The 243,793-nt window shown below is 42.5% G+C and overlaps 6 protein-coding genes across 19 annotated transcripts; 3 read left to right on the top strand and 3 right to left on the bottom strand.

Annotated features, from left to right (window-relative positions):
- Positions 1–2,602: 2,602 nt before the first annotated feature.
- CAB39L (calcium binding protein 39 like) lies at positions 2,603–72,103 on the bottom strand. 5 transcript variants are annotated; one of them, XM_063334149.1, is made up of 11 exons: positions 72,083–72,103; positions 69,660–69,786; positions 50,497–50,716; positions 41,413–41,561; positions 28,365–28,529; positions 23,953–24,071; positions 18,167–18,335; positions 14,607–14,666; positions 12,981–13,046; positions 12,159–12,302; positions 2,603–4,459 (listed from the first exon to the last, which is right to left on the bottom strand). In XM_063334149.1, exons 4-11 carry the CDS (start codon positions 41,512–41,514, stop codon positions 4,280–4,282), a joined length of 1,005 nt encoding a protein of 334 aa, XP_063190219.1. In that variant the 5' UTR covers positions 41,515–41,561; positions 50,497–50,716; positions 69,660–69,786; positions 72,083–72,103; the 3' UTR covers positions 2,603–4,279. The 5 variants fall into 5 exon arrangements, with proteins under 5 accessions (XP_063190219.1, XP_063190202.1, XP_063190210.1 ...); XM_063334132.1 differs by lacking the exons at positions 69,660–69,786; positions 72,083–72,103 and adding an exon at positions 50,941–51,096; XM_063334140.1 differs by lacking the exons at positions 69,660–69,786; positions 72,083–72,103 and adding an exon at positions 50,930–50,947.
- A 352-nt stretch (positions 72,104–72,455) lies between these two features.
- SETDB2 (SET domain bifurcated histone lysine methyltransferase 2) lies at positions 72,456–96,715 on the top strand. Of its 4 annotated transcripts, none has more exons than XM_063334042.1 (15): positions 72,456–72,533; positions 72,884–73,181; positions 74,002–74,061; positions 76,332–76,454; positions 77,822–77,887; positions 80,640–80,739; positions 81,432–81,998; positions 83,542–83,661; positions 84,888–85,030; positions 85,457–85,685; positions 87,663–87,747; positions 88,727–88,835; positions 89,631–89,962; positions 91,143–91,231; positions 93,459–96,715. In XM_063334042.1, exons 2-15 carry the CDS (start codon positions 73,148–73,150, stop codon positions 93,574–93,576), a joined length of 2,175 nt encoding a protein of 724 aa, XP_063190112.1. In that variant the 5' UTR covers positions 72,456–72,533; positions 72,884–73,147; the 3' UTR covers positions 93,577–96,715. The 4 variants fall into 4 exon arrangements, with proteins under 4 accessions (XP_063190112.1, XP_063190095.1, XP_063190121.1 ...); XM_063334025.1 differs by having other exon boundaries at positions 84,861–85,030; XM_063334033.1 differs by lacking the exon at positions 72,456–72,533 and adding an exon at positions 72,546–72,660 and having other exon boundaries at positions 84,861–85,030.
- Positions 96,716–99,465: 2,750 nt separating this feature from the next.
- PHF11 (PHD finger protein 11) lies at positions 99,466–122,952 on the top strand. 5 transcript variants are annotated; one of them, XM_063334098.1, is made up of 12 exons: positions 99,722–99,859; positions 103,086–103,229; positions 103,827–103,945; positions 104,834–104,969; positions 106,555–106,662; positions 107,474–107,607; positions 110,672–110,718; positions 113,929–113,987; positions 115,110–115,176; positions 116,746–116,868; positions 118,491–118,562; positions 120,667–122,952. In XM_063334098.1, exons 4-12 carry the CDS (start codon positions 104,862–104,864, stop codon positions 120,804–120,806), a joined length of 858 nt encoding a protein of 285 aa, XP_063190168.1. In that variant the 5' UTR covers positions 99,722–99,859; positions 103,086–103,229; positions 103,827–103,945; positions 104,834–104,861; the 3' UTR covers positions 120,807–122,952. The 5 variants fall into 5 exon arrangements, 4 of the variants coding, with proteins under 4 accessions (XP_063190158.1, XP_063190168.1, XP_063190189.1 ...); XM_063334119.1 differs by lacking the exon at positions 104,834–104,969; XM_063334107.1 differs by lacking the exon at positions 103,086–103,229 and having other exon boundaries at positions 99,775–99,859.
- A 7,075-nt stretch (positions 122,953–130,027) lies between these two features.
- On the bottom strand, positions 130,028–155,840 carry RCBTB1 (RCC1 and BTB domain containing protein 1). Of its 3 annotated transcripts, XM_063334072.1 has the most exons (13): positions 155,644–155,840; positions 150,827–150,923; positions 149,547–149,717; positions 148,792–148,942; positions 148,123–148,289; positions 145,612–145,770; positions 144,440–144,547; positions 143,391–143,533; positions 140,615–140,805; positions 136,594–136,720; positions 135,954–136,105; positions 135,142–135,272; positions 130,028–132,010 (listed from the first exon to the last, which is right to left on the bottom strand). In XM_063334072.1, the coding sequence occupies exons 3-13, from the start codon at positions 149,688–149,690 to the stop codon at positions 131,870–131,872; spliced, it is 1,614 nt and encodes a 537-aa protein (XP_063190142.1). In that variant the 5' UTR covers positions 149,691–149,717; positions 150,827–150,923; positions 155,644–155,840; the 3' UTR covers positions 130,028–131,869. The 3 variants fall into 3 exon arrangements, with proteins under 3 accessions (XP_063190142.1, XP_063190131.1, XP_063190147.1); XM_063334061.1 differs by lacking the exon at positions 150,827–150,923; XM_063334077.1 differs by lacking the exon at positions 150,827–150,923 and having other exon boundaries at positions 149,547–149,697.
- Positions 155,841–164,710: 8,870 nt separating this feature from the next.
- On the top strand, positions 164,711–173,389 carry ARL11 (ADP ribosylation factor like GTPase 11). Its single transcript, XM_063334013.1, has one exon. The coding sequence runs from the start codon at positions 165,030–165,032 to the stop codon at positions 165,633–165,635; it is 606 nt and encodes a 201-aa protein (XP_063190083.1). The 5' UTR covers positions 164,711–165,029; the 3' UTR covers positions 165,636–173,389.
- A 10,955-nt stretch (positions 173,390–184,344) lies between these two features.
- KPNA3 (karyopherin subunit alpha 3) lies at positions 184,345–236,631 on the bottom strand. Its single transcript, XM_063333999.1, has 17 exons — positions 236,461–236,631; positions 216,745–216,789; positions 202,898–202,987; positions 202,659–202,688; positions 202,521–202,573; positions 202,336–202,431; positions 199,840–199,925; positions 196,767–196,853; positions 196,197–196,366; positions 195,029–195,073; positions 192,330–192,461; positions 191,020–191,148; positions 189,173–189,277; positions 188,969–189,040; positions 188,706–188,868; positions 187,651–187,745; positions 184,345–185,048 (listed from the first exon to the last, which is right to left on the bottom strand). Exons 1-17 carry the CDS (start codon positions 236,542–236,544, stop codon positions 184,950–184,952), a joined length of 1,581 nt encoding a protein of 526 aa, XP_063190069.1. The 5' UTR covers positions 236,545–236,631; the 3' UTR covers positions 184,345–184,949.
- Positions 236,632–243,793: the final 7,162 nt, after the last annotated feature.

Here is a 243,793-nt window from a genome sequence, read left to right as displayed (position 1 = left end):
ACAGCTCACTGGGCTTGTCGCCGAGTGGGAAAAGAGCCCCGGGTTTGCTCTAAACAGGTAGAAAGACTGGCTGAGCTCTCTGCCTGGAAGGGGGAACGTGTCAGCTCCTAAGGTCGGGCCTGAATTTATGCCAAAAACTGTTATAAGCCAGCAGCTCCAGGACTTGGGCTCCAGCAGTGAAGGCCCTTAGGAGCCTGCATTCATCACCGAGCATCAGTGAGTGCTGGGTGTCTCCTGCTCAGGCCCCAGGAGCACTGCAGCCCAGCAGAACTTCCGCCACCTGTCTGCTCTGGCAGGAAGGCAACTGACCACTTCAGGTCCATCAGCACAAGAGCTATGAAATGGGCTTTCATTGCTTGGCAGTAGATGCAACAAATCCTTGTGGTCTACGTAATCCCTCAGTTGCTTGATGCTGTTCAGCTGCAGGCAATGTGTACAAGTCCATTGGGTGATGCTCAAGGTAACCCAGTGTGAGCTCCACACAGGGAAAGTGGCAGGTGCCAAAATGCAAGTCCAAAACTGGTGGAAGGCCATGGAAATACATATTTTTATGCCAGGGTGCTTAGTCAAGAAGAGGGAGAGCTAAGTACAATTCCCTTTCACATCACTGAGACCACAACCCACGTCCCCTCTGCCTCGTAACAGCCTGCACTGCCAGGCAGAAGAGGTTCTGCAGGAAGGTCCTTCCAGCCAAAATGTTGAAGTGCTTCTACTTCAGACAGAAAAATTAAGCATTTGTTGGCCTAGAGAAAAAGCCTCTCTGCTGACCAAACATCACTGCATCCTTTGGAAAGGAGCCTGCATTCTCTTAGTCCTTCTCCAATTTCATAGACAAGAGCAAAGCACGCACTAAAGCACAAATGGGATCCAGATCTCTCCCTCACGCGACTGCCTTTATCATTAGATTACAAGGTCCAAGTCATTCTTTCCTTCTCATCTGATCTCGTCCCTGGAGCGTGCAGATTAAGAGGCTCAAGCGGTCTTAACACCTACATTTCTTGAAGGCCAGAGTCCTGCATCCTGCCCCCGGGTTCACACCTGCCGGCGTGCGTGCCATTAGAGGCAGGGGAGGCCGTTGCCGCTTCTAACCAGATTTCTCTTAGTAGGAAAAGCTGCCCAAATCCCAGGACAGACGCTTATGGTTCAAAGATTCCTGGCACTCTGCTGTATCAAATAAGGTTTTACGTGCAGGATCATACATCGCATCTTGGCAGAGATTCATTCGTACGATCCAAACCCCCCTGAATTCTGGGTGGGGATTGGAATGGAGAGGCTGCAGCCCAAGCATCCTCCAGCTTCTTTGTCTCCGGACTATAATCTTCTTCCCTGTCTTCACTCTGATGAACTGTGTCCTGCAATCACACAGCTCCCCCGGATATTAATATCAGAGAAATAGTGAGTTCCTGGTGGGAGCAGTGGCTTAGGCAGAAGAATCACCTTGAATGAATGCGGCAAAGGAAATTGGGAGTTCTATTGTTATTTCAAAGTTGCATTAGAAAAGACCTCATTTTCGTTTAATTAGGGATGTGTCCCCACCTGCTGTGAAATATTATTATGGTGCTTAATTTCTGCTTCACCATTTCTTTTGCGGCTGCTTCTTTCAAAGAGCTAAGCAAGCTGAGCTTGGGGAAGACTCAATTACTTTGAGGTGTGTTGGCAATACCTACTTCAGGACCGGCTTCTTGTATGATAGGCTGCAAGGAGCCCGGCACATGGCATTTTACTGTAACACCACCCCTTTTTTCCCCCGTCTCTCGCAGACACAGATGCACGCCCCCTCCTTTTTCCACAAGCCCTCCTTACCGCTTACTCCTGTGGTCTGATGACTGCCCGCACTGGAAAAGGCTGCCTTTGCAGGGATGGGGCCCATCGCTCTGTTCCCCGCTGGCCTGCCACATCTCTGCCTACGCAAACACCGGGGGGTGGGTGTAGGCTCATATTACAGCCAGGTTTTGATGTCTTCAAGTGCTCTTCTGCATCCGGACCACGCAGACGAGAGCAGCTCATGGCACTGACCACCCTCACGGATGCACTGGGCACCTCGGCATGGGTTACACTCGCATTGCCAAGGGCAGGCATTCCCCAGCCATACACCATTAGACACTTTTTCCGAGCGCGGGCTGGAAGCCCGATGTTCTCATGCGACTCCAGAGGCTGAGGCAACGGACACGTGTCTCTCTGCTAATCCAGCCCTGGAGACAGCCCCACCCTGGGAGCTCAGAGCACAGCCAAGTGCCCTTCGGTTTCAGGCTCCAAATCTCAGAGGATCAGACTTAAAACGACAAGCTCTGAGGACTGCGATTCTGGAGACGGTCCTTTATCGACCCACGAGCTACCTCTGATAGCGAGCACCACCCGCGGGGCTGGGGGAGAAGATGGCAGTCAGGCTAAGCTGGACTGCATCCTGCGTTGCCAGGCCCCTGCCAGCCAGGGCTGCGGACGCCATGCTTTGCAGAGTGCATTAGCTCTGAAGAAAGCGCTCATCTCTCTCTCTCTCTCCATCTGCTGAAACTGGCTGGCAAAGGAGAGAAAGAATTTAGCATTGCGCAGAGCCTGGCTATCCAGAAAGGCAAGAGGGAAAAAACCAGATAGATATAAAGGGTGATTGGTAATCATGCTTTTAATAGCTTGTAAATATATATATTTTTTTTAATTCCAGGCAACTAAGATGTACATTTGTTGTGTATATCTGACATCTGAAAAAACCATGAGTCCACAATCTGTTCCGTTTCATCCCTTTTCTAAAGCACATAAATTAAAGTATCAGTCACCCCAATATACAACAGTTTTATGAAGGAAAAAGTCTTGTTCTGTTTTTACAATTCAGTGTCACCTTTTTATCTGAAGCATTAGCTAAAGTTTTAGCTCGATAACTGTCTTACAACAAACAGGAAAACTCAGAACTTGAGCTGTCTAGAAAAATTCAAGAAATTTCCGCTCCCTGCTCTCAAACTCCACTTCCTAATATAGCATCAGAGTAACATTTCCATTTCCCGCTAGAAAACCAAAGACCACCAAAAACTCTTCAAACACACCTGGGAAACACTGTTTGGACCACAGAGCTTATTAAACTTGAAACATTAACAGTGCAACGATTTCCCCTTCCTACAACTTCAACGCAGAACCTGAATTCACACCAGGATGAAGAAGGACAGAAAACACCAGACTACGAGTTGCCTTTGGTGCCTGGGGCTGCTAAATGGCCTCCCGCACTTGATTTAGGTTTCCCATAAATGCTGTCAGCTTTGAGAGCACCTGCAGCCCCGGCTCCCCGGGCCACTCAGGGGTTCAGGCTGAGGCCAGTTCAGCATCCCCTTGCCGAACTCGGCTCAACCGGGATTGGAATGTGGATGGGAAGACGCTGAGGAGCCTCCTCTCACACTGGGGCCGGGGCTCAGCGCTCGGCACGATTCAATCACGTAGCTCTGGCCACCACCCCAAGTTATTCCCACTAAAACTGTTATTTGTTGAGTTTATTAGCAATACAGCAAAGTTTCCCCTTGCCTTCTTCCCATTGGGGTGTACACGGGCACCGCGTACCCGGGGCGGCTCCTCATCAGTCTGCTTGGGAGCTGGTGGGAAGAGCCTGTGCTGTAGCACAAGGCAGATCATGAACAGGAAGATGGGAGGCAGGCAGCAACAGCTCGTCTGGCTGATGTCTTCACCCATTCCCTAGCACTGAATACAAAACCTCCGATCAAGGGGAAAAAGAGAACTTTTTAAAGATGAAAGAACGCAAAAATAAAGCGAAAACGTGACCTTTACTGCTTTTTCATCTCCCACTGTTTTGACTAAAGAACTCAATCTATAAGTGCGGCTAACTCCAGAGACGAACGTACTCTTTCACAGTCGTGTGTGTGTGTGCGCAGCACTAGAACAAAGTCACAACTACAGGTGCAAAGGAACAACGGCACGGTCCTCAGAAGACCTACTCTGTGCTCTCACCCACAGCTTGAGTTTGCTGATAAAGTTAAGCAAAGAGGTTCATTCTTCTTGAGCACAAATGAAAATCCGTCAAACCAGCTTCTATTACAGAGAGAGTCTAAACTGACATAAATAATTATAGTCTTGATTAAAAATAATATATTATTCTAGATTTTTGTTTTTGTTTTTTTTTAATTTTCATGTAAAACCCCTATACTCTTGACATCTAGGAACAAAGACAAAATAAAAACCAGGCACGTGCTGTGCCTTCTCAAGCACTATTGTGGTGTTTAAGGGACACAGAGGAACTTAACAATTGAGATTAATGCCTACAGTGGAAAACGAGGGGAGTTCTTCATGCTGTTGGCTTTTTCAAGTCTCGGATTTGCTTAATCAGGTAGTTCTTCTCATCGGTGAATTGCTCGTCATCCGTCCTCTCTTTCTGGAAATTGCTCAGAAACTCGATTAGCTTGGGTTGGTTTTTCAGCAGGATCTCCACAATAGGCTGTGTTTTGTTTGGACTGGCCACAAAAACCTAACATGCAAACAAAACCAGGCACAGGGAGACACAGAGAGAGAGAGGAGCATCAGTCACAACATCCCCGTAAGGTATTTCCTAACAAGCCAGCCAAAGGCTGGCAGGCAGACGCTCTCCTGCCGCACGCCTTGTCCCAAGGCACAGAGAGAGGAGTTACAAACATGTTGGTTCAACAGCAAATTGAGGCAAAGCTACGCCTGCGTGTGGTATCACTTCCCTTTAATTTTGCTCTTTGTTGATAAAAGCATTTGATTGTAAACCCAGCTGTCGAGAGCAGGCTATCAATTCTCAGCCTCTTCCACATGCAAGACTTAAATACGTAGTAATTAATTATCAGGAGAACGGAAAAGCTTTGTGTCAGTATTGATATCATTTCCATACTAAACCAGGCCTAAAATTAGATTTGCCAGCTTTGTTTTGGTTTGGAAAAATATGTCAGAGGCTCCACTTCCCTCTGCCTAATCCATTCACGGGGAGCGTGGAAATTTCCAGCAGCAGGAGCAGGAGCACTGTGGTGCGCTCGGTGCCTTCGCTGCCCTCCCCGAGCAGAGGAGGGTGGCAATGCAGGGAGGGGATGCTATCACCCGGCGCAGCCAGCCCAGCACTGGGGGCTTACTGGTCACCTCAAATAGCAGTTTTTAAGGATAAACCTAGCCGTGCTCTGATCTTCCCTCCTGCAAAGCCTAAAGCCGCAGAGTTTTCCAGCTCTGGACATGACCCCCTATGCTGTGACACCGTTTCTTTAACATTTTCTCTGCCTTACACGCTGGCTGATGACAGGAAACTTAAGGCCAGTTGTAAAGGCCAGCGGTGACAGGCTCTTCCCAGGGGCCTCAGGATGCCGCGGACACGCGGGCTCTGTGGACACCAGTCACGGGGGGCAGATGGGACAGCAGGAGCACACACGCAGCACATCCCCGGCCACCCCAGGAGAAGCTCCCACATCTGGCTCGCTTCCGAGGTTACCATGGCTGGTCAACAAAACACCGCCCGAGCGCTTGTGCAACGACATAAATAACTCGAGTTATTCTCTACCCGATGAGAAGAAATTAAGGATGGACGGGACTGGAAAAGGGCCAGTTTCCCTCCAAGCCTGTTCAAACCAGAATGAAAACAAACATCTGCCGACAGCACAGAATGGCACGTTGTCCGAGTGCAGGAGGCACCACCACTCACCCGTCCCCGGGGCTGCTGGCTTTAGACCTAGGGCTCTTCTGCAGGTTCATTTATCTCCACTGAGATTGTTCCCACATGAAAAGCCAGGCCATGTCCAGCTGTGCAGGGAGCTGCCATGTTACGTGATGAAGAACACGCACCCACCCTCCTGGGGGGCTGCGTTACAGCCCCTTGCCCCCAGAAACAACATCTGGTCAAGTCTGGGACAGGATTTAGACCAGACCCATCGTTAGGCTTCGTACATCCCAATTAGGGGATGTTATACGAATGAGGTAGAAAATGAGGCATGTGGGGAATACGTGGAAGGAGTGGAGCTCAGCACACATCAGCAGTGCCACACGAAGTACTTCTGGCCAGACAGAGAGGTGAGACTATAATTTTTTTGTTCCACAAAGGTGAAGGAAAGTAATCTTAAACCCTGGCATCCTGATGCCGTAAAAGCCCTAATCCTCGCCTGTGCTTTTTGTCTCCCCTGCATCCCACCCCCTCAGGTGGCTCCTAGGAGTCCCTGCTTCCAGGTATTTTTTCCTCTGGGGAAAGAGCTGCAGCCTCTGCCACGCTGGGTGAACGCTCCCAGGCCCCAAGTCTTTTACAAAGTTTTCCTTGATCTAGTGGCCAGGCCGCGGTCCCTGTGACAGTATTAAAATATCTACAGTTATTCCCACCCTCTTTGCACAGGCCTCCACATTGCCTTTCTCAGGATACTTTGAGCTATAACATTAAATAATTTCTTTTTATGCTTACTTGCCACCTGAAACTTCCCAAAAGTAGTGCCAACAGCCCCACCTCCCAAGGATCCCTTCGGAGCAGCCACCCTAAAATAACAGCTTTCCTGCGTGACGCTCCAAGCACCTGAAATGCAACATCTTACAAGGGATACATCTGTCCGTGGGTCGGACACCCAGTTCACAGCTCTCACTACGCTTGATGGACTGTCGATAGCTGATGGTTCTGTGGCTGCCCGCAGCATCCGAAAGCAAAATCCCCTCCCTTGCAAACAACTTTGATACGCTGCTATTGGTGCGTTGGTTCCCCATATGAGAAATAAAGGGTTTGGGTATGTAAATCACTACTGAATGTACTTTAGAGCTTTCCAGTCCGCGCCTTATCTAGGGAATACAAATCCTGAAATCTCGGGGGTACGATTGTTTGGCTCTGGCTGAGACTGCGGCAGTTGCTGCTCTCGGCTCGAGGAGCCCCACGATGCAGCTCCCCACGTGCTGACCTACGGCAGGACACTACGCTGGTGGAGGCTGGATACCTCCAGCATTTGGATGGTGATACGCCCCCAGTCATCTGGACCAGTTTCCTTTGAGAAAAGCAGCAGGTAAGCCTACAGGCGGGGATGAGGAATGTAACCATTACGGATCCTCATTAAAAGTGTTTGATTTCGAAGTTCAGTTCCCCCTTTGTGACCAGGAGAAGAAAACCATTAAGTACACTGACAGGACCTGCATTTTCAGAAAAAAAATCTGATTGTGGTGCAAATGGGATCCATTAAAGAAGGCCTGACCTTGAAGTGCTGAACATCTTCCTTCAATGAATATTAGGCCTCCTTACAAAGATAACTGAAGGCTGACTCTCAAAATGAAGAAATCTAAATCAAGCTATCTGGTCTGCAAAGAGAACTGGAAAGTTTTAGCGGTAAACCTAGTAAATACCAGCATTTCATATTGGTCCTACAACTAGTATTACCATAGCAAACAACTTAGTTTAATAGAAGACATCACATCCTGTTTATCTTCCTGCTCAATTATTTATAGATTATAATCTTTCCCTTGCAAAACTGTCACACTGAGCATTCAAACAAAGATCATCTTGACTGCCAGTCTTGCTCAGTGTCAACAGGGGCTCGTAAAGAGAGAATGTTAAAGGACCAGAAAATTCCTGAAATGTTATTCAATAGTTTGGCTAAGCAAACAGAATCAATTCTGCCAGTATCAACTAATCAGCTTCACAAAGCCCAGGATTAGGACCACCACAAGACTTTACTTTTTTTAAAGGAGCCCCCCACATTCAGAACTCTGTATTGTCACAGAGGAGCAGATAAACCCCTGAAAACGGAAATCATTATTAACGCTATCTGGAACTTTTCTACTAAAATGAAATGTAACTGAAGCGAAAACACTTCACAGAGAACTTTGTTTCACCTGTGGTTTTATTATGAAAGGTTGCGTGTTCTAGAGCACTTAATTCAGATATATGAGAGAGACAGAGACCAAAATGAAGAGAGTACTCATATTAAAATTCCAACTCTAAAAATAACCTTTTCAGCACAGTTCCATTTTGTGAATATTTGTAAAAGGCCTGGAATGAAAATCAACTCTGAAGCTTCAAAAGCTGTCCAAAGTGGAACCGTTGACCTCTTGTCCATTAAAAGTCATACACTGGATTTCTCCAAACAAATACCGAAATCCCTTGATTAGAGAATCTGACCTTGTTTCCTTACAATTAATAACCAGGCATCACCACCCTCTGGGACTACAGCAGAGCAAAAGCGATTGCAGAGGCTGGATACCCCGGGTTAGGTATTTTAAGACTTACTCTGGGGTCACGCACAATCTTACTGTCAGGAAACTGCACACAGAAGTGCCTTAGTGTTCACGTTGCTTATGGTTTACTGCTTCACATAACACTTCTTGCCCTATAAACTCTCCAGCCAAGAAACAGAGAGGACACATCCCCACAAACGTGGTTTCAGCTTCTTACCAAGAGGAAATTGTCAGTACAGTCAAATTATGTGAGACCATTTGCAGAGCAAGCTGCAGGAGGTAGCTCTGTACTGTGCATGAAATGAATGGAAAAATGAAACTAAGGTCACAAAACACAGTGTACCCATTCTATTTTTAGATATACACAGTAAAATGTATCTTGCTAAATGTCTGCTTAAGAACAAGAAGGTTGCATAATCCCAATTCACCGCTACAGGGTGCTTTCCTCAAAATAATCTAATTGTTTATGTGAAAGCCAAGAAAGCTTGTTGGTTCCCCATATGAGAAATTTATGAGAGCCTTTATTTGTAAATGCATAAGGTCAAAGGAATATCTGCACCACGTTCACAGATGTCTGAAAGCTTTGTTCTCCCCTACAGGCAAACTCAAAGCAGCCTCCACTAATAACTCTCACAAATCCATCACAGGAACTGGAGAGCCCTTACATGAATCATAGAATTGCCTGGGTTGGAAGGGACCTTTCAGATCATTGAGTCCAACCATCAACATAACTCTGACCAAAACCATCACTAAACCATGTCCCTAAGCACCACGTCTACCCATCTTTTAAATATCCCCAGGGATGACAATTCTGCCACTTCCCTGGGCAGCCTGTTCCAATGCTTGATAACCTTTCAGTGAAGAAATTTTTCCTAATATCCATCCTAAACCTCCCCTGGCGCAACTTGAAGCCGTTTCCTCTTGTCCTATCGCCTGTTCCTTGGTAGAAGAGACCCCACCTCGCTACAACCTCCTTTCAGGTAGTTGTAGAGAGCGATAAGGTCTCCCCTCAGCCTCCTTTTCTCCAGGCTAAACAGCCCCAGCTCCCTCAGCTGCTCCTCATAAGACTTGTGCTCCAGACCCCTCACCCTTCTCTGGACACACTCCAGTACCTCAATATTTTTATGGAGGAGGAGGAAGAGGGTGAGGTGTGTTAGCTTTTCCTAATGATTAAATACTGGCTAACCCTCATGCATACGTTGTCTGAGACATCCAGCTTTACAAAGCAGCTGCAGGCCTTCAGGATGGTGCCGCAAGGCAGAAGCTCCATTTTGCTCAGGCAAAAGAAAGAGAAGCAGCTGGAGCTAGGAGGAAGATCAAGCATCTCCTCAATGGAGAATGGAAGGAAGCACTGCAAGTGGGCACCCTGTTTGTCTTCCATTTCCCACCCAAAGCACCCTGGATGAGTGAAATGTTCTCAGAGCTTAAAGAGGTACTGACATTTTCAGCCACAAAGTGTTCCTGCAATGTAGTTTTGCACTAGAGGTGCTCATCGTTTTCATCTCTTACACTTTTGAATCTTCAGTAATTAGAAATTGCCTCAGGGAGGTAAGAGTCATATGCTTTTTTTGGGTCAGCTGGGGCATGGGAGTGTTGGAATTTGGACGCTTACAAAACAAGCACTTTTTCATTTCAACTGTGTCTAACTAGTGAGACATCTAAATCACGTAATTTAAACCCAAATCTTTTGGCATCTCAGACAGAGAAGCAAGTATCCACTTCTCAGTAGACTTTTGATTTCAAATCACTGTGTTGAGTCTACTGTAATTTCAACCAGGACTGCACAGGTATTTTGCAAGCACAATTTAAAAATGCAGGCACAGTTTAAAATTTATGAGATTAAGAGCTGAGGACAAGATTCCTCTCCCAGTTACATTAGCATGGAATTATTACAGCTGACAGGAGAACTGGGCTGTTGGACGCTAACCCAGAAACAGGAGGCAGGGATGCTGCAGAACAGGGCACAACCAGCCAGTAGTTTTTTTCCCCCCATTCTCGTAAATATTTAAGGATTTCTTTTAGTACTTCTCACGAAGCCAGAATTCAATGTAAGAAGTGTAATCAGAGGAAAACACTCTTCTCTGACCCGCTCTACAAAGCTAATTCACACTGCAATTTTCTATAATACTCTGTAACTACCCTGCCCTCCGGGGAGAAGCTGAGTGCTCCTACATCCAGATAGCCCGGATCCTCAGCGAGGACCTAAAAGGGAAGCTCTGCTGCAGCTCTAGTGTGCTGCTGGTGGTAATAAACGAGCAATTTCCAGCTGATGAGGTTCTGCTCTGAGTCTGCAATTTCCCCACAACGAGCAGCATGTATGTGAGATAGCGTGAGGCACACCATGGCACCGCTTAAATGCTGCTGACAGGTACCGCTGGAAAAAACCAACACCATCCCATGGAGGTGACTATCTGAGGACAGAGTTTGGCCCTTTGAACTGAAGAGACGCAACATTACCACTGCGGACTGTTTGTTTTGCTGAGCACCCGAAGGCCTCAGCATTACGTCCACGTGGGAGCAATCACAAGCAGTCAAGCAAGGCCAAGCCTACAGTATCTCCACTCTTAACTGGAAATGGGATGCAATATACTGGAAGAGGAATGGAAGGGAGGAGTGGGAAGGCAAAATGGGAGAAACAGCAATGCATGACATGGATGCACACTAGAATCCTTTCAAGTTATTCCAAATCCTTTCAAATGCCTCTTAAAATAAGTAAAATCAGCTGTTCCCAAGGCCTGGGCCATACCTATAATTATTTCAGGAACAGCAACTCACGTTTTTCATACATAAAAATCTGGCATTTATTCACAGAGTGGCTAAGAGAGCCCAGTCCTCTGGTGCCTTCCCTCCATAGGCATCACAAAGGCTGCAAGTGTTGGGAGCCTGACTGCTCTCTTATCTTGGAGCCACGTACATCCCGATAAGGAAGAGGAGTAGAAGTTACTCACAGCAGTTCAGCTGACTACGGAGAAAGTCAGCACGGGAACAGCTTACCAAGCTGCTTATTTCAGGGAGGGAATTTTTTTAATCCTCCTTGAAGCATGGTGGTTTTTTTTTTTTTTTTAAATGAAAAGATTTTTGAAGAAGCTGCACATTCCCTAAGCCTCCACGCTGAAGATCTGAAAGCTTTTTTTCCAAAGCAGAAATGGCAGGAGTACAAAACTCAACAAGTCACCCTGAATTTGTGGTGGGTGATGTAACCTTTTCGCAATAGCATGCCTTTTGGTGTGATCTGGTATCTTTCTTAACCATCTTGGGGAAGGACATCCTTACAGGCTTAATTTTCCTCTTCTGAAAATCATTAACAACTCTATTTACATAGCTCGAAATTAATGTGTTCATTCCAAATTAAAGGCAGCTTTGCATAGTAACAATCCAACTCACCCTCTGCCCCAGAGCCGAGAACTTTCTTGCTAGGAAAACGGTAAACTTTTCACTTATTAACGTTAATCATCATGAAAAAAGGGACACCGGTTGGCTCTGGTAATTGTTTAAGACTGCATTAATGATCACTGCAAAAGGACGGAAGGATTAAACTTATTTCAAGCTCAGATTTACCAAATCTTTTTAATACCTTTAAAAGCAAATTGTGTTTGTACTGATGCACAGTGCTAGCACTATCTACTTTTAGTCTTAATGTAGAGTTTAAAGACTTTTTTTTTTTTTTTTTTTTTTTTTTTTACGCAGAATCACATGGAAAATGACCTAAGAGTTGGAGGAAGGTACCCTGGATACCACCTAGAAGCTGCGTGTTTTGTTACCTGTAGCATCCACCTCGTCACTACTTGAGTGACTACCTTCAGCCCAAACCAAAACGCTGCTGCTTTAGATCTCCCCTGAAGGAAGGCAAACAGAAATCAGAGGCTGCGCGAGAGAAAGGTTGTCAATTAAGGCATTCTCAAATACTGGAAGTGACTGTAAACCCCAACCTTTGCCTTAATTTTCTGGGCTTTCTCTTGCCCACCTTGAAAGACACTTTTATGAGGAAAAGAGGAAGTCTGCCACTTCTACAGCTCATGCTGACTCACCTTGAACACGTGGAATGCTTCAAACTGAATGTTGGGGCTTTTATCTCGCAGCAAGTTCATCATCAGCTTCAGATTTTCTGGTTTGCTGATATATTTTGTCATGATGGCAAAATTATGTCGGTCCAGAATCAATTCACCCAGGAGCTATAGAGACAATTAAAGAAACCCAGGGGTTTTTTAATCCGCCACATTATTTTTGGATGTAAAGAAAGCAGCGACATATTTTAATGCTTGCCTAAGAGGTTTCAATTATCACTACCTTTAAAAACAAGTAACTAGACTTGTTATCGTGCAGTGAGTTACTTAATGCCCAGTAATGCTCATCTTCTAAATACTACAGAGAGGCGTCCCACAGATGGGCTGGGTGTAATAGGAGCTGGTGTGAACCAGCCAGGACAGAAGCAAGCGTGGTGCAGCTGTCCCACGAAGACACCTTCATTTCATTCTGATGTTACATCAACACGCCTATCTGGTCCCATCTGCAGGTCGTGTCAGACTTGGTGCTGTAGCACTAAGCAGCACCACACACACAGAGACTACCACATTACTCTCAAGCTCGTTTTAAACTACGTTCTGAACCAAAGTCCAGATCTGAGGTCAGAGGAAAAATGATAGTGCTTGTTCCATAGAAACGGCCTGATGCTTCACTAGAGATCCCAGAAAGAAAAGTCACACTTGAGCACTGTAGGAGCAGCATCCTCAAGCACTAAGCTCTTTTTTATTCGAAATACACGGCTGCTCCATTGCCACACATGCATCTTGATATTCTGCATAACTCACAGTTCACATTTAGAAGAAAAGTGCTGAGAATCTTCACTTTACCTTCAAAGATTGTCTCTTTGTTACATAATTCTCAGAGTGAAGGAGTTTTTCATAATCCTCAAAGATCTAAAGTAACAAGAAAACACAAAATGCATCCAATTCATGTCCATCCTTCCTCCTCCCGGTCCTTCCCACCCCAGAGGAGCAGCAGAGGCTGCAGCAGTGCCGGCCTCTAACGCTTCACTGACACGCCAGGCACAGCTCTCATGGCCTTTTTTCTTGGCTGGTTATCACACAGTGTATTAATGCCCAGGAACACTCCTCTTCCAAATACTGTAAAGAGGGATACCACATATGGACTGGATATAACAGGAGCCAGTGTGAGCCAACTAGGACAGAGGCAAGCCAGTGCCTGTACCACCTTCTCTTACAGGAGGGTGAATCTGCTGCCAGGACACACGGGTCCAGCATGTAACTCGTCCAGCTCACTCATTTCGTGGTCATGACTTGCTTTTTGATTCAACACAATACCCCAAACTGGTGATGGTGCATCCCACACTGGTGTATGCCAAAACCTCCTTTTGTCAGGTGCCACCTGCCTTGAGCAGCTCATTAAAGCTGTTTGCCCAACGAGGGTCACTAGGAGTACAACGCGTGCTGGCTTTTTGTGGGATCGGGCCAAGGGAATCTTGTGGTCAAGACTACTGAGAGAGAAGGCTACCATATGTTCAAACCATCTACCAAGCAAGCAAAAAACCCCAACACTGCTGCCCAAGAATCATCTAACAGAATGCTCACTTCCACAATTTATACTTAAAATTTTAAATGTTAAATAAAGGTAAAGTGGGATTGTTCCAGTGCAGTGCTTCAGGACTAAGAGAAAAGATTAGCAGAGACGCTAATTTTGCTCCAGTTAAGTTGCATTTGTGACTCAGCAATATCTTTATATGACCTTCTTGGTAACTCTAGAATGAAAGAAATAGTCTTCGGCCTTTTCACTTTGGCAATGAAATAAAGAACGCTTCAGGTAACGTAAGAACATAACCCGTAGTCTAATTCTGTGATCCATATCAGTCCAATTTTAGTTGATTCCAATGGAATTTTTCTGACCTACATTTTGTTCAAAACCGAGCCAAAAAATCAAAGTGAGAAATGGCAGGAAACCAAGGGACTAACTGCCTTAGGATGGTAAGAGTCAGTCCCCAGTTAGGTACATGTAATTTCCAGAAATGCTAAAAGTTCTTGAGGTAACTCTTCTCTGTCCCAAAGTATTATATAAAACACCAGTGTGGCCCCTATGATATATGACACCAGTGGTGCTGGAATATCACAAAACCCTTTAAAAATGTGCACGCTTTTTTCCCCATGATCTATTTACATACAAAGTTGATAGTTGTGTTCACATCCGAGGAGATACGATGCACGCAGAGGGGAACACAACTTGCCTTTAAACCGTGGGTGCTCCTGAAACCTTGGTGTGTGTCCCCATGTGTGTGCAGAGGAGGTATCTGTATTTCAAATGCGCCACAAGGATTCTGCTTTAGTAAAAGCAATGCTTAGTTTTGCAGTCCTGTGTGACTATTTCATGTGGATCACTTAAACCCTCCGCTATCAAAAGCGCGCTTTTGCCAGCTAAGCACGAACAGATTTTAAAAAAAAAAAAATTGCTCTATCATTTACACTTACCGCATCATAATTCTGTTCCAGAAATTCTGCTACCAACAATTTGTGTCGCGTTAACAGGTCCTGGTGAAGAACAGAGAAAGGTTACCTGAGAGAGCGTGCTCATTTGATTGTCCCTTGATTCTCCAATGTATTTTAGCATTTTTTACCAGGTTGTCATTTAGAAGGTATTTACAACATGATTTCTATAGATTGAAAGCATTTAAAAACAAAACTGCATTCTGCATTTATCAGGATTTTAAGGAGAATTCAGTGAATGCTCACAGAACCAATATAAAAATATTCTAACACTCGCTCTTTATATTCCTTTCCACTCCCACCTTTTCTTAAGGTCATCGTGCACAGTACTTATGATAAACTGGGGTGGGGGAAAGGAAGAAAGTAAATTAACCCTTATGGAGGGATCAGCTATGGTCCCAAAGCCAAAAGTGATCTCCATGCTACCTTGCAGCTGGAAAATTATGCCAAGTTTAACCAATTGCTATTGCTCATCTCCAGTGAATACAACAAGGCAGACTCAAATTCAACCACTGTATATATACATTTATTTCTTTAAAGCCTAAAAGTTAGGCACCAATCTAAGCTAACCACCCAGGTTCCCTCCACAGCCACTGCATCCCCAGAAAGGGGTCTCAGGTAGGTGTGATGAATTTCTTCTGTGGCTGCTTTTCTGCCCAAGGTGGACTTATTGACACGAGCAGTAGCAGACCTTCAAGACAGCTGAAGCTTCCTAGGAGGCATCCCATCCTAAAAGGCCAACCAATTCAAATTTAAATTAAAGCAACCTCTCCCACGGAATGGGAACATGGTGCTCAGCGACAGAGATGCAAATGTTCAGCTCCAGAAGAAATCAAGTCTCTTTACTGGATGAACAGCCACGAAATGAAGTGTCCAGTTTGAGGCCTTTAAGTTTAATTTCTATCTTATTGCCTCCTTTAAAACATAACACTGATCACAATAAATGCCTGATTAATTCTATTCAAGTTGATATTTTTCCGGTGAATGGGTTGCTATCTTTTTCATCATCTTTTCCTTGGTTTCCTTACCCACAGTCAGAGACCGAAGCTGATGAGTAGCTGAAGCAGATGCGCAGACACATCCTCTACAGCATCACAAATAAAAGAAATCCTTTACATACTAATCCTTTAATTTATTTTTACCATCAATTACAAGAGGAAAGCAGAGTGCTATAAAATCCAAGTATGTGTTTTTAATACATGCCTTTATTTAGCAGGACTGCAATGATAGCAGTTTAAAAGGCTCAGTGCAACAAATGTCATTCACGAGCTTTTATGCAGGGCACTTAGGAGGCAAGTACAACATTTTTCAATAGGGGGCACAAATGGAATATAATCCAAAATGAGTTTTTCATACAAAATCACGAGAGAGCGTGGAGCAGCAGTATTCAATCAGCACTCTTTCCAGCTGCTGCTGGTACCCTCCCACAGCCGACTGCATCTCTAAATACAAGCCATTTTCCTCAGCATTTTTAGCAGCTCTGTTTCCTCTCTGCAGTGCACCTGGCTGAATTTAATTAAGAAGTACATCTCCAGATCGTCAAAAATTCCAATACTTCCCTACTATAAATATCCTCAGACTTTAATGCACATTTAATTAAGCCCTCCTCTGGCGCATAGACTATCCCAAGGCTTTCAGCTCTGAACCAGACACCCTGGTGGCAACACTACAAACCCAACACGGGGGAAACAGAACTGAAAACACGAGTTCAGTAATCCAGACAGCGAGCAATCATAGCACTTATTTTTACGGTACTAGAAACAAGGTAGCTCCACATTTCACGATTCAGTTCCTTCCAAATCACTTCTTGCTGTTCGAGCTATTCAGAACAACAGACAAATAGGAGGTGAGATGAACAGCTGGTTTATTTCCAGAACTGACCATGTATCAAGTCAGGCAATTTAAAATAAGAGGCAATTTCATAAAAATGCCGTTTATAGATTTTCCCCACACACTTTAAAAGGTGATTTCTGACCTATATCTGAACTGCCCTCATACTCCTGTCTTTCCAGTGCACGTGAAGATGTAGAATCCTATTTTTAAATCCTGCTAAAAATACACTCGGATCACAGGGGACAGAAGTAAGTTCCACAGCTGTAGATCCATGAACAGCATCAATCCCTCTTTTTTGGGGAGGGTTGGAGTAGTCTGTGGTCCTTGCCACAGCTGAACTGCCCTTTGTCCCCATCCGGACCCCTGGTTGGGGTGAAGACTGTCCATCACCCACAACACATTGTGACCTGGGCAAAAGCTGAAAAGCTCTTCTGCCAAGCTGGGAACAGAGTTCAGGAGCACTTTTTCTGACCAGAGACAAGTACTCTTCTGAGCATAGGGTAAAATGCCAGAGACGGAGGATTTTAATACCTCAGTTGCATTTTTATACAGTCCTACACATGTGTGTTTACTTGTCAGTATTTCTGTGCTACTTCCACCTTCATAACATTTACCTAATGAACACAATGACAGTGCAACTTAAAATAACTGAAAGATGCTGCTATTGATTAACGGGTGTTTGAATTGGTAATCCTGCTCAACTCATTATCTCCATTATGCAAATCTTTACCCCACTCAGTAGATTAGTAAAAACTGAGGCTGGGTTTCAGTATGCATTGAATCTCTGAGCTGAACTCTTAATATTCCTTACAGTTATTCCTAAGGTCTATCTACTCAAGTTTCTAATTAGCTTTGAGAGGAAAGAATGAACAACGTGTTTCTATGACAGCAAGCAACCCACTGATAGAAGAAAAGAGGAGTTATGTCTATATTTAGAAGAATCTTTACCTGAAAAGAATTTTCCCCAGCTTTCTTAAATAATTTTTCATAAATAGACTAATCTTCCCTGTGTATTAAGCTCATAGGCACCAAATTTTGCTCAAAGACCATTGACCTTGAAGGTCTATAGAAGACTAGAGCACCTTGAAGGCAAGATGATGGCCACATAGTAACTCCAAGAAATTTGGCAAGCTTCACCCAACTTCATTTTTAATGCAATACAGAGACTCTATACAGGGTCTATGCGGTGCTTTCACACTGAACAATAGCTCACAAAAGTAAGCATACAAATAATTCGTAAAATAATCAGCAAGCACGGCATTAGTCTAAACTTGACTGCCAAACTCAGAAGGGTCAGCAAAAATTAGAGGACTTTAAAAGTGAATTTTGAATGATTCCTTCTATTTACTGGTTGTGGTCATGATGGGTAGTGGTTTTGTCTCTGGGGGAAGGTAGGGAGAGAAAAAGGTTATGCATTTTACAAGAACTATACATAATACGTGATTAATTTGAGTTTTAAATGGTTGCATAAAAGGCCTTGGGTTATCAAGATGAAGAACATTAGTGAAATGTAAATCTGTATTGAATTAAAGATTCTTTGCAGACTTGATCATTGTTATGAATCCTATTACAAACAGACCAAGGATTAATCATATCCTTCACTGAACAGTAAAAAAGCCACGCAATTTAAAGGCAACACAACATTGAGCGATGACTACTGAGGGACTGCCATTTTTGACACAATGCTATGACACAGGTATCGAGTAATTTACCTTGAATGTAGCAAAGGCATCAGAAGCTATATCAAATGTTGACATTTCCACATATTTAAAAAAGTCTCTGAACTGTTCCGAAAAAAGTATGATTTTGGCCAAGGGTTCATGCCGGATACACTCTCTCAGCATAATTCCACAGCGTAAGGCAATATTTGGGGATTCATATCTGAAGAATGAAAAGAAACAGGAAAGGTCAAATTGTAGAAGAACAAAGATAAACGGGCACTTTTCTAGCAACGGGGAACTTTGTAGCATAGGAAACTTGTGTGCCAGAGGCAACACGACACACGGACAGCAGCTTCTAGCCGGAGCACTGTACCCAGCTTCAGGACCTCCGCTCAAAGCTAAGGAGCAGTTGCACAGATAAGGCTGACAGCGCTTCCCATCGCAAACCTCTGCCTTTGCAAACCAAAACACATTTTGGTGTAAATGTGCCTTACACCTCCTCTCTGCAGAAAGACCGTGGGCAGTGCATAATGTTTCAACAGAGCTCTTCCACCTTTTTAGATTTCTGAGAAAGCAAAGCGCATACAATATAATAATCTTACTTTTCAGATTTATTTCTGAGCTCCTCAGTTTATCCAAGAAGACTATAACATCTTATGACCATCCATCACCTCCCACTCCTCTTCTAGAGAGCATCGCTCTAGAATATTAATGCGTAATGATGAAGGTAGAAAGGGTCTATCCAGGCAGTCTACACAGGATTAAGCTTTCTGTAGCTCTGAAGATCATTTTTTTGCAGTTTAGGAGGAGTTCTGCTCAATCCCTCCTCTGCAGAGGCTACGACTTTGTTCAGGAGACAAAAATTCATTCCTCAAGTTACAATCCTGTTATGGCACACGCACTGCCATAGCCAGGAGCCAGCACTCGATCCTGGAGAGTGAGGGAGCGGAGAGGCAATTCAGATCATCTTCTATTTCTATAAAGTTTTGATTTCTTTAAAGCTGAAATTAATCTGAAGCAAAACTGTTAGAAACATAACTTTAAAAAAAAAAAAGAAAGAAAGGACGAAATCCAACAGCCAGGAGGACTTAAAATGAACTCCTTCCAGCAATCTTCAGTCATGTGCAAGCAGAGAAGTCCAAAGGGACAGAGAGCACGCTCTGTTTCAATAAGCTGGTTATACTATATCAGAACTGTGTATTATCACCCAGAGCTTATCAGCATCATGTTTCCTTTGCACAATTAATTCCTATCACTAGGCCAAAAGAGAAAAAAAAACAAAAAAAAAAAAAAAAAAAACCCCAAAGAAAAACACAAAACGCCATCTGTGCTGTAAGTGAGTGGGCCTTCAAATTTACCACCAGCTTGCAGTTTAAAAGAATGGTAGTGTTTTGTGAGCATACCAGAGCTGCATACTTCAACCTGATGTCAACAATACTTGGTTTAATGAAAAATGAATTGCTATTCCAAACAGGCAAACGAAACTTCCCACCCTCAAGGAAATGCAGGCACTCAGGCCCCTATATTTGTTTCCTTTTGGGAAACATTTGCAAACATGAATTTATAACTCTTTAGACAACAGAGATTCACTGATGTTTTCTGTTGAGGCGTACCCTCTCCTTGACTCCATTAACAGGAATACTAATTTTCAAGCAAAAAGAGGCGGAGCTGCTCCTAGGCGTGCAGCCAGGAAAATATTTAATAGCTGGCTACGGAATATTTTGGTTGGAATAAAAGCAAATTGCATTGTTTCCAGCACAATAACTTTTTAAAACACAAGTATCAACAGAATCATTCTTAGTCAAATGCTCCATTATCTGGAAGTGGGTAAGGACCTTTGGCTGTTCACATAAGTGAGGGAAGTTGGGTTTGGCTCCTGGAATATGCCTGGAAGAAGTTTACATTCTGCCTGGGCATAACTGGCATGTTCTCTGCACCCACACTCACATGCAAAACCATCAGGCGGGAATGATAGATATGTGCTTCAAAATCCCTTCTAATGAGCAATCAGTGCTCTATGCAGACATACTCCTGCAGCAGAAAAAAATACAGACTACTTCTTTGTTCGGATGCACTTACAACCTCAAGAAAGCCCCGCACACTGACGACCAGGGGCAACCAGAAAAGGCAATAGTGGACTTGAAATATTTCAAAGTACTTCTTGTGGAGGCTGAAAGAGGCGAGACTGAGAGCAGAGACGCATCTCAGCGCGAAGGGAATCATACTTGTGTAGCTAGTGCAGAAGATGGTACAAGGTAAGGAGCACAGGCAGATTAGGAAGGCATCGAGCCTGGGAGACACAAGGTCATGACAAACAGCTATATTCTGATCTGACTTTACACTAACTTCTATAGCTTGAGTTTATCCTCAGAAAAGGAGTTTATCCTTAGATAAACTCAAGGGGAATTCTGCAACTTTAGCCAATATATCATTAAAGCTTTAACTGCACTGTGATACGAAGAGATCATCACAAAACCGACTGAGGCAAGTGACTAGGTACATTAGATAGCATGTGGTATGATATATATTGAAAAAGGAGCTTATAAATTTGTCACTTGTGAGAAACGATGCAAGTGCCACAAACTTCAAGTCCTCTACAGTCACGGTACTAGAGGGAAAATATTTTAAATTACAAAGGACCAAAGTTATTTCTGGGCTAATGCAATATGCTGACACCGGAGAAAAATTTGGCCCAAATATACCCAGTACTCTATATACACCCAGTATTGTATTCATCTGAAAACCTATTCATACACAAAGCCTGCACACACAGAAAAGAAGATACTATTAGAGCAAGTCCTCATGCAGCAGGAAGGTCAATTAACCTACTAAAAAAAAAAAAAAAAGAAAAAAAAAGGTAGTGAATGATGTGCTGTATATTTTTCTGAAGCTGGGAAGCTGGAAGGAAGTAGCCAGCAAGTAAAACGAAGCCTAAAAGGTAAGAACAGTTATCTCAAGCTGGCAGTGCCGCTGGAGTATTAGGCAGGAAACACTGGGCGGGAGCTCTGATTCAGGATCCTTCCCACTCAACAGAGCTCACATTATGCAACGAAAAAGCAACCTTTTGTTGATGCTGTTATGAACTGACTGTCAGGGGGCAGAGGAAATTTTGCCGCTAGTACAAGTGAAACAACGACAAGTCTTCACAGTAGTCATGGGCTGTTTCTTCTACAGTCACGGTTGAAAAGTATTTTTTTCTCTCCAAATAATGTCATAACAAACACTGAATGGTACAAGCCAGCCAAATCTACTGTCCTTTCCTTTAAGCAGATTTTGGTATTATTATATTTCATTTAACTTCATCCTCAAGTCACGTTTTCAAGTGGTGATGTCCAACATGAAGTGTGTGTTTCCCAGTCCCATGGCTGATTGCACACGAGCACCGCACATTGCCTGCACCCAGCAAGCCGTGCGTTCGGGGCCCTACCTTTGCTTTAGGCACATATTTTAAGTATCATTTTTTTGACAGTCCTGGCAGCAGGACATAGGCAGGTAAGAAGGCATCCTGTCTGACATCATTACACTGTCCTGCAGCAACTGCTCAGGTACCATGAGGGCTGGACAGGACTATCGTCTGGACTATCGCTGATGAATTCAACAGCACTTTCTAATACGGAACTCCAGAAACGGCAACTCTGATACAGTGCAGTGCTGCAGAGAGATAGCAAGAAATCAAGAACAAGGAGCCTGAGGACCAAACTAACACAGACGCGCCGCTGCACGCAGCAGTAGTCTCCAAAAGGCATCTAAGTAATGCCATTTAAATGGCGGGTCACCTACAGTAAAATGTCTGGCAGCAGCACATACACATAACATAAAATCCTTACTATCATCTTAATATTCTTGGTTGTTACAGATGACAAAGAATATCTGGGACATGATCCAAAAATATTTTTTAACTTTAAATAAAGCCCAGACATATGGTAGCGATACACGTGCAACGTGCAAAAACAAAATGAGTGGAAAATTGAAAAAGCAAAGACAGAGAAAAGGGAAGAAAATGATTCTATCTATACATGAAACTGAAAACAGTTGTACAACTTAACGATGACTGAGAGAATTATCATCACTGTCCTGAAAAAACTAGTTTGAGGTTTATCTAAATGGTGAGTTTTAATGAACAAACGAAACCAAAATATATTTAACTAGCTTACCGGTTTCCTTTCCAAGGAAGCTGGCGTTTAGTAACACAAAACAAGTCAAGAGTTTCAAAATTAAAGCTAAATCACAACAAAACACTATACTTGTAAGAGCAAGACGTAGCTCAGCCCAGCCACCTGCCCGGGCTCCCCACGGCCCTCCCTGCGAGGAAGGCAGCAGGTCCAGACCTCCTCCCACTGCATCAACCAAGAGCTTTGCCACCACCGTCAATTACAAGCTCACGGTTCTTGAAATCCCTGGTACTTGTTCTTGAAATCGCTGGACTAGTTCTCTCGGTTACTTTTTTCCCTGCTCAGCTGTGCTGGAATGTGTCCAATTTTGAAGGAAATAACTATTTTAGAGGACCCCGGTGCCTCTCTCTCTCTCTCCTGGCTCGGGTCTCCCCCTGGGAGAGGCGGGAGGCTGAAGGGAATTTTACCCTTGGGGCTGCAGCCTCGTCATGCACAAATCTTAGATGGTGCTTAAGTATTTTCCTAACTCTGGCTGTGAAGCACATGGTAAAAATGCAAATCTTAAGCCTCAAGAGCAAGAAGGACATTTACAAAAAATTCATTCTTTTAAGAACCATTAGTTTAAAAGGCTTATGTCATGTTTTTCAATGGCTGTTACTAGTGTGATCATACAACTACTGTAAGAGTCCATGTTGTTTCATACCCATCAGCTAATAAATGTACTTATTTCTACATCAGTTCTTTAATTAATCCCGATCACATATATTCTCCTTTCCTTAGGGAAAAATAAACAAAATCCTAAAGTTTTGGCTTCTTTGGATTCTTTGGCTTCTGTGGTTTAGAAAACCACAGAAAACTGAGCAGAAAACAGTAGATTGCAGGGGTTGGAAAAGCAAACCTTCTTGCTGAATGGAAGGTGCCTTTGGCCAAAAGCAAAGGGGACAGAAACCTCAAGAGTTTTAGGCCAACACTTTGCACTGCTGAATGCAACTATATAGTCCTCTCCACAACTATACAGTCCTCTCCACAACTATACAGTCCTCTCCACAACTATACAGTCCTCTCCACATGGCAGTCTACTCCCTCCTCCTTGGCCAACTTACCTTGGGAACTACCAGGTTACAGCTGAGCACTGACTCCCCCTCAAAGGTTAAAAGCCAAAAAAAAAAAAAAAAAAAAAAAAAGATTTAATGCTGAAGGTTGTGGAGTTCATTACAGAATTAATTTAAAGTTGTTCACACGTGGCTACAAGCATTGAAGTCTGCCCCACAGACACAAATATTCTTTTTATGCATTTTGCCTTCTCTCCATTCCACCACATGGTGGTCCAGCATTTGACTCCAGTTATTTACAGACACCATTATAAGTCACTCCTGCAATGCAAAAAGGTCTAAATGAAACTCAGCAGTCATCAACAATGCTACACAAGTGTTTAAGGCAAGAACTGAAGTACATGTCATGTGGGGAGCTGTCAAAAACAACCAGCACATAATTATTCCAACATGAAGTTTGGTGAAGAAATAACAGCCAAATAAAATAATCCAGTCGTTAAAAAGTATACAGATAAGTAAAACAAAAGTTAATATGAGAGAAACAAAATAAGAAATCTGGAATAAAATCTGAAAATCCTTTTTTTTTTAAAATAAAAGTGAGGAAGTATATCAACTGCAATACCAGCATGTTCCAGGCAACGCTCTTTAATGAAAATCAAATTAAAGCACCCACCCTTTTAGAAGCATGAATAGGATATGCGGATGGGCACTAATGTATTCCACAGTAGGGCTGCGTGTGCCAATTTGTCTTCTCAAGATGTTGTTAAATATCTGGGAAACGTCCTTTTTGCCCTGTTAAAGAAGCAAAACATATCTTCAACAAGAAAAAAAACATGAACAAATGACCATTCACTATAATCTTTACTTAAAGTGGAAATGAAATTGAAAACAAAACAAGTCAGTCTCTTTTTCTGGGCTCTCCACAGTCCCACCACCTCATACTTGCTGTTTCTTCAACGCCACAAGAAGGCTTCCTCCGTCGGGTGGCTCTGAAGACTACCCATCTCCCCACTCGCATTTACACCTCTCTCTTTCTAAATGAAGATGTGCATCCCCCTTATTCTGTCAAGCAAATCCCTGGCTATCTTAAATAGCAACATTAAAGCACCAAAAAAGCAAGCCACTACACCCTGAGCCAAACAAGTTTTTGCAGCGTGTACTATTGCTCCCACCGCCTCCAAATTTAAGTTGTCAAGGTAGTACCAAGTACACTGCCCCACAGCCTAGACTTACAAAGCTAAAGCTTTTCACTATTCAAACGTAATCAATGCCAAGTGTGACTGCATTTTTGAGAATCAGGGTTAAATTTAAAACTGTGTCCATTATTTTACCACGAAGAGTGAAATAATTGCTACTGATAGAAAGGCTGCATCACATACATGTCTCTGCTTCAGTCACAACTAAGATCCTTCACTTCATCCTAATTTTCTCCTATATACACACATGTGCACAATCACATTTTGTCTTTGAATGCTTCCCCGTGCAAACAGCTTTTCAGAAGGCCCTTCCAATTTATGTCCTATTGAGCCACAGGGTTTGCCAATACATCTTGCATTAGAAGTCCTCATCCTCCCCCCACCGCTTTCTCCTCTGGCCACAGGAGACAAATAGAGACCGCTTTCTCCCAAGGCCATGGGAGACTGCTGCACTAATGACCAGTAACCAAGACACTGAGTCAACAGCGGGTCACTATGCACAGGGCAGGCTGAAGCAAAGGTTACTTATAATCTGTACGTGCCCGTTGATCTGTCTCGAGAGGACAAACATTCCTTGGCGGAGAACTTATTGAACGCTTGAAGCCAAGGAGCAGATAGTTTCACACAGAGAGAAATTCCCTGGTTTCACCTCTACAAATAAATCACTGCTGAGAAACACAAAATATTCTGCTTTCCTACTCATTCCAACCCAGCTGGCTTGGAGACTCAGGGAATTAAATAAGAAAATCAAATCAGAGCAGGCCAGTCCATCCACCTTGGTCTGCAACACTTTTGACCCTTGGACATTCTCTTCATTAGGCTAATTCTTTATAAAGCCATCCCATTCTTCTCCATCTTTACAACACCCGTAACATATGTCTGGAATCCTGTGATCCCCAGCGGCTTCAGCAGTTACTCCAAGACAAAAACAATCCAGACAGAGAAAAGCTATTGAAAGGGTGAGGTAAAAATGGCCAAAAATTAAGTGATCCTCTCTGCTATGCCAAATTTTACATTAGTTACTTAATATTAGGTGCACTGCAGCATTATATCCAATAGCAGAGAGGAGATATATATACATAGGTATATATCTCACAGATATATCCAATTATATCCAATGTTCTAGAGACTGGCAACGGTGAAAGCCAAAGAAACTGGTCTCTCTGGGTTCTCCTCGAGGGAATGGAGAGAACCAAGGCAGACTTCCCTCACCACCAGACATCCATAAAAATTGTTGGAATACTTTTGCAACACTTTTGGATCTGCAATTTGATTTTTGCCTTATAATAAAATACATATGGCCATTGAAGCACAAGATAAGGCAGCATGGAGAGAAAGTGGCTAGACAAGAACAAAAAAACTGCAAAGAATGCCATTATATAAATAAAAAATTGTGTGATTCCTATACCATAACTTAGCTCCTATTTCAAGACAAAGTAAGGGAAAGCTTCTAATGTGACCAGTCCTGGGCTTATGGCTATTTACTACCTCTTTGAGTGGCTTTACAGTTTGTGAACCTAAAGGCTTACAGACACTTAGTAACATCGTTTATTTTAATTAACTTTTCGTCTATACACACTTTCTTCAGTTCTTCAAAGTTCAACAATGAGACTCGAGTCTCAGCTTCTGCCTTTTTCTTGTTGGGGCAATTTGCTCTGGTCTCACGCTGATAAACAGAGCAATCAAGTTTCCTGAAGTCTTTGAAAACACATCTTCAAAAGTTAAATACAGCTGTGCAAAATTGGGATCAAAGTGGGCAGCAGGGTTGGTGAGGAGGAGACAGGGAGTCAGGACAAAATGAAGTAACTGACATAAACATTATTCCCTACACAAATCAGATTTTCAAGTAATTTCTGACCTTGCTTTCTACCATTACATGCGGATCAAAAAATTAATTTGTGTGTTACAAAGTGATGAAATTGCTTGTTCAACAAAAAAACCTAAATGCCAACTATGGACAGCGATGTAACAAAATGGAAGCAAAAAAGCTGATAAACTGAAAAAGCCAATGGGAATATGAAGACCAAGCAGCACATGCTCTTACTGTCCTCTTGTTCAACGACATTGTGTTTCTACTGTTTGCTAAAAAGAGTATGTAAAACAGTTTTGCTAAATGATTGAAAAGGTTTTAGCATGGAAAAATCTATTTTGCAACAAAAGTTATTAGAATTGTTCATAATAACAGTAATTCAGCAACAGATTTGATATTTCATCCAGTGGTTGCATTTGACTGTGGGTTTAATATGTCCAGAATTTTTTGTCTGACAAAAGCAATACAGAGTGTCAGGCAACTAAAATAAGGCAGTAGTTTCCCTTCTGTGGTGTATTTGCTAACAGTGTCTTCTCCCCCTGCCCCCCCTTCTTTTTTCTTAACAACAAATAAATAAATTACTGGATTTTTAGGCGTTTGGGTTGTTGGGGTTCGTTTTTTTCGTAATGAAGACATTTAGCAGTAACCAGGTGTGGCAGGGAGAAGACTGAAAGGATCTGAAGAAAGGATCTGAAAAAATTCTAGCATTAAAAAAAAATAATCTCCTGAATTTAAGACCTGAGGAAGAGTGAGAGAACTCCACTAACAACATTTTCAAAACTTAATACAAAATAAAGCAGTCCCTTGAATGCTGGCTTTGCTGGAGGTGGGGGGAAGGGGGAGGGGGGAGAATCTCCTATTGTTCCTCCCTTTCATTCATTTACAAAATGGAAAGAAAAGTAAAGTAACAACAAATGACTTCAGTATCATGAAAAATCTTCCATAAGAAAGTAACTCCCACAAAAGGTGGCCCTGAGAGCATCAGATGATCTCTGTGGGAACTGATTTTTAAATTCAGTGGTTGCCCTGTTCTACACATTGGGTACTGCCCCTGCTGCAGACCTTGGCAGTGGAGGTTTGGTTCCTGAGAGCTGGGGATTTCTGCCTGCTCGGAGACGCTCGGACACTTGTGATGATTCACCAGCACCCGGGAGTCATAGAAGTCATAGGACTCATAACGGCAGTCCCTGGGGAACCACTATCCCAGCTGACCGTAGACCACAGGAATACTATAATGACCTGCCAGTGACGAAGTTTATTCCCAGTCCCTGCCAGTCAAAGGTCAATTAAAAGGGTTTATATTTATCCTGAATTACTGCAATCTCTTCTCCCATAACTCTTCTTCTCCTTAATTACAAGTAACTAAGTTGTCTTAGTAGTTACCTACTAAGTTCTTGGCTTTAGCAACAAAACTGGCAAAGAGATCCATGGAATATATAATTATTTTTATATATACACATATTCATTTTTTTCCATATTAATCTTTCTGCTAGCAAAAAAAGTGATATTCCTTTCTTCTTTTAATCCAAAGAACTAAGTGGGGGCAACCCAATTTACCTTGCCACCTGCCCTCAGTTTTTAACACCTTTTTCAACTCCTTTCCTCTCAAATAAACCATCCCAATTTTTTTCAAGCTTTTTCACATGAGATTTTCCCATGCTTCCAATTAATTTTATTGCATGTCCCTGGACCCCTTCTAAATCGGACACACTCGTCAGAGTTGGTGGCTGACTCTAGTTGTACTATCCCAAAGCAAGAGGTTAATCACTGCGGATTACAGGGTCAGTCATAGACAGTATTCTCAGCATCATTTCCTATCTTGTTTAGATATACATAGCAATATTTCTGTCTTAGTTTTGTTTTAAGAAAATCAAGAGATTTAAATCAGATGTGTTCCATTTACTTCCAGTATATGAGCACATCTATCAGGACACTGACCAACCTACAGCGGCTACATTCTTCAGCATGCAGAAAACAGTTTTGAATAGAATAAAATTATTTAGATTTCATAAAAATACAGCTATACTCATTGACAACACTGAGACCAAGGATATGAAAAGGCTTATGGATGCTACCTACCTCAAAATCTATCAGCTGCAGGTTAGCAATAAGGGTCACTAGAAGGCCACTGTTGTATAGCTCTTGTGCCAGCTGAGCCACAATTTCTGTAGGTGGCTCCTTGTCTGTGGTCCCACACAGAATTTCCTTCATCGCTTGCAGAGATTTTGACACTTCCTCCGATGCCTGTTTGCCAGAGGATAAGGGGTTTGTTTAAAAAAAAAAAGAAAAAAGAAAAAAAAACTGTTTTATTTTAGAAGACAAGCAGTTCAAAACAAAAGCTTCTAATCGTACTTACAATGATCATTATCTATTGTAAAATGGTTTAATAATTTTACATATTCACTGAGGTTGGAGTGTCCACACTGGATCCTGCAGGTCCTACACACGCACACAAATATATTCAATTTAAACACTTACAGACCACAGACATAAAATAAGGGCAGGAGTGCAATTACCAACTGGCATCAGCAAGATCCTTTATGGGTTTGGAGACAGGCGCTGCCCCGCAGAAGGGGCAGCACTTTCACCATCGCTGCCCCATGGGCTCCATCAACACACGTGGTGCGAGAGGTGCCAGACGGAGGTACCAAACTGGTGGCCGCTTCCCCATCAACTGCTTGCTGATGACTCCTGGCTCCTCTACTGGTAGCCCAAATAAATCCTTGTATCCATGCCAGCTCTGCATTGCCACCACCTATGTATTTCTCCTCCTCAGGTGTGGTTTGAGCCAGCATCTTCTGCAAGGGATTTGCCTACTGAGCGCACAGGCGCTTCAGTCTCAGGTTGGGAAATTAATTAAATTAAACAACTTGCTCCAGTAAAGCTCCACAGCTCCCACCAAGCAAACTAAAAGGAGCTTTCATCTTTTTTCTCCCACCTGCTGTATACTAATTCCATGCAATATTTCAGGTACCTAATGTAGAGGACAAATCAGGAATTACCTTACCAAATATCTTGACTAGAAAGCTTAAAACAGGCAAATGAAAGAGAAACACGTATAAACAGGTAACAGCTTGGCATTCATGGCAGTCAGTGGCTTTAAATCAGATGCGCACGATAGCGTCCCACCTCCCAAGGGAAACGACCGCTGGCCACTGCACAGCAGCACTGGCTCACATTCTCCTCCCAGGTTTGCTCCACTTCGTATAAATAAAGACTCCACGGAGCAAAAGCATTATTTTTTCACATGCGTGTGTGCTTTAAATCCCACCTGCTCTAGCCATGGGGCTATGGAGGCAATAGCTCTTTCTGGGTCAGGGCATATTTTATATCCGCGTGACCCGCAGCAAGGCTGGTTGGATTTTTTGGCAGGGAGTGGGAAGGAAGTAAGGGAGTTTGAAAGCAAAGCTGGGAATGACAGGAAAGTGCCAGGCGAGATCGTTAAAGATGCTGAAGATAGGACAGCATTTCACATCTCTATTGCAAAACGTTTATTTGAAATGAGTGTTTCATTAACTTAGCAGGAGAAAAAAAAAAATAAATAATCAAGACACACACAGAAAACCCAAGAGTCATTTGTAAAAGCTAACTGGACATTAATGGGTGTTCAAAGCCAGATCAATAATTTCAATACATCTCTCACATAAACTGACAGGAAAAATCAGTTTCAAATACCACCCCATCAATCTGCAAAAATAACCCCAGAGTGCTCAGGAGAGACATCTCTCAACTGCTGCCGGACGCCCAACACTTTAATACTGATTTAAATCACAGATTTTATTCATGTTAGTGAATAAAAAGCCTAGAAAAAGCCTAGAAATCCTAAAAAAAACCCCCAAAACACTAAAAACCCACTTTCACATTGCATCTACCCGGAAGATTCAAGGATTGATTTTGCACAGCATCAAGAAATTTTCTTCCCTAATCTGTTGGTACCTACTCTCAGTTTTCTGCTAGTTGAGATAGGTCAGCATGAGCAGCATGTAAATGAATATGACTATGTGATAACTTTAACCACAGCAGAAGTCTTGTTCCTTACCGTCGCTCAGCAAGAGAGCCTATTTTTACCTCAAATGTTAGTGGTATGTCACTAGAGATATCCCACAGAGTACAGATGGGATTAACAACAGGGGTGCTATCTTGGAAACTAAAGCAATCAATCTTTATAAGAGCTGTGCAAATATTTTCATATCAAAGGAAAAACCCATACATTTTTGGCTTTTCACCCATTCTGCTGGGCAGGGTGTGAATACCTCTGGCATTCTGTGGGTAAAAAAAATAAAAAATTAATACTGTTCCTTTCAAGTATAAGTATTCCTTCCTGATATGTAGAAAAATATCTGCAAGACACAGCTTTAGATTTAATTCTCAAAAAGGAGGCCAAAAAGTAAAGTGCTGCAGGAGAAAAAGAAAATACAGAACACTGTGGTGTTGATGGGCACAACTGGGCACCACAGCTGTATCTCTCTAATCACCTGCTATCCCATACACTCACCTTCTCGGCTTTTCTACATGCAATTTGCATTTTGTGTTTAACTTCCTCCCCCTTCATGTCCTCTGGATAGTCTGTGGTTTGACATTCAACATGCCACCGAAAACTATTCCTGGTCAAGTCTAAGGACTGCCCTTCTGTGCCTATCCCTCATAAACTATCTGGAGAAAAAGCATAATCCCAAACACAGATTCTTAAATTTAACAGCCACTTCTAGCCTCCACTTTGACATTTCCACTTAATCTTACAGCAGTTTTAGCATAATACCCTAAGTACATAAGCACTGTTTCTGGGATGGAAACTTGCTCAAGACTCAGGGGGGAAAAAAAAAAAAAAAAGACATTCCAAGATCTAAAGACGCAAGATCTGTCCAAAACAAACAACAAAGCAAGTATATTCACTCAAATACATGGAAAATACGAGACAACAGAAATGTAGCTGCAGAACAGCTTGTCGTAAGAAACCAGGCTGGTCCTGACTCGCCTTAGGAAAATTTGCAAAAACTAACACAATTTCAGTGACAAAAAGAGAGAGATTTGATAGAAATGCCAAAGTCTATTATGACTTCCGTACTACTATTTATTCTCCATCAGTGGCAACAGCCACAAAAGCAAAGCGCTGCAACTCTCACTTCAGCAGAAGCTAGAGATCAAAAGAAAAGGTTTCATGAAATATCTAAGCACTTTAAGTCATTTGCCTTGTTCTTGCAGTTATGTACAATCTGCTTTCCAGAATTTTCCTTCTATCCTTTAGCTATGAGTCCTTTACATCATGACTGAATTTATGCCGTTATATTTGGAGAAGTCGATGTGAGCAGAGGACAAAAAAGAGGGAGAGGAGAGAGCTGTACACAGAATCCCAAACAGAACAGCTTACGTATATTACATACAAATGTCAAAAGTGGGATACACTGAACTTTGGGCAATTAAAGGGACAAGGACTACAAAGCACAAGATGAAATGCAAGCTGATTCCCAGCACACACGTCAATTTAACGTTTGTGCTGCTGTCACTGAACTGCACAGGCATCAGGATCTTTACCTCCTGAAGCAACTCACAGGTTTCTAATCTACAGGCATCTCAGTTCACAACGTCCAAACTTGAGAGGATCCAATTCCACCGCAGAACACTGAAATTCAGGGTGGGTACCTGGGTAAGTCACAAATGAGTTCCAAGGCTGACTTGCAATAGCTGTGTAAGGGGAGTGAAGGAGAACACAGCCCATACCGACCTGTGCAATGAAGGCAGTTTTTATAATGATGGCCATTTCTTCTCTACTTTGGACTAACGCAGGACTAACAACAAGTTATTTCCAACAGGAAATAACTCTTTATCCACAGAGTATAGTTTATAGTGACCGGCAACCCACAAGAGGTTTCTGGGTCCATTTTGAACCATAACATCTTGTGTAAATGTTGAAGTCTAACAATTCTTGGACTACTTTGCTAACCCTACTGGACTCGATGACGTACAATAGCTTTGGAATTTGAGAAGTGACAGCATAGATAAACTTATATAACTTATCCAAGTTAAATTATAAAAGTGCTCAGTCACCACTGCTTATGAAGTCAGGAGTTTGTCAGCATTAATGTGTCTCTCCAAACCTACCAACAGATTCCACAACGAGAGCTGGAAACTGTTAAGTCGAAGATATTTGTTCCCAAGCTTGTTTTCATCATAGATCAAAGTCTTGTCATTGTTGACTTAATAGGTTCATAACACAAAGAAAGGAGTTTATGAAGACATCATTCCCTGAAATTCTACATGGAAAAAAAAATTCTTCCTTGAAAGACCTCAAGACTCTCCTCTCCGCAGCGTAATGCACATGTGAAGACCAGCCAATTTTGTTGCAAAGGTCCAGTCTTTATTAAAGAATAGGTAACACTACTATGCCTATACTGAAATATTTCCGTACTTCAGTGTTGATCTTCCTTGCCCACAGTGCTAATATTGGGTTCTTTGGTTTAACTTTGCCAGGTCTAGAAGAAAATTTCTGAGTTTCATCTATGGGTTTTTTTGACTGATCTCTACAGGAGGCCCAAGAGGATGACAATGTTCTTAGGGCAGTAATTTAACATTATTAAGGAATGCTACAAAACAGTTAATTTTTTCTCTATATTCCACAATTATACAAGACAGTTCAATAAGGAGTTTCTTGTTTTTTTCATTAAGGGATTATAAATAAATCCTCCAAATGTTAAAATTTTTCTGTTCTTCTAAAATCTTCCAGAGAGATTTTAGAGAATAGCATGGAAGGCTAAAACAAAGGTCTGATCTTTGTTCACGCAGAAAACTGAATTTTTATTTCCATAATTACACGAGTTGTGGCTTTCCATACTCAAAAGCTAAGCTTTTTTATCTCCAGCACTGCTTGTGCGTGATATAGCAAAATAAACAAAGCAGATCTTCTGCTTCAGAAATCAAAACTTCATAAAAAGGCATTTTTGAAAAATCCTATTAGCACACCACAGAGATGCTTTACCAAGAGTCCCCAATTTCAGCAACTTAAATTTTTACATATTCCAACTGGCTTAATAAAAGTCACCTCTACTTACAAACCTTGCCCTTCCCCTCTCCTTGGCTGCTTATGACAATTTCACATTTATCTTAAAAGTGCCAATATTAAGTGCTCATGATTCAGACCTATTATGCTTGCCAGAGAGGCAGAGAGGTGGATCTCCTGCTACGCAATGTAGATTCACCGCTCCTTTTTACTCCTCTCCAAGGATGACTACACAAACCATAAGGGGAAAAGTATCAAGCCTTGAATAATCAACAGTCCGAGCTGCTACACCTGAACTACAACTTTTCAAAGCTTTCAGTGGCTTGTCTCTATTTTACCTCTGTTTCACCAAAAGGTTAGTGGTTTCACACATGCGTACGTATGTTACAGGTCAGAAGGGCTTATTCTTACTTTTATTCATCCAGGGAATTAATATAACATTTATGACCAACTGTAACAGTGAAGAAAAAACAGATTGCATTAACTTTTGCCACCTTTCCCAACCCAGATACCAAATATACATAAGAAAAACACAGGATGCCTGACATCTGGCTTCTGCATAGAGATCAGAAAATCCTCAATTCTTCATAAGAATATGGTGAGTAGGATTCTACAGCTTCTGCTAGTGTACTAGCAAACTTCCAGTGAAAAAATATCTTTCTAAACTGTTGCTATCTTGCACAGCAGCAGACAGTAACACACACAGATGCCTGCCAGCGTGATGTTAAATACTCCAATGTGTGACTCAGTGAACGGCCAGTACTCCACGCTATACATTACAACAAAAAACATAATGTTCCTTGGTCTGGCTTTGTCTTGTTTTAGTTTACAGTCACGCTTAAAAATATTTACACTGTGTGATTCAAACCAATTTTTCTCCTAAAAGAACAGTGCCAGCATAACTTTCTCTATATGCAACTGCAAGGACTCCCAAGAAGAGCCATTAGCAGAATGTGAATCCAACATCCATGTAGCTTCAGGATCATCCCAACAGACTTATTCTTGGTACAATTTCATGATAAACAGATATACGGGAACAAATTGTGGACATTTTGGATCAGGAGGCATGAACTCTGTCATTTAGCAAAATATTATGGCCTAGTATTCAAGGAAGCTGGCAAAGACAATTTGGCCAAGCAGGCATGACAGGGAAACGCCTTTTAAAAGGACATATGATTAAACGGAAGAGACAGGTTTGCCCCACCTGGACATAAAATTCTTTTCCCACTGTTAATCCTGCACTTAAGGCAGAACCAAAGGCTGTAAGGTCCTCAAAAATAAGAAAAAAGCAACCAGAAAAGACAGGCTTTAAACTCCTGGCACCAGCACCTGATAGTATCTGGAGTTTCTCCCATCTCTAGAGCAATAACAAGCCTTAGCAGAACAGGGAAGCTGAAACATGAAACGTTCCACGAAACCCCAGGACATGCAGAGCTGGAAGGAAGGGGTGCCAAGCCCTTCTTATCTCATTCCCTTGGTTTCAGTGCATGGCAATGAAGTAGAAGGCAATTTTGCAGCTGACTTTGGCAGCTGCAGAATCAGATCTATGGGTATCGGCATCCGCAGCAGTCACGCAACCATTCTTCCATGCAAACGCACAGCATGTCCTCCACACGCACCTCATCTCGCACCCTGGTCCCCGGCCGCTTTATCAGCACAGCAGCGAGCAAGATGAACAGGAGCTGATAATGGCTTCACTGTTGCTATGCAAAAAAGCTGGATTTATTGATATAAATGTTTGTTCTGGAAATCTTAAAGTCTTTTAACTGCAGCCTTAATGAAATGCTGCTCTCCTGACCCTTCTGAACAATACCAAATTTGTTACAATACACAGAGATGAAAGAGAGGACAGATTACAGTGACCTGCTCGAACAAGCAGTCTTGTTAGATATATTTGAGTGAAAAGGGAAGAAGCTACACACTTCAGGTTATTTTACAGCTAACCTCGCTACGTTCCTGAACGGTGACACTCAGCATGGCACCTGGAACCAGCTCTAACTCGCTTGGGGTCATCTTTCACGAAAAAACCCAAGTCTTGGATCAGCTGTGCTTGAAACTGCAAGTCTTTCAGCCCATCTAGGCCAAGTTTCAACCGACCCTAGATCCGTTTGCTTCACTAAATTACCAGCCTGGGACACTTTGAAGGCTTTTGCTGCAGGGCAGGTTCAGAAAATGTTACCAAACCTGTAGGCACAGCAGATGGCACTGAGTCATGGGTGCCGCACCCGAAGGTGTTTGGTTAGCAGTGAGAGGGTGATGTGTTCAAGGACATCCACGTCCTTCGGTGACATACTGGAGGCCACCTGCACTGCTTTGTGCTGACCGGGCTTGCGGCTGAACACAAGACTTTGAGAAGTCGGGATGTCACTCCCCTTTTTTTGTGAGATGGGAGGGTTATCAAACATTGAAACAGGCTGCCCAGGGAAGTGGTGTAAATCACCATCTCTGGAGGTATTTAAAAGACGAGCAGATGTGGTGCTTAGGGACGTGGTTTAGCGGTGCCTTTGACAGTGTTAGGCTGATGGTTGGAATCAATTTTAAAGGTCCATCCCAACCTAGACAATTCTATGATTCTATATTCTTTTACAACATCCATCAACAAAAGACATGGCAGCATATCAGTCATAAATGAAGCAGTATGACCAGTGTGTCATATGCTGTCCAATCTTCCTCAGGTTCAACAGATCTGTCCACCTGGTATCAGGGTTGTTCCTCCTCTGCTCCCTATTTACGTGTATCCTCTGAACGCTCCAGGAGTTTGTGCCAGAAAGAAGGAAGAGAGTCTAAGCTCTGAAGGCTTCATTTCCTAGGTATTTAAATACTTCCTTGCTTTTCTAGTTAATTCCAGAATGGATATTTCTCATTAAATCCAAGCACAGTTTGGTTCTGCATGGCTGAGATTAACTTTTTATAGCATTTATAGAATTCTGTAATAAAACATAATTAATTGTTCTTCACCTCATCAAAGCCAGAACAGGATGTCAGCAATTGTACGTGCCACAAGAACACCTTATTTATTTCAGCTGTTAGAAGAGAGGAGGATGGTTGATGAAGAAGGCTTTAGTCCACTTTTCCAGCTCTGTCTTAGCCTACTTAATCTCCCAATTGTTACATTAGATTTGCCAGTGCTGCAATACCTTCTTTAAAATAAATGTTATTTTAAAAAAATTAAAAATGAGGTATTAGAAAAAGCACTTCAGAGGAGGAGGAGCCACATGTGATAGCACTTCTCAACCTGTGGTCCATCAACCATCAGAATGTAGCTGAGAAAATGGCAAAGCTTCATGCACACATAGAATCATTTAGGTTGGAAAAGACCCTTGGGATCATCGAGTCCAACCATCAACTCCACTCTACGAAGTTCTCCCTTACACCATATCGCTTAACACCACATCTAAACGACCCAAACATATTCAGGGATGGTGACTCCACCACCTGCCTGGGCAGCCTATTCCAGTGTCTGACCACTCTTTCTGTGAAGAATTGTTTCCTAATGTCCAGCCTAAACCTACCCTGCTGCAGCTTGAACCCATTCCCTCTTGTTCTATCCCTAATTAGCTGTGAGAAGAGACCAGCACCAACCTCTCCACAATGTCCTTTCAAGTAGTTGTAGAGAGTGATGAGGTCTCCCCTCAGCCTCCTCTTCCTCCAACTAAACAGTCCCAGCTCCTTCAATCGCTCCTCATAAGATTTATTCTCCAGGCCCTTCACCGGCTTCGTTGCCCTGCTCTGCACTCGCTCCAGCACCTCGATATCTCTCTCATATTGAGGTGCCCAGAACTGGACACAATACTCAAGGTGTGGCCTCACCAGTGCTGAGTACAGGGGGACAATCACCTCCCTCCTTCTGCTGGTCACACTATTTCTAATACAAGCCAGGATGCCATTGGCCCTCTTGGCCACCTGGGCACACTGCTGGCTCATGTTCAGCCGCTTGTCAATTAGAACCCCCAGGTCCTTTTCTGCCAGGAAGCTCTCCAGCCACACTTCCCCAAGCCTGTAACGATGCATGGGGTTGTTGTGACCCAAGTGCAGGACCCAGCACTTGGCCTTGTTGAAGCACATTCCATTAGCATTGGCCCATCGGTCCAATCTATCCAAGTCTTTCTGTAGACCCTCCCTATCCTCATGTAGATCAACACTCCTGCTTAGCTTCGTGTCATCTGCAAACTTGCTGATGATACACTCTATGTCCTTATCAAGGTCGTCAATGAAGATGTTAAACAGAAATGGTCCCAAAACCGAGTCCTGAGGGACACCACTTGTGACCGGCCGCCAGCTGGATTTAACTCCATTGACCATCACTCTTTGGGACCGCCCATCCAGCCAGTGCTTGATCCAGCAGATCGTACGCTCTTCCAGGCCATGAGCCGCCAGTTTTTCTGTGAGAATTCTATGGGGGACAGTGACAAATGCTTTTTGAAAGTCTAGGTAGACAATGTCCACAGCCTTTCCCTCATCCAATAATCGGGTCATCTTGTCATAGAAGGAGATCAGGTTCATCAGGCAGGACCTGCCTTTCATAAACCCATGCTGACTAGGCCTGATCCCCTGCTTGTCCATTATATGACTTGTAATGGCACTCAAGATGATCTGCTCCATGACCTTCCCTGCTACCGAGGTCAGACAGGCCTATAGTTTCCCGGATCCTCCTTTCTGCCTTTTTTGTAGATGGGCGCTACATTTGCTACCCTCCAGTCCATTGGGACCTCCCCAGTTAGCCATGCCTTCAGGTAGATAGCCATATCCATGCATATGGATATGTTTGTTTGCATATATCCATGCAAACAAACAAACAAAAAAATCCCACCCATAAAATAAAAGTAAGAACCAAATATTCAAACTTAGCCTATTTTTCAGTTGAGAGTGTTTAAAAAGCATTATGGCAACAGTATACACATTAATATGTTTTTTTTAAAAAAAAAAGAAAAAGACACAGGGAGGAACTGGGTCAAATTCAATCCTTATCTAAGAAGACAGATGCTGGTGCAGTCCACAGAGTTCAAAGTCTGACTGAGCCCTGTTCTATGACTAACAAAAAGCATCATTAAGAAAGAGTGCAAACTTCTGTATATTACGTGTATACATGGAAATGTGTCTCGGAAAAAATGTATAATACATCTTTACACTTACAAGTGGCTTCTCTACATCCTGTGTATCAATTTGTGTCGTCCCCCCCACCCTTTACCATTACTCAGAAAGCTTTAACTGAGCTGGAAGGCTCCCTCTACCTGCATCCTGCACAACTTGGTAGGAACGGTCATTTTTGCATTATTTAAAAACGGCCCCTTCGAGGCATGGATGGTTCCTGCTGAAAGTTGCACAAAGTTGCATTAGAAGCGTCAAGCCTCTCCTTGTCCAACCTCATGCCACCTCCCCCAAAGCTGCCCAGGGCATCTTCACCTCGTACTTACTATTTCTTAACTGGGAAAGGAAACAAGAAGGTTCTCCACTAGCCCTGCAGTTAATTTAGGCTTTGCCACACTTCTCTGACAATTCCGGCTGTATTAGCAGCTTTTAGCTGTCTCAGCCCACATACCACATTGACTGTACTACAATAACAGCTCAATTGTCAGAGGGTAAATCTTCTTGTTTACGCATGTGAGGCAAGTCCTAGTTGGAAGCTATTCTGCACGCGAGCAACATCAGGAATGCCGTGGAGTTGTACCCCAGAAATACTGGGAACCTTGGTTTTATAGTGAGGCACAACAGCACCCTTCCAGTTCTCGCAGCAGACAAGGAGACAAGACAGGAATCTGAAAAATCAGAGAGCCCTGATTCCCAAACTTCTGCGTTCACAGGCCCACAGGGTCCAAAACCAGTTCTGGGATATCCAGGGTCTCTGGCTCTTGCAGCAACCAGATCTCTGTGCCCTTTTATGGAAGTTTGACATGTTTCATCTCCCTTTGGAAATCAAATCAGGTAAATTTAAAAACCTTGCCAGGTTTTGAAGAGCACAGAGTACAGCACTGTGCTTTGGTTTTGTTTGCCTTTGTTTTCAGTTAAATTTCTCTAATCATACTCATGAAAAGACAAGATGTTATTCATGAGTACTACTAAGGGAGTAAGTTTTGAAAATCTGTGTGCCACTGGAAGTCTGCCCATCATCTTTTCTTCTCCAATTCAAAAGGCAAACAACAACACTTAAAAATGGTTTTACTAAGCCCACAAACCTGTATGGATAGTAAGAGATGTGATGGGGTGATTGTTTTTGCAAGAGTTAATTTTCCTGCCATTTTTTAAAGTTTATCGTTGTCACAGTACTAAAGATATTCCTTATGATTTACTTCCCTAAACTCAGGACCACGAATCTGGCTATTTTCTTTAATAGGGATTTATTTCAGGACAGCTCAGTGCAACACTTTAGATGAAAGGTAGCCTTACCAAGGAGTCTCACATCTTCCCTTCTGAAGGGAGAAAGGCCCCGTGTGCTGCCTCTACATCGGAGTGCAAAGTCCTGAGTCAACAAGCCACGTAAAGCCTATGTGTAAATACTGTCCAAAAAAGGCCGCTTTCTTCACTTTCTGCCTTGCCACTGAAGCGACTGCCTTGTCCCCTCCCTCCCTCCTCTCCCCCAGTCACCCAGCATTGACCCCAGAACAGTCTCCATCCCATAGTGATAAAAAGTACAGCAGAAAATACTGAAAACCAAACTCCTCCTGTAAAATAAACATCGTCGCTAAATTCGTGAGCTGTTTCCATCCTAATACGCTGGGGTAACGCTCTTTCGCTTTGTGAGGAAAACACACGCCAGCTGTTCTGACATTTATGAAAAATTTACATTGGGTTCTTGATTTTCTAAGAAGTCCAAATTTCTCCTCCTTTGTCACCGACACCCAAATAAACAAACCAGCTCAAAGCCAAAAATCCTCAAAACCACAACCCAGAGGAGTCATGCTGCAAAGCAAATCGAAAAGAAATCTGAGTCCAGAGCTTCTGCTTTGAATGTCTTCTTTAATGAGGCTCTGAAGGATGAATTCAGCAGAGGAGGGCAGACACTGCTGGTTTATTTAGTTACTTACTTTAAGTTTTAGTTCAGAGTCAGATTCTCTCAGTGCTCTTCAGTTAATTGAAGGCATTTCAGCATGAGACATCAAATACCAGAGGCCTCCCTGAAATCCCTGTGACTGATCTTACATAATTAACACACACTGAGCTACTTGCTTTGAACCAGAAAATTTCAAGAGGGTTTCACTGAGGGCACAAAGGGCTCCATGCTTACCTTTTGGGTGGGTTCATTCTAATACAGACTTCTGCACAAGGTGGGGGAAGCGCAACATGCGCACACAAACATCAGCTGCACGAAAACTGCATTCATGTCACTTATTAGCTATTTCTGTTTGCACTGACCTTCAGTTTTAACCTAAAAAGTTTGTTGTTAATTAAAATCATACACTTCTACTACAGTAATAATATAAAGGGCCAGAGCCTCAGGTGCAAAAAAAAAAAAAAAATTAAATTATTTGATTTTATGTAAGCATAAATTCCTAACTGGGAGGACTTTGCACGCTGGGGTTCATCTTCTCCACTGCTCATCGGAAGAGCGGCAAAAGTAACTCAGGTCTGTGTCACAGAGTTAGAGGAGAGCAATAACATTAGCAAAAACCTAGTGCTATAATTAGAATACGAGTAGTGCAGCTCATTTAGCTCACTAGCACCCAGAAGATAGGAAAGGATCAAGAGAGTGAGACTCTTTTATGTACATCTGAATACAAACAGGTTCGCTGTTTTATGCAAACAACATTCATCAGAAGTAAGTTTTGCTCTGTGGGTACCTACACATTAATTTGCAGTCTCATTTGTTATCCTGCTAAACCAATTAATGGTATAATAGTTTTCAAATAGCCTTCCAAGCAGTTTTGTTAGAGGCATTACTATTTGAAGTAGTAGGACATCACCCTTTGTTTTGGCTGAGGCTCCTAGATCTTAACACTTTCTGTTTGACCCCCAGATCTGTTGTACTTCGCTTATGCAAAAGCCCCTCATTTCAGCAGGACCGTTCAAACACAAAGCTACCGACATGTGCAAGCACTTGCAGAATCAGGGCAGTAAGTGAATGCTATTTTATTCCCCTTATTCTACTGTTTCCCCAGCATAAAAACCTTATTTGTCTTCCCCAACATTACCTCATACCTTGTCTGTCTTTTTTTCTTGTTTTTCCAATATGGCCATGTTTTCTTTCAGAATTTTCACAATCTCAGCAGGGTTTTTGTGTGATTTACTAAACAAAGGCATGGTTTTTCTTCACCTGGATTTCTTCCTTCAGGATAGAAGAGGACTGCCTTAAAAGAAACAAGAAACAAAAATAGCTCTTAAGGTTTATAAGAAAATGCAACAAGAACACACAAAGACATTATGAATAAGAAAAGGTTATGCCTCAGGCACTATATTTTGCTTCGGCTACTCAGTAGGGCAGTAAAAGTTCTCACGTACAGTCACAAGCCACCATTAGCATGTGGAAAGCAGCTACTCAGCACCTGCGCAGGAGCTGGATGCTTCCTAAAGGCCCCTGACCTACAGGTCAGTGCTCCAGCGAGTCTATGTCTATGCCCAATGTTTTTTTGGACACTGCATATCTGGCAGGCTCCACTAGATTTCTGATAGGGGTTTCTGCCAAACTTCACCGGCTTCATCACGATGCAGATAACCAACTGTAGACGCCAGCATACCAAAAGCGTCCTTTGTTTAGAGCACTGCAAGATAAGGTCCCAGCTTCTCCACCATCGCTCCTTGTTCTTCAGCTGCTTTTCTTTCTCAGCCTAAAGCTTCTCGAGAAGCAGCAGTAGAAGCTACCCCCTAAGTCTGACAGACTTCAAGAATCCGTGGGTCAGATCTCACTTGTGTAAAACATTGCCTGAATTAAATAAGGAATAGAAGGTCAGGCCCAAATATGGACACAAATGTTTTCATGACATTTAAATGAAAAACTGAGCATTTGAACAAAAATGGGGTTGTTTGTTACATTTAAAACATTCTTCCTCTATATGGTTAAAAAGGCAAATACCACATCACTGTATTTATACATGAAAGAAACCAAGTAGCTTAGTTTCTGATCCTACATAGCATCAAGTTCTGAATTCCCATGGGTTTTGCTGAGGGTCCGATACAAATGAAGTCAATAGACAGACTACAGATGGGAACATGCTCTGGTTCAGGCAATACCACTTTCCAGGGAGAGAACAGCACTGTTCTGGACTGTATTCCAGTTTGTACAGTAACAAAGAAGAGGTTAAAAAAAAAAAAAGGCAAAAATAACGTCAAACTTTCATCTCTTTCCACAACAAAAGACAACCATCACCATCCCTCCACACACACATTTGCAAGGTAAGCTGTGAAAACATAACTATATACACAAACCACTTCAATCTCCTTATTCTTCTTCAACTTTTACAATTTAAAAAAAAAAAGCTTTACAGAAGAGGTTTTAAAGGAGAGAACTAAATGAGCACAATACACACAGTACAAAGAAGAAAACAATGGTGTAATGGTTTCCCAGTTGTCCCAAAGCACCCACTCCCTTCAGGCTTCCTTGTTACTACTCACACATTACAGAGTCCACCATGAAGTATGACCCCATTTGTGCCATACATCCATGTGTTACTAATCCCCAAATATCCTATGGAATTAATACCCAGATTAGATATACATTCTATTGCAACTATACATAGCAACCATATAAAACAGCCAAGTATAAAATTCAAACCATAGAGGAGTACTTTAAAAAAGAAATTAAAAAAAAAAACCTAAATGGACTGTGTCCTAACATCTTATTAAAAACATTTCAAAATATTTTTGCAGATTATCTTTACAAGAACAGTTTCTATGACACGCAGGAAATAGTTTTAAATGTCTTATTTAAACCAAAAGTTTCTTTATAGTGTCCAGAGCAGGGGAATTTGTGTATAGCTTCTCATTTGTTGCTAGGTCAGTTTTACAGAAATATTTTCCCATCCAACATCTGAAAGCTCACCTCTTTCGGATTTCCATTTTCAAGCTCCTCACGGTTCAGTTCAAACTCATTTTTATTTCTGCAGTTTTGGCTACGTAACCTTCATTACTTGGCTGAGCTCTGAGCTGAGGACTCCTGCTCCCATGGAGCTCACAACTGCGAGCTTTGGCAGCACCATCCGACCAGCAACCGAGCAGAGTCACACCTCAACTTGCCAACGTGCAAGACTGAAGACTGGGTATGCTAACAACTAACTCCTTTGGGCATGTTCAGCTACATACAAGCACTGCAAAAGACTGGGATGCCAGTATTATACAATACATTTGTTTAAACACTGCTAGCAAGCACCAAGCACCCCATAATCCCACACGTGCTGCAATTAGAAGATTACTAATTCACAACACACTTTGAGAAGGACCGGATTCTGCAAGTTTTCATTATCTGTGAAGACACTGCATGAGGACGTGAACGTGCAAAAGAGAGACAGAGTCTGAGAGCAGCAGCTTAACAGGCACGTTGCGTTTCAGAAAAGCAGTATTTTCATCCAAGGTGGGGTAGGCTTATTCAGATTGCTGAAGATATCCCTTCATCTTCCCCTTTTAGAAGTCTCCACACAAGGAAAAGCAAAGGTGGAGAAAATTTGATTTTTAAATTGAAATACTCATGAGCTAGAGGTTCTGAGATTTAAAAAAAAACCTGAAGTCCACATTTCTAACTTAAATGTTGACTATAAATTATAAACACAATTTCCTCCCAAAAAGTAACTTACATAGCTGTCTAGAGTATGGTGTCTGTATTTAAATAATCACTCATTTTGCCATAAAACTCCAAGAGCCAGGCTAGCACTTTTCCACCGTATACTTCCAGTCTCACCGCCAAGCCACCACAGCACTGCTCAGCGATAAAATACCATTCCTCTTCACACCCTACCAAGTCTCCTAATCGCAACAGCAAAATCACTGATAATAGGGCAGGAAGGGACTCAAGAGACTGTTTAGTTCATCCCTCCGCTGAACAGAGCCAAGTCTCTGCTTCACTTCATTTATCAGTCTTACATACAAAGCAAAGCATCCACTGTATGCAAGTGGAGGGAGACAGAGAGAAAAAGGGGAAGAGCCCCAGATGTGCATCGAAGAATATTTATGTATTTACCCCTTTCCACGACACAGTTTTTAACCCATCAGCAGCTGACAAAAGATGATGCATCCAGAAAATCTATACTGGCAGCTGCAGGTTATGGTCCCTTTTGCTTCTCCATGCAGGAATCCCCTAGGGAGGATGTGCTATTCACAATTACAGGGAGAAGTAAATGGGGGTAAAGTCGCTTTGCTGAGATTTAGGATGTGATGTCTTTTGGATGGCTATTCCATAAGGCACATGGCAGAACAAGGACTCTTCTCCTCCAGCTTTGCTCCTCATGATTGGATTCTCTAGCATCAAAAAAAGCACGAGCTCTTGCTAAAACTCATAGCACAGCTGGGGCGTTTCTGCTGTGTCCTCTCTTTACATCAGCTCTCTGCTCTCTAAGCTCTACTTGGAAGGTCTTGTCAGTAGAGGCACTCATTTGGTTTAAATTCCCTACTCCTTTCATCACCTATTTTCAGTTTGGTTTTTGGAACTCGGTATTTTCCAGGCATCTAGCCCTCTGTCAAGGTTGCTTGAAATCATCCAGTAGGACTTCGTTCAGAAGTTACCACACAAAGAGAAGTAGGATGGGATGGACAGCATGACCAGATAAGCTTCATTTCCTCAAGAAACCGCTCTAAAAATAACTGAAATACAAAGATGAATGACAACTGAAAAGAATACAACCACAGGCTCATACTACAATCCCTTGTTAATATATTTTTAGACAGAGAAAACACTGTAGAATCCATGCATCTGACATGGAAATACACTAAACTGAATATAATAGAAAATTAAATAGTTGAAGGAAAATTACCATGCAAAGGGAGACTGATCATCTGAGAAGGTGAGAGCAATTTGGAAATGGGATCTTATTTAGAGAGGAATGGGAATTAAGAGCCTACCCAAAAATTGTGGTGACTCAAAATAGGGAGATATTATCAACACAGAAGAGGACTGGAATATCATTACCTGAGAAACTGGATGGCCTCAAGGATGGAGATAATAAAAATGGGATAAAAATTAAGAGTAACAAGTATCAGATAATGCTGAACGGGAGAAGATGTACATGGCCCATCCCTGGAAACGTTCAAGGTCAGGTTGGACCGGGCTCTGAGCAACCTGATCTAGTTGAAGATGTCCCTGCTTACTGCAGGGGTGTTGGACTAGATGACCTTTAAATGTCCCTTCCAACCCAAACCATTCTATGAATATCTGCTTCAAGCTGAGGACTTACCAACGAGAAATGACAGAGACATATACTCACCCAATGACTACACTGGTGTTTTACAGACACAAATCCCTGATGAATTAAGAAAGTAACCAGTAGAAATACAAAGGTATGCACGTCTTCGTACAAAGTCTTGATGGAACTTCATATGGAACATTGTACACAATCCTGAACACCCACAGTCAAGTAAAATCAACAGAGATTAGAGCGGGTGCAGAGAAGGACCCTAGACTGTCCAGACAAATGGCAAAACCAGCATCTCTAGGAGGCTAAAACTGCTCGCCTTGGTAAGCTTAGAAGAAAAATACAAGTTTTCTTCTAAAAATACAAGAAAAAAAAGAAGTTACTTCAGGTTAAATAACAATAACACTTTATTTATGCAGAAACAAATGGCTATAAACTGCCGATGAATAAACTTAAGCTGAAAATACAAAATGAAAATATAAACTTTTCCAACCTTTGGAGAGTTAAGATTTTGAAATGACCTCCTCTACCAGGCACACTACAGAGCATCTGTTCACAAATTTTTGACACTGCTGTCTGGCAGCAAGGGACAGGGCTGAATGAGCCCCTTTCTTTCCTACTTTCTAGGAAAACTTTTTCCATCTAATGGTTATTCAACAGCATATGTTTTTATAACATCAGAAACGCACTGTGGACACTCCTGAATTCATAATGGGGGACCAGCCAAGTTCTGAAACATTTAGTTGTGATGATATTTCACCGGTGCTCTCGTGAGGAGCTTATGAGACCAAGGAAAGAAACAGCTGTATCTCACCAGACCAACTCTCCTGGCCTGGGAGGTTGTCGTGGGGTGAACGCCCCAGCAACGCTGTAGAAGGAACGGTGGTTTCCAAAGCCTGCCGTTGCCATCAGTATTAACAGGACATTTCAGGCGCCAGAGCTGGAGAGTCCAGTGCATTTTACGAGCCATACTTTTACAAAAATACTTTCAGGGAATATAATTCCGTTTTTATTTGAGAGAAAAAAAAATGGCACTGATTTTATTTTAGGTAACTGACAGAAAGACCAAAAGGCAATTTTAAAGCACCACTTTCTAAATGTTTGGCTGTTTCTGTGCAAGTCAGAAAAAAAGAAAAAAAATAAAATCACACAGACTAAAGCAGCAAGTTGAATCCAAAGGTGGATGAGGTTTACAAGATGTGAGTTTTAGGGTATTCAGTAGCCTGTCAAACATAACATAACATCCCTTCATACTCAGGGCATGCCTTCCCTCAGAGGCCTCCAACTCTGCAAACATTTAACCAAGATGGAAAACACACTTCAAGAAAACCCCTATATATACTTGCTGTTATTCTGCCTCCTCTCCAAAGGGAGAAGCTGAAGCATAGAAAGATAGAAAGACTCACCCAAGGCCACACAACAAAAAAAAAACCAGTGGCTGTGTCAGGAATGAAAGCTAGGTCATTCAACACCAAAGCCTATGCTTTATCAGTCTCCAAAGTATCTCTTCTGACAGTTTATTTGCTCATAAGGGGAATGCACTGAAAAAAAGATAATTAGTGTAACTTAAGCTCTTTAATACAACTATAAAGTACACTAAGAGATCTAGTTCTGTTTATAGGCACTCTCACCTATTTCTTTGCTCTTAATCATATAATTTCTCAAAAGATTACAGCGCAACTGAGCTTGTAAGCACGATGAAGGAAAAATGCAGATGGCAACGTCACTCTATTCACCGGCCCATCCCACTGTGAAGTGACTCAATTAAGCAGCTCAGCAACAAACACTTCCTCCTGCCCACGAAGGCAACAATGACAGAGGGCACGTGAGCCCATCCATGCACTCTTCGCAGATGTTCCTCCAGACAAGCCATTTGCTCTTCAAAACATGAATGAGCAAAAAATTTCCTTCCCTTCAAGTATCAGACATCTGTCTTGTCTTAGTTCCTAACCTTCATCTACTTATTGATCAGGATCAAAACATTTCAGTAACTTGTATCGGGTGAGAGCTTCTCTAAGGGAAAAAACCCCTTCATTTTCTATTCACCCCAGTGCGCTTAAGACTCATATATTTTGGGCCTGAATGAGCACACTTTCTTCGTAATATTGCCTAAATAATAAAAGAGATGCCTTATTCCCTCATTTCCCCCTCCCACAATATTTGGGAAAGCTGTTGCAATTACTACAGAGTCACGTACTCAAACCAGAGGACGGAAGCCATCTGATCACCTGGAGAAGTCCAATCCGTCTTCCCCCATGCTGTCCACTCACACAACCCACATTTCATTCAGTACACAGAAGGAATCAGGGCTACACAACACATAACTTCTCTGCAAATCCTCAACGAGTTGCAGATTTTGGAATGCACATTGCAAACGAGAAAAGAGATTACCAAGAGAGAGGACGGTTTTATGGTCAAGGTGAATGAATGCTGTCTCTGCTTGGCAACAAAATTATTCCAAAACCTCAAGATTTACAATCATAGAATCGCCTAGTTGGAAGAGACCTTTCAGATCATCTAGTCCAACCATATACCAACCATTTACCCATCATAAGCCATGCTGTTGGCTATGTGTTGCATTACCTGGAATGAAGATGGATACTGGCTGAAGCTTCACCAGGAACACACAAAACAATGCAGTAATTGCAGTAATGTCTACCACCGCCACAAACGCCTTTTTTTAATAGGTGGCAAGCATCCTGAAGATCAGACACGTAAAATAAGTAGGCACCTGACCACCTCTTCAGAATGAGAATAATAATAATATCATGTAGTTGTTTGATAGTGTTATGGAACTGAAGGCGCTCATGGTGATGCTCCACTCAAGCGTTGTGGTGTACCTCTATGGAAGCACTCAAAGAAATTAATAATTCTGGTTTTAATTGAGTGCTTGAATGCTCATTCATTAAAAAAAAAAAAAAAAAAGCCTATATAGTCTCTCAGCAAACACGGGGAATAAAATGAAACACCGAATAGCTATCTGGTCACAGGGGCTGCAGTTTGATAAGTGCTTTGTTCCGTGATGATACCACCCTGCCCCACATCTGTTCACATCCCTACAGGCTCTGTTGGGGCGGTACCGCTGTTCGCAGGGCCACATGGCGAGCCAGGTTAGGGAACCGACCCAGGTTAACAAAAAACAGCCTGGTGGGGAAAAAACGGTCACACAGGTTTCCAGTCCAGTTCTCCACACAGCCTTACAAGGAGCCGTACCAGCACAAGAGGGGATGAAGGGGGTGGAAGGAGAGTGGAGAGATGGGGCTGCTGGAGCAGATGCTACAGCTCAAATGTTCACCAGCCAAACCCAGAAGGGGGCAGAGATGATGGGAAAAGGGGTATAAATGTGCGATGATACAAAACCAGACAGAAAGTTAATATAAGTAGCCTAGGTGGGGTACAGAGCACAGCCTACATTGGCACAGGTAAATGCCAGAATTAAAGTTAGGAACTTTTTGAGCGTTTGACTCTGCTGCCTAGTATCCTTTTATTGCAGCAAGTCCTGTGCTACCACATCTATTATTATTATAAAATATTTACTATAAAATAATATTTGCACACCGCAATGCCAGGTAATATTCAGATTCTAAACCCATGCAGAAGCAGCGTCCTGTAGCACCATACTCACACCTTCATCAGTCACCTCTGGATTATGTGCTACAGAGATGCTCCCACTCATGCTAACAAATTGAATACAAGTAGCAGATTATTACTTTATGTTGAATAAAACTAGAAAGATATGAAACCAGCAGATTTTACAGCCACGAAATATGCAGGATTGATGAGTCAAGAATATTTGGGATTCTTATTTCCATTTGTCACCATGGAGGTCTTTTAAACCTAAAAAAATTAAAGAACTGAATTCCACGCCTAACTGTAATCCATAGCAAAACTCCCACGAGCTCAGTCGTGCAGAAGGAGGTCTCTTAACTAATGTCTCTTAAGTACACACAATTCTAAGGTAACAGCCCTTAACAGCTTTTCACTTACTTAAGTAAAAGAGAAATCAAGTTAAATCTCCATTTCTAGTAGTAATAACAACAGCAGAAATAATGGAAACTGGTAATACAATTTAAATAACACAGGCAGCAGCCAAGAGGGAATAGGCCTTCCTCTAAACCCATTAGCGAGGAACGTGACTACTATTTTTGCTTTTTGTTCAATATTACTGAAAGTTACCTCTCTACACAGCATTCATTTGACCATGTCCTTAGCAAGCCTGCTGTGTTACTTTCAACAGCTTCATACCACATTAAAATAATTTGCTATAGCAGTAATTTCACTTTACTACTAATATTAACCCAAGAAAGACTCTTTGCTCAGAAATAAAACTCCCCTTTGGCTCAATGGAAGTTGTGCCTGATAACAACTTCAGGAATAGCCCATTGCACAGAATTAGCATTCCAAGTTGACAGAGACCAATTGATTACAAATAACGAGATGGTTAATTTCCATGCACCGTTTCTGGTGACGGTTCACACGCGCGCGCTCATCTTCCCTTCGTCTCTAACCATTTCCCGCTGTCTTATGCAAGTGGCCACGCTCTCATTCCTCTGCATCTCGAGAGCCAGCCCACAGCTGCAGGCAGTCAGTGGAGAGCAGCAAGTGAAATGATATATTGCAGATATTTTATTTTTGGAAACGGCACTGTAAATAAAGCCATTTCCAGAGATATTCCATGGACACCGAGCGCTGGGTCATGGAGCCAGCGCCTTATGTAACAGGAGGAGCATTGTTTAGGGTCGCCTGCTTTAAAAAGCCACTCCTAGTAACACAGTTTACAAAGCTATAAAAAGCTACCAGCGTTAACTATTGAGAACAGGCAGACAAGCGGCTTGTTACAAAAAAGGCTGGTGCTCGCTGGAAAAAAAAAAAAAAAAAAAAAAAAAAGTTGTGTTAAATCACTTAACTTCCCGTCACTCGGAAGGACATCATCTCAGCTGACACTTACTGCGTGGAGAAAGGTGGGGGGTCCTAGGCAGCTCCGCGCAGCCCCATGGCCAGGGGCTGAAGACCTGGCTCTGCCGCCTCCCCGCTGCTGCTGTCAGTGGTCTTCCATTTAATTCCGCCTTATTCCCCCTTCTCCCTGGCTGATCACCGACACGTGGCAGAGACAAGGGATCCCACGGACTCGGCCTCCCGCTCTTCTTCTGCCGGGCGACCGTCAGCCTCTGGGAAAGCGTTAGCAGAAAGGATGGCTGGAACACGCACAGGCGCTCACAAGCAGCTGTAAATTTCCACTCCCCGGTCTCCCGGCCTCGCTCCGGAGCTCCTCGCTATTCCCCGCTCCCGCCAGCTCCGTGGCTGGGTGTGCAGTTTTTCCCCACTGCCCTCCCCGCTTCCCACTCCCTCGCTCCTCGTCTGGCTGGCAGGCTCACACCCACCCCGCACACACCCCCCCTAAACTCCACGTCAGAGGAATGCCTGGAAAAGCAAAGGAAAGAAGAAGCGATCGCTCCGCCGAGAGTTTTCTCCAGGGTTAAGGGAGGAGATGCGACGATTTCGCATCACTTCTGTAAGTTTCCATTCCCCACCGAAGTCTGTGGGTGTAGGGGAGGCACCGCTGCCGGGTCCTCACACCATCACGTGGCGGAGACTGCTGGAATTAAATTATTCACCTTGCCGTCCTGCTGGGAATGCAAATAAGGGAGCCCAACAGCCGGCTGCTGTTACAAGATAATAATAAAATCAACATGCTCACGCACCACATCTTTCAGCACAGTCCTGCCCAGAGAAGCCAAAGTTAAGCTCCTTCCTGCCTGACTATAAATTATAACATAAAGATAATACTTTTTTCACAATAATACTGGGGGGTTGGAAAAAAACACTGCAGTATAGCCTAAGCAAAATTTAAATCCCACTGAAGAAACGCATTAGCCTAAAGTATTTTTTCAAAGGCTAATGTGAAGGGGGGGGGGAATAAAATCATGCAATTAAAATATTCTGAAACAAGTGCTACCAGCTATTATCAAGCACACAAATACAGCAAAATTCAATTAAAACAATTTTTTAATGCTTCACTCTTCTCTCTTGGCAGCTATTGCTCAGCAAGCACCACATATTCCCAAAGGGAACTGTGAATGCCTTCCCCCCTGCTCCCCCCAGCTGTCTAACAGGCGTTGAAAGCAAGGAAAGGAGGATGCTTTACCATCCACCGTGGGCACTGCAGGATGGGGATTTAAATCCCATCCTCACACGGATCTCAGCCAAGCCCCAGCAGGGATGAGAGCCCAGCACGTAACTATGCTGAGCTCACCAGGTCGGGGCAAGATTTCACCTCCCATTCCCTCTTCCTTGGGGCAAAGCCCAGCCAAAGTCCCATATTATTAAACATAATTCTGTATACTACATTTGCTTGGGGAGCTAATCTCAGCCCTTGCCGCATACCAGCGCTACAGTCACATCAGATCTTAATTTACGGCTCACCTGCAGTAGCTGTGCACAGCTCTACATTGGAGGCAACTAAAAAAGCACAAGAAATCTCATTTCTGAGGAATACAGATGAAACAGACACCTTTTAAAGGGCTAACATCCTTTGCTAGCGATCCCAGTTCCTAACCGAGGTAAGCAGGAATATCTCAGATCCTCAGTGGGAAAAGCCATGGATCTGGCCAACTTCAGTCACTCCCTGTCCCTCCCAGACTCAGGGAGCCAGCAGCAGTCCCTGCTCCCTTAACCTCCCCGCATTTCCTCCTGCCTTTGCACAGGAGGTGCCGAGCCCACCTCAGATCAGCAGATTTGTGCTCTCAACTTACCTGCAAAGCGTGCCACCGTCTGTGCTTACACTGTACCTAGCAGACCATCAGGATACCTCAGCCCCATGTTTTCAGGCTGCCCTGAACAGTGCTGGGAACAGGCACTGGTGCTGCTCCCGCTGCACCCAAAAGCGCTGCAACAAGTGACACCAAGTGGCAATCTCTGCTCCAAACCTGTAGTGAGATATTGTTCCAGCACAGAATTAAAGGCTTCACATGAGACACCTGGGCCAGGTTTCCTCTCCAGGCCACCTCCAGAGAGAGCTCCAGAGAGCTCTCTCTCTCCTCTCTCTCTCTCCAGAGAGAGCGAGGGACGCTGTGGACACCAAGCTTGGAGTGGAACGAGCAACCCTCCAAAGTGGCATCTTTCTCCACGAAGCTTAGCAGGCATGGGGACAACCAGCACAGGCTGACGTTTCACAACATGAAGGACTTGGTGGGGGGGAAACCAGCATTGGGCACTGATTCGTGGGTGGGCAGGCAAGGGAAGGGGCAATCTGCCCTGCAGCACCTTCCACCCACTCCAGGGTTGGCCCTTTCTTTTTTATTGGATACCGTGGCCGTCAGGTAAACGCCATAGTGAAAGTGAAACGATAAAAACTCTGCTCTTGGGCTGCTACTGAAGGTACCAGCTTTTCCTAAGGCAACACAAAAATCTAGGCATGTTAAGTCATTAATCTTCACTGTGTGTTTTTAAGAGACTAACTCCTTTTTTTCCTCTCCTGAGGGAAATCACATCCTTTCCGTAGTGCATCCACTACTACTTCAACAGGTAAAAAGACATCCCTCTGTCACCCCACAGATTTAAACATTGGCACGTGCTACCCTGCAGTTGAATAATCACAGAAATGATTGAATGATTACAAAAAAGCTGTTTTAGTTGCACATTAAGAGGCCCCACAGGATAATCTGTGTGTCACCGGGTTCCCTGAAGTATTCACCACACATTCTGAGTAAGCAACCCTTTGGAAGCATAAGAACTTTTATCTAAAAAATTACTGCCCTCTGTTTCAGAATAAATATGCCTGCTTTCCTGGTTCTGAGGAGTAAATGTAATATGCACGCACTTTACAGTTCAATTCTGCAATCTTCTACCTTAGGAAATACTTCTGGACTTTTAATAGGGGATTGAGTGCACCCTCAGTAAGTTCGCAGACGACACCAAACTAGGAGGGACTGTTGATCTGCTTGAGGGTAAGAAGGCTCTACAGAGGGACCTGGACAGGCTGGATCGATGGGCCAAGGCCAACTGTGTGAGGTTTAATAAAGCCAAGTGCCGGGTCCTGCATTTTGGTCACAACAACCCCAAGCAACGCTACAGGCTTGGGGAAGAGTGGCTGGAAAGCTGCCCGGCAGAAAAGGACCTGGGGGTGCTGGTGGCCGGCCAGCTTAACATGAGCCAGCAGCGTGCCCAGGTGGCCAAGAAGGCCAACAGCATTCTGGCTTGTATCAGGAATAGCGTGGCCAGCAGGAGCAGGGAAGTGATGGTGCCTCTGTACTCGGCACTGGTGAGGCCTCACCTCGAGTCCTCTGTTCAGTTCTGGGCCCCTCTGTACAAGAGGGACATTGAGGTGCTGGCGCGTGTCCAGAGGAGAGCTACCAGGCTGGTGAGGGGTCTGGAGACCAGGTCATATGAGGAGAGGCTGAGGGAGCTGGGCATGTTTAGCTTGGAGAAGAGGAGGCTGAGGGGAGACCTCATTGCCCTCTACAACTACCTGAAAGGAGGTTGGAGAGAGGTGGGTGTTGGCCTCTTCTCCCAAGTGAATAATGACAGGACCAGAGGAAATGGTCTGAAGTTGCGGCAGGGGAGGTTTAGATTAGATATTAGGAAGAATTACTTTACTGAAAGAGTGGTCAGGCACTGGAACAGCCTGCCCAGGGCGGTGGTTGAGTCACCATCCCTAGAGGTGTTTAAGAAACGTCTAGATGTGGCACTTCAGGGCATGCTCTAGAGGCAGAGATTGTAGATTGTTTGGTTGGACTCGATGATCTCAAAGGTCCTTTCCAACCATGAAGATTCTATGATTCTAGGAGCCCTCTATGCACTGGGCGAGCAAGAAACATGCCTGTCCCCATCCCTGCATTGCAGCAGGAAAAACGGTGCAAAGCAGAGTAGCTAAAGGGGCAGGGAAAAAAAAAAAATCTCAGCTTTTCCAATACTCTGTTTCATCTTCAGTGCAGTTAATTCTCAGATGACAGGAAAAGGCTTTGAACTGTCCAACAGGAATTAAACCGTAATTACTTAGTGCTCTTACCTGTTTGGTTTTTTTTGTTGCCAAGAGGTTATTAAATATTTCAAAGGAAATGTTTTCTTCAATTCATAATTTGTCACCATTTCAAACGTGGAATGACGTAATTATGAACAGCCAACAATTCTTTATAGTCTCAAAGTACACTGAAAAAAAAAATCTCTGTGGACTGCTAAAGGACTCCAGGCTCCACATATTTAAATTCCATTATATTTATTTCCTTTAAAGTGAGCACAGTCCTCAGGCTAAAGCATGGTTAGAGTACTTTTGAGAAATGTTTGTCCTTGTTTTCGTAACTTAAAATCATGCCATCTAATAAAGACCAGAGGAAGAAAACCCCAGTCCATTATTCCTGCTCTTTCCATTTGTTTTCTAAAGTGGAAGAGAGAAATTAGGGAGCTTGAACAATGAGTTCAAGCAATTTAGCAATAAATGACAGAGACGGATGATAAACATACAGTACATATATATTAATTCTTCTCATTTAATCATCCACTTCCAGTCTGTCTACATCCTCCGAGATGACTTCCAGCATTCCAAAGCCCTAAGCAGTCTCAGATAGTAACAACAAAAAATTTCCTTCTTTTCCCCCAAAACTGCTCAATGCCAAGGCCCCAGGCCATCAAAATTCAATTCTCTACAGCGACAGGTTTAGTTGTGTAATACTGGATTATCAAGAAGAGAAACTTTAGGGTTCTAAAAAGATTCCCCCGCCCTCCAAAACCTGAAAACTAAAGAAAAACCCCCTAACAAGGGATTTTGTCCTACCCTTACAGATCCCAAGATATCAACATTATGGCAATTTATCAGGGTGGAGGGAACTAAAAACAAGTTACTTACATTATCTACATCATAAAGCTGTTACACTTTAACTCAAGGCATTTCGCTTTACGATAAAGCAATATAAAAAGTGTGCCCAACAACACTTCTAAAACCTCATAAAATAAGAGGAGAGACTTTACAGTAACTTCGCGCTTGCATGTTCTTCTACAAGTTCGCAGATACTCATTTTCCACATATCCCCTGCAAAAGCAGTGTGGCCACTCCAAATTAATGCCATTAAAACTCTTCTTCATCTAATTGATCCCCAATACAGACATACACCAACACCCCCACTTTCATTCTTTCTCCTTCAGACAATCTCGGAGGCAGACAAGCTCAGACCTGAGACCATATACCAATCCCCCCAAAACAGCCACCAGCACCAAAATGCAAATTAACATTTGGCTGCTCATCCCACTACAAAACAAGACAAAAAAAAGGGATACAGGCTACAGGGGTACAGAGTGGCAGGTGGCTTTCCCTACGGTCATTAAAAAAAAAGCCACAAAGCTTCTGGCCTCTCTCACGACTGGGAAACTGAAATTTCTTTCGTGAAGCGTGGGGGAACAGAAAGAAGCCAGAGGCAGCAGCAGATCTGTAGCTGCATTTGAGCTGAAGTAAGCAGGGGGATTTAAATGAATGCTTTGTATAAGCTATGCCTGAAAATGCAAACACGTCTTCTATGATTTCCCCCTCTTCTTCCTCCTGGCTCCCTCTAGTGCTTTTAAGCACATACTGCCTTTTCCTTCCTGTTTTATTTAATACAAATATAAACAGTTGGTAAGATTTTTTTTTTTAAAGAGCTGCACCAACTCTTATAAACTGCTTGTGAGTGTTTTCTGAACATATTATTCACATGTACATCACTCCAGCAATCACACACTGACACTGGCCTTTCTACCAGAAACCTTTATGCATTAAATACTTTACATACGGGCCAGCATATTTAAAATTTTACTCATTTTAAAGGCATCCATCAGCTTAGAGAAATTCAGATGAAATGAATCTGTTTCCCCGTACGTTCCCACACCAAACAGGAATTACATCTAAACAGGAGGTTACTAAAGCCCAACAGCTGAAAAACAAAACAGATTAAAATTTTATGTGTGTTTTAAAGGGTCACTTATAAAATGTTAATCACGTCCCTTATCTACTGTGTCTCAAAATAAAACACAATTAAGAACCATACCTGCCCTCCCACTTTTATGAGTGGAGGAACAGTGAACTCATGACAATATCGGGCTTTTTACCTGCGGACATATGCAAACAGAAAGTAGTCCCCAAAACCATTAACTCCCTAAAGAGCTAAGCAGGTGGTTTTAATACAATTAAAGCCTTCACCTCTCCAAACTGCTTCTACGCCAGCTCTGTACAGTCAATGGCTTCAGTGGCCATGTTTGTTTGTTTACAATCTGTTCACAGAATTAAAAATGGGAAAAGGAAAGCTCATTTCAGAAGAAACAAGAAAAAGAGCTTTGCCAAAGATCTAAAATTTAGCTTCTCATCATACGTGTACCATGAGAGGCTCAATCTTACAGTTTGTATCGCAGCATACTGTAAAAAAAAAGTTATTTACAGTAGCAACAAATAGTTATACATGGCCAAATAAGCCCTCGCTGTCTAGTATGCTGGAAGATGGTCCTTGCATCACTGCTGGCATTTTTCTTCACTAGATTGCAAAATTCTTTAGTGTGTATATGAGCATTTATGTGCCATCTCCCATTTCTCAAACATTCAAACAATATTAATACTGTTTAGTCGTCTTGCAAATACTGAAATTTGGTTGCTGGTTTCCACATGACTTTAGCGAGCAATTTTCTTAATGTTAGGCATGAGTTAGTCAGACAGCATGCTCACGTGTGCAAAAAACACATCTCTGTTTCCTGCAACTTCCCTGGTGGCGAAAGTCAATGGAGCATCCCTAACTAGAGCTCTACACTTCCTAATAGTGCCCGAAGCTGAAAGGTGTATTACTGCATATTCATCTCACTAACGGTGACATGCAATGAAAATACCACGCAGATCAATTGACTTTTGATGATAGTAATTCCTGTATACATAATGCGTGGCTCCGTTTCTGACAAGGTGGAAGGCAGTTTGGGATTAAGACTTTTCCTCTATTGACCCCTCCTATAGAAGTCTAAGGCATTTTTCATCAGATGGTCTCAAGACGACTTGCAAACAAACAAAATAAGGCTTTATTTGAAACACAAGTTAAAGGCTCCTGTGAGGCACTGAATATAACACCCACTTTAGCATGAGGAAACTGAGGTGGCACTAAGCAAACACTCAAAGATGTACACTCTAAAATGTACTGTTAAAGAACGTCAATAGATAGGAACCATCGTTCTAGATCAGACAAAGATCCATCAAATCCCACCTCCAAGAGCAGCTGACACCAAGTGCAAAGTAGAAAAAGAAATATATACCAAAAGAATGATGACTCTACTCTTCTGCTTCTGGCAATTAGCCCCTTAGAGGTTTGCTGAAGTGTCACTCCAAAATCACCATGCTAAATAGCTACAAATGGCTCCATGCCTGTTCACTTTAAAGACCCTAAAAGAGCAAGTATTCCTCTTCTTGGGGGAGTCTGAAATCATATCTGCAATAGTTAGATACAACAGATTGCTCCAGATTGCTTCTGACTCTCAAGACGGAGCAGCCAAGAGAGCTCAGAGACTGATATTTTCTCTAGATGAGAGATCGAACAAGAAATCAGCACCATCAATGATTTACTGAACTGCAGTTAGTAACATCTTCGGGGCAGTAAAGGCCAGGACTTACCTGCAGAACACTGTATTTTTCAAGTGCTTGCCCCAGACAAGAGAACAACTACTACCAGAAAGTCCCACACAGAGGCAGTGTGTTGTACCGATGACGAAATGAGTTCAGACCAAAGAAACCAAGAGTCAGTTCCTATTATTTGTGTCACACATTTCTATGTGATCTTGGAAAAGCCACTTAGTCTCCCCATGGGAAAATGAATGCATTCAAGACCATAAGATGCTTTGACACTATAGTGTTGGAACCCAAACAAACATACCAGGCAGTTCCCAGCTTGCTGCATCCTTTTGTTGTAGCCTGGGATAACAATCTTGCACATCTCCAGAAATCATACCCCAAGACAGAACAAATTTCTGAGTCTCTTCTCATGCAAGTTAAGAATCCTACTAAAGCAGAACTGTTGAACCAAAACCAGAATACTACTAGGCTAAAAGAGTCTAAACTGCTGCTTTCAGATGAAGAATTATTTTTTTTTCCAGTGTCAAATAATGAAATCTAAGCATTATTATAATTCATGAAAAACATCTGTTATTTTTAAGCAAGTGTTGCTCTAAACTGACTTGCCCGAAGTCACACAAGAAAATCTCCATCAGTCAACACTGTTGCCCTGGAGAAGAGAATGCAGTTCTTTTTCCTGTTTTATTCTTTACCAGTTTTTGTCTGGTACTATGTTAGTTTAAAATATTTGATCAGGATAGGGAACCTTGAGAATTCATCAATCTCAAATTGCACAGGGAGACATTGTCTTCACAAGTACCCCAAAGTCATTCCTCCTGACAAACAATTAAGTATATTCATCACTTGTCAGATTGCAAATACATTTGCCTTCATGTGACAGATACACGGTCCGTCATGCAACACTGGATGCTTGCGCTTTCTGTCCCACAATAAGGATTGTAACATCACAGAATGGTTCGGGTTGGAAGGGACCTTAAAGATCATCTAGTTCCAAGCCCCTGCCATGGGCAGGGACACCTCCCACTAGACCAGGCTGCTCAAAGCCCCATCCAGCCTGGCCTTGAACACTTCCAGGGATGGGGCATTGACAGCTTCCCTGGGCAACCTGTTCCAGTGCCTCACTACCCTTACAGTAAACAATTTTTTCCTGATATCCAATCTAAATCTACCCTCTCTCAACTTGAAGCTGTTACCCCATGTCCTATCATAACACTCCCTGATAAAGAGTCCCTCCCCAACTTTCTTATAGGCCCCCTTTAGGTACTGGAAGGCTGCTATAAGGTCTCCTTGAAGCCTTCTCTTCTCCAGGCTGAACAACCCCAACTCTCTCAGCCTGTCCTCATAGGAGAGGTGCTCCAGCCCTCTGATCATCTTTGCGGCCCTCCGCTGGACCCGCTCCAACAGGTCCATGTCCTTCTTGTGCTGAGGACTCCAGAGCTGGACACAGTACTCCAGGTGGGGTCTCACCAGAGCAGAGTAGAGGGGCAGAACGACCTCCCTGGATCTGCTGGCCACGCTTCTTCTAATGCAGCCCAGGATGCGGTTGGCTCTCTGGGCTGCAAGCGTGCATTGCCGGCTCATGTTGAGCTTCTCGTCCACCAGCACCCCCAAGTCCTTCTCCTCACGGCTGCTCTCAAGCCATGACTATAACATGACTATAATGGGATGATCCTACCTGTTAGGTGATGAATGGTCCCCATTTTCACAAATCCTCTGTTGCAGATTTTAGTCACATATTCTTCTGGTCCCAGGACAGAGCCTCCAGTGCCTCCCTAAAGAGCTATGTAGTCCGTTCTCACCAAAAGTTGACGATGTTGAGCCAATTAACCTATACAGTATTCTATGAAGTTCAATACTGTTACGCCCCATTGGGGCAAACCAAACCATGCACATTCCCACTCTACCAAAAATTCATCCACTGTTCTCCCCATCTGTGTCGCCCAACAACTGACATTACAAATTAAATGTTATGTCAGACACACACAACCACTAAGTGTCCAACTAAGGGCTGAGTTCCTTCAGTTTTAATTAGTAAACCAGGGTCACTCCTGGAATTCCTTAAATGGCAGCAGGCACACTGCAGGCTGGCATTTTTTAGCGTGGGAAGCCTGCCCTGAACAAGGACCAACATGCAGCAGTGTGCTCGTCTTCAGGACGATTTCTGTTTTGGAGGGAGCACAGCTGAGGCACCTGGGTGTGCTTTGATTCAACTCTCCTCCTTGGCAGCCTCAACAGTGAGGATCCCTGACAGGCTCTGGATATCTGGAAGAAAATGACTCGCCACATGACATAAATGGCAAGCTCTAGATATATAGGTTGTATCAGGTCAAATGTACTCCTGGAAATGTTCTTGGCAAACATCGCTCCTCTACACATTTCTCAATGAAATCTGACAGCTCCTTTATTACACAGCATACAGATCTGTACTTACAAACATTGTCACGCCCTCTGGAAATAGTTTAAGAAATGACAGTTTTCTCCTGCTAATGTTTACATATCTGCTCTCTTCCTACAAAAGCAATGGATAGTTTTTCTCCTCTGTGTGTGTTTCTGCAGTGTGCATTCACAAAACAACTTTATCTGCCATCAAAATCTACACTTCTGAAGGGTAAAAGACTGCTACTGTCCAATAAAAAAAAAATCGTGGTTAGCACTGAAAGTGTATAAGGTGTACCCCCTCACAAATAAAAAAGGAGTCTCAAGCTGTATCAGCCCAGAGACGAGAAGTTATTCAGTATCTTTGCAAAAAAATAATGCTTGTGTCATAGTCAGAAGCTATCGGAGTCTGAACACTGGCAGAACACATTTTCTAATATCAAATATGCATTCAAGACCTTAATTCTCTTTCTTGTATGACATTCCTCAATGTCATGTCCAAGCGTAGCATCACAAGGAGACAACATTTCATATCTACTAAATTGAGCAGAGATTCCCAAACCCAAGAAGTCAGAGTTGTAGGCCTGACAGAGGAACTGAGAGAAACAAGTCACAGAAACATTTCTTTCACAACAGCAGTGCTCATAAGGACATAAAATTATGTCTGGTATTATTGACAATTTTGGAGTTTCCACCCAAGCACCAGGGAAAAGAAATGGCTTGTTTTCTGAGAGCAGGCAGAATCCTGTGAGAAGGTCACCTAATAAGAATCATACTAGTTTAACTTTCCATGACCACAGCAAGACAGTCCCTACTAGCTGTCATCACGGAATGACATTACTTTCACAAGTACAAGACCTTCCACTGAAAGATTTCGGCACACAAAGACCTGTATCCAAAGAGAAAGATCTGTATCCAAACAGCTGCATATTAGCCAAGTAACTAAAGACGTAAACCAAAGCTATTTAATACCTTGTCATTTAACCCAACAACCACGCTACCTGTTTTTACATTTTTCTATTTAAAAAGAATATAGATGACATGATTAAGAAGTTTAAAAATAACACATAATGAGGACCTGTGATAATTTACACAGAACTGAAATTGCAGAGAGCTCCACTGCTTCCTATAGAATTAAGACCTTTTTTGGAAAAAAAAGTTTGAAACAGATTTTTTCCTCTTCTCAAAACAAAAAATTAATATTGCTGCTACCAACAAAAGAATTTAAAAATTGCAAAGATCTACTGCAGTTCTCACAAAGCATGAATTATTGTCTGACGTAGCTCAACAGCTTCTTGAAAAGCAGGTTTTTAAGAGATCTTGGATCTTGACATTAATTTCAAGTGTTGGAGAATCTATGAAGTCCATCAACAAACTAGTGCAACAGTTAACTAGTTATTGCTTAAAATATTTTTTCACTTTATACAAGTTCATATTCTTTTTTACCTACTGCTTCTTGCTGCTGTGACTCCTGTATTTGCAAATGCGTGCTCTTTGAAGGCTCTCCATTTTGCTTATGGATAGGCACATGATCAAATAACTTCCGTAAACTCAGAATCCACTTCTTCATCGCGATCTACATTAAGTGTATAGATACGTTTTTCCAACACCTACAACCAGTACTGTCTTCGATTTAAGAACATGTCTTGAAGGGAATCCATCAAACCTGATCATATTCCAGAAGTGAGATCAATAACATTGGAAAGGAAATCTCCCATTCTGTGTCCAGCATGCTCAACTACTATCAGCTCTTGGCTGCTGCTTATCTACAGGGAGTGTCTTGTCCACTGACTGTTGACCGTGAGCCTCAATACCTTGCAGTGCTGTTTTTTAGAATAGTGTTCCTCATCCTTAGGGTGCATCCAGCCTTCTTTCATTGTGATTAACTTCCCAAAGGTTTGTGTCCATCTTTCAAAAGAGTCGGCTAATGTGCTCTTTAATTCAATCAAATACCATGACACCATTTGTCATTTTTCTACTCTACATGGCCTACATAAAACTGTCAGGAAGGATTTTGCATTTTCTTCCAACTGTGTGTTCATTTAGGGTTGGGGTTTTTTTGCAAACAAACATGCAACAACCAAAGATCAGAAAATTTTATCTTAATTCAATGATACTTCGTTGAGTGTAACATTTTCAGAAGTCAGTTTCTTAGACAGACAAGCTCAAACACTTAATCTAACTGATAAAATAGACATTTTATAATACCTGTTTTGTATTAATCATATTGAATAGCACTTGCTACATGTCAGTCCTTAAGATTTTAGACAGTTTTACATTAGCCGTTAAAAAAAAAAGTACTCCTCCGTCTCCCTAAATTTGTAACACAAAATTTCAAAAGTCTTCTTTCGGTCTTTATTTATTGATCTAATATGATGGATTTGTTCACCATTATATGATTATTTGTAATACTCAGCTTTGTTCTCACTACAGATGTACATAACAGTTCTGTCTTTTCAGCATCGTTGTTGACAACTTTAGAGCAACCATCAGATGTATATCACTGTTCTTTTTGTTCCTGGTATTTTTAGAACTTCTCATTAGCCCTAGACCCTAAAGAAAATCTGAAGGGTTTTATTTAATCACCTTTATAAAAAATTACTTATACTTATTCCTATATATTGTCTGGTGTCCTCGAACCTCTTCTAAATCAAGATGGGACTCTTCCTTTGCTTAAATTATCTCTTAGTATTTGGCTCTGCACATTCTAGATAGCCAGATGTTCTCACACTTTCCCTGCCCCAACTTTGAGAGAGACTCGTGTAAATGATGTTAGAAATATAACAGCACGTCACATAATGCAGAACTAAAGATTTGCTTAGTCCCCCATGTTTTCTGTCCTCAAAGACAGAAATGTCACATACTTTTGCAGCCATCTTCTCCCATGACCTTATGAACTGCACTGCGGTGATACTCAGATTACAGGGTAGAGAGAGTTCAGTGAGAGGAAAAACAATGGGCAACAACTCTCTGCATGTTTTCTACACATTTAACTGCTGCACAAGAAACTAGAATAGCATGAGGATATCTTGGGAAATCCTCTGGCAACATCTTCATTTCCCTGACAAAAGAGGGTGGAACACAGATGAATTATAGGGTCACATATCTCCTTCCATTAGTGTTGTGTTTTTTTGAAGGGAAAAACCTTTTCCAAACAGCACATATCCTAAAGACTACCAAGCCAACCTGACCTCAGAGTGCACACAAACCTGCCTTCATTCAAACTACCTTTGACCAAAAGCACTTTGTCTTTTACTTTCATATTTTGACAAGGCTGTGCGCAACGCTTGCAATAGAGGAGTACAGATGTCGCAGGCAGTTACAGACCTGAACATGCATTGTAATGTAAAAGACAAGACCTATGACCTGCAGATGAGAAGGAGGAGGACCAAAGGCCAACAAAATTTCTATGTAATAAGCTCGTGTGTTTAAAAGGTTCAGCCTTACTTAACTCATTTGCTTAAAACAATTTGTCAAAAAAAAACCACCACAAAGCAAACCAAACAAAAATGATAAAAAAACCCCTCAAACCCATAGACTCTTCCCAGGGATTATGTGATATAGACAATATTTGCTGTAACACAGGACTACAACCAGCCTGCAATCCTGCCCTCGCCTATAAACTTAAATTCCGTGTCTTATTTTAACAACAAATAAATCATATATTGCAGATGCTTCTCCTGTATCCAAAAGCAACAGGTAGTCAATGACCACCATGAATTGGTAGTCTTTTGCTTATTTGCAGAAGTTAAAGACAGCTGCCTGACTGCCAATGAACTGTGTAAAGTGAAAGCATACAATTAAAAGGTACACTTGAGGAGGGAAAGTTGATACAGCCATGCCTCCCCGCTGACATATGAAAAAAAGTGTAACAAATAGCGGAATGTTACACGTTGCTCAGAACACTAGAGCTGCTGGAAGCAAACTCTCTTTCCACGTAATTTTAATCTCTCCCTATTCAGTAGTCATCAGTGCCTGCCCTTAAAAAGCCCCACACAACTCCCTTCCCGAACGTAAGAGCAAGCGAACTGCATTCTTTGCTGCAATAAATTTGTACGTATAAATTTGTACAAGTGCCTTTGTACTAGATTGACATGGGGTCTTTTACAAAGATCACCCAATCCAATAGTTGTCACTCAACTGTCCCCACATTTCAAAGTCCGGTTACGCAGCAGTACTTTCTTCCATCCTAATTATTGTCTCTTGCAAGAGGAAACATAAGGCATAAACATTACTGAGATATCAGGAGGTTTTTTTAAACTCACGCTGTAAAATAATTTCAAGATGTTGTTTCACAATTGACTGAATTGCTCTAAGATTAGATTGCTGCCAAAAAGGGAAGCTGTGCCCTGCCTGCCATCACCTCCCTTGCACCAATTCTAGGAATGGCATGACTGCAGAGGGAGACAGACCAGCCTGCCAGGCACCCTGAAAATTTAACAGCTGGAAAAAATCAAACTCCTCTTACTTTCCCTAAAAATACAGCTTCTGGAGAAGTGAGAGGAACTGTGGAAGGAACTTCCTAAGTGTAACTTTGATGTCAAAAGAATATGGTTAAAAAGTTACACAAGCGCTTTGTATAAAATTGTAACAGAACTTTGACTGAACTTCAGCTGAACTCCCAAAATTAAAACTTAATTGGGCCTTTTGCACCTGCACTAGATGTAGAAACAGTTAACTGAAACTTAAATCAAAGAAACTGAATTGTTGAAGGACTACCATATCGAGAGCTTACTGAAGGCCCACGGAGGAAGTATGCTCCCGGTCTCCGATCTAAGTGTAGGATGACAAGACGTAGTCTCTGGAATGGAGTTGAGATAAGAGTGTGTCCAAGAGGAGCCTTAGGAGATTAGAATACCAAAATGTACACCCTCTTGTAAATCATGAGCACGTTAATTAAAGGGATCTCCCAAAATGTTTAAAACATTAACTTGAATGCATATGTATGATGAGGGATGGTAAAGGAACTGTACTGACTCACCAGTCAGCTGTATCTTATCACTATGAATACTGAACTGTCAGAAATGTGTTGTGTGCTGGCTGTTGTTAAATGCCCGGCACCTGATTCTGCAGAATTGAAATAAAAACAAATATCGTGACTCAGTGTGTTGACTGGCTCTCGCACACCAGGTGAAGAACCCTCATTTAGGGACAACAACTTGTGTGAAAGTTTTGGAACTACTTTTGTCAGTCATTTCTAAAATGGATAATCCCGGCTACAATACTAAAAGAACAAAAAAAAAGAAAAAAATCCATCTAATCATGAACACTTTTTTGGAGGAGGGGGGATGCAGTTTTAAAATATTTCTACAACGTGTGGTAGCAAAAACAGGTTTTGGTTTGGTTTTTTTTCATTATTTTTTTAAAAAAGAGAGAGATTCTGTTCCTCCTTCTTCGTTCCTATACCTAGGCTGCAACCACACATCTTGATCTGCTGACGCAAGGGTTGCAGCACCTTGCTATGAATTCATTAACAAAATCAATTCATCTTAAAAATAATCCTTCACTTAAAACTTATGTTACCAAACCACAACTCACTCACCTGGTTTGTCAGAAACTTGACCGAAATCATATCTGCACACTAAACTAAGCTAACCAGCAGTATTTAGTGGACTTTTTTTTTTTTTTTTTGGCAGATACACATGAAACCTATTTGTCTAACAGCACTCAATCTTACTAAAGCTTTTTTCTTCTTCTTCTTTCTTTTTTTTTTTAATGTCAGTCTGCATGCAGTCTGAATTAGCTTTGGTATTACTTTGTAACAATAGCATACCTATCTACTTCTGTGAAAGGAGTGCCAAACTCATACATTAGAGTCACTTAAGTAACATTTCTTAGGAAAAGCGCTGCAAAGGTTTTGGCCCACACTTCTCTTCTCAAAGCTCTTCTCAAAGCTTATTCAGTGCTGCTAAAAGGATGTCTCACACATTTTCAACATCACTTCTTTGGTTCCAGTCATTCAAGAATTTTACAGAAAAATAACAACAAAGTTAAATTCAGTCTCTCCAAAAAGAAGCCCATTCATCTCCACTGTCTGAAAAAGCAGGAGAGCTTTTCAGTCTGGCACAACTGAGAACACAGAGAGATCCAGGCTGAGGACAGCTCTGCTCTGCGCTGACGACCGTCCGCAATAACTCAGATACAGTAAGTGTTCTGCCCATATCAGCACTTTGCTCATACCAAAGAAGTAGTTGCCCAAACACTTTAAACTGGGATAAATGACACTGACAATAAAATTAGAAATCAATACATCTATCTCCAGGTGCTCATTTTGCCCCTAGGCACCCTGAGAGAAGTAGAACCCAGTTCCCTGAGAGAAGTAGAAATACCAAGTAGCAGCACAGCAAATTAGATGTGGAAAGTTATTCAGATAAAATTAGCTGAGCCAAATATGTATTTTTATTTTTTTTTTAAACCCCAATCAGTTCCCTGAGCAATGACAAACGAACAGGGGAGGGCTGAGAAGCACAGGGAGAAAAAAATTCTTTCTCTCTTTGCCAGTGTCAATTTAAAATGTTCAGGGGACTGTGGATTCCCTGATCCTTCGTAATGCTCACCAACAAAACCAAATGCAATAAATATTAATAGGGCAACACTGCTTCCCATCCTTGCTCCTCCTATTCTCCACACCTTAGTGCCAGTTTCCACACCTCTACAAAGTTAGGCCAAAACAACCACTGATGCAGCACAGTGAACTGGGTCAGGAAAAACAATCAACTCAAAAAATAGGGTTTTCTTCAGCTAAATTAGTTTTCCCCACAGGAGGCTGCAACTAAGTCCAGAATGTTCTTTTTAAGAGCCCCGTTGTTGAGCCTCTACACCACGACATGTATTTACCTGTTTTCTGTTGTTGCAGTCAAATTCCTTTTAGTACACTTGAAAACTTATAGGCTTCAATTTTATTTGAAAGCGGTTATTCCATCTATAGGCAATAATGACTTCAAGTTTTTCCCATATGCCTCCTTTTGATGGCTTTTATTAGGTCCCGTCCAGTTCTATGCCAGGCACTCACTCCCTCGCCTTTGTACAGCTACTACCAAGACCATCAGCCCTACATCAGCCGGCATCACAAGGGCAGCTTCCTCCACGCTTCCATTTGAAAAATAAAAGGCAAATCAAAAAGAAATTGTGGAGCACTCCACAGAACATCTCTTAAGAGTGGGAACACCACAAATTCAACAAATCTTGAAGACTGCTTAGAAATTTTTGTCTGCTGCATCTTCATTTGATGAAAATACTTGGTTCACATACTTCAATCTGCATGAAAACCCACAAACAGAGCCCATCAAAAGGGTCAGAATACTTTACAACCACTAGCTTTACTTCAGAAAATACCAGTGAAAATTTGTTTCAGATAAATATATAGTTACGTTCACATGGAGAAATTAAGATAAAAAGGTTTTTAGACATGCATTTATTTTGGGTTCCTTTCATCATATACATCTACTGCCTGGTCTCCAGAGATCTCAGGCCCTTTCAAGTGCAACTATAATCACAGGCTTTCAGATCTTGTTAATTCATCTGAGTCACCCAAAATTAGAGGACACAGTTTTAGGTCTTGATCAGTGCCTTGCAGGGGGTGGGGGTGGGGCGGTGGGGGCTGTGGCACAGCAGAGACAACACATGCTGCTTGACCTAGTCCAGCATTATCTAACATTTAAACCAGTCCTTTCTTTCTGTGTTCATGCAGCTGTCTGGAATCTGTGTTGGCAATGAATGCTGAGACTGTAAGACAGAAATATAGCTAAAAATTAAAACGTTTCTACTACATAAACAGTCTATAAAGATGAAATCCATTACATTACCAGTCTCCAAATGTAGACCTTGAAGGATATGCCAGCTAGTGGATGGTTAAGAGTTTCAGCATGTTGGGCCAGACTCCAAAACCCTCAAGCCAGTTGGTAATTAACAGACATCTAGGTCCTCCACATGAAAGAAGTCTATTGTTGAAACAGTGACACAAATTTTTCCTTTTCTTTTCATAGCCAGTCTCTGCCTGTGTTTTAAGATTCCCTTAGGACCACAACAGTGTATGATTTTAGAAGCTCCACTTCTCAAACAGACAATTTGTTTGACTTTTAGTTGCCAGGAATGCAAATGTGCTTACATCACAGGTAGAACAAAATCATTTTACAGGCTGAGTGGCTTCTCAGAGATCCCAAATCTCCCCTTTCTTTGATTTAATAGCTGGGAAAATTAGTATCCAAATAACCTAATAATACCTAAACCCTAACATATCCACAATAGCAACAGCATTACAACACACAGCACTGGGGACCTGTAAATAGTCTGTGACAAGTCTAATTAGTAAGCAACATACCTACAGGGAATAAATATTAGTATGTATCTTCATAAATAATGATGGGTTACAGCAAAACTTCCACGATAAGCCAAAGGATGCCCCACTGAACAAGTTTTGTAAAGAAGCAATGATCTGTTTAAATCTATCTGTTCTCTGATCTGTCTGTTATCTTAATTAAGACAGCCGAGATGAGTGAAAAACAAGGGACTACTTATAAACTATACTTAAGTGTAATAAGACATTATGTTAAACTTGCATTTTGAAATAATGAGGTGTGGATGCTTATCTATGAGGGATCAAGTTAAATCACCAAGAAGGATAACAGGGAGGATGTGACAGACCAGGTAAGAGTACTCATACTTTAAGAAGATAAAGATACTTTAAGAAGAAAAGACTCAATAAAACAAAGAACCAATCCAGTCAGAAAAGGACAAAAAGGTAAATGAGAATTATAAAACATTTTCCGAATGCCCACAGCTTTCCAAGGTCCATGGCTTTGACTGCTTTGCTATTTTCTGGAATCTGACCGATGTCTCTCTACCTCACCCAAGCCTATTTGGCCATATGAGGACAGACCCAAATCCCCACCACATTCAAGATGATAAAACCTCCCTAGAGAAGAGAACTGGTTGAGATAGTTCCTTTTGTACCAGCTTCATCTCTTCCCACTCAAAGGAGCCATTTGCATTCTCCCTGTCTATGCAATCGTTCATCTAAAGTCCCTAAATATGACCAGAACTATGCAACACAAAAGCATAATTCAGCGACTCAATCAACAGCACCATTCATCAGGACAGTCAGCCCTTTCATTGCCACCCGAACAAAGGTGCTCACAAACGTGTAAGCACATGGAACGAGCTGTCCTCACCTCTGGATGCTGTTACTCAGTCCAGGTCTAGACAGCAGAGCCCCACGAAGCTGACACGGCTGCTAGAGGAGTGCTGCAGGCAGGTTACTGGGACGTCAGATCAGCATTGCTTGTGAGCTTCTGCCACCTAACAAGTTTGGGAAGAACTGAGCTTACTGGCTCACCAGCAGAATCCGCTGCGATGCTGCAGAAAGCCTATCTTACAGTTCTAGATAAAAGCAAAACCAAGCAAACTCAGATATGTTTCAAAACTGATTCAGAGTCATTAATCTTTAAGAAAGATGTATTTCCCATTCCTTTTCCTTCAAATAACAAGCAAATTATATTGGTTTTGTCTGAGGCATGCAGTCACATGCTTCCAGCTTCTTCCATCACTCCCAGTTGCTAATAAAAGCACTTTTGAGTGCTACTGACACTTTATAGGGAATAACACAGATTACACCAGTGTCACCTCTTCACTACATGTCCTCTGCATTCACTTCCTAAGATGCAGAAAACCGCCTTTCCAATCACACTGACATAAAACACTTATAGATACATGAATAATGCAAAAGTCTGATTTCAACTGGTCTTAAAACCCATTTTAGTGGATTCCTTGCATTAGCCTCCAGGGTCAGCCTCAGCACTTCCCTGCTCTCTTTTCGGGAGCCTGGCCTCACCCCAAGTGACCAGCACGCTGCGTGTTCACTATCAAGAGAAAGACCCCTCCACAGCATATGACAACATTATCATCTCAAAACTCCAATCATTTCCTAACCATATCAGGCAAGCAGATATATACAAACCTGTTACCCAAACGTAAATATGATTATTTAACAACTCATTATTTATGAGATTGCTATACCGTCTCCATATTGCTGACTAATGCTTACCACATAGTTTCAAAGCGTGCAGGCAAACACAGGAGGCCATTTAGAAGGCATTTAAGGAAATAAAAATGTATGAAGAAATCATCTTTTAAAATAAATTCTAATTAATACAATCATTATGATGATTTGGCTCCATCTTCTCTGTGTTTGATATATACCTTATATACAATTTGTAGCACCACAAGTGTTTCCTAACACTCGGTATTCACTTGCACGTGCACATGTATTAATAATTCAGTAAAATGAAACTACTTAATCTGCAATCATCAGCTCATAATGCTGTATATTCCAACAGCAAGAAAAGCTTGTACATAATTTACAACTACAGGAGAGAAATCTCTCTTTTTAAAACATAAACTACTGGTTTTATTGGGAGATTTGTCAGCACATTAGTAATGCTGAGCCACCCTGTTCCCAACAATGTTATTGTTAGTTGTTTCATTTCTCTCTGTAGAGTTAGGCAGTACTCATGGACTAATCAGTGAACTTCAAACACAGGCACGCCTATATAAACATTTAAAAGGTTTTATAAAAGTACAAAGCAGATACTGGACATCAAAATCTTCTGGAGGATCCTGGGTCTGACCAGAGCTCCAAGGCATGTAAACTCAGCATCCCCCCACAGACAAATTAAATTTTAACCTTATCCCCCTCCCCCAACTAAAGAAATACTTTTAATAGTATCCCCAAGATTGGAAATGTTTTGACAAATATTTGAGCATATTATGTTTATCTCTCCAGTTTAAAGTGGTGGTAAAAAAAGAAGTGGCAAAAAAGTGATGACAAACCACCCTCACCACCTTTTAAGCGTGGGTTAATGTTTGCCTCTCTGAAAAGTCCCTTTACATAGCCACAAAGCTAACACTTGTAAAGTAACACTGCTGAAAATTTTAAGGGCAACGTAAACTTTTTTTTTTTATTTTCACACTGTGAATCAAAGAAGTGGTAATAATTTAGCACTTCATAGGGTACAGCTGCAACCAGAAAAGGCAAATAGCAGGGGCCAGCAGTGGAGTTCAGCAACTCATTCACTTACCAAATATTCACTTTACCAAATATTTTAATTTGGTGGACGGCAATCAAAGGCCCCAATACCCCTCCAGTAACTTGCTTTTATTCTCCCAGCCATGTGCCAGCAGCCCCACTGCATTCAGCCAGCCGGCAGCACCCCTTTGGCCAAGACAACTTCCCACAGGGGCCTAGCAACTGCCAGGATCCATGCCAGCTGTGGGAAGCCCCACACACAAGAGTGGGCACAGCAGGCCGCCTCGCCTCTCCCCACACCACCCCCGCCCCACACGCTGAGAGAGCCACCACATCACCCAGCACCTCAGGCCAGGCGGGCCCCACATGGCCCAAAACAACGGCCAGAGTCACCCCCGCAGCCTAACGCTCACGCCCGCGCACCGACCGCCTGACCTAGCCCCTTCCCTCTCGCCCTCCCCGGCCGGCCGCTGCTCTGACAAGATGGCAGCGCCCCCACAGGCCCCGGCCCGCCTCGCCAGCGCCCCGCCCACACCCCGGGAGGCCCCGCCCCCAAAATGGCGGACGCACCTGCAGCCTCTCGGCTCTTCCCCCTCCTCTCCGCGGCCACATGGCCCCGCCCTTCTCCCCCTCCAGCGCCGCCCCATTGGCCCGCACCGCGCCCAATAGTAACGAAGAAAGGCCCACCTCCTACGCGCAGCCATTCGTTTGTGCGGCCCGGCCTCGCCTCGCGCATGCGTGTCAGCGCGGAGACGCCGGCGCAGAGCCATAAACCCATAAACCCGTAAGGCCCGGCGTCCAATCACCAAAGGGCTTGCGCCGCGGGGGGGCGGGGAATATATCGCCTCTGCGCATGCGCACTCCCTTCCCCCAGCCCGGCGGCGGGAGCGTGGGCCTTAGTGCGCAGGCGCAGTGACGGGGGCTCGCCTCCTTGGCGGGGCGGCGCCCCCTGGCGGCCGGCGGCGGCGCAGCGTGCCCGGGCGGCGCAGGGGAGCGCGGCGCGGCGCGGCCCGGCCCGCAGGTACCGTTAAGCGGGGGCGGGCTCGGGGGCGGGGGCGAGCGAGGAGGGAGGGCGACTGGTCGGGGCCCGGCCCTTAGGAAAGCCCCCTGGGCGCGGGGTAGGCTGCCCTACGAGCTCCGTGGCGGCCGTGAGTAGCGCCGGGTGCGGCAGGAGGGGCCCTGTGGGGGCTGTCACCCGGCGGGGGGGGGGATGGGCCCGGCCTCCTCCGGGGTCCCCGCACGCCTGATGGAATGCAGAGGGGTGGGACCGGGTGACACGCACACCCCCACTTCCCCCGCGCCTCAGCGCGGCGGCCTGTCCTTGGGTCGGCGCCGCGCGGCTTTAATCCTTATCTCTCCTTCATTCCCCAGATAAGCTGAGAGGAGTTGGGCCGGAGGAGGGTGCTGGGGCCAGGCCGCGGGTGGCCCAGGGTGGCCCCTGACCAGAGAGAGTCGAGCCCCCAGGAGGGAGGTTGTCCCCCGCCACAGGCCGGGTGACCCCATGTCAGCCGTGGGCTCCCAACCCGACAGGCGGCCGGGCTCCTGTCCCCAGGCCCCGCACCCCGCCCGGGGACAGCAAGATCAACCTGCCTGAGCTTGGTGCTGGCGGTAGCCCAGTGAGTGTAGCAGCCCTCCATGCAGCCGCCCCAGAAGATGGAAGAGAAAAAAAGTAAGCCTTAAAAAAAACCAAGAAAACCCCCATAAAATGTGTTTTGAGCAGTCGTTAGGCAGATCTTTTGAAAAGATTTTCTAGGAATCAGCAGTCTTCGCTTAACCTCTTTACCCAGTCAACCAAATTAAATTTCTGTGCCAGAATGAATGGAAATGTTTTTTTTCAGTTACAGCATAGAAAAGATTAACTACCTAAGTAGTTACTAAGGTGTCTTTTATGTTTTTCTGTATCATTAGTGATGATAGTCAGAAATTTTTTTATCTTCAATGTGGTTGAAGAATGCTGCCTTACTTAGTGTTGTTACAGGGGAGATGTCTTGCTTTATCTTGCATCTGTTGAGAAACAGACACTGTATTTTTTTTTTACCTAAAAAAACCTTAATTTTTTCCTGAATAAATCAGTTTAGTTGCAGTGCTGCTGTACTGACAGCATTGATTTAAAAAAAAAAGAAAAAAGATAAATGGGAGCTAATAGGAAGCAGGGATTATGTAGGCTCAAATGAATATGCTGGAAAGTATGGGTCATCTTGTGACAGCTTCATGCTTGAGAGATAACAAGAAACGACGTATGTAACAATAAAAAAAATTCCTCGCACAGGTTGTTTCATTTGAGTGTTCTTCAGCTAGGTCTTGACAAGACGGGGGATAACTATTTGAAAGTGGGATGACTATTTCACTACAATGCTTTCTCATACAGTGCTGCCACTGATACCCACTGTAGTATTTACTTGTATAAATTTTGAAAAATTAAGTAGCTACAACCGTTTTAATTTCTCACCTGATCTCTTACTTACTTGTCCATTCTGCACCTCTTGCAGTGCTGTGTGACTGCTTTGAAGTGGAGAACCTTACCAGTTCCAGGGAGGAGAAGACTGAAGGTAGTATAATTTGGATTTATGGAGGGAAAAGGAAAAGTAGTATATATTTGGCACCACTTCTGGTGTGAAAATGCCTTTTATGGTGTATGTGTAAGATGTTCGTATTTTTTCTGGTAGCTGGCATAAGTAGCCCTGGCCTTGGCTGTTTGTTTCTTGCGCTGGCATTGTTCCCCTGCACAATGCTGAAAAAAGAGATGTATGGTGACAAGGATGCTGTAGAGGGAAAAGAAAATCCCTGCAGAGGTAATGGCCTCAGGCAGGTTTAGAACTACTGCCAGCAGATGCCAGCCCGCACCCTGAGTTGTCAGCTGGTGAGATCATTTTAAATGCTGGTGAAGTAGATGCATCCTGTGTCTTGTTCATTCCTTGTCCTCCTGGCTGGGGTTGACAGTAGCAGCGTTAACACTGGATGGAGGAGAGATTAGTGATGTGGAAATCTGTCTTTTTTGAAATGAAAATTATGTTATGAACTTCATATGAAATCTTTTCTTCTCCATGCAAAACCGAGTTTTTGCTGCTAGAGTTTCAGGGCACTCCAGCATGAGAGTTGGGGAAGCGTTTCCAAGGTGAGTGAGTGGTTTGAGCACTGCTCATTCTAGTATAGGGTTTATTTCCTTTTGGCCTACACGAGATTATAACTGATGACCCAGAAATTAAAAACGGTGTTCTGTCGCCCATCCTCTGAAGTAATCTATACACCAGTGCTATCCAGACTTAGTAAATGCATTGAAATATCTGAAAACAGATAAGAAGTAAGGACAGCAGTTTTAATCTGCAGTGGTGGAACTTCTTACTAGAATTTCTGAATGTTTTTTTTAAATACAGATATTAAATATGCTTATTTCTTGGTATTTTAAATTTGTGATACTGTCATGCACATCAAAAGGATGAGAATGGCACAGGGCAGATGATGTCTTTTGGAGCAGTAGTCTAGTTTTCCAGAAAGTGTTGTGGGTGTTTTTTGTGTTGTGACTTTGACCTTTTCACTTTTTTTTTTTTTTAATTTCTGTGAATATGAAATGATGTTGAGAGTTAGTGCCAAATCAGTTGTTTTACAAGATAAAGTACTTTCAACATTGCCTGTTGTTATTAAATATGATGCTCTTAGCTGCTGGCAACATAAGCAGCTGGGGCTGTGGTGGCAAAAGATTGTTACTTTCTTTACTGTTGTCATGATGCTTTTGAAAGCAACCATAGATTCTGTACTGCCATAGCATTGCTTAGCTTCTGGTATCCTGGACAACAGAAGTCATTCTCTGCTAAGTCGAAAATTAAGGAAACACTGCATTCTTGTAAGGCTAGTAAAAAGTATCTCATGACTGCTGGGGAGGTGTCACCCTAGCACATATGCCAACTGAGATTTGCTGTCTGAAAGTGGAATGTAAACCTAGTATGGTGACAGTGGACTCTGCCTCTAGAAGGAGAGTAGGAAACCAGATTTACTTGTTCTTTTGTGCTTGATCATCGAAGAAGAGAAATGTTAACCATGAGAGAGAGCCTGTTCTCTTTTCTGGTGTTGTCTGTTGAGGTGCTGAATCATATGCCCTTTTCAGAGTCCTGGCCAAAGATGCACTGCTAATGTTTTTTAACAAGAGCTTTCATGAGTGGGCTTAATACCTCCAAGGTACATAGACTTGGAAGAGAAGAGGTTCTGAACCACTAGCCTAAAAAACATTTCTTTAAACAAAATGTTCTTTATAAATATTTTTAGCGGAGGAAGGAGGCATGATATAAGGGGTGTATTAATTATTGCAACTGATATCACTTGGTGAACAAAATTTATCAAACTGAAAATATCTTGAACAGTTTTTCCCTAGATAACATACCAAAAATGTCAGTGAGACAGCATAGTCAGCTTGCGTAGCTAAGGGAGGTTACAGCTATAAAAAAATTTCCAAATGTCTATGTTCAGTTAATTCAGTAGAAAATATTCTCCTGTGTCACTTCTATGAGTTTCAGTCATGACTAATTTATAGTGGGAGTAATTTGCTGGTGTGTGGAGAAAGGCTTTCACAACAGTCTTTGTAGAGATGCTTGAAAAGTTACTTGAACATCATGGACCATCATAAGTCGCTCCAGTTCGTCACTTCTGTTTCACTTTCATTATTAGGTTTAGGAATAGACTTCTGAAAGTTTAAGCCTACAAAAGGAGGCAGCGATCCTGAAATGAGTCGGAGTCGTTGAACAGGCCATTAGGAGCTACTTGTGGTTTTAGGTTTTTAGACTTCCTGGGAGCTGTACAGACTTGTAAATGGAAATTTGCATTTCAGGTGACTTGAAGATGTTTTGGACACAGTTGGGAGGTAGAAGAGTGGATGTCATATTTGAGCAAGTGCAAAATGTGCTGCTGTTGCTGAAGCAAAAGATCAAGAACGGAACTGCCACAAACCAAGGTTTGAAACCATTGTAATAGTTAAGCTGGGCTGCAGAGGAGCTGTGGCCTGCTTTGTATAGGGCTGTGCGATACGTGCCACAATTCAGATATCTCTGAATTTAAATTACTTAGTAGTTGGTGTTTTTAAGCACTTTTAAAAATATATATCGCCTTTTAAAAAAAGACTAATCATTTCATGTGCATTTTGCCATTTTCTCATTTTGCCTGTGTACTTTTTCAAACAATGCGTGGCTCTTAAGCACATGGAACTGAAATGTTTATTCTTGAGAAGTAATGAAATGTCTGCAGTGCCTTCTGTTTTGTTTATCATCAGAAGTTTTAGCCTTTCAAGCTGTTCTCAGTAAACTGTAAACTGTTCTCAGTAAACTGTAAACTGATCTCAGTAAACTGAATGGTTTGGGGTGGGACTATAAGTATTATTTCATGGCAGAGACACCATTATAACTTGTAACACTAGTAGAAAAATGCGACAGCAATACGTTTAAGATTGTTCCTGATTGTTTTTTTTTTTTACTGCTTTATTTAATACATAAAAATCACTTTTTTTTAATGAAGTCGCCCATTTAAATGTAATCTGTGGATCTTACCGCTTTTTTTGTGCAAGAAAATGTACAGTAGTGTAAGATGCTTTTAAACTGGTATAATCACACACTCTGCATTGTACTACTTGCCCTAAATTGGCAGCACAATTTTTTGTGTGCTTAAACTACCACATCTTGGTTTTTTTGACAAAATATTACAGCAGTGCATAGATAAAAGTTGAATACCCAGTTGACACAATGAATCTGTGACATAGTTGAATTTGAATTTTTCTATGCTTTGTTCTGTAAAAATTTCAAACTAAAGTATTAACATGGATTTTGCTGACATATGGCGCCACCTTGTAATATTTGTTGCATGGGGTTAGGGGTTGAGATAGTAACAACACAAACAAGAAGCCAATTCTATCTGAATGCCATTTCCACCAATTTAGGAGTAGCATTAATTCGGTCTTCCAAGATCCAGCCCTTCTTAGCAGGAAGATGACTAGTCTGATGACAAAGTAAAGAGAGAAACTTAGACTAAATTGTCTTTATGTATGTTACTGCCGCTGGAGGCTACTGGTTTCTGTGTGTTTGGAAATATTCCATCAGCTTTCCAAAATCACGCTGATTCACAACTACTAATGTGAGCTGTAATTCTATTGTAATTCGAAGATGTGACTGTTAAGGACTGTGGTGCAAAAGGTTCTAATAATATCAGTCTTGCAATGCTCTAGATTAGCATAGTGAGGAAACAAGTGTCTCTGGAGGCCTTACGCCTTGTTTTCCCTATTATCGTTGTCCCTGTTATTTACATTTCATATCTGTTTTGGTTTTTGCGTAGAATGCTGGCAGGCTTGGATGCTGGTGAATGAAGCTAATTTAGGTGATCTCTTATCTTTGACAAATGGTATGTGCATCTTGATTGTATTTATTTGGTATGTGGATTTATTTTGTCTTATTTTACTCACCAGAAGCTTATTTCCCTTTGTTGAAATCAATAAAATAGATCTGAGAAGCCGGTTAGCATTACAAGGTAAAAAACATAATTATTAGTTTCCTCAGTTTCTGGGCTGTGGACTCTCACCTGGGTTCATACTTCTGTGGTTTGTGTGTATGTGTATATGGCTTGTACCAAGTGAAGAGAGTTTGAACCAGTAAGCCCTGATGAACCTGAGCTGGCTGCAAGCAGAGTCATCTTGTGCGTGGCTCCACTAACTGTAGTACCCTGGCATCCTTTTGCCTTAAATAACAAAGAGAAATCTGTATATGCGTTTCATATGTGTGTTGCCTCCATGCACTTTGAAAGCTATGTGGAAGATTTTAAAGCACAAATCACCTGGTGGTCTGTGAAAAAGGGTAAATCTTCATGATGCATTTCTGCCTCAACCTTGTCAATGCACACCTAAGTTTTTCCTTTTTGGGGAAATGGAAGCAGGGAGAGGAGGAGCAGGAGAGAAGGTGTGAGAGCATGTGTCGTGTGTCAGCTAGTCGCTCACTTGCATACCTTGAAGAAGGAAGTCTACAATAAGTGGAAGAAGGGACTGACCCCTTGGGAGGATTACAAGAATGCCGCCAGAGTGTGCAGGGATGAAACGAGGAAAGCCAAGGCCGCCTTGGAATTCAACCTGGCTAGGGATGTCAAGCTCAACAGGAAGGGTTTCTACAAGTATACTGGAGGCAAAAGGAAGACCAGAGAAGTCGTGGGCCCACTGTTGAATGAAACAGGAGCCATGGTGATGGAGGATGCGGAGCAGGCGGAGTTACTGAATGCCTTCTTTGCTTCAGTCTTTACTGCTCAGCCCAGCCCCTCAGGAGTCCCAGGCTTTGGGGGAAGTAATGGGGAAAGAAGACGACTTCCCTTGGGTTGAGGAAGATCGAGTGAGGGATCATTTAGATCAATTAGATATTCACAAGTCCATGGGCCCTGATGGGATGCACCCGAGAGTGCTGAGGGACTTCCACCAGGAAGTCATTGCTGGGCCGCTCTCCATCATCTTTGAAAGGTCCTGGAGAACAGGCAAGGTGCCTGAGGACTGGAGGAAAGCCAGCGTCACTCCAGTCTTCAAAAAAGGCAAGAAGGAGGAGCCGGGGAACTACAGGCTGCTCAGCCTCACCTCCATCCCTGGAAAGATGATGGAACAGCTTGTTCTGGGTGTCATCTCAAGGCATGTGGAGGAAAAGAAAGCTATCAGAAGTACTCAGCATGGATTCACCAAGGGGATATCATGTCTGACTAATCTGATAGCCTTCTATGGTGGCATGACTGGATGGATAGATGAAGGGAGGGCGGTAGATGTGGTCTACCTTGACTTAAGCAAGGCGTTCGACATGGTCTCCCACAGCATCCTCATAGGGAAGCTTAGGAAGAGTGGGCTTGATGAATGGACAGTAAGGTGGACAGATAACTGGTTGAAAGACAGAGCTCAGAGGGTAGTGATTAGGGGCACAGAGTCTAGTTGCAGGTCAGTGACGAGTGGTGTTCCCCAGGGGTCAGTACTGGGTCCAGTCCTCTTCAATATATTCATCAATGACCTGGACGAGGGGATAGAGTGCACCCTCAGCAAGTTCGCTGATGACACAAAGCTGGGGGCAGTGGCTGACACGCCAGAAGGCTGTGCTGCCATACAGAGAGACCTGGACAGGCTGGAGAGTTGGGCAAAGAGGAACCTTATGAAATTCAACAAGGGCAAGTGTAGGGTGCTGCACCTGGGGAGGAATAACCCCATGCAGCAGTACAGGTTGGGGGCTGACCTGCTGGAGAGCAGCTCAGCTGAAAGAGACCTGGGAGTCCTGGTGGACAACAGGATGACCACGAGCCAGCAATGTGCCCTTGTGGCCAAAAAGGCCAGCCAATGGCATCCTGGGGTGCATCAAGAAGAGTGTGGCCAGCAGGTCAAGGGAGGTCATCCTCCCCCTCTACTCTGCCTTGGTGAGGCCGCACCTGGAGTACTGTGTCCAGTTCTGGGCTCCCCGGCTCAAGAAGGACAGGGAACTGCTGGAGAGGGTGCAGCAGAGAGCTACCAAGATGATTAGGGGACTGGAACACCTCTCTTATGAAGAAAGACTGAGGGATTTGGGTCTCTTCAGTCTGGAAAAAAGACGGCTGAGAGGGGACCTTATCAACACTTATAAATACTTAAAGGGTGGGTGTCAGGAGGATGGGGACAGGCTCTTTTCAGTGGTGCCTGGGGGCAGGACAAGAGGTAATGGGCACAAACTTGAACATAGGAAGTTCCACCTAAACATGAGGAGGAACTTCTTTACCCTGAGGGTGGCAGAGCACTGGAACGGGCTGCCCAGAGAGGTGGTGGAGTCTCCAACTCTGGTGACATTCAAAACCCACCTGGACATGTTCCTGTGCAACCTGCTCTAAGGTGACCCTGCTCTGGCAGGGGGGTTGGACTAGATGATCTCCAGAGGTCCCTTCCAACCCTATGATTCTATGATTCTATATGCAAACATGTGAATTTTGTATAAGTTATGAAAAACAGCTTTTTTCAGTAGGGCACTTGCTACCATGCTCTTTGTTAGCTGCAGGTCATAGCAATGCATTGCTTTTAATGTATTTTGGCAATTATCTCTTTAGTAACTAAAGTAAGTTTGATTATAAATTGAAATGTGGATTGCTGAAGTTTTTGCTTGCATACAAATTTTTTCAGGAAGTGATGTGTTTGATAGAGATGGTGTACGGGAAACCAAACCCAAATTGCAGCGTCTTACAGATGACAACACTGCAGATTCCCTAGAAGGTTCTCACAGGTCAGTGTATTTAATAGTTTATTCCAGTTCCTTATTTGACATATTCTTTAGTGCATTCAAGAGGTATTTTAATCTCGCTCTTGTATTTCTAAATACAATGTTTTAAACCCAGTCTTGAATCCTGCCAGTTTTCAAAGTGAAAATGTTTTTAACTTGACCTACGTGGAAAACTTGAGGCTTTTAGTAGATGTGTCTAATTTGCCACGTGAGAACATTGCAGAGTAAAACAGGTCATTAGATTATGAATAAAGATCCACAAGTATTAACAGGATTATCAGGGTTAGGACTTAACCATGTTTGTGTTCAGTTCTCAGGCTTTCACAAACTGTGCAGATTGTTACACACGTGACTTAGTCTCTCTGTTTTTAGTCTCAGGTACTGATTTGGAAGATGGGGGTAATGATATAATTCCTTTTTTTTTGTTTGTTTGGTGTTTTTTTTTTTTAAGTGTTCTTTCTGTGAAGAAGCTGTTGTCTTTGGTTTTTAATGCCCCTGAATATGTCTTCCTATGATGTTAGGACAGTAACTCAATATGAGCAGTGATTCAGTGAAACCCTTGGCCTTCTAGCAATGGTCTTTTTCTTTCCTGTGTTAATAACATTGAACCACTAAATAAATGAGCATTTTACTGGTTGCCTAAGATGCTGCTCTTTTTTCTTTTCTTTTTTTTTCTCCTTTTTTATTCCAAATAGAAAAAAAGAGGAGATGGAAAAAACAGGTTCAGGGAGTAAAGAAGCATCTGGTAAAATTCAAGATTTACCCTTAAACCTGCAGTATAAGAAGCACAAGTGCTCTAGTGCTTGTCTTGCCAACAGATCAGCGGGCTCCTTCAAGGGTGAAAATCCTCTTAAGATACCAATCCTGTTTCACTTTCAAAGGCGCCATGCAAAAGCGGACTGCCTTTCGAAATCACTGGATGTGAATTATAAAGCTCCTTGCGGTCGAAGTCTGAGAAGCTTTCAAGATGTGCAAAATTATTTGTTTGAAACGGAGTGCAACTTCTTATTTGTTGATCACTTCTCCTTCAACACATACGTACTGTTGGGCAGGAACACTGTAAATCCCGAACCCCTTGTGTTCGATTTTGATATTAGCAATGGAGCCGAGTCTGTGCCTGTTTCTTTCTGTAACGATCTTGACCGCGCAAGATTACCTTATTTCAAATATCGGAGGGCATCGTGGCCACGTGCTTATTATCTCAACAATTTCTCCAGCATGTTTGTTGATTCATGTGACTGCACAGATGGCTGCATTGATAGGTAGGTATAAAAATCTAATCCCAGACAAGCGATGTGTGATGCCGCAATAGTAGGGTGGTGGTGTAAGTGTGAAGGTGCACAGTACCAAATAATGAGGGACCAACACTGCTGGAATATCTGTGGTAGTTGTCTTGTGCCATGCTTTGTGTTGACTGACACCACTGTGTCTTTATCTTCTCCAGAACTTGGGTGCCCCTACCCCTCCAGCCCCTGTTGTAGGGAAGGAAGCGATCAACAGGTGTATTATTGTGTTCTTTTCCCTTTCTTCCCAAATTGGCAATGCTTCTCCTCCAGGTGAAGCTGGCAAGCAGATCTCTCAGCTTTGGGAAAGGAGTGAGGAAGGAAGTCTTGTGCCAGCAGAGGAAGGCTCATTTTCCTGGCAGACAGGGAAGGATCCTGCATGGCAGCTTCTGCTGCAGCTCCTGCTCTGGGATCATATCCTGGAGAGGGGATGGGACAGCCTGGAGAGATCAGATCATTTGGAACTTGGAAGGTTGCTGAGGGCAGAGGAAGAAACATCCCTGTTCACAACCTCTACATCCCATCCTTCCCCTTGTCTCAACAGAAACAGAAGTAGTCACAGAAGACATTTGTGCTCTGAGCAGTTCAAATGCTGTTGCTCATTGCTGTCTTGAGAAAAAGCCCAGTAACTCTGGGCTACGTATTACTCTGTGGGAACCTGCCACGGTTAACATATGGGAGTTTGGTGATAATTTTGTCCACTTTCTTGAAGGGTGTTTGTCTTTGACCTGATCTCTGCCTGTAGGTGTTATTTGGTGTTGAATCCATTTTGTACTGTTGATAGCTAGGGCAGTTGCATGTGCTGGTGTGCAGTATAATTGCCCATGACCCAACAAAAGCTTGAAATCACAGCCTAGTACAATGAAGCTTCAGTAATTAAAGTTATTTAGTTTCAGCTGAATGGTGGGGAACAGCAAGCACATATCCTGCTGCTTCTTTGCACTGAACTCCCTCAACAGTTGAGGTGCTTTTGACGTGCAGTTTTGGGTTTCAGGATTTGGTCTGTTGCTGTTTGCTCAAATGCTGTGGGTCTTTGGTGTTGTCATGACTAGGTAAATACCAGCATTATTGCTTGAGTTCTCCACTCCGCAGTGTGAAATTCTTCATTTCCTGGGGCCTAGGGTGGGAGGAAGGTAATGAAGGAGTGGCTAACAAACTGGAATGCTGTGCCAGAACAGGTGATTTTAATTCATTCATTCAAGCCATTTGGCAGTGTCCTATTTATGATAAATTTCTGTCGTACTTGAGCTGTTTGCATGCGCCTTTTACAGAGCTTGGTGGAAGAATGGGGTTGGGTTGGGGTGGAGAGAACATGATGATTGTAAACTTGCATAACCAGGCAAGAGACAAAGAGAAGGGTAGGGTGCCTGAAGTGGCCTTGTGGAGAAAAGTGATGGGGGGAAAAGCATAGGTATGTATAAAACTGTGTGTGTATAGTCAAGTACATTTTAAATTTTCTGGATTTATGTTTGATTTACGCTGCCCCAAATACATTCTGATGTGTTTTACTGTTATCTTCTAGGTCAAAATGTGCATGCCTACAGCTAACTGCAAGAGGCTGTAGTAAAATTTCTCTGTCTCCGCGTAGTAAAACATGCCATGGATACAGTTACAAAAGACTGGAAGGACCTGTTCCTAGTGGGTAAGGAAGACAGAACTATTAACTGTTATTTTATTTGTATGCTCTTATTTTACTCCTGGAGTTGTAAGTACTACAGGACTAAAATAACTGCAGTTTCGGGATTACTGAAACCTTCAATTTTTCTCACCAGATCAGGATGACAAAAAATAATTAATGTGACTTGAGTAATAGGATGGGGAAAAAACCATTTTTGTACTGAAGATACTGCAATTTTCACAGCTTAGTTCAAGGTCCAAGAAAAGTGTAAACAGTAACACACTGTTACTGGTCCAGGAGCTCAGGCGATGGCTGGACCATGAGCTGGTTCATTCAGGCATGCCAAGGGAAGAAAGGAGAGGGGAAGGAAGCCTGCCACAAAGGAAGGAGTTCTATCACAAGACCATCACAGTGTATAACAGCGGAAGAAGTGGGAAGCAGTAGCCACCCTTGGGTTTGTCCTGTATCTTGTCCACCCATTTGACCAGAGTCCTAAGGAAGTATCAGCCAGCTGATGTTGCCAGACTCTGTTACACGTGACTCTTCTGAGAGTCTCCAAAGCCATCCCAAAGCTGCAAGTGTTCACCCTTTCTCTTATTTAGCTCCCGCGGATTAGTATGTGGCCTGGGGAAGGTGCCAGAAAGCTCAGGTGTTTAGGAGAGGAATTGTGCAAGATAGCTTTCTGCAGCAGCCAAGGGCTGAAACCCCAGGCTTAAGGAGCCCTTTTCAGTCCTTTGTACTGTGTGGTGTTAATTTATTGTTGGTGTGCAGAATTAAAGCTGCCAGCAAACCCAGAAACAAATGCAAAAAAAAGCACAATTGTGAATTCTTTTAGAAATATTTTGTTAAATCCTAAAACTCATGACAACTGTGCTGAGGTCCAGGGAGACAGGTTGTCTTCAATAAAATCTGTTACAGCATAGAATGAGGTGCTTCATAGGGATTTCTGCTTCTGTGTGATTTACTTCAATAAAATAAAAAGGTAGGATTTATTTTTCTTGTCTCCTTATACCAAAATCTGCCTGACAGACTCTTAAAATTCATAAATCGGCAATCAAGAAAGTCACGAGCATCAGAGCACTGATGCAAAATCAGTTTTAGCCGGAGTCTTTATTTTTTCGGTTAACTGCCTTATTAATGTTCAGGAGGGAAATTAATAATAGCAAATTTGTTTTAGTAATGCATTCTTTTATATTGTGTTTTGTTTTGCTTCCTCTTGACAGAATTTATGAGTGTAGTGTGTTGTGCAGGTGTGACAAGATGATGTGTCAGAATAGAGTTGTACAGCATGGCATTCAAGTCAGGTTGCAAGTGTTCAACACAGAAAAGAAAGGCTGGGGTGTCCGCTGCCTAGACGATATCGACAAGGGGACATTTGTTTGCACTTACTCAGGTAACAGAAGGTGACCAGTGGAAGACGCATAGCATAATTCTCCCTTTTCTGTGACCTGGAATTTTCTTTGTGAAACAAACAGGGAAATAGGGGGTTGGAAGAGAAGTGAGTCAATATAATCTTAACTTGCAAGATGATCAAACAGACGGAAGAACCTTGGAGAACTCTGCAATACAGTGGTGTCAGATAAACAATCAAAGCATTCTGGAGCAAAGCCTATCTCAGACTGTGTATTTTTCCCTCACAGGCCTGTGCATTGTGTGCCACGGCTAGTTTTCCTTGAGTATACATGCATTTGTATTTTGCTTTCACAAGTAATGGTCTTGTATTTTTTTTTAATGTAAGTTTGCACTGCAATAGTGAGCGTGATCCATCTTGGCAAACAAACAATTTTAAAAAAAATACAATCTTTTCTTTTTCTTCCAGGCAGATTAATGAGCAGAGCTGAAGTTCAAGTATTGGGGGATGCTGGTCAAGGGCTGAAAGAGAAGAGTGCTGTGAATGACAGAGGCAATGGCTTTTTTTCCAAAAAAAGAAAACTTGACACTGATTGTTCAGACTCCGTAATTGAACTAGTACAGACTGACAAAACTGACATTCTTGAGAAGCAGCAGTCTTTGTCTCAGACTGTGGATAATGAAAATAAATTAACCCCGTAAGTTTACCAAAACAAACAGAAGCATAACAAAGCTAATACTCTGCTATTCTAGAGAGTCCTTTGTAAAACTTAGAGTAGAACTGCATGTCTTCAGAGGGTGGGATTTTTTTCTTTCACAGCTTTTTTGTTAGTTCCTGATTATTTCTTCTAGTGGGAGAGAATTTTTTCCTCTATACTGATTTTACTTCCTCTGTGTACCACTCGGCATTTTCTAGAAATCCAGTTCATCTCCTGGTTGTACTTGATCTGTTCAGGGCATTAATCATTATGCTAATTTGAAAGAATTAATGAAAGATACTTGAGATAAAGATACTTGATGACACTGAAGGTTTTGATAACAAATCAGCCATTAACTGTCCTGTCCTTTGCTCCCAGTCTCTAAACCTCTTGTTCTTTGTAATCGTTTCTGCTAGGAGTCTTAACCTTTCCTGTTAAGAGCCTGACAACACATTGCTTTTGCAGTGAATTATGCAGAAGTTCTGTTCCTGTTTACATTTTACAGTCAGGGCCTCATAGCCTATCGGGATTCCTAAAATAAAATTGCTGCAAAATAGCCTTGTGGCTTTGTCAATATCATGCTGTAGTCCTTTCAGAAGGAAGTCAGGAGCTTTTTTCTTAAACTTTATTCCTTGCTCTGCCACACTGCTTTGTGAACACTTTCCATTGCTCATAAATGATTGCAAATTCTTGCTCATTGCCTAATAGAAGCTTATTGTGGATCTTTGAGAAGAACCGTGAAATTGCAAATGGAAACTCTTTAAAATATCTGCCAATATATTCTCGCTTGCATTTCAGTATCTTGGAAACCTAATGAATTTTTCATTGTCTAAATTACATAATTATCAGCAATCAACTGGATTTTACTTCTACTAAGTGCTTTTACTAAAAATTGCAGGGAACCACAGATTTAAAGTTGCATTTACTGTCCTTCTGCCTTAAATCTCGTACATTTTCTTTCCTGAGAATAAAAATGTTTCACATGTGGGCTGTGTAAAAAATATGACAGACAAAAAGACTTTGTTAGATGCCTCTTAAGAAATGACAATCCAGCTGATCTGAGAGGACATCAGTGTGCTAAGCCTGACATGTCGTCCACCCAAACAGATTGCCTTTATAAGGACAAACAATGTAATCATGTAATAATGTCATAAGTTCTTGTGGCTGCTGCACCTTCTGAATTTACGAAGGGGTTTAAATCTTAAGAAAGCCTTAAAAGAGTAGTATTTGTTGCCATCATCAGTAATACCATGATGGGTTTTGTGGCAAGAAAATACATACTAAAGTTGTAAGTTTTCTTCAATAAGAGCTGTTACTTATTGCTAGACTTCATACAGATACTAAGATTAGTTTTGAAACTGGTGTTTTCTACTGCACAGTGGACGTAATCCAAATGAATGCAGTTTTTGATATTGTATATGCCAGAAGAACCGTGCTACCCATCCTTCAGTCTTCTCCTGATGTGAAGGAGTGAGGTTCTTTTGTGGGAGAGTATTTTCTGTATCTGCCGTATGTTGACCGTCTCACCCGCTGTCTCCCTCTCTATCCTCCCCCTCTATCCTTTGTCCCTGCAATGTCCTTTCCTGTTTGAAAGCTACACTGTCAAAAATGTTGAAAGTGGTAGAAGAAAAAAGGCAAAACTCTGTCTGTAGGTGCTCTATTTTGAGATGATCTGATATAATAAAACAACAGAGAATTCAGTTTTCAGCAGGAGAACTGCAAAAGGATGTAAAAGCAGATGCTGATCTCTCAAAAAAGTATGAACAACTTTTTTTTTTTACAAATACTATTGAGAAACTAACCTAGCTCCTCCATTCTTAAAGGCAAAATACTCACAGAACCTGGGATGAGGCCGGACTGCAAGCTCTGGTGTAGTCTGTTCTTTATGAACTAGAGACTGTTCAAGAAATGTGCGTTGTGAGAGTTATTTATAAGTCTTTTTGTCTTTTGTAATTTCCTTCTGACCTTTCTGTACAGAGTTCGTGCAAAGAATTCAAGTATTGCAACCGCGAGGAGACCTGGAACTAGAATAGCTGTTTTTCATAATGACCAGCTAAAAATGGTAATAATAATAGGTTAATTTTTCACTGTGCTGAATATATATATGTTAATTTTGACCTTTTCATCTTCTACTTTTAAATAGTGCTAATGATCTTCCTTCGTGAGATTGTGTCACACTGTGAGCTAAGCTGGCATGCTGGAAGCTATACCCCATCCCTTCTCCATTATCTCCAGTCCTTCAAGGTGTTCCCTGAGACCACTACTCTCACAGCCTTCCCTTCTCCACCCTTCACTTATACTCCAGCCTTGAGAGTCTTAAAAACCCATTCTCCTCTCCCACCCCCTGTTGTAACTGACTGCAGGGTTAGGGGGTCATTGTGGTAATATTTTTGTAATGTCTCCCCGAAAAATTACATAGCAGGGAGAGAAGAGAAGAAAATCTCAGGAGTTGGATGCGGTTTTCTCATGCAGTGGTGCAGTTGGGAGAATTTGATCTGACCTGGGTGTGAAGTGTTACCTGCAAATGCATGCAAAGGAGGGAAACTGGGGTAAACTTACTCTGTTTCATTGCACTTAAGAAATGCACGTGGGATTTTCATGCTAATGTTTGGCAGCGCCGTCCATTCTCCCATAACTAATTGCCTTTTTGTGGTGGGAGATGAGAAATCTTGCCACTTGTGTTCATTTTATTGAAACTGCGTAAAAAGCATGTTTGGACTTTGGTTCAGCAACTTACACAAACGTGTTTAAATTCTGATTAAATTGTTGGGACTTAAGCACGCACTTAAATAATTTGTTGAGTGGGAAGCTCCTTCCAGGTTATTCTAAAGGATAATTTGAAACTAAGATAAATGTTGCATTGCAGTATAAATGTATGAACTTTTGAAACTCAGCCATGAATGCATGAAACTATGCATTACAGTAGGTTTGAAACTTCACCCCTGGAGTCCTAAAAGCCACTTGCTATCCTGTGTTGACCTAGATTTGCATACAGCAACAATACATCACAGCCTTTTCATTATCTTTTATTCTGTTTAAAGGAAATTGATACACTGGTGCACGCTGCCAGCTCAGATGAAGATAATAGTTCTCAGATTCATCAGTCAAGCAAAACAAAACTAACCAGTGGAACAAAGAAAGGAAAAGAAAGTAGGTTTGCAGAGCTATAAATACTGCACTCTTAGCACACTTGTGCCCCATGAGGTGATTTAAATAGATTTAAAATGTAGAAAGTGACCTCTGGACGTGGGCAGGCCTGTTCTCAGAGTAGAATGGTGTTGCCCGCGTCATGCTCAGGCTGTCTCCACGAGAGGTCAGCGGTACAGAAGTTATTGCTGCCTTGCATAATACAGTGCATTAACTGGTACAGGGCAATCTTTTGCCTGCAAAGTTGATCTTGGGACATGTTGAACAGTCCTGACAGCAGCTTCTCAAATACGGTGCAATTGTGGAAAAGTCAGTCTTGCAAATCTTACTGTGTCACACCCAATACAGGTTTCAGTCGACGAAACTGGAACAGGATATAGCGCAGGGGTGGGAGGACCTCAAGCTGGAGAAGCAGTGTGAAACTGATGCTATTTGCACGTGCATCTTGTTTCTGTCTTAATTACAGTTTGTGATTCTCTCAGGAATTAATGTGGAGAATGATGATAAAATGCTATGTGGAAGGAATCAATTTGGAGCGGGATTTGAAAAGAAGGGAGAGTCTAGGTCACTCACAGGACCCTTGAGCAAGTGCTTTCAGCACCACAGCAGGGAGCAGTCGTTTGTGGGAGGATTGATGAGACGTGGAAAAGGACAGTTGTGTTATAGACTTGTAAATAGCAAGGAAGCTGTGTACGTTTTGGAGAGCAAAGAGTGGGTGGATAAGAGTTCAGGGACAAAGAAGGGAAAGGCTTTAGCCTTAAACTGACGTTGAAGAATAACTTATGTGTCTGTTGACAGAATCCACTCATCAGCAGAAGGAAGAACATCCGATGGAAATTAGACGGACTGAGCCTGCTGACGTGGACAGTGCAGAATGCAAAAAAAAGAGTCTGTCTCTGCAGGGTGTTGATTGTGGCAAGTCAGGTGTGCTGCGTGACACGTGTGTTGTGGGGCCATCCAAAAACATAGCCCTAAAAGCTGACTGCAAAGAGGAGAATCACAGGCAGTCAAAACAAGATGCATTTTGTGAGGAGGCTGATGGTGACAGGACACTTCTGAAGAATGCTGATGAAGAAAATATTTATGTACTGGATGCCACAAAAGAAGGAAATGTGGGTCGTTTTCTTAACGTAAGTAAAAATTTGCATGCGTTCTTTTAGTTGTCTTAGCTTAAATAAATAAATGATGTATTTGCATAAACTAGAAAGCTTTTGCGCTTAAACTATATATGTGGTAGGTGCATGACAAGGCAGGCTATGTGGTGCTCCCTGCACTCTGAAGTGACAGAACAGCAAGTTGGGTCACACTGTCTGTTAGTGCCTCCATAAAATGATGCATGCTGCATACTAGCTGTAGTTTTTGGCACCACTAGGTTCCTGAGTGAAGTATTCCCCAGTAAGGAGAGACATCTTTCTCCTGAACTTTTGAACAGCCTGTTTTGGGGGTCTAGAGAGCAAATGTCCCATTTTGTTGAACCACAAGCCTTCCCCCAACCTCATTTTTGGTTCCGCAACCACTGTAAATTCTAGCTTGTGCTGATTTAGGATAAGTGTTGTGGTCTTGTAGGAAATTTCTGCAGCGTTCAATCATAGGTTCAGAAAATGGTCCGTCATACTGTGTATGTATCTGCTAAAGTCTCTCAATTTTGACTCGCCAAGAAATAGTAGTGAATTACTAAGTACCTCCAACTAAGGCGAATGTTTCATAGACGCGTCTGCATGTACTCTGCAAGTACTTCTCTTTGTTGGCATGAATATGTGTCCTACAGTAAAATCCTTGCATATGTTTAAGCTGTTCTTCATTGCAAAAGTAATATGCTGTTAAGATTAGTAGTGCATCTTGCTGAAACCTTTCATCTGCATCCATGACCATACACATGTTCCTGCGTGCACCTGAATGACCTTTCATGTTTTGTATCTCTTTGCCAACATATGCAATCATTTAATCTATTGCTTGCTCCCTAGCACTGCTTCCCTGGCTGACAGCAAGAAACATCTGTCCCATACTGATTATTTGTGGTGCATCCTGAATCAAAGATGAATTCTCACCATAAATTTCTGGAGCACAGCTTGATAAAAGAACTTGGTTTTCCTAGGCAAAAGTAATTCCGTAATATGATGGAAATAATACTTTAAAGAGACATAGTTACCGCAAAAATAAGCAGCAATGGAACTGAGTAATAGGAATTATGTGTGTGCTGAAGAAGGGAAGGAAGAAACTGCCTTTACTAGTGACAGATATCTGACACAAAATAGATTCTTCAACAATGAGGTGTTTCACTGTTTCTAATTCAAATATTCTGTTTTACAGCACAGCTGCTGCCCAAATCTCTTTGCACAAAGTGTGTTTGTAGAGACTCACAACAGAAGTTTCCCATGGGTGGCATTCTTCACAAACAGGTGAATTTCTGGAAATTTAATGCCGTTCATTCCAGGTACTAGGGGTGCTCAGTTATTAGGAAATAATTATGCTAAGGGGATGGAGACGCTTAGATCATGAAACCATAAAACTACCTTCTTATTGGTGACTTCTTATTTTGCACTGAAGACTGAAGAAATAGAGCTGTTGATTATCACTAATGAGGGGTTTTTTTCAGTTTTGCACTGAAATGTAAAGTGAAGAAACTTAATTTTGATGCATCCATTTCAGTGATAATCTTAGAATCATAGAATTGCCTGGGGACCTTTCAGATCATCGAGTCCAACCATCAACCTAACTCTGACCAAAACCATCACTAGACGGTATCGCTAAGCACTACATCTACCTGTCTTTTAAATACCTCCAGGGATGGTGCCTCAACCACTTCCATGGGCAGCCTGTTCCAATGCTTAATAACCCTTTCAGTGTAAAAATTTTTCCTAATATCTAATCTAAACCTCCCCTGGTGCAACTTGAGGCCACTTCCTCTTGTCGTATCGCCTGTTCCTTGGGAGAAGAGACCGACCCCCACCTCGCTACGCCCTCCTTTCAGGTAGTTGTAGGGAGCGACAAGGTCTGCCCTCAGCCTCCTTTTCTCCAGCCTAAACAACCCCAGTTCCCTCAGCCGCTCCTCATAAGACTTGTTCTCCAGACCCCTCACCAGCTTTGTTGCCCTTCTCTGGGATCACTCCAAAATCTCAATGTCTTTCCTGTAGTGAGGGGTCCAAAACTGCACACAGTCCTCACGAGGTGGCACTAGGACACTCAGAGATGAAAGCTTCCTCTGAAAGCAGAAGATGTGGGTCTTCCCTTAGGGGACGTACAGGAGGTACCGAGAGCTGGTGCCAGCGAGACACAGGAAAGTGGCAGCTAAACCCAGGAGGGGAAAGATTAATTGTATGAATGAAGCTAGCTGATGCACGTGACAGTGGGAGTACTGGGTGAGAACTTACAATTGAGAGCAGAGGATTCATTCCAGACAAATCAACCCCAGGGAACACTAGTCCTCTGCAGAGCCCTGCAGCCCTGGTCCATACTGACACAGGTGCTGTGAATTGCACTGTGAAGAGAGCTTCCAAGAACTGTGAAGACAATGGTTTGAAATATGTCAGAAAAAAGATTTTGTTTTAGCTAGAGTCTTTCTTGCTTAGGTACTTGGTGAAGAAGTGTGTAGTGGGCACTGAGGCCAGTGGAGGAGGAGCTAGTGGTCAGCAGAAGACACTTAGGGAGGAAGATTGTTGAAGGGATGTTCCCCTGGCTGGCCCTCTTGCTTTCTGGCAGTCACCCTTTAACAACTTTTCTACATTAAGGACTGCATCTGGATCATCGAGCTGAATTGAATAGCTTCTGTGGACTTGCCCAGTCACCTTTCTATCTGTTTTATATTTTTGGTCTCCAGAACATCTTAAGGTGGCAAATGTCAGGTTGCAATTATGTCCTCATTTGGTTTGTTCTCACCCTGCTGCCTGGTAATTCACTGGAAGTCTCTTATATTGTATCCAGTGAGAAGTTTCAGAGAACTACTCTCTTCTTTGTAATACTCACATTTTGTTGTATTTTCCCTCAGTTGTCCCTCAGCATCTTAGTCTCGGGTATTTAATTTAGCATTCATTTTGGGCAATGAATTTCCTACCTTAGAAATTTCTTCTCTTTCATGTACTGCCAGAGCATCTGGTTCATGAGGAGCATGTGTTTAATTATGAGTGTTAGGCTTTGTGCACATAAATGGTGCAATTGCATTAAAATGTAGCTTGTCAGACCAAAGACGATAGTTTTCATCACCAGTGTATCTAGAGATCTGTTCAAACCTCAGTGATGCACTGTACATAGTAAAAATAACAAAACTGTGTTCTCATTTAGATGTATTCACTTAAGCGTTTTTTCCTTTTTATTGTTTGATTTGTTTTTTTCCCAAAATTTGCCTCGAAGTTAGAGCAGGTTGCTTAGACTCTGATCCTATTGCACTGCTTGATAAGTTCTTTTCTCCTGCGTGTGGGTATTCACACTCTCCATAGCTCTGGTAGGCAAAGCAGCACGCACGTGCCAGAGACTCATTATATCTCTTGGTTTTCTCCCAACAAGCTGCCTGTGTGATACTCCCTGCCCCCTAATATTTTGGGGTTTGCATGCAAGTCGTTGGTGACAAATTATAAGCACAGTACTGTTTCACGTAGTTCAAACAAATTGACCGAGTGTTTTATTTCTTAGGCATGTGAAAGCTGGAACTGAACTCACGTGGGATTATGGTTATGAAGCTGGAAGCATGCCAGAGACAGAGATTTCCTGTCAGTGTGGAGTTCCGAAGTGCAGGAAAAAAACCTTATAGGCAAAGCTTTCCTGCTGTCAACACATCACGTACCTGGAGATTTATATGCTGGAATGGACTTCTGTACAGCGAACAGTACGCTTAAGTCAGTGGTGCTAATTCTATTCAACTAAAATGCCTTTCACCTGATCATTTTTTAAATTTACATTTAAATGCCACTTTTGTGGTTTACAGAGTTAGACCTGTTTGTCATAACAGGCATCAAACTTCCCAGATAATGTCTCTGCTCCTAGTCTTCCACCCCTGCCCCCCTTTTCATTCACGAATAAAGTTCTGCCATCTGCAGCAGAGACATGACTGATGCAGGGCAGTGGTTAGTTGAGGTTTTCTGTGCCCTTCCACAATGCTGAGTTAGCAAAACTCAGTTTTCCGAAACTCATTATGAATGCAAGTCTGCCTGTTTGGAAGCTAAGAATTATTAAAATACAGCTAAGCATGATGAATCCAGCGGGACAGATAATCTCGGAGAGAGATGAGATTAATTAGAACAGTTCTGCAGAGCTGTGTTCATGCTACAAAGTGAGCTGGGCAAGTCCTGCTCCTGCAGGAGAGAAATGACTGGTTTTTTGTTGGGTTGTGTCCCTCTCCATGTTTGTGACACAGAGAAATCCTTGAGAAATCCAGCGTGCCTCATTTGAGTGCCGTGTTGGGTAGTGTGGGACAGCTGTGCCACAGAAGTCCTTGCCATGTGGTTTGTTGGTGAGGGAGAAACAAGCTACATTAGGTGACACTGAGTAGTGTAGGTGCAGGAGGCGGCTCTGAAATAGAGCAAGGGGTGAGCGTGCCGATGTGTGGCTTTTGAATGTGTTGGAGCCTTCTGTAAAGAAGGTGGTGTCACAGACAGGTGATTTAGACTTCTTGAAGAACCAGCGCCAAAGGTATCAACAAAAGTGGTTTTATTGAAGTAAGATGTTGTAAAAGTGATACTTAACAGAGTTCAATGGCAAGGTTCACTGTTACTTACTGCAGAGTATATGATACTGATTTAAACTTACCAACACAAAATCTTAGTGCACTTTAATACAAGGTTATAATGTGTGATGTCGGTCACTTACCAAAGACCTGCAGTTGGTCAGGGGTCTCAGCCTCAAGGAGTAACCTTGAGAAGTGTCTCAGCTCAAGGGGAGATCAGCGCCCTGCAGCCATGCTGCCCAGCAGGCAGAACTCAAAGAAGGTTCACTCAGGCTGTCATATTTACGGAATAAAGTGGTTGGCATGTTGTCAAATTACCTGTGCTGGAAAAGGTAAGCATGAGACTCCTTGTACCCACAAATTCCTTCATTCCTTGATAAATGAGTCTTGGAAAAACCACCTACTGTTCATATGTTAATCGCATGGTCGGTGTTCTAGTTTCCAAGCCCATATGCATCAATGCTCACCATGTCACCCTGTTCCTGTGAGGGTTTTCAGAGAACAGGTTGGAACTAGAGAAGTTTTTGGCCCAGTTATAGCCCAGGCCTTTGCTTCTTTTGGAGACTGAACCAAACTACTGCTAGTTTGGTCAAGGAGTCAAGTGTATCTATCACAGATGGATTTATAGAATCATAGAATGGTTCAGGTTAGAAGGGACCTTAAAGATCATCTGATTGAAAGCTGGTCCTTACCTTGACTTCACCTTACCTTGACTTCCTGAATTTGTGGGAGGCCATGCATGGCAGATCATACAGAATTGTCTGTTGGTAATTTGCTCAGCCATTAGCAGATTTTGTCATTGGATTTCCTATTTTACAGAGCAGAGGGAAGTACTGTTTGCAAGAGTTAGTGATGATTTAGGTAATCATATATGGGAATGAAACATATGCTGTGAGAGACTGCCGTGGCCACGGAGTAGAGATTTCAAGCCTACAGCTATACTGCAAAATGAAAGAGGAGCAGGAACCAGTTCCTCAGCCCTGAGGCCAAGAGGTAACAGATGGCTTATGTCCACATGGCTTAGGGTTAGCCCTCTTTTGATTGGGTTTCATCTCTGCTGTGTAGCTGTAGTGGACAAACATGGTACCTGTGGCTCTAAGCTGTTTTTTGAGTTTGGTTTGGATGTGTCAAGCTTAAAAAACATGGGGTTATGCTGCAACAGACGATGCTCTCACATTTTTCAGCAGTCTCAGCATGTGTGAGGAATTTACGCCTGTTAAAAGTGGTCCTTTAACAGAGGTATCAGACCTGTGAAATGTTCTGCTCGCAATGAAGCCTCAGTTCTTCTCTCCCATCGCCTTGTTTGAGACCTTGGCACATCCATCAAGCAAACCTCTCCTTAGTTTTTGTCCCAGTTGTCGCACTGCGGGCTTGTGTGTGGTTTCATCATGCATCGTCAGGGCTAAATGCAGAAGAGCGATGTTACCCCCAATGTTGGTGCAATACCGCTTCAAAAGGTCAGAGCCACACACTTTTGTCCTGATCCATCCCCCTCCACCCCTTTGTCACTGAGGAGCTCCACCGTGTTATCAGCAGTCAGCATTCAGCTTGATTGCTTCTTCCTTCATTGAAGATCTGTCTCAGAGGGAACATAATATGCCTTAGGATAACATTGTGCAGTGTAAAAACCTCCAGAGACATACGGAATGGTGTGGTAAGCCCACTGGTAGCCCAGCAGTGGTGTAAGACTTTCTCCTGGCTTGAGGTAGAACGGAACCAATTTTCAGTAATGTTACTTTTCAGTTAAGCCTCTTCTAACTCTCTGAAATTAACAGTGTACTTTTCAGACATCTTATCTAGCAGATAAGGTCTGATGTTTCTAGTGAATACCAAGGCATGCTATGCAGAGAGGCTCCTGCCTATGCTTATCGCTATAACAGCCAATGTCGGCGCACTTTCTTATTTGCCCCATTGGAGGGTCGGAGGCGGAAGAGCGTAGAGGGGTCGCACCTGTGGGGAGGAGCGGGCAGGAGAGGTGACCTAAAACTGACCAACAGGGTATTCCGTGCCACCTGCATCATGCTCAGTATAAAAGCTGAGGGATCAAAGGGATCAGGCTCGCTCTTCGCTGGCCGGCATCCAAGGAGCACTCTGTTCGTCTGCCTTGGATTCTGATCCGTGTGTTCTGGAATCCAGTTCAAGAATCCAGTTCCCGTCCATCATTGAGTCCAGTCTGGGACTTTCCCAGTGCCTGCCGGTGACGTGATCATCATCCCAGGAGATCGATACTGGTTTTGTATATATTGTATATATTTCATTATTTTCTTATTAATATTATTATCTTTTCTTTTTATTATTAATATTTCATTAAAGTAGTTTAGTTTCTTTTTAACCCGTAAGTGTCTCTCTGTTATTAAAGAGAGCATCTGTCGTTTGTTTAGTGGCCAGGCCAGCCCAGACCAAACCGTGACAGCCTTTCACACAATAGAGATGGGGAAAATATCTATCCTTAAGCTCGACTTGAATGTGGAAAAGCAGATGGGAATGTCATTAAAGCATCGGGGGTGGGGTGGGGGGAGTACATTTTACTGCTGTTAATTGTATTTCCCAGATGGATGGTAGGAAGTACGGTGCTGAGGTGGGGAGGAAACGCTCTGTTTCTTGCTGCAGAAAACAGACCTGATGTTTCAAAAGATAAAGCATTCACTTGCTCCGTGTGGTCTGCAACTGTCCGAGAGCCTGCTGTCAGCGTGGATTTTACGTAGGTATGTGTATGAGACAGGGCTTTTTGGCTAGCTGTGTTTATCAGGTCTGTCTTCAGGCTGGTGCTTCTTCTTGTCCTCCATGTGAGGATACAGGAGATAAAGCAGTTGCAACCCAGCTTCTGGTCCCCTTGCAGTCTGATGCTTTCACTGCTCGTGAATCTGACATACTAGATGAGAGATTGTAACATATCCTCTTGCAAACCTACCTTACAAGGTATGTTTTCCGCCTGTTTTTATAATTTTATTAGAATGGGTTCTGCTGAAGGTGGCTGGCAAGTATCCTCTGCAGATAATTGCTGTGCCAGTTTGATAGACATTGGGAGAGTGCTCATCCAAACTTGCTCTCTGCTCAGCTCTCAGTTCCTCTGATACACATCTCAAAGATGGGTGTGTTTCTGAACATAGCCCCTCGTGCCACCTGTGCTTTAGAAGAGTGTCGTGTAAAAGCACCAAGCACAAGCACCGATGGAAGAATAGGTGGAAATGAAATGGAAGAATAGGTGGAACTAGATGATCTTTAAGGTCCCTTCGAACCTGAACCATTCTATGTTCCAAGTGAAGCACTCAAAAGCACCTGTGGAGTGACGCGTTCAGGACTTCTTGTCAGCCTGTCAGGGGTACCAAAAGAGAAGATGATGGGAATTAGTTGCATTTAGATGTGAAGCAGAGCTATGGAGATGCCCTGAAATCACAGTTTCTATTGACCTGCAGGGGACCGAAGGTTTTCCAGCGCTGATAGAGGACTGGCAGATTAAGGGGGAATTCTGAAACCAATTTGGGCTTTTTCAGGGTGGTACCTTGTTCCTGTGAAATGGTGTCATCCAGCCATGCTGTGTGGACATTGCTGATTCTCCTGGTGAGCAGGACAGTGAGCAGGACTGTCCCAACGGAGGGACAGTAGGGATGTGAGGACATGTAGGGGCTGCATGACCTACCAGGAAATAAATATTAGTGCCCAAAGTGAGCATACAAATGCAAAGACAGCTGAAGATCACCTATGGCATAGGTATGAAAGGAACTGGATTGGAGCACATTACACTGATTTACTTTTTTGCCAGAAAATTACTGAGCACTAATTTCCAGCTCTGCCCATTTTGGCAGAACTGTATGGTTCTGTAGAGTGGGGGTTTGGAAGAAGAGGAAGATGACAGGAGCTTTGCAGTTGGTTTTCCTCCACAGAGAAATTATTTTTTCTGTGTTGAAGAACAGACTTGCGTTATGAAGATTTTCCTAGTTTAAGCCTTACGCACCTGTGAGGATTCTTGAATCCAGTTGACTCATTCGAGTACCATCCAGATAACAGATTCAGGGGTTGGTGTTCTGTGGCAGCATCTGGCTAATAGATACAATTTAATTGCAAGCCTGGACACAGGGGCTGGCCTTAGCTCTGAAATGCTGTGTCTGGGCAAGCGCAAAGGGATTTGGGAAAGCAGCTGGAATAACGCCAGCAAAGCTGAAAAGCCAAAGCTGTTCTAGCTGGTGAAAGGAACTAATGTAAATGGACTCCATGTTGTGCTTGCTGTTGCCTCCCGATGGGCTGGAACATGCCCGTTATGGCGTGGCTGGTGAGCTGTATGGGAGGGGAAATCTAGGCTTTGTTTAATTCTTCCATGCAAAGCCGAGGAACTTCACGTAGGCCTAAACCTTGGTCTTACTGGCATGATTTTGCCCTAAACTGATGATGCTCAACAGAACATCGTGTGAAGCAGGAAGAGGAAAATCTCTCTGTGGTGTGTGTTGTGTTGGGACCTGCAGAGCAATGATCTTCTCCCAGTATTGCTTACGCTTTGCCAGTGGCTGGTGTGCTCTCGTCAGCTGTTTACATGGGCAGGTGGAGGGGACCAACCTAGGTATGAACCATCAGCCTTACGCGCAAGGAAGCACCACCGAAGCCCCGCAGAGAAGTCACAGTAGACAGATTTACAGCCCTGGTTGTCTGAGGACGAGCCTGTCTTTGACCTCCTGACCAAGGAAAGCACTGACCACCAGCACTGGGATGGCCTGGTCCTTCATGTGCTGGATGAGCACCATGATGGCTGGGTACGAAGGAAAGGCACCGCAGCTGCCTCCTCCTCCATGGCCGAGGGACCGATCGAACGAGGGCCTGATGGCTGCAGGAGATACACGGCCTTGTCCCGGCCTTTCCGGTTCATCTCTCAAATCAGCAGCTTGGTCAGATGTAACCCTGCCAGCCCCACATTGGGCACCCAGGGCGACCTCCCCATCACATTGGGCCCCTCACCCGTCATCCCCCTGCCCTGACTAAGGGACGTCCAAAAATGAATGGGGGGCGATGGGAGGATGCAAGATATCCCCTTCCCAGTGGGAAAATCCTTTGGGAAATGGCCGCCCGACGGTGGCCACCGGGAGTGCCGGGCGCGGGTATCGAACTCGACTTCCCCGACCCCGGCACACCCAACAGCGCCTCCGTTCCCCCTCCCACCCTTTACGCCGGAGCCGCAGCCAATCAGCGGCGCGGGGGGAGTGCAGCACGCGGAGGCCGGACGGGTGGGCGCCCACTGAGCATGCTCGGTGCGGCGGCTGGGCACGCCCACTTCCGCGCGGGAGAGTGGCTGGGGTGGAGGAGGTGGCGACCGATCGCGGAAGTGGTGGCTGTAGCGGGCCGGGCTGTGAGGACCGGGGTGGATGGTTGCCGCCGGCCCGCGGTAAGTGTCGCTGCCGAAGCGCGGATGGGCGGGAGGGAACTAGGCCTAGCCGGTGTTCGAGAAACTTCAGTTGTCTTCCTCCCCCCGTCACCCCCCCCTCATCCCCCCCCCCCCCGCCCCGGAGTCACAATGAATGCGCCCGGCTGGAGCCCGGGGGGGAGCAGGGCTGTGAGGGGCGACACCGGATTTCCCTCAGCGGCGGTGGCGGCCGTTGCCCTGGAGGCACCCCCCGCCATCGGGCCTGCCTCGGCCCTGAGTAGAGCCGCCCCGGGAGGCTCAGGGCCGAGGCAGGCCCAGTCAGGTGGCACCTCGCCCCACTAGGCCTCAAAGATGGACATGGACCAGACATGTCCCAGAGGAGTGTCACAAAAATGATCAGAGGAATGGGTCACCTCTCCTATGAGGACAGGCTGGGAGAGTTGGAGTTGTTCAGCCTGGAGAAGAGAAGGCTCCAGGGAGACCTTATAGCGGCCTGTCAATATACAAAGGGGGCCTGTCAGAAAGATGGAGAGGGACTTTTTACTGAGGCCTTTAGCGACAGGAGAAGGGGCAACAGTTTTAAACTGAGAGAGGGTAGGTTTAGGTTGGATGTAAGGAAGGTATTTTTTACATTAAGGGTGGTGACACCCTGGCACGGGTTGCCCAAAGAAGTTGTGGGTGCCCCATCCCTGGAAGTGTTCAAGGCCAGGTTGGATGGGACTTCGAGCAACCTGGTCTAGTTAAAGATGTCCCTTTCCCAGGGCAGGGCGTTTGGAATGAGATGATCTTCAAAGGTGCTTTGCAGTCCAAACCATTCTCTGATTTTGTGATCTTGAGAATAGGTGAGAGCTTAGATCTAATGAGGAACCCTCCAGTCACCCTCATCGCTTGGATCAGATATGTTAACATATACCTTTCTAAAGAAAATATGTTTTTATATTCTTAAAAATATTTCTCCTGTAGCAAGTGAAAACTAATCAGAAAGATAGATTTCTTTGTTCTGAAAACCTTGCAAAGGCTGGGTGTGTTTGTGCTGCTAATGACTTGGGGGAGAATGGAGAGGGTGATTGTGTAGGTCATGACCAACAGTGTTTCTTTCCCCACAAAGTGCAAATGGAGAACACAGTGAGTGTGGGGTAACTGGTGTGTAATTTCCTTCTTTCTCCCTACTTCAATAGATCAAATCCTATTTGGAGGAGAGCAGAGCAGGAGCTAGGGCACTGGGTTTCTGTAGTGCGCTGGAAGTCAGGGGACTTGGGTTCTTTTCCTGGCTACCCTGTAGATATGGCGAGTGACATTCTGTGCCTTAGTTTCCTCCTGTGTAAAAAGTGTGTATTTACATGCCAGGATACTTTCAGAATTGGTTCTGGAGAGGAAATACTACTTAGTGAAACTGGTAATGTTTCAATAAGGTGTATTTGGAAGTGGCACAATCCCTATGCACTTGCCAGCAATATTCTCATCCCTTTTTACTTTCTGTTTCATTTCTTGGTTTCTTCCATTTTGTCGCTGTTGCAAAAAAAACGAAACACCAACGCTGCCTGTAGGAAACGGCACAGGTATCAGAGAAGCAGCCAGAGGCACGTGACTATTTCTTTCCCTCAGCTGTTTCTCCTCTGTCTTCTCTATTTTGCAGCTTCGTTTGCTCTGTCATTACTGGAGGGCAGTGGAAGGGCTTCCAGCTCTGATAGATGATTTTAGTCACCATAGGTTCTGCAGTCTGCTTCTGTGGCAGTGAAAGTGAAAGCTGTCTGTGAAGAGTTGCAGAAGGACTTTGTGACAGCAAGTGATTTGATTATAAAATAGCAAGTGATTTGATTATAAAATAGCAAGTGAAAATCCAGCATTGATAAGTGGAAAATGATGCATGTGTGAGAACAACAATCATAATGCTGGCGCCCTCCGTACAATTTGATACCGCTTAGGAAAGAGATCTGGGGGACTACAATACATAGTTCTACGAAAGTGTCATCTCCGTGCTCAGAAGCAGGCTAAAATGTGGCTGAAATATTAAGAATTACTAAGAAAAGAAGAGAAATACAGAGCACCATTGTGAATTTGTGTTGTAAATGTGTGCTTGTTCGGGCTGGGCTAGAGTAGACTTTCTTACTGGTGGCTGGTATGGTGCTGTGTTTTGTGTTTGGGATGCACACTGATGTTTTTGGTTGTTGCGTGGCACTCAAGGCCTTTTCTGCTCCTCACGCCACCCCGCCAGCGAGTCGGCTGGGCGTGCACAAAAAGTTGGGAGGGGACACAGCTGAGACAGCTGACCCCAACTGACCAAAGGAATATTCCATACCATATGACATCATGCTCAGCAATAAAAGCTGGGGAAAGATGAAGGAAGGGAGGGATGTTCAGAGTTACGGCATTTGTCTTCCCAAGTAACAGTTACGCATGATGAAGCCCTGCTTTCCTGGAGATGGCTGAACACCTGCCTGTTGATGGGAAGCAGTGAATGAATTCCTTGGTTTGTTTTGCTTGCATGCACAGCTTTTGGATTACTTACTAAACTGTCTTTATCTCAACCCATGAGTTTTCTCGCTTTTACTCTTCTGATACTCTCCCCCATGCCACTGAGGGGAGAATGAGCGAGCAGCTGTGTGGTCCTGGTTGCCAGTTAGGGTTAAACCATGACAAAATGGTAGCCCACCCTATGGAAGGTCATTTGCTCCTCTTGGAACATAGCAGGAGAAGAGAAGAGATTGAGAAGTGACAGGCATGGTCAAAGATGTGGAGCAGCTTCTGACAAGGAACAACTAAATAGTTTCAGTTTCTTCAACTTGAAAAAGAGACAGTAGGAGAAAGAATAACAGTCTGTGCTGTCATGGGTGGAGCTGAGTAAGGAATAATGATTTCTTGCCTTTTCAGACAGATCCTTGGGTGTCAAATGGAATCCACGAGCAGCAGGCTTAAGACCTGCAAAAGCAAGGGGTTGTTTAGGTAAAATGTAGTTAAACTATGGAACTGGAACCGTGCCCTTAGACTTTCCCTTCCCACTTGAGAGCAGCCAGCCAGATCCGTTGCCCTGGTTAGCTCAGTACCCTCTTCCTGGCAGTAGTCTGTAGCAGAAAGCTAGAGAAGAACATAGGACCAAACTAAGCTAAACAAGGCAGTGGGTGCAGGTTGGCTTTTTCTGCGGTGGGGAATGGCCAAGAGCTGTCCTTCCCCTGCTTCAGGATTCCTGCAAAGGCACTGGAGTAACCCCAAGGCTGACCTTGACTGAGTGTCCTTTGTTCTCCTGCAGCACCAGGATTTTTCCTGAGCCTGTAAGAACACCAGGGACTCTAGACTCCACCTTTAGCCTCTTCCTCACGAAATTCTCAGAGCCCTCGGAGCTGGATCCTCTGACTGGGCCTGAGCAGGGCCTATGTATCTGCATCGATTCCAGGTATTAGCTTGCTAATTAGAATTAGTTTTCCTGAGTTCTAGACCATTCAAACTCTAGCTTGTTCTGCTTTTTAATTTCTTTACGTCTTTGTTTTCTCTTGTATTTATAATATTACTATTTCTATACATTTCTATTTGTTTCTATAGTATTTGTTTAATGCTTGAGTTCTGAGACTGACATGATGGTCGCTGCATAGATGGATACTGGAAATCAGTCCCTACCCTACCTTGCTTGCAAGAGAGAGAAGGACGGGGGGAAAAAACCCAGATGTGCATGGAGGTGGAGTGACTTGCTGTGATTAAGTAAATTCTCAGTGGCAGAGCCAGAGGGGGGAAAAAAAAATTTTAAATCCCCTTCTACTCTGGTGTTCTTACTTGAGACTACCGCCTCCACTTTATGGAAGGGAGATGGGAACTAATGAAAACAAAGGTTGTCTGTTGAAAGCCACAGAAAGGTGTGCGAGATTTGCTGGGCTGTGAGATTTCCTGCTTGTTTTGTACTTGGACCTTACTGCCCCTTTCTCACTAGAATAATTTCACTTCAAATATTCTTATTTCTTGAAAGTAAAATCAGACTTTTCTTACCTGTATCCTACAGGAGTTTGTGCTGTCAGAGGTGACATCTCCAGCAAAGGGCAGTTTGGAGTATCACACCTAGTAGGAGTGCGAAGTTGTTGAAGATTTCTGCGGTGGACTTGCACAAAAACCACAGACAAAGTAAAACTTTTGCTAATAGTGTGTGGCGTGATGCTCTAAACTACTGGTGGGGGATGCGGGTAAAAGCTTTTCCAGAAGCATTTAGACTGTTTTGTGAAATAAGTAGCTGGCCTTAAAATCTTGCAGCTGCTGGGGGGAAAAGAGAGACTGTGAAGAAGAATAATTAAGACTTGAATGGATATGGCCAGAAAAAGAGGACAGATGTCCATGGGGCAAATCCCAGAGTGTAGCGAAAAATATCTTGCTCATGTTACCCGTCTACCTCACTGAGAGAAAATGTTCAAATCTCTCATTTCTGACTCTGTCTTCTGCCCCCTTTTACTTGCAAGCCTCTCCATGCTTCTTTGCTACGTTCTTTTTACAGTAAGAAATTAGTGTTCCTCCTGTGACCTCCTGGAAGGCACTGGAGAAGGTTGGGGAAGCTATTTTTCTTTCCTCAGTTGACTTGCAGACCCACATGTGGCAGAGCTAGCCTAAGGAAAGCACTGCTATGAATGATTGACCTCCAAATAAAAGGGGTTTCACAACTAGGCCATGTCTTGCCAGCCCACTCTTGGGCCTGCTGTTGGAGTGGACATTGCCAAGCAAGCTTGGAAGCTCTTGTATCACCCCCCATGACTTCTTAGTGACTTTCCAACAGGAAATAAACCAGTTTTCCTCCCACTCTGATACCTGGAGATCCTGGGAGCTGGTTTCCATCCCACTGCGGTCCCAAGAGAGGGCTTTGCCTGTTCTACTAGTAGTTGTATCTGGAGGAGCAAAGCACCAAGGTTCAGGGGGTGTAGGTGAAGGAGCAGGTAGAGGGCAAGTGCTAGGAACGTCTGCTTTCCTCTGTTCATTCTGCTTGGTGTATGATAGTTCCATCAATTGCTTTGTGTTTTGTCCCAGTTTTCCTGCTCTAGGTGTTTTCCAAATAATGGCGAAGATGGTGAGAAGAACATGTGCGTTTTGTCCAGAAGGGGAGGCTGTTTCTGTAATGTATATTGCCAAAGAGCGAAATATTGCAGCTCATCAGCATTGTCTGGTGAGTGGCTTCTAGTTGGTCAGTACCTAAGAGAAATGAAGAAGAGGGGCTAAAGGGGAAGCTTCCAGGACTTGTCTATTTTTGACTCTAGAATGGTGTCTGAATTAAAAGGTTGGTTAGCCAAGCCCTCAACCTTATATTAAACTGAAAAGCTATGAAAAGCAACAGGGCTTGGCTAGAATTTTGGAGAGGGGGAGGACACGGCTGCACAGCTGGACATGTTGCTTTGTGATGCTTTTACGCGTGTCTGCTCCTGATCAATAGTTCTAGACACACATACAGTCTAGCCGTAGGAATAGGTCTTCTTGAGACACCAAATTGAATGAGGCTTCTCAGACCACAGAAAGTTGTGTGCTTAAACATTTGCAGGAAAATAGTCACATCACTTGATATATCAAGGTGAAAAACTGCCCAGTCTGTGCTTTACATAAAATATGGAATAAAAATATCAGAAGTTGATTATATGAAAATATCTGTGAAGCTCTAAGCATGCTGTGATCCTAGAATATATGTACTCTTCTTGCGGTCAGAATGCCTCCCCTTTAGCTGGTTCTTGGTGTGCAGAATCAATTACAGATGCCATATTCTCCCTTCAGTGAGGGTTGCTTAGTGCGGGACGTCCATCTGCTAGAACAGCTTTCTGACTTTCACTGTTGCAGCCTGCTTTCTCTCGCAGGTTTTATGTTTACATCTTTTGTTCTTCTACTACTTTATTTATTTTTTTTTTAGCAGAAATGTTTTAGAAACATCTGATATCTATTTTACAGTGTTAATTTGATGTTTTGTTTGAAACAGGGCTGTAATGTTGCTTCAATATTGAAACTCTCTTTTTCTTCCCCTCCTCCCCCAATAACTTTACTAATTTCTCTGTGCTGTTTGGGTTTTTTGCAGTTAGCTGTCACCTTGTGAGCAGACAGACTGTGCCTGACAGTTAACATAAGGGTAGCTTACTTTTGTTTGAAATTAGCTGTATATAATGATTAGAAAAAAGTTGCTAAGAACTTCCCCTTCCTCACTTATTGTGATGGCTCAGCACTTCTATGGGAATTAAAGTGGCCCGAATACGCACGTGTACATTTTTTGTGGGTTTCTCTCAGGCTTTGTATGGTGTTCCTGTGTTTCTCATGCGGTCAACTGTTGTCAGCATTGGGCTGTATGGAAATTTTATTACAGAGGAATGTTGCGTCCCGCTGTAAGGCTGAACAATTGGGCAGGTAACAAGATGTTCAAGGTGTGGAGGTCTGTCAGCTGAAGAGCTTCTCCTCCTCACTCTGGGCAGCCTGGACTTCCAGACTTTCTTCATTCACACTTCTTACTAAGTTCGCTTTATTACCTTGTTATCTTTTCTTAGTTCAGCTTCAGGTCATGTGAAATCTCCTGTATAGGCAGAGGAACTTCTTTTGATTGGGAAAAGGTTTAAGCACAGCTCCTTGTTTGATGTAGGTGAAACCTCTTGAACCACAGAGAAAAATCAGCCTTCTTAGGTAGGGCAAGTGCAAGAAGAAAAGATGTACCCTTCCTCTCTTTTCTGCACTGGTGACTGAGTCCCTGTATTAATTCTTAATACCATCTCTTTTGTCTTTAGTTATTTTCCTCAGGATTCGTGGAATCTGAAGAGTATAACCCAGAAAATATGGATATAAGGTTTGATGTGGCATCAGTGTTGAAAGAACTCAAGAGAGGAAAGCGGCTGGTAAGGAGTTTCTTTCTGAATCTGCACTTATTCCTGTCTCATAGTACTAAAGGTTGTCTGGCCTGTTTCATGCTTGAAAAAAATGCAGAAAAGTACTTGGTCCTTCTCTTCTACTAAGATTAGGGAAATTACAGATTTAGAGTTAGAAACATTGATTTGACATTGTATTTGGCGAAATTTCGTTCATTTAGTGTTAAAATGCATTGGGTTTTCTGGCCTTCTCCCTCCCTGCCCCCCCTCTCAAGAGAAAAGACTAAGAAACAAAGTCCTTAGTCTAAGTTTCCTGAGAGATTTTGGTAAAGGACGAAGCCAGTGCCTGAAACAAGATTATGCAATCCATAAGTGTAAAAGGAAATACGCTCTAGTTTTAGCAGAAGGAAGATTGTTTATATGAAGCTTTTCATGTTGTCTTTGTCCTCAGCTGCCCTCCTCCCTTACATCCTGGGTGGAGCTCTCTTCATTACAAGGTTAGCCCAGAAAACATTAATACAAGAAATACAAGCACTAATACCAATAGGTATTGAAATAATTTGGGGAACATTTAGGGAAGGGGAGGAAGCTGCTAAGTGCCCTCACATGGCTCTTTGCATCATTTGACAAATTCATCAATATGAAATAGAGGTAAAATAGCAAAAAGGTTGCTGAAATAATGACCAGGGTAGGAGTTTGCAGGAGTGAACTTGCCTGATGAGTCAGAGGCGACTCTCAACGAAAGATTTGATTTTCCCACAGAGGATAGTATTTGCCTTGTGTGGGAGGATTTTCGGTAGCTGTCTGTAATGCTTACCTGCTAAACCTCATCCTCTTCTAGGTGTGCAACTTCTGTCGCAAGAAAGGAGCCACTGTGGGATGCGAGGAAAGAGCCTGTCGCAGAAGTTATCACTACTTCTGTGCACTCTGCGATGATGCAGCAATAGAAACGGATGAAGTAAATGGAGTCTACCGGTATTTAACCAAATATTTTCTAATTATTGTCAAGGTTTTGGTGGTGGCGTCAGGAAGGCAGACTTAAAAATTGTATGGTTTTAGAAGTTTTTTTAAAAAGGAAATTTGTTTTCCTCTCTTAAAGTGATGCTTGATCCTCTATTCACGAGCAATAGGGGTGGGAAGGAATCTATTTGGTGTCTGAGCCAGCAATGCACCTGAAAGATCACTAGGCCAACACTGAGGAAGTCAGTCCTTACTGGCTATCTAGCTAGTCTTCAAGGACCAAGATTTTTATTAATATGACTCTAAGTCTTAATTTCTGTTGGTTCAGAAGCTTCAGTAAATGTGGTTTGAGCACTGAGCGGGCTATAGTGCTTCTGGATCTGTTCACAATAGGCAAGTCTGGTAATTTTCCCTCCGTATGCTAGTAGAGAGCTCTGTATTCCCACCAAAGGCCGCCCTACATTTCAAGTACCTTGCTAGCATTAACGCAATTAAACAGACTTTTAGTAAATTTTCTGTCCTGATCATGCTAGTCCTGGTGTCCGCTGCCCTTGGGCTGCTTGCGTTGCCATTAGATGGAACAAGTTGGTTGAAGGATGCAGATGAAGGGGTTGAGAAATTGGGACTTTAGGGACCTTTTGGAGTGCTGAAGTTATAGTAAAGTCTGAGGTGCATAAAACCCCTGATAACCATTTCTGTGCAAGGCCAGAGAGATCACAGGCTGTGTTAGTCTTAGATTAATCTGGTAGACCATCTAATCACTACTTGTTTCAGGAAGAAGTGGACTAATGCAATCCTTACTAGTAGTGGAAGATGAGTCCTTTGTGTCAGAACATTTGCACTCCTGGCTGCCTCAGTAGGGCTCTCAGTCCAAAATAAATACGCATTTCTGCAAGGCTGTACGCCCAGCAGATGATGTTTAGTTTGTGTTTATAAAGTCTTCAAAATTCTGCAAAGCTCGTGAAAGAGCGTAGCTGGGAATACGTAAACTTTCTATGATCACACAATAAGTGGCTCTCATCATATGGCTTTAGAAAGGATACCTCAGGCTGAAGATGGCTGAACTCAAGATGTTGAAAAACGAATGGGACTGATACCAGTGTAGATACAAACTGGTAAAGAAGTGGTTGAATATATAGTTTGATTTGGTGGTTTTCTGAGCTGGTGACTTTGGAGGTTTGGAAGAGGGACCCTTAAAAATGCCTTGCATTAAGTCACTCTGTGAGACTAGTTGCTTGGCCTATATAGAAATGTAGAAAACTAGGCTATAGCAACCTTTGTTAAAGAGGTGAAAAAGGACTGAATTGGAGAAAGATGGTGAGGCAGGTTTCAGGGATTCAAACCCAAAGACTTTTGCACAGCATCAGTGGCACAAATAAAGCACAAAATTTGGAGCTAGCCTGAAATTATGGGAGAGGTGGTGAACAAGACTTGAAAAACAGTGGACATGGATTGACAGCCCCCTACACTTCTTCATGGTGAAATATAACATACTGAAAAGCATGTCAAAAGATAAAATTCCGTCACGCAAGAGACAGATGGTGTTTTTAAATTCTGAGTTGCCATCATTGTGATGATGAGTAGTGATTATGAAAACAAATAGAGCAGAACAAAAAAGAGAGGGCATACAGTGCTATGGAAGTGGCTAGGAAGAATAGAGGTGCGGAAATAAGTGTAACTTGTACTGCCATCTTACAAAAATGATAGAAGGGAAGTGCTCCCACATTAAGTGGACTGAGTAGTAAAAGGTATTATCTGTTCTTTATAAGATGATCTTGTACTTAGGAAGGTTGTTTTTAACTGGGAAAGAGTAGAATTAAAGGGAGGGGAGAAAAAAAACCAGCCTCCAAAGGGCAATCTTAGAAATTCAGGGGTGTAAATAAATAAGATGCCTCCAGTACTTAGCTTTCCGACTGAATTGTTAGGCATGCATAAATCTGGGGGGTTTTGTGCATCAAAATTAATTTAATGCAAAAAAAAAAAGCTGTCTTGACAAGGAAACAGACTGCATTTCTAAGGTCAGTGTTTCTATTTTGTTAAAATACAAGAATGACAATAATTAGAGAATGTCCTAGTAAATGCAGTTCCTCTTAAAGATTGCTTCCAAACACGTGAGCATTAGTCTTGGCAAATATATTTGTAATGAAGAATTTAGCTAAACAACACTCTTGACAAGGCAATTTTGCTTAAAAAGTGATTTGGGATCCTTCGGTAAGAAAGGCATGTTATAGAAGCTGGTTCATATTATTGTTTCCAGAAGATAAGAATTATTTCCAGCTGTATTTGTTGCCTTTTGCCTCTTCCAAGGCATTCACGTAGCTCTCCTAGAACCAGAGAAAATATTCCCATCTCATGTATTACTAAAGTCTTTAAGGTACAAATGGATTGAACAGGTGTAAGCTACTGGATTTCAAAGGGGCTGCCCTGCTTCCTTGGGATTTGGGGACCACCTCATCAGCACCGGGCAGCGGAAAGGGGGGGGCACAGAGATCTCCAAGCAAGTCACTGGTACTGTGCATAGTGGTACAGTGCCATGTGGCTGTGCCAGCACGTCATGCAGGGCTTATAAGTTCCAGCTGACTGGTAAACAGGTACATCTAAAGAGGTAGTGGTCCAGGGCAAGGGGGCAGAACGGCAGTAGCTACAGTCAAGCATTACTATTACTGTGGTCTTTCATCATGACAGCATGAATCTCATTTTAATCAGGTGTTTCAATAAGGGTGCCTCTGCCACAGTGTTTGATTGCCACACCAGATGAAACGTGTCTGACTTAGGATTTGAACAGTATGTGAGTCCAAACAGAGCTGGGTAATGGAAGTGATAATTCAAAGCTTCAGTGTTTAGAGTCCATTGAGGCTCTGAAAGTACAAATACAAGCTTGTGCATGTATGTGACTTTGCAGCAGATGCTTTCCTAGGTGGGTAACTCTAAACAAAAATTCTGATAATTTTTTTGTGTCTTTCAGTTTATGTTCAATGAAAAGAGGGGAAAATATCTGTTAAAAATCAGTCACCATAACTCTGTTTACATATTTATTAATACTTTTTCTCTTTTTCTTAAAATTGAACTTAAATTTTAGAGTGTTCTGCCCAAAACATGACCCAGGCAATAGGACCAATCACTGTGGTGAGTTTCTTTAATGGCTTCATTGATTTCATTTGTTTTACAAGTTTGCATCCTACAGTCAATAACTCATTTGAACAAAATAAATGTTACTCCACCTTTGTAATTGAGTGGTGGATTTCTAATCTCGCAGGAGTGGCTTGGTTGAGATCCATGCATATGCAGAAGAATTTAGAAGGTTTTTTGAAGTAGGAAATGTTTATATTTGATATTCCCTGAATCTCCCTCAATACTGACCTAAAACACTGTGGACCTGATCCTTTATGGAATTATTCTGACTCTGTGCGGGCAGGTAGGCCCAAGCAGCTTGTAAAATCCATGTGAGATATGACAGCCACGCTAACGAGTGATGCACAAGCTTGCACTTGATTAGCAAAGAGAGGGCTGTTAGAGGAGTGGTAACCTTAGGATTTTCATCTGTAGTTATGTTAAAACGTTAACATTTGCATCTTCTGTACTCACTGAAGTAGTTTTTTAAATAGGGCCTTTCATTCTGAAGGATCCCAAAGAGCTTTTTAAGTGTAACAAAAGGGTTATACAACCCCTATTTAAGGATTGCTTCCTCTGCTACAGAAATGCAGCTTAATTTGGCAGTCCTGGTCCTTGCCGATTCAGAGGTTGTCAGGAATCCCACTGAATTAACCAACCAAAGCTGTGACTTCGTTAACCTAATGCATACAGTCATGCTCGAAACACAGTGGGTCCTATAATGGCCTTCACTTTGAAGTTAAGCTCAATCGAACTGTGAGCACTAATGCAAAGAGTGGTGTGCTGCCACTGAGGTCTAGCGAACTTTGGCTAATTTTCTTGACAAAGTCCGGCTCCCCCTGATGCCACTCAAGGAGCGGGTTAGGTGATTATCATTTAAACTTTTAGTCACAGGGTCTGAGGCTTCTTAGCCAGACGTACAGTCCATTTAACACCTGATATTGCCGTGGTTCACTGACAAAATGCAGCTTCTTATTTCACTTAGTGGTTTTGCTTTTTACTTATCCATAGTTTTGAGGCCTAACATTCCCTCCCTTTTTAAAATTAATTTGATTTCTGTGGTCTAATGGTTGTCAGTCTGGTGGGTCTGTCCAGTGTCCCAGGTGGTCTCCTGCCCAAGTACTAGACAGGGCTGTGTTTGCTTTGTTTCCTTGAGATTAAGGCCTTGTAGACCACCCCCAAGGCTTAAATCTTATGAGGTTGAAGGTCTTGGTGTCTTCAAGAGCTGCATGTACAATGTATGGCCTGTTCCCTGAGCAGAGAGTCTTCTCCTAGAGGAGATCTTCCAGAGGCACTTCATTTGGAGACCCTCTGTTTATGAAGGGTAAATGGATTCTGCTGGCAGTGTCTGCCCTGCCTCCTGAATGAACTTCTCCCACCTCTGTCTGAGAGAGCGGCTGTACCCCAGGAGGTGGGGAGCAGCTGGGAGAGTTGGGTAAATGGCACTTGGTTCCCCATCCCAATGTCTCCTGCCTCCGAGTAGCTCTCGGATGCTTGTGTGGCACTCCGAATAGCCAGGGGTATCTGCTGGTGAGTTGGCAGGTACTCTCTCTGGCCCATCTAGGCAGGCAGGGGACATCAGTGCTGAGTGTGTTTGCAGGCCCACACAGCAGGGGGGAGTGAGACAGGCTGGGATGGAGGTGCTGTGGCTCCACGGTGGAGTTTTGACTTTCAGGATCCAGCCTGGTGAAGTAGCTCAGCCGTTCCTCTGTGCTGGGCTGTGTGGGAGCAGGAGCTGGTAGAAAAGAGCTGCCTCTCCAGGCTTGTTTTCCCAGTAGCTTGGAGAAAACGGCGTCAAGGAACATCTCCTTGTTCTTGGTCCAGACGACATTCCTGTGCTGAAATGTCAGGGCCCTGCTGTGTGATTGAAAGGAGACAGAGTGCCTTAGGAGCCACAAGGTCTCCTTGCAGCTCTGTACAGCAGGAATGGGAGAGCACTTTGGACTTGGAAACAGGCTCCAACCTCAGCTTAACTGGAAATGTTGGATGTACCCAGAGTAAAGGCTGACAAACGTAGAAGAGCAGAGAACGCTATGGGGAGCAGGAAGAGCTGGGCTGCTCTTCGGACTGCGTTCGTCTTGTTTTATAAGGCATCCCTAAAGCAAACATCAAGAAGAGCTGAGAAAATCCTACCACAGATCAAAGATGTCCCGCTAGACAGCAAGCAACACTGTGCCTACATCAGTGTCTCCTGGACTGCTCCAAATTAGGCCACCCAGTGTTATTTTGGATGAAGTGAGAGGCTATGACTTCCTTTCAAGCCAGGAAAAATGCAAATCTACAGCACCGTAGGGAAAGAAGAGTACCCAAAACCCAAACTTGTTTCAACAGCCTTCCGTTACCAACAGTAATTCCTCATTCCTCTTAACAGGATGATTTCTCATAGGAAAAACCTTACTAGTTGCGGCCCAAAGGATGTAGACTTAAAAGGGAAGGGAGCATATAACCCCACTGCATTTATAACCCTCAGGTTTTGGTGGGTGGTTGAAGTCCTCTGTAGCTTTCTCTGCTCCTGCCATGTCTTCCTTGGCAGAGTTATCCTTCTCTCCTTGTGATGCTGTAGCTGTTTTCGTGATGTTGGAGAGAGGCTGGCGCATGCTGATAGAAAGAACAGAGTGAAAGCAGGTGATTTTGCAGAGATCTTGTACCACATCACTAAAAACACTTTGTAGCATAAACAATATTAAACTTGCAAGTCAAATTGCTTCTGGAGGCTTTCTAGGAGGTTATTATGTTGATGAAAAACCTCATGGCACTTGTATGTCTTTGGAACACCTAAAATAATTCTGTATGTAGTCTTAGTTTTGAGGGTGTATTAACATAAAAAAGAATTGGCTGAAAAAAAACGTATTCATCTTTCTTAAATTTTCCTGAACTTTTTACGAGTTAGAGGTAGTGGTGCTGCTGGGGAGAGTAAGTTCACTCTGCCACAGTCAAGATGCTTATGTTAAAAACTGGGATTTGCTTTATACTGAGTTTAAAAGGCAAAGTGATATCCTAACGCTACAGCGATTTGCATTTCTTCCTAATGGTTCAGGCTCATAACTTTTCTTCTGTGGAAATAACTTGAATTTCACTGAAATGTGAAGTATTTGGGGAATCTGAAACATACTTGCTGCCCAAAGTGCCTCCCTTTTGTAGTTTTTTGGGAAAAGGGAGAATTTGATGTGAAATTGTCAGTCTGAGGTTGACACAATTGTTACTTTGTTGTTTCCTGATTCCTAGGTGCAGCTAGTAAAAGGAGAAGACATGCATTGAAACCTTCCACCATCACGGAACAAGTGGTAATTCTGACGTTAAGTAGCTCTGAAACAGGAACTCACATCTGCTACAGCAAAGGACTTCTTTAGTAGAGCATTTTGACGGTGTTTTCAGAAAGAGACTTCCTCACGGAAGCAATAATTTTGCCTTTACAGCTGCCTTGTTTTGATCTTGCCATTCTGTCAAAACAAAACTTTGCATTTGCTTCAGGCACAGCCAATGCGGCCCTCGGGTAACGTGGCACAAAGGTGATAGGAACCTCTGAACTAGGCTGACTCGGTGGCTGGGATCTTGACATGATCAGAAAGAGCTTCCCTTTGGGGGCTCCTTTTCCTTGGAAGTACTAGGCCTTTCCCAGGCCTTTCCCTTCTGTCTTTCCCAGGTCTTGAAATTAAAGGGAGGTCACGTGAGGCGACGTGGACGATCTTTGCAGCTTTTATGTAGTACTCTCACAAGGGTAGGTTATTTGTCTCCAAGAATTTCTCAGCTGAAAATACTCTTACATTCCTGGTATTATACCTGGGATTTATTTGACCTGTTCCCCATGGTAATGTGCTGTTTCTGCTGCTCTTCAGTGCTAGTGATCTCGGAAATCAATACAAACACTGCAAATAAGAAGCTGAGGGGCTCCAGGATTTATCATTGTGGGATAAATTGCTTACCATTGGATAAGCAATGCATTTTTACACTGGTGGAGCTTAGTGGCAGAGCTTAAGAATTATTTGTACCACTGTGGTACGGAGAGTGACTGTGTCCTGTCCAACAGAAAAGAAAAATATTCCCCCTCTCCTCTCAATAGTTTCTAGTATTACACCAGGTCTAGGGCACGAACCATCATTTGCACTGGGAGTTAGCAGTAGGCGTTTGTTACCATCTGTGCTATTTGCAAAGGCAATAATTAAGGAGGGTGGTGTCCCAGGTGTTGGGCTTTTCTTAAAGAGCTTTTGCTTTGAAGTAATTTTTGCTTCTGTCTTTAAAAATGGAATGTCTGGAGAGGAATATCATTAGCTCTGCAGAGAAGCTGACTGTATTCACAGAAATATGGGCTGCTTTTTATCTTTCTGCTAATATAGAGGTAAGAGAATGAAAACAAAGCAGTAAATGTCAGTTTGATGTAAAAATATGTTGGTTTGATTTTCTTGCAGAGCACAGAAGAGACAGCAGAAGAAAACAGTTTACGAATACTGAAAAGGAAAAACAACAGGCATAAAGGTGCGACTCGGTTTATAGAACATCTAGGACATAACTGCCCTCTGTTACGCTGAAGTTCAGAGCGTGGAGATGTTTGATAACAGCCGTGCTGCAGATGTATCTTTATTATTCTCCTGAGATGGGTGACTCCATGCTTTGGTGAGGGAGCAGAAGTCTGATTTGCAGAATGACTGTGCAGGTCTTAATAATGCAGCAAACAAATCTCTGTGCTTTGCCACCCCCTTCCCCTATCCATACAGTTAAATTTAAAAGGGAATCAGTCCTCCTCCATCTCGGTCTCCCTGCGCTGAGCCCCTCTGGAAGGAGAGGGGTGCAGTTCTGGCAGGTGAATGCTTTGGAATGGGTTAGCAGAGGAGGTGCTGCGAGGAGCTGGGGCTGGTTGAGCAGTGACCCAGCGGTGAGAGAGGATTTCAGCGCACCGTGAACAGGAGCTCCAGCTCACTGGGTGGGAATGGGGCTCGCTGAACACTGCTACGGTTACCTCTGCCACCGCACGCTTATCTTACCCTTTGAACCCTAGGTGCGTATAGGGTGCTTAACACAATATAGTATTTTACCACATAAATATGGTATGACAGCAGTGAAATCAACTACTGGACCCGTCCTTCAGTTCTGCAGTTTTCATGTTACCCCAAAAATCCTGCTGCAGTTGCTTGTCGGGATTATGCTGTCACTTGGAAGTTTGGAAGGGTTTAGTGGGGATTAGTCACCTTCCCATGGCCATGCTTAGTACATGGGCACGGTGTAGTAATAGTAGGTGCCTGCCTAATGTTTTTTTCTGAATTTTTACTACCACTATAAAGGACAGGGAGCCTATAAAGAATCGTGGAATACTTGTAGGGCATCTAGTGTAAGTGAAACGACATTTCTTTTCTCACAAATGCCTCCAGTAAAAAGTAACATTTTTTTAATGGGTTAAGTCTGGCAGGCTTGTGCGAGCTCTCTGATCGCTCTTTCCTTTTGAACAGACCATTGAATTGATCTTACTGAAACCTGTCACTGACCTGCTGCTCCGAGATGAAGGAAAAAATAGGTAGTTATTTCCCTAGCGATCCAGATCTGACAAAATAGATGTATAAAATGGACTGTAATAAACAACTTTAATGCCTGGATCACTTGGAGTAAAAGTACCCTTAATTCTCTTAACAAATCCAATACCGATTCGCTGCTTGCACCATTTTCTATCCTTTAGCCTGTTCAGTCCATGGTGTGGTCCTGAGGACTGGAAGGAAAACCAGCTCGACAAATCACTTGTATTCCTATACTACGGGGTATCAGGAGGCTTTAGGAATGGTGTGTTTAGAGTTGTGGAGATACTTGCTTCTGATGAATGAAGACAAATCTAGAACTTAGGTAATTTTATACCCAGCGCAATGCTTACGTTCACCTCAGCATGTTCTTGTTCCCACTGGAAAGGGCTGAGAGGGTAGCTGGAGGAGCCAGAGATTTGCATAAGTATTTGTTACTGGAAGGGGGACGTAGGCCAAAGTTATAATTTCTGAAATGAGCCCGTGCAGCTGTGGTCAGGATTGCTTCTGTATAAAAGCGTGTGGTTTTGTGTTTTAACAGTCCGAATAGACTTTCTTAGAAAATGCAAGCAAGCCGGGCTTCTGGATGACATATTTGAAGAAATGCTGGACACGCTTCACCTGGCGCAGGAGAAGCTGATGGATGACAACACTTCAGAAACAGGTATGGAGCCCCACGGGGGGACTCCACTTTCAGAGCAGAAATGCTGATCTGAATGCCAGGCACTTGGCCCTGGGTCACCTTTCTGGAGATATTTCTGTAGTGCTAAATAACTGGGTCCTGCCTTATTTCTGCACCTGCAGAGGTTTTTTTGGTATACTTGTGTCGGCAGAAGGGGAAGAGCGGCCAACTCAGCGTGGCCTAGTAAGGCATCCTAACTTTGAATTTTTGAAGCCAGCTTTTACCTGTTGGCATAAGCATAGGTAGGTTCAGCCTGACCTCTTCTCCCAGGCACTGAAGAAGAGAGGGGTCCTGAAGAGAGCAGAAGGTTTTATTTGGATCATAAGCCTGTGTTGTTGTTACAGCTTCACAGAGGGACCAGCTGTCTGTTAATATTGACACTCTTTTGAGGGAAAAATCCCTGAGTATGTACATTTAAAGTCTTTGGATGATCAGTTAGAACCTTTTTGTCAATTGTTAATGTGTATTTGGGGGTTTCATCGGTTTAAGTATCAGCTTGTGTGAAGCATTTTGTTCTTGGAGGGTTCCACTCTAATGTTGCTTTGTCCACAACACAGCAAAAAAAGAAAGTGTCAGACCTTCCCCTCCTATTGTCCTCCTGGCTTTACAGAATCACAGAATGGTGGGGGTTGGAAGAGACCTTCGGAGATATCTAGCCCAGCCCCCCTGCCAGAGCAGGGTCACCCAGAGCAGGTTGCACAGGAACGCGTCCAGGCGGGTTTTGAATGTCTCCAGAGTTGGAGACTCCACCACCTCTCTGGGCAGCCTGTGCCAGTGCTCTGCCACCCTCAGGGTAAAGAAGTTCCTCCTCACATTGAGATGGGATTTCCCGTGTTCCAGCTTGCGCCTGTTGCCCCTTGTCCTGTTGCTGGAAACCACTGAATAATACCTTTATTAATAATAATACCTTAATTAGGAATAATACCTTTGGATAAAGAATGCTAATTTATGCAAAGCAGCCGAAGCGCATGCATGGAAAGGGGAATGTCCCACCTGCCTATATTTTCCTCACGAGCAGCTTGTGCGTAAGATGACAGCAGCTGCCAGAAGCAGTAGTGAAGCCCATTAGGTCACGTTAGGGGTTCGAAGGCTTTCACTAGTAAGAACCCCCTAACGGTGCTGCAAACTCTGTATTTTTTTTCATGGGAGGCCTCAGTTATGAAACCGAGGCATAATTCTGGGCTGGTTTTCAACATGGAACAGTGATAGCACCGTCCCACATGTCACACGATCTGTCAAGAGCCATTGGTGTGGTCAGCCCTGCCGTTACACGTGCAGTCCCAGCACAGTGGAATGAAATATGACTTAAGTATATTGCTCATTTTTTAAACGGACTGTTCACGTGGTGCAGACCCCAAGAGGGAATTACAGGTAGGGCCCCTTTCCTATTTTCTGTATAAAACTAAAAAAAAAAAAATAAATAGCTGATCCTACTTTCTCAATATACATTATATGAGAAGGAAGATGTCTTAAAATCTCAGTCAGTATGATATAAAATAAGTAATTACTGTTTTGTGCTACTTCTAATGTAGGGCTCTGCATTAACGTGAGGGTGCTGTAAACCTTTACTAAATTATACTAAATGAAACTTTCTCTTTCCCCAGAGTATGAAGAGACAGTGATGTCACTCTTTGACTGTGGACTGTTTGAAAATATACTGACAAATATTCATTCAGGTACGTGGAAAAAAAGCTGTCAGAGCAGTAGCAGTTGGTGTGGGTTTTGGCATTGACGTCATTCTTCTGAGCATTTTGATAAATCGACCATTTAAAATGAAAACTCCAAGGAACTTTTCTCTCAACATTATATAAATAATTGAATAAAAGCCAATTGTACCTGAATCTTTAGAAACAGGGTATGTCAAATCTGGCTGGCTGACCTGAAGAGGGAAGCAAGTGACAGTTCCACAGCTTTAAAAGACCAAAAGGTCTCTGCCCCAGAGGAACATCCCTCTCCTGCAGGGTGCACTCGTGTCCTGTTTCTGCGGGTTATTTCCCTTCCTTCTCCGCAGCCTCCCTTCAGCAGCTTGCCGGCGTTACAGCTCTGCTCCGTTCTGATGAATGCTGTTCAGACGGGCTGTTGCGCCTTGGCTAAGAGCGTTAAATGCTAGGAGCAGAACTGACCTGGACCCAATGGCAATTGTAACGTGCTTCGAAAATCAAGCTGAGAATGCTCAGAATGAAATGAAAACAGGGGCAGGAGCGGGCGCTTGGGAGCACGGTTGTGGAAGGACACTCTGGGGCTTGGACTCCGCTCTCGGCTGTTGTAAGCAACAGGGTTCGAACTGTTTCTCAGACAGGCAAGTCCCTCGCTCCCATTTCCCTCCGTAACAGCAGCCTCGTCCTAACTTCTGCTTTAATTTATCCCTGTGAAAAGGGAAAGGGGTTTTAATTAGCTTATGCTGAGTTTCACTGTGTAAAGGTGATGTTTGCTAAAGTTTGCTGTTTCCCCTTCACTCGACTGAGAAAGCCAGGCTCCTCGCTTCAGCCTCCCGTTCTTCCATTTAGATTCCTCTCTTGGCAACAGGAGTGACTGGTGTGGCAGAGTTTTCCGACACAGGGTTCCACCAGTGCCTCACCTGAGGGCACTAAAACATCTCTGCTCGAAACTCCTCGTGTGACGCAACCTTGGATCACGCTTGTTTCTTTAAAGGCAATCACAGTTAAGGATGGTTCAGGCTCTGTAATTCAGAATGAACAGGGGTAAACGGCTGGAGCTACTTTTCCTGCTCTACCCATTAAAACTCTGGAGACCTCCTTCAATCTCTCCCCTCCCACCCCCCCCAAAAAAAAAAAAGAGAAAAATACTTTCAGGTTTGTACAAAACACCTTTTGCTTCTTACTAAAATCTGAACTCTGACATTCTCACACACTGTGAGGAAAACTTGTTTGTTGTTCACTAACTTTGCTGCTCAGAGGTCACCGACGCCTCTGTGTCTTCTGGTACTGAACAAAGCAAGTGCTTCATTTAGCAAGTTGCAATTAACAATGTAACACTTACGGCAATGCTGCTGAATTCTAGTAAGGCCTGTTACTGAGCTCTCGCCGAGTTCAACAATTTTTAACCCTAATTAGGAAAATGGAAGCGGTAGAGAGAAGCAGAAGCCCGGTCAGGCAGGGCTTTGCAAATAGGTCAGGACCGTAGTGAATGCCCTCAGCACACCGGCGATGACTATTCTGCCAGAAGCAGGAACATCAAATGCCCTTGAGTCATGTTTTTGAGAATCTAGCTGTTCAATGCAGTTGTCCAAACCATCTCTTTTTACGTTTAACTTTTTTTGTTGCTGTCGTTGGCTAAAATCCATTAGGCTTGTAGATTTGCTTTAAGTGTGTAATTCAGAGGTGTTCTCTTTAAAGATTTAAAATGCATCTTTATTGGAGGATACAGATGGATTCTGAAAATGGAACTGTTAAAGCTCATGTGCCAAGTAACGCGGGGCTAGTAACTAAACTAATAATTTTTACGTTTGCTGTGATGGTTTAAATTCAATCTATGATGTAGCTACTTTTGAGATGCTAGTATGTAGAAGACAAAGTATGTAACTCTGCTGCTTTGTGTTTTCTTTCGACACTCTCATACTTCAGCTCGTCTCGTTCGTACAACACACGGTCCATCGGTGGTGTCAGGCTGAGGACTTTGCTTCAGAGAGGCAGAGGTTTTATTGTAGGTTAAACTAAGTATTGATAGCCTCTGCAGTGCTAACGCTTGTATAACATGTATTTTAAATTAATAAGCATTACCTATCAATAAAAGCTTTTATCCCTTTCTTTTTCCTAATAGGAACAGAGGAGAAAATCCAGGAACTTCTGGAAAGCAGGAAAAGACTGGATAACAAGATTGAGCTACTGCAGGACTTAAAAGAAGTCATCCTTCCTACCCAAGAGAACACCGCTAGTACATCTAGTACGGTGTCTGACTAACCCTTAAGTGTGTCTGTAACGGTGTCAATATTTAGGATCTTCTAATGATAGAAACCATAGCGCACGTCTGGTCAGTGTCTAAGTAATTCCCTCCCCCCCTGCAAGATAGGGACACAAGCAGGAACTGCGTGTATTTTACCCGGTTTTATACCTCACTGTTGCAATAATTTTAAGTTGTCCCTTTCTTTAAATTTTAACCACGGATCAATGAGGGTTATGCACCAAATTTAGCTTTTTTTAAAGCTCAGCCAAACCCTCCAATGAAGACTTTTTTTTTTTTTTTTTTTTTTTTTTAAAACCAAGAGAGTTTTAAGAAACTATGAGCTGCCACAGAACACTTGTTAAAGTCACTTTAACTGTGGGAGCCCTCTTCTGTGTGCGGTAGCTGCTTCACTGTCTGCATCTAGACGGTGATGTTCTAAGGATCGTGTGGCTGCTTTGGCTTTCCAAAGAAGATAAATTAGCAGAACTTGCACTCAAAGAAGCCTTCTGAACTACAAACAGGAGTTGGTGGGTTTTTTAATTAAATGATTCTTGGTTGACTGCCTAATGTGTAACTCCTTCTGCTGTAATGGCAGTGGTGAAACATTGTTTGAAGGCAGACCAGAAACGGTTGGGCGTCATACTCTATAAACAACATGTAAAATGGATCAAACAATGAACTGTATCTTCCTTTCTCCATTAAGAAAGGATATGACTTCCACATCTTTTGTCTTAAAAAAAAAAAAAAGTAAATAAATTGTTTGAATACAGAAAAGCATTGTTTAGCTACAAAAGGATAAGTTAGCAAAATAAAATGTTTTTCAGAAAGCTGCATGTTTAGTCGTGCTCGCTAGCCCCGCTGGTGCATGGGATGTGGATGAGGAGGGGGGGATGCTGTCACGCCGTTGTTTAACTGCGCCTTGTCTCTCAGCAGCAAGCGCAGCCGGACCGGCGTGATCCTGCAGCCGAACAGGCTGCAGCACCATCCTGTTAAAACAGCTGTACTCTCTCCATAACTAGTAAAAATTCATAACTTGAGCTTGTTCTGTATGAGGGCGGAGATCAATAAGCACAGAACTAACAAGTTTCAGAACTACTAGCTGTGCCCAATAGTACAAAGTACTAATATTTTTACTTGTTTATACAGTTCTGGCCTGCTGGCTGTCCAGGACCAGAAACACAACCAGTTTACTGCCTGAGCCAAGGCCTCAGGTGCTGCTCACAGCTATCCTGCCTAGAAAACTCCCGCCTAAAACAAAAGTGTATTAACGTGGAGCATGGATTTATTTATTCAGGAACAAAGAAAGATGCAAATCCACTGTCCTGGAAAAACACAAACACTCAAGTGAGTGCTTTTTTTCCCTATAGCAGCAATCCGAATTACTGACAGCAGCTTAGAGGACAAATCCTGTACTCCTCTAATCCACCCCCTGCCAAGCTTGACCTTGAGTCTAGTGTTAGCGATCCAAAACAAGTTGTTTATTCAAAACATTTATGACACATTTGCAAGTATTTTCTCAGACTATCCTAGCCCGAACTCTCAACGTCATGCTACAGAAGCTCCCTGGCCTCTATCAACAATACAAAATTCTAGGCTTCGTGAAACTTAGCGAAGTCGTAACCCCAAAACTGACTTTAGTTAACCTAAACTTCAACTCTGAGGTTTCCAGTTTCTCTGCTCTACCCTGGATTTGGTGGGGCTTCAAAAGCACGAAATAAAAATAGTAGGCGTGTATGTCCATGCATAGCTGCTGTAACGGTTATGGTCACATACGGAATTCTTAGTGAAAAAAAATAATCACATTATAGATTGCAGTCACTGAGGTGTATATTAGTGCCCACAGATGAATTTGCTGTTTTCTGAAATTGAAATCACAGGTATTTGTCAAGCACAGTGAAATCAGTAGGATTCAGTAATACATAGTCTGGTTTTGGCTTTGTTGTTCGGGGCGTTTTGGTTTTTGTTTTTTTTTAAGTAAAGCAACTGATATGCTGTGTGTAATACAAAAAGCTTGCAATTTTCTTCAAAGTCCAAAGAAATTCATTAGTGAACAGGTACAAAAAAAAGTGAATTTTATTACATGTAGTTTAAATTTACACACCACTTACATGCAAAGCCCCCGCTTTCAGAACAGCGTATCCCTTCTCCTCTGTGGCGGTGTCGCAAATATGACTGTAGGGCAATCAGCTTCATAAATAGTGAACAGCCCAAGGGCCCTTTGAGCTCTCCCGCAGGGCAACAGGCTGCACGCCAGGATCTCCCTTGAGCAGGGACACATCTCAAGGTTACTCCTTGAGGTTGAGAGAATCCTTATTGTGTCAGATAATCTGTAAGTGATTAATAGCATGCTAAACTTTGAAATCTTAGCTAAGTGATATAAAGAGCTGATTGCACGTATATAATCCTTTAGACATAAACTGTTGGTCAAGTCTGGGACTAGGAGTGGATCCAGCCGCACCTCGACTCCTCTCTGAGAAGAGTTTAGAAACCAAGGGGGTCCTTTCTGAACCACACGACTCAACGGGAGGGTCTCCCTGACAGACTCTCTGACCCTGGCTTCTATGCAGTAAATAACCAAGTGTACCTTGCCATCCAGTCTTGTTCAACCACTGACCCATTTACCATGGCACTGTGTTAACTCGCTGGTTTGTACCAATAAAGTAAATTGTTGCTTCTCTCTTATGAGTGAAGTGCATGACTCCATCCATGACAAATTGGTGTAGCTGGCACGATGGCAAGCAGTATGACTGATTATTTACAGAGGCATGGATTGAAGAGTCCCAGCTTCTCAGAAGCATGGGCTCGTGACAGTTGCCGTAGTTGGGAAGCTCCAAGTGAGCTCTCTACAGCCATCCCAAAAGCCACCTGCATACGAGCCATGCACAAATGAGGCCTCCCCATAATGTTCCACTATCTGCTACATTCGATTTCGCAACATTAAACCCACTGATCAGAAGAGCCCCAGCAATTCTTAAAGCCCATCTAGTTGCAAAACAGGATGAGACCAAGAAAGACACGGAACACAATGAGGGATTAGGTGGTAACGCTCAAAATGCCCACAAGGAGCTCCCTGCATGGGCAGAATTAATGCGCGGCCCTGCTAATTACAGCCCTGAAATGGGCTGGGACGTGCACCAGCTGGAAAATAAAACCTGAAGCCCCGGGAAGGAGATGACAACATTCATCTCCTCCAGCACCAGTCCCCAGAAAGGGAGACAAACCTTTCCTCTCCCCTCACCCCCCTCATAGGGAGGAATTTCAGGGCATGAAGCCAAAACCAACATGAGTGATGTCCGGAAGGCAACTGGGCCTGCCTGTCCGGAAAGTGGAGGCTTATCAGCGGATAAGTGATGATGACTCATGCATCTTAATTTGAAGTTTTTACGGAAGCACAAATTTCAATACTAACACAAGATGCCGAGAGGCTGGGTGTGCAATCCGGATGGCAAAGAGTTAACATTACTGGTGTGAATGGAGCGAGTATCGTGTGCCAAACTGCCAAGGTCAATTTATGGCTGCCAGGTGAGAAGTGCACGTCGACTAATCACTGCAATTGAAGCTCATAATGAAAATATTTTAAGTTTTGATATTTTAGACAGATGAACCAGGCACGTGACGAATGGCAGTGTGTGGTCCTTCAGCTCAAACAGCACCCCCAGCCCCAGCAGAAACCAGGAGTGCGGGTGCTTCACGCAGCCCCTGCGCTCCCTGATTCAACGATTGCTAACGCACCGCAATAGTGCAAAATGGAATTTCTGAAGTTGTAGCTGATTTGGAGAAAAGACAAGTTACCTCCAGAACGCACCCCCATATGGAGAAAAGACAAATTATCTCCAGAACACACCCCCATATAACTCACCTGTCTGGCCAGTTCGGAAACCCGACGGGAGGTGGCATTTAACAGGCGCCAATGCCAATATGACGCCGCTAACGGCTGCTATATCAAACATCGCAACCTTAACAGCTACTTTGCCAGCAGCCGCACACCCACCGATGGCAGCGCTGGATGTGAAAGGCGTGTTCTTTATGGTTCCCTTGAAGGAGGAGGATAAAGAGAAATTTGCTTTCACTTGGGAGGGAATACAATATACTTTCAACAGACTCCAACAGGGGAGGGGTAGAAACACTCACCCACAATTGCTCATGCCGCACTTGCTGAACTTCTAGTCTCACTCCTCCCCCAAGATGTCAAACTGTACCAATGACGTCGAGAAGAGCTAAAATTCCACCGTGACGGCCTGCTCTGAAACCATGGCAAGGGGAATAGAAAGTCCCTACAACAAAAAGCCCATGACTATAAATAACCCAATTTTGAAGTCAGCCATTGCTCCAATTGGAACCCCAAGAGAAGAGAAGGTTAAACAGTAACTCGGTGGTAGCTGATAGGATGAAGGTATAACCTCCAGTTAACTGAGATAATTTTAATACTAAAAATCACATCTCCAAGATGAGATTTTGTATATAAATGTGAGAGCACCTTGGTATAATGAGCCAAGGAGAAATTGGGACATGTTCAAACGAGTTTTTGCTATATAATTACAAGTGACCAATCAGCTATTTTAATGTGATTTCTTCCTCGTTACCTTTTTGTATTAAAGGCCCTCTGTGTTTCCCAAGGGGTGTGCTGGCTGCGTTCGATGCCTAGCACCCTATTTGTTCTGCAGAATTGAAATAAAGACAAACACATCAGCTCACTGTGTTGACTGGCTCTTGCGCACCGGGTGAAGAACCCTTCTTTTTAGGGACAACCCCAGCATACAGATGATATTCTGACTGGAGGAACGTCACCTGAGAACGGAAAGCAGCAGCAGTACGGCAAGCACTAAATAAAGCAGAAAATGAGATTCCACCTGGAAAATGGCAGGGACCAAGTAAAGAAGTAAAATTTTCAGGTACTTAGTGGGTAGCAGGCACTGCAGCTATTCCTCCAGACACCTTAAGAAAAATCGAAGAGCTGCAAATGCCCCAATCAAGGCAAGAGTTACAACAATTAATGGGAACTTCAGGATATTGGGGGAACCACTTGCCTGGATTTTCTACCATTTCATCTTATGGAAAGGCAAACCCTGACAGTGGAATTTAAAACATAATGAGGCAGCCAAAACTCTAATTGAAAAATTAAAGACATATCAGTCACTGGGACCAGTACACCCCCACAACGCTGTTACAGCCAAATGGGGTTTTGCTGAACACGCTACTTACTCTATCTGTTCCAAACTGGCCCTGACGGGCCAAGAAAACCTTTATTGTTTAGCTCAACCACAAAGAAACAGAAGAACTATACTCTGAATGGGGAAAGGGACTTTTATTTTTAGCAGCTGAGAACAGTTTCTCACCTCTTTGCAGTTGAGAAAATACATTAGGGGACCTGTGCAAACTAGAAGACCATTTAATTTACTGGAAGCAATCTTAAAGGGGACTGCTCCCCCAGAAGGACTTGTATAAAACCCCGCTATCAGAAAATGGTGTGCCTACCTAACGGCAGTTGCAGAAAATACACAATTAACTGAAGCACACACTAAGGTTTCTGAATTGCAGGTGCCCATAAACGACCCTTTAGCGTTACAACAGCCTTTTAACCTTTCACCCGTTCTGGATGCACCACCCTTCACTGAGGGTACACCAACAGAAAACATTTGGTTTAGGCACGCTTCAGCAAAAAGAGTAAACGGTCAATGGCAACATTAGGCTGTTGCGTTAGATATTACCACTGGCAAACAAGTAATAGAAGAAGGTGAAGGCAGTGCACAAGTAGGAGAAATAAGAGCAGTTATTTTGGCAGCACAGAATGAAGCAAAAAATCATACATGTAGACCGTTAGGCTGTGTGGGCCAGTGCCACACAGCGGCTCTGTCAATGGGAAACTTTGAATTGGGAAGTAAACGGATGTCCAGTTTGGAGAAACAAGGACTGGCAATTATTACTAGATATAGCCAGGAAAACACCTTTCAAAACAGGACGGGTAAAAGCTCATGCTAAGGATGACCAACCAGCCACAAAGTGGAACCAAAAGGTAGATGAGCTAACTAAAATTAGGAGAATCACCTTAAATCCTGAGTGGTATCAATTAGAAGAATGGTTACATCAAAACCCAGGCCACGCAGGTGAAGAAGCACTTTGCTGCACAAAGTAAATGCTGGCCTATAAACAGAAAAACTCGTGAAACTGTGAAAAATAGTGAAGGTATTGTTTGCTTTCGCCATAATAACAAGGCTATAAATCTTTGACTTATAAGGATAACTAACCTTTAGTAAATTAATGAGAAACATGAGAAACCTCAAAGATAACAACTAACAGCAACTATGAAGAAAAACATCATGAAGAAAAACATCTGAGAGAAACAAAAGAGAACTTCTCCAAAAGACTCCACAAGTGATTAACAGAAGGAAACAGATGCATAGGAGAAGGGAGCTGATGATAATCGATCCTACCAGAAGGAAACACATGCATGGGAAAAGGGAGCTGATCCTACCAGAAGGAAACAGATGCATGGGAAAAGGGAACTGAAGATCATTGATCCTCAGAAACAATTCAGAAGGAAACACAGAAATAGAAGAGAAAAAGGAGTAATAACAATCAATCATTATAAAGAATTACTCTGCCTAAAATAGTGAATACGTATGCAATATTGAATGTATGTAAGACATGGTTGAAGTGTTAGCTGGTATGCGTCTGACTTGAGTCATGCACCCAGCGCTGTGCTTTTGCTTTATTGACTTTGTCCCTATAATAAAACAAGTGCCATTTCTGTTTAAGGGATCTGGCTATTTATTACAAAACTATTCTTACAGAATGTCCCCAGTGCAGATTGCAATTACAAGCAGATCATCCTGCTCAAGCACCACCTCTACATATCAAAGAAGGGAAAACTTCATGGTCTACATGGCAAATTGATTATATCGAATCATTCAAAGCCTTGGCGGGATATTGACACATCCTCGCAGGAGTGGAAGAAGTCTCTGGCTTGCTTATGGCTACTAAGTGTCAGAAAGTCAATGGGCGAAATACGGTGCAAGGGCTATTGTTTTGGTTCTCAAATCTACCTGCTCCTGATGTTACCCAAAGTGATAACGGCTCGTATTTTTCATGTAATGAAGTGCAAGATTGGGCAAAACAAGAGGGATTTAAATGGGTATTCCACACCCCACGCTACCCTCAAAATGGGATGGCAGAAAGAGCTAACGGCTTACTGAAAAGGAATCTCAAACCACATGAGGCTCAATGGGATACGAGACTTCCCAAAGCATTCCATCAACTAAGTAATTGATACAGCCTACTGGAAGTCCTGTAAACTGAGCATTCTTTGTAAAAACTGAGCTTAGCACTCCACCTACTAGGAAAAGAGAATATCCGACAACATTACAGGCAGGACAGCCTGTGATGGTCAATCTGCCATCCATCTGTACCGTGCCTATGACTTCAACTAAAGCTCGTGGCCCACTTGCGTGGGAAGTTACCAATAGTAGTGGTGCAAAACAGAATTAGTGCACGATGGATTTTTCCTTATTCTTAATGGGAAAGCCTGTTCAGACTCTCCCCACCAAAACAAGTTTTCTCCTACAGCAGCCTGCAAGACGGCAAATGGAAATGCTGTGTTCATGTTACTATTTCAAATGCTAACGATGCTGCTCCTCAACCTGTGGTCAAAGAACCCTAGAGCACCCATGGTCTCAAGCTTGTGTTAAGTACACCGGGAGTATGGGAATGCACTCTAGTACGGGAGGTTTAAACCTTTCCACCATGGTCATACATGGAACTGAAATATACTTAGAAAATTAATGGAGCTGGGATAAAGATGAAGCTGATAAAAAAGTTCCCTGACTTCAGGGAACCAGCAGCAAAAGAAATTAAAATAGGATGCCCAAGGATCAATGGGTCTACCCATGAGAAGGCATCTCAGATTTCACTGTGCAATATTACATCAAATCCAACAGCCAACAATACGAAACTTTGTGCCTCTGACAAGTTGGACTGTTAGTGCAATTTTATCTTAGTACAAACTGTTTTTGTAGTCTGCCTCTGGGCTCACCGTAGCGTGGGACTATAATTTAAATTTAAAATAGACGTTACTGAGCCTAGTACAACATCAACCACCCTGATTCTAAAGGATAAGAAAACTGTCCCCATAAATTTCTGAAATTGGACTATATGTGATCAAAAATACAGGCTAACGAGTGTTATTTAATCCACCATGGTCTCTTAAACAAGTAGAACTATTGATGCAAATCAATATATCTATAATCAAACTGACCTGTTTCACCATTCCTAAGTATGTCCTATGCAGGATGGTTAGCATGGTTACATGGGTGAACCCTCACCTCTCCAAGACAAACAAGGAGAGATGTGATTGGTACTATAGGGACAAGATTAGGAGTCTTAAGCAGTATAGATGCTGAAGTACTCATAAATAAACTAGGCACAACAAGTGACTTAAACAAATCAGAACACCCATTACGGTCTTCTCCGTTAGCATTGGGAACTAACCAATGGCTCTTATTTGATCTATTGCTTCAATGGAAAAGAATTAATGAAAGGAACCACCAATTGATCGTGGATGCAGCCCAAAATAATGCTTCTCTAGCTCTCAGTTGTATCCAAGCTCAGCTGCGGATGCAATCTACAGCAGCAGCAATTATAAGAGAAGCTGAAGAAGGCACCTTACCCACTGAAATTTGAAAGGCAATTTGGGATAATGCAACTGAATTTGAGAAAGAATTCCAGGCCTAGTGGTATTCAGTCAGTTTCACTTATGAACCCATCAACAGTAAGACCACAGCTTTTGTCTTAACCATATGCCATGCTTTGGTATATACCACATTCCTGATCATTGTGCTAGGATTAAATCACCATGGAACTATATCCATCCCAACATAGAGTGTGGGCCCAACAAAATGGAAACAAATGGTAAATTGTTGATGTTGCCACATGCGTTGTACAGGAACAACAAGGATTTATTTGTGAGAGTAACACCACCAAAACCCAAGACATTTGCCTTGGCAATGAACAAAATGTTTGTCATTTTGAAATACATCCCAATGAAACCCCTGAAACTGTACTTGTGTACACTGGAAAAGGATGTGTTTGTATGAGAACCCTCTGTGATTTTATATTGGTAAGATAACTTTGCTGTAGATATAAGCAATCACTCAAATATTTGTGTTTGTAACTTTACTAAAATTATGGGATGCGACTTTAATTATTCATCTCCTGTTATGCCTTACCAATTGTTACAATCAAATTATACACTGAGTCAAGATTTATTGCATACTCCCTTCAGAATGAATCTTACATTGGTGAAGAAACTACTACAACACGATGACCTGTGTCAACTGCTAGAACATGTCCAAAACCACGGACACAAAACTCTAATCACCATTCATCATGATACAGAAGAGATACACCACGTCTTGGAAAGAGTGAAGAAGGGTGGAGAACACCATTGGTGGGAAACTCTTCTTAGATGGTCACCAACAGCAACGGGAGTGTTTAATCTTATGCTTCACCCAGTTGCGATTTTACTAACTCTGACTTTAATATGTTTATTGCTTATAATTATATTGTATATAAAGGTTTGTTACATGATAAGACAAATAACCCAAACTCCAACCACCCAAAACATACAAACTAATACAGAGCAAATAGCAATACTTCCCTATCTACTTGCTGTGGATCTGTAAGCACATAAATTATCAATACACTATTTATGGCACAGAGGCAAGAGGTGATCGTACCACCATTCTGTGAGAATAAGATGAATTGACTATAGTCACGGGGTGGAGTGTGATTGTGTGCTACCTCCCCACCCCCAACCTGACATTTCCCATAACCTTGCGCTAGCCATAACCACTGGTGGTGGTCATGATGGAAAATATCAAAATGGTATGAAAATATGACTATGAGTCAATCATCTTATCCCATAAATAGTGGACAGCCCAAGGGCCCTTTGAGCTCTCCCACAGGGCAACAGGCTGCACGCCAGGATCTCCCTTGAGCAGGGACACATCTCAAGGTTACTCCTTGAGGTTGAGAGAATCCTTATTGTGTCAGATAATCTGTAAGTGATTAATAGCATGCTAAACTTTGAAATCTTAGCTAAGTGATATAAAGAGCTGATTGCACGTATATAATCCTTTAGACATAAACTGTTGGTCAAGTCTGGGACTAGGAGTGGATCCAGCCGCACCTCGACTCCTCTCTGAGAAGAGTTTAGAAACCAAGGGGGTCCTTTCTGAACCCCACGACTCAACGGGAGGGTCTCCCTGACAGACTCTCTGACCCTGGCTTCTATGCAGTAAATAACCAAGTGTACCTTGCCATCCAGTCTTGTTCAACCACTGACCCATTTACCATGGCACTGTGTTAACTCGCTGGTTTGTACCAATAAAGTAAATTGTTGCTTCTCTCTTATGAGTGAAGTGCATGACTCCACCCGGGACAACATTACAACTTATATTAAGGTATAGCCAAATACAGAGATTTACTTCCAATTAGATTTGCTAATTACCCCTTTCTTCAAAGTCACTTGCACAGGCTTTGAGGATATATTATTTTTGCACACTTTTCTAAGCACTGGATACGCTTGGTTAATTATACACAGCAAACGGCAAATTCATTCACAATCATGCAAATGCAGTAAAAGATATCCATGCCATTTGCTTCCCTATAATCCCAGGGAGTTAATGATTTAAGTGACATCATTCAGTGGCTCAGGTCAGACTATTCTCCAACCCCACGAAGTAAACTGAAAATATTAATAGATGGTGCTAGAACTGAGATTTTCTAGGCTAAAAAGGTAAGTCCATAACACCGACTGGCATTTTTTGCACATCGCAGTGTTTCCTCTCTCCGCCTGAAATCTTCAGCTGGTTCCACCATCCAGGTTTGCTAAATGCAAATGAGTACTTTGCTTGACATTTTTACAACAGTTCATTCTTGAGCACAGAAATCATTTGTTTTTACTGTGCCTTTCACATCTTCTGGTACAAGAGGTCAGGTAACACTTGCTTTTACCCGTACAATTAGGACATCCTGTTACAACTGCAAAAAAACCCTACAGAGACCCGTAACTTACAGCCTCACTTCAGTTTTTAAAGGCTCCACATTTACTGGCTTTAGCAATGAATTCCTTCAGCAGGGGACCATCCATTTGCCAAAATGCTGTAGTTTGTGTCACTTCCGTCAAATGATTGACACAAAACTTAAAGCAGAATTCCTCTAAGTCCTAAACAGAAACAAACAAACAAAAAATCTTATTATTTTTGCATCCATTGTAGAAAGTTACACTCAGGCAAAAATGCCTGTATATACTTTAATTTTGCAGAGAATTAGACAAACACATTAACCCAGTGTCTCTCAATATTTTTCCCCACAGTCATTATGTAAATGCAACGGAAAATAGTAATTCTACCCATATGGTTACAAAGGGAAAAGTAACTATAATTGGGTTCTCACTATATAGCTGCAGTCACAAAAATCAGCTGTTCTGAGCAATATATATTGTGAGAGTTTTCCCACTTGAAGATTTTCATCTGCATCCGCTGACTATTAAAATCCAATACAGGTAGGAGGCCTTGGTGTAATCATATATAACCAAGACTGTGGATTAAGAAAATTCAACTCTTCCATTTCATAATACAAGCTCAAATCTATATGTAAGGTTGCTTGACTTCCTGCTTAGTTAAGGGCTTAACTAAAGCCTCAAAATTACATGTCACCAGACTCAATGCAAGCATATACCAACTGGATAGCTTCAAGGCACACTTTAGGCAGAAGGCCTTTTTGTGCATTAAAACCAGACTCGTGTTACAAAGTATTTCACAGATATCCCAAAACTGATTCAAAAGAAGTACAGTGACACAATACAGCATAACAAATCTTGCAGAAAGCAGGGTTCTGGATATTTGAGTCTACTTGGAAGTGCCTTCTATTTATGGATTAGAAAAGCCTCACAGACAACCATCATTGCACCCGCATGATGTCAGACAGAAAGGATGTCTAAAAAAAACAAGAGACAGTCATTGTCAATATAAGGATGACCACAGAACGCTTCCCACTCAGATTGTTTCCAACTCCTCTTCTGAGGAGGAAATCTACTCTTCGTGGTGCAGATCTAAGATGCTATAAGGAGGGTGCTGCAGCCCTTACAAAACAGCAACTCCCCACCCTGTTCTAATTTCTTCATTATGTTATAAATGTGTAGAACTAGTACTTTATACATGAGAACACACCCTTCCTTAGCTGCGCAGCAGACTGGGCACTGCAGTAAGGCATAACAAATGTGCAGAGCTCTTTAAGCCACAGGAGGTATGAAAGACTAACTAATACTCATGTTTTCACTTAAGGTCAATACTGAAAGCTACGGCAACTGTGTGCCATTGAGTGTTCTTGACACAACAATAATATAAAAATATATCCTGGCCTAAAACCAGGCATTCTGAAGCTGCAGATCTTGACTTGTGTGGCATCTGTGCAACGAAAAAAGACAAGCTTATTAGAACTGAACACTGAGGGTTTGTTTGTTTTTTTTTAAATAACAGAATGAACTAGCATTTTAAACAAAATTACATCATACACATTACAATATTTTGCACTGCTTTATTAAAAAATTCATTTTCCAAGTCAATGCAACAGAAGCATACAATAAACATAAATACTGTAGTATTAGTAAGTAACTTTGGAAAATTTAAAGTTCTGTATTAAAAAAGGCTGAATTTCATTTGCAGATGGATGCACCCCAGCAAACTGTACTTAATATAGACTTAAGTGAATAAAGGCACAACGTACATCCAAATATTATTTTAAAAGCTACTATAAGAAGCCAGACCTGACCTAATTCCAGCCACTTCAATTCACTCAGTCACCAAAAGAAAGTACAGGAGAGTTTCAGGTCATGGAGGTATTTTAAATTAGTGAAGCAGCTTCTTTTAACCGTTGTCTTCCAGATGTACAGTCCCTTGAAGAAACTACATCACCCAAGCAATTTCAAGCCCCCATCTAGCATTACTGCACGTAAAAATCACTTTCTACTCAAACTCAACCCCTCAGTGTCACCCACTCTTTCCCTGATGTAGCACTTAGGCCTACTGTTTGAACTTTACTTCTAACTTCATTTAGCTAGTGAGGTACAGCCAAGGCGTAGTAACTGGGTTTCTTCTAACCTTTACAAGTAGAATAAATCACACACTGAAGACCCATCCTGCTAACAATCTTTCAAAGCTAAAATATGGAAATCTTCCTATCTTCCATGAACTTCCACCAAAGAAATTGTTATTCACAGTAGAGCTGAAGCCACAATTCAGACTCTAACACAGCCCTTTGGGTAAGGTATATCAAACAAGCAACACGTGACAAGGTTCTGAAATAAATTAGGGCATCTGCATGCCAATTGCTGAATATTAAGTACAAGAAAAAGCAATGAGTTGATTTACTGAGTACCGAAACTGCTTTATAAGCATAAGTAGCAAGTTAAAAACTAACCAGTTGCAAACACGATGCATAGATACTATGCTGAACACAGAGAGCCGAAGCAAGCCCAGGAATACCTCCCAATTAGTTCACAAAGCAGCATGTTAGTGATCTAGTAGTGAAATCAGACATTACGCAGTAGGGAAGTTTTGCTAGCCTTCCCCCCTTTTCACACAGTGTTTCTCTGTGTTCAAATTTTATTAGGCCCATACAGTAGTTCTTATCCTGATATTTCATTAGCATACCATGGAGACCGAAAGACTGACTGTAGCTAAACAAAATAAACAAACAAAAAAGCCAACCAAAAAACCCACCCTGCCAACCAAAAAAAACCCAAATGCACTCAGTCCCCAAACCTACCACCATATGACATCACACACACACCACGCAACCTTGCAAATAAGTAACTTAAAGCTTACAAGTCTGATTTTCATAATGTTATGTCTTTTGTTTTGTATTTAAACCTTTCCCTTGTTTCAGAGTTAGTGGTTTTATCTCCAGAAATTTTTTGTTATAGTTTCCCTCTCCCCTACAAAATAGTAATTCATGAAACTTGGCACAGTGTCATTACCTTTTACCATGAAATTAAGAAATGCAAGCATTTACAGATACCGAGCCTCAGCCTGGGACTTAAGTCATGTTTTGATATCTGTGTACTAGTTCACCTTCCCAGTGCTGGTTTATGAAAAGAAAAAAAATAAAATAATACATCTCTCATCACAAATACAGTTTTATAACTCCAGCATTCTCAAATTCTGAAAATGTCAAATAGTATTATCTGGTAGTAAGTGAGAGAGAGTTTATATGAAAATACAACTGGCTGCTTTTCTCCATAGTTTAAGTCAGAAAGCAGCCACCTATTTAAGAGACTGAAGTTTAGAAGTTTACCTCTGCATCATATCTGACAGCAGCAGAGAGCAATGAAAATGCGTTTTCCACAGTAATTCCTCTCTTGATGATGTGTTGACACAGTTTTTTCAGTCTATTTTCACAGTACGAAGTAGCCAAATCCAAAAGCCCTGCAATTAAAGTGCCATCGTGTTAGTCCGTTGTAACTATCTCTGCTCTTTCAACAACAGTTTATGCTCCTGGGGTACAGTTGCATCTGTAGTCTCTATGCAATGCTCTATATGTCTACAACATGCTTTTTGCAAGTAGGTCACTATTCAGAAAAAATTATTTTACCATTACACAGGAAGAAAGGCCTTTTATTACCTCAAGCCTTAATCTCTGTAAATACGCAAGCTGTTTGACTGATTTGCATACCTAACTGCTTGCAGTAGAACTGTCACAAAACAGGCACCACAACATGCGCAAAAAGCTACTGTTATAAAAATCTATGCTTGAATTACAACTTGCTCTTTGCTCCGCTGTCCAAGTTTCCTGTTAGATCTATTGAGATTCTTTCATATTATCCTAAACAATAATTGACTCAATTTAGTAAAATATGCAAGTATTTTAACCCAGAGAAATAGTTTCTCTCCCAACCTTGAAAACCTGCTCATAGTTTATTTTTAAATATGCAACACTTTTGCTGTAGTTCGTTTGCTACAACAGTATTTTAAAGACAGATTAATTAACCACCAGTAAAATGCATTGTAGGCTAGACTTAGAAGCCTACGTTAATACATTTATTCTGCATCCTCTGTCTCAGTTCTTCTGGATGCTGCTTTCTAACAGAATTGGACGATAAGCAGTACCTATTGCGTCTTCAGGTGGAAGGTCAACGCTGTCTGTATACAAGTACTCAAGAAAGGCACGATACACAGGATAAGAAAACTGGTCTATTTCTATCACTTCCTTCATATCCTCATTCCAGTATGACTGGAACATGGTTCTGAAGTGTTCACACCTAAGAGACAAAGACACTATCTCGAACACCATCATATGTACACATGAATGTTATATTACAGTCCCCCTGAAATGCGTATTTGGTACACACTGCGATGTTCACAAATATTTTACCACACCCCAGCACAGCCAGTGGTCCACACTTTGGTTCCTAATAGTGTGGGCATTTTTACAGTTCTGCATCAAGATAAAACTCTTATTTTGATCTATGCTACAGAAACGTATGCGTATACACTGCAATCAGACAAATTTAACAGAATTTATTATCCTGGAAACAACAAACAGGCTTAGTGAAAACTGAATATGGACCATTTTAAGACAGAGTTTTGATTCAACTCCCTTTACAATCACTTCATTTAAAGTGATTGTTGGTACATACATGCTACAGGTTTAGGGGTCCCTCCCTATCCCTTACTTTGCCCCCCTCCCTTGCACACAATACTAAAAGGTTATTCTGTATAAACAAGAGCCGTGAGACGTGACAACTACCTGATTTTCAGAACAGCTTTGTGGACATGAATGTATTTTCCATCCACACGAAACTTTAGGTCCGAGGTTTCTAGGCTGTCAAACTCTTTCTTCAGAGACTCCGCTACTGTTAAAAAGTCTTCATGCTCTACAGAAACAATTTTAAAACAAACATGTTAAGTATCTCAAACAGAACGCACACATCACTAACTAAAGCTAGCAGCTCAACTAAGAGCATGTCAAATAAAATAGGTCAGTATCAGGGCTCCATTGGCTTAAGCAGTAAAATGGAAAGAAGGAATTAATCCAATACCATTTCCTGTTGGCAAGGACTGCTCCACAACAACTACAGGCAGCAGAGGTCAGCAGTTCCCATTCCAGCTCATTACACAGAGGTAGCACAGCAGCAAGAAAAGCACCTGGAGAACTTCCTCTCTCATTCTCCTCCTGGGTACCACCCATGAAATTGCCAGGCTCCTGGCAGCTAGTGCTGGATCGGCTCAGTTCTGCAACCTGCAAACTGGTGGTAATGGGAGTCTACAGCATCACCTGCAACTCAATTGAGACACGGTGTACAGTACTTCAGCTGCACTGACACAGTGTGATCTGAGCCTAAATAGTAAGAAAACATGTCACCAATTGGTCACTTGTTTGTGCTGGCAGATTGGATGTAGCCTGCAGGTTGTCTGTTAAGGTCTCTGCCAGGGCTCACTAACATGAACTACCACTGACAACATTAAACTCCTTTGTCAGTTATGACAATAGAAAATCCAAAAGCAGTGCTGTTGAAGAAAGACAGTAGATACTGTGTTCTTGGTACAACCAAGGACACAGGACTTGAGCAATTTGGAAGTGGACTAAAGCTCTTTGGCAGTTCTTTCTATTAAGGCCTATAGCACTGGTCCCACAGAGGTCCCATTCTGTGTCTCTAGAAATCATACAAGAGCTGCAGCGCCAGCTGGCTAAGGCTTGTGGTAAAGTAAGAACTCTGAAGTTTTAGAAAGCCTAATTTAACCCACTATTTGAAGCTTCTGTTGTTGCATCTTAAAGGTGTGTTTCAAAACACATGGCTTATAAGCTGCAAAGTATGAAAAAGTAAGTGGATTTACACTATAATGGGATGTGATCTGTGTCCCACAGAACTACCTATTGTTCATCCACATATGTAGGGAAATAATGGAAGACTGGCGAGGAGGACTGCAAACATGCTCAGGTGATTTGCAGCTGTGGTGTAGAAAAACACACACATCATACTAATTGTTGTTTAGCCTTGTGTGTTGAACAAGTAGAACACCTGTGTTTAGACAACATAGGCCTTTGATAGACTTAGAGGCACCCTATTGAACATGCCTGAGATTCCCACCCTGCTGTAGGAAAGATCAAAGCACAGTGGTAAACTAGGTCTGCATGAATCCCTGGTAACCAGGTGAAAACAGCAGGTTCGGGGATCCTCTAGCATGGATCATGCTCTGTGCTGCCTGCATCCCCACCTGTGTGCCTCTGCCTGGGTGCTGCTTCAGGTATCCCCAGTTGGTGAGATAATGAAAAAAACTTTACTCTTTGCATTTCATCCATGGTTTTATGGCTGTTCCTGCGCCCTGCCTGCACCAGCTCACACAATATACAATCCACAAATTATTCTCCGCCATTAGGGTTAGCTAAACCATGCTCCAATCCCCCTCCATTTGCTCATGTGATTCTTTTTTTAGGCCATCAGCTTAGCTTAAGCTATGCAGTAGATCAACTTTCACTCCAAATACCTTCAGTTCATTCCTCAAAAAAGGCTGCAGATTTGTGCTTTGCCACAGCCAATCCTGAGTCACCAATTCATTTTTTGGCAGAGCCATCATAACTGGAAGTAGAACAATAACCTTTACACAGAATTAACTCTCACTAAGGAAAAAAACAAAACCTGCAGCACCATAAAAAAAAAAGTTGGGTTTTTTTTAAACCTATATCAATAAAAAAAGGTGAGGAAAGAAAAAAATGCTTATGGAAAATGGAGAAAAATTCCCCCAAAAGTAGGATTATCAGAATAAGAGAGGAAGAACCCCCAAAGGCTAAGAGGAATTAAAATACAGGAACCAGAAACAAAATTTAAATACCTTGTTATACTCAGTCTGGGAATACTTCATAAAAATCAGGAACTTGTAAAGTAGTGAAAATGGGGAGATGTCATTTAAACAGCCTTCACCATCAGCAAAAGGCAACTGACCTGGACAATCATCAGACCTCTACAGAGGGTAAGACTAACACATATCGCAGAGGATTAGAGAATGGAGAAAGTGAGAAGTGGGATAAAACAAGACTTGGATTTACCCAGAAGCAGATAACTCCAAGCTAATCTTCTCTCTCTTTAGCAAAACTATTCAGATTTCCTCTCTAGACGAGATGCTATTATCTGGACCTTTGTAATGTGATAACATGCTAAGTGAGAAGTTAAGATGGAAAAGCTGGGTTAGGACAAGCCACATGAAAAGATAAAGCTTGAGTCTGGAGAAAGGTTACTTAGGATGTGATCCCTCCACAAAATGAATTTTGTACAGGGACTAACAAAATTAGGATCTGTTGTCCTAAACGATCCTAAATGATCTCGAGAACTGAAGTGGCAGATCTAAGATGAAAACACTTTTGTGTTTTCAAGGAAGTGAAAGCTAAGTCCAAGCTAAGCACTTTATAGCATATTTGGGGTCAAATAAGAATTAGCAGCATGTCAATCAAACATAATCAAGAAGAAATGCTTGGGCTTATAGAGACTGCATCCCAAAGTGTAATCCAAGGCAGTATAAGAGGAGAGTTCCTACAGAGAAAACAATTATATTAGAGTCTTGTCATTCTGGGACTATTATTTACAAGTCTGCCTGTCTTTGGGGGAAGTCAAACTAAATCCAGTTGAGAGAAATGGACGAGGAGAAGGCTGATGTACTCAACAGCTTTTCTGCATCAGTCTTCACTGGCAACCTCTCTCCCCACACCTCTCAAGTCGATGGACCGCAAGACAGGCGCTGGGGAAGCAAAGTCCCTCCCACTCTAAGAGAAGATCAGGCTCATGACCACCTGAGGAATCTGAACACACAGAAATCTATGGGACCTGATGAGATGCATCCCAGAGTCCTAAGGGAATTGGCTGACGTAGCTGCCAAGTCGCTCTTCATGACATTTGAAAAGTCATGGCAGTCAGGTGAAATCCCTGGTGACTGGAAAAAGGGAAACATTGCACCATTTTAAAAAGGGTAGGAAGGAGGATGCTGGGAAAGACCGACCTGTCAGCCTCACCTCCATGCCTGGGAAGTTCATGGAACAGATCCTCCTAGAAGCTATGCTAAGGACATGGTAGATGCCCTGTCCCTGGAAACGTTCAAGGTCAGGTTGGACGGGGCTCTAAGCAACCAGATCTAGTTGATATCGTCCCTGCTCATTGCAGAGGGTTGGACTAGATGACCCTTAAAGGTACCTTCCAACCCAAACTATTCTATGATTCTGTGAAATGATCTCACAGAATGAAAACTGGGAATTCTGTTACTTTACTTTCCTAACATGAAACATAGGAGAGAGATTCGCTCCTTCATATTCATGTTGAAAGGGTAAATACAAAGGAGGGAAAGCTAGAGACAACACTTATAATTCAAAGTTGTTAGATACCAAAGTAACAAGCAACAGGAGCAGTCTTCCAAGTAGGAATAGTTTCAAGAGAAAAAAGTTATGTTTAATGATCCAGGAGTCCTTCCCAGTCTTGAGCTGGAGCTCAAACAATACAAATGTAGGAAATACACAATAGTCAGAGTACAATGGTAAAACAGGGTTCTCTCCAGATGTGTACTGGCAAACAATCAATCTTGTTAACCCTATTCTGGATCCTTAACCGCTGAAGTAGAGTGCTTTCTTGAGAAGAAAAAACCTAGCTAAAAGAGAGAGTTTTAATGGCTTGAGGTTTCTCCTCAAAGCAGAAACCACCTTGCTACAAAAGTGGTATCCTGTACTAAGCACTACAAACGCACACAGAGACTACAGCACTGGCTGTCATCTCGCAGCTTGTTCTCACCTACTGATAGAAGACGCCACATAACCGCAGGGGTAGCAAAGCAAGCAAACACATCGTCAGTACAGGAAAAGTGAGTGAGGTGGGGAAAGATCACTGACTGCCCACGGCATTGGCCCCACATGTACACCTGGCCGCTCTGGGTCTTGGCAGCTGACGTGTGAGCAGAGTGGCAGGCTGCAATCTCCACAACCCTGAAACAGAATAAACCTTGTAAGATACTTACAGGTACGGAATCTTCTTAAAGTACAGGACTTTCCAAATGCCTCACCAAAATAACAGCCAAACAAACTATGCCTCTATACTCCTGTATGTTTTTCTTTGTCTTGCATGAATGTGATACTGTTTGAATGGATCAACAGTTAAAAACTGCAATAACATTTTCAGGTTGCTTGTAGATTTTGTCATAAGAAGATATTGCTTTAATTATGTCATTCTCATCAGTTGACATTCCTGCTTTTCTTCCACTACCATGGGAAAAGGACGAAGCAAAACAAAGTTTTTGTTTCCCCCTTTTAAACCAATGCACAGCAGACAACTATTCTCAAGAAGAAATGCTTATGGAGGTTATGAAACTTCCAGTCAGGGAACAGGCAGGAAAGTTATACTACCAAGATTTTTGCAGAGCATTTTTCAGAACTTCTTTCAAACAGATGTTGCAAAATTTCTCTCATTTTGAGATTAAGATCCTATGTATTTTTCAATAAATTCTTTATTAAGAAACTCTTCTGCCTCACCTTTAATCTGTTTTTTGATGTAGGCAGACATCTGATGTACTGCCTGTATTTCTGACTTCTTATTTTGCTAATAGTTTCCTGTCCTCAACCCTGAGATTCATTGCGGAACATGGACAGTGCTTCATTTGAGGAGAGGTGAATACACGCAATTAACTCCACATTCTTGAAGAGCCATGGTTAGTTCCAGTGCTAGTTCAAAATAAACACTACGTTTTCCTGTTTTTTCTCCACACTAAAAATGCATCAGAGGATTTGATGCTTTTGTGCCAGAAACAGACCAATGGGGACAAATAAATGTCTTTCCGAGCAGTCTAAGAATATGCATATCAAAATGTTTATTTTTTTACAGAACAATATCCACGAAGAGTTAGCCTTTTAGGCAAAAAGCTTTTTTAGCATGAAGTCCGCATTTTTAAGTGCAAAAATTATTTCAAGATGAAACACAGAAAAAATATACAATCACTTTCAGTATTTGTATCAACAGTTTTTGGCAGATAAAAGACTAATGGGTCCTTTTACACCATTATCAACTTCTGAACCTCTATGCAACATCGAGATCCTTCAGCACCTCTATATGAAGCATCATAAAGTAATTATTTTAGGGACAACTTATTGTGCATCATAGCTATCCACCTAAACTGCTTCCTTCCCCAAACTTTCTTTCCTTAGCAGAATAAATTCTTATTTTTAGAATAACTATACACCAGCATTACATATAAATGACAAAAGAGGTATATAAATGAAAAGACCAGGAGAAGCAGCAGTAATATGCTTAATGGGAAATGACAGCTCACGCACTTACAGCTCTGTTTCCAAGGGAGCCAAGTCAAGCAAGATGAGTAAGTTCAAGTGACTTATCTCTCCCTTAGATTCCAAGCAGAAGTTCTACAATATTTTCTCCCTCCTTTAGTCGTTGAACAAATGACAGTTTTATTATAATTCCATGCTTGAGTTCACATACAGTTCTAAATGCAACAGTTCCCCTTAGTTCACTCAAGAAATAAATCACTAAGAAAACAAAGCTGATCTATTTGCAAGCATACACATTTATCTTCCAGTGCTTTTTTGAAGAATATTTTATTTTGCTTGGGTGATGTCAGTTCCTTCACAGACAAGCCAGCCTCACCTATTGTGATGGTTCCTTTCTTCTTTCACCCCACCCATTTTTTAAACTCCTGAATAATCGCAGTACCGTGCAACTTTTCATTTAATGTTAAGTGTGAGAAACAGGAATGACTTTCCAGAAAGACAGTTCAGAAATGGAGAACAAAAACTGACCACGAGTGTTTCCTAGTTAAGAGGAGATTACAAGTTAAGAGATTTACAGGTTAAGGGATTTATAGACTAAGAGGTTTCCAAACTGAGGTACATTAATCTACAGGTATACACATGGGCCCAGAGAAAAGGACTGATGTCTAAGTCTGTAGGTGAACAGCAGAAGAGCCATCCCAAATATCAGAACGACAAGGGTGCTGAAAGAGGGCGGACAAGGGTTACGGTTATTCTTTTATGAGTCTAGGAAGCTAAGAAACTACAAACTACTAACTGGTAACTGATAAAAGCAGCATTGTGTGCCCCTAACTCCAGCAACATTGCAAATCGAGTTCTGTTTTCATGGTTGGCTATTCTCAGCCTTTCTGAAAATTGTTTTTTCCTCACATGTCACTTCTTACAAAGGTGCAAAGGTGGCACTTCCTTTTTTTTTTTTTTTTTAATTAAATGTAGGCCTCAATACAGCTTAAAGGCTTGGCTTACTGCTTTCATAGCTTCAAATTTGTAATCAAAGGAACCATATTTGGAATAGCCTAACAGTCATTCATTATCTTTCAGTATCAGGTAAATATAAACTATGTTTACTTTCAATAATCATTACAGATAGCAAAAAGCACTCAGTAAAGAGTAAGTTACCATCTTTTCCTATGCTTTTAACATAAGCGATAGAAAAACAATCCACCAAGCCTACACATACATGCTTCTAGTGCTAAAGACTGCATAACACATGCTCAGACTTATCCATCCAAAAACAGCTTCAGCAAGATTACCTTTCTTTTTCCATCATGATCTGCACCGGGCTTAGCTGGTTACTTTTATTGCCAGTTCCCAGCTGCCCATAAGTGTTAGCTCCCCAGGCATAGAGCAAACCCTCATCTGTTAGTGCTAGTGTGTGCGCATAGCCACAGGCAATCTGTAAGTAAATGTATAAGCATTACTACTAAACAAAACAGAGAGGAGAAACAAAATTATCACACACATTACCTTAGTTCAGGCATTATTCATTTAGCGCTAGGTGTTATTTCTCAGTACTTAAAGCTAACATAAAAAACATTAACTGTAAGTACTGGAAAAGTCCCAACTTCATTAATTTAGTGTTCATTGGTTACTCCTAAATAATTTACTGCACTCTTGCAAAGTCTCCCTAGCCTTTACTTGCTTTCAGTTGCAGGCTCTTCACACAAAGAACAGTGAAATTCATCATCACATCTTGCCATTCTGAAATACTTCCAGAATTTGCTATTTTGAATACTATACAAACTATGAGAGCTGCAGTTCAATGGCCAAAAAGCATTCAACCCAAGTTATCACATGAAACTCCAAAGAACTTTACTAAAAACCCAGGAAACACCAATTTTTAGTTTTATCGTTTAGCTGGAAAAAAAAACCCCAAAACATAAATCAAAAAATCCAACCTCCAAACAACCAAACCCACACCCATGACTCTTATTTTCCCTCTCCCCTCACTTCTGAAGGGTGAATTAGAATATTAACGTAGAATCTAATTTGAACACCTTGCTCCCCTTCATTTCTTGTCTTTGCCAAGCTTATTTCATTCATTCAGCTTTGTAACAAAGATACAATTCGAATCTATAGAATAGTTTACTTATACTAGCTAACTTTAAATCACTGAGAACATTCACAAAAGCAAGTGTTTTACAGCTCACTTGCACTTTTTAGAAGCCTAATATAATTTATAGGAGCTAAAAAAATTCAGTATTTGAATTCTGAAATCTAGAAGGTGGTTTAAGATTCCAAAGATGCAGTTTTAGCAGATGCTAGAAACATGAATGCATTTTTGTTTCCACGTTAGACATACCTGGAGTACACACACACCATGTAATGCTGCCACTCTGCATGGCGTTAGTTGATTGCCGTTGTTTCCAAGACCTAGCTGACCATTACCATTGTAACCCCAGCCATAAACCTGATTGCAAAAGGAAAACAAAAGTCAGTCACTTCTCTGTAGAACTACAGAACGTTTAAGGCTTAGTACCAAGCACAAATCAAAAAAGTACATCATCTTAAAAAACTGTACACTATTTCAAGAGCAATATAGAAAAGGCTGAAAGATTTTAAAAATACTGCAATGACTGACTGTATTGAACTTTTCAATCCTTTATTTACCTTTTCAAGAAGCATTCTAAAATAGATTTGTCTTTGAAGTACTAGAAATTTTGCAATAAACTTCCAATACATCAAAATCTCTCCCACAGTGTCAACATTTTTGTTGACTTTTACACCTTCCTTTCTCCTTATTACTTTTTCTTTTTTTTTTTAAGAAAACAAGAAATCAGCTGATGAGCTACTAGATTAGTTTAAAGTGAAGTCCCCAGTTTAGCTCCAAGTTCCTTTAGTTGTGTTATGACGGACGCATCAAGACCAAAGCATATACAATGAAAGCTCAACAGCTTTCACAGTCCGTCCAGTCACAAAGAAATGCTGTGCTGGTGAAATGTAGTTTGGTGGTGAAGTTTGGTGAAATGTAGTAAACTTGAGGTGACAGTTCACACCTAGAAGCAAGGCAACACTATAAGCTTACACGAAACGGAACAGTAGCACAATACCAGGGGAATGTTCAAAAGCTTGGTTTGGTTTTGTTGCTGGCAATTAAGCAATGTGTTTAAGAACCAGGATCAGTCAGCGTATTCTGGCAGATGGATTAACTATTTAATTAATTAGATTTTTTTGAAAGCGTACATGAGACATGTTATCCATCTGTTAAAATAAAGCAGACAGACATCCTTAATACAACTGTTCCGATTCTTGCAGTTGCAAAACTCAGTAAGAATTATGTTCCAATAAAGCCTTTGCAATAATGATTGTTTAGCGTAAAGACAGCATCTTCAGTTAATTGCAGTTTTCCTTAAATTGGTCTCACAGAAGTTATCCATATAACTCTATCAATACAACTCTATAACTTGAGTACTCCATGTCAGCATTTCTCCATGTTCAGACATTAACTTTCTAAATTCGGGTAACAATACTTACCTCACCATTGTTTACTACAGCCATGGAGGAGGTCTGACCACAAGCAATGCCAACTACCATTTTACACTGTAAACAGTTTGAAACTCTACGAGGAGTTGGCTGGTTTGCTGTAGATCCAGATCCAACTTGACCACAGTTATTATAGCCCCAAGCATACAGCTGTCCATAAAACCAAACAAACAAAAAAATGAAGTTTAAGCCTTAATAATAGTAATGATAGTAATAAATTCTAATCTTGTTGTAGTCAACATCAGATTGAGTAAACTATCTTATTTAATGAGATAAAACGCTTAAAATTATTTTCAACAGCTGAAAGTTATAAACAGCAATAGGACTGATCTAGCAAATATGAATATAGCACATTTTTTCAGCTTCTTGCTACAGAACCAGAGCAACTGACTACAAGAGGAAACAAAAGGAAAAGGAAAAAATTTCCATATTAAATATAAGTCAGACTAAGACAAAGAGCATAGTGAGTGGACTGTCTTTATACTTTCATGATGTTGGAAAAAGGAATGCAAGCCAGAATGTCATTCATTTCCCAGACAAGCTGAACTCCCCAATTTACAGCTATTTATTTTTCTTCATAGAACTCTAAACCAGGTTATTGCTGGACACCCATCATACCTCTTTTATATTTTTCAAGAGCTATGAAAGGAGATGGTTTTGTCAGATAGCATTTCACAATAACAAAACTTTCTTACACAACGGCATTACCAAAAAAGCACCATCTCTGACAGTTCAAAGTTTGACAGCGGCAAACTACTAATAATAAAAACAAAAATACTGGTTCCTTTCATCTAAAAGTCCAGAAGACAGGGAAGCAGTTTGCTATTAAAAAAAATATTTATAGCTTTGTATTTTCAGTTCCTTCAATTTTTATTGTGTGTATGTACACAAGTTTGGCATAAAACTGCTTCTGATAGTTCATTCCCTGGCGCTTCACCCAGTTAAAAAGTTTGTCCTCTTGGAAATACCCAGCCACAGACATGCTAGCCAGTAAAACCACACTGATAGATACCCTAATCTGAAGTCTGCACATCCTTTGGTGCCAGAAGGCACCTCTTTACTGTGACACCAAACCAAAAGTCAGTCACTCGAAAGAAACACCGCCCTTGCCACCAAAAAAATACAAGCCAACTATGCCGAGTACTTCCACAAATACTTCCAACTTCAATGCCTCTCTGAAACTCCAGATATATCAAGTCACAAGGGTTTTTGCAGCTAAAACTTTCCATAAATAAAACTCCACTTAACACATTTTGCTACTTTCAGTATAACCAATTCTGGTACAGATAAAACCTCAGAGCACAAGTAGACTAAGCTACTGCAAGTTATGCTAGGAATAGATTTATAGTACGTTAACTAGCCACAATGGCAGTCAATCCACAAATACCAACTCCGTGCTAAATACAAAGAAACTTCCCCACTTCCATTGAGATTTCAAGCACGTTACATTTATTACAAGAGACAGTGTGGCCATCACTGCACTACCACACAGTGGCTGGCACCACTAGTTTAATACACGAACACCCTTGCCTTCACACACACAAACCAAATTTTATAGTTTAACCAAGACAAACATGACAACATGAAGATCTTTCCTAAGCATAGGCTCTCCTTTCAGATATAACACAGACCACTTAAATTAACCCAATGTCTCTTTCCTACCCTCAAAATACTGATTTACTACTTTGTATTGCTGTTGCACTATGATGCCATAATAAACCCTAACACAGATGTGGTCAGATTACCAGGATGGAAAGAACTATAGTTTCCATTTTCATTGTTTGGAAGGTTTTAAAATTAGAACCCTCTTCTGTTAAAGTAGAGCTGAAACCAGGCTTTCCTCCATGCAGCAACATGCAACTCGAATCAGATACACTGGTGAAATCTGACTAACTGGAAACTAATTGTACATGTTTCCCGTGACACACTGCCTTAAGCCACATAAACAAAAAGCATAAAGCAGACCTGGATATTACCAAGTGCTCTTTCATTAGCTACACACAAAGGTATTCAGAGGTGCACATAGCCAAATTCTTTCACAGTACCAGTGTGGAAACCAAGAAGACTCCAAGTAACAGACTAAATGATAACCAGTGAATACAAACAACTCAATATAGCCCTTTAATAACAGAATTGCAAGCAAGTAACGATGTTACAGGTGAAAGAATGGCTTACAAGGTGCAAAATGTAAGTGGCACAGCTTTCTGGTCTCATCCCTCATCACAAAAAATGAAAGATGTAAAAGTTTACCAAGCTTTTATTCTCCTCTTTTTGTGGTTAGGCTGGGTTTTTTTTTTGTTGGGAGTTTGTGGGTGGGTTTTTTGTTTTTTTTTTGAGTTGTTTTCAAGTCTGCTCTGAAGAAAAAGACACCCTAGTTTGAGGCAGCAGGAGAAAAGGTCATGTTGTAATTATATTGCAGAGAAAGAGAGAACTTCAGCCTGCAAGGTCACCTGCACTATTCACTTCAAGGAGATTAAGAGATTTGAACAGGTTTCAACTTACATCCCCATCAAACGACAGCGCCATGGAATGATGAGAGCCACAGGCTACTTCCACCACTTTCTTTACTAACAGATTTGTGCAAACTTGAAGCGGAGTAATGCCCTGATTGGTTGTGCCATTCCCAAGTTGGCTGTAACCATTATGTCCCCAAGCATACACTTCACCATCTGCAAAAATACTTAAGTTTATGATAAAAACCACCAAAAATTCCAAGGAAGTTAAGATAAACAGAATTCTAAGAAATTAGAAAATGACAACATGAAAGTGAATGGACATTAACAAACAGTGAAACTATTACAAGAATCCAGCTAAAATCACGACATCTGTACACTAAAAAATTATATATTTTGTATACAACTATTTTAGATACATATATCACAGTATAACCTCTAGATTTATTGTAGAAATACGTGAAAGTGCACAGGTAAGACTGAGTATGTCATAATGATAGAGTAAACCGATACAGTTGCAACATAATGGAAATGTAAGAGAAACATACTTTACCTATTACAGAATACATTTACTTCCACTTAAGACCAATGAGAACCCCTTAGTGTACATTACCCAATTAACAAGTTAATACAATTACACCTTAATCCATTCTTGTTACATGCAAGCGGAACTTAAAATCTGTAACTTATGTTTCTATACTAATTGTTAATTTTCTACCTTCAGTGCAAAGTACAACATGGGGTCCACTTCCATAACTGAGACTGGAAATCTTCTTTCCACATAAGGCTTCCAATTTCTTTGGTACTATTGTGCTCTGATTATCTCCAGTTCCCAAACAATTACTGCAATTCAGTCCAAAAACAAATACCTGAAAAACAGAGGAATACTCATTTCAAGTGATTTATACTCAGGTATGCATAAATGTGGTAATGTCCAGATCTTCATAAAGCCAGTTTTGCCACGGACTCTTGAAGGCCTGAGACTTCCCTCATGGAAGTTAATAAGCTCAAGAGTCAGCATGAGAACACTTTAAAAGTTAGCTGATGAGTCTGAATGCACACCTGGAAGCTAGGCTTCTCATTTGATGGAACTGTACTATAAAACACATTAAATTGTGAAAGCAGAAGATACCACCACCTTTTAAAAGCAGTTTATAAAGAGCAAGCCATAACCTCATCTTCATACCTGGAGTACTTGCACTTAATTTCAAGCTACCACAACTTCTTTTCAATTCTGACTGTCTTCAAAAGTGCATGTAATCCATCCTGGCCTTTGTCATTTGTAAGTTTTCTAAATACTCCATCTATATTGTCCCCAATAGACTAAAAAAAAAATTACAAGTTACATCCAACATGTTTTGAAATATACAAATTTCACACAATGCTTTTGAGAAGCTATTAATTTACAAGTATTCAATGGCCTCTGAAAAAAGCTAATTGTGGAGTATATGTTATACTTTATTACAGCCTTACCTCATCATTGTGCGTTATGTATATAGCTTCATTGGCTGATGTACCAAATACACATGCTTTACGAATAGATGCTATTTCTTGAGGTGACAGCAAGGTAAATATCGGCCACTTTCCTACATCCACCATGATGCTGCTGTGTGTCATGACGTTTCTACAAGTAAGATGACATTGCTGTAATAAGAACAAAAGCTTATTAAAAGGTTTATTTTGCACTTTCATTAACAGGCAGCAAGATAATCTCCTTTAAATGAAAGACACATGTTGTGTCTCTGAAAGTGTAACATTCTATTTTATATGAAATATGTAACTATATTTTCATGCATTAAGGTGAACAAATAGCAAGTCACTGGTAGGACGTTGGAAGAACACATCTTTTCTTAACAAGATATTTAAGTAAACTGCATTCAGTACAACCGAATATCTGCTGTTCTATAAGCAAATTTGTTAAAAGCTTGTGATCTAGTAAATATCCACTGGTGGCAGAGTGGATTTCTGAGGGCATTTTCAGAGGGAATTTCAGTTGAAATTCTCACTTATAAAATTTTCACTTGTGAATTTTTTTTGTAGTCTTATAACTTGTATATGCCATGTAAACAAGCTGTTGATGCATATATGAATCCTGCAAATAAAAGTAAAGCTGGACCTCAAATGATTTGGGTCATTTGAGCATATGACCCAAATCTGCCACGTCTTATGCAATCAAAAGCTGTTCTTATGGTCAAAAACTATTTGTGAGAGCACAAAAGCGTGAGATAAATTATTGAGTTTGTACAATTAAGCAGTGAAACACATCAGAGAAAAGCGATTAAGTACAATTGCCATGATCTGTTACTTATAAACAAGATGGACCACGTCAAAAACTGGAAACATGGCTGGGTATAGATATTATCTGTCAATGAACACAGATGTATACCATCCATCCTTCCACAGTGCTCCATCTTCCCAGTTTCCTCAGGGCAATCGCATCAGCTCAAGAACAAAGCTAACAGTCAACACAGAGCTTATTTAGGTCTTCAGTCTTTCAGCACATAAAAATGGTAACACCACTCATACCCTGAAGGGATTCTGCCACTGACAATCTATGAACCATGCTACAGGGTTATCAGCAAGTTTTGTGAAATCTGAAAAGCACTAGGGTAGAGAATTACTCAGAATGTCAGTGACATGATACAAATCACAACAAACCATCAAAAAAAAAAAAAAAAAAAAAGGGGGTGGCTAAGGAACCATTCAATGGGTAAGAAATACAGTTTCTATCCAGATGCCATCCTCTCATTAACCTTTAGTTCCTTCCTTTTCGCTTGTTTGCTTCGGTCCTATTCCATCCCCCTATTCTTTGCTTTGCTGCTTTCAAGTCAGACTTCTTCTTTATGGTGCCTGGGTATCAGTTAGAGAAAACAGTGAGAACACAAGAGAGCATCTTTCCTTTGCTTCCAATGGTTGTCAGTATAGTTTTAAAAACTAAGTAAGACATGGCTTCAGAAAGCTATTCAAGAGCAGTAGTCAATCCTAAAACACAGGTTGTTCAGTGCAAATCTTTTTGGGAGGAGGGGGTTTATTATTATTATTTTTTAAAAAGTTTCAGAAACACTGATGTCACAGTGGAAGTACATGTACAAAAAAACCCAATACAAGCAAAACCCACACGTGTCTCCTTATCAAATTTTGTAACCTTGCTCCAACAAACCCAGCTCTGCGCTATACGCACACCTCTCGCCAAGACACTGACTTCATTCTGCATCTCACATTTGAAGCAGGTCTTGAAAACACCAGAAGTCTCCAGATGGCACATTCATAATAGAAGTATTTGTAGAACAGCTTTTGAAAGTCTACCTGATGCCAAGACCACAGCAAATTCTACACAGCTAAACAGATTTGAATGCATTTAAGCCTTCTTAATTTCTAGTCCAGTTCCAAACTCAGGCTAGTTAGCTGCTAAGGTTTGTTACCTCACTTTGGCAAATCTTTTAACATACGACACTATCAATCAAAGGAGACAGCAATGACTTGTTCTTTTGAGCGGACCAACTGATTGTCCCTTCTGACTTTACCTACTTAATTTGCCCCATATAATATACAATTGGCAAGGCATAAACATATCATAAACCGGACATTAAGAAAAATATTTTCTTCACTGAAGTTCTTTTCAACACATCGTCAGTTTAAGACATGAAGACAAAATGTTATTTCAATAGACAATGTCCTAGTACATATACATTAACAAGTTTTATAGCACACTGAGAACCTATTCTACTATAAAGGTAACCAGTTTAAAATGTGCTACTCCCTTTCTGATCTTTGGGCCAATACCAGTAGATAAAAGAAAAGCTTTCAAGCACACAAGACTTTCCAGATTGAAGACAATGAACTTCATCCACAGATAAAGAACCTTACAATTTTTGCCAGGTGTAGCACTGTTTTATCTAAAATGATGCTGTGTATTTCCAATTTCAACTGTTACTACAATCCTACAAAGTTGTTTCAAGAGTTTTCCCTAAAAGGTTTTCAATGCAATTCATCTGCCACTGGCAGGATAGCTTCTTTAATAAATCCTGAAGTCTCTCCAGGTTTAGCAACCAATAAAGGTTAACAAAAATCCTTAAAACCAAAACCAAACAGAACACACCTCTTTTATATAATAGGTACTGTTTCTCCCCAAACATGCAACCTTTTCCCCTCCTCTACAAATATTAACTACTGTCCTTAGATGGTGCCATTTGCTAAAGTACCTATCATCATTCATCTGCAACATTTTTACCATAGCAACAGCAGCTATTTTTGTTTATGCTTATATCTAAATGAGTGAAACAACATACAAACCTGAAAGTGCTGGAGTTTATACATGGACTACTGTGTCTTAGCTTTAACTGTGCATGGAAAGCTTTTTTAACTACTTATTCTCCATTTTTGACATAAAATAAATGTCTCAGCATAAGCAACACCTTCTTCCTCCCTAAAGATGGATTCCTTAACAACCTTAGCCAATTTTCCTAATAAAAGTTCTAGTCGCCACAGGAAGAGGAAAAAAAGGTCTACAGTGGGAAAAAAGTATTGGGGTAACATATATTTATATACAGTACTGTAAATGGAGATGTCAGTAAAGTAGCTCAGTGTTAATTTTAGCATCCGCTAAGACACACTGCACACTTTCCAAAAGAGTAGACACTCTGCAAAATTGTTACTGACCTCTCACACCAACCACACTCAAACTTCATCCTTATACAACATTTTTCGGAACACGGGGGGAAGGTGTGTGCAGTTTCTTCCGGGCAAATCCTTACTACGAAAGGTTGACCTAGGAGACTTCAGTCATGTCATTGCAGGCAGGGTCACAGAGAAACACAGTGTCCTTCACTCACCCTTCCTGTACCGCATCAGTAAGAGAGATAAGATGATTGTTTACTTCTCCTAATAATCATGAGGGGCCTGGACCTTGCTACATTACATACTGTGCAACGACTGCACCATAACTGAAAGTTTGTAAGTGCAATGTTGTAGCAAATGTACCAGATGGAGTCCAAAGTAATTAAGTTATTATTCTGTATGCAAACAGCTGTCTAAATACATTAGCTCTCAAGCTATTGTTTAGATTCTGTATGCAACATGGCAACAGCAGTTCTAAGGAGTATCTGACACTTACATATCAACATCTAGATTTTAAGTTAACTGTAACTAAAAGCCTTATAAGTATAAAAGTCATAAGCTTAAACTTGGTGTTCTCGTAGATAGTTGCTTTTAGAAATACTGTATGTCACTGATTTTAACTGTCTTTTCATGTCTGCTGCATTATTCAGTGATAACTATACACCATATAGCTTTATTTCCACTGCATAACTAACCAGCAGAGGGAGCTTGTATCAACAATACCTCTTCTAACTGCTTTGACGTCTTTGAAATTATTCAACAATATCAGTATACAAACAGGAGCAGAAACAAAGATGATTGTTTGAATTTCAGTGAGGCTAAAAATAAGCAAGAAAGGATGACTTGTACAGTAGGAAACTGAACTGGCCGCATATTGTGATAAAAAGAAATTGAACTCAGAGCATTCACCAACATTAGGGGGAAAAAAAAAATCTAGATCTGCTCACAATTTAAAAAAGCCACATGCTTTCAGAGACAGAAGCCCTTCACAAACTCTGTGCTAAACTGCTGCCTATGCATTCAACTTCTCACTAGTTTGCTTTCTAAATAAACAGTGCTCAGGCTGATTCTCAGTGATAGGTGTAGGCATACATAAGGCAAACATAAATCCTTGCCTTAAAAAAAAAAAAAAAGAAAAAAAAGACAGTGTTTACAAAATGTTTTGTTAAATGATTTTAGATAAAGTTTTACAGAGTTTATTGTTCAGCTAAACAAAGCCATGCTGGAGAGAACAACAGCCTAACAATACATCCTACAGGGAAAACAGTACCAATTGTCATTGCAACAGAAAACTAAACTTAACTCCTCAAAGATTATTCCCTTATTTGTAAAGACTATTTGAACGTAATTGCATGCTTGTTTGTTTCCCTCTTTCCTCAGGCTCCAATGTTGCAGTTTATTCTAGCTGGGCAGACTTACTACAGCACAGAAAGAAACTGCAGGCTCAGGCCTTCATTTCTCCTAATTGTCTATGGGAATTAAAACCAGCAGTGAGAACACAAAAGCTGGGATATCTGACTTTAGAGCAAAAAGAAGTGACTGGCAAATTTGATCCTTTTTCAATTTTAAGTACACCCCGACCAAGAAAGAGTCAAATCCTAGACATAACACTAATCTTCCCCATGTTTTCTCCAGTTTATGTTTGGTTTTTTAATCTCATATTTCAGTATTGAGAAAGAACAGGGAAACAATTCATACTATTGACATTAATCAGATGCAACAGCCAAGTGGTATTATTGCAGCTTTCTCCTTGCTACCAAAAAGATATTGCACTCCCTGAAATCACGTGCCTTAACTTACTTTCCTTAAACCTTACATAAGGCAAGAGTTCTATGACAAAATCTGTGTGTTCAGACCTCTGCATGATTTATTTTTGGATGCCTTTTATGAGTAATACAGGGGAAAACAACCCTGCTGATCTAAGGACTGACAACTAGACCCCCTATTTGCTTTGAGTAACCAGCTGAAAGAGATCGAAGCAAGCAAAAACCACCACGCACGTGAATACTATTGAACACAAGACTGTTTTAGACATAGGAAAAAAACTCTTAGTAGGATGACAGTCATCCACCCACCATAACAAAACTGTAACTACAATCACAGTATGCCTTCTTTTTCTTTCTTTTTTTTTTAAGCTAAGCCGTTACTGACCTTACTGAAGCCAAGCACTCAGGATGATACATTTTCTATAACAATGCCTGTATTTCAATCTGATGCATACAGAAATAAGAATTCAAAGGAAAACATTCATATTAAGCCTCTAAGGAATTACTGCATCTTCCAAACACTGTTTTTCCTAAAAAACAAATATGCTCCAAACACATTTCCATTTACGATGTTTAGCATCTTGTTCACATAGCCCCACCCCTAGGCTAAACGATTAAAGTCCATTTTATTTTTCATCAGTAGACAACAACATACTTTCTGAAAGAGGTCACTTAAACTGTCTTAAATCAGAACTCTGTAAGTTCCTTTAAAAAAGTAAACACTCCTTTAACATTTAATTTAGAAGAACTGTATTAAAAACTGAAGAAACACTAATTCTTTATATAAAGCCCAGTGAGGGAAAAAAACATTGTCGAGAGCCCTCGCTTTTTCACTAAGCGAGATCTCAGCCTTCAGGAAGCAGACAACAAAGGGAAGGATGAACCGAAACACCACGAATCAGGAAAAAAACCTGTATGAAAATACTGTAAGCTACGCCAAGCAGGAAGAGACTTCCAGAGAGCTGGGGGGGGAGGGGGGAATCCACAGGCAGACCAAGGGAAAGCTTCGCTAAGTCACTCGGGTCAGGACCCTCAACCAAGCCCCGGTTACGTGAGAAGGGCCCTCTCCTCCTCCGGGCGGCCACCACCAGCCTGAGACCCTCGCCGGGGGTCCCCGCGGTGGCCTCCGTCCAGCCTCTCTCCACCGCCGACAGCTCCCGCTCCCACCCGCGCCCGGCGCCCCTCACCCGGCCCCTGTCGCATCCCCCGGCCGGCTCCCTGCGGCCCCTCCGCCCGGCGGGCTGGGCGCTCCCGCTGCCTCCGTGGTGCCCTCGCCACAGCCGCGGCCGTTAGGGCCGTTGGGACCGTTACGGCGGTTCAGCGCACGCCGAGGTGCCGAAGGGGTGCGCAGGGCGCGCCGGCACCGCCCACGTGACAGCGGCGGACCGCGAGGGGGCGGGGCGGGGCGGGGCGGGGCGGGGCGGTGGGCAGAGACGCGTGTCACGTGATCTCAAGCCTCGGCGGGGGGGCGCGCCTCTCCCGCTTGACCGTTCGCGCGCACCGTCACGTGGCCGCCGGTAGGCGGCTCCCCCCCCCCCCCCCCCCCCTATTTTCTTGCCGCCTATTGGACGCTGTCATCGTGGTCGCGTGACACGCACGCGCGAGCTGCCTCTCCTCAGGCGCGGAGGTGCTGCCGCGGCGGCCGCGGGTCGCGCCTTTAGGGGCGAGTGGGCAGCGGCCGGGCCTGCTCCGAGGGCCTACGGACCCCTCCGCCGCTGTGGCCCCTCTTCCGGCCAGCGTCCCCGCAGGCATCGCCCTGAGGGTTGCTGTCTCGTCGCGGGCTCGTATGAGGCCTCGGGGCTGGGCACTGTGGCCGGCCGGGCCCAACGAGCAGCGCCGCGGGCTGCTGTTGCTCGGTGGGGTGGCGGCAGGGGCAGGCCAGCGGCAATGGCGGATGGCACCTTTCTGCCCTCAGCACCCTCGCTGGCGTGAAGCCAAGGGGAAAACGAGGTGGGGTTGCAGCCAGCCCAGGCTTCCTGCCCTGGCCGCAGCCAGGCAGAATTTCACAGGGCCGTCGCAGGGTCCGTGCTGGTTATGCTTAAGGCCAGTGCTTCTGATCTTTGAATCCTAGAGATAGTGTTAACAGTCTTCTGACGCAGTTACATAAAGACTTCTCTCCATTCGGAGAATCATAGAACAGTTTAGGTTGGAAGAGATCTTAAAGGTCACCTAGTTCCAACCCCCTGCCATGGGCAGGGACACCTCCCACTATACCAGGCTGCTCAAAGCCCCATCCAGCCTGGCCTTGAACACTTCCAGGGATGGAACATTCACAACTTCCCAGAGCTACCTCTTCCAGTGCCTCGCCACCCTCATAATGAAGAATTTCTTCCTGATGCCTAATCTAAATCAGCCCTCTTCCAGTTTGAAGCATTACCCCTTGTCCTATCACTACATGCCCTTGTAAAAAGTCTCTGTCCACTTTTCTTGGACCCTTCCAGGTACTGGAAGGCTGCTATAAGGTGTCCCCGGGAGCCTTCTCTTCTCCAGGCTGAACAACCCCAACACTCTCAGCCTGTCCTCATGGGTTTTTAGCTAGTATGTAAGTACCAGTTAGAACTTAGCATTAACATAATCTTGTCTCTTTACAGTACTGTGTCTGTACCTGCAGATCAAGTAGGAGATAGAGCTGTCAGGGAGGATCCAGGAAATGGAGGACTGGAGACCAGCCCTCCCAGGAGAGCTCTTTTGTTACACAAAGTTGTTACCAGGAAATGGCTTCCGCTTTTCTTAAAATTTACTTATTTTCCTGACTGTGCACAGGGTCAGAAGGCAGCTGGGGTTTGCAGTGAGTGTGGAGCTGATTGATCTGAAACATAAAGGAGTAGCTTAGAGCCAACTGGAAGTATCGATCTATCTTTGGAGGTGGTCAATTTAGAAGAAAGCTGTTTAAAGAAGAAATTATAAGTTAAAAAAAAAAGGGGAAGAGAAAAGAAAAATCAATTTCAGTACCCAGGAATCAAGTGTGGATGGGTTGCTCTGAGAAAGAATCAGTGATGCTGAAGAAATTCTGCCCTGGAATATGAGGCGAGGAAAGCACAGCAGTAGGTCCAGGGTAAAAAGAAGTTTTCCCTGCCAAGTTCCTGCTTACTGCACTGTTGAGTGACTTCAGCTGTCATCAGGAAGGCACTACTGAATAGGTTCTGCAAATTCTGGAGCAACAAAAGGAGAATGCATAAATAAGAAGATATGTGGAAAAGTGTCATCAGAGCCTCCATGGGAAGCCCTGAAAAAGCCGGAAAGGGAACGTACACAACACTTATTTTCAGCTCATGTTTGTGGCTACGCAGAGGAATCATCTGTCAAGAACAACTGCCTTTCCTGACATTGCTAGGAAATGGTGCAAAGGTGGAGCTGTGTAAATAGAGCTTTGATCCTATTTAGTATTGTAGAACAGACCTGCTTAGTTACAATATACAGACATCCAGTTGTTTTAACAAGTACTGGAACACAAGCCCCCAGTCAGGTTTTTTATCCATGTGGGTTTAAGTTTCTTGTTATTAGTCATCACTAATTAGTTTTTACAGTGTGCAATAAGTCCTTAAATAGTAGTTGCAGGCAGTTTACACTGTGTATGAGGTTTACAATCAGCTGAAACAGCTAAAAAAGTGCTCTGTATGGAGCAGAAGTAATTTTATAATCTTGCGAATATCTAGTTTCAGTTCTTTTTCTTTCAGTTTGACTTTTTGTAAAAGCCAGCAATAACCAAAAGCAACCTTCCCCCATTATTTTTTCTAGAAGGAAAAGGGATATGAAACCTTATATCTGCCTTGGAAGAGTTATGACAGACTGGAAATGTTATGAAAGCGTTTAATAGGACAACCAGGCAAAGCAATGATATTCAGAGACAAGTTTTGTAGAAGAAAAGGAATGATTGCTTAAGACAGCATACAGATAACGTGTGTAACTTGTTGCTAACTTTGGTGGGTTAGCTCAGGTGTTGATCCCCCTCTCTCTCTTACACTGATAGTCTCAGCTTACATCTCTTCTGATAACAGTAGCAGGTGATTGTGAAGTGCTTTTCTCTAGTGACCAAACTGGGAAAACTTGAGATTTGAAATAGACAATAGCATGGCATGGAATTACACCCCAAATTCTAATGCAACCTGAAGCATCAATTTCATTGCTAGGTATACATTGTCGAAACTGGAGATCACAAATATGTGCATAGTCACAGATAAATACAAGTTTAGGAGAATTTATAATCCTGTAAGTTGTAGATTAAAAAGTCTGTTTTGTATCTGCAGCTCTGTAAGTGACCACAAACAGTGAAGAGTCGTGATGGCAACTGTCAGTGACTAGTTAAAGGATACTGAAAGAAGAAAAGTTTTCAAAGCAATTCTCTCCTCCTCGTTCAGCATTATTTTTTCCATCAGTCAGTTAACTGTTTTCGTTCGATCTGCACAGTCCTAGGATACGATACCAACTGAATCTGATTTGAAAACAATCTGTAGCTAAATGTTATCTGCATGAAGCTGGCAACGTACTCCAACTCTGTTGCACAGTCCTCACCATCAACTCTCTGTGGATGTGAGAGAACAGGTATACAACGTATACGTACAGCTGTTGTTCAGCAAAACCTGTTTCAAAGTGGTCCTGCTGCAAAAGCGTGCCAAAGGCCTGAGGGCTCTAAGTCCTCCCCTAGTCAAAGCAGGAGCTCTGACATCTGCGGTTTGGCAGGAGACGATTCTGCTGGAGAGAGGCTCTCCATTGAGACGTGTGTGGGATAACAGTGACACTGTGTGGCCAGCCAGATAAAATGCAATTTCTGAATTTTCACACTTTGTCTTTGCCATCATCCATTTTACCAGACAGAAAGGTAGTAAAGATGAGTTTGTAGTTTTCATTCCTGTTGGTAATTTCCAGTCTCTCTTCAATACATTTCCTTTAGTGTTATAAAATGTCCTGAACACATAAGCTAAGACAAAAACTGAAAAAAAATGATCAAACAAAACCTTGCATCCAAACCCCTTGAATCTGAGGAGCACAGAGGGTGAGACTCCACTGTTGCTCTGGAACTTGGCAAGTTATATTGAAGCTCATTTTCAGGTCCATGCTTACATTGACATTTTAATCACATTTCTTCCTGTGGCACTGGAAGGAGGAAAGGCCCCATAAGAGGAACTGGATTTGTATATTCCAAAGCAGAATTTCCTCCAGACTAATTTTGAAAGCTGAGCTTCATCAGCATAGCTCCAAGCTGTAATTTTTACTTCCCATAGAAGTAACAGATAAGATATTACCTATATTATGTGCAGGCAGGCAGTACGGTTGAGCATCATTAGATAGCCTCTGTAGGGCTTCCTCTTGAAAGCAACTGAAGGAATAGTAAAAAAACCAGCCCTTGCTTCATAGCTTTTATATTCAACAGATATATTCAACTAGGGTACTTAAGAGTGTGGAGTAAAAGCCTTTTTTTGGCACACATGACATTGATATTTTTGTACGTTTACCCATCTTTTGCGCTTCTTTTCAACTAGAAATATTAAGAATAATGGAAGAATTGAGAGTAAGGCATTGCAAGATAGTCAGAGCTGTATTTTAACTAGTTTCTAAGGTGAAAACAGCGTGTATGCAGTATGTAGCATAGGTGAATGTATGACCTAAACTGGGATAGAGACCAGTTGTAAGAGGAAGAGTTAATGAATAGGCTCAGAAAAGGGAGTGGTGGTGTTAGGGTAGGTAAGGAAGCCAAACCAGCTCAGTTTTGAATTGCGCTGTGGAGGCAAAGCTGAGATGTTAGGAGTCAAGGAGAAAGAGATCTGTGAATTTAAGACATAAGAGGAAGGACCTGCAATGAGAGTCCCAGTGGTGTAGGCAGAAGAGTACAGAGGATTGCTAATTTATATGGGAAAAACTAAAACAATTTGGGTAGCACTTGAATAAACGAGAGTGGACCTGAGTCCTGGTAAAATTCTAAACAGCTTTGGAAATTATAAATTCAGAGATTGCAGTAACAATATGAAAAATATTCTACAGTCGCATTCAAAAGGTGTAGTAGTTCAAACAGAAAGCAAAGCAAGGTAAGTACTTTTCCTCATCAGCTGTTGCAACACCTGCCAGCTAAGGGATGAGAACACGAGAGAAAAGTCTTTGCTCTGTGACATATTTCTCCACATCTACCTCGCCGTCAGGGTGCAATGAGGGCTCCCAAGGGGGCATCAGGGCAGGGCCTGGCATCCAGGACCCATCCCACTGTCCCCAGCCAGGGACCAGGCAGGCTGGGGGGCATGTAGGGATGGCCCCAGCCCTGGGCATCAGGTACCTGCCTGAGAAAGGGGATGGGCTGGGGCGCTCAGAGCCCTGACATCTTCTCAACAACTTTCTGTTCTGGCTGTATGAGGCATACAGAAATTGAACAACAGGGAATGTTCACTAAACAACACCAAAAAAAGCATCAAACCTTTCCCAGATACCCTGGAGCCTATATCATGTCTTTTCTGGACGACGGAGGACAAACAAATCAATGCTATGTCATGATTGACACTGTTTCAGGCAGTGCTGGTCCGTCACAGTGGGGAGGACATCACTCATGGGAGTTCAAATGAAGACTATTTGGACCCATCCAGGGCACTCTTGACACTTGCAGGTACGAGGACCAACTCATTGTGTCCATTCAACCTGCTGTGAACACTGAGCCCAACCACAGAAGGAGCTGAGCTTCTGTTGCGCCACTGAACTCATGACAAGCAGGAGGCTGCTGGAGGCCATAGCCACATGTAGGGAAGGTCTTGGACTGAGATTTCCCATCCTGTAGTTTTCAAATCCAAACCCGTGACATGGGGGGAAACTTGTGTGGTTGTTCTGCAAGGCAGAGCTCAGAAGTATGCTCTTCTCCTCAGAGCTTAGCCGCGGCCAGCTTTCTCCTTTGAAAATTGTGACATGGTATCAGTGAGGGCATAGCAGGTGACATTTTGTGCTTTCCTGCTGGAGTCATACGCTTCTGGGCAGAGTCAACTGTGATAAGGCATGCACAAAGCCAGTAGCGTATCCACTGCCAGTTATGCTACCAAAAAACATTTTCCTTCATCAAATGTTTGTCCCAAGCAGCAGAGGCAAAACAGAGATCACAGGATGAGCTGGGCTGACAGAACAATGTCCTATTTCCAACCCCACCAGGAATGCCCTGGAGGTACCAGCACCTCTCTCAGAGTGCTTGATGGGCACCTGAAGGGCAGGTGCTTAACATCTGCTGTGTGTTTTGTTGTGTGAATCTTGTCACTCTGAACGTTTGGTAGTCAGTCAACAACTTTGAGCAGTCATGGAATTATAGAATAGCTTGGGTTGGAAGGGACCTTGAAAGGTCATGTAGTCCAACCTCCCCTGCGATGAGCAGGGATATCTTCAACTAGATCAGGTTGCTCAGAGGCCCGTCCAACCTGACCTTGAATGTTTCCAGAGATGGGGCGCCTACTACCTCTCTGGGCAACCTGTGCCAGTGTCCAGAGAGGAGGTAGATACCCCATCCCTGGAAACATTCAAGGTCAGGTCGGACGGGGCTCTGAGCAACCTGATGGGGCATCCACAGCTTCTCTGGGCAACCTGTGCCAGTGTCTCGCCACCCTTACTGAAAGCAATTTCCTCCTTATATCCAATCTAAATCAACCCTCTTTCAGTTCAAATTCTCTTTCTTCCTTCTGTCTGCGCCGCATGGAGTGAGGGCAAAGTGCTTTGACAGTGAATATAGTCATTGGGACAAAATTCCAGGTACTGGAATATTTAGGGCATGGGGAGAAGGGCGGATTCTCTCCTATAATACTAGTCCTGATTATTGCTCTTTGTGGTGAACGTCTAGGATACAGGGAAATGCATGCCTAACAAACAGCAAACAAATAAATTGACTGAAATTCTATGAAATTATAAATGGAATTAGTGACCACTGGCTTTGCTCCTGTGACTTGGGAGACATGAAACACGAGGCAAGTGCATTCATTCTGCCCACGTAACACATGGCAGGGGTAGAGGCTGTCTTCATCTTTGAACACAATTTCTGAATTATTTAGTGTATGGCCTTTCTGCTCTAGCAATAGACTCACTCAGAGCTCATCTCGTCTGCTTTTACTTGCTTTTCTTTCATTCTTTCTTAAACAGCGTTCCGATTGCTTCTATGTATTATTTATTGGAAATACTATGCTTTTATAACATAGCTGTGGGTGGAACAGACTGTAGGCACAGTTTGTACCCCATATTTGGAATAATTGGCAGGCAGAAAGAAAATAGGCTGCAGAAAAATATAGAGTTGCCTCTATTTCCTCGTATATTACTCTGTTCTGTACCATAGAAAACCTGAAAGCAGTCTTCAATAAAATGATACCCTAGTTGCATTCTTAATTCTAATTTTATTTCTTCTTTTTCTTTTTTTTTTTTTCGGAAGCAGCCTATTTCTGTAGCGTGTTAGAGAGCATTGCAATAAAGACTCCATCACATCATATTTCAAATACTCAATTATTCATTGAATGCTAGAATTTCCACCCTTGCTTCCTGTATTTATATTCTAGTTTACTTAAAAGAAATTTCAGCGCTATGAATATCTGGTCAGATGAAACAGCTGCGTACCACAGTCTCCTACCAAACCTCAGAGAAGATGAGCAGTAGCAGAGGCAGGAGAAACACGAAAAGATCAAGAGACAATTCACTCGACCCACTGGTACATCAAAACATACCAACTACATTGATCTTACAGTACAATGAAATATGGGGAGGAAGGTTTTCCCAAAATGGAGAACAAGCAGGTTGAGGAGCCAGAGAACAATTTAACTTATTTTTGAAAATAAAGAACTCGGACAAATGGGTAACCCTCGGGTAGCAGCATGCACTGCAGAGTGTGCAAACGGTTGCCTGAAGGATCAGGATCCGCTGCACATTGTAGTTCTCTTCTTTTATTCCCATCTAGGGAGCTTCCTGCCCTTTTTCCATTTACAGACTGGTTTCAGATGCGTGGTGGTGCATTTATACTGTTAGATTAACTCTGCAACAGCTGCTGTAAATAAGCAGTAGCTTTTGGGTTAACCTAAAGCCTGACCATTGCAACACGTTTTACATATCCACAAGCTGCACAAAGCCTGTGGAGGCTCTTGGTGCCAACCAGCTCTGTGGGTTAACTACAGGAGAGACATGTATCACAGAAGTATCTTACAAAACATGGTCTGTAGGACCCTTTGCAATCCCCTGCAGTCTATCTGGGCTGGAATCCTTGTTTTGTTCTGTTTCTCATTCATCTTGCTTTCCTCAAAAGATGGAAAACTGCCACATCTTGCCCCCAGGGTAAGAAATATGCCTCTGTTTGGCCACCAGTGACCTGGTCGCTGACCAGACAGTCCCTTCCACATGCCGAATTTCATCCCAGCAAGGGTGGCTTGCGACATGGAGGCATCATGCGGAGATCATCGCTGGGGAAACTGCATCCTGAGACACGTGGAAGCCCCCACCCCCCCGCAGGGAAGCACAGATGAATCACATTTCCTTCTTCATCCTCAAGTAACTGTGGCTGGAGAGCAGCTCTGCGTTAGTGCCGTGATGTGAGATTTACAGCCGCTTTCAGTTCTGCCTCTGAGCAGCCTTTTAGGAGAAAAACCCATCCAATAAAGAAGGTAAACACTGCCTTTGCTGGGCCTCTGCCTGGCTGCCATCAGCCGCTCTTACACAAGCGACTCTCGGAGCTGTTTCAGCAGCACATTTTTGCCTCTGGCGTTTAAAGTTCAAGCAGTGCTGTCTCGTTAAACATTTTCCCCTTCTTTTAAGGGATTTTTTTTACCCCCTCAGCCACAGAGGACTGACTTTGCTTCACTTACAAAAGTTAAAATGTAGTAAATGCCTTGATGTAAAGAATTTTATAGATTTTCACCCCAGCAAAGGCATTTTGACTGGTCACATATCAACGAGACATAAAAAAACATGCTTGTGTGCATTTTTTTTTAAATTGCTGTCGTTACCGTCGGTGCAACAGGTAGTAAAAGCTGATGCTACGGAGACTGGTTTTGTACTTTCTACCGTAAGGCTGGCAGAAAAATTGTCAGTCGTCTTGTTGCTCATGTTTAAATCCACACCCTTGAGCTGTGATTCAGCAAATTCCCAGAGTAACTCTGGTCCGAAAGCCGGGTTCCTCCTTGTCCTATCCTGCCAGGGGGTGGATTTCCCCTAGAGAAGCCAATGAACAAAAGCTCGTTTATTTCTGTACGCGAGGAGGAGGAGGAGGAGGAAGAGGAGGAGGAAACTTGCTCCACCATCTCCCCACCTCTTCCTGCAAAAAGTTGGCTCTCTTTTGCACTGATCACTTCAGGTCGTGAATAGAAATGGAAGTTAGCGGCAGCGGAGCTGGGATATAGAAATTGTTGTTTCCAGCGGCGCTCCCTGGCTCTGCTCCACACCTCATAAATAATAGCTCTTACCTCATTTTAGCTACGAAGAGAAGCAAAAGCAAGCTGCCTGTGTCTTTCTTCAGCAAACCTAAGGTGCCCTCTCGGAGAGGCAGAACTGAGCACTCTGTTATTAACTGACATTATTGAGGAAATACGCTTGCTTTCTTTTTTTTTGGCTGCGATTTTTTTTTTGCCACGTTTGTGACAGCATCTTGATGGGGAAGCTGATCTCCAAAGGCTGGCGCAAAAGAGATGCTCGAGTTGTCATGCTGGGGCTTGACTTCGCCGGCAAATCCACCCTTCTCTACAAACTGAAGAGTGGGCGGGCTGTGGAGACCTGCCCGACGGTGGGCTTCAACGTGGAGTCTCTGCAAACGCCTTGTGGCTTATCCTTCACCCTCTGGGACGTTGGCGGACAAGGTAGCCTGCGGGCAAGCTGGCCTGACTACCTGGAGGACACTAGTACCCTCGTCTTTGTGCTCGACAGCACAGACACGGCCCGGCTGCCCGAAGCAGCAGCGGAGCTGGAGGAAGCGCTAAGCCACCCCAGCATGGCTGGCGTCCCCGTCCTCCTCCTGGCCAACAAGCAGGAGGTGCCAGGAGCACTGGCTCCCGCCGAGCTGGGGGAGATGCTGCAGCGGGGGCGGCTGGTAGAGCGACGCTGGGTGCTCCGGGGTTGCAGTGCCCACACGGGACAGGGCCTGCAGGAAGTCCTGGCCATCCTGGGAGAGCTGCTGCGGGGTCTGGAGCAGAGTTCTCCAGCCCAAGAGCAGCCCCTCGCAGGGCCAACGGGGAGGAGGCAAGCTCCGGGGCAAACCTGAACCTTGAGCAGACCCTTCCCACCCATTGCAGCCCGCAGGTTTGCTGCGGAGGATCCCAGCCTCCAGGTGTCCCCTAAAATGAGCAGCTGGCACAAGCAACACCGAAAAACAGCCAGCCGCTCACCACCGAAATCCACCAGGAAGACCTTTGAGCAAAACTCCCACCGTGGAGCATTTTTGGCTCCATCTCTTGGACTCTTATCACTGGCCGCAGCTTTTCCCGCAGTCGCCAGGCTCTGCTCATCCATTTTGTGTGTCCAGTGCTTCCGCAGGGATGCTTTTTGCCAGAGCAGTATAAATCACACCAGAGATGCACACAAGGGACAGAGGGGGTTATTTTCTTTCCATGGCTCCCAGCCCCAATGCATCTATCCTGATGGGGTGATCCCCACAGGCGGGTGTTTGAACGTGCCCCATGCCGCTTCTCGCTCAGCTCGAATCGTCATTGTTCATCATCTGGAAAAGCAGCAGCTGCTAAAAGGGAAGGGCTGAACTGGAGCAGTGTAAGTGCAGGACTTCGAACAACCGACAGCTAATTGGTTTTAATGAGGCATCTACGGGTATAATCTTCAAACCATCGATGTGACTCAGAATTGGATGGCGTAATGTGGTTCAAGGATGTGTATATATTTATTTCTGCATTTCTTGTTTTGGGTCTTTCTTTTACGTTTGTTATTTTTATCAAATACTGATTTCATGAAAATGGTACCTCACTTTCCTTGGATTATATTTGGATATAAAGAAACCAAATCTGACTTCTAGATGCTTGGAAACATGTCTGCATGGCCAGTCAACCTCTAAATATCCTCGTGGTGGCCTGAACAACCAAGACAAAGTCCCGTCTCTCAGACTTTTTGAAACTGGATGAGACTACTCTATGGACATTGGTAACCGTGGGCACCTCTGGGCACAGGCAGGTTGGTAACCAAAGGGGTTTCCACACCCAAATGTGTCGGGGGCAATTGAAATGCCCCTGGCGGATCATGACAGGGCTGGGTCCCTTCTTGCAGTGATGGTCTTTGTCTGATCCTGCTGAACCTACCATTGGAAAAACCTGTAAAATGTGCCTGAGAGCTACCTGTACTCAAAACTCTGTTATTCAGGGTTAAAATTAAGAAATTTCCTAGCAATCCCTACTTTATTATGAAATGAATGGAAGTGGTGGGGGCAGAGGAGAGAAAGGACACAAAATTTTCAGGCAGCAGAAGTCAGCCGTTTTCGAGGCAGAACTTATTCCACCTAGAAACACCAAAGAGAAATACATGGTGAAATCCTCTTCTGTTCATACCAGAGCACTTCACAGTTGTTAAAGAATTAATCATCCAGCTGTTACTGGTACTGTTATTAGCCTCATTTCATTGAAGGCAGCAGCTGGAATATGAGGTTTGAACAGTCATGAAGAAACAGAATATGGCATTTATAGGAAGGTCTCAATAAAAGAAATCCTTCCCAGTGGAAAAAGCCAGACTTTTTAGCAGCATTAATATATAAGAACTGTGATATGCTATGAAATAGTACTCCAGTGCTGAGCTGGCCTCAGTGGTCATGGTTATGGGTATATTTAAACAGCATTGAATGGTATAATGAATTATACGACAAAGCTGTGTGCATGGTAAGGAGGACAAAATCACATCTCTAAATCTTTGCATTTAACATAAGCCGGTTGATCTGCCTTTGGCTGGTTGTAGGTGATCATCGTTTGCTCCTAACACACAAGTCCCCAGTGGACGTGTTGGGTATTTGACTGTCAGAGGGGGACGGAGCAGTTCTTGTGAGACAGCACACGTGCTAGTATCTAGATAGAGATGAATGAACTCAGGTCATCTATGCAACCTGGTCACCAGTACATGAAAAAGCCATGTCTTCTCAGGCACCCATCCAACGCAAAAGGCTCTGTGTGGTACTGCCCTGCCAAAAACCTTCTCTTTATTGAGTTTGCTGCTGTTTCGGTCTTGTATCTCATGTGGTACAAAGCCGAGTATTGTACATCAGGGTGGGGGATCACCAATACTTTAAACCCAACACAGACTGAAGGGTTGTCCTGATGGTGTTTCAGTCCTACTTGGCTCTTGATGTATGCATTTGACTCTACAGGATTGTCTGCTGGTGGTGAAAAAGGGCACTGAAAACTTTCCATTTCCCCATGAGTGTTTTTTAAGCCCTTTAAAGAGAAAAAAATAGGCTCCTCTGGCAGCAAATAGAGGTAACCACCAGCCTTTGGTAAATATGACTTATTAAAAATGAAAATAGCGGGATAGGTGGTGGGGAAGAAGAGGTTGCTCTTGGCAGTGGAAACCGTGAATGCCTGAAACTGAGGAAGCAACCTCCCGGTTACTGAAAGTGTTCTCACTTCCCTTGAAGCAGTAATTTGGAAAAATACCCCATCTCATGGGGCATCATGTGATTTAACATCCTTGTTTTCCGGAATAAGGCTTTTCTAAACGCTTGGTCACATTACTCGGCTCATTTATGCCATTGTTAGAGACTGTCAAAACGATGCTGTGTCATAATGTTTGAAACAGCAACATGGAGTTTACTTCTAATTATTTTCTCTTTTCTCCAGCGCTGGAAAACGTGTTAAAACAAGCCAATCTAACGAGCCCTGCTCTGCTCTCATCAAATGCTTGCAGGACGCTCACCCAACGGCACTTAAATGCTTCAGTGTCAAAACTCCCGCCCAGTTCAAAGGGAGCAGTGTGGAGGGTTGCAGGAAGAAGCCAGGGAGAAGCGTGGAGGTTTGCAGGAAGAAGCCAGCTCTAGGGAAGGAAGTTTGTTGCCTCTTTTTCTCGGTAATTCTGCTGCTGCCGAGAGCTGCTGCCTCATGGAGCTGTATTAATCCTTTAAACGTCTGCACTTACGGACTCCAGCCAGGAGGGCACCCTCGAACTTAGAGTCTCCATCTTCCTGTGTGTGTGATAGGTGTCACAACCTCTGCGCTGATTTCTAAAATAACACAGCTTCTCTCTTAGTAGCAGACAAAAGAAAAGTCCTTGGGACGTTTTCTTGTTTCAGGTTCCTCACAAATTTGAAGTATCCTTTGGGTTATTGGCCCCAGAGCCCACTCTGGTTGCTCGAGATTCCTTTTTAGCAGTTTTTCTGGATGCTAAGTCCATCCACTTGCTATCCCTGGTGTTGGCTGTCTCAATGCCAAAAGGAGGTGTTTGGAACAGCGGGTTGTTTCCCTTTTATTTCCTTTTAGTTTTTTTCAGCAACAAGTATTTATTTGGCTCTCTTTATAAAGGAAAAGCATTGCTTGGAAATAGTTTCGCTGCTGTTTTTTTGACCCCACCACCCTTGTGGTAACTTGCATCCTGCCTCCAGACTCTGCTAGTAGTTTCCTACGGTTTCATCGTCTCTCTCTTTGGCTGACCTGGTCAGTATTTAGTTGTTAATGTGCTCTGCTTTTCTGTGATCTTGAATCTGGTGGTTATGAGCTAAAAGTATTGCCAAAAGTGGCCAACTCATAGGATAGTAAGGTTTGGAAGGGACATCTGGTACGATACCCTGCTTAAATCAGGTTGCTCAAGGCCTGGTGCAGCAGTTTTGAATGTCTCCAAGGATGGAGATTCAACAACCCAACGCCTTTAGAGGCACTCTGGTATGTATTAACCTTACAGTAATGTAACCGGAATTCATAATCGTGCATTAATCTTCCCTGTCACTCCGCTGAGAAGAGCCATACTGGTAAGTATCTGCCCTTGCTTGGTCTGTCAGAGCGTGCTCCTTGCCCAGGGCCATCAGCTCCTCCACCCCTGAGACCTCCCATCCCTTCTCAGCTTTGCGGAGATCACTGCAGCAGGAGCTGCCTCCGGGTCCTGCTGCCTCTTTTGCGGCCATCAAGACACTTTGGTCATCTTGCACACTATTTATGAAAGGGCACAGCTAATTACTCACTGATTTACTAACCTCTATGCAGGGCTGGTTTTTAAAGCAGCTTCAACAAACCCTTTTTTTTTTTTTTATTTTTTAAATTTCTGACAAGGAGTTTTCCATCCGCCCCCAGAGAGAAGGAAAGCAAAGAGCTGGAAAAAACCCAACCGATGCTAAAAACCAGTAACAGGGAGGACGAGTCACCTTTTCCCTGGTCTCTTCACAACTTCCATATTTCAGCCATTCCGTGACACAAAACGCTTTCTACTTGCACGTTGGCTCATTTCTGCTCTTGGCAGTGTTTCTTTGTTTTCCGATGGACCTACATGGCATTTGCTGAGCAGTTACCGATGGGGCTTCTCTGATGGTCTTGCTGAAGGGCTTTAGATCAGAGGGGAACCAGGCGATCCCAGGGCTGCAGGGTGAGGACATGAACGGTTGCCAAGGAACTATTTAAAGAGGGAACAGGCAGCCACGGGACACGCGAGAGGGAGCTGTGACCGGCTGTAACCCCGGGAGAAGAGTGTTAGGGCAGCAGCCAGAGACCTGGGAAAGGCCTGGGGGCAAAAAAGGTCAATAAGAATTTTTTAAAAAGCTGAGAAGAGCTACAACATAAAAAAGACTGTAAAAAAAAGCCCTTTTCTTAGGAGACAGGCTGTATAATGCAATGGAATGTCTTAATTATCACTTTAATACACCTAACGGCTGTAAATTAATTTCCTCCTCTTAAAGAGACCCTGAAATACCACCTGTAAAAATTCACCACATGTAACTCACCAAGAAAAAACAAGGAGTAAAACCACAGGTGATGCCACCTCTTAAAAAAAAATTAATATCCTCGCCAAATGGTACTAAAAAACAGTCATGCAATTATGACTAAGACAAACGACAAACTACAGTTTAAGACATTATAGCCTTCAAAGGGTTAATTAACTGGCCTTCATCTAAACTTTCCGATACTTGATTTTTTCATGATGCATTTGCTTGAGTCTCAGCCCTGAGCTTGCCGTCCGGACATCACTAAAAACGCCAGGTGAAGGCTGGCGTTTGGGTTAGGACCTCACTGACGCATCCATGGCTGGGAGCTGGTCATTCCCTCACCTCACACTTCACACAATGAGATTTGTATAAAGTTCCTGCAAAAAGAAAAAAGGAAAAAAAAAGATAAATTATCCAACTGCTGTGAAAGGCGATGCCAACCCGGACCCCACAAGCGCATCCCCCTCTGCCTGTGCCCTTGCCTGACTCTGTGGTCAGACCAGAAGCACAAACCTCGGCTCCGACCCAATCCAACATCCGTCACCTCCAAAGCTCCAATGCTTTAAATCAGTCCGGCACCATCGCCTTGTCTGCTAATTGCTGCGAGAAACAATCTCCCTGGAGCTCCCAGAGCTGATGAACCATTCTTAAATTCTCCCTTAGGCCTCAGATTTTTATTTTTTTAATTTCTTTGGCCTGTGCTGGCTAACCACATTTGGATGTGGTAACGAGGGTTTTTCCAACAAGCCACAACCACTCGCACAAAGAAAACCGGCCTGGCGATGGGCGGCTCTGCGGTAACGACCCACTTGGCCTTGGACATAGGTCCAATGTTTGCTTTTTAATCAAACTGTGGTGGGCTTACGAAGCCACTGGTTTTTGCAGTGAGAGGACAAACCCCCACGGGCCCACGTGAAGTTTGATAACGGAGGGAAAAGACTTCGGAAAGATCAAACTGGAGGTTTCCTTGGGAAGAAAAATACCAGCTGAGAGCAGAGATGGAGCCCTCATTTCCCGGGGGTGTATGGTCAGTCGAGGGTCTGTTCTGCTCATAAGGACAAGCACTTTACACCTCATTATTTTCTGGCTTTTGACAGCAATTAACACTAGGCCTTTTTCTTTGATAATATTGTAAATGAAGACCAATGATAAAAGTCCATGCCCCAAGACACGAGGTTTGGGTCAGTACGGGGCTGGAGCAGGAGTCCAGCACCGCACACAGCTGTGTCCACACAGCGTGCCTCAGGGTTGAGCTTTCGCAAGGATGGAGAAGCAGCTTCCCCCTGTACCTGGGGGAAAGTCAATGCAGAGGCAAAATATGACAGACCATTCCCGAGGATGCCCCATTTCTGCAAGACAGGATGGGCCCGTCAGCAGCAAAGCAAAGGACGCTCAGCAAGGAAGAGCAGGTTTGGGGCTGCAATCATGGGGAAGTGGGTCCTGAGCCTCCGGAGCTGCCCCAGGAGGCACGGGGACAACGTCCACCGAGCCCCTGAGAAAACGCAGGTCTTCAAAGACAGTGCATGGGAACGACTGGGAGGGCTGGGGACGTGTCCATGTGGAGGCGCCTGCAGGCAACCCCAGGTCTTCGGGCAACACGGGCACCATGGCCCGACAGGAAGGCGCTGGTTTGGCCCCTCAGTTTCGCCCTGGGCTTTCTCCCTTTCTCCTTTTATTCTCTCATATTTTCTCCCTGGGAAGAAGCACTTGTGACTGACTTCAACCAGATGCCGTTCTGTCTTCGATAAAGAGAACAGCCTCAATATTTTTGTGGTCCTTTTCTGCACCCTATCTTCATCCTACATAAAAAAGTCGCTCAGATTGCCATCTATCCTCCCAGCACCATATAAAAAGTCGCTCAGATTGCCATCTATCCTCCCAGCACCATCAGCAGGGGTAACAAACGACCTTGTTGTTCCCTCTGCTCGCCGAGCTGAAGGTCCCATTAGCTACCTCCACCTCTGCATGGGAGCTCACACACAGCTGCTAGCAAGAAAGCACTGATCCAGGGTCATGGTTTCAGCTGGGGTAGAGTTGACTTTCTCACTAGCAGCTGGTATAGTGCTGTGCTTTGGATTTGGGATGAAAACGGTGTTGGTAAACACTGATGGTTTTGGTTGTTGCTAAGCAGGCAAGGCCTTTTCTGCTGCTCATACTGTCCTGCCAGTGAGGAGGCTGGGAGTGCACAGAAAGTTGGGAGGAGGCACAGGTGGGACAGCTGACCCCAGCTGACCAAAGGGATACCCCGTACCACATGATGTCATGGTCAGTATATAAAACCGGGGTAAGAAGAGGGAAGGGTAGGACATTCGGAGTTACGGCGTTTGTCTTCCCAAACCATGATGGAGCCCTGCTTTCCTGGAGATGGCTGAACACCTGCCTGCTAATGGGAAACAGTGAATAAATTCCTTGTTTTGCTTTGGTTGTGTGCGGGGCTTTTGCTCTACCTATTAAACTGTCTCAACCCACGAGTTTTTTCTCTCTTTTACTCTTCCAGTTCTCTCCCCCTTCCCAGCTCGGGGGGCTGTGTGGTCCCACCTGGTGGCTGGGGTTAAACCACAACATGCAGGGAAATCACAGGAGGACAGGTCCTTTCTGACATATGATGGGAGCCCTGGTGGGCGTTAAGTCTCTGGGAAAGATCAGGGCCTCGGCCAGAGGGAGAAGCCAAAAATGCCACAGACTGGCTTACGGCAGGCCGTGCCTTACTGCGTCCTTGGGGCTGGCCCCAGGTCGCCCTACTTGTGTCTGTCACTTTGATCTCGTCACCAGCAGGCAGCAGCCTGCTGCGATGCCGTCCCACAACTGCCCAGTTCACGACCACGAGTGCTGCAGCTACACAGGAGCATCTCACGGTCTCTGCCATCTTCCTCATGGGAGATGCACCCTAATTAAATGATTTCAGTCTCATTTTGGTGCCGGAGCTTAATGGTGCTTCTTGATGTTTTCTTGAAGTTGATGTGCCCCAGGAAAGAAAATAGGCGCAAGGAAAGAGCTCTTGAGAACATATTTGCTGTGAATTTCGAGATGCCGTGTTATACCCATGATGCTAGTACAAGTGCAGCACTAAAAGCCATGTCAACCTTTTGAAAAGGAAAAAAGATAAAGTGGCAATGTAAACAATACATCTGTAAAAAGGAAGAAAAACAAAACAAACCCCCAAACCCTAAAAACCAGGGACAGTGGAGGAAGTTTCATCTGCAAAACAAAATCTACGCCCAAACCAGGCTGCCTCATTAAAGTCGTCAACTAGGGAGTCAAGACAATTAAGAAGCTGGGGTCAGACTGTTTGTTTGTGTCGTGTCCTGCCTGGATTTTGGTTTATTTATACCTAGTTTGGGCCACAGCATTGCGTATTCCCAGCGCTGCGCATCTCTGTACTCAGGGACTGAACCCGGCACATCCATTCCCGAGGAATAAGCCGCAGCCGATACTGCAGTACATGCCCCGCGCGGGAGCTTCAGGAGTAAGATCTCCCCAGAAACAGAAACCGTCAGTGCTCCGTGAAAGTTTCGTTTTAATTTTTAAAGGTTTAGAAGTGGTGAAATAAAAATAACTTTTAAAAGCTCCAGTCATTTTTGTGGGACACTTTTGTCAGTCCAGGTTTGGTGATGTGTGGGCGACGTTCACCTGAGTCAGCTGCAGGAACGGTCGGTGGGAATCTTGCCGTGCCTTCCACGCTGGTTTAGCAGTTGGTGCATTACAGACACAGCAGGCTTTGTGTAAGGAGGACACCTTCTTTTTTCCAAATAAGCTGGATGCAAAAGAATGTGCTTTTCCCTTGGCGTCCTCTCCAAGCTCCTTCGTGGAAGCATCCTGCCTGACACCCGCTATCAGCTGGGTGAATGCCCTCGACAAGCAAGAGGCACTGGGAACAAGGTGCTCTCAAGCCGAGGGACCCATCTGGGGAGCAAATTTCCAGAAAACCTTATGGATGCCGAGATTCCCACACTGCAGGAATTGCTGCAGAAGCGTGCAGTGGTCTGTCCGCAGCCATAGCTGAAATACCATGCCCAACAGCCGCTGCTGCTCAGGCTGAAATGCATTTAATTCACCATGGAGCTAACGGAGATCTTATGAAGCCCAGCAGAAGACATCAGATTAAAGGAATAAAAAAAGGAAGTGGGCAGCACAGGGGTGCCCTGACTGCTGGTCCCACCACAGGCAGCACGGAGGGGTGTGGAGTGGCTGCTGCAGCTGTCAACAAACCCTTCCTGCCCTAACATGGGCTGGTGGGCACAGACCCCCCCCTGCTACCTTGCCATGCCACTGCCCGCACTGACATGACACCTGGGTGTGACTTTTGGGAGCCTGCAAGAGAGGAGCAGCACAGTGAATCTCCTTTTGCAAGAGAGATATGAAATCACAGAATCACAGAATCTTCATGGTTGGAGAGGACCTTTGAGATCATCGAGTCCAACCAAACAACCTACAGTCTCTGCCACTAGAGCATGCCCTGAAGTGCCACATCTAGACGTTTCTTAAACACCTCTAGGGATGGTGACTCAACCACCTCCCTGGGCAGGCTGTTCCAGTGCCTGACCACTCTTTCAGTAAAGCAATTCTTCCTAATATCTAATCTAAACCTCCCCTGCCGCAACTTCAGACCATTTCCTCTGGTCCTGTCATTATTCACCTGGGAGAAGAGGCCAACACCCACCTCTCTCCAACCTCCTTTCGGGTAGTTGTAGAGGGCAATGAGGTCTCCCCTCAGCCTCCTCTTCTCCAAGCTAAACATGCCCAGCTCCCTCAGCCTCTCCTCATATGACCTGGTCTCCAGACCCCTCACCAGCCTGGTAGCTCTCCTCTGGACACGCTCCAGCACTTCAGTGTCCCTCTTGTACAGAGGGGCCCAGAACTGAACACAGCACTCGAGGTGAGGCCTCCCCAGTGCCGAGTACAGAGGCACCATCACTTCCCTGCTCCTGCTGGCCACGCTATTCCTGATACAAGCCAGAATGCTGTTGGCCTTCTTGGCCACCTGGGCACACTGCTGGCTCATGTTAAGCTGGCCGGCCATCACCACCACCCCAGGTCCTTTTCTGCTGGGCAGCTTTCCAGCCACTCTTCCCCAAGCCTGTAGCGTTGCTTGGGGTTGTTGTGACGGAAATGCAGGACCCGGCACTTGGCCTTATTAAACCTCACACAGTTGGCCTTGGCCCATCGATCCAGCCTGTCCAGGTCCCTCTGTAGAGCCTTCCTACCCTCAAGCAGATCAACACTCCCTCCTAGTTTGGTGTCGTCTGCGAACTTAGTGAGGGTGCGCTCAATCCCCTCATCCAGATCATTGATAAAGATATTAAACAAAACCGGCCCCAAAACTGAGCCCTGAGGGACACCACTGGTGACCGGCCACCAAGAGGATTTCACCCCATTAATCACAACTCTCTGGGCACGGCCATCCAGCCAGTTTTTAACCCAGCGAAGAGTACACTTGTCTATGCCATGATTTGCCAGCTTCTCCAGGAGAATGCTGTGGGGGACGGTGTCAAAGGCCTTACCAAAGTCCAGATAGACAATGTCCACAGCCTTCCCTGCATCCAGAAGGCGGGTCACATGTTCATAGAAAGAGATCAGGTTGGTTAAGCAGGACCTCCCCTTCCTAAACCCATGCTGGCTGGCCCTGATCCCTTGGCTGCCCTGCACTTGCCGTGAGAACTCACTCAAGATGATCCTCTCCATGATCTTTCCTGGTACCGAGGTCAGGCTGACAGACCTGTAGTTCCCTGGATCCTCCTTCTGACCCTTCTTGTAGGTGGGTGTCACATTAGCCACCCTCCAGTCATCTGGCACCTGCCCTGTTGACCAGGATTGTTGACAAATGATGGAGAGAGGCTTGGTGAGCTCTCCCGCCAGCTCCCTGAGTACTCTTGGGTGAATCCCATCCGGCCCCATAGACTTATGTGTGTCTAGGTGCAGAAGCAGATCATTGACTACTTCCTCCTGGATTATGGGTGGGTTGTTCTGCTCTCCAGCCTTATCTTCCAGCTCAGGAGGCTGAGCACCCTGGCGATAGCTGGTCTGACTATTGAAGACGGAGGCAAAAAAGGCATTAAGTATCTCAGCCTTCTCCTCGTCATTGGTTGCAACTTTCTGCCCAGCACCCGATAAGGGATGGAGATTCTCCCTGGCTTTCTTTTTGTTGATGTATTTATAAAAGCTTTTTTTGTTGTCCTTAATGCTAGTGGCCAAGTTGAGCTCCAGCTGGGCTTTTGCCTTCCTAATTTTCTCTCTGTATAACCTAACGAGCCAAATGCAGGAGCTAAAAAAAAAAGGGGACCTGTCCATCCAATGTGCCCTGCACATTTGGAGGGGTCGAGCCTCCAGCTAGCCACCCTGCAAGCATCTGAAGAGGCTGAGTGCCCACACTGCTCCATGACAGGCCAGACGTGTCTGTCCCACGTCCCCCCACTTCCTACAAGTCTGCTCTCCATCGAGGGCTGGGGATGAGGGACCGGGATTTTGCCCCCCAGGGTGGCCAGGGGGTAGCGTGGATCAGGGGCTTGGCTCTGTTGAAAAGGTTTTCAACCTGCAGAGTGATGTTCCCCCGAGCACTTCAAGCCATTTTAGCAAGTTTGGGCATTGCTTTGTGGGCACAGGAATACCAAAGGCATGACTATAATACATGTGACAGATCAATGATAAAGTGGGGAGAGATCCATCTCAACTAAACTATTTTCCCGTACTGCAACCAGGCTGCAACTGCCCGTTCTCTGCCCAGCTCACACAGTTGGGTGGCAGACTGGAGGAGTCACTGGCCTCATCACCCATCGCCCTGGTGAAACGTTGCTTCTGGCACCCACCGGGCAAGAGGAGAGGCCAAGGAGGCTTGGCCATGCCCACGTCTGCTGGTCACTCCCCGGCTTCCTCCCATGGCACTTCCCGACTTGTCCTTAAACAGGGTGGAAGGTAAAGTTTGTATTTCTCTGGTGATTCTCCGGTGATTGACTGAGGCCAATGGCATGAGGTTCAACAAGGACAAGTACTGGGTCCTGCACTTGGGTCACAACAACCCCATGCGGCGCTACAGGATTGGGGAAGAGTGGCTGGAAAGCTGCCCGGCGGAAGAGGACCTGGGGGTGCTGGTTGACTGCTGACTGAATATGAGCGAGCAGTGTGCCCAGGTGGCCATGAAGGCCAACAGCATCCCGGTGTGTATCAGGAATAGTGTGGCCAGCAGGAGCAGGGAACTGATCGTGCCTCTGTACTCGGCACTGGTGAGGCCCCACCTCGAGCGCTGTGTCCAGTTTTGGGCCCCTCACTACAGGAAAGACATTGAAGTGCTGGAGCAGCTCCAGAGAAGGGCAACGAAGCTGGTGAGGGGTCTGGAGAACAAGCCTTATGAGGAGCAGCTGAGGGAACTGGGGCTGTTTAGCTTGGAGAAAAGGAGGCTGAGGGGAGACCTCACTGCCCTCTACAACTACCTGAAAGGAGACTGTAGCGAGGTGGGGGTCAGTCTCTTCTCCCAAACAACAGGTGATAAGACAAGAGGAAATGGCCTCAAGTTGAGCCAGGGAAAGTTTGGATTGGATATAAAGAAAAATTTTTTTCACTGAAAGGGTTGTCTAGCACTGGAAGAGGCTGCCCAAGGAAGTGGTTGAGTCACCATCCCTGGGGGTATTTAGAAGACAGGCAGACGTGGTGCTGAGGGACGTGGTTTAGTGGTAACTTGGCAGTGCTAGGTTAATGCTTAGACTTGATGATCTTAAAGGTCTTTTCCAACCTAAATGATTCTATGATTCTATGACTTTAATGCTTTAATGCAGCATTTCTCTTTGAGTAGGTGATTGAGTTTGGGGTAAGAGCAAAAAACTGATGGGCTCAAGGTTCTGAGGAATGAATACCTGTAGCAGTATTCCTGCAACTGGAAGCACAAAAAGCAGTCCCTGGGTTACATCAAGAAGAATCATGGAGTTTTTTAAACTTCCATTTCTAAACCTGTAGCGTTCACATTTTCAAATTTTCTCTCCCATCTTTAAGGGCCAAATGTTTCTTCTATTAAATTTAGGCTAATTTGCAACTGCTTAGGCCAGTAAAACCTCTGGAGTATTTCAAGAGCTCAGATGTTGACCAAAATACCAAATACAGGGAAAACTGTGACCACTACAAGGAGTGATTTCTTCCCTTTCCATCAGTTTTTAATATTTCCCGCACAGACCTCTGGTCGAGCTCCCCTAAAAACACCTCCCTGGATATCGATAGCCGTGCAAAGCTCAGTGCGGACACACCGAGCTGCTGACACCGAGGTCGGGTTTACAACCCAGCAGTTTGATGGCAGGGAGCGAGGGAACACGCTCCTGCTGCAGAACCAAGGCGCCCCCTCGCTAAATATTCCCCTCGGGCTGTGCCCTTTTATCAGCAAAGGGTTAAACATTTCAGCACATAGGCCTTAAACGCTGAGATTACAGACTGAGCTGGAAGTGAGCATTGTTATCACCAAGTGTCCCAGAGTATTTGCACATCCAAAGCCTTGTAGGTGTTCACAAACGAGCCCTTTGGACTGAAATTTTTCCGTATGAGACGCAAGCGTCAGTGTGTGTTTTAGCAGCAGTTGAACCATTTTTGTTCGCTTCCGAACAGGCAGAAAAAGAAGTTGGGTTTTTAAACACTCATTTTTTTAAAAAAAAATTTATTTTTAATATTTGTTCTAAACCAGTAAAGGCAACGGCTCAGAGACCTGGCAAATGACAGGGATCATGGGATGCAAAAGCTGGAAGACTACATTTTTGAGGAAGCTCCGCACTTTTGGAAGAGTTTGTATGTGTCTGATTTAAACATGAGAATTTGACAAGTCCAAAGACTCCCTGTACATACATTTCATCCCCTGAGACCTCCTGTGCTGCCGTGCTTAGGGCGACAAAAGCCAAGACCACGCAAACCATTCCCAGAGAACTAATGTCAACTCCTTCACAGTTCCAGGGACGGGGCCAGACCTCACTGCGGTCGTTTCTCCTGTAAGCTTGGGTCACCACGGCAAGGAGAAGGACTTGATTCCTTATTTGCAATACAAAACGCAGTGTGTAGATTTGAGGGAGCCCTACCAGGATGCAGAAATATGAAACGCAGGAGAAACCAGCTGTAAACTGCATCGGACAGAAAGGAACAGCGATGGGTCGAATCCCAGGGCAAGAGGTGCAGCTGCCCCAAGCATCTCCCTGCACAAACCTAGAGCTGAAATTGCCGAAGCCACTGGCAAAACACTTCAATTCCATCTTCGCTTTTCACGTACAGAGAATTTGTATGGGGCATCATCTGGCTTCATGAGGTAGGGTTAAAAAAGAAAAAAAAAAAAAGAAAAAAAAAGGAAAAAAGCCACTAAAGATGATCAGCTTGCAAATAATTAGGATGCAGACACGAGCTCCCTTATGCTTCATTTCAGCACATTAGAAGGATCCAACAACCACCACCCTCTCCTGCAGGACCCCATTTAGTGAGGAGGGTGGCTAATCCATCTTCTGCATCTTCGTGTGTCCCTGGGCCCTCCTTAACGTACATTCAGCAAACTGAAAACAACTAACCTCCTCCTGCAGTTCCCTCCCTGTGTCCAGGGAAGAGCCCTCCTTGGGAGGTATCTAAATCCTTCACGAAATTTTTCCTCCGAAGGTTGCACGGTGACATTCACCGTATTTTACTGCTGATGGGTGGAGGCAGAGAGCAGTAAAGACTTCAGCCTTCATTTTAAAAACAGAAGAATCACAGTTTTAATACCCTTAGGTGTGATGCACCGGGCTGTAATGTCCCCAACGCACTTTTTTAAAAGTAAGGTTGGAAAAAAACCCAGCTCCTGTGTTCCTTTATAAAGCTGCGTGCTCCCCAAGAAAGCTGTACCGTGAACGCATCTGAAGAGGAAGCTGCTCGTGCTGCCGCTGGGTCTCTCAGCCAGCAGCACAGCTCAGACCTGCTCGTCACCCCTTCTCCTGCAGGATAATGTCTACGCAAACCAGAACCAGGGAAGCGCAAAGCTGCTCCAGTGCGTAACCGCACCTTCACACCAGCCAACTTTCCTGAGCGCTTGTCCTGGGTTTTGGCCAAATTAGCCCATGGCCGGCGACAGATGCTCTCCCCCGACCTCTCGCACACGGAGAGGAGGAGGAGAAGACGTAAAGATATTTATGAGTTTAGAAGAAACTAAACTACTCTAATTGAATATTAATAATAAAAAGGAAATAATGAAATAGATACAGTATATCCAAAACCGTATTAAGCTCCCAGGATGACGTCACCGGCAGGCACTGGGGAAGTCCCAGACTGGACTCAGCGATGGGTGGGAACTGGATTCCAGAACACATGGATCGGGATCAAAGGCAGATGAACAGACAGGGTCCTCCTTGGACATTGGCCATTGAGGAAAGAGAACTGACCCTTCGATCCCTCAGCTTTTATACTGAGCATGGGGCAGATGGGATGGAATACCCTGTTGGTCAGGTTTGGGTCACGTCTCCTGTCGGCTCCTCCCCGCAGGTGGGACCCCTCTACGCTTTTCTGCTTCTGACCCTCCAACAGGGCAAGTAATGAAATTAGCTGACCTTGGTTGTTATAGCAATAAGTATAAGCAAGAGCCTCTCTGCGTACCAGTCCTTGGCACAAACTGTAAACATTGCTCTTATCACTCTGAGAATGAACGGGTTTTGGCACAATATACCATTAATTTCAGAGACTTAGAAGAGGCCTAGCTAAGAAGAAAAATTACTGGACAGAAAGTTGGTTCTGTTTTACCCCAAACCAGGACAGCGCTCTGAAGTAACGTAGCATCCCAAAGCAGAGCGGTTCCAGCTCCCCCTGCCCGCGCCACCATGGAGCCGATGGTGGCAACCATGACAAACCCCTGCGGCAAAACCTTCCGTGGCTTTGCCTGTCGGAGACCACGGTTTTCTACCGGGTTTTTTTTCCCTTTTCTTCTTCAAAAGTGCTTTCTAATGGCCTGGCGTAATTTGTTGTCCTATATATGTTTGAATAGAGGCGTAATTATGCCACAAAAGGGAGTATTTTTAATGCAACAAAATAGAAGGAACACAACGCAACTAGGCTGTTTTGGTAGAAAAGTCTGCTTTGAAACATACTCAGAATCCAGAGGACATTATAGATCAGATTAGAATAACAAAATGCGCCTGAACTATCATTCAGTCCACTGAATTTTTTAATTTATTTTTTTTTCCAAAAAATATACCTTTTAGATGATCTTCTTACTCATTTCTCTGTTTAGCAGGTCAAGCAAACAAAATGAGAGTGTTCATATTTTTAGAAGTATGGGGAATATCGAGATATTCTCTGTTTTATTATTTCTAAATGTCTCTTAAAATCACACATTCTTTATTCCAATATAGTGTCTTTCACGCCAAATAGGCAGGACCTGCTGGACAACTAACAGGTTGCAAAAACCCCACGATTCAGGAGTTTCTTTTTGTTGACTGAAAGCTGAAGGAACTGAAGAGATTAAACTGTGTTTGGAAATGGGGGTTGGCTTCTTTGGAGATCTTTCTCCTTTCTATCCCCACAGAAGAGCATTTGCCAAGATGAAAATAAGGCACGGGAAGCTCATCTTCCATCATCGACCTACCCATGGAGAGAGAGGGGCTTCTCCAGGTGACAGCTGTAGAGTCGCAGCAACCTCTCAAGCAGTTCAAGAGGTTTTTCTCCGCTAGCGCGGTCACGTAATTAAAGCAGAACTGCACTAATTAGGGGGCTGCCGGACAAGGTAAATCTCTGGCCAGTCTCCTTCCTAAAGCGTGTCTTGGTGGACACCCCTTCCCAAGGCACAGCCGGCAGGAGGAGTAGGGCCTTCTTGTACAGCAGCCCGAGCTTAAAATTACTGCTGAATCAGGGCCTAGCACTGGGAGCCTGGAAAGGATGTTTCTGGAGGCAGAAAAAGATCGCGGGAGTTTCTTGAGGCTATGGCGCACCTTTAAACTGAACCCACGATTTAATATAGTTCTATGGACCAGCCGCAGCCCACTTACCACGGCCTCCTGCACACGTTTGGGAAACAGCTCCTTAAAAAGTGTAAAACTACGTGCTGGAACAGCATCCAAAGTTTCAGAGATGACTGCGTTAGCTTACTTTATTCATTCTTGAAACATACTTCAAACTTTGATGCGGAGTTCTGCCAACTACTAGCGAGTCAAAGACAAAACCCCCTAAGTCAATCTGTGAAGACTAAGCAGTTTCATAATCCTCAAAATAAGTTCTTGAATTTTTTTTTATAGTATTTGATAGCAGCTTTTTATTGGTTACAAAACCTAAGCCCATATACAAAATTAGGAACACATTTAGATGCCTCTTTGAAAGAACGTTTTAGTCTATTTTAACTGATAGTTTAAAAAAATAATAAAAACAATGCAATTTTAAACACTGTTCTGAAAACGTAAAAGTGCAGCAATATACTTTGTTTCCTTTATTAACTATGAAATGGTGCAATCCCAATCAAAAGCTGATAAGGTCACAACAGAAAGAACTGAGCAAACGCTTGGTCCTGCCTTACCCAGTTCTCCGATGTTCACTTTTAATGTAATGCATTGAGTGCAAGAAAAGGATCAAATCTTCACAGTAGTGGAAAACTGTTGTTTCAAATATCAATTTGTACGTAATCGCTAGGATAACAGTGAGTGCAGGCGGAACAGGGTATCCGTCAGTCTATACGGCATATAGGGAGACTAAATTGAATTAGAAGGGGGGAAATATTTGTTCACAATAACATCTGCTGGAACTCTAATTTCACAAAAACTTTGTGACCTTACCTAACTTTGACTTTTTATTGTTTAGTTTTTTAGCGAACACCACACAGTTTCAAGATTTTAGACTATAGTGTGTGAATAGGATGCAGTTACCATATGAAGCTTCAACTCAACTTTTGGGAAAAGAAAAAAGGCACAATGAACTTCAACTCAATTTTATGTGCACAAGAGTTGAAAAATCCGAGCCACCTTAAAGAGAAATTGATTCTAAAATTTATAAAACCTATAAATAATCAGAGGCCAAACCACTATATTAAAACAGATTATCTAGCAAGTAAAAATCTTGCAGTTTAAACATACGCTTGTATCCAGTTGAGATACAAGATAACTCACTCTTTAAAGTGGCTCCACCTTGGCAGATATATATTTAATGAATGCACACCTGCTATGCGTTGTTCATCAGTGGAAAAACAGCTGATCCACAAAGCTCTGATGGCATCTGTCCTTATCTTCATCACAGTAAATACAACCCACATCCAATAACTAAATTAGTTTAGATTTTTCTATCCCTTCACATCAATGCATTGGGAAATTACACCCAGTAAACAACAGCAACAAAACCAGTTTGTGTGATAGCTTACAGAATTTCAAAATTATCGATCTTCACCCCAGCAATACCAAAATCCCTTTGAAAATGACTGGGTCGGACGATTTTCCAAAAGCAATGACCTCACATACCTTATGTAAAGTTATTTAATGTGCGCTGCACATCCGGTTTACGCTGAACAACGGCAGCTTCCATACAGCCTCACACATCAACCAGTTTGTATCTTTTTTAATCATGTGAATAAGATTTGAGACTAATTTCTGAATCACTCTTCCAATACTCCAAGAATGAAGCTTTTATGACGCTTCTAAGTAGTTGCTGGTTTGTTGCCAACCACATCATCATAAGCACTGGTTACTAAGTAAAAAATAGTTTAAGACTAAATTACAGTAAACATGAAAGCTCCACAGTTTAAACCCAATATAAATCAACCATATCCAATTATCAATTTAAAACAAAATATATTGACTACTGAAAGTTGAAAGCAAGATTCTTTTTAACTAATACATTTTTGGACAGAAATTTTTTTTTTTTTCTACAGTCTGGGACTCTTGCTTTCAGCTTAAACAGAAGTTCAAGTCCATAACAGGTTGTAGCTCAGGTAAAATACCATGCACAGCATTTGATTACTTCAAAACAGCAGGAACACACAGGCTGAAGTGAGTGGTCAAATAGGGCTCGCTGTTCTCAAAAATTAGGTATAATGGCAAAAGCTTTACCAGTCCAAATCTACAGTTCATTCTCCAACCCTGGTTTCTGAGGCAGTTAATGAACACACATCAATTACTGACAGCTGAAGTAGTTTTTTTTTGTTTGTTTTAAACTTAAGTGTTTAATCAATTGCCAAGTGTTGTTGTTTTGCTTTTTTTTAAAGTTACTTTTATTTCAGTTTCACCAATGAAATTTTGGCTTGCATTTTTGAATCTATTCTTCCACATAAAGTATATGAAAATATGTTTGTGGAGGACGATGATGGAGGCTCAGAGCAAACTGGGCCCCTGTAAAGTCTTCCAAAATGTACGCATCATACCAAAGTGTCTTGATCCACAGCGCACCATTTTCCAAAGAAGCTACTTTTCCGTGGAAAGCCAATGTGCCACCACTATGGAATATTCCTAACAAAACTGCAGATTGCGGTTGTCAGCATGTGGCACCAGGAAAAAGGCAAAAAAAGGTAGTTGGGACTGTTAAAAAGAATTCCGAAACAGTTTAAGAGATCATGCATATGCATTTACAGTCCATGTGATAGTGACGTTTGGCAACTGCAAAGTGACCGATACATGGCTTGCTTTAGAAGCATCAAAACGAAGAGGCATGTGTGTCTTGGAGCCTTTTGTTTCTTCACTTGGTAGCCATCTGGTGGTGCTTCATACTGGTGTGGGACAGAGAAGCTGCACTTTTTTGAACTTAAAAATTAAATTCTTTTGTTTGAAGGTTGGCCGTTGGGTCAAAGTTGTAAGTACCTCCTTGAGTGGCTTCAGGAATGAGACTGGGATCTTCATCAATCTATAAAATGCAACAACAAAAACACATGAGAGGCCAATTCTCTGCACAATTCAGTACACGTAGAAGAGATTCACAAATGTTCATCTTTTCTTTTTTTTTTTAAATTATTGCAATCGAATTAGATCTTTTTTCCAATTCAATTCCTCAAATATGTTTAAAAAGAGCAACACATCAACTCTGCTCTAATACCATTAGGGAAACAAAAATTGAAATGGTTAGAGACTGGGTTGCTGCTTGGTCAAAGCAGTTGCTATTTTAGCTGTGCGATTTAATTTTCAATGCCAATTTTTAGTACTTCTGGATTTGGCTAAATCACTAGTTGTGAATTCCAAACTTAGTTTTGTACTTTCTCGCATTTTCTTTCAACATGAAAATAATTTTTATCAGCAGCTGATAGAAATACTTACACAAAGCTTAAAAGAGTACTCAGTATTTCCTATCAGAATCTGAAGGATTTAGAATTACTCATTTCAGAGCAGTTTTACATAGCACTCATAAGCACAATCTGATTTTTTTTTTTAAAAACCAGAAGTACTTCATTACTCTATGGATACAGAATGAAAGGCATCAGTACCCAGCTTCACCCAACTTCCTCAGAGCTGTTAGAATTCAGGTATTTACTGCCTCTAGGAACAGCGAATAACACAAGTCAGTAGCATCCATGTGCACAACTTCAAACCCTACCCATCCTCCTCCAAATCATCAGCTGCATCTCTTCTCTGAACACACCACTTCTACAGGCCAGGCTGTGGGAACCATATGCCATGTTTAAAAACATGTGTCGTCCTGATGCAGGTAAGAGCCCTTGCCTGGGGCATTTCGACAGCCTTGGAGTCGTGTGGATGACGGAACTGACTCACCTAAAACCTTGATTTCTCTTTACTTTGGGTGACAATACCTAAATTGGAGGGAGAGATTAAGGCTTTGGTGACAGCAACAATCCTCAGGAGGAAGAGTGGGGCACGGAATGCTCAAATGAAGATCGAATGTGGCTTCAGAATGCTTTGCAAAATGTTTGTCAGTTAATACATTAGCCCTTCTGCCTTCTGCAGGGGTACTACAAAGTAATGTTACCTAACTTTACGTGCCTTTAACACGTACTTGCTGGTCCTAAAATACATGCCTGTGCATTTTATAGGGCTCAGTAAAGGAGCTGATGGGATTAACAATGAAGGGATATCTAGTAGCCAGCAACATCTCATGAGAATACAGAAGATCCTGAAGTGACAGAAGGCAGGAACGCTCCTGAGCAGTCCATCTTAACACTGCCAAGCAGGCTAAAATAACCAGTCTCTTGTCTCCCCGCGGCAATTTGGATTTTTTTCTGGGTTATTTTTGCACAGGTCCTCAAACGACAAAGGTTATTTTCCTACACGTGGTCACTGCCTGAAAATTTGTCTGGTTTTATGTTTTAACTCCTATCTCCCAGTCACGGAATTTCTACAGTTCTGAGTTTCAGAAGCCCCAGAAACCATGGCAGAAGTATAAATAATAATCTGAAGTAAAGCTTTGCTCCTCAGTGAAGGAGGTAAATTCAGCAAATCAGGCATAGATTAAATTGCATTAGTTTACTTAAAAAGTAAATGCACAGAAGGGAGTACTGACCTCAAAATGGATATTTTCCCACCCACACCAACTAGACTGTGCTCTTTAGTTAGCTCCAGAACTGTCAGAGCCATTATGGAGACTATTAGACAGTGCTCACAGAATCACTACGAGCATAGGGAACTTCTCAAATAACTTCTGGCGACTAACTTTGCAATCACATGATGGATCACACGATGACTGAAAATTAATAAGTCTTAAAGTTAGAGCTGGTATCTGGAGAGTTCAGGAGAAGAACTGAAGACACAGTTCTGCTAGGCTGCAGAACTACAGACGCTCTGGATGGCCTAGAAAGGATAATTAGTATTTGTCTTTAAATTGCTTGTTGAAGCGATTCTGAGGCACTCACAAGCAGCCAGCAGCAAAAAGAGCTAGAGCCCAAAGGGTCAAAATACCTAATCCCAGTGCAACAAAATATCAGATGATCTAGATCAATCAGCTGCAGAAAGTGTTACAGTTTTGATGACTCTTCTCAATGCAGAATCCAGACGGAGCAACTACAGCGCTGAAATACCGTAATCTATCTGAAAATAAGGATCCAGCCCCCACTCCAAAGACTGGTGCACGAGAAAGCAAAAAGGACAGCCAGAGAACTGTTTAGATTCTAATCACAAGTAATTACGCGTCAATTTACATGTCAGTGTGACAAAATTAGGTCAGTGTCAACCAATTTATTAGGCAAAACCAGAGTAGTCATCTTGATGTTGCTAAAGAAAATTTTTGGCATTGAGAAACTCTTCAAAGACTTTCACAGAATCATTGAATAGTTTGGGTTGGAAGGGACCTTAAAGATCATCTAGTTCCAACCCCCCTGCCATGGGCAGGGACCTCCCACTAGAGGTAGCTTTCAATTAAGGGAAGCTCTACCGAAAAAGGAGCAGGAAAACAGACTTCCCAGATAGCCTATGTCCATGACAACTGGAACTAAGGAACAACGACAATGTACTTCCTAAGTAACCGCACAGCATATACACTATTCAATCTTTAGCATACTTACATCATCACCAGAGAAATACTGATCTATGATTTCAAATGCTAGTTTATAAATGTCTTCATTCTCATGCTGTTGCAAGGCTTCAATTTTCTCTAGCCCTGGATAAAAGAAAATGGAGAAGAGTTTTATAAGTTTAAACTGAAGTGAATTACTATTTTGACAATAAATAAACTAAGAAAAATAACAAAACATTACTATTGAGACATACTAGAAAAGATGTAGCTCAGTTCGCAAACACTGTCTAACACAGTAGCTATCTTTGTCTCCAAGATGGAAAAAAAGTAGTTTGTGGACCTTTGCATACCATGGAATATCACATCTTCTGAAGAAGGAATAATAGAACCTTCTCTCTTTTTAGATAAAACTACATACATAGTATGTACTAAGTACATAAGCTACTTGATAGTTTTTGTTCCAGTCGTTGTGCTTTCTGTGTATCACCAGAAGGAAGTGGTTTCGTTTGTGTGTTGTGTAGAAGTTAAAACAACAAGGTGACAATGACTCACGGCAAGAGCAGCTTAAAACCCTAGTTCCATTTTCATACTGGACATGGTATAATACATGCAAAAACTTTCAGTATAGTAACATAGTTCTTAAACATCCCTTTACTCTTATCTTACTATAATACATTAATTAGCATGCGTTAAAACTTGGGTTGCAATATCCAAAAGCCTGACGACTCATCCTGCTTTGGTCTGTAATGCTATTATGATCCTAACAACTGCTCCCAAGGCAATAAACGAAAGCAAGAATTGTGTGTTTTGCCACAGAACGAAGTATATGCAATAATCAAATTAAAAGAGGTAAAATTCTCATTTAAACCTAAAAAATACCTAAGCTACAGAAGGCCCCTTTAACAATTGCCTCCAACACGACAATCCCTAAACCAAACTAAACAGAAAAAAAACCCGTCTCACTCAATGCAAAAGCCTCACTTGCTTATTCAAATAGTCCATGGTAAAAAAAAAAATAATGCTGTAGTAAATATCAACATCAACAAGGGGAAGACAGAATAAAGCCAGCAAATTAAATTTTTTAAAAGCCCAATACGCGCTTACCTCCACACTCTTCTATAATTTCAGCTATTGTGCTAGCCTCATCGCCAGCCATTATCAGGATGTTTTTCAGACCATCCAGCACCACCTGTACCACTTGAGAATCCTTTACTGAGAGTAGATTGCAGAACGGTGGGATTACATTTTGCTGTACAAGGTATTCAACCTAAATAATGAAAAAAAATATGTGCTTTCAACATTGTGCTTCTTGCAAATGGCTGCATGTGCAATGTTTTGGTGACAATCTGAAACCCCACTACACATACCTGATCTTTTCTCCCACTTATTGTCAAATTGCTAATTGCCCAAGCAGCTTCCTTTTGTGTTCCAAAGTCCCCCTGACAAATAAAATTAATAGCTCATTAAAATCAGCATGGAAACATCTGTCGAGCTTATTAAAAATCACAGACGACTCATGTCAGATTTATAAAAAGAGGATGACAACTTGCATAGCTGATAGTTTGACTGACCTTAGCCAGCTGGTGTATGATCATAGGGATTAGCCCAGCATCTATTACAGCCTGAACTTGTTGCTGGTTTCCTGCTGTGATATTGGAAAGGAACCAAACTGCTTCCTACAATTGGACAAAACAAAAAAGCAAAACACTTTTAAAAAACAGTCAACAGATGAAAAAAAAAAAAAAAACAACCAAAACCAACCCCCAAAGCCCCAACCAAACTAAACAAAACAACCTCAAAACCTAAAATCGTACCATGACCAATCACTAAACGGAATCTCCAGGTTTCCTCCCCCATAGCATTTCTAGCACACAACCTTTTATTGCACTGTGAAAGCCAAACATGCAGGGATCAATGTAAAATGATATGATTAATTCATGGGGCCAGGTTATTACTTACACAAGGAGGGTCTCCATACATCGGGAGCAATACTGACTTAAACCTTACGTGCACTTTGACCTACTGCAGTCACAGCCATGTTTTAAACTTTTAATCAGTTTTGCAAAGAAAATAGGAAAACTGGTAAAATCTCAAATAAAAAAAGGACTTATCCTGTAATCCTATTACTGACAGCTCAGTAGCAGCTCTCTGTGCTGATACAAGGAAGACCAACTCCAGCTCCCCTGTTCTTCCTGAAACATGGAAGTGGAGCTCACAAAACTCATTCAAGTATCAGATGGGACTCTCAGTCCCGAGACTTTACCCAGCAGTTATCTCCTTCAGGGGATAACATCGGCATAGCTAACACCTATAACGGCAGTTACAAATTCCTGGTTACAAAGGGGGGGATACTTGGTCAAAGCAACCCAGAACATCTTAAAAAGGCTCCAATCTTAAGTAAAAGACAAGCAGATGTGGCAAGCAGACAATTATGAAGTACCGCAGGAAAAAAACGTAATGGGTTCCATTTTTTAGGGATGCGTATCTTGGTTTTATTTGCATTTGGCCCTCACAACATACACTTAAAACTCAAAGCATTTTTAGACTCCCATTATACAAAACTAATTCCTTTTTTTTTTGGCATTCAAAAAGAGCTTTTCATCATTCTTTTGTGAGAGCTAGAAGGGCAGGCAGACACAAATCACAGCAGTTTGAACCATCAAAGGTAACTTCTTCAGAGCTCTTGACAGTTCACAGGGCCTGAAGAAACAGAGATTCCTCACAAATATACTCCCCCTCTCAATGTACAATAAGCGGCGGAATCACCTAAGCTAAACAAAAAAGCCTCCTCCTCAGCCAGCCCCATTTTTGCAGTGGAAGATGGCTCAATGATTAAAAAAAAATGCAAATAACATGAAATACAGCTCTGGAAAAGAGGGCACTGATCACTTTCTTTCATCTAACTCCCCTTATTCGACCCAGTCCTTGCAGCAGCGAAGTTCCCTCTGCCAAAAGGAAGGAGAGGACATGCAGGGATCATTTTCAGAAACAGACAGTGGTGTTCCCTACGACCTTGAAGGCGAAGATGGACAAGAGAACAAACTCCACTATGAAAAGATGGAGTGGAAAATCTGAATCGATCTTACTCAACTCACTGGACTCAACCAAAAGTAACACACTTTAGTTATGAAAAACTATAATGCCAGTTACTCACTTTGCAAATGAAAAATATCACACTGCAAAGCAAAAACCATCAGTCCCCCCAAAAAAGCACTAGGCATCAACACCAATGCATGGATCCTCATTATGCCTGTTTGGCTTTAGCCCTAATTCAGCACCATCCTCAAAGGCTGCGTCTTTATACAAAATTGCTCACATGCTGGCAATAATAGCTGGAAGAAATTCTTCTGTAATATGCTACAGACTACGGCTTTATTTCTTACACTAAAACATTAAATTAGGAAGAAACAAATGATACCTTATTTATCTTCTCTTTTGGATGCGTCAGGAGATTTGGGAAATAAGACAAAACATCACAATTGAGAACAACTTGTGTCTGTTCATCAGTACCAGTTACTATGTTGCCTACTGCTCTCAGTGCTGCTGTCTGAATATCCAAAGCAGGAAGGAAAAAAAAAATTGCATGTTAAAGGCATTGCTGTTACTTATGCTAAAACAAAGAACATTTTAAGATGTCTTTTCATAAAAACACTGTATTTTGCTAAATACAATTTAGTACTTCATCCTCTGAGCTACATCCTAAAAATGGGTACTGTTTCACCAAAACAGCAACACCCGGTACAGCGTTTTACTGAACAGATGCACTGCAGCTCAACTCAAAAAGTGTAAAGATTAGAAATTAAAAGAAAATTAAAATGATGGAAGAGTTAATTCGCCACGTATCTGATCTGAGTTACAACTACATTAACTGCTTCTAGGTTTTGACTACATCTGCCAAGGTTGCCTCCTCCTCCATTCAGCCCTCCACTACAGAATTAAAAAATCCACGACTGCTTCTCTTCTTATTGACTCTCAGTTGACTTTCAGAAATGGAATTCATGTGTTGGTTAGTAAATGCTTTACAAGTGACAGAATACTGGAGAAACTCCTTTTCATCAAGTGACCTGGTCTGACAAATTTCAAGACAGCCACGTCTAATCCAAAGTACAAACTAAACAAACACGACAAATGCACAGATACATAAAAGAGCTCCCAATTACAACAGTTGATTTACAAAAATCAAGCACACATTAACTAACTTTTGGGTTCCGTTTGTCTTTGAAATTAAAGAGACAAGCTCAGTTAATCTACCTCTTGTAGCTAATGAGAAATTTACTTTACTAAAAGGACTCAGCATCTGCAAATATTTGAACATTCAACAGGTCCCAAAATATTAATTGATTTCCACAAATTATTCAGACAGAATACGTACAACCATGCAGCAACAGAAAAGAGTGCATATAACTTAAATTCTGTTAAACAGAAGATCTGTTGTCATTAAATATTTCAGGACAACAAAAGAAAGGCACCCCTCGTAATCACACAATGGAAGTTAATGTTTAACCTGTCATTTTACTTAAAATTGTACTAGAACTGTTTTGTTAGAGTTTTCTTTCATTTTAGTAATCTTCTTTTCCCCAGGGTGGATAATGTTTTTTGTTCAGTTTTACCTGTAACAAATGTAGCTATAAATGCTCATCTCAGTACTCCACAAATAAATAATCTAAAGCACATTTTTTAGAAAATAGCTTACAAAGGACTACTCAATAGCAACTGAACCAGACTTACTTGAACTTTAACCTCCTGATGACTCAGAAGGGGAACTAGAAAAGGTACAACTCCTGAATCAATCACCATCTGTATCTGTTCATTTCCACCGTCTGTTAAGTAGGACAAAGCCCAAACAGTGTCCACAAGAATCTAAAAATTGGAAAGAACATGGTTTACACACTGAACAGCACAATCCGTATAACAGAGTCCTAATTTAGTGAACAACATTTCACGTGTCTGGGGGTTGGAAAAGAGCATGCAATTTAGTTACAGAAAAACTCAAACATTATAACGAGACCTAATTAATAAAATGTTAGACTATTATGTACAACTATGAAAACTGGGGCCATTTGTTCCATAATAATAAATTCTATATGTCTTCTCTCAAAGATTTTTGAAATTGAATACCAAATTTTGGTGCATAAAGTGACAGCATAGAGCATCTCACAAAGGTAAACTGTTGGGCTTGGTTTGCATTTCAAAGATACGACAACCAGCACAAATAAGTAGTTGTACTAGTAATTCTCTGAAGAACATACCGACCCAGGCTCCTAGCACTGCTGTCATTTGTGAGCTCTGCTTTTGATTACAGGACACCTAAGTCCCTTAGTCTCTAACCCACTTATCTACACCTTAGTATCTCTGATCCATAGTGCAGTTCTGAAGTGAAACTGCAAACTATTCTAGATATATGCCTTTTTTTGCCTTCACATTAAGCTTAAAATCCACAGCAAAGGAAAGGAGTTCTTATACCAATTAAAGGACTAGCAACTATTGTAAGGTGGCAACTGTTCAAGCAAAGCGAAAACCCACAGAGAAATTACTGTCATGCAGGGCAATCTTACTATCTCAAAGAATACAAAGACTAAGTCACTGATGACTTGGATAAGGATGATTTGAGAGCCCTCCAAGAAAGAAAGGTACAAAAGTTACAGTCATTGAAAGGTGGTATCCGAAGCAGAAACAAAGCCAGCAGAAAGAAGAATATCCCATGACTTAGAGATGATGTTAGGAACTGCATGAAGAGAAATCCGGACCCCACTGAGGACATCACCTGTTGAGGTACCTAGATCTACTCTACTTTTAAAATAGATACCCATTTAAAATTTCCAGCTATTAAGATAGCTAAATACAACAGTACCGAAAAGAAGGACTTTAAAGTCCTGACCCACAGGCTGCTTCCGCCCAGCTCCAGGGACCAGACAGCACAGATCTAATGCCTTCTTGGCACAGCCTGCTGCTGCCCTCACCTGCTAACGCCACAGGGACAGCAGAATGTGCTGCAGTGGAGCCAGTATCGCAGCAGAAGCAGTGAGAGATGGTGCCTCACCAGTTTGCTGCCCCACAGCCCTGTTGGTGACGAGAGCAGCAGCCGCCAGAAGCGCTCACAGGACTGTTGGCTGACCTACCTGCATCACTGACTCATCTCCAAAGATAGGTTTGCTGCTCCAGTACAGAGAGGCTGGGACCAGACTGGTACCTCCAAACTAGCACCTGACTCTCAGGATCAAAAAGACGGGCACCCTAATTGAGATCAGTCAAAACCTGGCATCACATAGTCTCATATCTACTTCAAGAAGCTCTCACACAATCATTCCTTGCAAAAGATTTCAAATTTGGCAGGGGAAAAAAAAGCCTATAGGGTAGAAGTATATTTGGTTTTGCTATGAATTTCCATTCAGGTTTGTCCAAATTACAAATTGGAAAGTCACCATGTGCTGTCTCCCACTCACATTACACTGGGAAAACCCTGGCAAAATCCCAAATTAAACTGTTTGTAAATATTTTGTGGAGCCAAGCCCACTTCCCCATTAAAAGAGCAGCGGAAACACCACTACCACAGCATGGAAGTAGTGAAAGATAGTTCCACCAGTCTTATGCTCTATCGCCAGACCCACCACGAGGGTTCAATTCCTGCTTCCCTAAATTGAAGGATCACTATCAGAAGCAAAAGTCAAAGACATTACAAAGTCCTGACAGGAGGAGGAGGAGGAGAAGAGCAGCTCAGTATCCCTTAGTGACACAGATCTTTGTCCCTGAAGTGCCAGTATAAGACTTCAGGAGGCTAAGTCCACCCCTCTAGGACTTTACACGTGGAGTAACCCATGGATCCCGAATGTGGGAAATACTGAAGGTTTAGTACTAAAAACCTGAAGAAAAGTTGTCAAAGGTGCCACAAAACAATAGTTTATTGTTGTTTATTTAAGTATATTTTGTACATGATTTCCTTAGTTAGACAGGTTGCAAAGCCAGGCACCCAACAGGTTACAGAAGTCACATTTACCCATATGATCACAGTATTTGGTTGGACTGATATCCAGAATTAGATATACTTTTTCTACACATGCATTATATATCATCTATGCAAAATTATAAAATTGGGGCAGAATTAAAGTGAAGCTGATGGTAAAGCTGGCACTTTAAATTTCTAGTGCTCAATTCCACAAGGTAGGATTTTTTTTTAGTGTAGTTGCTAATGTAAAGGATAAAAAAAAACTTTAAGAAAAAGATATTTCAGAAATGGTGTTAGCACTTTCTTTTTCATGCTGTAAATAATTACAATTATATGAGTCTTCATATTTAATTGTGCATTTACTACTTAATTATACATAAATTAATACACAAAACCAAGTTTGACACTTAAACGCAATCTTGCAGCATTTTCTCTCTAGAGAAAACAAAGAATCTAAATATCTAAAAGTTTAGAAATTACTTACGTTTATATCTGTATGGTAAATGAGAACACACAATGCTGGCAAAATCTGAAAAGAAGTTCATCAGTCATTACAGTAGAATAAAATTGACTGTACAATCATGAATCCAAGTACTGCAGTCACAAAACTTAGCTTGAGACTGCATTAGCATATTGTATTCACACACTTCCCAGCAGCTGGTCATTCCCTCAAAGTACGTATAAAAAGATATATATTATATTTAAAATTTGTAAAAATACATACAAGACACTACTATATTTCAAAAACACACAGAGAGCAGACTATATTTTGAGGGAAAACAAGATAACAACAGAGATAGGGACATCCCCCTGCTATTTTGAAAGCTTTGTTACCACACAATATAATAAAAATCATTAGGCTAATATATTAAACTCTCTTTGATTAAAGTAAAATTTTGGTTTTGTGTTCACATACGGAGAAAATATAAAAAAAACCCGAGCCATGATAAGACTGCTTAGAATTTGGTAAAAGTTTCCCTGTTCTCTGCTTCATTTTAAAAATTTCATTAAAATTTAGTTGCTAACAATATGATACTTCATGTGGCTTCAAAAACTATATCTACACTTCGGCATGTATCTTAAAATGAAGAACTTTACATACAACTATAGTTCTAGTCAAACAGCATCACTCTACTTGCTGTGCCTTCTCTATAAACACCACGTTTGCTCTGTTCTCCAGCCTAAAGGGATTTTCAGATGCTTCTCTTCTCAAGTGGGGACTTACGTTGACTGCATGTTCACAGCTAGTCAAAACACAAACTACACTACATTCACTAGTTTAGTTACATTTCCTCTTACTAAAAATAATTACATTTGAACACTTCTATATACAAATCACGTTCATAGCCTTTTTTTGATAAAAACATGAAGTGCTGAGTATGTTAACACTTAATCATGTGTTAATTTTTTGTTGCGTTCACTTTAATATACGACTCATCAGTCTTTAGTCTCACTCAATTTCAGATGTTACAAATACCTCTGCTACAACCTTTGTAAGAAGCATCAAATTGGTCAAATTACTTCATTTAACAACTGGTAAGTGGCACAAGAGGTGGCAAAAAACATGCATAAATTCATAGTATGACAATGTAAAACATTTGGCCTCTAGCCCAGAATATAAAAAATTATCTGTCTTGTAATTCTTTATTTACCTCCTGAACTGTCTCCATAGGCGGTGGGGGGTCCTTATTCCTGCAGAGATTTACAATGACCCATGTGACGTTCCGAAGGAAGGTGATGGGAATGGAGGGATTGATGAAGGACAGAAGAGGTTTGACAACTCCCAGTGATATGACATAATCTCTACACTGAGGACCATCACCTACAGAAATGAAAATTGTTGTAAAAGAAATTACATTAAAAATGGAAAACCCTGAAATGTATGCAATGACATGTTGGGATACTGAAATTCTATGTTTCCTCACCAATAGTCTACTACTAACAGTTTGTGTTCAGTTAAATATACATACGTACATATATATATGTATGTATATTTTACGAGACAGAAAATTTATCCAGTTTATATTTTGTGCAGCAATTGATACTATTATTTAGGAGAAAACAGGACGTACATATATAATTCTGGCCACATGAAAAATTACACTAAGCCACAGAATTTAGAGGAAACATAGTCTCATATGATAATGCCAATGTTCAAGAAGTCAAATTCTAAAATGAAACGCTCCCTGAATTCAAATCTTTGTAATAACAACAAGAGTTACCTATAATATTTCCGAGAGCCCAGACAGCTTGCTCACAAACGTTCTGGTGTGGTGAATGAAGTAGTCTCAAGAAGAGGGGTACTGCATCTACAGAATGATCAGACAAAGATTGTATTTGTTTTTTCTGGAACATGGTATATGCACAATGCTTTCATTGATTAACACAAAACACTTTCGCACCATGCCTTATACTAAGATAGATGTTTCTATTATGAAGAGCATACAAAACCTCAGTCAAAGATTTCTGTATGTATCTAGAGAGGGGAAAAAACAGACTTGAGAACAAGCAACAATGCTCCCCACATTTAAACATTTCCCTATATTTCTCAAAGTGATATGCAAGAGCCTCAAGTATGTAGGTGCTAGGTTTAATGTCCTGGTAATTCAGATTTTTCCACTATATACCTAGAAGAATGACATGCCTATTCACGCAAACGTGCTTCAAATCTTGACTTTAAGAAAATAGCTTCCTCTCAAGAGGTGGCTATAGTTAGTTTCCATATGCAGTGAAGATTTAAATCCATCTGCCAGTCCTAAGACACATTTTAATTTGCTCTTATATAACGCAAGCAACATACCAGATTAAGGAAGTGACACTGATTTTAGATATCAGTCTCTGCTGAATTAAATAAATTTAACAGAGCTAAGAAACCATCCCTCTACTATTCCCGTCCACTACTTCCCTTTGGACAGCCCGCACTGTTCCAAAGACAGTAATTCTTGCAGCAATTTTTTAAATCTATATATGATCATATTCATCCTGTAGTCTTTCTGAGCAAAGTAAAATAGACCAATTTATATACCATTGAAGGAAATAATATTTTTTCTTGTAGAAATAGCTTCAGAAATAGCTTCAGAAATTTAAAAAAATTGCAACACAATTTGTAAGCAACTGTGAATCAATATTCTGTTGATAATTTTAACATGTGATAATGAGTCAAAAACCCCTGACGTATTTTCCTGAAAAATACAGAAGAATAAAGACTACCTAAAATTCCTTCCTGCCCTAGATGAGCAATTCAGCAATTGCCTACAACTGACAAGTTAGGAGGGACAGCAACACACTGTTGCTTAAGAACACTGTTGCTGTTCTTGTAACAATCATCCCACTTCCATTAGCTCAAGTGGAATATTCTAGCTTCCTTCTCAGTGATTACTGAGATTACACTTCAGCCATACGTGTATTCAACATACTTCAGAGAGGAGGGTCAAGTACGTAGTTTATATTAGATTGCAATCCTTCTATGCATTCAAAAGCACGAATGAAACCATTTCATAGCAGCACGCAGGCAGGACGACAGTCCGAGAAAGCGCGAGTGGCAGGTTATCTGATCTACCTATCTCAAAGAATTAATTACTTTTGCTCCAAATTGGCTCCTGCCAAGGTTTATTTTGTTTGTACAGTATTTGTCCTCTTTTGCTGGGCCTTCCAGCTGCCACCTGTGTCCTTCTTGATGGCAGGAGGCCACCTTCTTTGGATTTAGGCTGCACCAGCCTCTTCTATAGCTGCAAGGGCCCATGGCTTTGTTTCCTCAAACCATCCCATACTCAAAGGGAGCAGAGTTGGGAGGCTCTTTTCCCTTCGTCATCTCACAGCCAAAGCAGCAAGACTTTTCGACTAAACACATGTCATATCAACACATATAAACAGTAAAGCTTGGGAAACGCTTTTTGCTTCTTTAAAGTCATTTTATCACATTTTCTTCTTTTCAAGCATTAGCTAAACAGATTTTGGGAGAGACGTATGCCAGATTGAACTTCTAGTAATTGTTCAGGTAACAGCAACGCTTTTGGCTGTGGTCTACATATTTTCATTCTGATTTTAAATTTTACTTAAAGATTTTTTCCAGATTTTTTTCTGCAAAGCTAACACTATAAGCAGTCTTTTCATTAGATTCATTCATTTCGAATATGACAACATTGTGGGACTTGAAAAAGGAAGAAAACAACGACTAACCAATGAACAAGTTGGGAAGGATGAAAAAACTTGGGAATAGATTTTCAAAGATATTTAGACACCGGAAAAGCAATCTAAAACCAGAGGTGCCCAAATCACATCAGGATTTTTTGAAACAAATTCAAGACACTGATTTATTATTTTTTTTAAAAGGCTCATTTTGATAAGCCTTCTTATTCTATTGCTCCAATATATTAACTATACAGAATCTAACAATTAGTGAGATATTTTATTAGCTATTTAAATGTACAAAACAGCATTTTGATTTGAAAGGCAGGTTCATGCACTTAAAAAAAAGGAAATCAAATAACTGAGTCACCGTTTTCCCATATAAAAACACTGAATATGAATAAGCCAAGACAATTTAGTATGTATTTACTTATCTACAGTCTCCTGTTTAACAACAAAATGTTGCATTTAGAATAAAGGTGATTGTTTTAAGATAAGCGTGCTGATACATAAAAGATATATATATAATCCTGAAAAATTAATTTGAATCATTTATCTTCAGTTAACTTTAGAATTTATTTCCTATTTCTTTTTGTAATGGAAGTCTCACTGGCTGGCTAAGCAAGCAATGAAGGCAGCACAACAAAATCAAGTGTGTACAGGAGATAGTAATCATACGGGCAAGGAACGGATGGTAATTTTCTTAACCTTGTATTTAAATGGGCAACCGTACATAACTATATGCATTTAACAACTTTAATAAAATTTATAAACATACCTTTGAGGTAGAAAGAATTACTTGCTAACATAAGTTTTAGCCACAGGGGAATTAACGGTACATGATTTCAGAAATCAACCCAAGAATTTGAAAGGACTAACATTTTTTGTTAGTCATTAACAAACTAATTAACTCTTTATATTATCTGTTATTCTGTATCTTCATTATGGGAAAATCAGGTCTGGGATCCTTAATATTAATTGTTAGTGACAAACAAATCAATGTTTAAGAACAAATGTAGATTTTTAATTTTTTTTGAGAAAGAGGACAGACATGCATTTATTATTTTAATGATTTTGATAACAAATGGCATTTGTTATCCGCATACCCCCTCTTCCCTTTTACCCATAATATCCGCCACCCCTCAGAAAACAAACTGTGATACTTACTAGACTGTACAACAGCTTGAGTCTGTGCAGAAGTGCCTGATGCTATGTTAGTCAATGCCCACGCGGCTTCAAATTGTAATGAAGGACTGTAACGAAATAATTTTATAGTAATAAATTGAAACATGATTTGCAGATTATTTTATGGTTCATTTCAATATTACTAGCAGTATCTACTCTGAGACACTCTACATTTAAGAGTGCCATTGAACTAAAAGTTTTAAAGAAAACCTCTAAGCCTGGACATTTCAGAGGAAAAGCTGTAAGAAAAAAAAGATTTTACCCTCTATGGCCTTTTGTAAACCACCAATTATTCTGACATCGTATTAGTAATAAAAAATAAAAAATAAAAGCAGTAATACTTGTTGAAGCACACACCAACCAGTGAAGCTGATCGCTACCTTAGTCAACTAATTATCTCCTGTATGAAAGATTTCTACCGCCCCTCATCATAAAATTTAATTATGCCTCTCTAATGGATAACGGAGACCTCCTCACTTCCAGCTGATCCAAACACCATTTATATTTAGTGAAGAAAGCGCAACTGCCTTGCTGCCATTAGTGGTTCTCAATAAATTAATCATGTCTGACCATAACTAATTACATCCTAATATAATAGGATATATATTATATAGACTATATAGACTATAATATATAGATACAGACTACAATAACTAATTACATGACCATTACATCCCAGATCAAGTGTAAGCTGGTATACTGGTTTCTGCTTCATCACAGACAGGGGAAAGATCTAGCATCAATATCAAAAGACAGCATCAGACCTGCATTAAAACTGACTTATTAAATGCAGACAAAATTAGTTACAGATGTTATGAAAGCTGGGGGAACATCTCTTCCAAGATGTCTGTCAAATGTTGTCTATGCCAACAGCAGTTCAGTAAAAGAGTCTGCATGAAAACTGTTGTTCCAGCAAATGCTAAAGGTTAAGAGTTCTAGAAGCTATAACGGAGTTTACAGCTTATGGTGGTTAGTGTAACAGCAAGATGTCTGGCTTTGGGAGGAGCAGAGAATATTTACTGTTATGTGACTATTTTTCATTTCCATGCTTTTTTGGGTCTTTATCAATTATGTTTTATATATAGTCATAGCACCTGCTTTCTTCAAGTTTTTTTGGTGCATTAGTTTCCAAAGCATTTTAAGGTTTTATTGTGGATTGGATTGGAAAATAATTAGATAGGAAGACCTAAGATGTGTAAATATGGATTTGTAAAAACAAATAGTACCTGTCAGCAGCTATCTATAACCCTTCACATTCTAGGATCAAATGCATTAAAATTACAGTTCTAGGTTGGTCCTTCCTCCTCTTGTGATAAACTAAGTTATAACATGAACAACAGCTTTAACAATCTGTTACACAAAATCTTTGCAGAGTTTACCTCCACTAAACATTATATAGCAATCACAATTAGAAGGACTACTTAAGATAAACACTGAGTTCAATTTCAAAAGGCTTGTTCAATTTCAAAAGGCTTATTAAACATTTACAAAGGTCAATCATACAAAAACCAGACAGAAAATTCAAATTAAAAGAATTCTCACAGCCCTGAACCATTTACTTCTAGAGCAGACAGGCATTCATGACCCATTTTAAAATGCTATCCCGATTTGAACATTATTGCCAGCTGCCTTCTAAGCAACTGTTTTGCTGAACAAGCTAAAACCAAAGCTACTCACTCTTCATGTTTTCGCAGCCACCAAATTATACCCAAAATGCCAATTTGCATTTTTGAAGTTCCTAGTCCTCATGGCTGCAGAAATAACCTTGAAAATGGAAATACTGTAAATACATTTATGGCTGCCTCAAAGATAGGCTAAAACATTTACCTCAAATGTGTTAATCCCCACCTATCTGTATAAGGGGCTCACGGATCGTGGAATATGGCATTTTTCTTACATATCATTAAATTCTTACAACTACATGCTCAATGCTCTCTACCTCCTTTACCGAAGTTTTCCAACAAAGAATCATAACAGACAGCGTGCTCACTGTCTTGTACCATCACATGGGGGAGCAGCACAGAGCCAGAAGGAAACCCACCTCGCAGTGAGAATGAAAGCAGCTAGAAACTTAAGCTAATAACCCTAATGAAAAAGATGACAAGCGTATTCTGGCAAAGAGAAGAGCCCTGTTCACACCCAGGCATGTTCTCTGCCTTCACACAAATAAACACAGTAAATCTGAGACAGGTTTCTTAACAACAGGTAACAAAAAAGTCTGCAATATTCAAAACCAATGAGGAATTTAGTAAGGTTTTCTCCATTAGCTGGATATGCTTGTGCAAGCTCTAAAAAATAAAATGACATTTCAGTGGCAGAATAAACACTCCTGGAGAATTTATGGTTTATCATCATGTAATATGATCCACTGTGTGAGATTATATGGTGTTACGAATCCTCAGCTTCATTTGAAATAATGAGATGATTTTTTGGATGCAGATTTTCAGTAAAGGTGAACATTTTTAAAAGTATACTTACTTATCATCCCTTTCTAGGCATTTTACCAGAATTGGTAAAATTCCTGATTTTATTAAGTCATCAATAGGTGGATTTCTGTCACTGGATAGGAGTTTTCTGTGAAATTAAATGTAAAAATAAAATAAGTAACTTCCATCATAAAAAATGCATAGGAAATATATTTCTGTGCTTTTATTTATTTTTACCTTGCAGCTTGGACAGCACTCAGTTGGATCACTGGGTTGTCACTTGTGGCGTTCTGAAAAAACAAGTAACAGTAAAAACTAAAAATGCACAGAACACGCACTTATAATAATTAAAAAGAAAAGTTAAATATAACATACCTGCAGTATAGCTTCTAGTGTTACGTTTTGCTTGAACAGAAAAAAAAAAGGTTTTAGTAATTTTGTTGCTAAATTACATTCTTTTTAAACATTTAATACAAACTAATTTTAACAGTGTATCAGTTCATAATTTTGCTTTCAAATAACTGCAAGACTTCTAGTGTTAAAGTAAAAATAGAATACATTGTTTTGAGACACCACCAAAGTTTTAAAAATAATTCCAGAATTGAGGAACTTACTGCTTTGAAATCAGCATCAACATCGGAATCTTCTAAACTTTCTTCTTGAGGAACATTTCTTTTTTTCAAAAGATGTTCATCTCTTTTGTTCTGTAAAGGAATAATGAAAAATAAGGACACTTAGTGCTTATTAGCACAGGGTGACAATATAATGGCCCCTATCAAAAGAAGCCTTTAGGTAAGTTTGCTTTTTTTAAAAAGAAGATTTGTAACTGCAAATAGAATTTGCAGTATTTCAGCTGTAAGAATCTAGCAGCTTGCTAATCACAGACAGAACTATGACCATCCATAACATTTGAATGAATCAAAACTTATAGTTTGGGGATCAATTTTCTAACAAACATTTACAATACACACAGATCTGCATGACATTAACATTTAGCCACACATAACAGAAATTATTTTCCAGTGTAAGATTAGTCTTCAGCTAAACCTGCTTTGAAATTCCCTGGTTACGCGTATTTTCAACTTGTGTGTAAAGTAGCATGCTCCATGTACACTGACACTTGGAGCATTTCCCACTCACACTGTTAGTTTCTGACTTTAAAAAAAGCACCCTCCCCAGCCTTAGCTCCTTCAAGGAATTACTGAAGAAAAAAATACCTTTTCAGTGGTAAAGTACCCATTTAATATTTCTACCTTGCTTAATTAGAATATTTGAACACCTAATGCCCTAATTTAAAAAAAAGGAATCAAATAATCAATTGTAACTGTATCCAAATGCACTTTTTTACAAATTTAAAGTGTCTTAAAAGCATTATTCCAAAAGCATGAACCGGGCTTTTCTAAATTTTAGACTTCATCTTTTGCTTGGTATGTCTGGAGGTACAATCAAAGATAGAAAGGGCAAGGAACACGATGACGCAGCATGTATATCTGAACACCTTTTTGTGTTTGTTTGTTGGTTGTTTTTTTTTATAAGTGCATTAAGATTTCAATCTCTAATAAGGCAAAACATCGAAAAGATGTAACAAACAGCCATAACACCTAAAACATATCTATTATACTAGCAAGGAAAGGCAGGCTTTCCAGTCTCCAAACAATTATCTGATAACCAAGCAGTACTGATTATAGAGATTGTATTATATCATGCCTTGCTTGTCATATATATTAAAAAAAAAAACCTCCAACAGAATCACGTTTTGAATGAGTCACCAATATTTTATTTTATGTTGGAAAAAAAAACAGCAGCCTCAGGTCCAAAATTTCTGGGGCCTGCTTACTTTTTAGACATTTTAAAAAGAATTAAAAAACCCCAAACTTTTCCAGACTCAGTCTGAAAGGCTAGCAAGCAAGATATTAAGATTTTTTTATGAAAGAATGCTAAAGCAATAAACAAGCACTAGAATTAAATAACCGTTTAATGTGGAAGACAACATTCCACAAACTTAGCATAATTTAATTCTTGTCAAGTTTAAGAAACTAAATCCCAAAAGAGTGCACAAGATCACCTAGATCAGCTACGGCAGCCTCTCCAGAGCTGTACAGTAACGGCAGCATTCGTGGAGCACATCCATACAGACAAGCACTATAGGTATTTCGTTGTCAAGTGTTTTTAGAAAGAAGGAAGATGGAAACGAGCAGGCAGTTAAATGCAGAGAAAACAGTGTTATGCAGACAAACTGCATCAGCTACACACTGATGGATGGATTCACCATAAAGACCTATAATGTATTTTTCTTATTTTTCCACACCAAGTACTACGCCCTGACAGTTTAAGGAAAACGCAAACAACATTCAACCCCAGTCAATCTGGCTTTGCTCAGGTACAAGTCCTTTTCCTACTGTTGGTCTAAACCAAAGCCTATACTTTGCCAGCTTCAGGGACCGGACCCCATTTCCAGAAGCCCTCTCCATGACCACGTCAGCTGTTCTCCCCAGTGCGCAACTACTACACACATCCACCCGCGGAGGAAGCAGTTCCTTCCTGCCTCAGATGAACGGTTCCTACGGGATCACCTGCACTGTTGTGGTAAAACAAGTTAATACCAGGAGAAGGGACTGAAGCTGGAGGAAGGTCCCGATGTCTTTAGTCAATTGTCTTCTTCCTACCCAGAGGTACCATCACAGATCATGGTGGTGAGCAAGTCCACACGCGCATGAATGTACAGGGAGATGTATTTAGTTATGAGGATGGCAGACACCAGTCCAGCAGACACTCCTTGTCTTCAGAAAAAGTGCAGCCTGAAGGAACTGGGGTCTTAGAGCAGAACTGTCACCACTGTCTGCTGGAGCAAGTTAAACGTTTCATATAAATCTTTTACTGGGAAGGGTCAAATTTCTTTCTCATTATCACCAAACTACTGTGGTACAAGGTAGGGTTTTCTGATTCTGTTCCTCCTAAAATATTTGGCTGGATTTTCTACATCCCATGCTCAGAAAATTCAGGGAAAGAGCTTTGCAGTGTTTTTCTAAAATATGTTTGATGTAAGAACTGTTATCCCAACTGATTCACCTGGTGATATCTACCTATTTTTCTATCAAATAATTTGGCACCAGTGGTGCTCAACTATGTGTTTGTACACCTTACAATAAAGACAGGTTATCCTTTATTTTAAATTTCTGTAAAAAAGCCTTTTAAATGCCAGCCTCTTGCAGATCCTTTGATTCAAAACACGATGAAACACCTAGAATAGTCAAGAATTTAGCAAACGAACTATTTTTATTGAAAAGAAAAGAAAATTCCAGTTAGGAAATGTGACATTATCTCATTTGTTATTTTCAGGATTCTTCTGTCAGTAAGAAAAAGATAAAGCTTTTCAGGAGCTCAAACAGTAGATTCTCCCATTTCGGTGTTTCACACCACCCTATTAGATTTCCCCACCGCTGTATCTTCTGACCTTAAGGAACTGTCTGCATATTTGAGGATAGAAACTGGTACATATTTGAGGGTAGAAACTGGTACACCGCCATTCCACGTTGCTCCCCGCAAAAGCATCTACGCTGACACAGAATGGATGAACCTCAGAAAGCTTTGACTGAAATCCCTCCAAGATGCAGAGGGTATGCAAGAGCCATTTAAAGTCATATTACTTCACGCTATAGTAAGTGGAAACTCAAATAAGGCCAAAACCTTCTCAACTGTGTTGACATTAAATAGATGGCATCCATTTGGAATGAAGATCACATTATTAAAATGCGTAAGAATATCTGATAGTCACATACACGTGGGCTGCATCTGTCATGCATATTACTTCCACCCTCAATATTTTTCTTCCCAAAAAGACATTAACCAGAAAGAGTTGAAACTACATCATGCATTTTCTAGCTTGAAAGATCTAGAACTTTTTGGATGCAAAACAAAGTCACACTACAACAACTGTGGTACTGAATGTGAAGGTGTACCCCTCTATAGATGTGTGTCTCTTCAACATATACAATTACATCATCCTGTGAGTGACTGGTGTTTGTCAGAGTTGTGCCTCTGCTGGAGGGCTATGGTATCCAGTTACTCCAGAAAGCAACAATGAAGATGTATCTTCATATCCTCACTCAAACATCCTGAAATACCAGGATGGCAGCAGCTGGAATACAGAGAACACAGGTGGAACAAAGCAAGAGTCCCACCTTGGGTGACTGAACAACATCCTCACAGAACAGCAGGAAAGACCTGCACAGCCTTCAAGAGCCAAACAGCTGGAAAAGTCACCTTCCACAAACACCAGGCAGTAAGTCTAAAGCATGCTAGTGGACAAAGCACTGAATTATTCCATGCCACTTCACCTGAAGAATTTCAGAAAGACTACCTGCTTGTCACCATCACAGCGTGTGCACTTCTATACAAGTACCGTTAGCTGAAATAATTTGCTTGAATAGCATTTAGAGGGGCAAGCACAAATTCTCTCTTCTTCTGGCCATAAAATGGGCGGTGAGCATGTTTCTTTTTAAGTTCTTCCAACAAAACTCTTCCCTGGAAAACTCTCAGGGACTTGGGCAAAGAAGAAAGAAGGGCAGGTGGTAAATGAACACACAGTTATAGAAGCATAGTAACAGATAAGTAACTTGTCTCTCTCCTTCAAGCAATTGTCCTTGCCTATGTATGTTGATGCAGTGAGTATCTCCAAACAGCACATAGTATTACTCACAAAAACGCCATTTACCAGGAGAATAGTCCAACGAATCCCTAGATGAACACACACTGAAAGACTATTCTCCTAATGGTGGCAGTAGGCTGAGAGGTTAAATAAAACAGAGCTCCAACTAACAAAAATAAAGCTATCAGGAATAAAGACATCCCACTGGGAGACCACTGATGGTGAACATGGTAATCAAGGAACGACATTTCAAACTCTGGTTCATCAAACATACATAATCTAGGTTTAAATTCCACTATGGGACAGGGTGTCTCAACAAGAGGAAAACTGCATCAAACTAATTAGAAATCTTAGCATGGTAAGACTGAGTAACACTGAAAAGCCTTCCATTTGTAGCTACATGTCAAAGATGGCCATAAGATACACCAAAACTGAACTAACCAAGAGCCTAGTTCTCTCCTGTTCCAGCAAGGAAGTTAATAGCTCCTTAGAGAGCCTTTTATACCTGCATACACATCTATCCAATTCCTTTAGCAACTTGAGTATGCCTAAGAGAATGCTCCCTAACATTAACCAAAAAAAGTATGAGTAAGCATGGATATTCTAATGCCAAGATACTCTCAGGAACTTCCCAGGACATAACTGACCACAGGTTGATGCTGGAATTTCTGCAAATGCAGGCAACACCTTCAGGCTGTCAGTCATACGGTACAACAGGCTCCAGAAAAAATGACCTTAGCCAGGGAAAGAGCGAGCAAGAACGCTCTTGTAACTACTCACTGTTTGCAGTTGGTTGCGCTGAAAACCACTGTCAAGAACATACATAGAGGAGCTTCCACAGAAGCCTGAAGCAGAGAGGCTAGCATTTATTGAGACGCACTAAAAACTTCTTACTAAGGAAAAGCTATTCTTATTAGCATTTCTTATAAAGTCAAAGTCTTAAAAAGTAGCTCTAAGGCTACTTGAAACAGCTTAGTCCGTTTGCAAAAGCGTTCAATACCTGAACTCCTAAACCACTGTATACCGTAATTTGATAGATCAATCACTCACCTGCGTAAGGTAAAAGAACGTGATTTGCAGCTTGGCATGATCTTAAAATGCTCACATTTTGTCATACTTTAACAAACTAAACCAGTTTTTACCTAAATCACAGCACCAGCCTCCTCTGCAGGCTCCTGTGGTGAAAATGAAGACAAATGAGCATACCTGGATAGAGCTGTCCTGTTCAAAGACTGGTGAGAGAGTCCTTTCAAAGGGAGAGGCATCAGACTGTAATTCCTGATGAAGGGGTAAGACCTTGTCACCAACAAAACTAAGCAGCTCTCCTTCAAAAGGGAAGATCCTCAACCACTGCCTGAACCATAGGTGCTATGAGCAATAAAGCCCGGAAGTTTATAAACAGCAGCTGACGCTGGTTACGAGCTTGTCAACATTGTGTACTCCTGCTACAACAGGTTTCCATACAAACAAAAGGCACGTGGCCATACGTGCCAGGCAAAAATGCCAAATGGTTAGAAACAACAATAATGATACCACAAGTGCACTTTCTTGCCCAGTGTGATAATCTGTTAAGAGTTTTTGATGACAAATACCCATCATTTGCTTTGTTGACAGTGGGAAGATCAGGCTGCATTGAGCAGTAAATGCAAATGCTGCAGATCGCAGTACTTCTTGTTTACCTTCTTGGGAGATGGCCACAGGATTCAAAAAAATGCCCACCGATGCAAACACATTTCGAAAACAACATGAGTAACAGAAGAAGAATCCTTGTGGGCAAAGAGGATGTCCATCAAGCTACGCGCTGCATTCCACTTAGTACTATAGGACATGGCCAATAAGATACTCTAATGGAGCTGTGAAAGGTGTTAAATATAACTTTATACATGCTTTTCAGCACTTGACAGATGGGCAAAACTCCATGAAGACTCTCAAATTCATTGGAAAGCTTCAAGATCAAAAGGGAAAATAAATAAACAAGAAATCTTTGCCCTCAGGTAACAAATAACATTATAAAACACTTCTTCAGGTCAGGGAAAGGTTCAGGAACTCAGTGGCTAGTAAGAAGCAGCTCTTTTGGCATGAAAGTTAAGATGTTTTGAGTCCTCTGTGGGCAAAGAGCAGAACTTCAAAAATACCTCAACATTAGGAACTGGAGTGCCAGCCAGCATTAGCTATACCCACAGATGACAAGAAGCAGCTCTTTCCTCTGCTCTCACATCCTAGGAAAGATTAAAGGATCAGGACAGTGCCGGACATAGATTCAGGTTGTCTAGATATCACTTTTAAGCTACCGCTGTTGTGACAGACCGAGCTGAACCTGTAGGTTTCACTTATATGTAATCTCCAATTTCACTTGTGGGGGGTGAGAGCACCTGCCTCACTCCATTGTGAAGAAAAAGAAAATGCCTACCAGCCCAACCTCATTGTGATAAAGTGATGCCCTGAAAACCTCTACTGAATATCCTCTTAATGAAAGTTTTCTTAGGTGGGCTATCTAGCCTGAGTGAATTTCTAGTAACAGCTCTTGGATATGAACCTGGGGAAAGATTCAATTTCTTTAATGGTTGGAAAAGGACCATTAGTTCGTTCTACTCTCTGTCTTAGAACTCATTAACATCTACAAACATTTAAAAAAAAAAAGAAAACTGTAAACCTGTAAAAAGGCTGAACAAGTCAATCTGATGATCCTACAATCAATAGATATCAAAATTATATCCTACATGCCTAGTGAACTAGATCCCTTCCACCAAAAGTTGGTCAAATAGATTCCAATACTGTTCTTCAGATAAAGATCACAGCTACAGATACGCAGTTAGAAGACAAAGGCAACTTTTGTACATTTGAGTTCTGATAATTCACCTTTGTGACAAGAGACAGCAGTCATAATGTTCCTGTTTGGCTTGTGCACATCCTTCTCAGAAGATGAGCAGGTTGACTAAAAATAAGTAGATGCATAATAAGTAGTACAACAGTGTGTGGCCCAACAGCCCCACGCACAGATTGCAAAGACTGAAGCCTGCTAAGTTAGGCAAAAGCATGCTCTTACTAAAATGGGCTCAAGCAAGCCTCCAAGGTAAGTCTCCAGAAGAATACACCAGGAATATAATCTTCCTCCTAGGATCTTCACTTACAATGGGCAGTTCTGTCCAACCCCTGCCGTTGTCTTCTGTGACTCCAGGAGTGTGGCTGGAGCCCTTGCCAGTGAAGACTGAGGAAAAGAAGTTGTTGAGAACCTTGGCCTTCTCCATATCACTTGTCACCAGGTCCCCTGTTCCCTTTCTGAGGGGGCCCACACCTTCCCTAGTCGTCTTCTTACCATCGATGTACCTATAGAAATTTTTGCTGTTTCCCTTGATCTCCTTGGCTAGATTTAATTCTAACTGAGCTTTAGCTTTTCTCACCAGGTCTCTTGCTGCTCGGACAGCTTCCTTATATGCCCCCCATTCTAGCTGTCCTTTCTTCCGCTCCTTGTAAAGATTCTTTTTGTGTGACAGCGTGTCCAGGAGCTCCTTGTTCATCCAGGCAGGTCTCCTAACATTCTTTCCTGCCTTCCTCTTTGTTGGTATACTTTGCTCCTGGACATGGAGAAGGGGATCCTTGAATGATGAAGACAGACTCCGTTCTTCAAGGCTCACTACTTTATTTTGGAGCTACTGCAGACATAAGTAATCTTCTTTAAGGAAGATCAGAACAGGGACAAGTACAGTATGCTCAAGAAATGGGTAAAAAACACATATGTCCACTGCTCCTTAATCTACCACTTGTTTAGCAAATAATTGCTTTGCCTTGCATCAAACTTAATTGGCAATTAGAGCTTTCATGAGCCCACATCTATGAGCTCTCAGAGGCAGCTGAGTTTGCCAAGAAAGTCAAAAATAAACCGTGTGAGAGATCCCAAAGGTTCCTAGGATTCCAGTTAGCAGGCCTTGAAGGAGGACATGATCCTCTGTTTCTGCTGAGGTTAGGACTGTTAAGGCTTCCTTTGACAGGTGGCATCTAACTCAATCACCATAGCATTGACCTGGCTAAGGACTACCTAAGCACACAAGCAGTCACAAATCAAGCTTCCTCCTCAGAGTCAAGCACCTAGAACAAAAGGATCTCTCACAGCAATGGAGTTACAGGCTTCATTTAGGTATGGAACCTTAAACTGAATCCTAACTATTACTCACCCACCCCACTCCCCTTTAGAGTGAGAATAATCAGCTAGGTTAGCCAATTCATTCTAGGGTCCCTAGAATTAATCCTTCGGGTTTCTGTGATGCTGAAATTAAGTGATAAACATTGCAAATCAGACTTCACTGAGAAGTTTAAATTCTTTCCTCTTTGTCCAGTCTCCATCACCAAAAGTGACATCGTTATCTTGTCTGTCTGGAAAGAGAAATGGCTACTGTTTAAGCTCTTAGGCCTGCTGCTGCATTAACAATACAGCCAGAGATAAGACCATCTTTCCAGAATTGTAGGAGGTCCATTCCCAAAATGCGTGAAATACATGCTCAGCAAGGCCAATATGGAATCAGAAAAGGGCACCTGACCATGAGGAGTGTCATCTGACTGGCTCTCTGTGCCAACCCATGCCTCAGCCAGGATTCTGCCAGATGACTCCTATCCTTTTATGTCAGGGATAGCTTTGTTAGCTCAATTCCTAATCAAATCTTAAGTGACTGGGAAAAGAAAAGGAAAAAAAAAAAAAAGGAAAAAAAAAGTTTCTTTCTGAATAAGAGCTATGGTGTGAAGATAGTGAATAGAAATAATATATTCTTGAAACACAGAATGTGTTGCAAATGCACCTTGATGTCTGTAATCTCAAAAGAATAAACAGCTCACACTAATGCATGCAGAAACTGTTTACTACTGTTGAAAGCTGTGATTTTATTTATTCCATCTTACAAAACAGAGATGTAAGCAACTTCATCAGATCCATTCATTTAATATTTTTACAAAAGTTGATTAAAAAGTGAATCCATGACTACACAGTGCTTCAACTGTACAGATCAAGAATACGCTCGGTTTGCCTGTTTTCTTCAAAAGCCAGGTGTACACTCAGCATCTGGATATCTGGGATAAAAGGAAGATACTCCTTTGTTTTGAAGGGGCACTGGTGGATTACTGAGGTCATACCAACACAAACATTTCTTGAATTTGGCATACCCATGCTAGGGTAGCAGTGTTAGCCATAAAGACGAAGACTGAAGCAATGATATTACACCTTCCACTGCTGGAGCTTAATAGAATATACCCCTTTACATTTCAATCCCAATTCTGTACCAGAAGCAACGGCCTCACATCTGCCACAGAGTTCCCACAGCAAACCAGTTCCCACCAGCACCAGTTCAGTTGCACCAACAACTCGGACACATGCTGAATCTCTTATTAAAGTAGATTTTTTCTGGTCTCTGCAGGGGAAGATGTTCAGCAAACATACCAGAAGAACACAGCTTCCTGCATTTAAGAGTTCTGCAGCTGCTGTGCACTCTTGATTTACAGCCTGACCTACATCCAGTGCTAAGGCCTCTTGAAGCGTATAACTGATCTGTGCACGTGCAGTTTTCAGTGTAAAGTCACTAGCAGCTCATAGGCTACCTCTTCCTCATTTTCACTCAGGTATTACTGGCACATACAAGGTTCCTTCCACCCAGACACACCTTGTATTAAGTATGCAACTTACTCCCCACCATGCATCTGTAATAAAATGGCCTTGAAATTGTAACCTGTTACAAAAACCAATTATGACCCCTTGGGAGGATTACAAGAATGCTGCCAGAGTGTGCAGGGATGAAACGAGGAAAGCCAAGGCCGCCTTGGAATTCAACCTGGCTAGGGATGTCAAGCTCAACAGGACGGGCTTCTACAAGTATACTGGAGGCAAAAGGAAGACCAGAGAAGTCGTGGGCCCACTGCTGAAATGAAACAGGAGCCATGGTGACGGAGGATGCGGAGAAGGCGGAGTTACTGAATGCCTTCTTTGCTTCGGTCTTTCCTGCTCAGCCCAGCCCTCAGGAGTTCCAGGCTTTGGGGCAAGTAACGAGGAAAGAAGACGACTTCCCTTGGGTTGAGGAAGATCGAGTGAGGGATCATTTAAATCAATTAGATATTCACAAGTCCATAGGCCCTGATGGGATGCACCCGAGAGTGCTGAGGGAGCTGGTGGAAGTCATTGCTGGGCTGCTCTCCATCATCTTTGAAAGGTCCTGGAGAACAGGCGAGGTGCCTGAGGACTGGAGGAAAGCCAACGTCACTCCAGTCTTCAAAAAAGGCAAGAAGGAGGAGCTGGGGAACTACAGGCCGCTCAGCCTCACCTCCATCCCTGGAAAGATGATGGAACAGCTTGTTCTGGGTGTCATCTCAAGGCACGTGGAGGAAAAGAAAGCTATCAGAAGTACTCAACATGGATTCACCAAGGGGAAATCACGTCTGACTAATCTGATAGCCTTCTATGATGGCATGACTGGATGGATAGATGAAGGGAGGGCGGTAGATGTGGTCTACCTTGACTTAAGCAAGGCGTTCGACAACAGTCCCCCACAGCATCCTCATAGGGAAGCTTAGGAAGAGTGGGCTTGATGAATGGACAGTAAGGTGGACAGATAACTGGCTGAAAGACAGAGCTCAGAGGGTAGTGATTAGGGGCACAGAGTCTAGTTGCAGGTCAGTGACGAGCGGTGTTCCCCAGGGGTCGGTACTGGGTCCAGTCTTCTTCAATATATTCATCAACGACCTGGACGAGGGGATAGAGTGCACCCTCAGCAAGTTTGCTGATGACACAAAGCTGGGGGCAGTGGCTGACACACCAGAAGGCTGTGCTGCCATACAGAGAGACCTGGACAGGCTGGAGAGTTGGGCAAAGAGGTACCTTATGAAATTCAATAAGGGCAAGTGTAGGGTGCTGCACCTGGGGAGGAATAACCCCATGCAGCAGTACAGGTTGGGGGCTGACCTGCTGGAGAGCAGCTCAGCTGAAAGAGACCTGGGAGTCCTGATGGACAACAGGATGACCATGAGCCAGCAATGTGCCCTTGTGGCCAAAAAGGCCAATGGCATCCTGGGCTGCATCAAGAAGAGTGTGGCCAGCAGGTCGAGGGAGGTCATCCTCCCCCTCTACTCTGCCTTGGTGAGGCTGCACCTGGAGTACTGTGTCCAGTTCTGGGCTCCCCGGCTCAAGAAGGACAGGGAACTGCTGGAGAGGGTACAGCAGAGAGCTACCAAGATGATTAGGGGACTCGAACACCTCTCTTATGAAGAAAGACTGAGGTATTTGGGTTTCTTCAGTCTGGGAAAAAGACGACTGAGGGGGGAACCTTATCAACACTTATAAATACTTAAAGGGTGGGTGTCAGGAGGATGGGGCCAGGCTCTTTTCAGTGGTGCCCGGGGACAGGACAAGAGGTAATGGGCACAAACTTGAACATAGGAAGTTCCACCTAAACATGAGGAGGAACTTCTTGACTTTGAGCACTGGAACAGGCTTCCCAGAGAGGTGGTGGAGTCTCCAACTCTGGAGACATTCAAAACCCACCTGGACCCATTCTCGTGCAACCTGCTCTAGGTGACCCTGCTCTGGCTGGGGGATTGGACTAGATGATCTCCAGAGGTCCCTTCCAACCATATGATTCTATGAGGATTAAATTAAAATTCTCACTTTGCACCGCAAAGGTTTCTCCAAAGACTGCACTGAAATGCTCGCATGCAGTCTTAATTTAACCAGATACATGAGGATATGCTGCATTAGCTAAGCCATCTTTTACAGCATTGCTTTGCTAGCAGGCATAGGCTGCCCAAGTGCTAGGAAGGACTCTTCCCAGTGCAGATTCCACGGTAATACAGCGAGTTTTACACCGAGTTCTGAACAGAGAGGGCCTCTAGCATGTCAGCATAAACCTCAACTACTGATAATTCAGTTGTCAAAATTAATTACCAAAAATCTCATTCTAAGCAAAAACTAGCTAATTTCATTTTTCACTTGGTACCTGCTGCCATATGTAAAAGTAGCTTTCTCCACACCTCAGTCATTGGCCAGTCCTGATGAGGCCATAGCCAGCTTAAGCCACACAACACATTCAGGTATGTTCAGCTAGTTTCTTTGATTAGGAAAATATGAAAGCATTAAACAATTTTTAGATGAGACATCATGCTCATGTAAGTATTTTTTTTTTCCACAGTCATCTGGGTCCAATTAGCTTTCTTCAACTAATTTTTAGAGTCTCAGGATGAATCTCAAACACTTATTTTTGATACTGTAATGAGATACAGAAGTTTATCTACAAGACCTGAAAAAAAAAAAAAAAAGAAAAAGTCTCTTTTTAAAGAAGAGTAGAAGGATCCCAAGAAAATACTAGCACAAGATTGTTGGTAGCTCCTACATAATCAGGTGATAAGTGCAGACAAAATTTCTCAAAAACAAGCCAAGTTAATTTCTATCAACGTAACTTCTATTTACAAACCCTTCACCATGATTTTAGCAAGGCTTTTGTCTTCTCTCTCAGTTTGCAAATAATGAAAAAAAAATTAGATTAAATTGGGTGGGTGTGCAATCCTAAGCAAGTCCCACTCAGACTCTAAATGAGTCAACAGGCAAACTGGAGATATGCATCAAATGGGAAACTCAAAGGAGCTTGGCCCACATCTAGAACATTGAAAGCACAAACTTCCATCAGGTCATTAACAAAAATATTAGAAAACATGTGTGACACCAAGGTAGGGAGGCTTTGAAGCATACTGAGGAATAGAATGGGAATTCAAGTTAAGAAAGTCTGGAAAAAGCAGATGCAATTCAAAAGACAAGAAGCAATCACATTTAGAACTTCTGCATTTATTTAACTATGCGAATAGAGAACGTAAACAACTACCCTTGCCTTGCAGTACTGTAGAAAGCGTCCGAAGGATATAACGGATCACAAGCTGAGTGCAAGTCAACAACGTACTCAATATAAACAGGAATACTGTGTTAAGAATTGCTTTTTCACTATGCCATTTAAACCTCAGCTGTGGCCTGCATCCTTCCAGACTTCCACACTTCCAGAAAGATACAGACAATTTGGATCTGAGGAGCAGCAACAAGTCAAAATCCAGGAAACAGAATTTTCAAGGAAAGAGTGAAGAACTCAATTTGTCTCAACAGGATAAAACTAAAGGGGCCAGTATCAGTCCTCGAATATACTGAAGGTATACAAAGGCAGATAAACAGTTAACCCTTCTCTTTACACACACAGCCCAAGAGTAGTTTAGCTTGAGAAAATGTCCTCCAGCAGCAAATCCTTTAAGGTGCTTCGAAAGGTTGTTCCAAGTGTTATGAATGACAACGATGTAACTAATCCTGTATTTAGGCAGAGCATTGAACTAGATTACCTCTCATGGTCATGATCTTCCCAGCTATATTGGTATTTACCCAATATAACCCAAATCTGACCCTAAAAATTAACTCCCTCTACAGCACAGAAACAGTAATTTCCAGAAAACAAATAAAAGAACATCCACACTTTCTAAATGCTAAAACTCTCCCTTTTCCCATTTGGAGACTTTAAAACATTTGAACAGCTGACAGCTTCACTGTAATAATATAAGAACTGGTACAGCAAGTGAATATGGATTATTTCCAAGCGATACACTGGAGTAAGGCACTACTGTTCTGCCACACTGAGCTTAAGGAGTTGGAGAGTAAAATTACCACTAGAATCCACAATTAGTAATCTACAATCTTACAACGCTTTTATATAAGTTTGGGTCCATAAAGCAAAGCTTATGGTAAAATATTTAGCTAAGACATCAGAGTATTACTAGCAAAGTAACACAGTTGATAAACAGAAGCAGACTCACCTTCCGCAATTCAATTGTAACTTCATTTCTGTGTCTTCTCATAGTCTGTAAATAAAGAATAAAAAAGATTTGTATGTAAAGAAAGAAGTGTTTTGTTTTGGAGTCAGTTTTTTCTAGGTCAAAAGTGCAGCTATTCATCAAAAAGATGAGGAAAACAGTGTGCGTAATTTATAACTCATGCATCTTGCTAGGAAAGGTCGAGTTGTTTCTTTAGTGTCTTTTATTATTTTTTTTTTCAAGATTATACACCTTACAGAAAGCTTAGTCATAAACCACAATAAGTATCCCAAAGGCAGAAAACATTGACTTCCTTGTAGAGTTTCACTGTAATGACTCTCCAAGCGTTTATAGGTGCACACCAAAGAAAGAAGTAAATACAGGTGAGGCAGTCTCACATTCACAACCTAAGCACGTAACCTATGCCAATTATCTCGCCGAAATCAACCACAAATGACAGAAGATGACTGAGCTCAATGAAAACAAGACAGATTCAGCTTGTGGCAAAAGGAAACAAAGAAGTACAGTGACATTGAGTCTACTTAGGATCTATAGCCTGAACACTGTAAAAGAAAACCAGTCCATAAACACCTCGGCTCCTTTAAGATACTGGGCACTCAGAACGCATTCCCTACAATGCTGCTATACCTCTTAGCTAAAAGAGATCACAAGACTGAGAAAGAACAATTTTAGCTTAGTGGAGACAATCTCCCTAGGTTCATTTTACAATCAGCGAAAGAGACATGTACCATCAGAATGCAATTCAGAGAAAATCAGGGCTGGATGACTGCTGGCAGCCTAGAAAGATCACCCACACTAACTAAAATTAGCCTTTTAAAATACTTTCTATGTCCTATCCTTCCTACTGACCTTCACTGCTACTATCATGTTCCTTTTGAGTTAGGGCAAATAACTTCTCTGAGCTCAAAAGTAACAGTGAAAAGCAGCAGTACAGAGAAAACACCAGTACTCCCTGTCATCCAGCAGAGGAAATACCAAACATGCTAAAGCTCAAACACAGGTAAATGAAATGAGCAGATTTCACACCATGAACCTATACAGGATGTAGTTACAGTGCTTAGAGTTTTGTCTTAGCTTCACTGTTCTCAACCAGTTTGTACAGCAGTGTTCATTTAATTATTTTAGGTTGATCCGAGAGTAAGGAAGGCTTGTCTTCCTGTCCACTGCTCGATTAACCAACTCACTCAACAGACACAATTCTCCTCTTATATCTACAAGCGTGAACTATACTACTTTAAACAAAGCAAGTCCTCATTACAGTAAGAGGACACGAGCACCAGAGCATCTACCAGAGCTACATTTGATTTACTCATTACTTTGCTAAGCCATTTGATTCTTGCGACCATCTGAGCCTGCTGCAGCACCTCAGTATGACAGGACAGGATTGCTGGGGAATGGGAGAACATTGGGTAGGTTGGGAATGGACAAATGAAGAACCTGAAAAGTCATTACATGTAACTAGCTAGACCAGTCATTCAAGTTTCTCACTATATTAGAGTTTTATATTTGAATTATCTTAAAAACGGCATCAAATGTAAGGGCACTAAATAGCCTTAAACTGTTTTTCAATACGTCTTCCCCATGATAACTCTGCATTTCAATGGAAAAATATAGTGAGACAAGGCTGTCTTTCTAGCTGCATTTCTGCTATAAAACTCTTTCTTGATCATTCCAAATGTGCTAGACACCACAATCCTTTGCAGAACTTCTCACTAGTAACATTGCCGCACTTCTTCCTAAAATATAGTCTTTTATTCCTGCTTATCTTAAATTTGCCATCACATGACAAATCAGTTAACTTGATTGTCCATTAGCATGTTCTCCCCAAAATCCACTATCGTATGTACCAGATTTGAAATTTAATGGATGCAAGGCATAATTTACTTTTAAATTTGCCCCGTAATTACAATTCACTCCTACATTTTTTTCATTTATCCGTGTGATAACACTCTAGAATATTTCCTACTAAGCAGGAAAATCAGATCAAATCTGAAGCTCTTCAGAGGACAGTGATAACATTTGCCACTCACCATTCTTCTGGAAGCAAGGTGGATTTAGGAAAGACTATAAGCTGTATTCAAGAGTTCAGCAGCTTAATATTTTTGGTTTACAAAAAAAAACAAATACAGTGCAATCTCTGGCAAGGCATTACTATTCATTTCATCCATTTACTCTAAAACATCTTCTAACAATGCTTGGACTAAAGATAGTTATTCAGAGTCATCCATAAAGGCTCTACTGGGAAGATTCTACGCTTCTTCCTAAAGGCAAATAATTCTTTCAGCTTTTCAATTAGGGTTTTATCTTTGTTTCATACTTCCATTATTTCAGCCCCACTGATCCTACCCTATTGCAATTTTGTCTCAATATTTTTTTACTAGTTTTTCACCTTTATCAAACTGATCCTTCAAAATATTTGACTACTCCATTATGGCTTTACATTTATCGTGCAAGAATCTCTCGTCTTTTCCTCATTTAGAAAGCTACCACTCTTTAGAAAGACTCTTCAAAAAAGGTCATCAACTACGTGGATGTTTTTGCTGACCAGTAGCACACATTTTCTGAGCTTTAATACACATCTTATGGCAATCTCCATACTACCTGGGTTTCATACTTTTAGATGTTCTTTTGTATTTCCCTTTAAACTTATTATATATAGTTTCTCTTTCAAAACAGCTCTAGTACATCATCTTTTTTCTCCTTCTTCCTTTAAAGGCAGAATAGGTAGTAGTCACCGCTAAATCCAGAGCCACTTCTCCACTCTCAAAGCAAGCAGGCTGGTAACTGGGGATATCACTTAGCCTCAATGTCACAGAACTGACGAGTTTCATCCGGCCTGCACTGAACTAAGGGCTCCCATCTTGCAAAGTTTGCTGCTGGCACAGCATCTCTGAAAATTCAGCACGTCAGGATCGCCAGGATCATCCAGGAATCAGTAGTACAGTGTTTGGGCTACAGTCTTCCTGCAAGTACATGGGACTGAAGTTCCCAAAGAGCCTATGGTACATTCTGGCAGTTAAATTTGGTTGCCGTGGTGGGATCATGACCAGTGCCCTCAGCTAGATGTAACGCTGACATTATTTCTAACTTGATGATACTACTGTTCCACTTCATGTCCCTGACATATGAGATGACCATTACATACCAACATATTTAACACCATGGATTTCACTTCATACATGTCGATTGTTGCAATTATAGAAGGTATGTGAAAAACAAATGTATGAACTCGCAAGTGGCCTGATTTCTTAGTTTTATGCCTGCCACTTAATTGGGATTTGTTCAGACTATTCCCCGTCTTGATTTTCTCCTCTTTACAACAGGAGCTGATGGACTAGTCCACATTAGTGATGGACTGCTCTATGATAGACCTCTGAATGTCTGCAATTTGGCTATCCTTGCCTTGAGAGACCATACTCTTAAGACCAAAACATGCTTCAACCTCATTTGATTACTGGAAATGCACGTATACATACAGCACCATACTATATACTGGACTCTCTTGCCAGGCTTTTGCAAGTTTTATTTTAAACAAGGTACAATTTCTAACCTTATCTGATGTGGGGGAGCAAGGGAAGGGGGCAAAGCCCAAATTTTACTCTCCAAAACCCAGACTTAAGTGATCCAGTTAATTTTTTGTCCTGACTTGGCATTTCTTAAAAGGTAGGTATTTAAAGCTTGTGTTTCAGATGAAACATTTTAGAAATACAGCAGGTTATTAGCACCTTCCTACAGCCTCAGAAGCAGTAAACATACTATAATACAATAGCATATAAAAGAAGCAGTCCTAAGTACCACTGCAAGCCTCCCCTTAAGGAAGCATTACCACTGCATCCAAAATAACACACTTTTATGCTACCTGCAAGTCCCAGCATGTAGGGAACTCATAGGCATTTACAAGGGATTTATATAGTAGTAGAAAGGTCGAACATTTTCCCCAACCAACACAGGTCAGCTAAAACAGAGAGAAGACACAGAATTATTCTGCAACTTAACCCCACGGATTCATTACCAGCTTTCAGGCTGAGAGGACAACCATGCACACATGCAACATGAGTTGAAGTCTAGCGAGATGTTACCAATGGATCTAATACAGTGTTTGACATCCACAGCATCTGACCGCGGTCACTTCTTGGCTTAATGTACTAAAACAAGCAACTTCATGTCACACAAACAGCACATCTCAAAACTACCCCCCAAGACAAATCTGAACTGTTTCGCTGAATAATTAAAAAAACCCCAGACTCCAAATCTCAGAAAGGCAAAACTTCCCGTAGGGAAAATCCTATAAATCACAAAAAATATGACAGTTTATTCACACAGAATCCGAACTGTGAGGCTGCTCCAAAACAGAGATATTAATGCACCATACACAAGGTGTATGTGTAAATTGTGAATAGTAACTATCAGTCAGCATGTACTATTAAGAAATAAGAACATACAACACTTACCAAATTGTGCTACAACATTACAAGTCAAGTCAGACTTAAGTTCATAAGGCTTTTGCAACAAGAGATTTCTTCTCCCCAGTTCACTATCTGTGAAGAACAATTACTTACCAGTGTGTTTGACAGGCTGACATAACCACAGTAACGCATCAAGTACCGTTAAGTCTTGTAACAAGCCCAAAGTAGATGTTCAGCAATATTTCTAATTTCAATTTCCGCGATATTTTGTTATTTTATAAAATAAACCAGAAAAAAAATAAATTGCATAACAAAAGATCTACTAGATGCTGTTAGTTACACCAGTATTCGCACTTCTACCTTGAATTTCTGAATAGCCTTCCAAAGCCAGATACCAAGTTTATGTGCCAAGAATCTCTCCTTAGCACCTTCCACTTGAAAGAAAAATAATCCCTAGTTCCATCGAAGTATCAAAACTGAAATTAGTTTTATACGCTAATAAAGAAAATCACTACGCACATTAGGGCTGTTGTGTTACGGACCGTAAGGGAACCTTGCTTCAGGCCAATATAAAACACAAAAATGCTAAGCTGACAAAAGACAAGAGATTTAAGAGACACTAGACCTTGAAAATAAAACAAGCCTCAAGGAAGACTTCAAGGAATGCCTCAGCCCCTGTAAAACTGCCTTTGACACACTCAATGGGCAGAAGCGACAGAGAATACAGCCATCCTCATCAGATCAGCGTTTCAGCTCTGGTATCTCTCTTTCAGCTCTGGTATTTCTCTTCCAACAAGAGGCTGACAGGAAACTCCAAGCTTAATTTCAGAGCCACCTGTGGAGAAGGGAAACGTCTTACTGATTTTTCAGTTGATATTTGGTTTATGACAGAAGACAAAACTGTACATAAAATTCTTGATATCAATAAGCAATGGCTAAAGAGAACCCTGGACAATTCTGAATTATCAGTGTAACAGTAACCCTTACCGCCAGCACATTCAAACAATTATTTTTAAGTGACTGAACATCTGGGACCCTCTGACTCAACCACACATACTTCACAAGTACCATTTGTGAAACCCTGCACAAAGGTGCACAAGACACTCACTTAAAGAGCAAGAATCACTGCTGTAACACTACCACTTGATGTCCTAAGACAGCCTATCTGTACTCTCCTGGCAAACATAAAAAAAAAAAAGATTACTTTGAAGTTTTGAATAGAATTGAGATTCTAGAGGAGAGAATTAAGTCTAGCAAGCTTCTCTGGCTGCTTAAGCCTTTGTTTAACATAGAAAACATTTAACTGTATAATACATTACCCCAAAAGGCAACTGATATAGCTTCTGTAAACTAAAAAAAAAACAAAAAACAACCAAACAAACAAACAACAAACAAACCCCCCAAAAAAACCAAAAAAAACCACACCCCCAAAAAATCAAGGAATTCCAAAACCAATCAGCTGTACCTGTCTTACATACATCAGAACAAGGTAACACACGTTCCAAAACCCTCTGTAGCAAATACATAGCGTAGAGTGTTTTTCCTGGGAAACAAAAAACCAAACCTCTCCCAAAGACATACTAAACTACAGGAAAATAATTCAGGCTAATTCAAAAGGACAAAACCACATTTGAGACATAGCAGTCAGAAGAGTCCTTGTATTTACGAAAGAATGATTTAAAACATTGGTACCATTTTATGCAAGTTATATCTCATTCACAATGAAATATCAGGACTAGTCTTAGGGTTTCTGTTAATTTGAAATTTCTACTTCATATCTAAAAATCAATCTTAATCAATTATAAGCACTTTAAAGTCCCTTAAGTATCACTTTCAGAGACAAGAAATTCTGGATACCTGTTTATACTTCATCTCCCATTACAGTACAAATCAGAAAATCAAAACTATTAAATGTATGAATGACACAACTAGTGAGAAGCTCAAGTCATTACCTTCCCTTTGTTATGCTGGTATAAAGATTTCTTAAATGAAATTAAAAATGAAGTTTCACATACAAGAGGTTTAATAATGTAGATTCTCTGTACAGCAAAAAAAAATAATCAAATGCTGCAACAGTAAGTGGCATGAATTTTAAACATTTTAACCATTTTTAGCTATGTCAATTGTGTGAGAAGGAAGATGAAAGCATCACCATCTAATGACTAAAAATCTACTTACCATTGTAACAACAAGATCTGGAGCTCAGTGTGGTTCTCACCCAGACTAGCCACTTCATTAAGTGGGATACCTGAGGAGCGTCATCTTTTAATCAACACATTTACACCACTTTCACTGCAACAGGAGCAAGTCCAGAAAACACCAGAGATGGAGAGGCAGGGAACAGATGTTTTTATGCCAGCCAGCATATCAATGTTGCCAGCACGGCTGGCCTGCCAGCTGCCCCACGAGCACTTAGCTGGCCACCCCTGCTCTCCTGCTTGGCCACCCCTGCCCTCCTGCTGTCCGACCAGCATGCATCAGCCTGCAGCTAGCCCACATAAGCGGGAAAGCCAAGCACACCTTGACAAGATGAACACTACACACTAATATCAGTTTTGGCCATTCTCTGGATACAAAACCTAAGTTTTCAGGAACTTTGGTAAGATGTGCATTTAGCTGCTTTTGAAAGTTCAGCTATTAAGTGGACAAGAAAGAATAAGTTCACTGACTGATTCTAATTTCTCCGCATCTACAAACTTCATTAAGAGATAACCGGCCATTTAAATGTCTTTATTTTCTGCCCTTGCCTCTCAACATTACAGGAACTGGTCTCAGAAAACCAGAAGATACAAATCTTACAGGAAAGAGCTACCCTGAATACATAGCTGGGATAGCAAAGTAGCTTGATTAAACATACAGGGTACCCGAAGAGATTAGGATTTGCAAGTCAATTCCAGGCTACTTCCACCTGCCTAACTGACAGAAAAAAAAAACTGGCCCAGTTCCAACAGCTGGATTGGATTTAACTAATACCTCCCCTCTTGCATATGAGCATACCCTAGAGTACAGTTTAAATACTCCACAATGTAGGTGCGGGTGCAATACAGTGAAAGGAGAAGGTGTTTGCATTGATGAAGTAAATGCTGTTCTTCCCTAGAAATCACTTTATTAGCCTTTTTTCCTTATTCCTTCTCTGACACCTTTTAACAAGCATGAAATACTGCAATGCACATGAAAATGCAGAAGCCTGGGAGCTGGGCTGGTTTTGGGCAGGAAAAAATTTTAAAGTGCCTGTTCGTATACAATAGTTGAGATGATTAAGGTTGTCATCTGCCTATCTTTTGTTAACATTAGAAGTTAAATATTCCATGTTTGCATATGAATATAATTTGTTAGTATGTGTAAAGTTGAGGCTTAAACTGATGTTATTGTTCCACTTGTTCTCGTGCAGCTTCAGTCAAAAACCAGAGAGACAAAGGGACGCTGATAGAAGGTGATGCTGCTGTTCTACCTGTTCACGCTTTCAAAGTGCATATAGCCTACTCCAAGAATTGCAAGCAAATCACAATATATGAAGGAAAAATTCTGAGACTACTAAATTGAAATTCTGAGACAGCAACACGATGGTCAGAATGCAACTATTTAATCACAACTGAAAGAACTAAAACCAATGACATTGTACACATTAATACCCTCTGTTTCTTTTGGATGTGCAAAAAGATTTGACATCCATACCAAACTAAAACAAGTGTTTAGTCAAAATTAACCCATCCTACTAGGTTTATTCCTTTAGTTACAAGCATCATGGATTACTACCCAGCCTTTTTTACGCCCCCCTCAGTGTATGTTCTAGGCAGACTGTTTCACCAAATCACTTCCCCTCACCCAATTTTGAGATTTACCTAATTACCAAGTACTCCCATAAAGCTCCAAATTGTCCTTCTAAGAAACAGTGATGTTTTTCAGTCATACAGACTACAAAGTTAGAACAACTTCACCTCTGGCTTTGTTATCATAGCTCCATATTAAATTATGCTGACCCAGTTAGAAATGCAGGCAGGGGGCATGGATTCCACAGTACAAGCAACAGATCTACCAAAGCAGCCAAATACACTTACAATGTGCCTGTACCCTGACCTGAGACTCCGAGAGAGTTTTATTTCTTTTGATTGCTGTTTGAACCAAAAGGTATTTGCTCCTCTTTTGGGGAAACATTCTGTTATTTTGCAGAAAGCATGAGAACTTGGTTCAGATTCTCTGTGTGCTGCAGAACCTTAATGCTAGAAAGTTTCCTTTTGGCTCATAACCTTTAATGCAGTACTAGGTACATTAGGAGCAGAGTGACATATTTACACTACTGTATTTTATGCCATAATCTGTCTGGGACTTGTGTTCCTCAAGGTTAGTAAGGGCTGCTGAAGGAAAACTAGTTCTTATGCAGTTGGAGCTGCCAAGCTACTTGATTTTTAATCCCCAGTTTGGGGCCCCTAAAATGAATACCAGCTGCTTTTTGTTAGCCAGTCTGTGGCAAGACAATTCAAGTATCTGAACCTGGCTAGTCTCAGCAAACTGGATACATCAGATATCCACTGTGACTCTTTTACTTAGTGATGGGTAATGACTCACTGAAGTCACACATGCACGCCAGTATGGAAAGCCACAAGCCTCCAATCATTGTTGCTTCATGGTGCTGACTCACCTGAAAGCCCTATGGAAGCAGACAAAGCTGACCATTCACATTATCTACTTCTACTGCTCCAAAAGACAGCAGAAAAGCAATTGCTAAATTTATTTCTTACCAGCTCTTCTGCAAGCATATTCTTCAAGGTCCCAACATCCTCTCTGCATTTGTTTAACCTGCCTACCGAGCTACTACCAGCAAAGAATTGAGATGTGAGCGCTCATGTTTTAATTTCCATATATCAATTACCCAGTTTACAAGTACAGACATATCAAACAATCCTCAGGAGACTGGACCTGAAGCAATTTATCTGGATGCATTCAACACAAATTGCACCAATGCTGAAGGACACAAAGCAGTCCAGAATACAATCAACATGTCATCTGCTGTTTTAATATAGAATAAAAGAATTCAACATCAAAACTCAACTGAGGGAAGGAAGACAGAATCTAAAAGATTTCCAGTTACTGCAGTCATGTGAATGAAGGACATCATACCTAGCCAAAAGTTTTACAGCATATCCATTAAGATGCAGATCTTAACACTGTTAATTATACCTCTACTGACATCAGACCAAAGACCACAACATCGCCCCTATATGGGCTCCATTGCTCCATCTGAAGTCAAACTGAAGTTTCCAGGTAATCCCACAGCACCTCAAGCTAACTCATCAGTTGGTCTGCACAGACCAACAGGCAGGCAGCAAGGATCACCAACTAATTCAAAGTATTCATTTTGTCCTGTGGTCCTAACAGAGCAAGAAACCTGTCCGTAGTTTTACTAACAGCGGTGGCAATGCAGCCACTGTTATCTCCGCTTTGACAAGGGCCAACCTTGAGGAACTTAACTGTGGAGTTTTCTCATTTATGCTACAGCCCAATAGAAACTACTGGTCTGAAGTATACAAGTCTTTCATTTTTTCCTGTACTTTTTGGAAACAGAAGGGCATAGTGAATTTTACAATTATGCCAGCTTTACCTTATCCGAATACTGTGATATGCCAAATAGGCAAGAACAGTAGATAACCAAGATAACCTAATTACAAGTGATTCCTAGTCACACTTTTAGAAAAAGAAGACTAAGGCTTCTTGGAACACTTAAAATACATAAAAGGATTTGAAATTTGGTACAGTTTTATATTACAGGAATCTGCTTTCGCCAGTATACAAATTTCTATGCAGATACGTGAACACTAAAAAGATACTTATTATTTTCCTGTACTGTACGAACAGCATGGCAGACACTTCAGAATATCCTAGAAATAGAAGTTTATCCTGTCCTTGAGAGAGACCAAGGAAAGCACCTACATGACTCCTTGGTCTCTCTCAAGACATGACACCACCTCTGTCCTCTCCTAGAATTTCTAGGCAAGCATCCCTCCCATTCCCTCAGCCAGAAGAGAAAGTACACCAACCTGTCTATTCAGTTGAATAAGCAGAACAGTCGATTGCCATTGCAAAAAAGCAGGAGTCCCTTTCCCCTTCTACAATCTTGACCCCAATTCAGAGGTATAGGTTCAGTTTTTTCTAACAGATGTTACCAGAAACCAAATCCACCACTTTTAATGCCATATTTCACAGCCAAAATACAGTCTTCACTTGTAGACAGGACATGAAAACAGAAAACAGAAGAGAAAAATTAAAATTACCGTTCGCGGTAACTAGGTGCAAACATCAGACCAGAATTTTGATCTTTACATCAGCATAAAGACATAAATAAGCCCTTTTAAATGTAAAAGCTTTTATAAAATTGTAGATAACACCTTTCAAGAATCTAATTACAAAATGAAGTATTTGGTCGGAAAGACCTCACAGACTTCTGGGGCAAATGCTGCAGAAGACCAGACATTCTTAAGCTTGCTAAATATTTATACTAGTTTCCCCTAGGAAAAAAAAAAAACAAAACCAAAAAAAAAAAAAAAAACCAAAAAAAGCCTACTAGCCAGATACTACCTTCTTGTGCAATCTATGTTTGAACAAAGCCACTCCCTTTCCAGATACTTAAAGTCTTCAACTATAATATCAAAGTACCTCAGACAATCATTCTAGGATTCTATGATATATTTATAAGCACCTCCCTGTGAAGTGAGGAAAAAAAAAAGTGCTATTATTCTATCTATAAAATGGGAAATAATAATTGCAATTTGCATACATTCACAGGGTGCCATGAAAAAAAAAAAACAACAAATCAAGTCCTTAGAGAGCTAGTCTATATATTCAACCACAGTAAGCTTTTCTGGTGTACATGAGCCATTACATGGCTCAAATAAAAATCAGATTTTTTTTTTATTATTTTTTGAAAGACGTAATCAAAAGGGGAAAAAAAGATTAAACGTGCTAGCTGCCTAATTAAATCTATGAAGAGATCATTCTGCTCAAGATGCAAGAGAAAACAACAAACCCAGCTGATAACCCCGGATGAAGATGGAGTATTAGGAATTAGAAAATACACTCCAGCAACACCCCACGATCTTTTATGAACCCTGTCAGCAACCCTTCTGATTTAATCATCTCAGTACCATGAATTCTAGATGCTTCTACCTCACTTTCTAACATGACATAAGCCCTGATTACATGTTTCTGCCATTTGAACATTTTGGGTATCATACTTCTCTCCTCGAGGATACCTTCGGTTTCTAAATATTCCAATTTAGACATCCTTCCATTAAAAGGCTAGCCCTAAAAAGTTGCTTAGACCACCAGAAATGGTCTGGTTTTGACGGACAAGAACCAATACAAAACTCCTTCAAACCTCACAGCTATAGGGCCCATCAAAACACAGGTTACACTGAGCACAGAGGTATAGTGGACCATACCCCTACAGGCAATGGGCATGGGAAGAGAGTACTGACAGGTTCTGAACTTCCACTGGCAGCTCGTGATGCTCAAAGACACTGTCACATTGATTGCTTGTGTCAGAGCTCCATAAACGTCTCTTCTTGTCTGAAAGGTTGCTCTTCACTGCTGACGGTTGTGTGTTATGAACACTACCCACTACCAGCCCATGTGCTTCTTGCACACTTGACGAACAGTGGTCAACAGCATCCTACTGACCCCTAGCAGGGCGCTCTCGTTTCAGGATTCTCTCTTGATGTGAAAAGCCTTCTATATCTGGCTGCAAGTCACATTTCTGGTGCAGAGAAATCACTACCACTGACTTTGCATTTAACATTTGTGTGCATGAAAAGCAGCAAGGGACCTTAAAGCCAAAAAGCTGCACGCAAAGACAGTATCTGTTGGTTAGGGTGACCTTAGCCTACCTGGGAGAGAGCTACAATGTCTCTCTGCATAATTTCATCAACTTTCTGACTTGCACTGTAGTTGACTAAGAAAAGGCAAGGACTAGGACTTTCTGAGAACTGCAAACCTGAAATCTCACATTGTACCTGGCCAGGAATCCCTTACCGCACCTCTGAAATACCTGGATGCAAGTCACCCTAGCAACCTGTCTGACCACCTTCTAACCATCTTCTCCTCATGAAAACAAGCTTTGGGTACGTTCCACAGCAGCAAGTTTGCAATGGGGCTTGAACACTCATTAAAATACATCTCCATCAGGGCTAACAAGTCAAACTATGAGGAAGCCATTTCTCCAAGTTGATTTTGCAAATCACCTAGTCCATTACTACCTCCCAAATCCACCTGTTACTGAATCTGACAATAAGCAAGGTTAAAAATGCACAAGAAGAGATGCTCAGCTGGTCAGACATGACAGAATATGGGGAAACAAGTAATTCAGTAATAGGTGTTTGAATGGGGAAGATATTAATTCTGTGTCACATTCTGCAGGCATTCATACAGCGTATACATATTCCTATTTTGTACTTGCTGCATTTATTACACACACACAATCAAGTTTAAAACTGACTGTAACATTTGCTTAACCTGAGAAAGGAGACAAGTGTCAGCTGACACAGAAGAAACGATATGGAGCTTCCCCAGCAGATTTAATGGTGTCAATCTGCCTGTGAAAGGATAACAATCCAACAGCTAAGTATCACTAGACAAGGTATACCTCCTCACCTTCACACTGACCTCTTTGAGCCAGCACTGGTCTTCCCCAGACGTGAAGGGCTGGCTCAGGAAGCTAAGGGAGCCGAAAATTAAAGAAACACAAAGAGCTTTGTAGCTAGTTCACTCCAACGCACAGCCAGTTCTGATGCAGGACTAACTTTCTGGAAGAAACTAGCTCTTTTTACTACCCATATGAAATTTTGTGAAATGGAATGTAAAGCCCACAGCTTCTGATATTAAAGAAGCAATCAGGAATACCAATTCAGTATCAGAGTTTTACACTGCTGGGTATTTTGGAAACAGCTGATAGACCCTATTCTTGGAAAATACAGGTTTTACAGCCTCAAAGAACTTATGTAAAAATATCTAAAGGCCTCTTAAAACTAGTATGACAGTTATGCTGCTACCAACTTTGACAGTTTACAAGCTAAAAATCAATTCTTTAATAGAAGAAACTTTAGAGATACTAGTGCAACTGCTGCAGTGTTACAAATACACACAAATGAAGAAAAACAGATTCTGTAATTACAGTAAGATTAGCTAAGGCTTGGTATATCACAACAACAAACAGCAATAATTGGGCCTCAATCCAGCAAGTACAGATCCCAATCAGCTTACGAAGATTACGCTCATCATGAGATGCCATCTCCAAATTGTTTTCTCCACAGGTATTTCTGAAATAAACTATGACTTCCTAAGGTCATACCTTACCTGTTTGCAAGGGCACGTAGTGATAGGACGAGGGGCAATGGTTTTAAACTAGAGCAGGGTACATTTAGATTAGACATTAGGGAGAAGTTCTTTACAATGAGGGTGGTGAGACACTGCAACAGGTTGCCCAGAGAGGTGGTGGAGGCCCCATCCCTGGAGACATTCAAGGCCAGGCTTGATGAGGCTCTGAGCAACCTGATCTAGTTGAAGATGTCCCTGCTTACTGCAGGGGGGCTGGACTAGATGACCTTTAAGGGTCCCTTCCAACCCAACACATTCTATGATTCTAAGGTATCCGTGTCTTTAAGTATTTTAAAATGCAATGCTTTCAGTTGATTTTGAACCTCACAAGGAAAATAAAAGAGAGTATATCTAAGTGGACCTATCAGCTGTTTGTTTTCTGCCAAAAGTCACAAACGTTTCACAGCATTGTACTACTCACTTGCAAACTAACTAAAGTTTGGAGAATTCTGTAGCAATAGCAACTGAGGAGGTTTTCCACATCTACCTCTTACTTCCTACCCAGGTAACTCTTTCCAAGGTACAAACATGTACACCTCTATTCTGCCAAGAGTATACTGGCCTGAAAGGGCAATAAAGAAGCTGCAGGAGTCAGAGCTTAGAAACTCTGCATGAGAGTACTGGACCTTTTATTAAACTCCGTTCACAACAGCAAGCTACCTGACACCTGTGTTTTCACTTAAACTACTGAGATTCACCAAGCCAGCGAGGCTATTAAGACAGTGCGTCCACAGTAGCTTAAACCAGCCTAAATCAGCTGTTACAGCCCTACTCCCTCCCAGCCCTTCTTTTGCCAGTATCCATTCCTGTGCCAGCAAAGTGAAAGGCAGAAAGCTGATCAATCTTTCCGACTGTGAAAAGCTAACAATCCGATAGTTAAATACCACTATACAAGGTATACTTCCTCCCCTTCACACTGAGCTCTTTGAGCCAGGCACAGGTAAAAGGCATCTCCTGAAAGAAATTGGATTGTTGCAAAGTATCTGGGAGTAACAGACTTTCTGGAATTGCTACAAGCCTTACTTGTTCCATGCAGTGTTTGAGGGGAGTACAGGCAGACAGCAAGAACACTAGTCAGTGCACAGAACAGCATCAAGAAATGAGCTGGTAGCAGCATGTCTGCTCATTTCTTAACACTGTGCAGCTATGGTACCTCCACTGCAATAAACCTTTGATATCTGACGGGAACATGGCTTTAAGTCAACCTATACCTTTCTCAGATACCCAGAGACTGTACAGATTTGGCCTCCCCAGGACGGTATTTCTCTTCTTGCAAAAAAAAATTAAGGCAGCATGACAGAAAAATGTGAATAAATTCAAGCATCCTCAAGAACTAGATACACACTGTTAGCAAAGCAGCAACAGTAAATACACTGAAGCTGCCAGAGCTGATGATGGAGATCTGGGCTTAGCCCATTTTCTTGGTCGGGATGTTGAAGGTACAGAATAAAAATGGATCCTTCAAAGTCCCTGCGCCCAAAGGTGATACAATTGCCCCCAAAAAAACGTAACTGGGGAAAAGACATCAGTGGCCAGGGCCTCTGAATCTTAAAATCAAACAGAGCAGGAGTAGGTGAAAGATGACAGAGCGGCTATGTCTCCTTTTGCTAAACAATCTTCAACAAATTTCAGGAGGTTAATCCTACAGCCTAAGCAACAGAAGTTCAAGGACTTGTGTTCTTTTAACTTATGATTAAGTGTATGACAAGTATACAAAAAGGAAATTTTAATCCCAGTCACTGAAGTGTTTTTACAGAAAGTTATTTAGGTTATAAGGCACTAACTCCTTGCTAGTTGTTTGTTTGGGTTTTTTTAATGAGTGCACATGGAACTTTACATTTGATGCAGTGTGTGTTTTTCTAATTAGATGATCACATAGTCTCATTGTACCACACACAAAAAAAACAGTAAGGCATGCAGACAGCCCTACAAATTATAACATCTTTGTTCATCAATAATCTTTCCTCAGTTTTAGTAAGGGATGCTGACTAATCCTGACACAAAGAAATGGGCTGAATTGTTTGATCTGTCACCTTAAACATCAGAACAGTGAGCCAACATATGGGTGCCTGCTACTGTAATAAAGAATAAGTAACAGTTCTGTCCAAGAATGTTGAGAAGTAAAAAAGTCTAAGAAGAAAGTTACTAAGCAAAGAATGAAGTTGAAGAACTGCAAATGGAAAGATCAGAAGGTTCAAATTAGGTTTTCTAAAAGCTAGGTGAGCTTAGACGTCAAAAAAACCAAATAAATCCATCAGTTACAACGGATATTATGAATTAAGTGATTGCACTGTTTAATCTTGTCCTGTAAAGTCTCAATAGTATTGGAATAATCAGAGCCACACATTTAGAAGAAACCCACTGAGACTTAAGACTACACACTTATGAGCAACACAGGGAAGTTTTCTTTATATATGGGACAGTTTAAAAAGCCCTTTCACATCTCTAGAGAATACAAAATTGAGAAGATTGTGAGGAGAAACTGTTCTGGCAGTTGTTTGTCCAGATGAAGCCACTAGTGTCTTGGCTCCTTATAGCTCAACTCTGCAGGTTCAGGTTAGGTCTGTCTGCTGCTAATCACATGTACCTATAAAAGTAGAAGAGTCTCACTAATAAAAGCAAGAACACAAACTCATATTAAGTGAGTAACACTTCATTTCTGGCATTCGATTTTGCTATTACCCCTTTTGGGGGCTAAATACTTTTTGGGAGTATTAATACCTCAAAATCAGAATTTCAGTTCTATATACACAACTTTATCTCCTTAACAGAGGAAGCCAGCAAAAGCGTAACAAACTTCCACCCAAACCTGAAACTAGGAAAAGCAGAGTGAACCCATGCAGGCCAAGGATTCAGAAGCTTTGACTTCTGCTCAACAGATATGTCGCTTTGCTCTCAGAAAAGGAGCACAGTGAGAAGTTGCATGGGGGACCGAGGTCTGTCTTAACACAAAACAGAAGTACTTACTCATCTTTTGTTTCCCTTAAAGTTGCATTAACAAAAAAGCAAAGACAATTATATGGCCTAGCAAACCCAGTAATAAAATATCAGTTAACTACAAATTAAAGGAGTAAGTATTTTGGTCTGGCAGAAGAGTCTGTACCCAGAGGGGATCAATAACAACTCATCACTATTTATTAGAAGCCAAAAGGAATATTACCAAAGAATGTATTCAAGCCTGATGAGTTCAAAGGCAGCGACTGTCTCCAGACAGAAGGTGACTCAAACGCCACTGTTTTCAAACTGAACTTCAGAGCATACGGCTTAGAATATTTTAGATTTTCCAAAGGATACAATCTAGATATCAGACCAGAATTTATTCCTTCATCATCCTAACCACTTATTTTCTTATTGCTGGAACTTGACAAAATGTGTAGATGCAGGTCAATGCCAATGATAGCACTGATGCCTCCTGGATTCCAAAGTTACCTACTGAAAAGTGCTGCACAGGGACCAAAACAAGCGTATTTAATAGCTGACAGTTGGGAACTACATATAATATTTGATTTAGGAAAAAAAAAAAACAAAAAAAAAAACCGTTTTGTGGAGAACTGATAACTTTCACTAAGTACAGACAAACTGTCCAGTCAGCAAGCCAGTCTGTGCAGCAGTATCTCAAGAGAAGCACACTAAGTAATGGAAATTACATAGCAGTGCTGCTCTCCTTCATTCTCTACCATAAACCTACACTGCTCTACTTCTAGAGACTAAAGTTAGATAAAGTTTACTTAGAAGGGTACTTCTAATATGAACTTTTAAATAAGCACCATGATCAGAAAAAAAGTCAAAAGGGAGGTACAGTAGAAAATTTCAGACATTTAATACAAATCAATTTGTTTTGAAAGACACTGACATGTTTATATCATTTTAGCATATCTCCATGGGTACACAACTTTCTTCATACTTCTGTGTTTAATCTGTTTAAAGTTGTCCCCAAAAGAAAGATGGTTCTTAGATTTTAACTCTTTTCAAAAGTGTGGATGAAAGCTTTAACCACATTAACATTGTTGGAGCTATCTGCCAAAGAGTCTTCGGCTCAGCCACAAAAGGAAGTCAGTCAGCATACTGGAAGATAACCCTAGAGGATAGACTTCTCCATAACAGCAAATACCCTATTCCAAAATAATTACTCCCCTTCGGGAAGAAATGAGAGCTAAGCTACCTTAGCTGGTCTAGTATAACTAATTTCAGTAAAGCTTAGGCAGTCATTTCCCTTCCTCCCCCCCCAGAGGCAGATACTTAATTCCCCTAGTCTTGGGCATGCTATAATATAAGCAAGTATGGATGACAGATCAGTTCACACTAGGCATGAACATACCTAACCTTTCCCTGTTTAGAGCTCTGATGGATTCAGGCCAGTCAGTGACTGAGAAAGCAGCAACAAAGCCAGTAACCAATACAGGGAGATGAGACAAGGACAAAATGAATGAGGAGCAGCAGGAAGAGTCTCACTGGATGATAAGGGGAAAAAGAAACCCACCACGCCTCCTCCTTACCCTGAAAAGCAACTGCTAAACAGAAGGATAGGCAATTTTTAGTTACTTTCTAACATTTACTAATGTTAGCCAGAAGTGCTGAAGTTATCATAGTCTTTACACACAACATTTTCTGTGAGAAAGATTCACTGTCACCAAGTTCAAAAAAAATTAAGATAAAGATTAGTTTACACTGTGAATGTCATCTTAAAGACACTGCTGCTGCTAAGCCTGACCTGCATAAAATTGTCTCCACCCAAACAATAGCAGCAGAGGTGTGAATTCTGCTAAGATACAAAACGTCCTTTCAAAGGACCAAAATTCCAGCCCTACTGATCACAGATGTGAATTTAAGCAATAAAATCAACAGAAGCATGGAAAAGCCCCTCGGGTGATGTCAATGTAATCTCACACATATTTAGGTTTTCACTCTAGCGAATCCTAATCCGATTTCAATCCTAGTCTGATTTCAGAACAACTCCCTCCCCCTTCCTTTCCTATCACAGAACCTTAAACACAAGATCTGGGATTTCCTCCCTTTTTGACTGCCACTAGAATTGAAGACGTCCCCGGTAATGACACAGAGGTAATGACACCTCCGGGGAATAAGCTTCTAATCACACAGCGCCTCTGAAATTCGGGGGAGTAAACTACTACCCCATCGGCCTTAGTAAGCACCACACTCCTTCCCGATTTAGATGGAGACGCCCAGCAGACGATTACTTATGTGCCTACCAGCATTCAAAAAAAATAAAAATGAGGTTGGTTTAAGGCTGTACAAGGAGCAAAATGGGCCAGGACAGCGCAGTGTAAAAAGGCAGATCGGAGTGTGGGAGCGGCCCCTGCCTCCAGCACAGGCCTCCGTGTGCGGCAGCGGCACGGCGGGGCAGGAGAGGGGGGGCCGGGCAGGGCAGCCCCCGGCCCCGGCGGAAAAAGCTATTACCGCCCGGAGGAGCTGGCACAAAAGGCGGCCGGCACCATTGTCCGCCCCATCCCAGCCCCGATCCCGCCGAGCCCAGCGCGGGGGCGGGGAGGCGGCAGGACGGGGCGGCAGCACGGAGAAGGTGGGGAGTTCATCCCGCCGCCGACCGGCCCTGCCCGGGCCCCAGCGGGCCCTCGCGCACCTCAGCATGCCGGGGAGGCGGCGGAGGGGGCCGGCACGCCGGGGCCGCGCTGGGCCCGGCCGCCCCAACCCTCCCCCCCGCCGCCGCCTCCTCCGCCCCCCGCCGGCCGCGCCCGCATGACGGAGGAGAAAAAAAAAAAAAAAAAAACCCCGCGGGCGTTTTCCCCGCCGCCCGCCCGCCCGCCCCGGGCGGCCGCTCCCCGCCTCCTTCCCGCCGCCCGCCGCCGCCAGCGCCGCCAGGCCCCGGCCCCTCCTCTCTCACCCGCCGGAGGGAGGGAGGCCGGGCCCGGCCGGTTCGCCGCCGCCGGCCCTCCTTCCTTTCACCCACCTCTACGTCGCGGCCCTTGTTCTTGAAGCTCTTGATGCGGTGGTTCTCCAGGCCGGCGGCGGCGGCAGCGGCGTTCTCGGCCATGGCGGCGGCGGGTCGCGGCGGCGGCGGCGGGTCCCAGCTCCTGCGAGGCGGCTCCAGCGGCGGCTCCCGGCGGCTCGCGCGAGGGAGGGGGGGGGGAGGAGGGAGGAGAAGGGGGGCGGGGGGAGAGCGGGACGCTCCGTGACGAGCGCGAGGGGCCGTTGCTGAGTGACGGGGGAGCGCGGCCGCCGAGCGCACGTGACGCAGCGCCGGCGGGCTCCGCCAATAGGCGGGACGGGACCGCCTCTCCTCGCCCCGCCCCGCCGCGGGGCATGCTGGGTGCTGTAGTCCCGGCGGGGGCGGGCGGCGGCCTGGCACGTGGAGCGGGCGGGGGCGCGCTCTACCGGGCGGGCGGGATGGCCGCCGGCACCGCCACCCGGCTTGGCCCGACTGAGCGGGTTTCGGCTCGATGCTGAACGTCGTGGGGCTCCGGGAAGCGCCGAGGGCCGGCCATACTCTCGTCCGTGGCCTCATGCTCCTGAGGGGGCCTGGGGCCCTACCTGCCCCGGCGGGATCAACTGCGTGAGGGGAGCTGTGGTGGGCTCAGGGCCGCCCCGGCCGCCGGGAAGCGCCCTGTGCCCCCATGCACTTGTCAGCTGCGGGTTTGGCCCCCAAAATGTGGCGAGCGGTGAGCTCCCTGGTGTGGCTCGCCCACAAATCTGGCCTTGATGTGCCAGGGTCTGCTCCCAGAGACTTGCAGGAACACGCGTGTCGCTGGAGAAACCCTGCACAACAAGCATCCAGCAAATCCAGACGTTCTGCGAGACCTCTAGTCTCCCTCAGCTTGTGTGCCGTGCGAGCGAGCCCTGCCTGGGAAGCAAATCCATCACCTGGTGAGGGTGCCCTGTTGCACCACGCCTGCAGACAGCAGCTGCCTGTTTCCCCTGGGCGTTGTATCTACCATCATGCAGGGCACCAGTCACCTCTGCCAGTCCAACAAATTGTCCTCAAACCGTCAAAATTACTGCAAACAAGTCATCCGTGCAGCTGCGGTGGTAGTTGTATAGGCAGCAAACAGACCCAGGACCTCCAGATCGACAGTAGCCTGGGCACAGCAGGTTGGATCAAACACCGCGCCTCGAAGTCGCACATTGTATTTCCACGCTAGAAAAGAGAATGGGGGGGGGGTGATGTAAGGTAGTCGTAGACACCAGTAAGCAGTGATCTAACACCTTCCATAAAGCACAGTATTATGTCTTTGGGAGAAAAGTATCCAAGAAAACCAAAACCCCAAAATAACAAAACCATGTAATGTTCATACCTAGCTCATCTTATACCACCCTGGGTTCTGCAGCAGACCCTTATAGCTATATATAAGCTTTTCACAGGCCTCTTTTCAGAGTCTCTCCCTCTAACTGACAGCTCGCCTTTTTAACTGCCTTCCCCCAGCCCCTCTTTATATCATTCAAATGACTGTAACTTGTAACTCACAGTTCTGGTGAAACAAGGCTTACAGCCTGATGGAGATGAATAAAAATCTGGAAGACTAATGCTCTTCTTCACTGTCGTTCAGCTGCATGCCGAATGTTCTTATCTGAGGGATCAATGTAGCATTTCCATCTCCCTTGTATCCAAGTAGCTCCCAATCCAAGTGGCTCCCAATCCACGTTCCCCCGTGCCTTTTCCCAACAGCTTTGTCTGGGTGTGCTGCACCATTATTGCTAGCAACGGAAGAGAAGAAGGAGCCAGAAGTGGGCGAAGGCCAAACAGCACAACCAATGTGACCGGTGTGTTGTCAAGAGATGTCAGAGATGGCTTGTGGGCTCTGGCACTTGTTCTTTTGAAGGAGAATTGGATCCAGCTGTCCAGCTGTCTTCAAGAGAGCTGCTAAAGCAGGTTCAATAGATGAGAACTTTGTTTTACCCGCCAAGGGAGGTGGCCGTAGCTGCCAGTTGTGGCTTACTCAGGCCTGCTAGGGCATCAGAGCAATGCCGATCTCATCCCTGCTAGGCAGGGATGTTGCAGTTATCCTCTGAAGGAGCTGCCCACCTTACCAAGAGCAAGAGAGCTTTGTTCGGATCCATCCAGCGTAATCTGTGAGCTAAAAGGGGAACTTGCAAATAAAAAATGGAGTGTCTCCAGACTGGGACAACTCAATTTACCAATCCATAAATCTATACCCATTCCACTAGATAGGATTTATAGATACAATGGTGGTGACGTCTTTTCTTTCCCGTTTTTTCCTATAGATGATAAAAGCCTTTCTGAGTTTCTGTAGTGCATTTCATTAGTCTTAGTAGACACTCAGGAATTGAATGCCTCTTAGAGAGAGCTACATGGAAGTTTGATTAGTTTTACTGCCTGAATAAAGCTTCTTGGTGAAGATCTTGACTAGATAATTAAAATTGCATGTACTCAGAGAGAAAACATTTTGATGTACTTAAGCAAATACTACTTTTTGGCACTGTAATTAACAGACACTATTAAAATATGAGGAACGAATACTTTGCTACTTTGAAAGCTGAATGAACCATGCAGTTCAGGGTGGCCCTTCTTCCTCACCATATGAGCTTCATATCAATGTGTTCTTGTCGCCAAGACCTGCAAGATATATGTTAGGGCCTTGAGCACACTAATAGGATTTACTGTTCCTGAGAAGGTCCCCCCACACACACTCCATTTCAGCCCCTTGCACCAGCAACGCTGCAGCGATGCCAGTCTCCAGCTCCATCACAGCCCCGGCCCAGATGCGCAGGCTGATGTCCTGGGCTGGGGGTGATGGGAAAGGGTGAAGGGGAGAAAAAGAGGCTGGGTAGGGCTAGTGCGGTCTGTGGGTGCCTTTAGTGCCCTGACAATGTAAACACTTCTTATCTTAAAGAGCTATGGGGAAGAAAGATCTTTCACAATTCAAAGATGTGGGACAATAACAATTCTTTGGGTGTCCCATTACTGAACAGAGTTGAGCTGTGCTTGTTTCTGGGATGATCTGTTGGCTTCAGCAAACCAAAATGAAACGAGCAGGTGATATTGCTGTATTTTGGGAAGTCCGTGGGATCAGCTCATGACCTCACCTACACCTCCAGAGTCAGAGGCCACTCACCCCGGGATAGCTGGTCACTTGTTCTTTTGCAGTCACTGATTTTATCTATATCCACCAGTCGATACAGCTGCAAGAAAACTAGCATGTAAAAGAAATCTAATGAACCTGAGTCATGCTCTTGCTGGCAGTCCCTCCAAGAGGGATGGCAGAGATTTAGGTGCAGTGCTTTAAGACGCTACCTGTTGTCAGTCCCACCCTGCTAGTGGATGTTAGAAGGCGAGGAGGGAGGGGCAAATAAAACATGTGGCAGCTCCTCAGTCTCGCTGTTCACAGCCACAAGCAGCTGAAGCCGAGACCTGTGGGGTGGAGGAGGTGTGGATGCCTCCTGCTGCTCCCAGCAGAGGAGTGGGACAGCTGACAAGGTGGTATCATCTTAAACTACTGCTGCTGACTTGGTGATAGAGCACCTGTCAAGAACAGTGGTCATGCAGTCATGCAACTTGTAATCACGGAAAGGTACAAGGACAGTTATTTAAGCCTTTAACTTGTTCTAAACCACTCGCGAGTCTCGCGTCTTGCTCACCCGTCTCAAAATGGGATGCCTAAGCATCTCTGACAGCTGTAACTGTGTAGTGCTATTGGCACGGCAGAGTGAGGAAAGCTTTTCCCTACAAAATTTGCCACTATTCACATGGTCTCTAACTCCCAGCAGATGTTAACTTTCATGCCTTGCTTTCTCAGGTCTGTTAGAGGCAGCGTGACTGGCGCAGGCTCAGACACGCGCACAGCCGGGGTCCCTGCCCACTTTGTCTGCAGCTGTCCCCACTGTACGTACAGCTCTCCAGCAACTGGCTGAGCAGCATCTCATTGGGTGTTGCTCTCTGACAAAAAGGGATGAGTAACGCGTAAAGAAAACTAAGTCAAAGTCCCCTACAAACGATGCCTTCGACACTCATTTTCCTTTGAGATACACCTATCATTTTGGTGAGACTATTAATGCACATTTGCAGTTCTCTGCATCACTGAAGTGTAAATTCACAGGAAAAGAGTTATGTTCTTACCTCATGGTAACTAAGGCTTAGTAATGAATGTGATGTAAATCCTGGTAAAGACTCCAGCTTCGTCAAAGGCTGCCATCAAATACCATGGGTGCGAAGAGGTAACATGCACTCAAGGAGAGATGAGATAGGTCCACCAAAGAGAAGCCCATGGAAAGTTGCTGTGTACAAAGATCCACACCCAGATCAGGAAACCCCTAATCTGAATGGTTGAAAGCTGGGAAAGCGTTGGGGGAAGCATTACCTTTTTTCCTGTTCTTATGCTTTTCTTAAGACACCCGTTTACTGATGACTGTTGGAGATGCCATACTGAAAAGGACGGCTTTTGGTCCGGCCCAGAATAGTCCTTATATTTACACCAGCAATTTAGTGCTCAGTGAACCATATCAGTATGAATTTGGCACCTGAATACTCTCAAGGTACAGTATGGTCCTTCATTTTCGAAGTAGTAGGTTATGGGTGTCACCATGCTGTCTTGTTGCTACTTTGCCCATTTCACACCAAGGTCCAGGTTCTCCAGCCACCCGCCGTGGGGGCAGTGCCAGACTCCAGTCTGGGGCGAAACCCCCATGGGTGGGTTTTTTTGGCAGAAAACTCCAGCCACAGGCTAGGATGGTACAAACAAGGGATCCCTGCCCTGGCTACAGTGGCCCTCTGATGTCCTTTCCTAGTCCTTCAACAGTGTCTCAATGGACCTGGCAGTCTTTAATACCTTTCTGGAGCAGCACACCATATCCCGCTACCCATAGGCCCCACAGTCAATGGCGTTTTGCCAAAACAGGGCTGTCAGGAGGTGTGTGGACTGGTACAGGGCTCAGGGAAATGAGCACCCTCCCACGTACATCTGTGCCAGGACCAGTCCCAGTCCCAGAGAGCCGCCCTTGCTGCTGGGAGAAGTCGCTTCTGGGGGCAACACAAAGACCTGGTGGACAGAAGAACCAGTGGACAGCCCAAGGGTTGGGATTTATAAATGCCTCATTATCTGTAGATCGGGAACAGAAGCACTGAGGGAGCAGCTGGCTGGTCTGCTAGCGTTTCCAGATTCTGGGGGATGTTGTTAGTGAAGGAGGAACCGTAAAACCTCTTTTTATTCATAAGCCCTCTGTGTTTAGTCTGAGCCAAGTTGCTGTCTCAGCATCTTTGTCCACGCTTTGGGAGGAGAATTAGGGGAAGCTCCTTCTGGGACAGAGCATCACTTTCCTCCTCCGCTATTCTCACAAGAAACCTCAGAGTAAGTACATACTGGTTCCTCGTCTTCTGCTGTTTCCCACTGTCAGGAAGCTCCATATGAGAAGGTGAGCTAGGGTTGAGGGTGACAGCAAGGTGGGCATGCAGTAGGGGCTTCATGAGCAAGGGCCTGCTGCCACGGTACCCAAGCAAGAAGAGCTTGGTTGGGCGATGGTAGCTGAGGTCAGTCAAAAGCCCAATCACCAGACAAGACCATAGTGATGGGGTAGGTCCCAGGTCACATCAGGGTCCAGACTGGTGAGTTATATGGCCAGGCACAGGCACAGCTGCCATGTAGCTCAGGCAGACGCTAAGGGCAAGAGCCCTGCTTAAAAGCAGTTCCCAAGATAAGGGGAGCGAGTTCCCGCCGAGGCTCCTCACAGCTTGTTCTCAAACAGCTCTTTGATTCAAGGCCAGCCAGCTGCACTGTCAAAGCTGGCCCTGGGCCCAGGCAGCCCAAGCCCCAGGAGGAGGGGGGTATGCTCAGGGCTTGGGCACCCACCTGGAGCTGAAGACATCCCTTTCTCCTGATGTCTGAGCTCCCAGCTGCTGCAGAACCAGAAGGGTCACAGTCTTACACCAGGGCCTGAACAGCTTTCCCAAATTTAAGGCAGATGGTGATCAGGAGCCAGAATGCCATCCTACCCAGAGCTTTGATCCAAGCAAAGCTCCTGAGATACTGTTTGCATAGTGCTGGGTCTACCAGCCTCCTAGACTTTGGCCTTAGGATGCTGCTCAGAAGGCTGGGCTGGGCTGTGCCATGCCATGAACAGCAAAACCTGATCGGCTCGCTGGTTTTCCTGGTAGGAACAGCTCCGGGCGGTCTCCTCCATGTCCCAGAGCCTTTGGCACAGGCAGCCCAGCAATGCACCGGTTGAAGCCCAGCCCCAGAGCCAAAAAGGACCAGGAAATCCCTAACATAGACTATGCTGTGCCTGAAGGAGACAGCAAAGGGATGTAGTTTACAGGAAATGTCCCTGAGGACCTGGGAGTGACTGTCCGCAGGATGGCTCTCTTAATTTACATTTCAAAGTGGATAATTTAATTGGCATAATTGGGGGTTTTCTTTCTTCTCTTCATTATGGATGCACAGAATATGGCAGTAGAGACAGTGAGAGGGAAGCATGTCTGGGAGGGATGTAACTGCAGAAGTGGTCTGCAACCAGGTAAATAATGTCATCTTATTTGGGAAACTGCAGAGATAATAAAGATCTCCCCTTTAAACATGCTAGTCACAGGGTATGGGGTACCACATTCCTCACTTTCTGGAGCAGGAGAGGATTACTTCTGTGTCATGGCAAAAAGGAGGGGAGAGTCAATGCCCCTGGGTGATATCCTTGGTGGTACACATCCACGTGTTGTGACCCTGGGAATGTGGTGCAGGTAGCCCTGTGTCAACTGTATGATCATGTGGCTTCACAGGTGTCCCTCCTGGCTAGTAAAGCAGGCCCATCAGCCATGGCAGTGCCAAGCTGTACCGACGCCACCAGGGGAACCCTGTAAAGGAGTCATTGAAGTCCTCATGCAGGCTGTGGAGACTGTGGTGAAGTCAAGAGTGACGCAGCGAGTGAGGGACAGCCTGTCTTTGGAGTCCTGGGACTCAGGGTTAGGCACCCAAATCCCCCTGTACTCCACACTGCAAGAGTCATGGGCCCAGCTGAAGGTTGCTGCTCTCCATGTATGACAAGATGGCCACTGGGCCCATGGGGACAACTGTCATCAGCCACAGGGCATATTTCAGCCTGTAAGCTCTAGCATGAGGAGGATCCATCTGCTACAAACCATCTGACCTCATCTTGAAGACTGTGGGTGAGCTTGGGGCAATTCTCTGTGGCCAGACCTCACCAGCATCACTTGCAGCAGGGTGACGGTACTGCACATTTTGATGTGGTTGCAGCAGGTGCGCGAGATGGACAATGCAGAGCTGGATGTGCCAGCTGGGCCTAGTGGTGGTGAAGTTCAGCAGTGCATGGGCAGCTCTTCTGTC

Source organism: Chroicocephalus ridibundus, chromosome 1 (genome assembly GCF_963924245.1).
Source record: "Chroicocephalus ridibundus chromosome 1, bChrRid1.1, whole genome shotgun sequence".
Lineage (NCBI taxonomy): Eukaryota > Metazoa > Chordata > Aves > Charadriiformes > Laridae > Chroicocephalus > Chroicocephalus ridibundus.
This window is presented reverse-complemented; position numbering and strand designations above follow the sequence as displayed.

Bases quoted from the DNA above. Each gene is read 5' to 3' on its own strand.
- RCBTB1 (XM_063334072.1), bottom strand. From the start codon at position 149,690: ATGACACACAGCAGCATCATGGTGGATGTAGGAAAGTGGCCGATATTT. The intron at 143,534-144,439 runs GTATGTCTAACG...ATTTACTTACAG, and splicing joins ATGGTGTGTGTGTACTCCAG to ATTGCCTGTGGCTATGCGCA. The intron at 136,721-140,614 runs GTGAGAACAAGC...TTGTTTCTGTAG, and splicing joins GTGGCGTCTTCTATCAGTAG to AGCATGAAGACTTTTTAACA.
- SETDB2 (XM_063334025.1), top strand. From the start codon at position 73,148: ATGCAGCCGCCCCAGAAGATGGAAGAGAAAAAAA. The intron at 74,062-76,331 runs GTAGTATAATTT...TTTGCATTTCAG, and splicing joins CAGGGAGGAGAAGACTGAAG to GTGACTTGAAGATGTTTTGG. The intron at 80,740-81,431 runs GTCAGTGTATTT...TATTCCAAATAG, and splicing joins TCCCTAGAAGGTTCTCACAG to AAAAAAAGAGGAGATGGAAA.
- CAB39L (XM_063334149.1), bottom strand. From the start codon at position 41,514: ATGCCTTTGTTTAGTAAATCACACAAAAACCCTGCTGAGATTGTGAAA. The intron at 28,530-41,412 runs GTATGAGGTAAT...TCTGGCAAACAG, and splicing joins AAGAAAAAAAGACAGACAAG to GCATCGGAGGAAGTGTCAAA. The intron at 4,460-12,158 runs GTGAGTCAGCAT...TTTGCATGTTAG, and splicing joins AAGCATTCCACGTGTTCAAG to GTTTTTGTGGCCAGTCCAAA.
- ARL11 (XM_063334013.1), top strand. From the start codon at position 165,030: ATGGGGAAGCTGATCTCCAAAGGCTGGCGCAAAAGAGATGCTCGAGTT.
- KPNA3 (XM_063333999.1), bottom strand. From the start codon at position 236,544: ATGGCCGAGAACGCCGCTGCCGCCGCCGCCGGCCTGGAGAACCACCGC. The intron at 196,854-199,839 runs GTAAGTATCACA...ATCATTCTGTAG, and splicing joins TCAAGCTGTTGTACAGTCTA to ATGCAGTACCCCTCTTCTTG. The intron at 188,869-188,968 runs GTATGTGTAGTG...TTCATTATTTAG, and splicing joins TAAGTGGGAGAAAAGATCAG to GTTGAATACCTTGTACAGCA.
- PHF11 (XM_063334088.1), top strand. From the start codon at position 99,473: ATGAATGGGGGGCGATGGGAGGATGCAAGATATCCCCTTCCCAGTGGG. The intron at 99,860-106,554 runs GTAAGTGTCGCT...TTTTGTCTTTAG, and splicing joins ATGGTTGCCGCCGGCCCGCG to TTATTTTCCTCAGGATTCGT. The intron at 110,719-113,928 runs GTGAGTTTCTTT...CCTGATTCCTAG, and splicing joins CAATAGGACCAATCACTGTG to GTGCAGCTAGTAAAAGGAGA.